The following is a 278684-nucleotide window of genomic DNA, read 5'->3' as shown; positions in this document are numbered from 1 at the left end:
GTTCCCAGATCAATGCCTGCTATTCCAATTTTAATAACTTTTTAAAACAGAGGAATTCTAAATGTATGATGTCTTAGTTACTTTTCTATGGCTGTGAAGAGACACCATGATCAAGATAATTTATAGAAGAGTTTATTGAGGCGCACAGTTCCAGAGAGCTAGAGGCCCATGTCCATCTTGGTGGGGAGTGTGGCAGCAGCCAGGCAAGCCTGACGCTGGAGCAAAAGTTCATAACAATATCCTACAGGCTTATTCTCTGGGCTCCTTTTGTTCTTTGAATCACTGGAGAAGTAGTCATAGTCATGCAAATGCAGGAGACCCCCCAGGAGCTCTGGCAGAAAGTGTATAGCAGGATCTCCGCACCCCCCCCCCCCACCTTGCTTTGCACAGCTGGACTTTGGAAAGGGCAGGGAGCAGGAAAGGAGTAAGTTTGCATAAACACCTGAAAACCAAACCAAACCAACAAACAACCACAACCACCACAAAACCCTTTTCCTGTGATTCAATATTATCAAAGTATTTCTAAAGGACCTAGGTCATCTTGACCAAGGAGCAAAGGGCTAGAAAGAGCATCAAAGGTCCCATGTAAAGTCAACTCCTTGCCCCCTAGGTGAGAGAATGTGACCTGAGGGCATAATTGAGACTAGGTAGTCGGCACCTGGGGATAAAGAATGGCCTTGAATAGACAGTGGTAAAAGAATTCATCAGTGCCCCAGCCTGCAGGAGTTCTGGATGCAAAATTCAAAGGTGTGGCTCATCCCTTCCTAGTTTAACAACTTTAAGAAGAAATAAACTGGGGAAGGAGAGTTGGTTTAGTTGTTAAGAGCACTGGCTTCTCTTTAGAGGACCTGGATTCAATTCCCAGCACCTAAAATGGCAGGTTCACAACTGTCTTTAACTCCTTCCCTAACTATCTCCTGGTCACTATGGGCACCAGGCACTAGTGTGGTACACATACATATATGCAAAGCATTCATACACATCTTTTTTTTTAAAGCTAGGCAGGGTGGTACACATTTTTAATCCCAGTATTTGGGGGCAGAAACAGGAGGGTCTTTAAGTGTTTGAGGTTAGCCCAGTCTACACAGCAAGTTCTAGCTCCTAAGGCTACACACAGCAAGACCTTTTCTCAGACACAAGCTTTTTAAATTTTAAGGAGGGAGCAATATTTTAATACACATTCCAATAGTTCCCAAATATGCTAATCACCCTAAATTGCCAGGCTTGACTTTCTGCTGACATATGTTTTGAGTTAAATTTTTACTTTCAGTAAAAAAAAGCTTAATTTGAGGATATCTTAACCAAACTAAGATTTATTTTTGAACTCAATTGGCTTTGCCAAAGATCATTCCGATTTTGGAATCACTCGTTCCCACCATTATGTCAAAAAACCGTTTGTGTTTGCTCTCTTTGGAACCCAAGGAAGCACCTTTTCCAGTCCTTGTGCCCAGAGAAGTTGCTTTTGTTAGAAGTGTCTAGGCTGGAAGAGTAACCCCAGGCAGAGCATGCTCAAGTCCTGGCTTCAGTACACAGTACAGCAGAAAGAACCACCAAGACTGTGCTATGAAACAGGGCTGAGGCAGGGGGATGGAGAGCTGGAGGCCAGCCCTGGGCTATGTAGTAAGACCCTACATTAAACAAAATAATAGGAAAGACTATGTCAAGTAGTTCTAGAAACTTGGGTAGAATGTGTTTGACTCTTCTTTTTCTCCGTGTTCCTGCGTTTGCGTGTATTTGAGTTTGGATGTATGTGATTACACAGGTGGGAATGTACGTGCATTTGGGTATGTGAACTTGTGGAGGTCTGAGGTTGATTCAACTCTGTTGCTCTTCCATCTTAGACAGTTTCTACATCAAACTCAGAGCTCACAGATAGAGCTAATTAGTCTAGCCAGCTTGTTCCGGGTCCCCCACCCACCCACCCCACCCCCCCACCCCCACCCCCACCCCCCCCACCCCCCCCACCCCCCCCCCCCCCCCCCCCCCGTCCATCTTGCAAGGGTGGAATCACATGGCATTTCTGTGGGCTCTGGGGATCTAAACTGCAGCCTTGCAAAGCAAGCACTCTAAACACTAGGCTGTCTCCTTACCCTTTCTGGACTTTTAGGCCAGTTCTCTTCACCCTCTGATGATCCCCAGGGAAGGTTTTCCAGACTGAAGAGTGCTCTGGCAGACGGGTGGAGAGAGATGGGTTCAACTCTTGCAGCTTCTGCCCATCTTTGCAATGAGTCAGGAACCAAAGTTCTGAGTCCTAGTCTGAGTGTTCAACTATGCAATGGGAGGAGACAGCAGCGACATGGCAGAGTTTTTAGGACATAGTGAGCTACAATGTAAAAATCTCTGCTACTTAAGCATTAGCATGAGACATACCCTGCTTTTTCTGATCAGTCCTAACGCTTGCAAGTTAGAATATAATTTATCTCTAGCGTCCTTAAGATCACATCAAGGGTTTTATCATAGAGTTTAAGAGTCTGCGGGGAAAGAAAACAAATCGGGTAGCAGCTTTCCGCACCGCATGGAATGATACAACAAACAAAACACCTTCAGACAGCACGGGCTGTCTGATGGGCTCTGATTCCTCGCTGCTACGACTATGAAAAAGAAAAACTTGCCTTTCATTCTTCTTCTTTTTGTTTCTTTGTTTCCTGCTTTTTCGAGACGGGGTTTCTCTGTGTAGCCCTGGCTATTCCACTCTGTAGACCAGGCTGGCCGCCAACTCAGAGATCTGCCTGCCTCTGCCTCCCGAGCGGAGCTCCAGGGAGAGCGGTGTGTGCCTCCACTCCTGCCGTGCCTCCCATTCCTTCAAGGATCAAATACTTACGGAACATCTGCTATCGACCAGGAATCATCCTAACCCTGGAGGAAAGACTTATAAAACAAAGGAGGAAGTCCTTGTCCCCACAGATAGCTACACTACGCAGCATGAACGACAGAATAGGCTCTTGTTCTGACAGATGGCAATGCAACGGGGAAAGACGTAGAACACTCAAGCAACTGGCTGTGTTGGCATGGGCCCGTTACTCCAACACGCAGGAAGCTGTGGCAAGAGCAGCAGAAGTCCAAGGGGGAGACTGAGACACACACACACACACACACACACACACACACACAGAGAGAGAGAGAGAGAGAGAGAGAGAGAGAGAGAGAGAGGACATGTTCTGTAATTCCATTCATATAAGGTACCTAGAATAGTCAAGACACTGCTGAGGCAAATAGTCAAAAAGGTGCTGGAGCAGGAAGTGTAAGCTTAAAATTTTCAAAAATTAATGTAGTGAGGGTTCTCAAATGCTTCAACACTCCTTCTAGCCCACAGTCCAAAGGTAGGGGAGAGAAGATGGTAAATAGGACCAGGGGATGTGGAGATGTTCGGAACTTTTTCTTTGTGGATGTTTCCAATTTCCTTCTGTCAGGATACCAGCAGTTCGGTTCAAAAGAGTCACCAAACACAAACCAGCACTGGCAGAATGATTCAGCAGAAACCACCTGGCCTCCACTGAATGGGCAAGAGTCAGTGGGAGCCACCAGGGCCAGCTGGAATGCCAGGTCTCTGCCAGGCCTTTCTCAATGAAGTGAAGGTCGGTAAAGATGAGAAAGCAGTGAAGAGCTTCACAGATAGCTATGCAAGCTCCCCGTCACTGTCTGTAGAGTCCTACTGGTACTCTCTCCAAACACCACAGGCCTTGCCTCAACAAGACATCACATGACTTGTCTGTATCACATGACACAACCAGAAACATATAATATATATGCAAAGGATATCAAGATTGCTACAGATCTGGAGACTGCTTACAGGACACTGTGAATGTACTCAATACTATTAAATACCATATATATGTTATATATACACATACAAACATATATACTAAACACCATATATGTGCTCTGGCTCTGAGTTATATTCCAGCCCCTAAACTGTGCATTGGTTTGGTTTGGTTTTTGAGACAGAAGATTTGCTTGTCTGTTTGTTTTTAAATGATTTATTTATTTTTATGTGCATTGGTGTTTTTGCCTGTAAGTTTATCTGTCTGAGGGTGCTAACTCCCCTAGAATCAGAGTTACAGACAGTTGTGAGCTGCCAAAGAATTGAACCTGGGTGCCAGGAATTAAACCTGGGTCCTCTGTAAAAAAGCCAGTGTTCTTAAGCCGTCTCTCTAGCCCCAAAATTTTTAGATTGATTTCTTTTTATTAATATGTTGTCTTTTGCTTGGTGTGTGTGTGTGTGTGTGTGTGCCGTGTGTGAGCCTGATTCCAATGGAGGTCAGAAAAGAGCGTCAGATACTCTGAAAGTGGAATTGCAGATTGTTATGTACCACCATGTGGTGCTGGGAATTGAACCTGGGTCCTCTCCAAGATCAGCAAATGCTTTAACCTCGGAACCATCTCTCTAGACCAGACACAGGGTCTTAACACGGCAGCCTACACTGGCTTTGATCTCACTGTGCAGCCTAGATCAGTCTCAAACTTGTAGTAAATCCTCTTGCCCCTGGCTCTTGAATGCCTGGGCTACTGCTATGAACCATGCCTGATTTATTTTTAGAATTATTTAATTTTATGTATATGAGTGTTTTGCTTGCTCTTATTTATATGTGTCATGTACATGCCTGGTGCCAAGTGAGGTCAGATGAAGGTATCAGATCCCCTGTAACTGGAGTTCTGGATAGTAGTGTGCCATCATGTGGGTGCTGGGAACTGAACCCAGGTCTTCTGCAAGGACAGCACATGTTTTTCTTTTCCTTTTTTTTTTTTTTTTTTTTTTTTTGAGACAGGGTTTCTCTGTATAGTTCTGGCTATCCTGGAGCTCACGCTGTAGACCAGGCAGGCCTCGGACTCAGAAATCCATCTGCCTCTGCCTCCCAGAGTGTTGGGATTACAGGCATGCACCACCACCGTCCGGCGACAGCAAATGTTTTTAACTGTGACACCATCTCTCCATCTGTGAACTGCATATTCTGAAAAGGTTACAATAATTGAAAACAAAGAGGACTAGATGGCCTTCCTCTTCAAATATATATATATATAATTACATATATGTAAAGAAAACAATCTATTTACTTTTTATGTCTGTACGTGTGTGGGTGGGTGCATTGCCACAGTATGAAAAAGGAGCATCTCCCCACCCTGGAGGCTCTGAGGATTGAAGGCAAATTGCCAAGCTTGGTGGCAAGTGCTTTAACCTACTGAGCCATTTTGCCAGCCCCGGCTTTCTATAGTTGTACAACGTACTTTTATACTGTGGCAGAAGCTGATTTGTTGTACTTAGGAATATGTATCAGGTCTGTTCCACTGTGTGTTGGTGCCTAGTCTCACGCTTTCACAGAAAGTAATGAATTAGATCATAAGAAAGGCGCGCACATTATCTAATCTTCTTTTTCTTCAAAGCTTGAATTGTGATTATCAAGGTGTCTGGTGGGATATACAAAATGTGACTAAGATACACAGTGGAATTAGCTAACCAAACAACAAAAGGCAAACCCAGGCTGCACTTGTCAGCCTTCAGGATAGGCCAAAGCAAACAAAGGTATTTTGCACTGTGAGTTAAAGGTTAATAAGCAGACTTTGCCAGCTCAAGAGAGGCAGAGAAAGGTGGAAACAATCCATTTCAAAATCAAGCCCCTGGCTAGGCCTCGGATAAGATCAGTATGTCTATGCCCAGAAGGGGACCAGCTAGCTGGCTCCGGGTGTTAGAAAACAGTATTTTATCATCAGGCCAGTTTAGGGTAAACAAACTCGATTCCAGGATCTAATCAGCAGGTAACTATGATTGTTTTGCTTGGTAACTAGATGGTCTGTGGGGATGTACTCTGGAGTACCATTCAGGGCCAGAAGGAAAGACCGTGTAGCTGAGGTTTTCATTTCCTAACACCCTCCACCATTATCATAGTTAAAATGCTTTCACTGGAAACTCTGGTAGACTCTCTCTCTCTCTCTCTCTCTCTCTCTCTCTCTCTCTCTCTCTCTCTCTCTCTCTCTCTTTCTCTGTGTGTGTGTGTGTGTGTGTGTTGCTGCTCTGTATATTGTATGCACACTCGTGTGTGCAGGCATTTGCCGGAGAAGAACACTTGGGAAGTCACTCTCCTCCTTACTTCCTTGAGACAGGGTCTCTCCCTGAGCCTGGGCTTGCTGGCATGTCACCCCCGCTCCACAGCACTAGGCTTACAGGCACTCAAGGTGTGACCACATGACTACTTTTTTTTAAAAAAAATATTCTTATTATAAACTAGGCGAGGTGGTACACACCGTTAGTCCTGTACTCTGGAGGCAGAGGCGGTTGGATCTCTGTGAGTTTGGGGCCAGCCTAGTCTACAGACAGAGAGTTCCAGGACAGTCAGGGCTACACAGACACATCCTGTCTTGAAAAACACTCAAATGGGTGTGTTTGTAATTTATCTGTTTATGTGTTTGTACCCAAGGAGCTCAAATAGGTATCAGATGCCCTGGAGTTGGTAGCTGTGGCCAGACTGATGTGGATGCTAAGACTTTAATTCAGGTTCTGTCTCTAAGAACAATTTACACCCTTAACTGCTGAGCCATCTCTCCACATGTGACTCAGTAGATGGGCCCTCATGCTTGGTCAGCAAGTACTCTTACCTGCTGGGCATCTTGCTAGCCTAGCATTTACTATTTGATGGGTAGGCAGCCATCTCCTAAGTAACTTACATACTCATGCCTCTACCCTACCTGTCCACTGGGTGCTGCCATCTTCTCTTAAAAAGCTGCATCCTGTTCACGGCTTCGCCCAACTTGGCCGATCACATTATCCCTACCCTGTCCACCATGACTGGGTCTTGACTGGAAAGTGATCTCAAATGGACCTTTTCTTTCATTGAGTAATGTGTTACTTTGATTATTGAGTTTAGGGCTTCTGGCCAGGCGGCGGTAGCACATGCCCATAATCCCAGAACTCTGGGAGGCAGAGGCAGGTGGATTTCTAAGTTCGAGGCCAGCCTGGTTTACAGAGTGAGTTCCAGGAGAGCCAGGGCTATACAGAGAAATCCTGTCTCGAAAAAACCAAATCCAAAAAACCAATAAATTAAAAAAAAAAGAGTTTAGGGCTTCCTATGTACAAGTATTCTACCACTGATCTATAGCCCCAATCCAATTTCTTGTTTGTCTATGGAAAACTAGAATATGTGACCCTTGCAGCTGCTGGGAGGGAACAGGGACATCAGCCTTCTGAAGCAAGCAGCTCTCTCACAGCTGACACTGACCCCAACTCAGGGAGGAGCCAAAGGAAGGACAGGAGATCCTGGTTCCAGGGAGTTCTTACAACTGGCCCATGAGTGTCTACACCCATCTTAATTTAAATCAATCAATCAATCAATAAATAAATAAATGGACCTGAGGATGTAAAATGTTCATCTTGAAAACACAAAGCCTTGGGTTCTGTCCCTACCACTTAATAAAACTGGCTGTTGTACACCTAGAAGAGCACTCAGAAAAGGGAGGCATCCTTAGCTAGCTTGGGCTACATAAAACCCAGCCTGAAAAATAATTTTAAAACTTGGTGGGAGGGGAGTGCTGGGGAGATGGCTCAGTAGTAAAGCCCTTGGCATACAAAAGTGAGGCCCAGAGTTCAGATCCCCAGTATTCACAGTGGCCCAGTAATCCCAGCCATCTGAAGGCAGAGACAGGAGATCCCCAGAGCAAGTTGGTAGCCAGAATAGCTGAATCAGTGATCTCTGGCTAATCAATCTCTAATCAAACGATAAGCCCAACCTCAATATATAAGATGAGAGCTGTTGTAGCCTCCACATCCATATGCATACACGTATACATGAGATCATGCACACACCAGACATGAGAACATGCATACACATACATACACAACATATGGACATACACATTCAAAACCTTTTTTTTGGCTGAGCATGCTACACATGCCTATAATCCCACTGTTTGGGAGGAAGAGGCAGGAGGCATGAACTGGAGGCTAGTCTAGACTATTATATTGAGACCCAGTCACAGAAAATGGAAGGAAGGCTGGGGCTGTAACTCAGTGGCAGAGAGCTTCTTTTTTTTTTTTTCTTTTTTTTTTTTTTTCTTGCAACCCTGGGGTGAGACCATGTAGCTATGCATTGTGTTCTTTTCTCAGTGACAAACTTCTGTTTTAGAAATTAGACAAACCAGTCTCTTTCCACTCAGCACCAAAGTTAATACAAATAATACTAGTACTGATTATAATGACAGAGAGCTTCTATAAATAGGTCCTGGTCTTAATCCTTAGCAACGAAAGACAGACAGACAGACAAGAATAAAGCCAGGCATGCTTGCAATCTTTTTTTTTTTTTAAAAGTCAGATGTGGTATGAATAGTTTTCAATAGTTTTCATCCCAGTTCTCAGAAGGCAGAGGCTGGACTGTACTACAGAGAGAATTGGAGACCACATAGTGAGACCCTGTCCAAAAAGGGGGGGGGGGGAATTATATGTGTGTTGGCCCAAAATATTCTCCAATTTTAACCAAATTTTTTTTTTAGTACTACTGGAATTGAACCTAATTAAGCCTTCAAACAAGCCAGGAAAGTATGTTGTTGAGGCCCAGCAAGATGGCTCTGCTGGTAAAGGTGCCTGCCATGCTGGCCTGATGGCTTGAGATGGAGTTCTTGAACCACAGGGCGGTAGAAGAGGAGGGACTCCTGCAAGTTGCATACACACACACACACACACACACCGTATGTGTGCCTGTGTCACGCATGCACAGATAAAATATAAAAATGTTTTCAAACTTTATTTTTGTAACTATGTAACTTGGATTCCCTGTTCCTACCTTTGGCACTGGGGATTGATTCTAGGGCTACATGCATGGTGGCAAACACATTACAAGTCCTAGAACTCTGTGGTTCCAAAAACAGAAGAAGAGGCAGTGAGTTGATAGCTCTGGGTACAGGCTCTTGCCATGCCAGCCTGAACACCACAGTGAAAGGAGAAAAGCAACCTCTGAAGGTTGTCCTCTGACCTTTGTACATACAGACCTACTCTCAAACACCACACACACACACACACACACACACACACACACCACTCAACTATTTTGAGAAAGAGAGAGCGAGGGAGCGGGAGGAAGGAATCAAAGAACCCTTGTTTCCCTACAGCTAGTTTTAGGCTTTAATTATTGTTAGTGACTTATCTTTTCAACACAGGAATCTTAGGGGACTTTGCTAGGCTCTGGGGTGGGAGAAACTCTGTGTTGTTTTCAGAGATCCACAAGGTCAGATTTTGTGGCTTGGCCCCTGATCCCCAGTAGGAGGTGGAGCACAGAGAAAAGGAAGGAAACAAAGGGTGACATTCTCCATGCTCCTCCACTTACCCATCCTTTTATTCCCACCCTGAGTCCACTGCAGTACTAACAAAGGGGAGGAGTTATTAATTCACCACTGATCATAGTGCAGAGCTCCTGAGGTGGAGTGCTAACTCCTCATACCTTAAACTTCTGAGTGTCAACACCAGAGGGTCACTGGTATGGGGCAGCGACTGAGGGAAGATACCCCTCCCCCCATAATTAGGGGGGGAGAATCCCAAGGGAAGGAGGAAGATGAGTTAAAAACCAGACCTGCTTTACCAGCTATACCTTGGATACCTCATCCCAAGGAGTCAGGGGTTGTGGACCTCATAGCAATCATTTAATCTAAGTATTTTATTTTTTAAAAAATACTTTGGTTTTTTTTCCGAGTATGTCTCTGCATATTCTTGAGTACACATATGTGTGTCACATATATGCAGGAGCCCAAGGAGGTCAGAAGAGAACATCAGATCCTCTGGAACTAAACTGCCACAAGGGTGCTGGGAACTGAACCCAGGTCCTCTGGAGAACAGCCATAGTCGCAACCACTGAGCCATCTCTCCGGTCCCCAGTTGCTTTACTTTAGATCTGTTGTTCTTGGCCGTTGTACACTTTCATCTTGGAATCGGTTTGACTGTCTTAATTCTGTGATGTGTGTTTCATTAAGCCATTACATACATAAGCTTTATATAGCTATATCTAGGTCTACATCTAGATCTAGATCTCTTCAAACTGCATAGATCTCAAGCAGTCTCAAAATAGTGATCTCTACTTAGCACAAAACAACGGAGCGGAGGTGTGAACTGATATTGAGAAGTCCCGGGATAATTGTAATTCACAGCTCCTGATGCAAGCTTCCTCATTTCCTCCACCGTCTCTCACCGAGCCTGTCGATGTTGCTCAGTTCAACTACAAGTAGTCTGGGTATATCTACAGAAAACTGTTTTGGAAACTGTACCTATACCCTAAGGATAAACAGTTCTTCTGAGTATCAGGGCTGTTTTGAGAAGTTGCCCCAGGATGACCCCGCAAGGTTGTTTGTTTATTTTGTTTTTGTTTTTGGTCTTGTTTGGAAGTAAGTGGGGGAAAAAAATCTCTGGATGAGTAAGGAAAATAATTACCATAAAAACCATCTACTAATGCTGGAAGAATCCAAGAACCGTTCGTTCCCAGTCTCTCTCCTTGCATGTATTGATTGGCTTTTGAGCTTTAAATGCTGGTAAGGGCTGGGGATGTGCCTCAGTGGTATTGACACTTGCCTAGCATATGAAAACTACAGTCCCCAGCACTAGAAAAAAATGGGCATAATATTTTAACTACACAGTTCTCTAATCCGTGGCAGTAAAATGCCTTTAAAGGTGAGGGGAATGCAGGCATAGCTTAGTTTTAGAATGTTTTCCTGGTATGTATCATGTATGAGACCTTTGGTTCAGTCTCTAAAAATAGAAAGAAAAAGAAAAGAAAAGAAGGCACAGGCTGAAGAGACGGCTCAGTGGTTAAGAGCACTAAATGCTCTTCCAGAGGTTCTGAGTTCAATTCCCAGCAACCACATGGTGGCTCACAACCATCTGTAATGGGATCCAATGCCTTCTTCGGGTGTATCTGAAGACAGCTGTAGTGTACTCATATCCATTAAATAAATAATAAATAATTTAAAAAAAAGAAGTCATAAATCTCTGTCCAATTTCAGAAAAGACCTCCTTGTCATTCTTTGTAGGAGAGAGGGGTGAGGCAGGGCTTCTGGGGAGATGAGACGTCCAGTGATTCTTGAGATGATTCCGATATGTAAAGAATCTGGCATTTCTAGGAAACACTCATGTAGAACTGGGACATTGTATACTCAAGTAGAAACTTAAGAGTTTTTTGCAAAGTCAGTTGTGTTGGATGGTGTTTTGCTGGGGCAAACACATGAAGGAGTGCTTTCCTGAGGCAGACATGGGTGGAAGGCTAGGCAGACTCGTAAAGGGTTAAGGAACTAAAGCAGACACAGGTGAAAGAATGTTTTCTTAAAACAGGCACAAGGAAAGACATGTGATGAGGTATTTTTCTCTAACCACACATATATATTGGTCTGTCTTATATTGTGTAGTTGAGCTGCATTTGTCAGGACTCCATAGAGAGAAATGCACCCAAAAACTTCTGGTGGTGTGTTAGTTTCTTGACATTTTCGCACACTCCAGCTGATTGACAGAGTGATGACAGCTAAGACAGATGCATGTGTAGAGGCAAGACACAGGCTAAGACAAGACATGTGGTGAGGCAAATTCTGAATGTTCCATCTCTATGATGTTGTAAAATATGGGCAATGTAAGGAACAGATATTCAGTAGGGAAATGATAACTCTGAAAGCAACTTGGGGTAGGGGTAGCAAGGGAGAAGAAATTAACCCCAGGGCCTGGAAAAAGGAAGACTTGGGGCCTGGGAGCCCCAACAGAGCCCTTGTCTAGCGTGTGCAAGAAGCTTGGGTCAGTTCCCAGCACTGAACTGTAGCAACAAGGCTTAGGGAGATTATGGTTTAATTTTCACAGGTGGAGTTAAGGGATGAGGACATTCTGGAGATGTTCAATTAGAAATCAGAAACATCAGCCTGGATTTCAGGGGTGGTGTGGCTTTGGCTTGCTGCAGTGGAGTGCTTAGAGGACATACTATTCTGGAAATCTTTGTGGCAAATGGCCCTCCCTGCTGTTCCAGGGCTTCTGATCCTGATCTATTTTCTGTCTGACAACTCAGCACAACATGGCAGTAGTTTCCCAGCTCCTGCTTTTTGTCCTCTTTAAGTTCATTTTCCCGAGTAGTCACAATGACATTTAAAAATGTCATTATCTTTATCACTATCTTTGCACTTTAAATTTATATTTGCCTAAAACCCACCAATGTCTTATCAAACTCAAATCCAAAGTATTTGGTCCTGACCCTACAGATCTACATTTGATGTAGTCCCTGCTTAACTCTCCATGGGGCCCCATCTATGCCTGAAGTTAACCTTGAAATTAGGACCTGCTTCTCTTTCAGGGGCTTTAAATTTGCTGTCTGTCCCTTGTGTTGGCACACTCTTCTTTCAGTTCTGAATCATATCATTTAAACATCGGTGCTGAGAAAGGACTTGTTCAGACCTTTCTGCTCCAGTCTGTCTTGTGCCCAACAACTCCCCACTTGCAATTGTTACTCTTTGCTACTTTTATGGTACTGACTTCCGCGTGAGTGTGTCTTATTTACTTGCTACCAAGGTGTCTTATGGGAGATTGGAAAAGCAGGATGGAATCAGGGAGCCAAAGGCTTTGAATTCCTGTTGAATCTTCCCAGATTTGCTACCTTTGGGGGAGCCACAAACAGGGTTTAAACAAGGCCTTTCAAATGTTTTACAATACATCTTTGGTTAAAAAGTTACAAAATGAGCGGAGTCGTAGTGGCGTGGTGCACACCTGTAATCCCAGTACTCTGTGAGGTAGAGGCAGGCAGATTTCTGAGTTTGAGGCCAGTCTGGTGTACAGAGTGAGTTCCAGGACAGTCAGGGCTCTACAGAGAAATCCTGTCTCAGAAAAAAAAAATCAAAAAAAAAAAAGTTACGAAATGTAATTACTTCATTTTGTGAATTACTTCATTTTGTGCTTAACTGGTTTGACTTCTACAGAGAACACTGCCGAAAGAGCTGAATGGCAAGAATGTGTCTAGACATTCCACTTGACACTAACTTGATGGCTTTAAATTCATAGAATTGTACCATTGGTTCCCAATCTGGTTGTTAAACAACTCCTGTGATGGAGTAGAAGAATAGAATTCAGACTTTATGTAATTATAAAATTAGGACCAAACTAGATTAGCACTCAATCGTCTCCACTCAACAGAAATGTGGCTCTGGCCAAATTTGCTTATTCCCCTGGGGAACAATCACAATTTGGTTAACAGCAGTGTCCTAGAGATGAGCAGCAGAACTCACATTTTAATAAGTCAGTATTAGAAAGGTCTTTGGCACTTTCCTCATAATCCTGTAGTGTGCCTACTATGTGCTATATTCCATGTCTCCAACTCTTGGGAGAGAAAAACAAGAAAGGCGTATTAGCGGTCTCTAAGGCTAGACACTGTGATTTAGCTCTGAGTATGTAGTACAACTAAGTGAGTTACATAATTCTGTACAAAGAACAACACAGATTACTTTTCTAAAATCACTCCAAGTGACATTCTGAGTATTTTCCATTTGAAATATTTATATTTTCTCACTCTTTTCTCTTCCAGGCAAACATGAAATCATTTCCTGTTTCTTGTCTAATAAAATGAGTTATTCTCACTTTAAAGAATAGCATTCCCCCCAAATAATCTTTCTTCAACACAAAGTATGTATAAATATAAAGTTTATTTAGCATAGTGTTTAGAAAAATAAGTTCACATCATTTCAGAAAACAAATAAAACACTTAAATTGTCCAGGCATAACCCCCCATTACAGTACAACATACATACTTTAGATCTCTTTGGTTGGGTAATTAAGCACAGAAATGTTCTGGGACATGCTGTGTGCTATCACCTAACAGTGCAGTAGAGGCTCTGTTCCCCACCCCATGTCATACATTCTGTATAGTTTCTCTTCATGTAAGGCACAGTAAAACCATATTGAGTATGCAACTGATTGCCTAGGAACATACAGTACATGCAACAAAATGATACATTTTTTTTTGAGAAACCCTGAAAGTCGGAAGAGTCACATGCAATATAATTTGGATTAATAAAACATATGGTGGTAATATCTAATTAAATTGAAATGTCTCAATTAGACACAAAATAACCATTAGGTCCTATCATCCAAGTTTTAGGAAGACTTTGAAATGGCTCTTGTAAAACATAATTATTTTCCCACAGATTTCCTGAATTATTTTTATGAGATGATCTGTCAAAAACATGTGAGAAAGAAGGACTCGAGTTTATGCACTAATGTTCACATATTGAGGATGTAGCAGGGTAGTCTGCCATACATGCCCAATAATTCCAGCTTTAACATGCAGAATAACAAGGGTACATACAGAGTTAAGGTCAGTGTGCAATTCAACTATGGATTTAAAAAAAAAAACCTATGGCTACAACATCTACTTGCCTTTCACAACACAAGAAAGGCACCAGAGCACGTATTAAGTCTTCACTATTAATCTACATGAGATATTTACGTAGTACAACACAGGTGCTTTTGTTTGTCTGAGAGGGGAAATGAACCTCCTTTGAATGCAAGACCATCTTCTCTATTAGATGTAGCTAAGAGCTGAATGCCAATTCTGGCTACAGAGTGCATAGATAAGCTGGCACCAGGAAATCTCACAGCCAGCAGCAGGGGTTGGGTTTTTTGGGGGTTATTTACCTCTATTCTGATTCCTCGTCAGGAATCACTAGAGGATCCTTTGCAGCATCTTCAAGCATTGATTTATGTAAGAAGGATATTCTGTCACATGAATTCCAAGGGCTCTGAGGCTGGCTCTTGGTGTTGGGGAAAAAGTCATTTGCAATTCTGTGCAAGGAGATCTCGGGGTTTAGCATATTCCATCCACACATACCCGGGCTGCGTATCAACTGGCCTTATTTTACTGAACAAATTGAATAGAACAGTAAGTTCTTACAATGTACACTGATTCTTACCTGGTGGATTGTATAGCTATCTGGGGTATTTGTAGGACCAGATGCTCATCATGTTGGAATATGAATATGTTTCCTAGGTAAGTACTTAGTTTTGTGCTATCTTTTCTTTCTCATAAGGAGAAAAAGAGGAAGAACTTGGAATAAAAAAAGATATTTTTGTCAGATATATAGAAGTTTCCCATCATACACACACACACACACACACACACACACACACACACAAGCACCCAAACACACCTGTCTTATATAATGTTTTGACTTTCCCGCTTCCCTTACTAGATAGGTATTTTAAAATAATGACCTCTTGATATCTGCAACAATCTAGTGAAAAATATCATTTTTATGTAAACTATACTACAAGACCATGATGCTAATCACATTAATATGATCAGTACATTAACCGGGAAGGAGGTGGGGGCAGCCAAGCTGCAGGAGTAGCGTCAGAGTGGAAACCACACTGAAGCAGCCAGCTTCGGGAAAACCAAACAAAAACTCCCAAAACAAACAAACAAACAAACAAACAACCTCTGGCCCAAATTCCGTATTTCAGCAATCGAGGGACATTCACCAACTTCACAAAAATGGGATTTAGGTTCTTTATCAAAATGATGGGCAAAGAATTCTTTATAGGGCTCTTTAGCTTGACTGAAAGTTCCCTTTGTAGTGACAACAAATGCTAAAACACCAGTGATCCTTATTCAGCAGGCTCAGATGATGAGGTTGGTTAGAAACCAAGCAGTCCCTTCCACCTTCTTAAGGAAAACAAGGAGCGGTACTATCTTTATGCTTAACAAGCGAACAGTCACTTTGGAAAAGACTGCCTTCTTTCTTTCTGAAATCAGAGATGCCCTGGACTAATAGCATGAAGGCATTGCATTGTTATATCATAGATGCAGAGTCCTGTTAAAACTTATAAACAGAATTTCCTACAGAAACCCGAAGGATTGATTAAATAGGACAGGCAACAGTCCTACGTTACAGTATACCAACCAATTCAAAAGACTGGAATGAAGCTTCAATTAGACAGATTTTCATTAGGACAATTTACATGTATTTTGTTTACTTTAAAATGGTTGTTTTCAAGCTGGGTAGTGGTGGCCCACACCTAGAATCCCAGCACATGGGAGGCAGAGGCAGGTGGATCTTTATGAGTTTGAGGCCAGCCTGGTCTACAAAGTGAGTTCCAGGACAGCCAGTAACAGTATCTCTGTTAAATGGAAAAAACCTGTCTCAAAAAATCTAAAACCAAAACAGAAGAAAAATGGTTGTTTTCATTGCCTGCAGAATTGCTGTTTCACGGTCTTCTATAATTTTTTACTTTCATTGTAATGAAAAGCGTCAACAATATTTGTCTATCCATTTGCATGACAAACCTTACGCACGATACTTAGTGAAACGGAAGTCCTGCATAAAGGGTTCTGTGGTAAACTTAACCCTGTCTGTCGGTACAAAAGAACCGTCAACACTGCTGTTGACACTTCTGTACCCGACTAGTAATAAAAAGGCCACAAGGTAAAAAGGCACATAGGAGGCTCTAGAAAACATATTTAAATGAATCAAAGTTGCTAAAGTAAGAAGGAAGTGACAAGGCTCCAGTCCTGGGGGTTAGCAGTTCCTGTTTCAGTGTTAACATTGACCTCAATAAACTCTTGATAAAAGTTACAAAAAAACAAAACAAAACAAAAAAATCCAAAAACTTGGTTGGAAACAAAGATGTTCTATTCCTGCTCAAACAATAAATATAAATTAAACAGTAAAAAGACATTTTCTTTTCAGTTCACAGAGCCTGAAGAGAGACATACGCGGTATAAATAAAAACTAACTGTACTTACTCAGATCTTGCTTAGAGACCTGTATTTACATTCGTACCCAAGTCGTATCAGAGTTCAGTGGCGTTTCAAACTTTCTCTGCCACATTTGACTCTTAGCAATCACATTTGGAAACACGTAGAGACTTAAAACCAAGCCTTTCCCCAAAATGCTGAGAATGATGAATGTGTGTACATACACACAAACACACACACACATACACACACACAAGCTACATAATTTGAAAAATATACCCTTATGATATAGTCTAGAGTACCATTGTTTCTTAACCATCTCAATGCCCACGGAGTAAAAGTATACAAACACAAACAAACAAAAAAAAAACCAACTGCATTGCTTCTAACAGCCTGGAGCTATTATTTAATTTCCTAAATTAGGTGTATACATTTTAAATCTGAAATACTGCCACGTCCCACATCGCCTGTAGAGTTATGCTGCTGACTAAATGAGAGATGATGGTTTGATGCATTCACGTGTTGCCTTGCCCCCAGCTGCTTCTAAGCAAGCATGATGTGACCAGAAAGGCTTCAGCAATGCAGTTCCCCTCCCATATATGTAACAAGGCTCCTCATGTAGCTCAACCCGAATGCTCTTGCTTGCAGAAGTACAGCGTTTTCCTCTAAATGAGGAGAAGCTCTCCATCTTCGGGGCTTTACAAAGAAAAGGATTTGCTCCTGTTAAAGCAGAGATGGTGGGGATGCGTGGAGTGAGTCAGGCTTACAAGTCCTGCATATCTTCATCCAACTGGACAGTTTGGAGCTTGGCCAGCTCTTTTTTGTCTGTTCCCAGGTCTTCACAGCCAGGTTCAACCATGCCGTCCAGCACGTACTTGGATTTCGAGTCCAGCATCATTAAGTTGTTTGTTGCTTTGTTCTCAGAATTCTGTAAGAAATTCTCTTTTATGTTAGCTACTGACTGCAGAACCAAGCGCTGTTCTCTGACAAAATCCTGGTGGACTGCTGGTGGGTCGTGACTCACCTGCTCTTCAGCTGTGGGAACTATCTCCCCCAGGGCAGCCTGGGTCATCGGGCTGGACAATAGGTCTTGACCAGGAATAAGGGAACAGTTCTGAAGGGTTGCATAGTTAGTGTTGCTGACAGATGACACAGTACATTTGCTTGCCACAGGTGCAGACACTGGCTGGCTCTCGGCAAGGTCAGGGTTTAGCTCAGCGGGATTAAGTAGTGTAGGGGGGGTCAGGGAAAAACCGTGGGTGGTGGACACATTAACCAACGAAGAGGTCAGTGGATGGAGGCCGCTCCCAGAGAGATTTTCCGAAGACAGGCTTGCATTTACTTGTGCATTGTGATTGACAGGCATCAACTGAGAAAAAACCAGGCCTCTTTCTAAGCCTTCCTGTTTCACAGCTCCTACAGTCTGGCCTGAATTAGGAACAGTGTATACCACGGCACTGGGGGTGAGAGGGCTCAGGAAAAGTTTACCATGCTGGACTGTGCCTGTCTCACTTGTAAATGTGCTTCCATCCGAAGTGCTTGGAGTTACTGAAAGATTACCTAGGGGGAAAAGTACCAATTAGCATTGATGAAAATGATACAGAAAGACAAACTCACAGTCACTCCTTTAGCATACACATGATTTTCCCTCAGGTACAGGATTTATGGAGAGGTGACACTTAAATATGTGACACAGTCCAGCTTCAGCACAGTAAACTGCAGAGTTCCAGGACTCAGGCAGACTAACTTTCTCTAAATATATTTTGTATTTCTTTTGCAGTGCTGGGGACTGAACTCAGAGCTTTCTACATGCTGGGTAAAGATTCTGTCACTGAGCTATGTTTTATCTATATTTGTTAGCCTCCTGTCACTGTAAGGACCAATGAAAGAGCTGCTGGTGGCTTAGGAAGCCGGGGGGTGGGGGGGGGGGTGGGGGTGGGGGGGTGGGGGGGTGGGGGGCTAGGGAGAGGATTCGGTAGCTGATCACCTGCGTGGTGCAGGCCTTGGGTTCAAGCTTCAGCATCACCAAGAATTAAAGCAAACAAAGATATAAGCCAGCCAACCAAAACAAGCAAGTATGTGGGATAAAAGCTGAGGTGGGGAGATTGATTCTGAGGCCAGTCTGGGCTACATAATAAAACCTTATCTCAAGGAAAAAGAAAAAAAGAAGAGAGAAAATCTTGTCCAAGCTCTGCTCTCTGTTGAGTTTCTGGCTCTTTAACACAGACTTGCCATCTTAATCAGTTGCTAGTGATCACTAACTCTACCAGTTAGAATGAGAGAACACAGTGCAAAACAGAATATTTCCATTAGGACTGCTCAGGTACTGACAGAAAATGTAAATGAAAATACCACATAGAATGAGAGCTTCTCTGGAACTTACAACTTAACGACATCAACCTGTCCCGACAAGCCTCAGACTTCCACCAACTACCAGTAAAGCAGTCTCCAATCAACAAAGCCCTCCAGGTTTGCTTTTTTCCTCTCCCCCATTTGTTGCGCTAGCTCTAAATTTTCAGGGTTGTATTGATGGGAGAAATGAATGGTAACCCTGGAGTGCTCTTTTTAAAACTACCAAAGAACATAAAGGCTAGAATTAACGGGGTGCGTCTTTTGAGGCCCCCACTTTAATGGTCTGTGGAGACTAGAAGAAAAAGTATAAGCAGAAAATAGATGTTTAAATGAAAAACTTAGGGCAATGAAGACCCTTGAATTGCCATCAAATAAAACCCTCTCTGCGTCTTTATAAGAGAAAGGGAAATGATGCCAGACAGATGACTCGGGTCCCCAAATATTACTAGAGAGAGAAAGATGGTAGAAATAACATGTGTTACTATCGACGACCCCACTCTTCAATTAGAGGTCTAATCAACTCCTTTACAAGTGGAGAAAATTAAGTACTTCTCTCAACATTGGCCCTCTTGAATTCTGAGAGCAGCTGAGATGGCAGTGCTCCCTATGAGAAGATGGCAGTGCTCCCTATGAGAAGAGTCCCCAGGGCCACTGATGGCTTCCAACATCTTTAAGCACTTTATGTAAACAAAAGAATGTCTTTCCATGAGAAATCAAATGTGGAAACACTATATTTGGACTCCTTTAAAAATGTGAACTACTGCAGGGCAGTGGTGGCGCACGCCTTTAATCTTAGCACTTGGGAGGCAGAGGCAGGCGGATTTCTGAGTTTGAAGCCAGCCTGGTCTACAAAGTGAGTTCCAGGATAGCCAGGGCTACACAGAGAAACCCTGTCTCAAAAAATCAAAACAAAAAAAAATTTTTTTAAAGTAAAGTAACTACTAGTACGTAAGTATGAGTAGTTCTCACGACATAGTGTCACGAAAAGACACTTCTGTATATGTTTGCATTGCCCTTTAACTTAATTTTTTTTCAGGCCGTACACATGAACAAACTGCCCCTATTTTAAACGTTTGGTTTTAAGCATCTTTTTAAAGTCTTGTAGGCTTCAAAATTGTAAGGAGGAAAGATCCACATTGATCTTTACCTTGCTTTGTGTGTGTTTGTGAAATGTTTACTAGCAGACATGTCCACAAAATGATTATTTTTTGATAGAGTCATGAGTAACGGCGTATGCAACATTTCCCCAACAGCTACTATTAAACACAAGTAAAACAACATACTCGGAACATGTAAAAGCACTAACTCATATAAGTAAAGGGGAAAACAGATATATTCCAAAGATGATTTTTGATTTTCGCTTTGTTTTCTCTTTCAATATTGGGAATCGAACTCAAGGCCTCAGACATAAAACATGATTTTGTTGCCGTTGTTTTAAGCCAGAGTCTGTCTATATAGCCCTGCTTGTCTGTGGAACTCACTCTGATGACCAGGCTGATCTCAAACACACAGAGATCTGCCTGCCTCTACCTCCCCAGGGCAGGGATGAAAGCTATGTACCATCCACTGTGCCTGGCTAGAACCTGATTTTTAAGTATAGCTGCAATTGAATTATAAATTAATCTGTACAAAAACTGAACAGAAAAAAACACAGGTGCAGGTGCACAGTATAATCATACAATGATGCTAAAGAAGAAAAACCAAACCAACAAAACCCCAAATCCTGACTATAAAATGAATGAAGACATCAGCAGGCTGTTTTTCCTCATAACTTCCTATATAACTTATTCCTATATTAGGAAGAAAGTACTATTTTTTCTAGACATTTTAAAGAATGTTTAGTGTACGTTTGATTTGACTTGGTACATGCTTTTTGAAGATGGACTTTTACTATGTAACCTGTTTAAGCTTGAATGTAGCTCAATGTAACTAGGTAGCTCAGGCAGGCCTCGAACCCCAATTTCCAGCTTCAGGCTCCCAAGTGTTAGGATTATAGACAGGCATTTGCCACCATACCTATCTTAGTATTCTTTAAAATAAAGTCCAAATTTCCAAAATGCTTTACAGCAAACTGTAATATACAACTACTACAAAGAACTTGCCTACTGGAACCATCTGGTTAAACTTATGCCAGAGAGTCAAGGGTAGGGAGTCCTATCATTTGATCTCAGCTATTTTAACTGACAATGCTATTCTTATTCTTGGTAAATATCCCATTGAAAAACTAACTATTGTTGGGCAGTGGTGGCTCTTTTAATCCTAGCACTTGGAGGCAGAGGCAGGCAGATCTGGGTTTGAGGCCTGCCTGGTCTACAGAATCAGGTCTAGGACAGCCAGGGATACCCTGTCTTGAAAAACTGAAAGGAAAAAAAAAGTGGAAAGCAACAACCCCTCCCCCCCCAAGACAATCATAGCTATTAAAGTGATAGCACTTTTCTTGATTACAGATGCGAAACATTTTGCATTTCTCCTCTGCTAATATACATTCTCATACTATCTGTGCAACTTTGTTGTCTCTAAAAGGCTACAGACTGCTTGGAAACATTCATAAAGAGGGAAAACAGGTGAAAGTCATAAATAATTTGGCTTTCTCTGGGGTGTTTGTCTTTTGTCCTAAACTGGAGTGTGACTTAGGTTAAATCTTACATAATCTGGAGGAATAAACAGCTGAAGAGTATGCTACAGGACCATGGGGATATACTGTCTTTTTCTCTAAAGAGAGACACATACATAGAATAAAATGTACAACTATTTTTCATTAATGTCTCTAATAACTGGAGTAGACTGTAGCTACAAAATGGAGACTTGTATAAAAACTGACCGGACTGCAGGTTGGCCTTTGGTAAAAACCTGGGCTTTCAGACCTGCTTGCAGGAGAGACGACATCATCACTGTCTCCCAGCCCTAGGAGCCAGAGGCTGCTCAGCACCCCGTGCCCAGGTCTAACTGTTCCTATGTCAACACAGAGAAAAGCGACAAGCGATACAGATTTGATTCACATTCCTGAGGAACTGCTGTGCCTGCCTCAGGCTGATTTCCTTTCTCTGACAGACTGCTGTTAGGAAAGCCACAGAGACACAATGACACAATTGTTTTCATAAATATAAACCCACACAGCTGAGAAATGAACACACATCTAGAGCAACAGAAAAACATGTGTTCTTCTACATTTCTTTTAGGTCTTTTTAGGTTTTAGTGTTACTTATAGGAAGAATGCAATGCAAGCAAGAATACATTCTGTCTGTTAGCTTATTGTTTTAAAAACATTTTCTGGTCAAATAACTGCTTGACTAATTTTATGTTCCTAGCAATTTTATTAATTTTTAATTTTAAAACGTCAAGTACTGGGTTATTTTATAAGCACTGATTGACTTACCATATTCCTATAATTGTAGAGTTGGCAAGGTCTGCTAGAAACTGTACTTTTCCATTCTGTTTGGGGAAAGATAAAACTCTATTCCCCAGGATGCAAGAAAATCAGGCAAGCTGGACAGGACTTAGGTCCTGGGAAGCACATCAGGGCTATTCTGTAACTGTGTAAACCAATGATGCATTTGGACAATAACATGAACCTATAGCTTTCACTAAACCTGTCACTTACAGCAACTAACCAATACATGCCCTGGTGCATTATTGGTACCAAATGAGGCTTTTACCTTGTGAAGCTGCTACTGAGACAGGAGGCAGCTGCAGTGGAGAGAATCCAATGCTGCCGTTAAGGAACTGGCCGTTCGCTCCAGAATTAGGGATCTGGACAATGCCATACTGGTTAATTTGCACCGGTGTAGTAAACGTCACTACAGAGCCGCCATCCTGGGAGGCCACTGTCTGAACGCCTTCCCTTTTCACTTCAGTGCAGGGTATCAGCCCTGGGAATGACACAGCGGCACTAGGGCTGTAGGAGGTGGTGGCTGCTGAGTTCACAGCAGAACTCTGGAGGACTTTGAATTCTTTCACATCCTGGGAGGTAGATCCCAGGATATCTGTCATGGCTATGCCATTGCCCACAATATTTGAAGACATTTTGGGTGGGTTCAGTGACACTGTCTGTGTATTTCCCACATTCAGTCCATTAAGGATAACTCCATTGTGTCCCTGAATAAAGGAATTGCCATTAAGGAAGACAGGTGAAGTACTTGCAGGTACTAAGCTTCCGTTCAACAAAACTCCAGACGAGCTTAATGATATCTTAGCATTTCCAATTTGTTGCATATATACTGGCTCCATGTGGTTCGAAAGGCTGAGGCTGGTGACGCCATCAGATGCACCTGAAAGTGGGTGAGGAGACAGATCCTCGTGTCCTTTGCTGGATTCATCTTCAGTGCTGGGGTTGCCATCTGATTCGCTGTTCAGGGGGAGGAGAAGACATTTTGAAGGTCAAGGGATTGACAGTGGACACAGTTTGTAAAACATCTTTCAAGCCCATTAAAGGCAATATTTAAGCAAAGCACAACAGAATTATCTGCTGGCCCTGCTAAAACTAGGAGGTTTTAAACAAATTCTATTCAGCCAGGCAATGAGAAGATGCATTTGGATCCCTTGGAAAAAAAAAATCCAGAGAAAGACCAGAAGGTTGGACAATGTAAAATTCAACTAAAAGCACTTTAATACTGTGTTTTCTTTCTTACAGCACTCATGTGCTGTTCCAGCTGTTAAAAGGACTGCTACCTCTGCCACAGAAACAATTCATGAAATGTTAATGTGTCTTTTTGCCGTTTAGGGGAGCCGCTTCAGATTCATGTTATATTGAAGGTAGATGGAATTGTCAAAGGAGCAGAAGGTGTAGGGGTTCAGTTTTCTTTGCCAGTTAGGTAACAAGAGACCATTTTCTCACCTGTTCCCAAACTTCTATTCCACCAGAGAGACAACTCTCACTCAATAAAGTGGTTTGCCCTTGTAGGAAAGACACTTGCAACTCTGGATAGCCACCATTGCCTTTGAATCCAAAGGAAGCCATAGGGGCCTGTTTAACACACACCATCCAGTACCCTATTTAACACACACCATCCAGTACCCTATTTAACACACACCATCCAGTACCCTGGTGAGGCGGGAGGGGGAGAGTGAGTGTCACTCAGCGGCCTTGTAACTATCACATTCCTTCCTTGAGTCTTCAGACCTTCTATTCCAGGATCCTGAACATAAGGGAAATAGCAAGTTTAGGTCAGGGAGGAATGGTGGCAGTTTTCCTTGTTTGGTTTGAGTTTGGGCGGGGCAGAACATTTGGAAGCCTGGTGAGACCTGGTCCAGCTGAGGATCCAACATCCTAGTGTGGTCGGTTTCCTTTCAAGCTGAGGGGAGGGGATTACCCAGGCTTTGGGCTCTGGGGCCAGGAGCGCAGAAAGCGCTTTGATTTATGAGCTGACGCCCGAGCAGCCGGTCGCCATTGGTGAAGGTGACTCACCAGGGGTGCGGGTGGGAGGTAGATCCGGAGAGGGGCCTATGCTAGGCAACTGGGCTGGGGGGTTGAGGGTGTGGAGTTAATGGAGAGGAGGATGAAGTCAGCAGAGCGTGGTTCAGGATGTGTGTGTGTGTGTGTGTGTGTGTAGATCATCCTGGGATCTGGGCAGGTTTCATAGCAAAGGTTATAGGACAGCTGGCCTGCATGTGCCACCATACCAAGTGCCTAGGAAATTCCTTCAGTACATCAGCAGAGCACTCAGGGGTAGGTGGGGTCGTCCCCTCTCTCAAGACTGAGGGAGGGCGCTCGCAGGTCGCCGGGCTGTTTTGTTTATGGTTACCGCCAACCAGGGTCAGGGCTGCACAGTGCGCCTCTCTCCCTGCCCGGGGTGAGCCTTGGGCCTCCGGGCTCCACCCCAGCGCCGGGCAAGGTAGTGAGGGCGGGCTCTGGAATGCGCAGGGTGATCACCTTCACCTGGCCCAGGCCGGCTGCTCCATGGCTCCCGGGTTCCTTCCCAGGGCAGAACATTTGAACAGCATTTTAAGATTCTCTTCTCTCCAATCCCCGCGGGGAGGGGGCCATCAACCTTCTGCATACTTTACCCGTACAACAACAACAACAGCAGCAGCAACAACCACACACTTAAACACCACCACCACCACCACCACACACACACACACACACACACACACCCCTCTAAACACACAGTCAAGGGTCTGACTCTAGTGGACACAAAAGAGATGAGAAAAAAACCAAACCCTTCATTTTATACGAAAGAAGGGGAAAATCTCAATAAAGTTCAAACCAGAAAGAGTGTGCGTGGGGGGAGGGGGCTGACTGAAGGAGGACTGAGTGGATAGCTCCCCTACTTCTTTCCTGCTGCCCACCTTATGCCAGCGTGTCCCCCTATTCCCAACTGCCCAGTCGGTAGGGGATCATGCTGTGTTAGGGGCTCAAATATACTGTCCTTCAGTCTTGCCACCTCGGAGGCACTGTAACCCGATCCGAAGTTGTTCAGAATCAGGTTTCAAAACACCGCAGAGAGGAGCAGCACCCACACCCCACGCTGCCCTAGCAGCGATGGGAACCGCGGCGGGCAGGGTGAATGATTAACTCTGTCATATTAAAGCCCCGACGTCCCCAGACCCCATCTGAGTCACTAGTCTCCATTAACGCTCCGTTTCCTTCCAGAGTGCCCCTGATGACCTCCAGGGCAGGCCCGGGGCTCAGTCGAAGCCTGGGTACCCTCGAGCGTGTGCGCACTCCAGGCTCCGGGTGACCCGGCAGAGGCAGGACCCCGGCCGGCGCCAGCAGCCCCTGCGGGCCCGGAGCCGCGGTGAGAGCAGCCTTGCCGGCGTGCACACACACTCCTTAAAAGAACCAAGGCGAGAGTGGCAACTTCAAAGGCAGCAGGATGGGGGTGGGAAGCCGGGCAGCAGTGACCAGCCGAGGTGGGGGCGGGGACTGGACCTAGGAGGGCGACCAGAAACTTCTGGGGGCAGGAGGGGGAGGGCTAGGAGGGAAGATCCCCCGCCCGCCCGTTGCCACCGTCCCCCCCCCCCCCGCCTCTCCGTAGGAAAGCGAGGTGGGGGGCGGGGAGAGGTGGGCAGCCGGACCGGGCTGGTGGGGAAGGTAAGCGCCATGTTTTCGAGCGCTTGGAGGAAAAGAAAGCTGGGAAGGGGTGGGGGGGGGGGGGAGGAAGGGGGAGGAGGAAAGTTGGCGCTCACCTTTTGGACTGGGTCTCGGAGGGGTTTCGGTCACGCTGCCGCCGGTTCTTGAACCAGTTGCTGACCTGAGTGAGGGAGAGGCCGGTGATCTTGGCCAGGTGCCGCTTCTCGGCCGGCGAGGGGTAGCGATTCTGCTTGTAGAGCTCCTTGAGCGCGTTGCGCGACTTCTCCTTGAAACAATACACCGTCTCCTCGCCGTCCCAGATGGTGCGGGGCAAGGGGAATTTCCTGCGCAGCCGGTACTTGTCCACGGCGCCCAGCGGCCGGCCGCGCGCTCGCTCGGCCTCGGTGTAGCGCGCCTTGTACCAGAGCTGCTGCAGCAGCGGATGGTTGGCCGACTCGAAGCTGTGACTCTCGAGGATGCTGTACAACTCAGGGTAGATGCCCTGGTGGAAGGCCACGAGCGCTCGCGCCTTCAGCAGGCTCTCGTTGCCACGTAGCAGGTCGCTCTGGGGCAGGGACCAAAGGAACCGGGCCAGGCGGTCCAGGTTGCCCCCCTGCTGCAACGCCTCGCACACGCAGGCGACATGGTCCGGCGAGAAGGCCAGCGGGGGCTGCGCGGCGGCTGCGTGCTGGTGCCTGCCCAGAAGTTCCGAGTGGAGTTGTACCTGATCTGCCGCTCCGGTCGCCGCTACCCCTTCCTCCCGGCTTACCCTGGAGGCAGCCGCGGCGTCCCCCGGCTCCAGGGGGAAAGGAGCTGGAGCCGGGGGGCTCAGCCCAGCCGCCGCGCCCCCCGCCACTTCTCGGTGCGCCTCCTGTCCTTCCGAGGCGCTTTCCATCCCATTCTCCTGCTTGATGTCCGCCGCACTTGCAATCTGCCCGGTGGGGGAGGAAGAGGACATTTTTTGTTGTTTATTTTCCTCCCTCCCTCACTCCCTCGCACTCTTTTCCTCTTTCTTTCCCCCTCTCTTACTCCTCCTTCTTCGTCTCCCTCCCCCTCCCCCCTCCGGAAAGCCCACTCCCTCCCTCCCGGTTTCGGCTGGATCTGGCCGATCAGGTTTCCCCCAGGCCACGCAGTCACCATTAAGATAGCTGCTAGAGCAAAGTAGTGTAAACGGATAGCTGCTTTCTGCCGTTCCCCCAACGTGACTCCTCCGGTTGCTGCATACTATATGGCACTGGCCGCCCGGCCGGCCCGGCCGCGCCACCCCATTGGCTATTTCGCATTCAGTGGGAGGAGGAGACACCGTTTCTATCCCTGTCGATCACCCGCCTCCCACTCCACCCCTTGCCTTTCCCTCTCTCCCTGACCCCCAGGCACCTTTACCTGCCGGAAAACACCGACATTCTTTTCTGGCCAAGCTTCTGAATGGGCAGTTATCTAGTGTGGCCTGAAAATTGGACAGCTCTTTCAAAGAAAGGCCCAGTGATTCCCAAGGGAATACTAATCGCGTGACCTTAAGGTCTGGACAGCTAAATTTTTAACAAAGAGACCACCCTCAGTATATAGATGACAAAACTTCAGAGACTACTTCCGAAGCTTCCCAGCACCTCCCTCTTCTCCTCCCCCCACCAAGGGATGTCTTTATTAAGGATGTGTATTCAAGAGTCAAGAATAGCACTAAGGAATGTTCATATAGAGAAGCATTGGTGGTAATGAAAATTTCGGAGGGGAGGGGACTCGAAAACCTTGAAATAAGCAGTGTGTGGAGCCCACTGAGATGACAAAGGCAAGAAGCGTTGGGGAAAAAATGTCAGCAGAAACCCTGAGATGAACCTAATACAAATTAGCATATAGAAAATAAGATTGGATGTTTATACTGGGTAAGTAGTATAGAAGAGAACTAAGTTATAATGGTCTAGGAACATGTCTACTTACCATAGTAAAAACACTCAAAATATGGACACCAACAGCACCCCCCCCCCCCACACACACACACAATGTGGTGCTAGGATGGATAAATAGTTTCTCTTTGACAGTGATAGATAGGTCTGGAAAGAACACCATCTCTGTATGCAGGTGTATTGGAAGAGATCCGGACAGGATCGGCAGCCCTCGACATCCGCAGACAGATGAAAGATTGGTCTCCAGGCTTGAGGCTGAAGTATGGAGGTGCAGTGTGACTATATTCAGTTGGGATTCTTTCTTTCGTGGTTTGCACAAGGTCTTAGCTCAGGAAGGGATGATGAGCCTGTCTCTGTGGCTACTGTGGGTCAGTTGGATTTGTCTGGGGTTGCTCCTTCTCAAAAATCTAACAGCCAAATGCCCTCCCCCTAACCTTTACTGCAGCGTGGCCTTGTATCATTTCTGCTTCCCAGTCAGTCATAACTGCCTATTTCAGCATGTTGCCAAGCAGCTGTTCGGGTCACCTGCTGTCACATCAGTTTGGTGAGGTTTGCTTGCTTGCTTTCTTTCTTTCTTCCTTCTTTTCTTTCTTTCTTTCTCTCTCTCTCTCTTTCTTTTTTTTTTTTTTTGCTACCACTTTATTTTGGTTAGTTGAGATATATGATACAGAACCTAACTGTTCTTCATTAAAATATTTATTATGTGTGTGTGTGAGTGCACACACATACACACATGCAAGAGCACACATGCCAGCCATGACACATGTGTGGACGTCAGAGGACAACTCTTGAGAGTCGGTTCTCCGATTTTGATTTTCTTCTTCCACTGTATTGGTGCTGGGGATTGAACTCAGGTGGTGAGGCTTAAGGGCAAAACCTTTACTGGCTCAGCTACCTCAGTGCCCCCACTTCTCTCCCTCTTTTTCTCTTCCTTTCTTTTTCTTTCAAAAACACTATCCTAATGTGATAAAATTGTGACATCTTTGGAAAATTTTTTGTTTTGTTTTTTTCGAGACAGGGTTTCTCTGTGTAGCCCTGGCTGTCCTGGAACTCACTCTGTAGACCAGGCTGGCCTCGAACTCAGAAATCTGCCTACCTCTGCCTCCCAAGTGCTGGGATTAAAGGTGTGCGCCACCACTGCCTGGCCATCATTGGCAAATTTAAAATTGATAACCATAGGCAATACTTTTCTTTCTCCTCCTTTAAAAACCTCCAGGTAGCTATCAAGTTCAGGTTAGTATTTGAGTTCAAAACTTCCTTGCTTTTTAAAAATTTTCCTGCACTTAAAAAATATACTTTTATTTTAGGATAATTTTGATTTACTGATGATTCACAAAAATAGTAAAGAAAGTTCCTACCTCACAGACTTGTCCCTAACCCTGACACCTTATAGCGGTACATTTATATGAACTGATAACACTGGCATATTATACACCATAATTAATTCATTATAGATTTTATTATTTGGAGTTCATCCGTTTTTCTGCTACTTTCTGTTTTTCAGTCTGATCTGGGTGGGCATTCTGCATTTGGTTCATTGAATTTTATTTATCAGAGCAAACTAGACAAGAAGTAGTGTGGTTTCATGGAAAAGACACACATCCAGTGTTCAACTCACTAAGCTTGGGTTCAGTCCTAGCTCTGCCACATATTTGGTATAAAAAAGTGGAAGCCGGGTGGTGGTGGCGCACGCCTGTAATCCCAGAACTCTGGGAGGCAGAGGCAGGCGGATTTCTGAGTTTGAGGCCAGCCTGGTCTACAGAGTGAGTTCCAGGACAGCCAGGGCTATACAGAGAAACCCTGTCTCCAAAAACACAAATCAAAAAAACAAAAACAAAAACAAAAACAAAAAAAAAAGTGGAAAAGATTACTGTAAAGATTAAATAAGTCATTCCAAAAAAACCCCTTATGCATAATTAATCTTCTGTAAAAAATTGTTATCTTCCTATTGATAATGCAAAGAAGGAGGCTTTTCAATTTTATATTAAAATTCCTTTGGCCAAGTCATGGGAGTTAGCTTTAAATTATTATCAATCAAGTACAGTGCCTGATTTAGAAAAGAACATAATTGGCTTTTGATTATTGGTTCTCTCTATTGCCTCTAGTGTATGAAGTCTATCAGGTTCTATGTGAGCCCTGGTGGCTCTGTCAGGTCTGCAATAGTGCATCTGTGGAAACAATGGACCTTAGGAGCTGGAGGACTCAATTCCTAGAAGATTTACAAAGTCCTGCTACAGATTCGGATTTTGTGAATTTATATACCAGTTGCAGAAGGTGTTTCTTTTTTTTTTTTTTTTTTTTTTTTTTTTTTTTTTTTTTTTGGTTTTTCGAGACAGGGTGTCTCTGTGTAGCCCTGGCTGTCCTGGAACTCACTCTGTAGACCAGGCTGGCCTTGAACTCAGAAATCAGCCTGCCTCTGCCTCCCAGAGTGCTGGGATTACAGGTGTGAGCCACCACCGACTGGTGCAGAAGGTGTTTCTAGGACCAGCAATCTAAGTCTTCCCGTGCGTGGGCAGGGTACACGGCCATAATTCCTCCTAGATTCAAACATGGTCAGTGACATTGGAATGGAACCATATTTGTGGAGTTTATCTTGGAGCACCGGTTACACCCAATGGTGTTTGAAATTGCTTCTGTTTCATTCCTTCACCATGTTGGGAGTATTGAGCTGGCACGCAGTGTCATACTGTGTGGCGATCTGGAAGAGTGGCACTGAGACGGGGTGATGAAGAGCAGGAGGAAAACCAAACACTTGTTTCTGAAAGCAAGCAGGTGCGCTTGCCGCTCTAGAGTCTTGAAGAAAATCTGGTTCAGTATAACATGTTATGATGGAGTTTGTTTGACTTTTTCTTTTTTTTTCTTTTTCTTACCAAAAGGCAGATTTCCTTCCTTCTTTCTTTCCTTCCTTCCTTCCTTCCTTCCTTCCTTCCTTCCTTCCTTCCTTCCTTCCTATTTCTTTCTCTTTCTTTTCCTTTTTCCTTTTCTTTTCTTTCTTTCTTTTTTTCTTTCTTTTTTTTAATTTTTGAGACAGTGTTTATCCATGTTCTGGAACAAACTCTGTAGACCTGGCTATCCTTGAACTCACACAAATCTGCCTTTCACTTTCTTCCAAGTGCTGGAACTAAAGGTGTAGCACCATTGCCTGGTTTCAGATTTCTTTAAAATTAAAAATATGTTGTTGTTGTTGTTGTCAACTACTATTATTGTGTGTCAGTGTATATATGTACTACAGATCATGTATGGGAGTCAAAGGACATTTCTGTGGAAATGTGAGCAGCTCTTTCTTTCTACTTATACATGGGTTCCAGCGTCAGGCTTTACCCGCAGGGCTATTTCTCTTGCCCCAGAATGGGAATTTCCATTTCCAAGTTGACTTTGGCTGCCTGAAGATGACGTCTTCTTGGTAGGCTCTTCTTTCTCAGAGAGTTAATGTAGGCTGGCCCTAAAGTTGCTCCCCTTCATTGCTACTTAAGGAAAGGTGGTTGGTGTGCAGTGAGCATTTTGGAAGGATCATTCACTTCTCAGTCACTTTCTGAGTCCTGTGTAAACATAAGGCCTTGCCTTAGGAACGGAAGGGCAGAAGGGTGAGTCTACCGAGTTTCGGTCTCTAGGAGGTTGAATTCTTGTGGAGGAGAGAAGATATATTTTTACATGGACACGGTCTTGAGTAAGAGCATGGTAAGAGGGAGGAGACTCTAAAGAGTGGTGGGGAGTAGGGTTTGAGCTTCGAGCTGAGTCTTTGAAGGTTGAGCATTTTGAGAAGATAGTGGCTCATCAGAGGCAAATGGAACAGAATGGGAAGTGCACGGAACGATGATTATTTGATGTGTTTCTGAAAGTAAGCAGGGAATTCAGTATGGAACAGGGGTTTTATATAAATGGGTAGTTGGAGAGTGGTTAGGAGACCATTCTCATTGATGCAGGAGGACTGATTCAAAACCACAGACCAGTTCGGGCCACTTAGCAAGAACTGGCAGAAAAACAAAACAAAACAACAAAAACCCCTTTTAAATGTTCAGCTTGCTGTCATGTGTGTAGTTGTTTGTGTATACCATCATGGCCAATGACAATTAGTCTAGAATAAGTACGTTCCCAAATCAAAACAATCAGAATCCTTTTTTTTTTTTTTTAAAGATTTATTTATTTCATTTATATGAGTACACTGTAGCTGTCTCCAGACACACCAGAAGAGGGCATTGGATCCCATTACAGATGGTTGTGAGCCACCATGTGGTTGCTGGGAATTGAACTCAGGACCTCTGGAAGAGCAGTGAGTGCTTTTAACCGCTGAGCCATCTCTCCAGCCCCAGAATCCTTTTTTTTTTTTTTAAAGGTTTTCTGTTTGTGCTGGAAAAATCAAGGCATGTATATATGCTCATAAGTTCTTGGTGACCAAGTCATCTACCTTTGTAGTACAGTGACCAACAGGAAGAAGGTAGAGAGTGACCCTTGAGTCACATAGGCAGCAGTATAGAGTAGAAATACAGACAGAAAAATACCGGACTGCAAGGTTTTAGTGCTCTCCTATCTTTTTTGTGATGGTATAGATTTCCCTGGAAGCCCTAAACACATTTAAATTGGCTTAAGCAAAAGGATTACTTGCTGAATTACTTACTGAATTATGGTACTGAGTTGTTGCTATTCTCATTACTCTGACAAGACATCAGAGTAATCACAAATCACTTAGGGCAGGAAAGTTTTGTTGTAGGCTTCTATTTATTTATTTATTTGTTTGTTTGTTTGTTTATTTATTTATTTTTTGGCTCATGTTTGTAGGGGGCTCAGTCCATGGTCAATTGGCTATGTTTCTGGGCCTGGAATGAGACAGTTCACTATACTGCCCCTCTCACGCCCCCATCCCCCACCCCCAGTGATCCACTTCTCTCAACCTGTCCTCACCACCTAATGTTTCCAGACCCTAGCAAAATAGAGCTATCAGCTGAGGACTAAGCAGCATTCATTATGTGAGCTTTCCATGCATGTGTGGACACACACACACACACACACACACACACACACACACACACACGCAGGGGGGCATTTTATACTCAAACACTAATGCTAATAGATATCAAACAATGTGGAGGTCAGGAATGGAACTGGTAGGCTAAGACCTGCCATTCTATTTTCCTTACCTCTGCCTTTCCGATTTAGTTTTCAAAGGAGCTTTCTGCAGAAGGCCAATTCCTTGGCTCTCAGTAGTTCCCAGTTCATTTTGTCATCCTCATCAAAACCAAAGAAGATCTGCTACAGCCAATTTGAAACCCTCTAGGGCGGTTCGCTGATTAGTTCAGCAGTTTCCTTTTGAGTGCCTGCATTCTACTAGACAGGCTCACTACACTTTGCTGCAGGGACTGTTTTTTTCATAAGAATTGGGGAGAGATGTTATCTCTAGCAAAGGGACAAAGTAGCTGGATCTGCCCAGTCTGAAAAGAAAAGCTTGGTAAGTCTGTAGCCTGGGGCAAGGAAGGAGTTTACATTTTAAAAACCCTGCCTAGGGAGGTATTCTTAGCTCTTTGGAGTAGCAGATTTTCTAAGAGCAAGAATGTACTTAATTGGTTCAAGTAGCTAACTTCCTGGAGGCAGGAAGCTTGATAATTTTGTTGTTGTTGTTGTTTTTCTCTTTTTCTTTTTCAACACACGTGGAGTTTCCCCTTGAATCAGAAGTCTGGTACTCTGAATACTTTTTTCTCAAAGCTCCATCAGGGATGATGGCGCACCGTTCAGACCTTCTGTTTTGTACAGGCAGTGCGGTGAATCCACTAGGTAAGTCCAAATTATAAAGTTTCATCGTCATCATCATTATCATCATCATCATCATCATTATCACCACCATCACCACCACCATCATTTTTGTTTTGCTGAGACAGGGTTTCTTTGTGTAACCCTGGCTGTCCTGGAACCCATTCTGTAGACCAGACTGGCCTTGAACTCAGAGATCTGCCTGCCTCTGCTTCCAGAGTGAGTGCTGGGATTAAAGGTATGAGCCACCATAGGGGGGTTTCAATTTCATCACTATAACACACCTGTTATAATGTATAAAGGAAACAGAGGTTAGGACCAAAAAAATTTAGGCTCAAGTAGAGTTATCAGCTTTGAAAGAAAGTCTTGCTTTTCCTATTAATACACTGTTTCTTTTTGATGTTATTGGCAATATTATTACTATGAACGAAAGTCAAAAGGTATAGTGTTAAACATTTTCATTCAGACTGTACAAGTATTATTTTAATTTATTATTGGGAAAACCAATGCTTAAATCATTGTGCAAGTAGTAAATAGCGATACCATTATTTCTATCCAGTTTCCCTAGTGCTGTAGCTCAGATGTATAAACAACATTGTCTACAGCAGGTAACTCTCGGGGCACAGTGTATCGCACAGTTTCAAGCCGGTTGCTGTCACTGGGCTTCTCCTGTCAATAGCAGTTGCCTGCATGGTACACGGGAGCGTTTCTAGCAGTTTCACAATTCACTTTAAAGTGTGGCTAGGAGTGCTCTTTCTCAAAGACAGTCCTGGTGTTAACTGGCAATGCTGTCAGCTGAGTGGATGGCATCTTGGCTAAATTGTCTGTCTTTCTTTCTTGGCTCAGGGAACACACTTATTCACCAGAAGCTTTCTGCTCTTTTTTTACACACACACACACACACACACACACACACACACACGCCACTGCTCTTTTAAAATGTAAAGATCCTAAAGTTACCTTTACTTTTGTAGACTTTCACATTTAGTGACAGGCCTCTGCGGTACTTTTCACCTTCCTTCCTTCCTTTCTTCATTCTTTCCTTTCTTTTAATATTATTTGTTTATTTTTATTTATATAAGTACACAGTAGCTGTCTTTAGACACACACCAGAAGAATACATCAGATACTCTGGTTTCTCTTCAGATCATATAAATCTTTCACCTTTTACTAAAGGATGCATCAGATCCCATTACAGATGGCTGTGAGCCACCATGTGGGTGCTGGGACTTGAACTCAGGACCTCTGGAAGAGCAGTCAGTGTTCTTAACTGCTGAGCCATCTCTCCAGCCCTGCTTTTTACGTTTCTTACTTTAGTGAACTTGGATTTGATTAACTTTTTTTTTTTTTTTTTTTTTTTTTTTTTTTTTTTTTTTTTTTTTTGGTTTTTTGGAGACAGGGTTTCTCTGTATAGCCCTGGCTGTCCTGGAACTCACTCTGTAGACCAGGCTGGCCTCGAACTCAGAAATCCGCCTGCCTCTGCCTCCCAGAGTGCTGGGATTACAGGCGTGCGCCACCACCGCCCGGCTTGATTAACTTTTATAGGTGGACAGTATTATGATCACATGAGTCACTGATGCTTATATACTGATGTCAAATCTTGAGCCATCATGTCCTGATTCCTCTGGAATGTGATATGTAGTTGTGTGTCATATTTTCCCTCCATAACATATGGAGACCCTAACTAGGGATGTCTACCAAAGCCAGTTTGTAAGAGGAGGTGGGGCTGTTTCCTTTATGTATTTATTGAAGGGAGAAAATTCTGTAGACAGGTAAAATGAGTGAGAATGGATTCAGCTGGTATGCAAGTCATGGGATAATTTGGAAAAACTTGATTGGGACAAGGATAGTGCCTCACACTTGGGATCCCAGCACAGTAGGTACTGAGACAGGAGGACTGCCATGAGTTAGAGGTCGGTCTGGACTACACAGTGAGTTCCAGGCCAGTGTGAGAGCCGGGAACAAAAACAAAAACCAAGCCATAAAACAGGAGTGATCATATAGTCCATTACATATTAATGTCACCTCTATCATTAGCTGAGGAACTATTGGCATCTGATAACTTCCGGGAAAGGAAGGCTCACTTTCCTGACATGGAGTAGTCACTATTTATTCCAGGGCAGGCCCCAAAGCTAAGAAAGAGCAGTTGACCAACCCAAATGGACCTCAATGGGAAGAGGCATAAAGAAAGAGAGAGACAACAGAGAGGGAAAGAGAGGAGAGAGACACACACACAGAGAGAAAGAGAGGAGATAGTCAAGAGGAGAGACAGACAGACAGACAAAGAAAGAGGAGTGCTTGGCATTAAAAATGTCCACATTTTGTTGTTGTTTGGTGGTCACTTTATGAATTCACTTGGTCTCTAAGTATCAATAAATCCTTATCTCAGAGGTGAAGAAGACGTGTCCCTCGCAGTAAGAATAGTTCATTATCTAATAGAGTTTTTAAGGCTTCTATCTGACTGGGCACACCTTTAATTCCAGCACTTGGGAGGCAGAGGCAGGCAGATCTCTGTAAGTTTGAGGCCAGCCTGGTCTACAAAGCAAGTCCAGGACAGCCAGAGCTACACAGAGAAATGCTGTTACCCTGTCTTGAAAAATAAAACAAAGAAACAAATAGACGTCTATTTGTCTTCTTGTTAATACAGTAAATGTGGCTTACAATTCTCAGAGAGAATCAGGTTCTCAGATTTTTGGGATTGTTGAAATAAAGTTGTGTGTCTTTTTCTTTCTTTCTCTCTTTTCATTTATTTATTTATTCTTCTTTATGATTTTTTATTTGTTTTTGGAGGCAGGTTTCTCTGTGTGTAACCTTAGTTGTCCTGGAACTTGCTCTTTAGACCAGGCTGATTCAAACTCAGAGATCCACCTGTCTCTGCCTCCTGAATGCTGGGATTAAAGGTGTGGACCACCACCGTGCTACTTTAGGTTTGCTTTATAAAATAGCCATTTATTTAATATTTTGGAAAATAAATGAGGTCTTTTATTGGGGGTAAGACATATGAGAGTTAGGTTGTGCAATACAGCTTGCCTGGCAGTCTTGAGTGGAAGGCCCTTTGTGAGAGAACATGTGCTGAATATTATTTATAGAAGTATTTTGACATTTAGTAAGAATTTGTACTATCAGTACAAATAATAGCATTTAGATAACTTTTATAAACTTAAACAATTACTTTGTCTTGTGTTTATTTATTTATTTATTTATTTTGGAGACAGGGTCTCCTTAGGTAGCACAAGCTGTTCAGAATTCAGTATGCAGCCTAGATCCAACTCATGGCTGTTTCCTACTTGAGCCTCCCAAGTGCTGGTATTATAGGTGTGAGCCACTACCCTTAGCATTATTTTAATCTTTATACGTGTGCATCAAATTATGTTCTGACTACACAAGTATGAAGACGTATACAGAACAGACTGTCCAATTTTCTAAAAGAGTACTAGTCTGTGTTATTGGCTGTATACCAGCATAAATTTTTGAAATCATGTGGATGTTTCCAAACAAAAGAACTTATCTTCCTAATATGATATGGTTCCTTGTATAATGTAATTAGGCAAGACGTATATAATTTAAAAGCATCTCTTTTCCAATCCCAAGATACCGAGCTGCTTCACCTAAGGTTATGATGGAACTGTAGCGGCTGGAACGGAGAACTCGCTCCCGGAACGTTTGTGTTGCAGCGCCTGGCTTCCAGCCGGTGCTCTTTCGCGAAGGACCATTCCGGCCAAGTGCCTGTTGGTAGGAGCCTTGTTGACGTCTGGTCTGGGGGGTTCTAGGTGGCAGTGGCTGAAGCCGGCGTTGGGGGAAAAACCCAAAGCTGAGGAGACGCCATGGACGACCAGGGCTGCCCCAGGTGTAAGACCACCAAATACCGGAATCCTTCTTTGAAGCTGATGGTGAACGTGTGCGGACATACTCTGTGAGTCTGGCGACCGTGGATTCCTAGGGTGGGAGGACAGCCCTGGGAGATGCTAGGAGGCCGCTCGCAGGGCGGAACGGGGGGAGGGGGCGGATGAAGGGTGTGGCTAGTTTAAACAGTGGGGGAGGGGGGATTCAAAATGAGAGCTTCTATCTTTTAAAGTCGCTTGTCCCTAGCTTCTCTGGCCTGCTTTGAAACTGGAGTTTTGATTGTGGCAAGCAGAAGTTTGGCAGATTGACCCTCACCTACTTTTCCAGCCAGTGAAAATCTCGAATGTTTCCAGGCCATGTGTTGTTAGCTAGACTCCAGACAGATGTCTGGCTGAAAGCGTGGGGGATTGGAATCTTCGAAATGTTTTTTATTGAAAAGAAGTGAAAACCTACTCTGGGTGTATACTGTTGCTATTGATCTAGTGAAGTAGTTGGAAAGTCTTCTGTGTTTATATACGTGTCCTGATGAATTATGTTAGACTTAAATGATGTAAAGGAAGAAAATACAGACTCCAGGCAGTTATTTTGTAGATAGGTAATGGCTTTTATTGAGTGCACATTCTGTTCCAGGCACTGTAGTGTCTTACCGTGAGCCATCTAAGGATAAGTTTATGCAGGTGTCATACCCTCATCACCGGGAAATGGTCTGAGACTTCTTGGGATTATGGGCCTTAAGAGTGTGGATCTCAGGAAGTGACTCTAGGAAGTAAGTACATTTTGGTTGCTCAGTGGTGGAAGGAGGGAGAGTGATCTTGTGTATTTTGAAGAATGAATGCAGAATTTTTGGTCAAAGTATTTGTCAGCTTTTATGGAGAAGTGGTTTAAGTAAAAGGTAGTTTGAGACGAAAGGTACTATAAAGTTGTGAGCTCAATATTCCTCTAGTTCCTATCTTCCTCCAGAAGGTAAAGCGTGGTAGACAAGGTCTTCAGGCATAAATTGCACAATGAACTTTATATATAATTGCCATAATGGTATTATTAATTTTCTTAATTGGTCCCTTTTCCTAATTAACTTTTATTTTGCTTTAGACAGTGTAACTGTGACGGAATGGTTTAAGATTAAAAGTCTAGTAAAGGTAGTCAACCGGAGTGCTTGAACAATGGCAATGAGGGTATACTGTTGGTGTATAATTAGGTACTTGTTAAGACTGGGCCTCAAGTGTTAGTCCAGGCTGGCCTTGAACTTTAGGTTCTTCTCTACCTAAAAGTGTTGGAATTTCAGATATATACTACCTTGACGAACAGACTGTTAGGTTTTTAGAGAAGTTTTGTGCAATATCCGTGCCACTTTTTTTAGCTCTGAAAAAAAATATACAATGTATTGAGATCATAATCATCCGTCATCCCCACTCTATCCTTCCATTCCCTTTGAACTTCATCCTAGTGGCTGCACTATTGAAAAGTGCTCTCCCCACTGGGGACCCTCTGTGTCTGTGATGGAATGAACGCTGAAGGGCAGATGTCTACTGCTGTGGTGTGCATTCGATGGCCGTATCATGGCACTCCTCTCATCTCTGGCTTTTAATATTCTTTTTGCCAGCCCCAAAGGCCACCCCCTGTGTGTGTGTGTGTGTGTGTCTATGATGTAGCTGCCCCATTTCTTTTCTTTTATACTCCATTATTGTAGTGATAGAGTTGTCCTGCCTAAGAGTCTGAATTTTCTGCTTACTGAATAGTTTCTTTGGCTTTGTCTACTGTGTTTCTCTGTCCTCTGTGTTAAATCAAAATGATTAGGTGTATTGAATTTTATCATATTTACATTTCATTAATATATCTGTTGGTGAGAATAATTAGTAATTGGTGTTTATATATTTTAAGTAAAATATAGTAATGTGCAAATTAGGAAACAGCACTCTGGGCAGAAAAATTTGGAGAAGGCACTAATCCTTGGGGGTTGTTCACAAACATGTGGGTATCCTCTATGAGTTTCTCTCTGGTCAAGGAGTAGGCTGCATTGTAAATTTCAGCCCCACGAACTTCCCCACACCTGCTGTCTTCCTATTTAGTAAAGCAAAGCCAATGTGCCTTTTAAGACTTGTTTGTTTATTTTATGTGTATGGGTGTTCTCTTGTGTGCCACCAAAGGCTAGAAGAGGATACTCAATGCCCTGGGACTGCGGTTACAGATGGTTGTGAGTTGCCTTTGAGTGGTAGGAATTGAACTGGAGTCCTGTACAACAGCAGCAAGTGTTCTTTTTTTTTTTTTTTAAGATTTATTTACTATATGTGAGTACACTGTATCTGTTTTCAGACACACTAGAAGAGGGCATCAGATCCCATTACAGATGGTTGTTAGCTACCATGTGGTTGCTGGGATTTGAACTCAGGTCCTTTGGAAGAGCAGTTGGTGCTCTTACCTGCTGAGCTATCTCTCAAGTGTTCTTAATTTCTGAGCTGTCACTCCAGGCCTTATTATCACTGTGCGTGTGCGTGTGCGTGCGCGCGCGCATGTGTGTGTGTGTGTGTGTGTGTGTGTGTGTGTGTGTTCATGCGCGTGCGCACAAGCGCGTATGCATGGAGGCCAAAGGAGGATGTGTGTCCTATTACTGCATTGCTTTCTGTATTCTTTCTCTGAGACAGTGTCTGGTTAAACCGGGTGCTAGCATCTGTCTCGTGTAGTGCTGGGGTTACTGGTGCTTGAGGCTATGCCCAGCTTTTGTGTGGGTACAAGTGTCTGAGCTCAGGTCCTTCTGCTTGCACAGCAAGTGTTCTCACCCACCAGGCTGGCTCTCCAGCACCCCTCTCCACACTTTCTTTCCTTCTTCCTTCTTCTTTCTTTCTTTCTTTCTTTCTTTCTTTCTTTCTTTCTTTCTTTCTTTCTTTCTCTTTTTTGAGACAGAATTTGGCTTTGTAACTCAAGTTGGCCTTGAACTAGCTAGGTAACTAACTAGTTAGCTAAGCTGTCTGGGAGGGAACTTTGGTATTAGAGGATTTCATAGAGTTTTGTCATATTGACACCTAGTACTTCTTCTTCTTTTTTTTTTTTTTTTTTTTTCATTTTTTTCTGAGACAGGGTTTCTCTGTGTAGCCCTGGCTGTCCTGGAACTCACTCTGTAGACCAGGCTGGAACTCAGAAATCCATCTGCCTCTGCCTCCCAGAGTGCTGGGATTACTGGTGTGTGCCACCATTGCCTGGCTTTTTTTTTTTTTTTTTTTTTTTTTTTTGTACTTCTTTTCTAGGAAGTTTTATTATCAAATTTGTGCCTTAACATTCAAACAGATAACAGGAAATTGTATGATAAACCTTAAGGATTATTCGTTAAGATGCCAATTTTATTCTGTAAGAGCCAGAAACAATAGCATAATATAGTATTATTGCCTAGCGCTTCATAAGTATAACCAGAAATAGAACTAGTTTTCTTAAAACTTTCTAAAAAGAGGGCATGAAGTATATCTCACAAATACTATGATAGCCCTCTTGACTCTCAGTCCTAGATTGGCTGTTTAATGTGTGAATTTAGTGAAGACTTATCATTCACTGTGAGGAATACTTGAGGGATAGTTCAAGTAAATTTAAGAATTAATTTACTCTCACCTATTCTAAATGAAACACCAATGTTTTAGGCCAGCACTATGGTCAACTTGAGTTTAATTCCTGGGACCTACTTAGTGGGAGGAGAAAACCTAGCTCCTGCAAGTTGTCTTCTGATCTCAGAGGCACTCTCTTTCTCTAAGTAAGTAAACTTATACTTACTTTATATGTAATAAAAAATAGTTTTAGGAGTCTGTCAAATTTTTTCCTGATTTACTTAGCAAATAGAACCTAAGATGGTATATGGAATGAGAATAATTTAATGAGAATTAAGCCTGGATATAGTAACCTTTTGGTCCAAGTTTTAAATGTGTTAAGTCTACTTCTAAAGATAAAGAAGCAAGGCTCAACAGTAATTTATTAGTTATTGCTCTTTAGTAATTGATATTTTTGCAATTTTTCTTGTACACTTGATAAAATTTCCAAGCCCTTTATTCCCAGACTTGCCTCATACTAAAGAATCATCTGGGATGCCTATTTAAAATACAAATTTCAGGGCCCTATTAATAATTTTATTTGTGTTGGGGTAAGACTTTATCTTATCTCCATATCTTATCCTTATAAGTACTATATATTACTTATCTAGGTGAACCTTGTGCTCATGTTTGAAACATTCCTGGGGTAGTCATAAAGCAAAGAATGTGGCAGACATGATATCTGTCCTCTTCCACAGGTTTCTTTGTGTAGCCCTGGCTGTCCTGAAACTCATTCTGTAGACCAGGCTGGCCTTGAACTCAGAAATCCGCCTGCCTCTGCCTTCCAAGTGTTGGGACTAAAGGCGTGCGCCACCACTACCCCGCCCTCCTCCACCTGTATTTAACTCTTTTGTGTGACTCAAAGGAAATTAGTTTGTATTTTTCAAGGAAGAAAAGGAAAATCTAGTTATAAAATTTGTAATTGAGGTATGAAAGTAGTTTTATGTTTTTTTTTTTATAAATGCTACTTGTTAAAAAGAACTATTTGTTAAAAAAAAAAAAGGAACAGAAACTTGTCATGTGTGGCACACACCTTTAGCCCTAGTACTTGGGAGACAGAGGCAGGTAGATTTTTTTTTTTTCATACTGGATCTGTCTGTGTAGTTTTGGCTATAATTACCTTGAACTCACAGAGATTCACCTGCCTCTGCGTCTCAAGTGCTGGGATTAAAAACATGTGCCACCATACATGGTCTCATCTGATCTCTGTAAGGTTGAGGCTTGGCCTATCTGGAGAGTTCTGGACTAGTCAGGACTACATAGTGAGACCCAAGGAGCAGGAGAAGAAAGAGAAGGGGAGGGGGGAGAGGAGTAGGAAGAGAAGAGGGAGAAGAGGGAGGAACAAGGAAGAGGAGGAAGAGCAGGAGGAGGAAAGAAAAGCGTGAAATCTGCAACAAGGCCTTTGGTTAGTGGATACATCTTAAACTGATGAAAGACAGCGCCAAGGGAACAAAATGTTTGGTTGGCTTCAAATGCATAAATGATGTATAGCTTAGCACTGAGGAGGGAAGAGCCTCTTAGAAAAGTATGATCTGGTTCTCGGACTTAGGAAATACATGCAAACGTACAGGCTACAAAGTACTGTTTATTAACAGGATTGATAGGAAGTTAGAAGACATGTTAACTAGAAATTAGAAGGCTGTTAATCAATCTTGCTTGTATTCCAGACCCACCCATCTTGTCTGACCTACAGGGAAAAGAAAGCCCTTTCCAGTCTTTTTGTGTATGCATTTGTTAGGAATTATTCAATTAAATTTTAATCATGTTTGCTAAATAAAATTCTATAAAGGTTGCATTTTTTAGTTCTCTATGTATTAAATGAAAATACTATATTATCAAAATAAGTTTCATCTACTTAGAACAATGCTCTCTTTACGCTTTTTTTTTTTTTTCAACATGCTAGTTTAAACAAACGAAAGACTGCTAAAACTTTAAGTATTCAGTCATGATTTTGTGGCCCATTGCTGCATTTTGCTACATCTTTATCTTGGCCTATGATATATAAACAGTGTCTATACTTATTTTATAATCATAATTAGATGACAGGAAGGCTAAGTGAATTTTGTTACTTATGGGAGGAAATAATTGCAGTACCTTCTTATATTTCATTTTCATGTTGTCTATCAGGAGATGTAATTTGTATACATGTATTATATATGCACAAATGTGTATACAATTTCTTTACAAATAGAAAAGAAAATATGAAGTTTAATGAACCTCAGTAGAAATACTTTGAAGTGCTAATTGTTTTTATTTAACTAAGTTGAAGCATGTGAAAAACAAGAATTTTGAGATGAAGGCAAATGATTATACACCCCCTTTTTTGAACACAAATATGATAGTGGCTATATCATTGAAAATTAATGAGGGCTCCATCAATATGGTGCAGTTTCTCTGCGCCATGGATTCATATATATTTAATGAGCCTGCTATTCTAACTCTAGGTAACTGAAGCAAACTGCATCTGACATTAACTCTGATTTACTTGTAAACAACTCATTCTATTACATTATAAAGGCCTTGAAATTTACTGGTATAAAACATAGCTTCTTCCTAAACAAAATCGTGTAGTGTTTACTTTGTTGTTATTACTCAGTTGTTTTTAAACACACAAGGTTCAAGTTTTAGTGTTGTTTTAGATGTTGCCCAAAATGTCATTTTTAATGGATATTTTAAAAATGATTAGTGAGGCTGGGGAGATGGCTGAGTGGTTAAGAGCACTCTGCTTTTCCAGAGGACCTGGATCCAATTCCCAGCACCCACAGGACAGCTGACAACTGTCTGTAACTTCAGTTCCAGGGCACATGACACCCTCACAGAGACATGCATATAGGCAAAACACTGATTCACATAAAGTAAAAATTTAAAAAAAATTAAAACCCAATGATTATTGTGTTTGTTAATTCAGATTCCTTGTCTGTATTTACTTTTTGCCCAGTTACTAGCAAAGGGAGATAGGTGGCGGTCATTAGCTACCAAGTGCTGAGATTGCAGGGACGTACCACCACATTCAGCTCACCTTGTGCTAACACTATCATCTGACCTGCATCCCAGTGCCTGCAACGTTTTAATTTTTTTTTTTTTTTTTTTTTTTTTGTATTTGGATTTTTTGAAACAGGGTTTCTCTGTGTAGTCCTGGCTGTCCTGGAACTCACTCTGTAGACCAGGCTGGCCTCGAACTCAGAAATCCACCTGTCTCTGCCTCCCAGAGTGCTGGCATTACAGGCGCACGCCACCACCGCCGGGCTTTGCCTGCAACGTTTTAAAGACAAAAAAAGTTTATGCCCTTAGCTGAGCAGGGTAGCAGGTGCTGTAATCTCAGCACTGGAGGAAAAGAGGTTGTAGAGCATCCTGGATTACACAGCAAGACTTTGTCTTAAAACGAAAAAGAGAATTTTTGTTTAGTGTAATTTAAAATATATGCTGAAATAGATGTTTCTGTATTATTCAGATTATGTCATGTTCATATTTCATGCACTCATTAATGTTTCCTTTTGGAAGTTAATTGCAAAAGGAGATCTATGTAATGTGCTGCTATTAAATGCAAACCCATACACTTTATAGTAGGAATCCTGTGGATGATAACAACCATGAGTGGGGTAAATTGAGTGCTTCTAACTTTTCCTTGGAAAATACATTGTTTCTTGTTTGTTTCATGTGTTTTGTATTTAGGTTATTTGAAAAGAGAATGGAAGCGTGTCTTATGTGAGGAAGCTCGTATGTCATAAGCTAGAGATCATTGAAAACATGTGGCCCGAGAGACCGATCACTGTACCGTTTCATAAAAGAGTCCCAAGAATAGATAAGCTCCAGACGTTTTGTTTTCCTTCTGGGCACTGAGTCTGGGTCTAGGTCCGCTGAGCACCTGTTGTACCACTGTAAATGTGTTCCCTCTCAAGCTTTTTTCTCTTACAAGGTATTTGGCATGCTGAGCCTGACACATGGTCTTTGGGCACATAATATACTGTGTATTGTGATTATTATTTAGAGTGATGCTGTCAGTCTTAAGTGTTATAAAATGTTTGAAGTTTGCAGTAATAGAAATTTCAAATACACTGAGGATTATTAGTTATCTAATGTAACTACAGGTAGCAATTTCTGTGCCTAAATATCTTTGTGTATATGTGAGTATAAAAGATACATTTCCTCCTTCCTTCTTCCCTTCCCCTTTTTCCTTCTCTTTTTCCCTCTCCTTCCCTCCCTCCCTTCTTAAATTCCTTGCTTGCCTCTCCTCCCCCCCCCCCTTACTGGCCTGAAATTCACTATGTTTTGGGTATGAAGTTGTTCTTCTGTCTCAGCCACTTGAGTGCAGTACCACACTTGGATTTTCTTTTCCTCCTTCGGGGATGGGGAACAAACTTTGAGCCTCCAACACGCAAGGCAAAGGAGCTCTCATTAAGCCACACCATCAACCCCATATTCCTTCTTCTAGTCTCTTCCTCTTCCCTTCCTCCTTTCCTCCCTCTTTTCTTTCCCTTCTTCCCTTCTCTTCCCTCCCTCCCTCCTTCCCCCCCCTACTCTCCCTCCCTCCCTCCCTCCCTCCCTCCCTCCAGTAGGTTCTTGCTGTGTAGTCTCAGTCTGGAACTTGTTATCATTTCACTTGGTGCATGTTTATAGTTTTGGTAAATGCTACCATTTTTCCCTTTTCTCAGTTTTATTAAGATATAATCAAAAGCACATATTTGAAGTACATAATGTTAGTTTTAAAATATGCATACACTTTAGAAGCCATTATCGTATTATTTTATCATCTGATAAAATTTTCTGTGTCTAGCTGGGTATGGTGGTGCATGCCTTTAGTCCTAGCAATTTGTCAGTAGAGGTAAGTGGTAAGTAAGTTCAAGACTAGACTGGTTTGCATAACTCTGGGCCAGCCAGAGCTATGTAGTGAGAACCTATCTTAAAAAAAAAAAGAAAAAGAAAAAGAAATCCTATGTCCATCTCGTCTGCATTCTCTGTATTTTCTCTTGAATGCCTGCCTCATGGAAGGACTGCTTCCCACAGGCTAAGTCCCCAACATGCAAACAACTGTCTTTAAAATTTCCATACATTTATTTATTTTATGTGTATAAATGTTTTGGCTGCATATGTGTGCACCATGTGCATGCCTGTGGATGGTTTCCAGCTAACGAGTGGGTGTTAGGAGCTGAGTGTGGGCCCTATGAAAGAGAGAGGCTTTAATTCCTCGGACGGGCTTTCCAGCCCTGAAACTCTACTCTTGAACTGAACAGTTGTGGTGAATGCTTTTAATCCCAGCACTTAGAAGCTGTGGCAGAGGCAGTCGGATTTCTGTGAGTTCAGTGTCAGCCTGGTTGGTCTACAGAGCGAGTTCCAGTATAGTCAGGGCTACACAGAGAAACTCTGGAAAAACCAAAAGAAAAAAATAATGTGGGAAGTAATTTAGGAAAACACCTGAAGTAACTTCTGGCCTTCACACATATATGAACACTTATATACATTCAGGGAAATAGGACAGCTCTGTTCAGTCTTCCTCTAAACAGAGAGAGAGAGAGAGAGAGAGAGAGAGAGAGAGAGACAGAGACAGACACACACACACACAGAGACAGAGAAGGAGTCAAGAGAGACAGAGACAGAGAGGGAGACAGAGAGAATGTTTTGTTTTGTTATTTTGGTTTTAAGGCACTTATTGTCATGGCAGGAAGGGGAGCTAAGAGGGTAGTAGAGGCAGAGAGAAAGGAGAGAGGAGAGAGGAGAGAAGCAGAGGCCGGCCATGGCCACGTGGAGAGAGGGGGGAGGGAATGCAGAGAGAGGCGGGGCTCGGGAGTGAGAGGCAAGAGGAAGGGGTAAGGAAGGGCTAGAGTGCTGGCAGGCCGCTTGCCCTTCCATCCAGAAAGCTTAAAATGATTTCTTCAGTTTGGAATATACTGTAGTTGCCTCAGAAAGTTTCTGCTTGGTAATTTCTCATGCTTTTGCAACATACTATGTTATATATGAAGTTGTGAACTTTTACAGCATAAACTCAAAAAGAGAATTTTCCCTGTTCTAAAGAGATTGGCTCTTCAGAAGTTATATATACCCAGAGGTTTCTTTAAATTATATTCTTAGATTTCAGAACATTTTAAAGATTGTTTACCAATAGGGTCCATGGCCTTGTAGACTCCAGGACTTACTCAGGGAATCTTCGCTGACCATTCCTTGCCTTCTTCTGATTGGCTACGCATGACACAATGTACATCAACTTGGAGGATGACTATGCATTAATCAAGACTGGGTTTACTGTGTTACCTTAGGACCAGGCACAATGTGTTCTCCATTGCTATCACCCTGAGAGAGGCACGTTGCAGGCAGAGAACCTTACTGGTTTTTAGTTTTTCTAATTCTTGAGAAAGAGGACAGAATAACCCAGGCCAGAGGCTGCCTTGTTTTATTTCGTTCTCTTCTTAGGCTGCAAAGACTTCACAGAACTGTGGCAGGACTAGAAGTCAGGCTGATTGGGAACATCTAAAAAATAAAAAAGGGGATGTGTGCTGAGTGAGTGTATTCATTTATGAATGAGCATTATGAATGAGTATTCATGATAAGGGCATAGCCATTTCTTTTTTCAGGTTGGGGCCTGATCCTGCTCCTTACAGAGACCCCATGCTGAGAGTAGCAAACCCTCTGGGCTCAGACTGATGGTCCCTTTCTATCTGAGCTCACCACCCACCCTACCCCAGCTTTTCTCTTGATGTGTCTGTCCTCTAATTTTCTGTTGCCCAAGTCAGATTAGCCCCAAAGCCCTGCAGGTGATTTCAGTGCATGCCTGTAATCCAGCACTTGACAGGCCGAGGCAGGAAGATTTTGAAGAGCAGGTCATGGTCTGGATGCTGCTGCCAAGCCTGATGACTGATTTCTGGAACCCACTTGTTGGAAGAAAGTGAGCCTCAAGTTGTCCTAGTGTATTCACAGGTGCTGAGGGCATGTGTGTGTGTATGTGTGTGTGTACAGGTTTTTACAGAGTACATACGCACATACATTCACAGAGTACACACATCATATACAGACACACAGAGTACACACATACACACAAATGCATTCATATTTACACCAAATGAACATGAACACATATACATATACACAGACACACACAGACACACATACACACACACACACACACACACACACTCATGAACACATTTTTATACTAAATGAGTATAGGGCTATATAAATAGCTCAATGGGTAAGAGTGCCTGCTGCTCTCACAGCCACCTGAGTTTAGTTCCTAGCACCCGTTAGGGAGCCTCACAGCTACCTGTGACTACCTCAGGCATTCTGAACTCCTCTTACACAAGGCCTCTCCACTCAGGTGCATATACACTACAGAGATACACGCACATAATTAAAAATAAAAATACATTTTTAAAAATGTGAAAAAATATTAACAGGCTGGCCAGAGCTATACAGAAAGATCATGCCTGAAAAAAAAATGTATATAAAATCTCTATATCTGCTTGACAGCAGATTCTGAAAAAGCCCAGTTGTGCTTTGTATTTGGTGATGACAATGATGTGTATCTACAGTTTAAGTAGTTGGCTTTTCAGTTTAAAGCTGACTTCTTTTTTTTCTTTTTTTTAAAATTTTTTTCTTTCTTTTTTCTTTCTTTTCTTTCTTTTTTTTAAATAAACTTCACCTTTTCTTTTTTTTTTCTTCTCTCCCTCATTTAATTTTTTTGTGTCTGTGTGGCATATATGTGTACATGCTTATGTGCTGTGTGTTCATGTGTGTGCAAGTGCCTGTAGAGACCAGAGGTCAATGGTGGAGGTCTTTATTGCGCTCCACCTTATTTTTTGAAGCAGGGTTCTAATTTGTTTTTTATTATGTTTTCGTGACAGTCAGAGGACAACTAATGGGGATTACTTTTCTCTTTCCACCTTGTGGGTAGATTGAGAAAAGAGATTGAACTCAGGCTGTCAGGCTTGCCAGCAGGAGCCTTTACCATTTGAACCATCTCACTGAACCGAGAGCTTTGACTTCTTTAAAACCAAATGTAGCTATTTAGACTGGATCAGAACTTGGTTTTAAAATGTCATCAGCTCTGAGTTCCTGAGTAACAATCTTTCAGATTTCGCTAAGAGATATTAGTCTATTTGCCTTGCCAGTTTTAAGAAATCGGTGTAGTTTTTCGCTAGTGCAGAAATTGTTGGGAAACAACACAGGGTTCCAAGAAGCTAGAAATTTCCTGTTTGAATAGAGGAGTAAGAAGTAATTGCTACATGTAGAAGCATTGGCGACTGAGACATGGGCTTGCATACCGTTTGTCAATGTCATCTAACTCAAGTTATCTCCCCTTCCCCTCTCTCTGCCTGCTCTCTTCTCCTCCCCCTTTTTCCTTTTCTTCTCCTCTCCATTATTCATTCCTTCTCTCTCTCTTCCCCACCTCCCTTGCTTGCTGGCTTAGGTTGGGATCCAGTGCCTCATGCATATTAGAATAGCTCTGTTACTGAGTTATGTTTTTAACTCCGTCTCTTATTTTGTTATTTTTCAGTGTTTTTGAGATTATTTCAAGCTGTAACAATTTATAAACTTATTTAAGTCAGCACAAACCTTTTTTTGTCTATTACATTTAATTTTATTTTGATTGACATGCACACAATTAATAATAATGGGATTCAGGGTGATGTTTCTGCCCAACCATACAGCATGCACAACCTTACTCTCTCTACCCTCTAACCATTAATAATCAACGCTCTGCATCCAGATATACTTTGTTGAAGTTAAGAATCAAATATTCTTAAATACAGAATCATCAGTGTTTGTCATGAAGAATTCATTACTCTGATATTCAAATTCAGTAATTTGGAATTTCTGGTTATAGTGCTTTTTAAAAATTTATTTATTTATTTTTATTATTTTATTTATTTATATTCCAGTCATTGTCCCCACCTTCTCCCTTAGTTCCTCATCCCATTCTTCCTCCCCTTTGCCTTCAAGAGGGTGCTCCCTCCACCAGACCTCCCCCTTCCCTGGGGCATTAAGTCTCTCAGAAACTTGAGGCCAGCATGAAACTTCTAAGATTTTTCTTTTCTTTTCAGTGAAATGAATTGAACCCAGGGGGCTTTATGCACTCTCAAAAGTGCGCTAGCCTCACGACAGCAGGATGAAATTTTTTCTTTCAACGCCTACTTTTTTTTTCTCCTGAGACAGGGTTTCTCTGTGTAGCCCCTGGCTGTCTTGGAACTCACTCGGTAGACCAGGCTGGCCTCTAACTCAGAAATCCGCCTGCTGCTTCTGCCTCCCAAGTGCTGGGATTAAAGGCATGCGTCACCACTGCCCGGCCTCAAAGCCTACTTTTAATGATGGTTCTTAAATGTTTTAACTTCCCTTGTAGCCCACCACCCACAAGAGGTAGTGGAAAAGAAAGGATTCTGGGGAAGTAGACCTGTTTAGAAATTGTTCTTCAGATCAAATCTCATCTGCACTGTCAGGAAATCAGCAGTTTAGTTCACAGGTCAGCAGCAGTTGGATCCACTCAAAAATGCATCATAGATATGCCAGTGATCCAGTTTGGTAGAGTCAGGATAGCAGCAGTGGTGGCACGACCTAGCAGGAGCAGCCAAACCTCAGCTGATCTGCAGAGTCAGCAGGAGGTACTAGGGTCACCATGGACACTAGAAGTTCTTTGCTGTGCCTCTCTCAAGGAAGCAAAGATCAGTGACGACTTGAGACCAAGACAAGTTTAGGTATGCAAGCAAGCTAGCCTCCCCTCACTGCCAGTTGAATCCTATTTATACTCCCTCCAAACATCACGTGTCCTTTCACGTGCTTGTTTTAGCAGAACATCCTTTCACCTGTGTCTGCTTCAGTGAAACGTTCCTTCATGGGTTTGCTTTAGCAAAATGTCCTTTCACTTGTGTCCGATTCAGGAAAACACTCCTTCCTGTGTTTGCCCTAGCAAAACACCATCCAACACAACTGACTTTCCAAAGAACCCTTGAGTTTCCATTTCATCTCACAATTGCTTTGTCAGATGTAGGTCTGGGAAACCCTGGGACATTGTGTTGACTCTTAAGTTCAGCAGGTATTTTGGTTATCCATCTGGGCCATGGTCAGGGTGGTGAAAAGTCCTGACTGGGATGTGAATGTCTTGCCAATTCACATTACCACAAGGTGAATGTGACTGTTCAGGGGGTTAGGAGCTGAAAATTGCCTGGGCACACACAATATGCAGCCAGGGTGAGATCAGATGTCTTAGTCGCTGTTCTAGTGCTGTGAAGAGACACCATGACCAAGGCAGCTCTTATAAAGGAAAGCATTTAATTGGGGCTGGCTTATGGTTTGAGAGAGTTAGGTCGTCACCATGATGATGGGGACATGGCAAGAACATGATGACACTCATAGTGTTGGCAGGATGTAGCTGTGAGTTACATCCTGATCCACAGGGAGGGGGAGGGGAGAGGAGGAAGGAGAGGGGAAGGAAGAGCCAGATGAAATTTTTAAAAGTTTATTTCAAATGTATTTTTTGAGGCAGGATTTATTAAGTATCCTGCTGGCTTGAAAATCACTGTGTAGACCATGCAGGCCTAGTACTCACGAAGATCTACCTGCTTTTGTTTCTAATGCTGGGGTTAAAATGTGAACCACCACGTCCACATTCAATATGTTTTAAAACTAAATATAATTCCAGATTTTGTAATATGTTAGTATATTTTTCCTTTATCATATAAGCATGCACACACATATACAAACAGAACAGTAGACATTTGTTGATGGTCAGTTGAGATATAATCTTGAAATGTGTTATCTGGTAAACTTATGATGCATTCTGAGTTTTTATTTTGAAGACAGGCTTTTGTTTTATTGCTCAGGTGGGCTTAAACTCACACCAGTCCTCCATCCCAGTGTCCTGAGTGCTAGGATTACAGATGTGCATCACCATATCTAGCCTACATTACATTTTGAAACTATTAATATAGTGTTCTTAAGTTTTCAAACTTAACAGCAGCTGTAAAGTGTGTGTTTTATGACAAGATTTTAATTTCTAGAATATCATTCAACTTATACCTAGATTTTTATCATGAAAATTTAGGAGACAAAATACAGTTTGATTTTAGTTAATATGATTATCTTTTGGTACCTATAGGGAGTTAGTTTTCAGACCCCCGACATGCCAAATCTGAATAAAGTAACATAATAGTTGTTTATGATTTATGTATCTTTTTCTCTGGGTGAATTATGCTACCTAATACAGTGTAAGCAATATGTTAGTTGTTATATTATCTAGGGGATAATGACAAGAGAAGAAGTAGTCTATATATATTCAGGACAGGTGTAATTTTTTTGCCTCAAATTTATATTCCCCCCCCTAAATTTATATCCAAAGTTGTCTGAGTGTGTGAATGAAGAAACCGTGGATAACGAGGGCCAACAGCACTTTGAAATGTCTATCCTTGAGGTAACAATCTTAGACATACTGGTGATGAGTCCTCGAGCTTCTTTTTCTATGCTCCATCATAGAATATTAAGATTGAAGAAACAGAGGATCAGGACATAGAGAGTGGAAAAAGCTGTTAATAAGTTTTATAGTGAATATTTCTGGTTTCTCCGGAGCCTAGTTGTGTCATGTGATGTTTTTCTAGAAACTGTTTTGAGAGAATATTTTGCTGAGAACAGACAAGTGGTATTTTTCTAGAAGCTACTTAGAAAAGGGGCATGTGATGTTTTGCTAGAGTGGATGCTTGAGAGAACTCGTGATGTTTAGAAAGGGTATAAATATAACTCAAGACACTGGACGCTGCCGTGGCATTGGTTTGCCTTGTCTTCTTTGCTGATATCATTTGTCGTGACTTCTTAGCGAGAAATGCACCAAAGAACTTGTGATATTCCAGAGGTTTCTTGCTGCTGCTGCTGACTCTGGACCCATTGGCAGATCCTCTCAGTTTCTTCTTGATCAAACTACCCTTGCTGATTCGTGAATGCTGTTTGCGAGTGGATTGAGCTATCAATAATGATTTGTGTGAACTGAACTGCTGATATGAGGACAATGCAGATTGGAATCACCCCAAAGAGCTATTTCTAACCAGGTCCACATCCTCCTTTGCTCTAGTAGCCTTTCCCTTCCACTACCTCTGCTGGGTGGTGGGCTAGAAGGGAGGTTAGCGGTCTTAAGAACCCTACTAAAGAAGGTTTTGAAAAATCTAAGCCCGCAAAGTTTCCTGGCTTTTTGATTTTCTTCTGCTTCTTGTCACTTGATACTGGTGCCTAACTTCAAATGTCCTTTTATTTAGCACTTTCTGTGTGCTGGAACTTGATGCTGCAGAAGTGAACAAAAAGCTAGTCTTTCCCTGGGGCATTACTGACAGGGAAGGTAGAGATGCCATGGCTGTGGAAAGTGCTGCTGGAGTCGCCTATGGCTTGTAGCTTAGCTAACAGGAGAGCAAGGCAAAGCATTAAGTCGGCTGAGCACCTTGTATACTTTCTCCTAAAACATACAAATGTTATCATACTCCCTCTGCGTCACAATGTATACTCTCTTCTCCTCTCTCCTTGGACTGTTTTAGATGTCTCCTGTCCGAGCTACTCTGTTTCAGTTATAACTTGGCTTAATGGCCCTACTAGTCCCTTAGCCCCAAACTGAGAAAAGGAAAAGTTGTCTTCCTACTTAGAAAAGCCATGTGAATAACCATGATACTTCCTGCTTAATCTTTATCAGTGCTTTCTTATGTCCTCCATCAACTCTCTCCAAACATTTAAAGGAGGGGGCTGGCGAGATGGCTCAGCAGGTAAGGGAGCCTGCCAAGGACCTGAGCTCAAGCCCGCTGGGAAGAGAGAACTCCCTCAAGCTATTTTCTGATCTCTATACATGTGAATGCTCTCTGTCTGTCTGTCTCACACACACACATACACACACACACACCACCACAACACACACACACACACACACACACACACAGTTACCTTTACAAGAGGCCAGTTTTTATATCTAGTTTGTATAGAGATGTGATTAGAAGTGTTATTTTAAAATTTTCATTGTGGTTGCCTTGGGCTCACTCTTTACCCAGTTCTGCAGTAGTGGCCCCAGGCCGGGGTCACCTGTCTCAGGCTCCCTCCTGTCCAGGCCTTTAGTTCCAAGTGGTGTTCTTCTAGTCCCTGGCTTCTTCTGCTCTGGGAACTTGTCCCAGCCTGTGCAGCACCCTGGACTGGTGGTTGTCTCTAGTTAGCTTTCTGTCCGGCCTCCTGGTACCCAACTGAGAGTCTTCTCTGGCTTGCTTTTTTCAGACACTGTTAGGATACTAATCATTCAGATTTTCACAGATCAGAACACCGAGCACAGACATATCCTCTCTCCTCTCTGCCTTTTAAGAATGCACATGCGACATAGCAGCCACACCTGCAAAACCTCTAGGGGCAGTTGGTTTTTACAATCTTTCTGCCCCATCTTCTGCAATGTTCTCTGGCCCTTAGGTTTTGGGAGTCACTTTATAGATGTATCCACTGGGACTGGGCTCCACAACTCTGCATTTTGGGAATTTGAAAATTATTAATGCTTTGATGAGAAAGTATAAGATCAGTTGCCTCAAAAGGGAGACTTTTCCATTCCATTCTCTACCACATGAAATGATTTATTGCAGGTATCCTTAACCTTGGCTGTATAATCAGGCCCAAGTTAAATGAATTAGAATTTTAAGTAACACTCCTTTATGCATAACATTTTTCTAATCAGTGACTGAATGATAAAATCATCTTTCCTTAGCTTAAATTTTATATTCATTCTAAAAAAAGAAAATGTTTTTATTACCCAAAAGATCATCCTGTACTTATTTAAATTTTACTTCATAGATTATAATGTTACTTTGAAGGAAATAAGTCTTCTAGTTAGATAGTTAAGTAATAAAAATTGGACAGCCATGCACAGTGGTGCATGTTTATGTTTCTAACACTTGAGAGGCTGAATCAAAAATTACAAGTTTGAGGCCAGCCTTAGTTTTTTTTTTTTTTTTTTAAAAAAAAAAACAAAGAAAAAATTGAGATGAGTTTGGGCAGATATAGTGAGAGGAACTGAAATGTGAAAGATTCAAATTGTGTACAGTTTTTATGTGATTAATTAATATGTGTATTCAATGGAATACTACTCAGCTTTTAAAAACAATGATTTCATGAAATTCTTAGGCAAATGGATGGAACTGGAAAATATCCTGAGTAAGGTAACCCGATCACAAAAGAACACTCATGGTATGCACTCACTGATAAGTGGATATTAGCCCAAAGCTTGGAATACACAAGATGCAATTCACAGACCAAACAAAGCTCAAGAAGAAGGAAGACCAAAGTATGGATACTCTCTGGTCCTTCTTAGAAGGGGGAACAAAATGCCCACAGGAGGAGCTACAGAGACAAAGTGTGCATCAGGGACTGAAGGAAAGATCATCCAGAGACTGCCCCACCTGGGGATTCATTCCAACAAGTGCTTGCTGACAGGAGCCTGATACAGTTGTCTCTTGAGAGGCTTTGCCAGTGCCTGACAAATCCAGAGGGGGACACTCTCAGCTAACCATTCAACTAAGCACAGGGTCCCCAATGGAGGAGCTAGAGAAAGGACCCACGGAGCAGAAGGGGTTTGCAGCTCAGCCATAGGAGGAACAATAATGTGAACCAACCAGTAACCCCAGAGCTCCCAGGGACTAAACCACCAACAAAAGAGTACACATGGAGGGACCCGTGTGTCCAGCTGCATATGTAACAGAGGATGGCCTTGTTGGACATCAAAGGGATGAGAGGCCCTTGGCCCTGAGAAGGCTTGATGCCTCAGTATAGGGGAATGCCAGGACAGGGAAGCAGGAGTGGGTGGATAGGTGAGCAGGGGGAGGGGGGAATGGGTTAGGGGGTTTTCGGAGGGGAACCAGTAAAGGGGATAACATTTGAAATGTAAATAAAGAAAAATCTAATTAAAAAAAGAAAAAAATTTGTATATTGTGAATAAATATAATAAACTTAGGCACTAATGAAGTGATATGACCACACTAACTTGAAGTCTGCACAAATGGAATCAAAGTGCGTATTTGCCTTTGCTTTTCTTCAGTTTTGAGTCCTGAGTATTCCAGTTAGCTATTGTATGTCTTCTAGAAAAGACTGACGCTTTGCCTGTCTGTAGGAGTGTAGGAAGCCTGACTTTGGGTGGCTATTCTAGCATCGCTCTGTGAAAGAGTATTCCATTGAACTCCCTGCAGGAACTCATGAATGTTCTGTTTTCTTCGAGGCACCTTTGCAACACAGGATTTCTTGAAGTTCTGTTACTTTTAACTTACTAGAATCTCTAATATTTTTAGCCTTTGTATTTAGTAGCATGTTTCCAATGTGAAGCAAATACACAGGCGAAATTTTTTTTTATTTTATTTATTTATTTATTTATTTTTATTATTTTTATTTTTTTTTCGAGACAGTGTTTCTCTGTGTAGCCCTGGCTGTCCTGGAACTCATTCTGTAGACCAGGCTGGCCTCGAACTCAGAAATCTGCCTGCCTCTGCCTCCCAGAGTGCTGGGATTACAGGCGTGCGCCACCACCGCCCGGCTGAAATTTTTGACCTATAATTGTGTAATTTTCTGAGTAGTAAAACCGAAGGAACATTAGAGATGTAATTATATGGAGTGGCTTTGTTGGTAAGTACCTGATCCATCTCTTATTTCTGTAAAAGTGTCATGTTTCAGTGACCGTGGGATCTACGTTTTGGGCAGCTGGACAGCAGGGGAAGGAAAAATGATTCTTGTGTCTGGAGACAGTACATTGCTTACTCCTATACCAGACTAGGTTCTTTCTCAGAGGACAATGGGTTCCACACTGGTGCCTTAGCCTCCTGTGCTGTACCAGGACCAGGCGCTCAATTGGTTTTCATCATGGCAGCCTTGGCATTCTTATACCAAAAAGCTGCAACAGTGGGGAAAATAACCAGACATTTCCACATGGCAGTTGTAAGAGAAGACTCTCCCTCCATTCTTTTGCTCTATTATACAGTTTTCTTGCTAAAGTATAACTCTTTTGGAAATGGTTATAATGTGTTGTTACTTTGCAGGGCAAAGATTGTGCCTCATGATCTACTTACTTAATTTAGACAATGAGGCTAAGTGTATTTTAAGAATGGGAAAGATTCCCTGTTACAAAAGTTTTCCACACACCAGATTCTAGGAATAGTCTTCTTCAGATTTACTCTGGGCTCCCAGTAAGTTGATTGACCTTTGGATCAGAATACCAAATGCAAGTTTTGGGTCCATGAAAGCCAAACATTTCAGAATAAACTTAAAGTAAGAACTTATGGGTGCTGGAGATATAGCTCAGTGTAACAGTACTTGCCTAATATATGCAAGGCCTTGGGTTTGATTTCTAACACTCACACAGACACATGTAGACACACAAACACAGATAGACTGACAGATACACACACACACACGAGAGGAACAGATTTCTTAATAAAAACCACTCATTTTTCTTAGTACCTGAGGAAGAGCAAGTATCTCTTGATTTTAGAGTGTCTCCTTTTCAGGTTTGTAAATTGTGAATTGAGTGAGTGAATGAATTTAGTGTGTATATATGTGTGTGAGCACACATGTACCCCCACTGATGTGTAAAGATCAGAGTACAACCTGTAATTCTTGAGCTTAGGTCATCGAGCTTAAGTGCTTTTAATTGCTGAACCATCTCTCTAACTCCAATTCTTTATTTTAAAAAAATTAGAGTGTTAATTATCATAGTAAGTGTGGTTTATTTTATTTCTATGATTTCTAAGGATTCTATAAATACTTAGGTATTGTCAAATAGTTGAAACAAAACTTTATTTTGTGGGTTTTTTCTTCTTTATCATTGGGAATTGAACCTTGTGCATACTCTGCCGGTGCTTTCTCTAACACTGAGCCCAGCCTGGGGTAAATTTCTAAAGTTGTATTTTCCTTTTATATACTATAATGAACACCACTCACGTGGAATGTGTTTGTCATCACAGAGTGATCTTTGCCCTGGCAATCAGGACTCTTGCGTTATTAAACGCCACTTTTAGTAAAATGTTAATCCTCATTTTATAAATAATTTTATGTGTATTATTTAACCTACTTTTGTTCAACAGTTCTTTATATCAGATAACATCTTGACTAAGATAAAATGACTTAGTCTTTGAACTCATATTAGGGTCTCAACATATAGGCCAGGCTGGTCTAGAATTCTGTGTAGACCAGGCTAGCCTCAGACTCACAGAATCCTTGCTTCTTCCTGAGTGCTGGGATTAAAGAAACCACCATGCCTGACCCCATAAATTGTGTTTTAAAAAATCATGTATTTATATTTTCCCCTTTCCTGTATTTTCTTGATTTTATTTGTCTTTAAGTATTTTTTCTTTTCCTGTTATAGTAATCATCTACTTTTGTGCTACAAAACAGATTATTGCTATAATTTGAGCCAGTAACTTGAAGTTTAGAAGACCAAAGTTTATTTAGACATTTTGTATTTAGCTGGGCCTGGTGGTGTAGGCCTGTCATCTTAGCTACTTGGAAAGCCGAGGCAGGAGAATGACAAGTTCAGTGCTTGCCCTGGGATACAGAGGAAGTTCAGTACTAATCTGGGCAACTTGGTTAAATCTTGACTCAAATCAAAAAGTAAAATCAGAGGGCTGGTGGGATTGCTCAGTGGGTAAGGGTTCTTGCCTCCAAACCTGATAATCTGAGTTTGATCCTCAGAAGCCTCATGGTGGAAGCAGAGAACCAACGTGAGGAAATCGTTCTTAGGCTTCCACACTTGTGCCATATGCACATATATGCCTGAGTTCAAACATGTACACACATACAAATAATTAATAAAGATTTAAAATAATTATTTTTAAAGGTTGATAAACAAGGATTGAGGCTATATATAGCTCAGTGTGGAATGCTTTCCTGGTGTACATGAGGTTTAATCACCAGTAAAACACACACACACACACACACACACACACACATACTATTTACACACACATACACACACATACATGGATATGTACACATACACACATACACACATTCATGTTATACCTCTTAGCAAGTCTCATCTTCCTAACTTTTAAAAAGTGTTTTTTAATAAAGATTTATTTATTTATTATATGTAAGTACACTGTAGCTTTCTTCAGATACTCCAGAAGAGGGTATCAGATCTTATTATGGATGGTTGTGGTTATTGGGATTTGAACTCAGGACCTTCAGAAGAGTAGTCAGTGCTCTTGACCACTGAGCCAAAAGTCAAGAGCCAAAATCTCTCCAGCTCCAAAAGTGCTTTTTTCAGTAGTGTCTAACAGGTTTTAGATAGCGTCAAGTGAATTAGCAAGACAATGATTGAAAGTGTTTTCAGGGACTGTATGGTAAGAGTGTTCTATATATTATGGTATGCTTTTGAAATGTATTTTAAATAACTCTCCTTTGTGCCTCACCAAAATTAAATTGTGACCATCACTTGGATGGAAAGTTTTTCTGAGCTGCACAACATTGTATACATACAAAGTTAAAGAAGAAAACACAGAGGGCTGGGTAGCCTGGTGGTAGAGTACATACCAACATGAGCTAGGCCTTGAGTTCAGTCCCCAGTGTAAGCAGGGGATGAGAGTTGATAACCAAAAGATCCAAGAAAAGAAAGCTCAATGCTTTTTCTTGCAGTGTGTTTTAAAATTGAATTTATTAACTGCTGTATAGAGGTGGCTTATTACTGTGTATAGATGTCATACAGCCCAAAGGCACCTCATAAATCATATAGTTGGCAACTTATTTTAATGGATCAGATTACAGATTTTTTTTCTTTTAGGAGTTTTGGTATTGGAATTTTAGAAATTCAGAGTGGTTCCTCCCTTCTCCCATTTAAATGAAATTAGTAAAGTTAAAAAAATTTATATCTGAGGAGTTAGGCTGTGCAGGTCTTGTTGGTGTTTCCCCCCACATTCAAAGAAACACACTTGCTTGATTATCACTTGTTTTTAATTTAATTTATGGGTGGAGTGGTCATTACACATGCCTATAGCTATAACCTATGTCACTTAAAATGATGAATGAGTTTATTTTCCAGTGTGAGTAGACATTTTAATTTCTTAGGAACTTAAGGTTTTTGGGTTGGAGGAAATCTCAGAAAGCATCTATTCCAAGCTCTTACTTTATAAATGAATAAAGTAGGTACCAAGGCATTAAGTGATTGGTCTAAATTTCTGTGTCTCTAAGCTGTTTTGTATGTTGGAATGCTGTGACTTAGTAATGATAGAGACCTTAATGCATCTAACTTCAATGTTACTTGGCAAACTTCCAGCTTATTAATGTGTTGGCTGTACCTTGTGTTTCATTAATGTCAAGTAGTGAAAACTCAAAATTTATGGTGAGTTGTAATTCAGCAGTCATTTTTCTAAAAGCTGTCATTATCTGTAATTTAGAAACACAATGACCAGGAAGCAGTATTAGTATAAGCATTGCTTTATAAGTCCATATTAATCCATCCGGTAGAGCATACCATTTTAGCATACCTTCCAGAGACACAGTGATAGGAAACAATGATCGAATTGCTTATTGTCAAAACAGAGAAGCGCTTTAGAAATGGCTACTTAAGCTGTTTGCTGCATGAAAATGTAAGCTCTGAGAGATGCAGTCACATGGCTTCCAGTGACAACTGTTGACTGTCTGGGTTTACATCTAATGCAGGTGTTGGTGAATTATGATCCTCAACTTGTTGCATGGCATGGAAAATGGTTATTTTGCTGTTATACACAGTACTATCTTTTAAGACTTACCTGTCTTATGAGTAAGACCCAATTTATTCTCTCTTTTAGTGTAACATGATAGTTGTTTGTGTCATGGTGGGCATGTGGAAGTAGTGTGTAAATAGATTAAAAATAGCTTATGTATAAATATTATTTACAGCAATAATCTTCAAGTTCAAAATAGAGAACAAAGTCAAACATTTAAGTTGTACAGTGTTGTTGTAAGTGTCCTTGTCTAGAGCATCCATTGGTCTTGAGAGTGTTCCCTTGTTTACAACTTTATAGTTATGTCTGCAGTAACATAAGCTTTACTAAGGAAGCCTCTGCTATTAGTGGGTCAGGCAGTAGAGCTAGTTGTCTTTTGACTCTACTGTATCTACTAGCTGTCCGGCAGGTTAATAAATAGATAATGTTTATCAGAAGAGTTTAGAAGTTAATGGGATGTTTGGTTTGGAAACCAGACTCCTGGTCACTTGTTTTATGTTTTATTACTGACTATGAGGGGGACATTAACCAAAGTCATAGAGCCTTGATGAAAGTAAGGAAGATTGGAGATAGACTCAGGAGGTTAAGTGTGACATGGTTCGTCACATTTGGCTTTTGGTGTTTGTTTGTTTATTTCTTTTTGTGTTTTTTAAAGACAAGGTCTTATGTAGCCCAGGCTTACCTCAGCCTCTTGGCAGTTCTCCTGCCTCAGCTTCCCAAATGTTGCATTTACAGGTATGACCACCATTTTCTGATAACATTTGGAATTTTGATGGTTATATGAAGAATGAAAATGTGAAGATTTAGTAAAAATCTTTCTGGAATAGGGCAGATGATATATAGGTAGATAAATAAGCAAATAATTAGCGGCAGTGGCCAGTAAATGATTTCCAAGCTGGTTATAAAAGGAAGTATAATGGGGAATGAAGTATGGTTAGAGAAAGAAAGTATAAATGATAGAGATCTGGTCACATAGATCAGAGGGAATTAAAGGGTAGCTAAAGGATTGGCAGTGCTGGCTCAGAAAGACTTGGCCAGTGTTTGGGAGTGTATACAAACTGGCTGATCACCTCCAGTGCTGGGGAAGGGGATGATGAAAATGCTAAACACAAGATTACATAATTATCTAAAAATGATCATTGGAAAGCAGATACAATCAGAATTTTATTGCTCATGATGGCTATTTATGATTCCTCTGAACATAAAAATGCTAGACTTCTTGCTGATCTGAGATGCTGCATGCTGTTTATTTCTAAACTCTTAATTTTTAATATGATATGAGCAGAGACTGGAGATAACCTTTACCAAGTCCCTATAATCTGTCTCTACAATTGGAATATATATATATTCCAATATCCAAATATATATATATAATTGGAATATATTTGGAATATATGTTATGGAATATATTCCAAATATGTATATTCCTGACATATAAAAGTAAAGCTACAACTTAAAAATAATTTAAAAAATGGATTTACTGTTCTAATTTTCATTTTTATTATTTAATTTTTTTAATCTTTGTTGTGTTTGTGTATGTATGAATGCACATATTTCATGGCATATTTGTGGAAGTCAGGACAGTTTGTAAGAATTGGTTCTTACAATGGTCCTATCATGTGGGTTTCAGGATTGAACTTAGATCATCAAGTTTTGCAGCGATCACTCATTAACTGCTGAGCCATTTTGTTTAGCCTTTATTTGAAATGACTACTTTTATTACTTTTTGTCTTAACTCTGTATATGTAGTGTATGTATGTGTGTGAATGAGTGCACATACTGTGGAGACCAGAGGTTGATATGAGAATCTTCCTCAATCACTTTTTTGAGACACAGTGTCACTGAACCCAGTGCGCCCTGATTGGCTAGTAAACCTCACTGAAGTCAATTTAATTACTGTAATAGGAGTTAGTTCATTGCCTAAATAATCCATACTATTCCCTCATTTTCAGTATCTTGTTTCCCAAAATCTTTTTGAGAAATGCTCATATATAGGACAACCAGTAGGCTAATGAATATTTAATGCCATTCATTATATGATTTTAGATTTATTACATTGGAGTTATATTAATGTAGTTTAATAATCTTATTATTAAGAACAGTGAGTTGGATAGGTATTAGTTAGAAGTTTATCTATAATTGAAAACTTGAAACAAAATGAGAGAATAAATATTCTCTGAGAAATAGGGCTTGGATGTAACTCAGTTGGTAGTGTCCGAGCACGTGCAAGGGCCTATTCAAGCCCAGCACCATCAAGGTGAGCAACCCAAACCAAATGAGGCGCAGTGTGGCGGGCGCCTGGAGTCTGGCACTCCTGAGCCTGAGACAGGAAGACTGCTGTGTAAAATGTTTAAGACCAGCCTGGGTCACAGAGTGAGCTTCGGGTCAGTCTGTGGGATGGTATGAGGAACCCTATTTGAACTTCCCTCGCCTTGAAAAAGTTAAAAAGCAATAAGAAAGAAATGTTTTCAGATAATATGAAGGAAATATATTCAGTAGTAAAAACTATTTCTAAGTAAATTAAGTTCCAGAGTTTCCGTTTTAATGTGTAAGCTGTGTTTGTAGCATTGTTTCTTTTACATGAACATTTAAGCTGTAGTAACAGGTTAGGACAATGGTTTCCATATGCTTCTGGAGGTGTTAACAGTGCACTTTTAGATTGAAAATGCAATATAACCTGCACTCCATTCTGGACGGTGAGTAAAAGAGCACGCCACGGTAATATTTACACGTAACCCCGTGCATTGTGGATTTGTAACTCAGTTTTATGAGTTTCTGGAAGCTGCAAATCATTCCTCCACCAAGTGTAGTCTGACATGTGTTCTCAGTCTGGCCCAGTGTTTCCCTCCACTACACACAGTTTATTCCTATAGACTCTTTGTAGGGAGAATTCAGCCCATTGTGGGGCTCAGTTTTAAGAGATTTAGAATATTTAAAGCAATGAGGATGATTGGGGAAGTAATAAAGCCCAAGTAGTAATTTCATCTGTGTAACCCTTTAGGTTTTCCAAGTTATCTTGAAGGTAGGAACAATTGAGTGTTTAATACTCTGTGTGTGTGTGTGTGTGTGTGTGTGTTTGCACGAGTAGGGACTGGATGTTAGAGGTTGATGTTGAACATCTTTCTCAGTTGCTCTGTACCTTATATATTGAGGTAAGGTCTCACTCAGTTGAACACAGAGCTTGCTGACTCAACTACTGTAGCTAGCTAGCTTACTCTAGGGGTCCTGTCTCTGCCTCTCAGACACTGGGGCTGCCTGAGTGCCACTTCCATGCCCAAGTGATATTTATGGGGGGATGACCTGAATTTAGGTCATCACACCTGGCTGCTCTACCCGTAAGCATCAGCTCAGCCTCCTCTTTGGTTGACTGAAAAGCTTTGCTTGACTTGTTAACATTTTGTCTTGGTCTTTATAAATAGTGTGAGCTATTGAAAGACAAAGGAAAATTGCAGTAGTTTTCAAGATATACCTGCACAGGGTTTTGATAACTTTTTGAAGTAACAAATCTTTTAAATGGAGTTGTGGTAAGAGGGGAATTAGAACATTCTAGGAAGTTTTTTAAAACTACTACTATTTCTGTAGAAATGATTAGTACAGGAATAGTGCTGAAGGCTCTGTGTTCATTGTCTCTTTTAGTATCTTTAAAAATATATTTTTATTATTAGTATTAATTATTATTCTGCCACTTTCCCCCTTTTATTGAAGTAGATTCTTTTCTCACATAATATATCTTGATTACAGTTTCCTCTCCCTCTATTCTTCACAGCACCTCCCCACCTTCCCTCCCATCTGCGTTCACCCCCTTTCTGTCTCTCATTAGAAAACTAACAGGTTTGTAAGGGATAAGAATGAAATAAAATATAATGAAATACAGTAAGATGAAACAAGAACTAACACAGCAGAGTTGGACAAAACAAATGAGGAAAAGAGCCCAAGAAGAGGCACAAGAATCAGGGGCCCACTTGTTTTCACTCTCAGGGATCCTATAAAACATTGGACTAGCCGGGCAGTGGTGGCGCATGCCTGTAATCCCAGCCCTTGGGAGGCAAAGGCAGTCGGATTTCTGAGTTTGAGGCCAGCCTGGTCTACAGAGTGAGTTCCAGGACAGCCAGGGCCACACAGAGAAACCCTGTCTCGAAAAAACCAAACCAACCAAACAAACAAAAAATCGGACTAGAAGCTGTAATGTAAGTGAGAGGATCTGAGGAAAAAAAAAAAAAAGCAAAACAGAGCTGTACCCTCAGCTCTTCATGTTGCTAAGTCATAACTATAATTTTGTTACTGTTATGAATCATAATTTAATCTTTTTGGATATAGGGGTTTGTTAAAATGGTATGTGCTCTTAACTACTGAACCACCTCTTTTGACCCTCATTTATTTTTTCTAATAGCTCTGATTCGATGGAACAGAACTACCACATCATACCTAGTACAACTAACTGATCTGAGAAAGAGGAAGAAGTTTTCAGAGAGTGGAATCTTAGAATCAGATATCAGGGCAGACAGCTACTGATGTCAAGAGTGAGGCTTGAAGGTGTTCACACAGGTGGTGAAGCTATAGGTGAGGGGAATGGGCAAGGATGCTTGACATTAAGGAAGGCAAGGCAAGGACTGTTAGGATCATGGCCGGGTTGTTTATGAGGATGTTTGAGTTACCAAAAGTGATGATGGTAACAGTGGGGAGTGGGGACATCATAAGGTAGATACACAGCTGTTGAGGGTGGAGAGTGGGAGAGTTCCATAACCAAGGTAAATGTGGTGAGAGAGGGAGGGAGGGAGGGAGGAAGGAAGGGAAGGATCTTTTATCATTGTCACATATGTATAAACATATTCTGTAGATATTAGAGTGATTGTGACAGAAGGAAAGCATACCACATTCAGAACAGTTTAGAAGCTGTGTAGTGATAAGAAACTGAGGCTGTGGGTGTGGCTCAGGGCTGGAATACTCGCCTAGCATGTGTGAGGCCCTGAATTTGATTGCTAACATACTGCTCCCCATCCCCCAAAGTTAGTAGTTGAGGATATAGCTTTAGGAAATTAGCTCTCTAGGTTATGTGTGCATTTCTCTCTCTTTATAATCCCGTTTACTGACAACATTTTCTCTAAGAATGTAGGCATGTCACTTGGAGATGGTTTTCCCACTGCTTTTATTTTGAAGGATGAACATGAACCCCATAGAGGCAGTCGATTTGATGTTTGTGCTTTTGCACACTTCAAGACTGTTTACATTTTAAATACTCTTTTTTATTCATTTATTTATTCAAGACAGACTCTCAAGTAGCCCAGGTTGGCCTTGAATTTTCCATATAGCTGAGACTGGTACTGAATTCTTGTCTCCTGTTTCCTCCTGAGTACTGGAATTACAAGTGTGTCCCATCAACTCCAGCTCTTTACATTTTATATAGAATTTTTATTTTATTTGATTTTTTGAGACAGGGTTTCTCTATGTAACTCTAGCTTTCCTGGAACTCACTCTGTAGACCAGGCTGGCCTTGAACTTAGAGATCTGCCTGCTTATACTTCCTGGGTGTCACCACTGCCTGGTTTTGAGACAGGTTCTCACTATGTGTCGTTGGCTACCCTGAACTTGCTCTATAGACCACGATGGCTTAGAACTCAGAGAAATCCTCCTGCCTGTACTTCCTGAGTGCTGAGATTAAAGGTGTGCCACCATGCTGTACATCATGGTTGGAGTATGCAGTGGAGGAGACTTTTTTGTTCATGGTAACCAAGAAGCGTAGAGAGTTAATTGGGAGATGGCTCAGTGGGTAAAGTCCTTGCCAGGGCAGGCATGAGGACGGGAGTCCTCTCTAAATTCCTTTCATTAGGCTCCATCTCCATGCCTGCTCAGTAGCACTATGTTCTGAGGACAATCATAGACCTTTGGAGGATATTCAAAATTTAAACCACAGCATAGGCCTAACCTGCCAGTAGTGTGCTGGTTTTGATAGTTACTATTCAATCTTACTATGCCCACATAGGCTTAGTGAATTTGGGGTACAAACCTATGAGTAATTGTGAATAGGTTTTAATTGACATTAACATTTCTGGATTCAAGCTTCTACTCTTTCCTCCTTGTTGGACAAGGAGCTTTAAAAGAGTCAGCTATGTATAGTAAGAGTCCTGGCTCAAGTCTAGCTCATAGTAGGTCTCCGTTCTCACCTGGTGGTCACTTAATTGCTTCCTACATGTGCAGTTAAGGTAGACATGCCTGGTCATCTGCAGAAGCCACCTGTTGGCCTCAGTAGGTAAGCCAAATGAAAACATAAAACTATGCCTTCCTTTGCTCTGCAAAGTGCAGCACATTTATTTACTGAGTTTACACATTTGTTACAGAGTCTCCACATTTGTTGGGTATATATTTAATTGTCTGTCTGCTGCCAATACTACTTTCTGAGGATTTAGAGTGTTTGGTCCACCAATGAGGGATCTTGAGAAATATTATTATACTGATTCTTGCCAAGAGTCCTACTTACAGGAGAGGATAAAGATACTGAGCCTCAGTTAATAAATCTGTTGGTCCAATGCAGTTCTGCTTTATCTGCAGTCCTCTGATATCGAAGTTACATTTTTGGTCTCATAAAGATGCAGCTGAAAACTAGGCATGGTGACACATACCTGTAATCCAACACTCAAGGGGCAGAAGCAGATGGTGAGTTTGAAGACATCCTGAGTAGTGCACCAAGTTTGTCTCAAAACAGGGACAATTTGAGGTGTCTGATTGGAGGCAGTTGTCTGCAGGAACTGACTGCATCTTCCAGGATCCTCATTATATAGCGTGAACACATGGCCATTTTATGGAAGGGTATTTGATGCCCTCAGCTAATAGGATGTGTGGGTCTTTGAACATAGGGATAAGAGTAGGAGTGTCTCACTTGGTACCGTCATAGTTCTCATGCATGTAACTTTAGGCTATGTGAATTTAGAGGTCTTGTTTCCATAAGGGGAAATGTCCCTTTAGAGAATAGACACAATGAGGGCTTCTTTAAGATGTCCCTGTTGTTTGGTCACTTGGAGCAACTTGTGCCAGAAGATTACAGGGGAAACAAAAGAGTTACCATCCAAGCAAGGGCAATCGACTCTCTTCATTATCACGAGGGGTTCAGGGAAGAGTTTGTCTGGTACTCAGGAGAGCCACTGGAATGTCTCTTGGTGTTTCCAAACCCATTACTGCACTAAATTACAAGTATAACAGCTGCAGCCTGCAAAAGGTATAGAACCAGGCATTTAGGGCTTTTAGAGATAAGGGTTTGGGTAAACATAATAGCAAGTTGCCATGCCAGCAGCTGTTGGCAGAGAGAGGATGAGGGGACTTTAGAGTAGGACGATGCCAGTAATGGGCAGGAAATAACCGCAGCATCGAGGCTGTAAGTTGTTCTCTTTTGGAAAGGTTTCCAGTGGAAAAGAGAAGGACTCCTTAATAAGCTCTTCTGGTTAAAGGGATCCTTCTCTAAGAGACAAGTATTTTTGGATTGTTTGTCTAAGCATTTTCTATAGCACTTTATGATTGATTTGTAGACCCCATATATAGTCTGAATAATTTGCGTACTGGGGAAAATTGCCTTCCTTTTGTGGTAGGGCTTTCAGTAGTACTGCATAGTTTCATATAAAAGTTAAATTTGAATAAAATGAAATTCATTAGTCTTGTATTTATTTATTTATTTTACATGATTTAAAGTTTTGAAGTTACCTTTAGGAATTTCTTGCCCCAATGTCATAATTATGTCTTCTAATAATTTCATTAAAATTTAAACTTTTCTTTTTTGTTTTTGGTTCACATGAAATTTATTTTTTATATTGAGAAAGATAGCAGTTTTCCCTCATCTAGAAACGCAATGGTGTCTCAAGCATTTAACAAGTAGTATTCCTTTACACATTGATTATTATGCTCTCTCTTTCCTGTGTCAAATTCTCAGATATGTGTGGGTCCTTTAAAAAAAAAGTTAATATAGTCTCACCATATAGCCCAAGTAATCATTGAGCTTACTATTTGTAGCCCAGGTTGGTGTTGAACTCACAATCTTCTTGTCTCAGCCTTCTAAGTGATAGGATTATAGGTATGAGCCACCCTGCCAGGCTTTCTTTATGCTTTTAAAACTGAAGTATATTTGTTTCTTGGCATGTGCTGATATTTTGGTATTAAATGAATCTATATACATCTTCCTGAACTGTCAATTTTACCTAAAAATAAATAATTGATACTTATTTGTAGGTGTTTTCTAATTAAAAAAAAAAGGACCATTATAAAGACAAGTACATTTTTCATCAGTTTTTAAAAAGATAAAATACTATATTTTGTAGAAATGTTGACTGGAGGGCTGGGGGGAACATTTGAGGGTGTGTCTGCAATCTTTGAAAGCAGTCTCCTTTGTCTTTTTAGAGTACTACTGGAAAAAGTGTAGGACTATGTTACAGCAACCTTTTTTATTTTCTAAATATTCTTTTTATTATATTTCTAAATTTTGAGTATAATGTTTTTATTTTTGTTCTTTATACTTTATATTTTGAAATGTCAGTCTTTAATTTCTCAAGACCCAGCTCAGTTCAGTCTGTTTCTTCTAGGTAGTTTTATATTTGTGATTCTTGCTACTAAAGTGCCTTTGAATTCTGGTTCTGATTGACTCGTGCATTAGTGGTTGCAATGGTAAATGTGAGCATGTTATGTACCTGCTGCATTTCTGACTGTGTGACCTGTGGAACATTTAGAGTTCAGTGATCACGCTGGAGGGAAAGGCTGCCTGAGTGCTGGGAAACAACTAGAAGATACCCCTGCTAAAAGCTAATATAGAGCCAGAGCCTGCCTCCAAACCCTATGCTTCTGCTGCCCACAGCTCTGCCCAGTCACTCCCAGAGCATTCCTTCTTCCTGAAAACATTACCTTTACTTTACTCCTCCCTGAGCTTGGCCTCTCCCTCCGTCCTTCCCCCCCTCCTTCCCTCCCTCCTTCCCTCCCTCCTTCCTTTCCTCCTCCCTCTCTCCTTTGTTCTTCCTTTTTCCTATCCTTTTGGAAGGAACTCACTATGTCTAGTCTCAAACTCCTGAGCTCAATGGGCTTCCTACTCCAGCCTCGGAAAGGCTGTGAGGCTGTAAGCAAATGCCTCTGCCTCTGTTTATATATTTTTGAAAATGAAACTAAAACTCTGAGCTGAGAAAGGTAACTCATGTCTAATAATCCCAGGAATTGGGTGGGAGGCTGAGGTATGAGGATTGCCTTGAGGTCAGCCTGGGCTACATAATGCGTTCAAGACAGCCTAGATTAGAGAGTGAGAGACTGCCTTTAAAAACAACCACACAAAAATGAATAAATATAAGTTAATTGTATAGAACTAACCATTTTAAAATGTAGAGTTCAGTGCAATTTGTACATTTATAGTGTTGTGCAAGTAACACCTGTGATTCCAGAAAGGAAACCCAATGTCTGTTAAGCAGTTGTTTCGTATCCTCATGTCTAGTAACTATCAGTCTGTTTTCTTGCTTGTTCTTTATCTTGCACAAAACAGGATTATGTAATCTGTGGCCTTTTGTGTCTTACTCCTCTCACTTGGCATGTGTTTTCCAAGGTTCTTTTTCTGGTCGAATGATTCAATTGTGTTTACATACCACAGTTTGTTCTATTCATCTGTTAGTAGACATGTGAGTTCTGTCTTCCTTTTGGTTGTTGTGAGCGTGCCTGCACATGCATTTGTTTGAGCACCTGTTTGGGGTTTATGCTTAGGAGTAGAAATGCTTGGTCATGAAATAAATCCTGTTCCACTTCTCCATGAACCACTAAGTTGTTTTACATAACAGGTGAACTCTTTTACATTCCCACTAGTAATGTTTGAGGGATTGGGTTTCTCTATATTCTTGCTCATTTAAAAACCTATAGTCACCCTTGTACATATAAAAGTCACAGTTAAATTTGCTTTTTCTCTAGTGACGGATCATGGCATTCTTCACGTACCTTTGGTGATTTGTCCATCCTTTTTGGAGATCTGCCTTTTCGGTCTTTGCTGGTTTTATTGTCTTTTTGTTCCTGAGCTATAAGATTTCTTCATCTGCTCTGGATAGCAGGTCTTCATCTTTGTCCTTCCCATTTTATAGATTTTCACTTTACTTCTGAGTAATATCCTCTGTTGAATAAATTTTTCTTTTTTTAAATTTGCGTTTCAAGATAGAATTTTTCTGTTCTGGCTGTCCTGGAACTCCCTCTCTAAGTCAGGCTGGCCTCAAACTCAGAGATCCATCTGCCTCTGCCTGCTGGCCCTAAAGGCGCACATTATGCCTATCCTTGGTGCAAATACTTAAAACAAACAAACAAAAAAGAATAATTCAATGTGTGCAGGTGGCTGCAGATTCCCTGGAGCTGTAGATAGAGGTGTTTGGTGATATCTGATGTGTGTGTGTTGGGAACTGAACTCCAGGCTGCTGTAAGAACAGGGCCAGTGTGCTTTTACTGCTGAATTATTTCTCTAGTCCCTGCTGTACAAACTCCTAAATGTTTGATAGTGTTCAGACAGTCTTTCATTTGTTGCCCTGTTTTGAGTTTGCTTTCAGCATAACTGACATAAACAGGTATTTTTTTTCTTTGGTTCTTGTTGGACAAAGGCCTGACTTGGTTGGAGCTGGGAGCAAGAGAGGTTAGAGGCTGCACTAATGAAGCCAAAAGTGAATGGGGGCTGGGCCACCAGAAAGGGGTTAGGCAGGGCTGTGGATCTGCTGAACAGGTAGAAGGTTTTGAGGTAGGGTTTTGCTCTATAAACCAGCTCAATATAGAATTTACTGTGTAGCCTCACTCAGGCTTTCCTAGAGATCTTTATGTAGTTCAGGTTAGTTCAAATTTATGGTAATTCTACTGCCTCAGCCTCCCAAGTTCTGAGATTTAAAGATGTGGGCACCATTGCTGGCCTTAGTTATTCTTCATGAAAGAAAATAAAATCTGGCAGTAGTAAGTCATTGAAAGGGAGTATGGGAGGGTGTCATCTTGGTCTTTAATAAAGAAAGGGAAACCTTAAATATGTCTTTGAAAGTGTACATAATAATTGACATTTAGACCTTTTCAGCAATTTTTCAAGTGTTCTGTAAAATACAAGATTTTGTTTGAAAGAGTTTCCAGGAATGTTGCAGGCAAGCAGTTGCCCACATCCTGCTGACCTGGTGCTTCTGCTGCCAGAGAAATACAACTAACAGTTATCAACTTTCTTATGTTCTTTTTGTATGTCTAGTTTCCATGTCTGTAGACTATAAATACATAGGAAAAGATGTGCCCATATAAACAAAATCAGCAGTGCGTTAGAAGCGAGGTATAGAGAAGAATGCATTGAAGCATTCCTTTGTATGCTTTATGTTGTTTAAACATTAAGGGCTTTCCTTTTGCAGGTAAAATCAGAAAGAGAAAGACTGGGAATGTAGTTCAGAGCATGCATTTAACATGCTCAGAGCCCTTATTTCAGTCTCTTGTCCCCACATAAGTAAACAAGCAAATACATAAAAACAAAATAAAACAAAACAGTATATGGCAATTCTAAAGTGTAGCTTGTTGGGGCTAGAAAGATAACCCAGTGGTTAGAGCATACAGTGGACCTGGGCTCAGTTTCCCGTACCAACATGGTGGTCCATGACTCCATTACCAGGAGATGTAACCCATTCATCTGACCGCCATGAGAACCAGGCATGCATGTGGTGCGCATACATACATGCAGGCAAAACATGAAGAAATACATTTAGAAAAAGAAGTGTTTTCTACCCCTTTCTGAAGTGTGTGTGTGTGTATGTGTGTGTGTGTATGTACAGGAAATTGAACCTAGGGCCCTGTTTATCCTAGCACACATTTGAACATTCAGCTGCCCCATAGCAATACTGTTTCAGTTATTTTGACTGTAAAGCAGAGTTTTAAAAACTAAAACAGCTCACAATTTTATTTTCACATTTTATAATGCAAGTGACAGCTTCATCTTTTTATCCCACTTCTCTCTTTCAAAACTATTCTCTTGCTAGGAAGGGGGACGTCCTTTTTTTAATCATAAAGCTAAAACACACTCAGGCTCAGCTCCTGATGAAGCAGAATAAGTAATACAAAACTAATAAGGAACCCATTTGCTCTATATCTGTCTAGCTGGGCCATGCCAGTCCCAGTAGGCACTGCCATAGTGCTAATGGGAGGTCTCATAATTGGAGATCTGGGTATCATGGGCATGTGGTTGGCTCTATTCCAGGAGCCAGTCCCTTGGGCATCATCCCAGGAGGAGGAGGAGAAGGAGGAGGAGGAGGAGGGTCTATTGTTGGCATCATGGGAGGGTCTGCCATGTGGAGTGTGGTACCATACTAGGGTAAGAGGGACCAGAGACTGGGAGAAAACAGAATCATGGTCCCTGCAGAAAGAGGAACAGAGCTGGAGCTGGAGTATCTTTAGTTGAAATGCAGCTGCTATTTTGTCAGTCAGACTCTTGGCCTGCTCTTCCATCTGTTCCTGGTAGTAGTCTTTCACATTCTTTTAGTGTTTCCTACTACTGCAGTAATGTGTCTTTCTCATAGACAGACAATCATGGGCAAGATACTTGTTTGTGGTGGCTTGAGAGAATGTCTCCCATAGGCTCATATATACAAATGGCACTATTTAAAAGGATTGGGAGGTGTGGCCTTGTTGGAGGAAGTGTAGAATGGGATTCTTTAAGGTTTCAAAAGCCCAAGCCAAGCCTAGCACCTCTCTTTGCCAGCAGATCAGTATATAGCTCTCAGCTATTTCCTCAGCACCATTTCTGCTTGTATGCCACCATGATGATAATGGACTAAATTCTGAAATTGTAATCAAGCCCCCAATGAAATGCTTTCTTTTATAAGACCTGCCTTGGTCAAGGTGTCTCTTCAAAGCAATAGAATATTAAGATGGCATTGTAGTAGTCACATCAAAACTTGGGCATGTTGCTCTGCATGGGAAATGTAGATTTTTAAAAAGTGGAAATGTATAACTGAATAGAAACAAATAATATATGTTTAATGTATAAAAACACTATAAGAAATATTTTTGTTTGTGTGAGTATATATGTGTGTATATATATATATATATATATATATATATATATATATATATATATATATATTTATATGTGTGTTTAGTATGGTATATGTATGTGTATTGTATGCACATGGGTGTGTGGGTCCATGTATTGCTGTGTTTGCTTGGAGATCAGAGGATGATAGTGGGTGTCCTGTTCTGTCACTCTCTGCTCAATTCCTTTGAGATGGTAGCTAGGTGGTAGCCAGCATGCCTCGTCAGTGCTCACCTCTGCTCCCCACAGCACGAGAGGTAGGGATTTCTGTGTGCCTAGGCCCGACTTTTTACTTGGATCTGCACTGAGGTCCTCATGTTAGTATAAAGCAAGTGTTCCTACCCATTATGCCATCTTTTCAGCCCTAAATATGAATATTTTAGAAATATTAAGATATTTAACATCTATTCTGAATAACTGAACTATTAATTGAATCTACTGTTTAATGCCTTGAATGTGGAATTTTTGAGGCTTTGTACTTTGTAATATTTTATATGATTCCTTCCTTATAAACATCTGTAGTTGGTTAAAATATGTCCATTTTCAATTTCTGTAGTTGAGGTTTCTTCTAACCTCAAGATGTGGTAGAAATGGAATATTCTTTTACCTCTAAGTTCAGAGTGTTTTTCCTAAGGTTTTGTTGATCTTGGTAATGACTGCTATGCTCTGTGAAACTTTTTGTCATTAAGATTTTAAAATTTACGTTACACACACACACACACACACACACACACACACACACACAGAGACAGACAGACAGACACACAGAGAGACAGACAGACACACACACACACACACACACACACACACACACACACACACACACAGAGGGAAGAAAAGGGGGAGAGGCCAGTGTTGGATGTTTTCCTCTGTTGCCCTCCACCTTATATTTTGAGATGAGGTCTCTCACTGAATCTAGGGCTCACACGTTAGCTAGGCAGTTTTACTAGATAGTGTTAAAGCCTCCTTCTGTCTGTCTCCTCAATACTGGGGTTACAGTAGAGCACCACCACAGCAAGCCTTTATGTGGCTACTGAAAGCCCAAACTCACGTCTCCATGCAGACCCTTTACTGCCATTTTGAATTGGGAGTGCTCATTGTGGAAGGGCCATGACAGTGCATCCATAGGGGAGGAAGCCTCGCCACTCCTCATTCCTTCTGGGTCGTCTTTCCTTTGAGTACCTCATCCAATGTGTTTACTCTTTACAGTTCTATAACTGCTATCCTCTCACTTACCTATGTCTGAAAAGTAATTGCCAAATAAAAATGGTATTCCAAAGTTTGATTTTCTATAAAATTGTAAGTATCAATGAAAATTTTATCCCCAATCCTCAATCCCACCTTGAAGAGCAGGCTTGTAGATTTGAACACTACCTTAAATATTATGTTTTCTTTCTTTCCTTCCTTCCTTCCTTCTGAGAATTTCATGCATGAATCCCATGTTTCCATAATTTCCCTTCCTTTGTCTCCCTCCTCTGGGTCTTCCTGTCCTCACATTCAGGACCCTTCTCGCTTAACTGTTATTATTACTACTCTTACTATGATTGCCACATGTGTTCTTTCTTTATAGGTGTGAGAGTTGTGTGGACTTACTATTTGTAAGAGGAGCTGGAAACTGTCCCGAGTGTGGTACTCCACTGAGAAAGAGCAACTTCAGGGTACAGCTCTTTGAAGATCCCACTGTTGACAAGGAGGTTGAAATTCGGAAAAAAGTACTAAAGATGTAAGTGTTATTGTCAAGGGATTTGACCAGCAAAGAAAAGTTATTTCAGTAGTCATTATTATTGTTTGCTTACGTAATTTTGAACAAATTGGCAAGTAAGAAAGTAGTTATAAAATCATCTATATACTTGTTTTAAAAGATTTGTTGAGTTTATAGAGACTGTTTAATATCCAACTTTTTAAAGAAAAGCCTCCCCCTGCTTCCCGCCCCTGCTCCTGAGTCAGGGTTTCTCTGTGTAGCCCTGGCTGACCTGGAACTTACTCGGTAGACAAGGCTACTCATCAACTCAGAACTCTGCTTGCCTCTGCCTCCAAGTGCTGGGATTAAAGGCATGAGCCACCACTGCCTGGCAAGAAAAGCCTCTTGGGCTGGCGAGATGGCTCAGCAGGTAAGAGCACTGACTGCTCTCCAGAAGGTTGGGTGTTCAAATCCCAGCAACCACATGGTGGCTCACAACCAGCTGTAATGAGATCTGATGCCCTCTTCTGGTGTATGGTGTGTTTAAAGACATGTACTTACATAATAAATAAATCTTTAAAAAAAAAATAAAGAAAAGCCTCCTGATGTCTTCAGTTTATTCATTTGCTATTTATTACTTGATTGTCAAATAAATGTTTTATATATTAGCAGTAATTAAGATATGATGTATATAATAGCTATAAACCTTGTTCTCATGACTTACTAATAAAGTAGCATAGGCTATTCAAGAGACAGAAATTAAAGCAGCAAACAAAAATTTACTATAAAAACTAAAGAGGTAACATTTAAGTGTCAGTTTGAAGCTTATTTCAACATTTAAATATTAGGTATATATTTTTGGCATGCATGTGGGTATATTTTTATGATGTTAGTAGTTTTGAGTTTCATTTTATTTGCCCTTTTGTTATAAGGTACTTTATTATTTTAAAATTAATACATTTTCTTAAGGTTTTGTTTTGTACTTTTGGTTTTGGAGTATTGAACACAATGCTTTGAGTACTCTATCAAATGCTCTGCCTCTGAGTCGCATGTCTAGCCCATACCTCACTTCTTAATTTTTAAAACTGGTTTGTTTTATTTTTAAATTATCTGTGTTGTGAGTGTATAGCAATGTGTGGATTTACACATATGAATGCTGATGTTTTAGGAGCCAGAGCTGTTGGATCTACCCGGAGCTGGAGAGTAGTAATCTACCAGATGGGGTGCTGGGAACTGAACTCTGGTCTTCTGTAAGAGTAGTACAGGGTTTTCTTTCCTTCTTTTTTTTTTTTTTTTTTCATGTCATTAGTTTATTTACAATCTTACCTAGTGTGAGAGTTTAAGAGTTCAAGAGTTTAAGCCACTTTTTAAGAGTTCATACCTCTTAAAAATTCTTCATCATCCATTAAAAGGATGAATTTGGCATCCTTGCTTCTTCAGTTTCTTGGTGCCATACTATAAAGAAAGGGGCAGCAAAGCCAGATCTAAGCACACAGTTCTCATAGCCAGCAGCTGCCACTTTTTTTTTTTCTACTGAAAGTGGCCAATTCTTCCTGGATCCCTCCTCACAGTGCCTGGGATGGATCATGGAGGTAGTGGGCCTCTGAGGTCCTGCCCGACACAGTGTTGCTGGAAGTTCAATGAGGGACGAAGAGAAAGAAGGTGGAAGAAATGGCCACAGCATCAAGTTTCCTTTTTTCATGACCTTGCTATCCCAACCTCTTAGCCACTGAACACCTCTCTGGCCCCTCTTAGTCCTTATTTTTGGGGGTATACATTTTACTAATGGTTTTCATCTTGCTAGATGGTAACTTTGTAATACTTTTATGAGTGGCCCAGCTAATCTTCTTTTTACTGGTATTACTTTAAGGAGCCATCTTTTACTTTCTGATCTTTTATCTTTAATTTTTTTCAGTTTTGTTATTGTTTACAACACCCTTTACCTCCACTCCGGAAGGTTTCTCTGTGTAACCCTTGCTGACTTGGAATTCACTCTGTAGACCAGGCTGGCCTTGAACTCACAGAGCTCCACCTACCTCTGCTTCTCGGGTCTGGGATTAAAGATGTGTGCTTCCACTAGCTGGCAGACTTAATATTTTTAAGGTCATATTGTCATGAAAAAAAAATGAGAGTCCTATTTTCAGTTGAGCTTCAGTTTTCTGGAATTAATAGCTCCATAATAAATAATATAATTTACAGTGATATGTCTTGCTTAAATTCATTTCCAAATCCCTGAAGTATGTCATTAAATCTTTTTCCTTAGGTCTTTTAAGAATTATGCACGTGATACCATTCTCTCCTGATTCTGCATTTTCCCTGTAATCATAAGATTTTAAGAGTAGTGTTTTTGGGTTGCATGCATAGCTCAGTGGTAGAGCACATGCCTTTTGTGAACAGAAATCAACCTTCCACATCCTACAAAAGAACCAGAAAAACAAAACAAAACAAAGCCAACACCTCCCTACCCCCTGCAAACACAGCTTTCATTCTTGCCTTAATTTTAAACCTGGCATCAAGAATACAGCGTTTGATACAGTAAGCAGTCTTTTTCTATACATCGTTCTTGAATTGGGTAGAGATGAGCAAGCTGGTTATATATATTTACAATGATTTATAATTCTTTGATATTTTTCTTCTCTGTAGATACAATAAAAGGGAAGAAGATTTTCCTAGTTTAAGAGAGTATAATGATTTTCTGGAAGAAGTGGAGGAAATCGGTATGTTTTAATTTGATGTGCTAGCCTTGAGATCTTGTGGTGTTCTCTTTTAGATGCTTAGACAATGTTTCACACACAAGGCTTCTGATGGACTTTGATGTAGTAGTGGTTGCCAATGTACACAGGTTACTTTTTTTGTAGTTGTATTACATTTGTCAAATTTAAATCATACTAAAGGGCGTTCTTGAGTAATTTTATCGTAGAGAACTTATTAGTAGAGGTAGCGTTCTTTAGCTGGGATGGAGGGTGTGTGCGCACGCACCAGCTTTACCCAAGCAGTATAAGCAGCAGGAAGTGCTTTGATTGACTTTGTAGGTGTTCTTTCAGCTCCGTCTGTGATAACAAGATAAAAAATGTTCACTGTCATTTATGCTGCTGTAGTGCAACAGTAGGCTGGGAAGACTTTGAAGCAGTTGACTGTTAAGCATTTGACTAGTCAGGGTTTTCAAGGCAGAAGTTAGAATAGTCTTAGTGCTTCTGTTTAGTGTAAATAGTCATAAGATGTTTTCCTCACAAAAGTATATTGTTTCTGCTTGATTCCTCCTCTTTCAGTGTTGGGCTAGGGATTGGTATTTGTTTCATTTTTGCTAAAGAGAGTTCTAGAACTGCTAAAAGGTATGGAAGTTATGAAATATTGATTAAAAATTGCACTTTTTAAAATATGATAATTAGAGTTGGCGAGATGACTCAACAGGTAAGGGTGTTTGCCATTAAGCATGAAGACTTGAATGCTATCTCTGGGCCCCCCAAAGTGGAAGGAGAGTTCCAACTCCCCAAGTTGTCACCAAGTATGTGCACTAAATAAGTAAATAGATAAATAAGTAAATAAATGTAAAGCACACATTAAAGTAAGTAAAAATAAAACAAAAAGTTGCTGTATTTGTTACAGAGTACAGGTTTGGAAAAGAATAGCCTATTAAAATTAGACAGAAACTGTGAGTGTCAAACAGCCATCTTTTTATTCTCTCAATTCATAACTTTATTGTTAAAACATGATAAAAGAGCTGGGCAGTGGTGGCGCACACCTGTAATCCCAGCACTTGGGAGGCAGAGGCAAGCGGATTTCTGAGTTCGAGGCCAGCCTGGTCTACAGAGTGAGTTCCAGGACATCCAGGGCTATACAGAGAGACCCTGTCTCAAAAAACAAAACAAAAACAAAAACAAAAAAAACAACAAAAAAAAACATGATAAAAGAATCATTAGGAAGTATTTATATATAAAAGATTAGAAGTTCAAATTCTTTAGAATTAGTATTAATTTTAAAAAAGTTCCTTTTAAAGTTCCAGTTATTATGTCTCGGTAGGAGCATGTACAAAACACAATGGGAGTATGTGCAGAAAATAATTTAAATTTTTTTTTGGTCTATTTTAGTACCTTAGAACTGGTGCTTTTTCTTTCTAATGTACTTGTTTGTGCTTTGTGTATATTAGCAGCCATGAGTCCCTGAGGTTTTAACTAAGAAGATGGGAGAATTGTGAATGCCAGTGAAAGGGGCAACATTAGGACACAGACTGAGAAGATGCTGTGGTGTAGGACAAACAGAACAGCCATCACAAAGAAAGTGTCCATATATATTAAAGGTGGTATGATTAGTATGGTTAGAAACCCTGGGATACACAAAAGGCAAAAGAGGAAATGGTACTTGCAGACTTGATTTTTCATGAGGTTCTGGGTGAGCCTATTTATGTTTTATTTGTTTGTTTGTGTCGATGAGTTGAACTAATTTCAAAGAATTGACAATTTGGGGCCCATTTGTAAAACCAGGTTTGTGTTTAGAAGTAGGCACTCGTATTAACAGGACAGAGTAAGCTTAGGTAGTATGACTATACATGTAATATTTTTTTTCTTTGAGATGGAGTCTCTCTATCTGATAACTGTATGCCAAGTTGGCTTTGAGCTTGCAAAGAATCTTCTTGCCTCTGCTTCCCAGTGTCTAAGATTATAGGCATGTACCATTATAACAGGCCTATAGTATTTTTCTCTTTCTGTGTATGTGTATGTTGGTATGTATACCCATGCATATGCACATGGAGGCTAGAGGTAAGTGATGGGTATCTTTCTCTGTTAGTCTCTACTTTTTTCTTTTCTTTTCTTTTCTTTTCTTTTCTTTTTCTTTCTTTTTTTTCTTTTCTTTTCTTTTTCTTTTTTTCTTTTTCTTTTTCTTTTTTTGAGGCAGGGTTTCTCTGAGTAGCCCTGGCTATCCTGGAACTCACTCTGTAGACTAGGATGGCCTCGAACTTAGATATCTGCCTGCCTCTGCTTCCCAAGAGCTGGGATTAAAGGTGTGGGCCACTGCTGCCCTGTTCGACAGTATTTCTTAAGACAGGGTTTCTTGCTGAATGTGGAGCTTATTTGTTGACTAGACTGATTGGTGAACAAATCCCTGGGCTTTCCTGTCTCTGCATCTCAATGCTGGGGTTACAGGGATATGCTACTGTGTCTTGGTTTTTATGTGCATGCTGGGGATCCAAACTTAGGTTCTCCTGCCACTATCCTGTAGCACCAGATACAGAAACTGTCAGTGCATTTGAACTGAAGATGAGCACTACTGTATACATTTTATGAGGGTGTGTCTTTAAAGTATGTAGAAATTCTGAACCAGGGTCTAGTTGCTTGTCTCATTGTCTTACATTTCCCTGTCCGTCCATAGACTGCTGACTCATGCTGAAGCACAATGATGTCTGTTAATGCTTCCCATTAAAAGCTGTCCTCAAGTACGTCTCTGTTCCGCTCTTCAGCTCACTTATACACCATAAATTATTTGCACCACTCATCAAGCTTTCTCAAGCCAATTATTATATTATGCAGTTTATTCCAGAATTATGTGACTATGCTTTTGTTTCCTCTTAAAAAATAGAAACAGCACTGTAGATAGTAGTTATGACTTATATAAGAAGAAGCAGAACTCCACCTAAAGACTATACTTTATTCAATTAGAAAGTGGCTGCTTGTATTTTTTTCTGTTGTTGAGAGGACACTTGATGACCAAGGTAACTTATGAAAGACAGAGTTTAATTGGGCTTATAGTTCCTGAGGGTTAGAGTCCTTGAAGATGGAGTGAAGGCACTGAGGGGGGAGTAGCAGCCAGGAGCTTAAATCTTGATTTACACACAGGAGACAGAGCACACTGGAAATGATTTGAGTCTTTTGAAATCAAAGCCCGCTCCCAGTGACACAGCTTCTCTAACAAGGCCATAATCTTTCCTCATCCTTTCCAAACGGTTCCACCACCTGGGGACCAAGTATTCAAACATATGAGCCTATAAAGGCCATTCTTACTCCAACCACCACACTGGGGGTGGAGAGGAGGAAAGGAAAGAAAGAAGAAGAGGAGAGGACTCATCATTAAAAGGCTTTCCCAGAGCAAAGGAGATGGCAAATAAAGACAGTCCACAGGAGAGGAGGAGCCACTTGCAGACCACAGCACTACCATTAACTGCTTTAGTAGTTCCTTTTCTACTGCTATATAAAATACCATGGCCTAGATAACTTTTATAGAAAGAATTTACTTTGGCTTTACTGACCCAGAGGATAAAAGTCCGCCATCATCATAGTGGGGAGGCATGGCCGTGAGCAGCAGACGTGGTAGTTTGAGCAGAAAGAAGCTGAGGACTCAAGCAGAGAGAACACACGTGGGACATGGCAAGTCTTTAAGCTCTCAAAGCCTGCCTCCAATGTTGCACTTGTTCCAACAAGGCTACACCTCTAAACCCGCCCAAACAGCTCCACCATCTGGGACCATGCATTCAAATGTCTGAGGCTATGGGGGGACATATCACTCAAGCCATCACATCTGTGAAATTTATATGAACTTCTAATAACTCTGTGACAAGAATGTAAATATCTTTATTAACAAGTAGACATCAGGGGCTGGAGAGATGGCTCAGTGGGTAAGAGCACCAACTGCTCTTCCAAGGGTCATGAGTTCAAATCCCAGCACCCACATGGTGGCTCACAAACATCCGTAAAAAGATCTGATGCCCTCTTCTGGTGCGTCTGAAGACAGCTACAGTGTACTTACATATAATAAATAAATATTTAAAAACAAACAAACAAACAAACAAAAAAAAAAAAACAAGTAGACATCACTAAAAACAAAAACCCAGACAGCTAGCTAGTAGGCATATGCAACGATCTTCAACATCACTAATTATCAGGAAAATGCAAATTAAAATCACAATTAGATACCACCTGTTAAATGGTTCCACTACAAAAAAAAGAGAGCATGTGATATGATAGGTTTGCTAATTAGATTGCTGCAGTAATTCCATGTTTATTATCGTAACATATACCTAATTATCTTATACAATGTGATATTCCAAATATCACATTGTATCCTATTCATATATCCAGGTATTGTTTGTTAAAAAGGCTGGAGAGATGGTTCGGTGGTTAAGAGTATGGCTGCTCTTCAAAAGACCCAGGTTAGATTCCTAGCACTTAGGTGGTATCACATAACTGTCTGTAACTCTGATCCCAGGATATCTTGAGCCTTCTTCTTGCCTCCAAGGCCGCCAGGCATGCATGTGTTGCACAGACATGCATGTAGGCAAAACACCCATAGTTTTTGGTTTTTTGAGACATAGTTTTTCAGTGTATCCTTGGCTGTTCTGGAACTAGCTCTGTAGACCAAGTTGGCCTCGAACTCACAGAGATCTGCCTGTCTATGCTTCCCGAGTCCTGGAATTAAAGGTGCGTGCCACCACTGCCTGGCTCAAATGCTCATACTTATTAAGTAAATACATACATTTTCAACAGGTATATATGAAATGAGAAACTGTGTAAACTTGGCTGTTAGTAAGATTTGGTGGCTTATAGAGAGTCAATAAGATTTTTAAAATATGGTTTCAGTAGTATGGATAAGAAAGGACTCATAAAATAGATGGTAGTAGTGGCCATAGTAAAGAGGACATTTTGGAGAGAATTTTCACTCAATGATTTGGCATCAGAATCGAGTTAGAAAGAATAGACAGATGACTTGGAATATGACTTGAACACATCTGTTCAGTGGTGCTAATAAAGATAATGCAAGTTGGAGAGCTGGGGGAGTTGGCAAAGTGCCTGCTCTGTAAGCATGAGAACCTGAGTTTGACCCCTAGGACCCAGGTGAGAAGATTAACTGTGATGGCTTATGCTTATAACCCCAGCACGAAGGAGTCAGAGACATGCCAGCCTAACCCACTTGGCACATTTGAGGTCAGTGATACACCTTTTCTCAAGAAACAAGGTGGATGCCATGTGGTGATGGTGGACGCCATGTGGTGATGGTGGACTCCTTTGAGCTCAGCACTCAGGAGGCAGAGGCAGGTGAATCTCTGCCAGTTTGAGGCCAGCCTGGTCTACAGAACAAGTTCCAGGACAGCCAGGGCTACACAGAGAAACCCTGTCTCTGAGGAGAAGAAAAAGATACAAGGTTGATGTCCCCATTAGAAAAAAGATACCCAAGCTTGTCCCTTGTCCTCCATATCCATGTGCACATGTGTGTACTTGCACTCTCTACACAACCCTTCCCCCCCAAAAGGCAATGCAAGTTGTAAAATCACATTTTTTTTATTGGTTTGTCTTGTTACACAGGGAGCCTACAGGAATAAGGGTTAGAATAAAGATATTAGTTTGGCTCTATCACTTTGTTGTGTAGCATTGTTCTGGTTGTTATTGTAGCAATAAAACTCTTTCAGAATCTTGTATCTGTTGCGGTCTACTTTTGCTTTATTCATCCTTTCAAAGATCCTTTCATGTCTGTATTGACTTTAGCTGCTACGCAAAAGAACAAAATGTTAGTTTAATAGACACTTCCTGATGACTAGAGTGATCTTCATACACACTATAATTTTCAAAATTCTAGAAGAGACCGGCACTTTTAGCCTCTTGTATATGGAGAACAAGCACAAAGAGCTCAAGGGCTGTGCACAAGTTCATATGCTAGAAATGGTTTACCTAGGCGAGTTCTCTCACTCACAGTGCTCTGAAAATACATGGTACATCTAATGAGTGCTTAGAAGTCTATGCCTGGAATAGGGAGTACTGAGAAATAGAGATAAGAAAGTAGCATGTAGGTTTTGGCCTGGTCTGGTAGTGTATACATGCAGTTCTAGTATCCAAAAGACAGGCAAGATGGTCATGAGTCAACCTGGTCAGCCTGGGTTGCAAAGGAAATGAATCAAAAAGACCTCATACCAGCTATTAGCTCATCGCCAATAAAGAAGTTGTCAAGAGCTGTTTTTGACAGGTGTGAAAGAGCTTTGACTTTGGTTGTGTAGTAGAAGTATAGATGCTTACACTTACACTAGAGGTTTAGAGACAGGAGGTTAGCTCAGGTCAGTGTTGGAGGACGTAGAAAGTGGGGGTAGAAATGGAGGACATTCTGTTATATAAATGTCATTATGAATTCCTTGAATAGCACACATATAAAAATTAAAATTTGCAATTTTGAATGATGGTATCGAAGCCTTACAAGAGAAGGTGCACGTGAGGCTGAGCTTTCTTGTGGCATTAACAACAGGCTCTTCTCTGAACATGACAATATGCACATAGAACTGTTTGTTCCTCCTCGCCCCAGGGATCATCTCAAACATTTGTTCTTAGCTTCATAATAAGCAGATTATTCTTTGAGTGCAGAGAATACTTATTTTAAAAGGATGAGAAAGCCCAAAGGGCTTTAATTGTAAATTCTGAATGTCAAAAGACTTTAAAATTGTACTTAAATAACATTAAATCTTCCAGAAAATATAATAGCTTTTTTGTTTGCATTTAATTCTTGAGTCAGGTCAACATCTAAACTACAGCAGCAAACACATAGAGGGTCAAATGATTGTTACAGAGAGAGTTAGCTGCTGTTTCTTCTCTGAGGCTCTCATGACATTTGGTTCACTGTGGCATGAATAAACTTGCTTCGTCTAAGAAGTTTTTGTATTAGTAATTCAATTTTATGATCCTTATTTTTGAGAGAAAAAGGTTGTATTATCTGTGATCATAATTTACATCTATTATATTGCTAATACCTTTATTTTCTAAATGAACATGAAATAAACATAGTCTGTTTCCTTTTATTGGGATTTATTGTGGTATTTATAATTATAAAAGAAATGAATTTCATCTAACCATATACATTTCACTTAGAATTGAAGCTTACTTTTTAAAAAAATTATATTTAACAGCAAGTTTAAATCAGTAGTAAATGAATGTTCTAGTAGGTCTAACAAGACATGTACATTGAAAAAATTTATAGGGTAAAAAGTGGACAAGTTGAAGAGACTGATAAGAAGTGATTTTTTTTTTTTGGCATTCACAGAAGGAGAATTGTCAATGCAAAGGGAGGTGAAGGAGGAGCTGGTGATTAAGATGGAGATGGTGGGGGTCAGATCTTGAAATTGATGTTCTCTGTCTTAGATATTTGGAGCTTCTATAGGGGAAAATGCTCAACTGGGCAAGCATTTGTGGAAATAACACATTTTTTGATAAAAATTCAGATTTGATGATTTGTCTACATTATTGTCCTGGTTCTAGTGATTATTAGCCATATACCTTGGCTGAACCATTTGTTAGTTTTAGACCACATCTGGGCCTGGTGAGATGGATCAGTGGGTAAAGGTACCTGCTGCAAGGCTGATGACCAGAGTTCCACTCCTGGAAGCCACATGATGGAAGGAGAGAACTGATTCCAGCAAGTTGTCTCTGACTCTCACACACTCAGTAGAGTGCCTGTGCATGTGCGTGCACACACACACACATTTAATAGATGAAAAAACACAATCCTATACCTGCCATTTATGAACTAGGCTAAGTGATATACTTAGATCAAGTTCCTGCCTGTATTTCATATTCCATAGATGTTTGCAATAGAGGTAAGTTAGTATTTGATTTATTTTTATTAAATTTAGGTTTATGTGGGTGTTCATGTATGTATTCCTAGATGTACCACATAAGTACCAGTGTCTGTAGAGGGCAGAGATTAACAGATACTCCTGGAGGTAGAGTCAGAGGTTGTCGTGAGTGACTCAATAAGAAAGATAGATAGTTAAAAGACACAAATAGGACCCTAAAGACTATTAATCCCATGAGTAAGAAGTCAAAATGCTGAATCTTTGGTTTTTATAATCACCTTAAGATTTCTATTAAAACTAAAATTCATGACATTGTTTCCTTTTTGTTACAGTTTTCAATTTGACCAACAATGTGGATTTGGAGAATACAAAAAAGAAAATGGAAATATATCAAAAAGAAAACAAAGATGTCATTCAGAAAAATAAATTAAAGCTGGTTGGTTGCTAAATATTTTCTTCTTTTGTATGTGTAACATTTCTCACATAATATTTAAAAAGATTTCATTAGTTCTTTGAGCATTTCATATAATGTGTTCCATTCATATTCACCCCCACTCTTTCTATCTCCTCAATTTACCCCTCCCTGCTCTACACACCCATCTTTGTGTCCTTTACAAAAGTATTTCAAAAGAAATTTGTGCTGCTCAAATATTCTTGTATGTGTGGTCTTCTACCAGAGGGTGGTTGACTTACCAGGAGCAGTACTCAAAGAGAAAGTTCTTTGTTCCTCTCACAGCAGCTATGGCCAATAGCTTCATGGCCAGAGGTAGGATTGTGTGTCCACCTTCTTCTCTGTGCTGGGATTTGGTGTATGTAGCTCGGGCTGCTCTGATGTGTTCAGAAGACATTGTTTTTATAGTCATGTACTGCTTCCGGCTCATAGACTGTCCCTGCTGCCTCTTCTCCATTGATCCCTCAGTCTTAAGAGGAGGGTGTGCAGTATACATGTTCCCTTTAGGACTGAGCATCTTCAGTCTCTTAGTTTCTGCACCCTGGCCACTTGTGGATCACAGTTAATCACTATCTAGTTTTAAAAAAGGTTCTCAAATAGGGTTAATAGATGCAGTGATCTATGGGTTATTAAGATGCTTTGACATTATATCCATTTAGTGGCATAATAGTAGTAGATTCTGTCTTAGGGCCTATTACCTGTCTAGCCACAAGTTCAGCAATGGTGCCAAGTTCGGGTTTCATCTTATGGAGCAGGACTTAAATCAGTGAGAAAGTGGTTGGTCACTCTTATGATGTTTGTGTCACTATTGCACCAGTGGGTGTGTCTCTCTAGAACCATTGTACTATTAGGGCCATTGCTCTGTTATAGCATAACTTAATTTTAAGTCTTTATGTATATTTTATATTTTAGAAAGCTTTTGTAGTAGTAGTAATAGTAGTAGTAGTATGTTTCTATATATCTTTTTTGAAAGGTCTTTAGTGTTTTTAATTCTTCTCCATTATACCTCCTTTATCCTCCCCTTTATTCCCAGTTTAACCATTCCCAGTCCATTATTTCATTTTAACTCTGTGCCAGAGCAGTCTCACTCCACTCTCTGTAAAGCCCCTCCCCATAGCCCCTTAGTAATGTCCTGACCCTTATGGGCATTGGAAATGAGACATGCATCGGAAGATTCAAAGATAACACCCACAGACGAGAGAGAACATGAAATCTCTTTAGGATTGGAGTACCTCACCAAAAATATTTTATTAGTACCAGGATGTGGATCTTTAATTTGTTTATAATTTTGCATGTAGTCTCAAGGAAAACTTATCATCACCATATCAATAGCATCATTACTACATACCCTGTGTATCCTGTATGCACATTTGATAAGCTTAATTGGAGACACTCTGTCAGCTTGTAGTTGTATTTTCTGATGTTTGCTCTTATTAATCCTAATGGATAAAGTTGGATTCCCTTCTTAACATAGAAGCTTGTGTTAAGTACATTGACTTCTGTAATAGGGGTTTAGGAATTGGTAAAAATGTTTAGGAGAAATACTCACAATATTTAGCAGCTGACTTAAGGAGAACAGAGAGGAGAGTAAACTGAAATGGCTTTGAAAGTGAGTTCACTTGAGGTGTGGGTTTGCTGTCCTCAGAATACAGTGGACTTTAATTTTGCACAAAATGGGGCTTTAGTATTGGAGTACAGCTCCTTCTTAAAAACTTGGTGTTTTGCTGAAGGAGGAATTTGCCTAATATATGAATTAAGAAAATCCATGTTAAGTTCTATAAATTGTATGACTTTAAATTGTCTATAATAATTACAAATTAACCCCACCCCACCCCTGCTGCCCAGTATTAACTAGTTATTCCATTTCTGCTCTGGGCTTAGTGTAGTAGGTATGGTGTTTGTCCTTCTCTGGAACAGTGCATGCTCACAGCAGATAACAAGTGTCCTAGTTTGTTCTGTACAGAGTTGTTACATTATTACAGCACAAGTGATACTATGGTATAGGATTGCTATTGACTGGTAAATTTATTCCATTTCTTATGGAAATGTCTGTTTAGACTCGGGAGCAGGAGGAATTGGAAGAAGCATTGGAGGTAGAACGCCAAGAAAGTGAACAGCGACGACTGTTCATACAGAAGGAAGAAGAGCTGCAGCAGATTCTGAAAAGGAAGAACAAGCAGGCCTTCTTAGATGAGCTGGTCAGTAGAATGCAGTTACTGCTTAAAAATTAATCTTGCCGGGATTTTGCACAATAATGGCATTTAATAGCAGTTCAGAGTCTGCTTGCTCTAGTTTACTTTCTGTTTTTTTTTCCAATACACTTAAAACTTTTTAAATTTTATTTATTATTATTGTGCATAAGGAAGGTACTAGGTGAGAGCATGTGCTGCCATGGTGTGTGTGCGGAGGCCAGAGGACAGTGTTGTTGAGTTGGCCCTTCCCTTCAGCCTTTTCCTGGGTTCTGAACTCATGTAGTTGGACTCACAAGGGAGTCAGGCCTTTGCCTGCTGAGCAAGCTTTACTTTTGCTCTGATAGCTATTGATGAATGGTAAGACACGTCATCAACCTCTCATCTCATGGAATAGTATTTATGCTTACAATTCTGTGAGTCACTTGGGTATGGTGGCACTTACCTTTAATCCCAGCACTCAGGAGACAGAGGCAGGTGGATCTCTGTGAGTTCGAAGCCAGCCTAATCTACAGAGTGAGTTCCAGGATACCCAGGGATACATAGTAAGGGATCTAAGACATGTAAGACATGAAAGATATCTAACCAAAACAATAAAGTAATCCTTTTTTGTTGTTGTTTTTGTTTTTTGTTTTTTGTTTTTCAAGACAGGGTTTCTCTGTGTAGCCCTCTATGTCCTGGAACTTACTCTATAGACCAGGCTGGCCTCGCACTCAGAAATCCGCCTGCCTCTGCCTCCCAAGTGCTGGGATTAAAGGTGTGTGCCACCACTGCCCGGCTACAATAAAGTAAAAATCTTGTCCTCTGCAGGTCTTGTCTCTTTGCTGCCCGTGTAGCTTCTGTAGTTGTGTAGTTGGACATGTTTACAGTATCTCAGAGCTGAAGGGACAGTAGTCTAGGAATGAAGAATTAGACATCCCATGGTTTGAAGGCCTGGGCTGGGAAAGTGGCATGGCACACCTATTGATCAGTGACAGAACCTGTGCCATCTCAGGGGATGGGGTGTAGATTCTGCCACTCTGTGGGCTGATGATAACCACTTCATTTACAGTGTCTGCTCTAGAAAATGCCCGTGTTTCTAGAATTTGGTGAGATGCCCTAGCAGGTAAATTTGATACCCAATTTCTACTCCAAAGAGAGTTAAGTGATAGAATCATGGTAATGACTTTATACTTTTTATTATAGTTACATGCTCCATTTTAAATTTTTCCAACTTCTATCAAGGATTTAAAGTGATTTATCCTAAGGATTGAAGGTGCTTGTGGATGTGACATGTTTGTGGACCTTAAAGAAGGCTGTCACACTGAAGCTCTGCTGTATTACATGCCTACCCTTTCCATCCTCCTCCTCTTCCTCCTCTTCCTCCTCCTCTCCCCTCTCCCCTCTCCCCACTCTCCTTTTCCTCTTCTTTACCTAACCCTCTGTCTTCCTTCTTCCCTCTTTTAGCTTTTGTCTATATTCATTTCACTTTCAGATGAGAGATTAACATAACTGACATAAATATAAATAATACTCACTAGATATGTCTCTAAGCTTACTAAAACATTGTTTTTAGAGCATTTTCTCTTAATAGTTTCCTAACAAGCTGGTTAGGAATATGGTTTTGAATATGTTGATTATGTGTTGAAATGTAGTGACTGCACATAATATTTTTGCATGAAAAATAACATAATTGGATGAAATATTATTAGAATATTATTATTTTCTAGCAGTTAGCTCTGTATTCAACTTCATTAACAAATAGTCATAGTGACTATGGGCTGAGGTGTGGGTCATAGAATTCATACTTTATTATTGATACTTACTGTAACCCTTTGTGATACTGGTGACATCACAAGCTGAAAAACATTCCTTTCTGGGAAAGTCTTTCTGCATTGTTCCCTTTTATGCTGTTTCCATATATTCATTTTTCATGAGGCATTTCTTGAATATTGACATGCTTCCAGTCTTAATTGCTGTGTTGTTAATTCTATGGTAGAATAAATGTAAATTTTCTATTGCTCCTTTGTTCAAAAGCATTTTAAGCTCGTTAACCAGAAGTAAAACAAAAAGCAAGATTACATCTTAAATCAGATGTAGGTGAGAAAATAGAGGAATATTTAGGCAGAAAGTGCTCATCATAAATGCCCATCTAGGGCTGGTGAGATGTCCTAGCAGGTAAAGGTGCTTGCTGCCAAGCCTGACAGCGGGAGTTCAAGCCTCACCACCCACCTGCTGGAAGGAGAGAACTGTCTCTCTCAGGTTGTACTGACCTCCACATGCACTCCATAGCATGCAGATACGCACTCAGATAAAAGAAATCAAAATGTGCTGGAAAACCCTCCCTACTTTCAATGCGTAAAACTCATTTGCTTCTAAACTCAAGTCTGCAGCATCTGCAGAAGAGTGCGTGCTTCAGCCACTTTAACCAGTCCAGTCTTCCATCACCCCTCGGTAGCAGTGGACGTCCATCCAGAGCCTGTGAGTTCGCAGAGCAGAGGCTCGCTGCCTCATTGAGCTGTCCTGGCATCAGGCTCCCTCAGATGTAGTGAGGCATGAAGTCCAGTGCCGCGTATTGTGTGAGAGCTGGAGCTCAGACTTGTTCTTGTGAGTTCCCTCCTCGCTTCCTGTTTTCTTCACCTGCAAGTCATTACTGCACATATTTTCCTCACCATTTAGACCATGTAACAGGGTGGTTAAATAATTTTTAGTAATTCACTGTATTCATTATTATAATTAATCAGTATATAATAGTTTATAGAATAACACTACAGTTTTTTGATTTCAACTTTTAAATTTTTTTTATAGATTATTTCAATCTTTATTAAAATTTTCAATCCTTGACAAACTGAATTCATTAAATTTATTTTATCTTGATTGGTCTGTATTAAAGTGAAAATGTACTTTTCTATGTGTTTTCATGTTAAATTTTTATAAAAAAGGAAAGCTAGCTTTGGTATCTGTAAGTATGTCGAAAGGTTTAGCGTTTGAAATGTTCCCTGAACGACATTTAATGCAAGGACGACTTATTGGAATTCTTTTCTTTGTTTTTCTGAGTTTGGTCTTTATGCCCAAAGTCACTCTTTAACCTTCTAAAAAGCACTGGTAGCACATTAGACTGTATGTGACAGGGTTTAATGTTTCGGTCTGAATGTTTATGGCTTTGCATTTGATGTAATGTTGGCTAAAAGTCTATTTATTTCAATCCTAACTGTAAATTCAATTTTTTAATAGTTTGGAAAAAGATTTTTAATCAGGTTCTGTGTTATTAAACCTTTTTATATTCCTGTTTGAAAATTCTGTTCCATTTAAGTCTTAAATTTTATGAGTTAATGCTGTTGTCAAATGTAGTAGCTGATTCTTATTAGGAATATTGTTTGCCAGATGGCTTGCTTAAAGTCAGTTAAAATAATCTTTAAAAATGGTCATTATAAAGCTTTTAATGAGTATTAAAGGCAGTCTTATTAAAATTTCTTTAAATATTAAACAGTGTGCCTTTAGGCAATTATATGGTTTCTGCAAGGTGAAGTGTGATTCTCAGAACACAGAAGTAAACGCAAAGCTGGACGTGTGCTCTGTGCTCCCCGGGCTAGCTCTGCTCTAGAGACATGCCTGTCACCACAGCCCATGCTTAGTTCTTTTCTCAGGCTCCAAAATTTTGAGGGCTAAAATGGAAATGATAGGTTTAAAGTAAATTCTGTGCTTTGATATTAAAGTTTGATACTTAGAATGCTTAATTTTTACAAAATTTCAGCTATTAATACATTTAAGCATTCTGCTCTTTTAATGTGAATGAGATACTAAGATTATAATAAACTGGTTTTGGTTAGCAACATGTTTAAAATGAAAACATTGTGTTGCTTTAATATATTTTTTATAAACTGTGTGTGTGTGTGTGTGTGTGTGTTTCTTTGTATGAATGCATTAACTGCCTAATGTAAGTGCTGGTTCCTTGAAAGAGCAGCAAGCACCTTAACTGCTGAGTCATATCTCCAGCCCCATTGTCTTGCTTTTATATATGTACTTTTGCTTTTTAGAATAAATACCAGCTATGTATAAGTATATGCATTCATTTCAAATATTATAAATTAGAAGCTAATTATTTAACTTTTAAAAGTGATTTATTATTTATGTGTACATGTGTGTTTCTGTTTATGGGTATGTGCATGGGAGTTCAGGTTCTCTCAAAAGCCAGAGGAGGGCTTTGGGTTCCTTGGAACTGGAGTTATAGGCTGTTGTGAGCGGCCTGGGATGGGTGCTTGGAACCAAACATAGATCCTTAGGCTAGGCAGATATTTCAGTCATTATGTGTTCAGACTTTTAAATGAAAAATGTTTAGTTCTAAAAGTTAGATCCTCTGAACTTTTACAACTAAAAGTGCTTTTAACACTGAGTTATTATCTCTCCAACCCTGATATGACTTTACTACATTAATTAATTATGCATATATGTGAGTGTGATATGTTTGTGGAGTTGGTTTATTACCATCTTTATATGTGTTCTGGGGGCATCAAACAGGTCTCCAGGCTTTTGGGCAAGCACTTTGACCTGTCCATCTATCTTCTTAACCCAATGGTCTAGCCTTTTAGCCAATAATATTTCTATTTTATTTTTTTACTTTGTGCACATGAAAAGATATATTTAAAAGATACTTTTGGCTATAGCCCATTTAAAGTTTTCATTAATGTTACAGTTGATTACAAAATGCCTAATGGAGATCTAAACTTGTTGCAGGAATTCACAGCAATGCAATACAAGTGCTTTGTTGTGAAATATGAAATGAAGGTACTGAAGACTATTCTTTTGTTGTTTTTTATTCACCTTTATTCTTGCTAAGCCCAGGTGTAAGATTAGGATTTATTTTATGAAGAAAAATGAGTCCTAATATTTTTGTGATACTGCTCTTGCAAGAATAATTTTGTTATAAAGTAATTTTGGTTATTTTTTTAATTGAAAAATGAAATAGAAACATTTTATGATTGAATTGAGGATTTATATGCAAAATATTTCTGATAAAATTAGAGAAAAATGTAGAAAAACATGTTAAAATTAAAGATTATCATGGAAAATTTTATATAGATATAATAAAGGTAGGCATAAAAGTATTCATAAGTTGATTGAAAGTGGAATTATAAACATTTTCTGATAAAGTTGAAGATTTACATAGAAAATATTTCTGATAAAATTGGACATATATAAAAACATGTTAAAATTGAAGATTATCATGGAAATTATACAGATAAAATGGTAGGTATAAAAATAATTATAAGTTGATTTAAAGTGGAATTATGAACATTTTCAGGTAAAATTGAAGATTTACATGAAAATATTTCTGATAAAATTCAAGAAATACATAGACAAACACATTAACATTGACTACTTAATGGAAAATTATACAGATAAAATGGTAGATATAAAAAAAAAACCTTTCTAAGACAATATCTCATGAAGTTCAGGCTGGGCTTGACCTCACTGTGTAGCCCAGGCTGGCCTTGACCTCCGTTCTTTTCCTTTCACTTATTTCAGCCTGTGTCACCATGCCCTTCTAGGTTATAAAATTCCTAATGTTCTTGTGGAAGGAGAGACTCAGCTTCTGCATGCTTGCTTTGACCTCTGCACATGCTCTATAATGTGTGTCACACACACACACATATACACACACACACACATACACAAAGAGAAATAAAGAAATGCAATTTAAAAAAATTGCCTTGATGTGCATTTTTATCCTCACACAATTCTGTTAAATTGACTTATTCGTTACTACTTCTATGCTAGAACTTTAAAACTGTTACTTTAATTTTACTTTAATTGTATTAATTAGCCACATTTGTGCCTAAAATTATTAATGGGTTAGAGTTGGAAGAAAACTGAGAACCTGTGGTAATGCTTGCTTTATATTTGATAAGTTAATGAAGGAGTTTCTTGAGGATTAAATTCTGGATGACTACTATTTTTAATGCTCAATACCCCACTTTTTGGTGGCCGCATGGAGTGAACCTAGAGTTTCAGATATGCTAGGCACAGCACTGCGTCACTGAGCCGCGTCCCTTTCTCTTTTTATTTTTAGATGACCTCAATAAATTGCCCACACTGGCCTTATACTTGCTGTGTATGTAGCCTTTCACATATAACTTTAGAGTATGAAGTAGAAGAGCAGTCGGTTTTGTTCTGTTTTGGTTATTTTTTTAAATCTTTGTTTCTACATATAGAATATATATTCTTGTCCTTTTTCTCTGCATGTGTTTCTGGGTTCTTACTTAATGGACAGCTCTGAGAGGTAGAAGTCTAGGTATCATTTAGTTTAGACCTTAACTTCACAGCATCTCAAGCTCAACAGGATAAATAGCATTTTCCATGTTAGGATCATATTAGTTAGGATAAACAATTTGCTGCTCAAAATGTGGGCATGTACAGGGTTGTATAAACAGTGGTCCTGGGTAGTATTGATGTCCAATATTAAATGTTTATCATTTTGTTACTTGATTAAAATTTGATTTAAAATTTAAGAAGGAAGGATAAAATAAACAAATACACATGTGGTGGAACTTAAAATAGATCCATTGTGCAAAACAGAACAAGGATTATTTGCAGATAGCCTCAGGTGAAATCTAATGGGAACCATTTCAAATGGTCTGAACTCTAGGTGAAAAGAATGTGCCTCAGATAACCCTCTGGTCTAAGTTATAGCCCTTTCTACTGTTCTCTTTGTGATAGGTTAGTAGCTAGATGAAATAGGACCCTATTATATTCTCTTTAAAGTAGATTTTATAAAATACTTGTTTGCAGGTTATTTTGACTTACAAGTCTACAGCAACCTTTTCTTATTATGAAATGTTAATATTCTTTTGTAAAGTGTTGTATATAAAGTGAATATTTAGTTTGACATCGAATTTTTATAGAAGAGGCATACTTTGAAAGTGTTGTTGCTTTTTGTTCTTTCTGTCTTAGCCTCATGTTGACCTCTGTTGCAGGAGAGCTCCGACCTGCCTGTCTCCCTGCTCTTGGCTCAGCACAAAGACAGATCTACCCAGCTGGGGATGCAGCTCGAGAAGCCCAGAGCCACGAAGCCAGTGACGTTTTCCACAGGAATTAAAATGGGAAGTCTTGCTTTAATTGCCTATTTGAAAGATGGTTTTCAGGACTATGCTTTTAAATTCTTTAGTATTTTTTACAATAAAGTGAATGGTTTAGATATTAAAAAACAGGTATGTTCTGGGTTAGTTGACTGGGAATATGGGCACAAAGTGAAAAGTAGTACTTTCCAAACGATGCAAACTGTTTCTCAGAATGTAAGGATTGCTGTGGTGGGGGTGTGTTACTGGAGAGGAGACCTAGGGTCGTGTACATGCTAGGCAAGTGCTGTTTCACTTAGCTCCATCCAAGGTCTGTTTTTCCTATTTTATAAACTTGTATTGAGTGCTTCTTTCTTTCTTTCTTTCTTTCCTTCCTTCCTTCTTTCTTTCTTTCTTTCTTTCTTTCTTTCTTTCTTTCTTTCTTTCTTTCTTTCTTTCTTTCTTTCTTTCTTCTCTCTCTCTCTCTCTCTCTCTCTCTCTTTCTTTCTTTCTTTTTTTTTTTTTTTTGAGACAGGGTTTCTCTGTATAGCCCTGGCTGTCCTGGAACTCACTCTGTAGACCAGGCTGGCCTCGAACTCAGAAATCCGTCTGCCTCTGCCTCCCAGAGTGCTGGGATTACAGGCGTGCGCCACCACGGCCCGGCGTATTGAGTACTTCTTCCAAGAAAAGCACATATATATGGTTAGGGAACAGTTTATCTCTGGTGTATGGTGGAGCAGTGGATTCATTTATACTTTTCTCCACACTGTTTTTTTCTACACAAATATGTCTCAAAAATATTTTAAAGCCATTTTTAAGTTCTGTACTCTTTAAGGATAGAGTGATTTGAATTAAAACATTATTTAAAGAAGCCATTCAAAAGGAAGGATATGTTTATGAAGTTCTTTTTTTTGCTGTAGTTGTGTATGAATTATTAGCTTTATTTTTTTATAACTTTTTGAATACATGTATTCGGTGTGTGTGTGTGTGTGTCTGTGTGTGTGTCTGTGTATGCGTTTGTTAGGGTGCATGTGTAAAGGTCAAAGGACAACTTGTAAGAGTTGGTTCCTTCAGTCATGTACGTTCTGGGGATCAAGTGTCAGTCATCAACCTTAGCAGTAAGCCACTGAATCCTGTCACTGCCTTGTGACTTGTTCACATTGTTATAATAACTTTTATGTGTTTCACATCTAGCATCTTGAGATATAGCTATAATAAAATAATGTGGTTTTCAAATGATTAAGAGTATTTTAAAAGTTTCATTTCAGTAACATAAAAGTATTGCACACGTTGAAATTGTAGTTAACAATTTGGACTGTAAAGCCCCATTTGTCTCCTTCTCTGTGACATGGCAGTGACAGTGAGTGTCTCAGAGTACCAAGGAGGTAATAGGAGGAACTGGTCAACAGTACACCTGGCTCAGGGGAAGCTCTCAGTAAATGAAGTAATTACGATCAGTGATCATATGAGTTGATCACACAGATGACTGTTCTTTTTTATGCCATAACTGTCTGCATCCTGTTGTTATATATTGATTTAGAATTAGACATGCATTTAAATGTTACTTCTAACTTTATTCATGTGTGATCTTGCCCAGTTTGTCTATTTTCATTTTTTTCATCTATAAAGTCATTTGCTTCTTTTTAAGATTGTTCTGAGAATTATATTTTTACCTTTTTAAATTAAAATGTTTCACTTTAAAATAGAAAGCTCCACCAGTTAAGACTTACAGATTCATGGCTTGTTGTGAATTGGTTTTAGTGTCTAATTATAGAATTTTAGCAAATAGCGTTTCTTATCTTGTGTTAGTTCCCTGTAATTATTTTCTTGCGCCACCACTGTTCCAGTATTGGTTACCCATGATCATGTCTTTATATTGAGGCCTTCAGTCATCATGTTTAAATTGTCAACTTACCTTCCTTCCTTATTTCATCTATAAATGTCACCTAATAAGCATTCTATAACTCTTGTGTTGAAACTAGGGTAGCAGAGGAACTAGGAGAACAGAGGAATAGATAGTTGATCAGAATTGTACCAGAGTTTATCTTAAAGAAAATCTTTAAAACTCTTAGTGACTTATATAGACTGTAAATGTTTGTCACTTTGACAAATAAATGTTTTTTCACCCTTAAGCTAGTTCATAATGCTTTTTAAAAATATCTAAAGTAGCAAATTGGAGTGATGGTTCAGTTGACAATGTACATGTCATATAAGCCACAATTACAATGATATCAAAACCACATAAAGATCCAACAAAGAAAGAACTTCAGGCCAATTTCCCTTATGAATATCAATGTAAAAATACTCAATAAAATTCTTGCCAACCAAATCCAAGAACACATCAAAACGATCATCCACCACGATCAAGTGGGCTTTATCCCAGGGATGCAGGGATGGTTCAATATAAGGAAATCCATCAATGCAATCCACTACATAAACAAACTCAAAGAACAAAACCATATGATCATTTCATTAGATGCTGAAAAAGCATTTGACAAAATTCAGCATCCTTTCATGCTAAAAGTCTTGGAAAGAACAGAAGTTCAAGGCCCATACCTAAACATAGTTAAAGCAATATACAGCAAACCGGTAGCCAACATCAATCTAAAATGGAGAGAAACTTGAAGCAATCCCACTAAAATCAGGGACTAGACAAGGCTGCCCTCTCTCTCCATATCTTTTCAATATAGTACTTGAAGTTCTAGCTAGAGCAATTAGACAGTATAAGGAGGTCAAAGGGATACAAATTGGAAAGGAAGAAGTCAAATTATCACTATTTGCAGATGACATGATAGTCTACTTAAGTGACCCAAAAAACTCTACCAGAGAACTCCTACAGCTGATAAACAACTTCAGCAAATTGGCAGGTTATAAAATCAACTCAAGCAAATCAGTTGCCTTCCTATACTCAAAGGATAAGCAGGCTGAGAAAGAAGTTAGGGAAATGACACCCTTCACAATAGCCACAAACAATATAAAGTATCTTGGTGTGACTCTAACCAAACAAGTAAAAGATCTATACGACAAGAACTTCAGGTCACTGAAGAAGGAAATTGAAGAAGACCTCAGAAAATGGAAAAATCTTCCATGCTCGTAGATTGGCAGGATTAATATAGTTAAAATGGCCATCTTGCCAAAAGCAATATACAGATTCAATGCAATCCCAATCAAAATCCCAACTCAGTTCTTCACAGAGTTAGAAAAAGTAATTCTCAAATTTATCTCGAATAACAAAAAACCCAGGATAGCTAAAACTATTCTCCACAGTAAAAGAACTTCTGGGGGAATTAGTATCCCAGACCTCAAACAATACTACAGAGCAATAGTGATAAAAACTGCATGGTATTGGCACAGGGACAGGCAAGTGGACCAGTGGAATAGAATTGAAGATCCAGAAATGAACCCACACACCTGTGGTCACTTGATCTTGGACAAAGGAGCTGAAAACATCCAGTGGAAAAAAGATAGCCTTTTCAACAAATGGTGCTGGTTCAACTGGAGTCAATAAGTTTCTTGCTTAATATTTTATTGTTTCTCCAGTTTACCTAGAAAAAAATGCCGAATGTTAGTCATTCATTCTTTTCATGTCTGAGAAAGTGACATTTATACTAATAAGTTCATGATGAAAGTGAGTTAGCCATGGAAAGAATCCCAGCAGAGGAAACAGAGAAGGAGAGCCTCTGTAAGAAGTAGCCTGTTTACAAACAGAAGCTGTCAGCAGATGCCTCCCCTGCCCTGGAGCTTATTAGCATCAGCTCAGGGATCTTTCTTCACTTTTTGAGACATCATCTTAAGTAGCCCACACTGGCCTTGAGCTCTCCATGTAATGGAGGTGATCTTAAACTGACTTGGCTCCACCTTCCAAGTGCTCTGACCGTGGGAGTGAGCCACTGTGCCCAGCCACATTGCATTTTTGATGGTCCTATCCAAAGTATCATTTTCTTACCCACATGTCATTGTTTTATACTGCTAAAATTTTTAAAGGTTTTTTTTCTGTGTTTGGCATATAAACTTTGCAATCCTAACACTAAGAATATGACAGGGTGTAAAGAAATGTTCTACATGAGCAAATGAATGTTATACATTATGTTAATATCAATGGAGCCCATTAATTAACTTTGAAGCTTCTTTGTCTTTATTCTCGGCATATTCTTAAATGCTTGTGAAAACACTGCAGTTTAGGAAGAATTAGTCATATTCGGTTTTCATTGAGACCTCTTAGCAGAAGATAACATTTCACAGCCGTTCTTCCTGTTTTTCAACTTCCATTCTTCTTGCCTCCTCTTCTGCTGTGTTTACGGAGTCTTAGAGGGCATTCTGTAAGTGCCTTCCTTGTGGCTCAGCACTTGTCTGTCAGTGTCATGCAGTAGCCATGAGCCTACATTCAGCACCATTCACTGGAACACACGCCATTTTATCTTAAGGGCCTTGAATGTCCTTGGATTTTAGTAAAATCAATGCCCTACAGATAACAAGGTACAACTATATTTCTTAAGGTCAGCTGTAAAAATTTTTGAAGAACAATCACTGATTAACAAATATATTGCAATAAGCACATCATGAGAAGGCCTTTGTATGTGTGTTTCCTTGGTGAAATTAGGAAACAGCCACAGTTGGCTCACAGCACACCTTCTCAGGAGAGGTGAAGAAGCGACAATTTCAGGGCATCATGGAGTGCTTTAACCAGCTTTCCTGGAGCATGTGGCCATAAGGCAAGACTTGAATGTTTAACAGATAGGTATCAGTAGTATTGAAGACTGTCATTGATAACAAGTTCTAAAGGGTAGTTTCCCCAAGAACACTATTCCTGAATTCCCACGATTGTTTGCTAGTTGAGATGCCCACTCTTTATGTGACCATTTTGGGGTTGAGAATATTCTGTATAGATCTCTGTTTGTTCCTCCCTTCTTCCCTCCCTCTCTCCGTCTCTCCCTCCCTCTCTATTCCCCTCTGGTGGAAGGTGTATCTTACTTTAAATTAGTTTTTAATCATTTTTAGCATAGTTGTAGAGAAAAAGCTTATTTCTGTTTTTATAGTGCCTTCATGTTCTATGTGTGCCACAGAGAGCTCTCATATATAGGACAGAAGACAATTTACAGAAGTTGCTTCTTATTCTCTCCACCATGTGAGTTTTGAGGATTAACCTCAGGTTTACAGGGTTGGTGGCAAAGCACCTTTACTTGACAGAAGCCTTTGCCTACTGACCCCCAAACATCAAGTTTCATCTGCAAATATATGCATATTTTTTCTTTCATAAATCTCTTCATTTCTCATCTTCCACCCAGCTACTTTTTCGGACTCTTAAACTTGCATATTACTTTGTGTGTTGAAATGTATGTTAGTTACTAGATTATAAGTGACTTGGGGTAGAAGCTTCATATTTTCACTTAGTTTTATGTAATTATAAGAATGTAGTACTTAACTAGTGTTACATATTCATGATCAGTTTTGCATATTCAAATGCAGGTGATATTAATACATCCTATGTAGTGTAAAGAGAGCAGTCCTTACTAAAAAGTGCTGTTTAGACTTGAGTTATGAGATATGATGGTGAAGGGACAGAAGATGGGCATGTGAGGAATGAAATGGGACAGAATCCTGAGCCCCCTGGGGAGAAGTCCATCCAAGCTAAGGCATTAGTTACTATTCTCAGTTTGTTTCCATCTCGTGAGTACTGTTAGCCTTGCAGCCTTGCTAGGCTTTAAGTTTAAAATGTATTTTAGCTGGGTTGAATAGGTATTAGTGGCATGTCAATATGGTTTTGGAATTTCCCCCCAGTTTAATGATATTTATAATCTCTTTGCACACTACTTTGGCAATAGTATTCATTTTGTTTTAAACATGCATATATATATATACATATATATATATATATTCCTCACAAGATCATATATAAATAACATGGTATATATGTATATATGTATATATCATGTTATTTATATATATAAAGTGAAATATTACTTGTTATGAGTTATAATATGATTCTTTTAGTAGAATGATTAAGTCAGAATAAGTGACTTTCCATTTCTTAAATATTTATCATTTTCTTGTTTTGGGAACTTCTCAGAGCCCATCCTATTTGTGCTTGTGTTGTTGGCTAGAGTTACACGCATGTAGTGGGACATTAGCCAGAGTTGAACGTATGCAGTGGGACATTAGGCACATTCTTCCTTTACAGGTGTGCTTTGTACTGCTAACCCCCTTCTCTCCACCTCTCCTCCCTTTAGCTAACCACCCTCTGCATCTGTTGGATCAGCTACATAATGTCCTCTAGTTCTTTTCATGCTGCTGAGAGACAGAATCCCATATATTTGCACAGCTGATATTCCATTGTGAATATTTACCACATTTTCTTTTATCCATTTTCCTGTGGGTAGGTATTCAGACTGGTTGGCTATCATGGCCATAGGGAAATGTCCTGTAGTAAACAGGTATGCAGACACCTTTTTGACACACTCATTTTCTCACCCTAGGATATTTATCCTGTAGTAGAATTAACATCTGTGTCCATTAGTTCTCTTTGTCGTGTTTTGAGTAACTTTCCTGCTGCTGTTGGTAGTGGCCATGCTGGTTTGCACCCTCACCAGTTGTCTGAGAGCTGCCTTCTTTTCCCATGCCCAGCACTTATCATTTGGTGATAGCTGCTCTGTGTGGAGGTCTGGCATCTCTTTGTGGTTTCGACCTGTAAGCCTGATGGCTAGTGCTGCCAAGCATTTGTTATTTATATGTTGGTTATTTTTATATTCAAAAGAAATACTGCCTCATCTCAATTTTAATCAGGTCATTTACTACTGTTTTTTTCTGTTGGGTTGACTTTCTTATATTACAGATAGATTGAAGATATCTTTTCTCACTCCGTTTATACCATCAGTTTTGTGTTTGGTTTTGCCTTTTTAGTTCCTTACTTGTATTATTAGTTTTGTTGTTGTGTGTTTGTTTTCTGTTTTGTAGAGACAGGGTTTCTCTGTGTGTTCCTGGATGTTCTGGAAATTACTCTGTAGACCAGGCTGGCCTTGAACTCAGAAATTCCCTTCTTCTGCCTCCAGAGAACGGGGATTAAAGGCGTGTGCTACCATGACCAGCTATATTATTCATTTTTTAAAATAAAAGTCTTTTTGAATCTTGTTTTTCTAGATTTTTTAATAGGCATTTCTAACCTTAAACCTACCTGTTAGTGTGGCCTTTTGCTGTGTCCCATAGGTATCTGTATGTTACATGTCTATTTTCATTTATTTCAAGTTTCCTTTATTCCCTTTACTTATCCATTGTGCTCAGGAGCATGCTCCTTAGCCTTGGTGTCTTTGCAGTTTTGAAGTTCCTTTGGCAATTTATTTGGAAGATGTGTGATGTGGTTTTCATTGTTTAGATTATGTTGAGACTTGTTTTGTGGCCTAATATAAGAATGTTCCATCTACTAAAGAGAAGACTGTTCTCTCTAGCTATTGGGGACATTGTTTTGTAAAAGTCTTCTTGCCACTTGCTTTATAGTTCCCTTCTGATGACAGCTTACTGAGTTTTCTGTCTAGAGGATTTGTCTATTGAAAAGCTGTCACATTGGGTTTGATCTGTTTCCTTTGCGGTAAGCTGTCATCTTGCTTTGGAATATCTGAATAGCTTAAATATTTTTTTATTTGGGTTTGATTAACTGCATATAAATGATCAGTGATTTCATTGGAAAAACCTGCAAAGCATGTAACAAAGATATAATAGTAGTTTATTCAAACTCCTTTAAATCTTAGAGATTACTTTCAGGAAAAGCAAAATACTTGACGAACATGACAGGCACTGATAAAAGCACATGTCAGTGAGGCGCGTCTGCAGCCCACCAGCTTGGACTTGGATTTTGTCATGTATTGGAGGCTTCAGTGCGAGCAGGCAATTTAAATATTTCATTCCATTTAGACTTGGAGACTACTTCATCTCACCTGATGCCTTTTCCCTCAAGTCTCATGGCCCTGGACTCAGTGACAGCTCTCTGAGGAGGGACAACTTCAACACCGTTACTAGTGAGAAATGGAAATACTAGTGAAGGTTTTGTTTGAGCACATGCTGTTTCAGTTCGTATTGTGAGGCATTTTGTACTATTGTTTAATTCTCTTTTCTCCTGCCTTACGGTATTTTGAACTCATGGAGTAATTTTCTATATATAGGTCAGATAAAAATAAAGCCTGTCATCACCAGGTGTATACCATAAAAATAAAGTTGATAGTGATCAGAAGTTCTAGCTTTTCTTAATGTCTGTATGATCTTGATTAAACATTTTATTTTAATAAATACTGAATGATAATATTTAATACTAGTATGAGATCAATGTATTTAATACTGCAGTAAGAAATGCACATTCTCATTAGATGTTTATGTCAATAAACATTGGGCAATATCATTGCTATGTAATGTCTAGAACTCCAGTTCCCAGCTGGAAAAGTGTTACTATAAGCAGGCAAAGGCAAGAAGGGGGCTGGCAGATGGCAGGGAAATACAACAGTAAAGTTCTACAGCCTTGTTTGCTTTGGCTAGTTCTTGTCCTAAGCACATGGAAATACTTTGCACATTTGAGAATTGTGAGCTTCTACTATAAATCATTCATATAACAGAAATACAACTAGATTATTTTGTTGGGACCTTGTGTTTCTGGTGTTTCCATAAGTCATAAGTAAATACATTTCTTTCAGATTATATTTTTGATAATATATTTGGAGCATCAAAAGCACAAATTTAAATTGGGTGGTACAGTTAATATAAATAATGACATTTATTTCACATTTCCTTGTTATTCATAGTTTTCTGCTATAAAAATAAATGTTATTACTGGGAAGAGACTTTACATATTTACTAAAAGTCAATGTAGTGGAGTATTTACAATTGCCTGTGTTCCTAGATTTCTTGTATATTAATTGGTATAATAAGTTTTAGGACTAAGAACCATGTTCTAGTGTTGAGTGCACTTTCATGTATATATGCAATATGGGTATTATTAATCACCCCACTTGTTATTGATGTGTTCTCTAATACAAGATACAGGGAAAGGCAGAGTGAGAGTAGAAGCCTGAAGGTTATTTGTTTAGTTATGTTTTATTTTAGCAGTGTGTCTCTGTGTCGAACATGTTAAGCTTGAGGGAAACCAGCAAAGACTTAATCCAGGAAAACCCCTTTCTGAGCAACTATATTATATATGGTAGTGAGTCCTTCAATGCTGTGCTGCACATAGCTCTTTTGAATGAAGATTTTTGGCATTGATAAGACCTTCTAAAATAATTTTCTAAATTCCAAATTACTAATTTTAGTTTAGAGATTATAGCCACAGATGTAATTACAATTTCTGATACAAGCTCAGTGTTCCTGGAAATGGTAAGTGATATTGTACACATTTTCTTAGCTATTCCAAGTTCCCTTTATCAAAGGTTGTCAAGTTAGTTCCTTGTGTCCTACATGGTAATAAATTGTACCTTTCTCATAGGAGCATTTGTGTTGGGAACGTGAATACTAAACAATTAGTCTCATTTTTTTCTAGTTTCATAGTACAAGCAGTAAAACCTGAACCCCCATTTCTAGAAGACAGTTGTGATGGCCATACGGCTTTAATGTCACATTGGATGGGTTCAGATTATGGTGCTATGAGTTAATGCCTTTGGGACCTGAACAGATAACCTTGGTCATCTTTACACCATACCTTGAAGTGTGCTATTCATGGGACTAAAGTAACATACTGAAGTTCTTGGAGAGTGTCCTGTAAATCATCTTAGGTGTTGTCAGTTACAAGGTCAACTGCTTGCCATATTTAATAGTTTATCATAAAGATTAACTTTTTAAAAACTAAAGAAATTATCAACAAAGGTGTTAAAGCAAGAGAGTGATTAGGTGAATTACTCCATGTGTAAGATCATCTTACCCTTTAATATAGGGCTTTTGGAGGTCCAGTATGGGCATACTGTGTAAGATATCACTATCAAGTCAGAGGCTCTGCTACTGGAGAAAAATGTCATTATATTCCATCTTGTGGCTCAAAGAAAGATGGTTGTGAATATTGTATGAATATTTTTGAGAATGAATGACACCTACTGGGCCTGACAGTGATGGGTCTCATGGGCAGCTTCATCTCTTGAACAGAGAAGAAGTCCTGGCATTTATCAAGTCATGTGAATGTGGGTGTGGGAGAATAAGTATTGGGTATGATCCACATCTGTGCACTCTTAGTGCTTCCAGATTCTTACTCTATGATAATATTAATGTTACTGATATAAATAGAGTATATTCAAAGTCTTCAGAAGATACTTGGGGATTGATTAAGATTTTTACTTTCTGTGGCCACAGCTTTGGCTCTTTTGGGCAACCTTGGTCCTATGAATGTGGGAAAAGTGACTGAATCTGTTTTGTCCTGTATGAACTTTAGTGTTAGACTTGGGTGTGGATTGGACTCTGATTCTTATGCTATTGTTGCACAGGATTCCTGGTGATAACTAGTCAGTTGTACCAAGTAAATTCTGACTGATTTTGTTGATGGTTTTGAGAATGACAGTTGGCCTCAGGTGGACTCACTGGAAGACCGGAGAAGTTGCCAGCTGTGATACTGTGTAAGGTGGGTTTTGGCCTCCCTAAGAAAGATATGTGGGTGGCTTCATTGGATTGATAGAGAGAAACTGTGCAGTTTCCTATTCTCATGTCACTATAAAGAGACTGAAGGTTTTGCAGACAGGCCAGGGGGTGTGGAGGATCCTTTTCATATCTTATTTGTCAGTGCTGTGTTGGAGTATTAAACCTGTTAGTCCTGTCTTTGAAATGCTTGAAGAAGTGTTTCAGAGGGTGGATAGCCTAAATTGGCTGGACTCAGAGATGAGAAGGATGTATGCTGCAATAATCTTAACATTTCTGTATTTGAGGCACTTTTTGAACCTAATGGTGACTACTGCTAATATTTGTATATCATGCTAACTTAGTGATGAATTATGTAAATTATACTTATTTTATAATACCTATCTAGGTCTTCTGCAGTGTTCTTGTCTTTACCTGAAATTTATGTTTTTGAAGTCTTCATAACAGCAGACTTAAAAAAAAAAACTAGTGTTTCATTGATGCCTCCACCGTGACCTGTTGACCTGTAACAATAGTAATGGAAAATGATTTTGTTAACAATGCTAACTGATACTGAGTTAGTTACATTCATGATTTAGGTAAAAGATGCGGGGCTTGAGAGATGGCTCAGTAGTTAAGAGCACTGATTGCTCTTCCAGAGGTCCTGAGTTCAATTCCCAGCAACCACATGGTGGCTCACAACCATCTGTAATGAAATCTGATACCTTCTTCCTGGGCATCTGAAGTGTGTCTGAAGTGTACTCATATACCTAAAACTAATGAATATATCTTTAGGAAAAAAAAAAAAAAAGATGTGCCAGGAGGTGGTGGCACACGCCTGTAATCTCAGTACTCTGGGAGGCAGAGGCAGGTGGATTTCTGAGTTCGAGGCCAGCCTGGTCTTCAGAGTGAGTTCCAGGACAGCCAGGGCTATACAGAGTAACCCTGTCTCGAAAAAACCAAATCCAAAAAAAAAAAAAGCACAAAATTAAAAAAAAGAACTTGATTATATTAGAATCGTAAGCTCTTTAGAGTGGAGGGAAGGGAGAACCTTTTGTTCTAAGTTGTAAATAGACTAACAGTAAATGTCACAATCTTATATAAACTATTAACAAACTTATAAGTCATTGAAAGGGTGATATAAAAATGACATTTTATAGATAATCAGAATTCTAAAAGTAATTCTGTTTCTTAATATTTTGTGGGATTTTCTGCTAAGAAGATATGGTTTGGTTAAATGCAGTTAGTCATGAGACTAACTGCAGTCTGGCAATCCATTAGAATTGCTGAAAACAAAACAAAAAAAACAAGAATGCAAAGCATGTCAGTGCCTCAGATGACCTCAGAGTTTAGAAATAGCCTTGTTTTCTTGAGTGAAATACTAGAGTTAAGGAAGCTACGCAAGCCTTCATTCTCTTGCCTTCTGTGGCACAGGTGACTGATGCCAAAGCAAGGACACATGTCTCTGCTGTCAAAACCATGTCTTATGAAACAGGAAGTCTAGGTCTGCTTTTCTGAGACGCTGTGGTTTTATGTCTTAATTAGAAGAATTTTGTCTGTGTCACATAGATTTTTGTCTCTGTTGAAGGGGATTTTTGTTTTGTTTTGTAGACTGGTGCTTTCAGTTGCTAGGCCTGAAAATGTACTTAGTAGATTTGTCTGGAGACAAAGAAGAGCATATCTGTAGACTTGAGTGCTTCGCTGATAGGTCGTGAGTCTTTGGCCATGCACAAGGACAGATGAGAGAATCTAATAAATAATAAATCAAATAAGTAGAAGAGAGATCATTAGAGAGAGAATCAAAAATGGAAAGGTTAGTAAGATTGTAGATGAGCTTTTCTAGCCTGTCTAGTTCTGAGAGCCCTTGGATTTTGTTATTTCTAGACCCTGAGGTAACCTGGTTTTCTGCCCTCTCCCAAATTCTCATCACAGGGAACCTGGTCCTGCTCTCATTAAGCCACATTGAAGAAATGGTAGTGTTCTGAGTTTGTCTTTTTCTTTTTTAAAAGAAAATTATAAGGATAAAAGTATAAAGATAATTTCTGTTGGTAATTAAAATACACAAATTTTAAGCAAGACACAAAATAAGCAAATAATCCTTAGTTTGTTTTAAAAAGAACTACTTTATATATTGCTTAAGAAAAATTATTTTACAAATGCTTTTTAAAAAATCAATAATGAAGTAACTAGATGTTTATCAAATAAAACCATACGATTCCAGTTCTCCCTCTTCCACCTTACTGAAGTCAGGAAGCTTTTCTTGTGGTAGATTCAAGTTGTGGCTTAAGATCAGGGAGCATACTAGGCTTCACAGTGGCAGGAGGGGCAAGCTTCTTGGGAATCTTGTTGTGGGGACATAGAGTGCCTGAGAAAGCCACTAGGTGCAAGATGGGAATGTGAAGGACAAAATGAAAAAGAAAATCAAAAGTTTAAGCATTTTAAAGGGTTGCCTAAGTACCAGCTATGCTCTCAAGAAAGAGAAAGCAAAGTTTTCTTTAATTTCCCTCCTTATTGTTCCCAGAGCCCAAAAGATAATGTACTTCATATGTTGTCAGTCTGAGACCACACTATCATTAATAGTGTTCTTTCTTCAGGGAGATAGTTTGAACTTTATTCAAACAGATCCCACCCCCTTTTGCTTTTTTGGGAGGAAGGGATGATAGGTTTTTGCTATGCTGCCCAGGCTGTCTAGGCAGTTTGTAACTCAGACTTTGTTTGAAATATCTGTGCTCTCACCTCACCTCTGCACTGAAAATATTATGAGCCTGCAACACCATCTCAGGCTATTCTACAAAGCATTCTATAAAGGTTACATTAGATATTATTGATGATTGTCTGCAGTGATTCTGTGTGGTGGAATATTGAATGACAGTGAGGGTGGTAGGAAACACCCTCCTCCACCTGATGATGATGATAAGGATGATGATGCAGCACTGATGATAAAGGGCATTTTGTAGGCACTTAACACTGCTGAATCCTTTATATTTTATTTGATTTCTTAAATATACTTACAAGCAAAACTGAGACTTAGTAAAAGTCCCTGTTCATCTTTGTTCAGTACATACATTTCAAGATATAGGATGACCTTTTGGATTGCATAGGCTCCCCCATTCTTTGTCTCTATCGGTTCGTCTGTGCATCCGTCTGTCTGTCTGTCTGTCTGTCTGTCTGTGTCTGTCTGTCTGTCTGTGTGTGTGTGTATTGACCTCTGTGCGTACATGTGGAGTCAGTAGAGACAGATGTCTTCCTCTAGTTGCTCTCCACCTCAGTTTTTGAGACAGTTTATCACTGAACCTGGAGCTGTTTTCAGCTAGATTGGCTCAGAGAACCCCTGGGATTCTTCTCTCCGTCCCCTCCCTTCTCGGTGCTGGGGTTAGTTTCCTGGGGTTATGAATTTTACTCATGGAACCATTTCCCTAGTCAAAAGCCTATATCTTTAATATTGTATTATTTTAAAGGCATATGTCTGTGGGATGCTATAGGCAAGTAGACAGCATACTTGTTTTCTTACTGGTAAGAAGATATATTGATGATAAAGCTATTGTGTGAAGAATCAAAGCAAGTGGAGAAAAAAAAATCTTCCTGTAACTTTATTGGTTGCAGTCCAGGCCAGTTAGAGACCCTTGTTTCAAAAAACAAGTTGGATGGAGTCTGAAGAATGAAACCTAAGGTTGATCTTTGGCTCCCACACATATGCCATACATGTAGATACGCCCATGTATGTACACACACATACCCCTCCAGTTTTTAAGATCAGTTTTGAGCTATTTTATAGGTGTTTGGTTTGTTTTATGAATATCAATTTTTATGTTCTATAGAATAGATTCATATTCATATTGTTCTATAGAATAGATTCATGTTGTGAATATTTCAGGTGAGTAATTTTCTTATATACTTAATTTTTTCAAGATGTAATGTCTGTAAAACACTTAAAATTTTTATTATTATTTTTTATTTCTTGAGGTTATAATATAATGGAATCAGTTCTTCCCTTTCCTGCCTCTCTCCTGTCCCTCTGTGCACTCTACTTGTTCTCTCCCAAACTTATGGCCTCGTCTGCAGTTGTTGTCACACATACACAGATGGGAAATCATTTAAAGTTTAAGGCTTTTATTCTTGGAGAGACTACATTTTCTAGAAAAGGTGTTGTTCTGGCTTAGTGAATAGCAAATGGTCCAAAGCCCTAAATTTTTAATTCCCTAGAGGGAAACATAGTAGAGATAGAAACTGCTTGAGAAAGCCTTTCTAGAAACTGAAATATGTCGACTAACGAAAGGGGTTTCTTCTTTAGCCGAAGACAAAGTATATTTGGTGCTGTTTATGAATATGCCTATTTTACTTGCTAGTGAACCCCTAATTCCTACAAATGTCCTTAGCTTTTTTAAACCACAAAATAATTTAACAATAAATTATTTTAAAATGTATCCAGAAAAGCATTACAGGCATTTTCCAATTTGTATACTTGGTGTTAGTGAGAATATCAGAAATATTACAGTGAGGAAATTCCCACTTGACTCAGTGTCCCTCAGAGCCTAAAATGTCCAGCAGCTGAGAGGCCGGTTTGAACTTGATTTTTAGGATAGAAACTTCTGCCAGTACAGGAGGTTTGTTCATTTGTCCATCTTTTCTTTTCTTTTCTTTTCTTTTCTTTTCTTTTCTTTTCTTTTCTTTTCTTTTCTTTTCTTTTCTTTTCTTTTCTTTTCTTTTCTTTTCTCTTTTCTTTTCTCTTTTCTTTTCTCTTCTTTCTTTTTTTTCTTTCTTTTTTCTTTCTTTCTTTCTTTCTTTCACAAGGCAATACTTTTTTCTAGAGTAATTATCAGGTGCTGAAAAATTAATTTAAACAGTATGGTAATTCCTGTTATTAGAGAAACTTCTTAGAGAGTCTCCTGTCCCTAGAGAAGAGTGAGCTCCAAGGACTGAGGAGGAGCCTGCTAAGCAGGCTCCAGGCTGAGGTAGAAGCAGTTTGTGAGGGGCCCACAGGAGAAGAACCAAGTGTGAAGGAAAGTCGGAAACAATGGGAAGTTTCTGGTTTTTAAAAGACCAGTGAGTGATGTGAGAGTAAAAGCAGTAACAAGTCTATCTTCATATACTATGGTCTGTAAGCACAGGTTAGAGTAATGGTTTTATAACCTTTACCATGTAAAGACAGCAAGGCAGGTATTGTTCAAGGATCTGAGGATTAAGAGTGCTATTGCTTCAAATATGTTAACTGACCAATTTTCACAACCTTTAGTACATAGCTTTGTGTGCTAGTTTTTTTCCCAGTGTAAAATGAATCTTAATATGTCTTGCAATTAGTGACAAATAAGAAATATTGTAATTAAGAGATGGTCTGTTTATTTAAGAGACTTCAAAGGTTGTAAAAGATTATGCTTGGCTATATGTGAAGGATAAATGTTGTGAAATAATGCCCCTCAGTTCCCCTTTTATAATAAATCTCAGCTGTGTGTTCAGTAAAAGGGCTCTGTGCCAAAGAGAACAGGTTCAACTTGTCTGTGAGGATTTGCACCACAGCAAAGCATACAACTGCTTTGTAGAGGTCACAGTGGAGGTCACAGGCCTGTGCAACAGAGTCAGAGTGGCTTTAAAAACACCGTAGAACCTAGTGCTGCTTGCTATTTGAGAATCGGTGTTAACTTCAAGCATTAAAAGTATAGTTAGATCATAAAAGTAAACAATGAGTGCAGTTCCCAGTCTGTTTCTAAATGGACTTAAAGTCACTTCATCAGCACCTTGTAGCAGATCTTAAAGTTCTTCCGACTATGTTTATCATAATGTCCCTGATGTAGAAAAGTGCTTTATTTGGTAATTCTAATTGTGTTTAGTGGGATGAGATATTGTATAAGAACAGTTTCTTATGATGAGGACAGAGGATTGTAGATTAGTTCTAGTGCAAGATCAGATGTCATGAGATATGAGAAGGTACATATCTTCACCAAGTCCGATTTCTCTTGATTTTGATAGGATCAGTTTAACAACAGCAGCAAAGAAAATACGGTATTACAATACTAACATAACTCTTTCCTCGAGAATCTTAGGTCATCCGTATGTTTATCTATCATCTGCCTGCCCCTGTTTGTCTGTCTGTCCGTCGGTCCATCCATCCATCCATCCATCCTCTATCTATCTATCTATCTATCTATCTATCTATCTATCTATCTATCTATCTATCTTTCAGAAATAGCTTGTGGAGAAGTGGTGAGAGCCAGGTAAGGAAGCCTTAGCTTTAATAGAAGGAATTCCAGAAAGCCACAGAAGGAAATAAGTAGATGCAGAAGTAGGCTGAGCTGTGTTTTGCCCAAAGTTATATCTGAATACTTTTTCTTGTTTTGGTGACCATGTTTATTTTCAGTTGTGATTATAGCAAAGGAACAGGCAGCCGTTGCTGTCGGTGGGAGATTAAGTGGTAATCTGTAGAATGTGTTCCAGCAAGGGCAGCTGATTGGCGGCAGCACCTGTCCTAGCAACTGGTCATATGTTCATGCTTACCAGCGTTAAAATACCAAGCTGTAAAAGTTAGAAGCACTTGAAAGTTAGGTTTTTCATTGCCCTTAGGTTACTGTTTTACTAAGTATACATCTCTTCAATTTATGTTTGTTTTTCTGATAAAAGGAAGTCTATAGAATAAAATTAGATTTATCCCCCAGAATTAAAATAAAAAACAAAATCTAAAGCAAACCATGTGACCGTCTAGATGCCTTTGCATTTGTGTGAGCCACACTTCTGCTGAGTGACACATAGGCTCTCGGATGGCAGCTGAAAGGACTATGCCTCCTGTGCCGCCTGAGTAATCATGGAGTAAACATGAAGCGCTGTCACAGGGTCGGTGAGATGCAGCCTAAGGAGCCCATTAGCCAAGAGGCTCCCTAAAGGCACTTTATTGCAACATTGCTAGGAGTTCTTCTTCTTAGTTTAAATAGTCTTGTTGATCAAAAATGTATAGAATTTATAATGAGTGACAAGTCATCAATTTATGTTGATGACTTCTGTTAGAGGAAGAGATTGTTTTTTATTATACAAAGAAAACTAAACATCTAAGAAAAAATATTAAGTATAAAAGTTAGTTTATTTCTCAGTATTGATGTAGTTTGCCTAAGTCTAAATGTATTTTAGAAATGATTGTAAATATTTTCTGCCAATGACATCTTATTTTCATCTTAAAAGAACCTATATATTGATATATAAATAAGAACCTTATACTTTATAATTAATGGCTACAATTCATATTGTGGCACATTAATTTGTACATGTTGATAAATATTTGAAAGCAGGTTTAGTTATGTTATAGATTCACAGTGTCTACCATGTGCTAAATATTTGATTAGTGAATTATGTTTCTGTGATAGATGCATGCTTAGTATCTCTGGCAGTGAGGGTTTAAAATCTGGGTAAAGGTCTAGAGAGGTGACTCCACAGTAAGGAGCACTAACCGCTCTTGCAGAGGACCTGGGGTTAGTTCCTAGCACCTGCTTAGTGGCTTGTTACAAACACCTTTAGTCCCAGCACTTAGAAGGCAGATCTAAGTTTGAGGTTAGCCTGGTCTACAGAATGAGTTCTAGGACAGCCATTCTAGAGAAACCATGTCAAAAAACAGAAAGAGATTTTATTTATGTACTCCAGTTCTAGAAGAGCCAGTGTTATTTCCTGGCCTCCATGATCCCCAGACATATACATAATGCATATTTTAAAAAAAAATCTTGCTGGGCAGTGGTGGTGCATACCTTTAATGTTACCACTTGGGCAGAGGTAAGAGACAAATAAAGCTCTGTGAGTTTGAGGCCAGCCTGATTTACAGAACAAATTCCAGGATATCCAGGGCTACACAGAGAAACCCAGTCTCAAAAAAAAAAAAAAATCAAAACCAAAACCACCTAATCAACCAAAGAAACAAACAAAACAAAACAAAAACAAAAACCAAACAAAAACTTAAAAACTTAAAAAAAAAAAACAACCCCAAACCTAGGTAGGGGTATTAGTTATTTGTATTGCTTTTGTGATATAACACCTAACAAAAGAATAACACCTGTACAGTAGTTATTCATTCTGTAGTTCAAAAGCCCTTAAATAGAAGCAAGAGATCTGTCATACATTATTTGGGTGGGTGAGGTAGAGGATTGAAAGCGCTGTTACAAAAACACCTGTTCATTCTTGAAATAAACATTCCTAATGTATCAAGCATTGCATCAGTCATGGAGTATGTATAACTCAGTGTTTATAGCTTCTTACTATGTTTTTACTGAAATATATTTTGTTTGTTTTGTTTTGCTTACAGAGTAAAGGTGCATTTAGGTAACTTTGCATGAACCAATTATATATATATATATATATATATATATTTTTTTTTTTGACACAGGGTTTCTCTGTGTAGCCCTGGCTGTCCTGGAACTCACTCTGTAGACCAGGCTGGCCTTGAACTCAGAAATCTGCCTGCCTCTGCCTCCCAAGTGCTGGGATTACAGGCGTGCACCACCACCACCCGGCCCCAATTTTATATTTTATTGCAATCAGAATTGTAAATATATGTGCAAGTTGTCATTATCACTGGCTAACTATTAGTTCACTTTTGGTGTCAAAATAACAACGTCTTCTTGAAAATTATTCTTAAAGGAAATAACAGCAAATCAGTTAAGATGTTGTATGCCTAAAAAGCTCATTTTGAAATTTCTGGCAAATACTGTATTTTTTTTTTTAAATATATACAATTAGCACATTCTTTTAAGGAAAGAGGTTTCTGTCTCACCAGATAGTCTCCCTTGATGTTTTTCTTTTCTGGTCTTTTTATAGAAACAGACATGATTTGCTGGACACTGTGTCCTCTTGGCACCAAATTCTAGTCTAGCAGCAGTAAGACAAGCATCAGAGAAGGGATTAAAAACAGTTCTCTCAACACTGTGTTGTTTGTCAGTGCCCAAGGAAAATAAACTTAAAACAACAAAAATAAAGCAAATAAATTCCATGGGTTCTCTCTTCCCTCCCTCCCCGCTTCCCTCCCTTGAGATGAGGTCTTGCTATGTAGCCCTGGCCTCCATAGTGACCAGGCTTCCTGTGATCCTCCTACTCCTCCCTGAATACTCAGCCCACAGGTAGGCACCACCGAACCTCTCACTCCTAAATAAGTTACTTTTTATTTTGAAACTCTTCTTTGCCATAGTTTATATTGGTATACCAATACATACCTAAAAGTAGAATTGAGATATTATTAAAGAACAGTATTCTGTATAGTGTTTGAACACTAAATGATGAGTTTTGAAAGTGAACGTTACAATTGGATTTGTATGACAAAATTGTTCCCTATAGTAGACAGATATTTCAGAGCCAATTTTCTAGAAACATTAAAATCTTGTCTTTGCCAAAAAGATATAGCTCCTTAGGACCATTTGATTGCTAATGATGAAGAAGTATAAGCTCAGCTAGATGTTAGGAATTCTTTGATAGTTTGAAGCATATTTTCAAAATATGAGCATTGCTTATAGTGTATACAGGCTGAGACCTCCTTTTGTACTTTGCAAATGTATTTTGAGAAGGAAACTTTTTAGGTTGTTGGCTAATATGTTTTAAAACATGAAGTGTCATAAAGACTGATTCTAGGAATAAGTCATTATTAGAATGCTTAAAAAGTAGTATTTGTTTAAAGTTATATTCTACCCATTCTAAAACATTTACCTTGTTTGTTGATTGTAGTAGAGATTTGGGAAATGCAGATATAAGTTCTTGTTTTTTCTGTTTGTTTGTTTTTTAATATGTAAACCAGACATATATTCAGTTGGAGGGAAAACTGTGTTTGTTTTTATGATATTTGGACAGGCAGTGGGTTTTTTCTGCTTAGTAGTCACGGATTCCTAGCAGGCTACCCTGGTGTTCTGACCTCCCCTCCCCAACCTCATTATAGATAACAAAAATGAAATTAAGAGAACTCCAACAGTTTGCCTCAGTTTATTCAATTTGAGAGACAACACCAGCATAAGTATATAGTTCCCCTTTCAGCCTTCAGACCCCTGCCCTCCATTTGTCCTTTGACAGTTACTGTAAATTTTGAAAAATAACGAGAAAAAGTCATTTCTGTGTGCCTGTCAGGGATGGAGATGAATTGTTCCTACCGTGAAATGATGGTTTAGCAGGAAGTTATTACCGTGCAGCTGTTACAGTGATGACAGGCTGGCAACATCCCAGAGTGACCGGAACAGCAAAGCATAGAAATTACTCTGCTTGTTCTTAAAATAAGTTGAAAATACCCGAACTACTGCAGAAACGTGACTCTGATAAGTAGCCTGTACACAGTGAGAGGCATATTCTTTCAGTTTGCTTACTTCTTAAAACATTAAAGATCTATACCAACACATATATTCATATCTACACATATACATCTTTAATTTAGTAGGTCATTTACCAGAATAGAAACAGTACAGAAATACCTTATTTGTTTTTTCTCAAAAGTTTTTTGTAGATTCGTCTTTGGTAGTAGCCTTAGAATTAAGGTGACACAATGCCCAGGGAGTGAAAAGTTCTTGATCCCACTTTCATAGCCATACAACATACTGTGCTGAATTTAATATATTAACTATCGTAAGAGGAGCGAGTTACAGAGACCTTCATTGCCATTGTTCTTCCCGTGTCATTTAAATAGCCCTAACAATACAAGTAGGCACATTTCCTTTGCTGAAACACACTCTACAGATTACCACCCAGGCCTCTGGAGGAGTAGCAGGTGCTCCTGTCCTCCCGACGATCTCTCCAAGCTCAGTATTGATATTTTTAAGACTCCGTGTATCAACCCCACTCTTCATATATTTTCTCCTCTTCCAATCTTATTTATTCTTAATTTCATTTGTTACTTGATGCTGAAGATAACATAGCTTCTCTTGGCTTTATTTTATATTCCTAGCTAACTTCACTGAACACTCCTACCTGGATTTTAAAATAGAAATACTGATTGATTTGACTGCTTTAAACTCTTAAAAAAATACAGTTCTATTATCCTATATTTATTTAGATTTTATTATTCAATGAATTTTAATTAGTTTACAGAATACTGCAGCAATTTCTGTAAGTCAAACTGAAGATATTTTTATTATCTTAAGAAGGTAACTTACACTCATTAGGAATTACAGTACAGCCAGTGCTCCTAGCCTGTAACAATCATAGTGTGCACATTGTCTCTGCAGTTTTGTCCTTTCTGGACATTTCATATACATAAAAGCCATTAGAGTACGCTGTCCTGCAGTTCATCTATGTTGTAGCACATATCCAGTCTTCATTCTAACATTCCTCTCCATGCTGTGTGACGACTGTACTACATTCTGTTTATTCGTTCATGAGTTGATGGTCATTCAGATTATTTTTATTGCTGGGTGTCAAGAAACTAGAGACGCTTCAGTGGTAAAGAGAACTTAATGTTCTTGCAGGGGACCAGAGTTGGGGTCCCAGCATCCATCAGGCTGCCGTTCACAATCACCCGGAAGTCCAGCTCCAGAGGGGATCTGATACCCCTCTGGACTTCTCAGGCATCTGTATTTATGTGTACTACACACACACACATAACACGTAATTAAAAGAAAAAATAAATCTTAAACAATATTAAAAAAATAAATCTTAAACAATATTAAACTTAAAAAGAATGACATTGACACTTTGATAGGGCTGGGAATGGTGGCTGGCTCTCATCTTTAATCCCCTCACTTGGAAGGCAAAGGCAGGCGATTCTCTAAGTTCAAGGTCATCCTGGTCTATAGAGAGTAAGTTCCAGGACAGCCAAGGGTACACAGAGAACCCTGTCTCAAAAAACCAAGCAGGATTGGGGGTGAGAGAACGAGAGAGAGAGAGAAAGAGAGAGAGAGAGAGAGAGAGAGAGAGAGAGAGAGAGAGAGAGAGAGAGAGAGAGAGAGAGAGAGGTGGGGGGGGGAGGGGGAGGGGGAGAGGGAGGCAGCGTGGGAGTGAGGGAGTTGTTTCTGGTCAAGACCAAGAGAGAGAAAGCAGAGGAATGGATTCAAGTAACCCTCAACAGTCTCATCTCTTAGGAGACAGAGATATGGTGAGCTTGCAGTCAAGGCCAGCTTAAATTCTTTAGTAAATCCTATCAAAAGGAAAGAAAGGGAAGGAAAGGAAGAGTGGGAAGAGTGGGAGGGAGGAAGGAGGAACTGTGGGTGAGAACAGCACAGGATGGAGCTGACCTGCTGACCTAACACTGGGCGTAAATAAATAAAGGGATTATTATGGAGAGAGGGGACCAGACTCCAATGGAGTCCTTAATGTAGTTTCTTATCACTTCAGCTCTTGTTTCTGATTCGCAGATGCTTGTTCCACCCTGGGTGATCCTACAGATCATATTTGTTGTGTTAGTGAAGCACTACTCAGGGTTGGGTCTTAGACACTGGTTACTGCTCTGATTTGTCCTTCAGGTGTTTGGGTGTGAATATTGACTCCACATCTATGCAGTCCTTCATAGTACTGACACACTGCTTGGAACCCGAGTCTGGTCCTTTGCAGACTGTCTCTGACCAGGTTTCTATCCAACTGAACAGTGTGTGGTTTGTCCCCAAGGTAAGCAGGTAATTCTGCTGGCCAGGTTTCAGTATTTGATCTCAATACTTCTTGGGATTTCTAGAGAGTATGATTCACTGAGAGTCTAGCGTTACCAAGATGCCAACTCAGGAGGGACCTTTCCATCATGGGCTCTTGTGTACCGCCTGGTTGAGAGCTGAGAGGAAAGGGCTCCCCCGCTTCTCCCTTTGATATTATTTTATCCCTCCCTTTCTCTTTAAAACATCTGTAAGTATATTAGTGAGTGTTCTTTAGATGGACAGAGCCAATAGTAGTATACATAAAAAGGTAACTTATCAGACTGTTTACATATTGAAGTCTGAGTAGGCCTGCAATGGCTGTTATCATATGGGAGAGGCTGGAAAGCCATAGGTGGTCCGTCTACCAGGGAGTGTGCCCCAGCAGTCTCAATCAGGTGCTGGAGTGTTCCTCAACAGCTGCTGGTCTTCAGTCCATACTGAAAGGCAGAAGCTGGGTTCTGATGTTCTTGGAGGATTAGTAACAGCAGTTAGAGCACTGGCAGCAGGGGCTGGACTTGAGAACTGGGTAGATGGACTGGGGAACTAGGTGGATGGATTTTAGAGTGGTGGATAACCTCAAGAGCTGGTTGAATGGACTCTAGGATGGGGTGGGTAGACTTGAGAATGTGTGAATGGACTTGGAAATGGGGTAGATGGACTCACCAGGGAGATGCAAAGGCAGTCAGGCAAAAAGCAAATGCTTTTCTTTCAGATCTGCTTACATACATGCTAGTGTTCCTTGCATTGTGAGTATGTCTTCCCACTTTAACCTAGTAGAGAAAAATCCCTCACAAGTGTGATTAGAGCCTTTCTGCTTAGTTGAATTTTAGATCCAGTCAAATTGACAGCCAAGCTCCATCAACTACATGTCTGAGGCACCCAGGTCTTCAGTGGCATGTCGTCCTGTTTCAGCAGTTGTCTTTCCTTGCTTGGCTGGTGCTGAAAGGCACTTAAGTTCTCCTGCTGGTGGCTGGTGCATGTATGTATGTATGTATGTATGTATGTATGTATGTATGTATGTACACAAGAGTGCCATAGTGCATATAAACAGGTCAGAGGACAGCTTTTCATTAGCTGGTTCCTTCTTTTCACATGTGTATTCTGGAGAGCCTTTACCTGCTGAGCTATTTACCAGTCTTTTGCCATAAAACACCCGTTGGCCATTACTCACTTAAAACCTTATGTGTTTCTTCATATAACTTATTATGTCATGGTCTGAATTTAAGTAGATAACAGTTTTTATTTTTATTGTATTTTTCTTGAAAAGATGGATCAAATGTTAGAAAGCCAATTTGGAAATCATATGTAGATGGCTGAGTGATGTTTGATTTTATACACTTGTATTAGGTGTGATCCTTGGGTACTGACCTAGTAGTTCTTTCTTCTCAGAAAAATACCTAATTGTTCAATTGAGTTTAGTTTTTATCATAAATTTTAAGATTTTATTTATATAGGTGAGTACACTGTCACTCTCTTCAGGCACACTAGAAAAGAGAAATACATTTTTTATATTGTATGTGTATGTATGTGCATATAGTACTCATTTAGTAAGCTTGACTTTATTGTAAAGAACTAAGACATGTGACAGCAGTTTGCAGAAGTAATTTTATTAGCCCCATTCCCTAGTTAGAACTTAAAAATAAAACAAAACACTGATTATCAAATCTGTCATAGTATTTTATAGAAAGTAGAAAATGTAAGGTTGGACCATACTTCTATTTTGCTTAGTTCTATTGATAATAAACAATAATACTGATTTAAACAAAATTTATATTTAATGATAGGTTTCATTTTCTTTCATTAAATTAAATTATATTGATTATAGAATGTTTGTGATGGTAAACCATTATACTCATAGAATAATAACCCTAATAGCTTATTTTTTTAATTTTTAAAAGACTTTATTTTACATTTTTGATTATTTGTATGTATCAGTATGTGGGAATACACGAGTACAGTGTCTCCAGAGACCAGGAGAGGGTGCTGGATCCTCGGGAACTGGGGTTACAGGTAGTTGTGAGCTGCCCAGTGTGGGTGCTGGGAACTGAACTATCTTCCACAAGAACAGTGAGTAATCATCACTGCTGAGTCATCTCTCTAATCATCTTTAAAGTTACTACAAATGGCAATATGGCATATTATTAAAATGTATTTTTTTTTTTTTATTTCTCTTACAGGGTCAACAGATTTCATTAGCACCAATCCAAAAGCTTGAAGAAGCTCTCTATGAATACCAGCCCCTGCAGATAGAGACCTGTGGACCACAAGTTCCTGAGCAAGAGCTGTTAGGAAGGCTTGGGTAAGCATCAGAAGCACTTTCTGTGATTCTTGGGACTTTACTTATAGAACTTAATCCTGTTTCTTAAAATTAAGTAATACTTAATTCTAAGTTAAGTTTTATTCAATATATATCGACTTTTCAGTGCCTTCACTAGGTTCTTGAGTTCAGGAATGGAATGTAGGCTTCTGAGGCTGTCTTTGGCACACATATTTGAAGTGGCCATTCGCTTATCACTTGCTTCTTTGAATTGAAGACTAATTACCTTAGTAAATAATAAGCCAGTGAAAATATAAATTTAGTACCTTCCTTTAAAAATTAATAGATTTAGTCACTGCCTTCTATTTATGCTATGCTGAAAGTAGATTTTTGTGACCTGAGGTATTTTCCATAGGTATAGTGTAGGACTGGACAGTGGCTAGCGGTTGTGTGTTTCCTTTTGTGAAATGAACTTGAGATCATGACATTTGTGAGCAATAGCGATAGTCTGTCAGGAGAGCAAATGCAGTATCCATGTATGTACACTGGAAGTCTAGACGCAGATGAGGCTGGATGCACAGAATCTCTTTTTGGTCTGTTTTTTTTTTTTTTTTTCCAGTGTAAACTATTGAATAGAAGACTGGTTCAAAAATTGTGTTTTTTAACAAAAGAATATAATATAAAAAATAAAAGCAATGCATAAAATGAGGCCAAGTAATTAAAGACTATAGCAGAGATAAGAAATAGCAAACATAATAAAACCTACATGTGTCCTCAGGTTAAAACCAACACCTTGAAATGATGTATAATATCTGCATATCATTATTGAGGCTCCAAGATAGACCTAAAGTAAAAATGACATTTTATTTGATTATCCACTGTCTTAGTTAGGGTTTTACTGTTGTGAAGAGACACCATGACCAAGGCAAGTATTTTTTTTTTTTTTTTTTTGATTTTTTTTTTTTTTTTGATTTTTTGAGAAAGGGTTTCTCTGTATAGCCCTGGCTGTCCTGGAACTTACTTTGTAGACCAGGCTGGCTTTGAACTCAGAAATTCACTTGCTTCTGCCTCCCAAGTGCTGGGATTAAAGGTGTGCACCATTACCGCCCGGCAATCAAGGCAAGTCTTATAAGGACAACATTTAATTGGGCTGGTTTACAGGTTCAGAGGTTCAGTCCATTGTCATCAAGGCAGGAACATGGTAGCATATAGGCAAGCATAGTAAGTCTTTATCTGAAGGCTGCTAGCAGAGTACTGACTTCCAGGCAGCGAGCGAGGTCTAGGGTATTAAAGCCCACACCACAGTGACACACCTATTCCAACAAAGCCACATCTACTCCAACAAGGCTACACCTCCAAATAGTGCCACTCCCTGGACCAAGCAAATACAAACCATCACATCCACTATTGGGAGGCTCTTAAGGATTGATAAAATTTAGCTCTGTGTTCTCTTAAATTCTTATGACCTCTAAATATGAAGCCAACAAAATAGAGAATCTAAAACTCCCTCGAGGCAGCAAATTTATTTATAATTTATAATATTATATTTATAATATGCTACATGTTTTACTGCATGAGGACATAAGACACACATGCACTAGAGGTCAACCCTGGGTGCTATTCTTCAGAAGCCATCGACTTTGTCTTTTGAGACAGGATAGCTCACTGGGACATGGACATGGGCCTCACTGATCAGGCTAACCTGCATCACCTCTCCAGTGGGATTACTAGCAGGTAGCACATCTGAACTTTCGCATTAGTTCTAGTGATTGCACTCAGATACCCATGCGTGTATGGCAAGTACTTCACTCACTGAGATATTATCCTTCTAGCCCCAAGAATATTATATTTTATAATACAGAAAAGTTCATGTAGCACAGATGTTGGTTTAGAAAACTTTGGCTGAATCACCAACAGCCAGAACTATCGTTTTAATCTTTCCGTAGAATCTTTAATGTCAGTAAAGATTAAGTATTTAAAACAGTCTCTCCTCTGTTAAAGAGTTTTACATTTTCTTATAAATTTGTTATAAAAACTACATTTATGAGATCATAGAAATGATCATAAATAATAGAAGTGCATCGTTGGGTTTATTACATGGAAAATTAAAGTGGTTTGGGTTAAAAATATTTATGTATTGAAAGAGAGAGGAGAGAGATTAAGAGAGAGAATACCGTGTGCTGTGGTACCATAGTGCTCAGTGGAGGTGAGGAGGGTCAGTTCTCCTCTTCCACCACATGGGTTTGCATTCAGGTTGTTAGCCTCTGAGCCATCTGAGTGACCTCAGTAGTGGTAAAAGGACAGGAAGGAGAAGAAAGTTTACTATTGTAACATCTTATAGCAAAACAGGAATAAGTAACTATTTAACCTAACCAGAGTAAACAATAAGTTCATATGAACTGTAATTAGGACAAAGAAGATGGCTCAACAGTTAAAAAGCTTGCTTCATGTGCATGAAGTCAAGAGTTACGATTCCTAGACATCTCATAAATGCAGGTGAGTGCGGTAACCCACTTGAAATTCTAGTTTCAACTAGTAGAGATAAAGGATCTCAGAGCAAGCTGACTAATAGGACCAGCTTTATTGGCAAGCTCTGGAGTTGATCTCCTGATGAGAAACCCTGTCTCACTGAATACAGTAGAGGAATGATAGTGCTTGATTTTTAATAGCAACATTGACCTCCACATATATGATCACCCACATGTAAACATTGACACACACACACACACACACACACACCATGTGCCCCCATACAAGAAAATGGAAAATAATAAAAGATAGGAAAAGAAAAATAATAAGAAATAGAAAATAGCTTGATAGTAGATAGAATCTTAATGATATCTATCGTGTGTTAAATGTGTGGCCTAAAGAGATGGCTCAGCAGTTAGAGCACTTGTTGATCTTATAGAGGATCTTTATTTGGTTCCCAGTACCCACATTGGATTGTGAGCTACCCACCTATAGATCTGGTGTCTACAGGTACTGAACACAAGTACTATATGTATATACATTCATGTACACACACATGCACATGAGGTTAATAAAACAAATCTTATTTTAAAATGTAATATAAATATAAAAGTTTAAATATTGTTAACTAGGCAATAGAAATTTCTATAATGCTATAAATGCTGTAGATCTATACTGTCTCCTGTGGTTACCACTGGTCACTTTATACTGAGCACTTACAATGTGCCTAGTGTGAAGAACTCAATTGAAAATACTGAATTTCATTAAATGTTAAGAGTTTGAGTTTGTTTGATCTGCATTTTATTGTTCTAATTTGGCAATGATCTTAACTGTTATCTCTTCACATATTTCTTCTGCCTTATGTCCTGTTTTGATCCTACATGTCTGGTTTCATATGTTTAAATGACCTGTTTTCTTTTAATGAGGTAACAGACATATACAGTAGGCTATCTTAAGAAAATGACTGGACAATTCAACGTTATTAAGTCTGAGAGGGCTTAAAAAGAGGAGGATGGGGGGTTAGGGGAGGGTGGCACAGCGGCATGGGGAAGGGGATGCCCAGGCAGGCCCTTACCTGGGCACCTCCGCCCCCTGAGGGACCACACACACACAGGCATGGTATAGAATAGAGTTTATTCAGAATAGGGGATGGGAGTTAGTGGTAGAGAAAGGGAGAGAGAGAGAGAGAGACAGAGAGACAGAGAGACAGAGAGAAGAGAAGAGAAGAGAAGTGGAGGCCGGCCATGACCACGTGAGGCGGGGGAGAGCCCAAGGGGCAAAGAGGTGAGAGTATGTGGGAGAGTGGAGAGCAAAGATAGAGAGGAGGGGCAAGTAGCCCCTTTTATAGTGGGCCAGATCTCTGGGGTGGGGCATACCTGGCTATTGCCAGGTAGGTGTGGGGTAGAGGTTAGACAAAACATCAACAAAGTCATTTCATATTGTTGTGTTAATGATTGGTTAATCATCTGTACTATCTCTAGAACTTTTTGTTTTGTAATAATAAAACTGTACTAGACATGACACCTCAATCCCCCCTCCTTCCCACTGCTTTTTTGTGTCCTAGATCTGACAACTCTAAATATCTTATAAAATGGAATTACATAGGATCTCTCTTTAGTGAATGTTGTAAACTAGGCGATAGAACTAAGCTTATATCACATAGGCTCATATCCTCAAATATGCGTCCTGTCGAAAAATATAACAGGCTGTTTCAGGATACGGCATGCAGAATGTTCACACCAGTCTTATTCCTCTATCTCTGTGGACATGTGAATGGTGTCTGTCTCTTGGATCTGATGAATAGTGTGGCTGTGAGGCTGGGTGTTCCAATGGGATGTTCACAACAGGAGCCTGCTTTTCCTGCATTCAGATAGAGATCCAAAGGTTGTAGGGTCACTCGATAGTTCATTTTCAGTTTTTGTATGAGGAACCTCCACACTGTTCTCCAACAAAGCTGAGTTGTTCTTCCCTAAGTAAGAATAGAGTACCAGTGTTCCATTTTTTATTTCTACACTTTGTTTAAATGGTAACTGTATAATACATGTAGATGGGCACTCATTGTAGTTGAGCAGTGGGCATTTCCTAGGTGACTAGTGATGTTGAATATCTTTTCAAGTATTTAGCAGCCATGTATATGTCTTCTTAAAAAAATTTTATTATCATGATGTGTTCACACGTGTGCATGCGTGCCTGCTTTGTTATATTTTTCTAGATAGTTGTTTAAAGTAGTGTTTATGAAAGGCTGAATTTCAGTTCTTAAATTTGTTTTAAATGGACTAGTTCAGGTTTCTGTCAATAAAATAATTGATAGCAATCTAAAATGCCTTAAAGCACTATCACTTAAGAGAAGGTGTAACTTAGCAGCTTTGCTGAAGAATGATTTACACATTCCTGCTTTACACACACATTTCCATGAGTTCTGACATATACATGGCGTGCACAGCCACTGCCACTGTCACAGCACTATCTGTGTCATCCGCCACCACTGTGATTGTGTTTTTCCCTAGAAAAAAAGAATTTTAACTGTTGATTGTGTTTGAAATTCTGCAAGGGAGAGTATGACATGCTATGTATACTCTGATCAAGGGCTTTGCCTGTTGAAAGTAATGTAACTTGCTTGCTCAACAACAGACAAACAATGTTTTAGGTTTACTTCTTATGCTACTCATTAAGTTAATATAGTAGTTTTACAGAGTTCTGTATCTTAAAGCAAAGAAAAAAACTCGGACAAACACAAATATCACAAAGTACAGTTTTTATATGTATTAACATAATCTATATTATACTCGGCTATAATTGTTGAAGTATTTCTAAGCTAGCTTGCCCCCCCTTTTTACTCACTCATATCTGTTTTTGTTGGTATTTGAATTAAAAGTCAACTTACAAATCAACGTGAACCTTGTGCTTTAGCTGCTGCTCTGGCTCTAGTCTGGTATGCTTTAAGTCTCTTTATGCAATCATGGAAAAATATGTTTCCGCTTGAAGCAGTTGTCAAACAAGCGTCTTTCATCAGCAGTCAGACACAGGGCAGCTGAAGGAAGCTGTTTAGTCTAGAGTAAATGCTCACGAGACTGCAAGGTCACTGAGGAAATGTAATTATGCAGTCTGTCTCAGAATCCTAGTTTTGTAGTTAAGACTTTAACAATATTAAATCATAATGCTAATTAAAAATGTAATGAGATATATTCTAAAATTAATCTCAGAAAAGCAGCTCTAAATATAATATGTTATCACAGTAACATACAGTTGGCTTTATTTTTTTTTTAATAGGACTCCAAAGGAGCAAATTCAGTTTACTGTTGGAATTTAGTTATTTATTCTTCCCAAATCACTATAAAATTTATTAGACCCTATAAGGTTGTCTCCATTGAAAAATGAAACTTTTCAGTCTTTTCAGGGTTTTGAGAAACTAAATTTTTAGTAATGACGTTGTTTTGTTTCTCATGTGCCTGTCACTCAGCAGGTCTTTATGGTGTATTTACTGTAGGACAGTTACACTTTTGGGTGCCAAGAAAATATTAAGGAACAAAACAGAAGAAAATGCCCCTTAATATTCTGGCCTAAAATAACAATAAAAATACATGCTCAAATCTGTTAGTGCACAGTTTAGCCAGAGTTCTCTAAGTGCCAAAAAACCAGCTAGAATCCAGTGGAATTTAAGATGGAGTCTGTTGGGGAATCGGCTCCTGTGATGGTGGATGCCATGAGCTGTCTGCAGGAGGAACCAGAGTGTTGGTGATAGAACTCACTGAGCTTTCAGAACTGGGAACAGTGGCCGTTGGTGACGTGGGTCTGGGTGTGAGGCTGAAGCCTGAGGATGAGAGGTGGGCTGGTAGTGGAGGTGGTCTAGGGAGTCCCACAGTCTGTGTCTCAAGACTTGAGAGCCCAGAGGACTGATAACTAAAGATAGGAGGTGACTCTTCTCTATTTAGACTGGTAATTCATAAGCTCATTTCTTCTGGAAACACTCCTAAAGATTTTTCCTTTAGGGAAAGGAAAATCATTGATAAAATGGTGAAATTTATATCATGACTACAAGGGCTTGCTTTGTATTCTAAAATATTTAAGTGTGGGAGATTCTTTTTCTGTATGTATTACTTTGTCTTTGCTTCACGCTGTTTTAGATAACATTTCAAAACCTATTACCAGTCCTAGTTTCTGATCCTTGAATGTAATTTTTCTCTCCTTGTCTCTGTCTCTTGTCTCCTTACACTGCATTTTTGGACAGGTCCTCAGTATGTATTCCAAGCTGACCTCAAACTGGGAATCCTCCTGCCTCTGCCTCTTATATGCTCATATTACAGGCTTGCAGCAACAAGCCTGTTCTTCAGGAGCTCTATAGCTTTGCCGTGGAGCTGCCATTCTTTCTTAGGAAGGAAGGCTTAGTTGTTGAAGGCTTTGTCATTCATTTGGTTAATGGTGTTCAGGCTTGGTGGTGATGCTATCCTTTCTTGACTCTGAAAGTGTTTTTTATTTGTTACACATATTTTACCCAGTCTCATTTTAAGATTCAACTCGTATAGTACTGAGAATTTTAAAATGATGTATTGAGGTCTGCTATCTTTTTTTTTAATTATAACAGCCTCATTTTTAGGTTTATGAGCATCAGTTAAAAGGAGCAGTCCAATTAATTGTTCATTCTTATATGGTTTTCTTTATTCCAGAATTCTGTATGTATATATACTTGCTTATAGCATCTAAAAATGGTATCAAGTTCTTACAGTAAATGTTTATATATATATATATACTTATATATATATATATATATATATATATATATATATATATATATATATTCCTTTAACAGGGTATATAGCTGCTCTTCTTGTCCCCAATTAATTGTGGGATAATATCCACCCTGGATTGTGGTGATCACTGGGCAGGCAGTCTAGCTAAGCCATGAGTTTCAGGTTCATTGAGAGACCTTTTTTCAAAAAGTAACATGGAGACCGTTTTTTTCTGTGTTCTTTTATTTGGTACAGTGTGTGGATATGTGGTTGTTTGTTGTTTTGGTTTGAGGGAATGTTTTATTTTGTTTTCTTCGTCTTGGGGGGGTTGTAGTATTGCATTCTTGTTTTGATTTTTGAGAAAGAACTTAAGTTGGGTAGCTAAGGAGGGGGAGAGGACCTGGAAGAACTTGAGCAAGGGGAAGAATATGACCAAAATATATTTAAATTAAAAATTGTTTTAAATAGCAAATAAAATAAAAAGAAGGGATATTTGAGAAATGTTATGGATAGCCCTGGGCTTGTATTTTGATGTTAATTTATACTCCTCAGAGGGGCTGCAGATGAGGAGTTGCTTTGTGAACCTTCTTGCTACCTTGACATCCCCCTCCCCCACAGGGTTTCTCTGTGTAGCCCTGGCTGTCCTGGAACTCACTCTGTAGACCAGGCTGGCCTTGAACTCAGAAATCCTCCTGCCTCTGCCTCTGCCTCCCAAGTACCACCACCACCTGCCCAGCTCACCTTGACTTTTAAAATAAAAGCTTGAGCCAGTGATTGGGCAAGAGGAATGGGGGAGAAGCTGAGAGTTTGGGGGAGGAGAAAGGGATTGCTGGGGAAAGGGGGAGGAGCTATGAGGGATCAACAGAGAGACTGCAGAGAGAGAAGGCCTGGAGAAACTGCAAGTTATATGGGATAATATAGATGGGAATAGAGTAGTGTAGTGTAGATTTGATAAATCTAGGCTTCTAGCTTGTATTGTTACTGACTGAGTTGAGACTTCCTTTACCAGGTCATTGGGTTGGAAGCCCAAGTAGCAACAGAGAAAGACTTCAGCAGTACAGAATCGAAGTTAACAAGCTCCTTTTGTGTGTCAAGATATGCTGTAATGACTTAATAGATCTGAAGGCATTAAACATCAAAACTACCCTAAAGAAGGGAGGCTCACTTCATAGTTACAGTAGCTAAACATATATTCCAGCATTCTTTTATGAAGAAAAATGGGTTTTGTTTTTTATATAGCTTTGTGGGTATAAGTGTTAAGCAGAGCAGTACTTAGAATCATATAAATATCTTGGTATAGCAATTGGATGAGTAAAATGTATGGGTGTATATCAATCAGTCTCTGTCTGTCTGTCTGTCTGTCTGTCTATCTATCTGCAGTATAAACTTGTATCTAAATACAGTCTGAATTGAAGCTTAAAGCTCTTATGATTTTATTACCATAGTGACCTAAAACAGTGTTGTGACAGCAAAATACTGCGTGTTGCCGTTTAGTCAGAGTGTACCCACTGATATGTTGAAATAGAGACTTGCCTTTCCTGGAAAAAAAAAATAAGGTGGTAAATGGTAGAGCAAGTGCCCTAGTGTTGACCTCTGACCTCTACAGGCTTACATACAGTTGAATGCATCAATAAACATGTGCATAGAAATGCATATAATACATTATTAGTAATTCACTGCATTTATAGCTTGGGAAGATTCACCTGGGTCTCTCTGAGGTGTTTATTTACATGATTATTATTCTCATAGCTACAGCTGCCCAGGTTGCCCTCATCCCATTGTGTGTGGCTTACTTATTTTTTTTAATTTATTTTTTATTGAGTATCTTCTTCATTTACATTGCCAATGGTAAAACCTTTCCCAATTTCCCCCCTCCAAAAGCCCACCTCCCCAAAGATTTCATACCCCTTCTCCCACCCCCTGCCTCCATGTATATGCCCCTCTACCCGACATACTCCCACCTCCCCCCAACTCCCCCATCCGTTTCCCTTTGTTGGGGCCTTTATTGAGCCTTTACCTGACCAAAGACCACTGCTCCCACTGATGCCCAACAAGGCATTCCTCTGCCACATTTTTGGCTGGAACCATGTGTACTCCTTGTTGATGGTTCAGTCCCTGGGAGTCTTGAGGTATCTGGGTGTCCAAAGTCATTGTTCTTCCCATGGGGCTGTTAACACCTTCAGCTCTCCTTGGACCACCCTCCAGATCCTCCGTTGGGAACCCCAAGCCCAGTCCACTAGTTGGTTGCTAGTTTCTGCCTCTGTATTTGTAGGGCTCTGGCAGGGCCCCTCTGGATGTCAAAATAATTTCTCACATTTTTTTTTTTAAGAGATTTTATTGTTGTCTTGGCTGTAGCATCATTTGGGTCTGTGATTCCTTTGCTGTTCATTTTTTATGTGGTGAGAGTTATGCTCTGGTTTCTACCAGGAACATAAGGATATTGAGTAGATTTGTATGGTTTGTTGAAGATAGTCTTTTCTCCACTGAAGCAATCTGTGCCTTAATGAGAAGTGAGCTGGCTACACGTGTGTGTGTGTGTCTTTGATGAAGTGCTTTGTTTGCTGATGATACTGGAATTATGGTGTACTGAATAGTTGTTTTATTGTTTATAACAATTTATAGTCTGAATATAGACATCAGTCCTATTTGGGGGGGTAGGTTTTGTTTGTTGAGTTAGTGCATATAGTTATGCAAATTACTACAAAATGTCTGCGAGAATTAAACAACAAACACTCGCCTTTTACAGGAGTGGTGGTTCATGCCTGACACCCCAGGAGTCAGAGACAGAAGGAATTAGTGTATTAGTCAGATGCTAGCTTGGGCCAGAAAATGAGACTGTTTCTTCCCACCTCCCCAGAGTGATTACATTAGAGCACTGTTGGATTTATAAAGTTAATATAGAGAGCATACACATAGTCTACATCATTTCCCACTACCAGCTAACATTGGTATAGTCCATTTGTTAGAATTAACCACTATTGATTTATTTTTGTTAACTAAACTTTCTACTTCCTTTAGATGTCCTTAGTTTTACCTAATATCTTTTCTGATCCACGTTCTTTTTAAGGATCTTACAATACATTTAATAGCCTTTCTCACAGGATCTTCTTGGCTTTGACAATGTTTTACATATGCCTGATGACCTTGACTATCTGGAGTATATCATGCCTGTATTTTGCAGACTGTCCATTTAGAGGCATTTATCTGCTTTACCCTTCATAATGAGATCAGTTATACATGTTCATGAGGCATATCATAGAAATCAGTTACCATTTTTCTCACATCAATAATATATATGCATATTCTCTCTCTCTGTCTCTCTCTGTCTCTCTCTCTGTGTCTCTCTGTCTCTCTTTCTCCCTCTCTCTCTCTCTCTCTCTCTCTCTCTCACACACACACACACACACACACACACACACACATTTAGCTGGGTATTGAGGCACACATCTTTAATCTTAACACTTGGGAGGCAGAAGCAGACAGATCTCTGTGAGTTCCAGGACAGCCAGAGCTACATATTCAGACCCTGTCTCAAGGAAAACAAAAGAAGGAGTGGGTGGGTATATATTGCCAATAGAACATTATTACATTTGGTTCAACCTTGACCAGCAGGCTGAGGATTTTCTCTACTGTGAAGTTTTTCTCACTTCCTCCTCCCAAGCTTCAGGAGTGGGCAGTCATTCTCCGATTTCTTGGTGGTGCGTGTCTATATTAATTTCTTAGAATTGTGTGTGCATGTGCAGTGTTGTTGTGTGCTCATCTTTCTGTGTGGAGACCAGAGGTTAGTCTGTCTTCCTCAGTGATTCTTCACCTTATCTTTTGAGGCAGAGTCTCTCACCAAACCTGGAGCTCACTGATTGCGCTCAGCTGGCTTCTCCCGCGTGTCTTCTTGACAGCCTCCTGAGCGGTGGGCGTGCGGCAGCTGTGTGTGATCCTGCGGGCCCAGCTCAGCCCTCCTGCTTTCCAGCACCTTACCCACCATTCCGTTTCCTGTCCTAGGCCTTGCTTTTATTACTTAGTTGATTCACTTACAGAAGTATTTTTGGCCACCAAATGCCTGTGTATGTTTTTTTACATTTTGGTTGCTGTCAGTTCAGATTGTGGGCACTAGTGACCATTGGCATCCCTTCATCATGCTGTTGTTTAATACGTTGTATGTTTATAAAGAGAGAAAACAGAAGTTGCAGTCATAGGCTGAGTCTTTCTTTGAATTCTGTCTGTACTAGGTTAAATTGACAACAGAGTGTACGATCATTCATTAAATCTTCATTTCCTAATTGAAAGATTAGGATCACAAACTGAGATTTAGTTGTCCATTTTTTTCTATATCTTGAAATATTCATTGTGTTTTAAGAAACACTCTCAAGGATAAAGAATCCTTTTAAAATTAGGCATGTAGAAATGCATTTCCATTTAAAGAGACTAAAGAAAACTGAAAAGGAACCTGGAGATTGAGTTGGTAGGAGGTGATTAGATATCATTTGGTGTCATTTGGTGACGCTTTTAACCTTTCAAATATAAAACACACAGGCTCTGACTAAAGTACTCAGGGTTTATGTACATCATGGACTGTGATTTTCAACTTGTCTGTTTCTTTTTTGTCTTTTTATTAACTAAGATATAATTCATTTTTTAATTTTTGTAAATCCTTCTACCATGACTTTTCTAAGTAAAGGAAATGCAAAAATATTAATAAAAACATAAATTGAAATACTAGAAATTCTGAATTTTATATGTGCTATGGGGAATTGTCACTCATATTTTTGTAAATAGATGTTATGAAAATATGGATTTGAAAGAAGCAGTGAGCACAATGGGACAACGGACAAGAAAGATTTTTGTAGTTTTCTTGTAATCATAAGACGTTGAAATAAGTTCAGTGTGTTTTTTTTTCTTCCCATTGTAGGAAATGTGTAGTCATTATTGAAAAACTTTGAAATATAAGTAAGCAGGAGGAAAATAACCTATGATTTCAATATTGAGCCCCTTGCCCCCGATATGTGAAATCATTTGCTATAACTGGTTTCTGTCCTGGTTAACAGTTACCCACAAGCCCTTTGGTTTTGCTCTGCACTTTATTAATTAAGCATTTTATGCTTTCCTCCTGGTTTGGGGTCAGCTCTGCCTTAAGCTGGGAAGCCAGTGTCACTACTTCCCAAACAAGCAACCAGAGAAATGCAAACTAGGCATTTCTGCAAAGTTCTAAATCCTCAAAGTAGTCACTATTCTGACTCAAGGGTACTGCTTTTGGGGCAGGGGCAGGGGACTCTATATAACTAGTTTTAAATGTAAAAACATAAATCCTAAAGAGTGGGAGTGGAAAACAGGGATGGTTTTCATTTGGCACAATTTCCTGTGAAATGTGGCTCTAAACAAGACCCATATTTACACAAGTGACATAGTTTTACTTCGATTGCTATATTCAGCACAGTTTAAAGTGATTTAATTCACATTTTAGTCACTGGTATTTAATGTTTTCATGGCAAATGTGTGTAATAATAGGTAAAGTTTAAATATTTTTGAATAATTTTACATTAGAAATACTAGCTAAGTCAACTCTGTAGTAATAAATGTCGGAAAAAATTAATTATTTTTGCTGCCACTGCAAAATCAATTTTGCGACTGTTCTTTTTAAACTGACTTTTACATTACTGAGTTCTAAACATGACACTTCTGTAACTTGTCAAAAGCAGGTTTTGGTTAATAGATATTTTCAGTGATGTAATGGGAACTTTTGGCAGTGAGTCAGAATATAATGGACTGTGATTAATGTTTTAATAAGTACTTTTCTATTGCTCATGATGTAGAGGAGAAATGGTTTCCTGCTTAAATTGATAGGAGACTAGCAGGTGTGCACACTGTTTTTTTTAATGGAATGTTTTTCTTAGGTTAACATTAATATTTTAATGTAGTTTGATTCATTATCGTAGGGTGTGTGTGTGTGTATTCACACACATATATTCACATGGAAATGTAAAATTGTGGAAAAAATTAAAGTTTGACAATTGTAAATGCTCTAATCAACATTTGATTTTGGACTATTCTTTTGTTATGATGCTGTAATTTTAGATCCATATGATTTGCCCTTTGTTCTTTGTATAAAATGTAAGGAAATAAAGGATCTGCTTATAAGTGTATGGTTTAGGATATGAGACATGTGTCACATTGAGAAAAACAGTGAGTTAAAAAAAAAAAAAAAACCAAAAGTCTATACGACGGCTACTCTTGAGGCCAGAAAGATTGATTTCCGAATGCAGTAATGATCACATTAGACCCTCAGTGGGAAAGGCCACTAGTCCAACCTGTAAAGTGTAAAGTTCACAAATTTGGGAAGTTAAGCCCCATAGATGTTGTCAGTCTTGGAATCTAAGCAAGTGAAGACAAACTGGGAGAGTCAGTGGTGTGTCATACTTGTGGGCTTGCTTCAAAGCTTGCTCTTACCTTTTTTCCTTTTGTACCTTAAGTTTGGCAACTTCTGTGCCTTAGATAGTTATCATAGTGAGGCGTCCACGAGCTCAGTAGAGTCCCCTTGGCCATAGCTGCAGCACACAGACACCTTCTGCTTGGTGTCCATGTGGAAAGCTGTGCCTATGCTTTTCTAGAAGAAGGTTCATGGATTTCGTCAGAATCCCAGAGGATCCTGATTTTAATTTTTAAGAAGTCTAGATTAAACTTTTGCATATCTTACAACCATGAAAGCCAGATTGGTGAGCTTTACTCTCAGGGTTTCTGATGTAGGTAGACTTATGGGAGGACCCAGAATGTATGCTCCTGACAGTAAATGGTGTTGGTGTTGCAGATGAGGGACTGCTGTAATCCTCACTGGTGCAGTTTTGGTAAATTGCCATCTAGAATTCTTGGTCTCTGTTCCCCTTTCTTGAGGAAATATATGGTACTGACCTGGTTTCAGGTTTTCCTATTTGCATATGCTTTGTCTGTTTAATGAAAAATGCTTATATCAGTTCGCCATCTTTTTCGCTCTATCATTAAATGTGTTAATCCAGTGCACCATTTAAAGCATTCCATGTTTTAATCTAGTTTTCTAATAGACATTTATCCATTTTCTATTCATCATTTTTAATATTTTATTTTTAAAATTTAAATATTTTGCTCACATGTATGTATATGTGTGTGTGTATGTGTGCATGTTCACATATTTGGGCACTTAGGCGTGGGGTAGGGATGTCCAAGATTAACATTGGAAGTCTTGCCAGAATGTTCTTTACCTCATTCATTGAGGGTAGATGTCTGATTTGACTCCATGGATATGGCTAGCCTAGCAGGCTTAAAACTCTTGGGATCATCTATCTCTACTTCTGAGCACTGTGATACAGGCAGGCACCATACCCAGCAAGCAGCTGTCCTGGTGCTAGGATCTGAACTCTGCTCCTGATGGCAGTGCTGGTGCTAAGGATCCAAAAACTCTGCTTCTGATGATTGCTCCTTGCTTGCTACCTTTATAAATAGACTCTTGATAAATTTGTGTATAGATTGTTCTTCTGGTAGAACTTCCTGCATTGAAGGATTTATTTATAAAGCCTAGATGAAGCTTGATTCTTTATATCTGGCATTTACACACTAATGAATATAATTACTTACTGTAAAAGTAAGAAATTTGAAAAATAAAGTAAATTGTTTGAGAAACAAAGTGTTTTTCTTAACTTGTTCAAGCAGCTTTTATGGTTTGTTTTTGAGACAGGGCTTGTTGACATAGTGAGTGGAGCTCACTCTGTACACCAGGCTGGCCTCAAATTCACAGAGCTCTAACTGCCTCTGCCTCCTGTGTGCTAGGGTTAAAAGTTTTTTGGTTTGGGTTTTGTTGCTGTGAAGAGACACCAGGGCCAAGGTAACTCTTAAAAAGGCAAACATTTAATTAGGGCTGGCTTACAGTGAGGTTCAGCCCATTATCATTGGGGAAAACATGGCAATGTGCATATAGACATGGTGCTATAGGAACCAAGCATTCTACATATTAATCTGAAGGCATCCAGGAGACTGATCACACTGGCCAAACTTGAGCATACATATGAGAGACCTCAGAGCCCCGCTACAACAGTGACACACTTCCTCTAATAAGGCCACACCCCCTAATAGTGCCATTCCTTATGGGTGAAGCATTCAAACATATGAGTCTATGGGGTCAAACCTATTCAAACCACCACAGATGTCCAGCTGTCCTGTACCATTTCTTTAAAGGATTCCTTTCCTCACTGAACTCCTGTGGAGTCATGTGTTTAACCTTCTGTTCTTAGTAATTCTCAGTGTATATCAGCAAAGCCATATGACAGAATTCTGAACTTTTCTTTGATCTGGGAAATTGTGCCTTTTCTTGTTTAGCTTTAAGCTGATCTTAAATGGTAACAATGAATATTCAAATGTATATTAAACCTGAGAAATTTCTCATATTAGGTGCTTTTGTTTGTTTGTCTGTTTTTTATTTGCCCTTTTGATTATCTGATTATATTGTTGCCCGGGTTGGTCTCGTATCTCATGGTTTTAACAATTTTGCCTCAGCCTCCCAAGTAACTGGGTCTAACATATGAATCATTGAACCAGACATTTTTAAGTTAAAATGTGAAAATAATACGGAGACATTTTACATTTTTCTGTCAATTTATAATTAAATCTTGAAATAAGTTTGAAATTAAAAAAAAAGAACACTGGAACCTGAAAAAAAAAAAAAAAACTCAAACAACTAAGTATTTTGAAGGGAAACACCCACATTTAACCCCCAAACAAGCAAATACTTGACCTTCTAATGCTAAAGGGTCTACATTTTGTTTCTTCAAACTTCAAAGTTTTGCATGTAGAGGTTAGAAAAATACAGTGTGTTTTGCTAAATCAAAACTGATTTCTATAGTTATGTTTCCAGGTTGAAAAGTAGAGATCATTAAAGCACTGTTAGTTTTGGCTGTGAAATGAACACTAAGGCCAGTCAGTTCTTTGAAAGTTGCTTAGGAGGTCATACTCCTTGAAGATGGTTTTTAACAATTTGTTTGCTTATTTATTTGTTTATTTATTTATTTTATCTTTTCTAGTCTGTTTTTAACAGATTGTCAGCCTTCCTCAGTATGAGTCTGTCACCAGCTTTGTTTCTTCATTCCATTGCACTCCAAAGTACAGCAATACTCCACCATCTCTCTTCTAGATATTTAGGGTGTTCTATAAAGCATACCAACTGCAGTTGATTCAATAAGCCTATCAGATGGTTCTCAACCTTCCTAATGCTGCGAACCCTTAGTATAGCTCCTCATGCATTGTGACCCCCAGCCATAAAATTATTCTCATTGCTACTTCATATAATTTTGCTACTGTTATGAATTGTAATGTAAATATCTGTATTTTCCAGTGGTTTTAGGCGATTGATGCTTATGAAAAGGAGTCATTTGACCTCCTAAGGGTAGTGATCCAGACCTTGAGAATCTCTGGTCTATCATGTGGGTTCTATGGATATAACTCAGGTTGTCAGGCTTTCTGGCAAATATCTTTACTTTCTGAGCCACTTTGTTGGCCCACTCTAGTCTCCTAAGGCATAGATGATTGGGAATTAAACTGAAGGGAAATTAATAAGTATAATGGAGAGTGTCCAGTACCAAGATCTTCTTCCTCATGAAATACATGTTGTAGGCAAGGATTATGACTTATCAGCCATAGCTCCCCCATCTCAGCAGTTGATGGACTAGAGAGAGTCTGTCATGTATTTGGAGTAGCGTTACACAGGTGTGGCTCAAGCAAGACACCATAGGAATATGGACATTGCAGCTCCGAGTTCAAGGTTGAACGAGTGCTAATAGCATTTGGGGCTATCCATCAAAGAAAGACTGTGCAAAACCTCAGAGGTTAGGGAAAAACAGATTTGAAAGAATGTGATGCCTTTGAGGGAAGTGTAAGTAGTTCACTTTAACAAGAGCACTAGCATAGCCGAGACTAGCACAGGCTAGTTAGGATCAGATCAAAGAATCTTGTTTTCTATCACAGTCTCTTAGATGAAGTAATACTGTCGGCTCCCTTTTTTTTCTCTGTGTGCTAGATCAAAATAGAAATTACAGTGCTACTTATATAAGTAGACTCTGAAAAATATACTTTATGAGTGTATTTATAAAGTGTATTCTGAAAAATACACTTTACAACTTTAACTTAAAGTTGACATATTGGATAGTCAGATTTATGTTTTACAATGGTATGTGTGGAAGACATGCTCCACAGGCCGAGGGGGAGGGAGAGAGAAAGCTCAAGAAAGAGAAGTCTAGGCAGAGGCCTAGGAGACTGACTTCAGAGATTTCCAGTCCTCCTCTAGGACTCGGCAGCTGGCTTCAGGAAGAGGCATGGCAGGGAGGATGCTAAGCTTTGTCTTGCTGTCTGCGTGGCTCTCAGGTGCCCTTCACAGACACAAGGCTTCCTTCCCTTAGGTGTGCAGTCTCCAGAATGTACCACTAGACACGTCTCTTTGAGCTAGTACAACACACATGTGAGTGACTGCTGCAGCTGCTTGGGCCCAGTCGGGACAAGCCAAGTGCTGCATTTAGTCTGCTGCCAGAGAACACATGCAGCTGCTGCATCCTGCTGATGCACCACCACCATTTGCCACAGCTGCTAGGCTGGACCAAAATAGGCAGATTGGGAGGCACAACCCCTCCCTATTCACAACTCCTGAAGCTGACCCTCAGCACTGGGTGTGACTCAGAATTTGATGCATCATATTTTATTTATGTGTGTGTGCTTATTGAAAAGTTGATCTTAGATGTGTATAAAGTATTATAATTGTGGAGTTGTGACAAACCCCAAATCAGTCTTCCCATGTAACCACGAACCCATTACTTACTCCTCAGAACCCAGCAGACTCTTTACATTTTATATTCAGTTGTTACAGAAACTGAGTATTACTAGTACACTGGATATTTGTGCTTAACTCTTTTCTCTTTCTGGAATATTTGTAGTTCTTACCAATTTTATTGTTCCCAATTTCACACAGTACAGTTATCTTTTCCATCTATTTCATGTTTAATTATAAATCCCCTCATCCCCAGTATACATGTTTATTTTTGCTTTGTACAAATGCCTTGGGTTTTCCTGTCTACAAGACTGTTTTCTTCTTTGTTTTTCTTCATTGTTTTATGACACTGCTGGAAGTTTTAGGAGATCAAAAGCTAGTCTCTGGCTCAAGTGGTTAAGTTATTGATGAGAAGAGTAGATGCATCGATTCTCTTCATTGTCACATTGTGATGGGGGAACTGTCTTGAGGGAGTTATCACTGTTTATACTTGTTGATCTAAAATAAATGCGCCATTTTAATAAAATAGGCAATGGCACAAAATATTTTATTGTAGGAGAAGACCTTCTGCTTCTGTTTTCATTAATTTATGGAGATTGCTGTGATCTGGATTAGTTGATTAGAGCTAGTCCTGGCTTACTTTGGGTCTGAAATAACCCATAGACAGCATATTTATGTCTGAAATAATCCATTCCAGTCATTTGCTGTATTTCCACCTTTGTAAGCTTATCTTAGTGTTTAAATCATAGCTTCATTTTGGAAAAGGGCACTTAGATCCCCAGTAGTTGCCTTTAGGTGGTTGTTTCTTTTTGATGATCAGGAGATTCACTACTGTTTCTTTTGTTATTGTTGAGACAGGGCCTCACTATCTAGCCTTAGCTGACCTGGACCTTACTCTGTGGACCACTCTGGCCTGAAACTCTGGAGAGATAGCTAAGAAGGTTAAGAACACCTGCTCTTCTTCCAGAGGACATGGATTCAATTCCCAGCCCTCACATGGTAGCTTATAACCATCTATACTGCAGTTCCAGGTGACCTGACACCCTCCCTCTGACCTCCACAGGCACCAGGCCTGCACATGTTGCGCAGGTTAATACAGGCAGGCCAGACACCCACATAAAACCCACATAAAGTTTTAAAGGGCTTTATTTATCAGAAAGGTATGTTTTCTTGTTTGTTTGTAAAATTGATAGGATTTTTCAAAGTAGAGCATAGTGCTAAATGATAAATATTTATATAAGAAGTAGGCAGGTTTATTTTCTGTTGCTTAGTATGAAATCCCTTTTTGTGTTTCCTTCCTAGGAAACAATGTCACTGTTCAGTCTTAAAATTTTAGTTGATTTTGTGCTCCTTTAAGTGATTTCTCTGCCTTTTTCTTCCTTTGCTCCTGTTTCTTAGTTGAAGCAAGCCTTAGATATGTTGAGGAAGGCTAGAAATCAGTGATGCAAGCAGACAAGGGTTTTTAAACCAAAAGCTTTATAGACTTTAATATATAACAAATACAGACACCATGCTCTGTAGAAAGTGGGCTTTAGTACAGAAACAACATGTTATATTTGTCTTGGAGAGTGGAGCCCAGATCTGGGAACTTTTACAAGAGGTGGTGCCCAAAAGTGGTCTAAATGGTGTAGACATTGCCAGGTGCTAGGGAAGGACGTCGTCCTAGCATGACGATTGCAAGTGGCTCAGAAGCCAGGCCTAATAGCAGGCCATATTCCAGGAAACACAACAGTATTGCTGGAACATGACATAGTCAAGGGAGAAGAGAAGAGGAACATTTTGAGAAAGGCTGGAAAACTAGGTTTGGATTTAAGGGATTTCTGTGTCCTGCAGGAGGGTTTGTTTACTTACATCTTACTACACAGGTGACAGGGAGCTAACTACTAGTGGTGACCCAGGAGAAGAGTGTGAAGTTACTCTTGTTGAGAGTAACCAGTGGCAGGTCTGGCATTCGGGTGTGCATGAGACAAAACTGAAGCCAACAGATAGATTTCCTGACCGTGGATGTTTGTGAGAAATTTAACTTTAAACATGTTCCTCAGGTAGTAACTTGAGCTACAAGAGGAAAAGGATCTTTCCTTCTCTCATAGACAGGGCCAGCCTGGGCTAAAAGTGTCTTTAAAGCTGCCCCTTATTTCTTTGTACTTTAATAGTACATTTGAAGATGAGAAGTTTTATTCTTTAGAGCTATCGTAAAAAGTCACAACTGATTTGTTATTCAAAATGAATTCACTTCCTACAGAAGAGCAGACAAGCAGATACCACAGGCATTTTTCCTTTCTAGGCCAAATTTTAAGTGATAAAAGCATATTAAATCTTAGAGGGCTGTAAGGATGTTATGTTCCCACTCTGTTCCTATTACTGGCTGATAGTTTATATTTGAGTTGATTACTAGTAATATGGAAAAGTAGTTTTCTATTAGTGTTTGTATGTATGTAGGATTTTTTAAAATCCCATTTCCCTCCTCCTCTCTTTAGTTTTACCTTAGATCACTAGTCAGGACATTGTTACTGAAAAATATTCATAGGACTTTATACAGCCACTTTCTGTAAATTACTATGCAATGCATTAAAATTGTATATCTAATTTTTTAGGTTTTAATCTTCTTTTTTTTTTTTTTTTTGATTTGGTTTTTTCGAGACAGGGTTTCTCTGTGTAGCCCTGGCTATCCTGGAACTCACTCTGTAGACCAGGTTGGCCTCAAACTCAGAAATTTGCCTGCCTCTGCCTCCCAGAGTGCTGGGATTACAGGCGTGTGCCACCACCGCCCAGCTTAGGTTTTAATCTTAATTCATGGGTTTTGTTTTATGAATCAGTTGATTTTTATATAAAAAAGGAATAAAATTTTATTACATTTCAACTCACAAGTAAAATTCAAAGTCTAGTTTCATGCATAAAGTGACATTCCTTAAAGCACACAAGACTGATGATGTCTTTCAGGGTAACATGGTACTTCAAATGAATGCCTCCCCTTTCCCAGTGTTCTTTTTAGGACAACCCTCTTTCAAACCTCTCTCCCTTTTGGGGTTCTCAGAATTGCTATTGTTTTCTTTGTCCTACATGGCATCTCTGCCACCCTGGGTCACATTAAGCTGTTACGGTGTCAGTAGGAATTGTCTCTCATAATCTCCCTTTGTGTTGAATCTTTGGGCCCCAGCAGTGGCACTGTTTTGGGAGGAAGTGGAAACTTTAGGACCTGGTGCCTAGCTGAAGGAACTAGGTTCCTGGCAATATGCCCTTTGAAAGTTATGTAAGTTGTCCCTTGTCCCTTGCTTCCTTGTTCTCTGGTTCTTGTACATCTTATGGTGAGTGTTCTGCAGCCCCAGGAGCTGGGATGTTCTGTGTAGATCAGGTCCAGGAGCAAGAAGCCCAGTGGCCATTAGCTGTATTTAGAGATTTTGTCAGTGCTGAGAAAACTACACTGCCCTTCGAATTTCTGTGTCTTTACTTCTCTCTCTCTCTCTCTCTCTCTCTCTCTCTCTCTCTCTCTCTCTCTCTCTCTCTCTCTCTTCCTTTTTTTTAGATTAACCTCCCTCTGATTATTCGTTGGTTTGGGAACTTAGCTGGTACATGACCCAGGACTTAAGTTAGTGATGTCTTTACTCTTATATTATTTTGCTTTTCATCTTGAGCTTAACCCAGTTATAACAGTTAAGTTCTTTCTCACCCTGGCCTCATTTTTGTCCTGCTATCCAGTGCTTTTTCCTGAGATAATGTGCTTCTTAAGCACGTACCTCAAGTTTTATTTCATCATAATAATATTTTTTAAATGTATCATTCATCAGCCTTAAAATCTGAAATGTGCTGAAAGGAATTTGAATCTCTCACATATTTACACTGTGTTTTTTAAGTAATATATTGAGGGTGATATTCATGCATCACAATTCCACACTTAAAAACAAAATTTGAGGTTGAAGATGGCTTGGCAGTTGAGAGCACTCATTACTCTTCCACATGATTTGAGTTCAGTTCCTAACATATGAGGCAGCTACCAACCATCTGTGACTCTGGTTCTAGAGGGTTCCTGGTCTCCATAGGCACATGAGCACACATGGTCCAGGTAAGCACACATACACAACCTCTTACAAAGTTTTAAAAGTGTAAATTCATTGGGTTTTAGTACAGTCAGAGGCCTGGACAGTCACCATGATAAGGCTTTCTTCAGTCTTTTGCCTTCTGGTCCCTAGGGGCAGCCAGCTTGCCTCTGTCACTGTGGATCACCCTTTCATTCTGAGTCTTTATGTAGATAGAACTATAGAGTCGATGCCCCTTTGTGTCTCGCATTTCATGTAGCATCATTTTTGAGGCCCAGAACTCCATTATTTCTTTAAGATCAAATATTTCTTTGTATGAACATGACATAATTTATTGATCTATCACTATATCGATTGGCATTTGACTGTGTAGGCCTGTAGGCAACTTTGACAAACACTGCTGTAAATGTGTTCATGCATACAGTTATTTCAGATGGTTTATTTCTATTGTTATATGCTGAGAAGACAAATTTTAAGATCATTATAATTCAGTTAAAGTTTGTCAATTTTGTTGATCCCTTTTCTTTTTCTTTTTCTTTCTTTTCTTTTTTGGCTTTTTTTTTTTCTTCCAAGACAGGGTTTCTCTGTGTAGCTGTGGCTGTTCAGGAACTCACTCTGTAGACCATGTTGTCCTCAAACTCGTAGAAATCCACCTGCCTCTGCCCACCAAGTGCTGGGATTAAAGGCGCACACCACTACCGCCTGGCAAGAGTATGTTTTTAGGCATCCACATATTCATGGTTTTCCTTTATTAATTTCTAGCTTCATTCATTGTGATAAAAAAAAAGATGTCTTCTCTGAAGTCAGTCTCGTTTTGTGACTTCACATATGCTGTTTCTTAGAGAGTGGGCCATGCGTTCATGAGAAGTATGCCGTCTCCCTGGCTCGCCTTCCATACTTTATTGAAGATAATCTGCTTTGCAGATGGTCACACACTGGTTTCTCAATGACAGAGCCAGGAGATATGAGGCAGTGGTAAACAGAGCACCAGGCAGCTTCTCTGCCAGGCTAAAGTGCCCTGTCCTTCATCCAGCTTCTGTCGGTCACTGTAAACAGTATTCATTTCCAGAATGCCGAGCCTTTCTGCTTGCCTGATTTTCATGTTACATTGAGAGGATGGGAACTTGGAGCCACCTTCATCATTTTTCTGAGATGGCTAGCCTCCCTTCAAGTTATTTTTGGTAAGACCACTTGGCATGTGTTTTCCTTGTTTGATGAGTTTTTAAAGAAGACACTGAGATTTTGTTGTCTACAGGTTTGTTCTCTTAAACGTGGTCTGTATAATTAAAACTTTATGCCCATTTTCTAGCTATTCTCCATCTCCTTTCTTTTTTATTCACTAACAAATTTTAGAAGTTTATCTACTATGTCTGTATGCATGTGTATACATGCATGTGTGCACAGCACACATACACAACACATTTGTGGAGGTCAGAGGACAACTTGTGGGAGTCAGCTCTCTCCCATCATCTGTGGTCCAGAAAATGAAGTCGGGTCCTTAGGCTTGGTCGCAAGTGCCTTTACTCTCTGATTCATCCTTCTGGTCCCTTAATTCATCACCTTTATAGTCTTACGTTTATATTCTGTAGCCACCGTTCTGTAATTGCATTATGTATAGCTATCTTCTCCCTGTCCTCACAGGTTACGGTATCTTGAGCAAATCATCTTTGAACTTTGACTTTCGGCTTATAATTGAAAATATTTTTCATCACTTCTTTCATTGATTTCTGGATTCTTATCAAGATTAAAGAAGAACATACATAGGAAAATATTTTGTAAAGCTAGCCCAATGATCTAATCTTTCCATAGACCTTAACAGTGTCTTGTATTTGCTAGTTAAAAACGAGTGAGTTACTGAGAGCTTTCTGAACCAGTTTTCTCTCTTCCATATATTTTTCCTGCATATTTTGGGGGAATGACTACAGTCTCCCCCCCAAAAAATGACTGCCTGGAGCAATGAGTTTCAAAAAGAAAACAAACCAGGGGTAAGACATTAAACATTTTCAAGTCTTTTTGCAATTACCATTACCAATTGTAGTCTTGAACTTTTTATTCCTATAATATTAAAGTGTACATTTAGTTCACTTTCTGTCTTTAAAAATGTTTGTTATCTTTATACATATGTAAATTTCCCTTTTCTTGGAATAAGACCCAAGGATGTTATATCAGTTATTTGAACATATAGTTCTTTTATTGGAAAACATGGTGGTAATGGAGAGATGAGGTTTAGTCATATTTGTATATAATTATTTTCTATTACAGTATATTATTGCTTTTGTAATTACTTTGCAAATTAAAGATATAAAATACTATACAGGAAATAATTCCCTGTGTATATTAAACCCTACGGGTAGCTTAAGCCCTGCTAAGCCCTACATAGTGTGTTGTCTCCATGTCTGTTTTAGGCAGTGCTGAAACAGTATAGAATTATCACTGTATGGAAACCACCAACACTTCATTATCTGATTGGTTTAAACACACGATTTACAGAAATACAAAATTATTCCAGACATGCTTTGCCAACTATCTTCTTACATGGCCATTCCAACCCAGTTTTAATTCCATTCCAACCCAGATTTTGAAGATAAGGATATTAAAAACCATGTTCATAACACACATTTTGTTTGTTTGTTTGTTTATTGTGAGAGTGTATCATGCCATGGGACACTTGCTTATGTCTTAGGACAAGTTTCTGCCTAGTTGAGACAGAGTCCTTGTTGCTATACTGCTTACCTGTACATCAGGGTGATTCTTCCCAGGGGGGTGGTGTCCAATGCTCATCCTGCTGTCAGAATGCTGGGATCACACACATAGAAAGGATCTCACTATGTAGCCCTGGATGGCTTAAAACTTGCTACATAGACCAAGATGTCCTTGAGCAGAGATCTGCCTCCCTCTGCTGAATGATGGAATCAAAGGCATGCATCACTCCATCAGGCCCTGCATGAGGTTTTTATGTGTGTTCTGGGGGTCTGACTCATATCATCAGGCTTATAGTTAGTGCATTTACACCCTGAGCCATCTTCCAGGCCAAAACCCATGTTCTTATTTCATGAATTATAGTTAATGTTTTACATCTGTCTACTGAGAGCTTGTGCGAGTTATATGTGTAAGTGTGTGTGATTACTGGCAATTGGTCTTCTCTGTGCCTTGTGGCTTCCATGGCTGGCAGCCAGGCATCAGGTGTGGTGGCAGGCCTCTTTACAGAGAGCCCCCTTTCTGACCCTGTTTGTTATAGTCTTTACTTGTCCAGTGTAGTTTTAGAAATAATAATAAGCATTGTGGTTTATTACAATGTTTACAACAGATTTGTGTTTTCAGATTTAAACTGAAAATTGTCTTGTGATTTTTGTCACTCAGTCCCAGAAAGTGAAATACATAAAGAAAAATGAAGCAGGTAGCAGGAAGTTTCAGTGAACAGGAAGGTTGATTGGGCACGTGAATGTTTTAAAATTACTAAAGGTGACAGATATAATATCTTGTTGAGATATGTCTAGGATGCTTAGTTAAACTAGTGAAAATGTATGCCTGGTTTTTAGTTTGCAGGATACATTGATTTGTTCTACTAAAATGAGTCAAAAAAGTAAGCTGTCTCTTTAATTTACATTTTCACAAGTCACAGTTTTCTGTGTGAAGTTATTTCTGACTTTCTGACTGTTCTAAGAATGACCATATGTCATCTTGTAGAGAAAATGAGTAATGATTCCAAGGACAGTTCTTGCAAGTATAACATTTAAAGAGATGGAACTTTGTTCACCCTGAGGAAATACATGCTTAGAAAATTCTTACTGTAAGTATAATTGTAGCAGTTTCCCAAAGCCAATAAAATAAATAAATGGTCAGCTAATGAAAAATTCAGTTGATGCAATTAAATGAAGACGTGACTCAGCTGCATTGCTGCTAAGAAAGCCCTCAGGACCGGCCCCAGGCCCCAGCCCAAGTGCTCTCACTCAACTCATGGTGCTTTAGTTTCTTGAACAAGGTGAACTTTAAAAACAACAGTATTTCCCAATCCACAGCTCCTTACTCTGTTTAGAATGTTTTTTTTTGGAATTTTTTGTTTGGTTAATTCTATTTATTTATTTATTTATTTATTTATTTATTTATTTATTTTTGAGAAATGAGTAGCAATCCCTGGAAGTCTTGATTTTATTAAAGACATGATGTCATTTAGCCCAGGCTGGCCTCCAACTCACTCTAATCCACTTATCCACTTACTCTTAAACTTCTGATCCTGATGTCTCAGTCTCCTGTCTCAGTCTCCCAGGAACTGGGATTGTAGGCATGAAGCTGACGTCATTCATCTGCTCATAAGACACTTTCCTATGGTGGAGAGGCAGGGATAATTTTTATCTCAGTCCAGAGCTCTTTGTTAGGGAAAATAGAGGCTTTATATGAAAAATTCTAGTAAAATGTATTTTCCTTGTTTTATTTGGATGATGATGTCTGTGGGTTTCTTATTTATATCTTTTATTAAGATATTTTCCATCTATTACTACTCTGTCTTGGACTTTTATCATAAAGATTTTGTCAAAGGCTGACAAAGTCTGGTAGAATTCTCTTGTGAATCCATCTGGTCCTGGATTTTTAGTTGGAGGCTTTTATCCCCTCATTTCAGTCTCCCCATTTGTTATGTGTCAGCTTCTATTGAGATGACAATGTGATTTCTTTTGTCTGTAAGTCCGTTTATGTGGCTTATTACATTTATTGACTTGAGTATGTTGAGCCATCCTTGCATCTCCTGGATAAAGCCAGTTGATAATGGTAGATAATCTTTTGATACATATATATATCTGTATTCTGTTTGCAAATGTTTTATTGAGCATTTTGAATTTGTATTCATTGGACATAGTGGCTGTGGCTTTCTTGTTGTCTTTACTTAGCTTGAGGATTAGGAGGAGGACTAGGAGGTTGTGGCTGCTCCTTCTGTTTCTCTTTTTTGAATAGTTTAAGAGGGACTGACTGTAGATCTTCAAAAGTCTGGTAGAATTCTCTTGTGAATCCATCTGGTCCTGGATTTCTAGTTGGAGGCTTTTATCCCCCCATTTCAGTCTCCCCATTTATTATGTGTCTCTTTGGCTTGTTGATAGCTTCTTGATCTAATTTTTGTGGTTTGGCAGAATCTAGAAATTTGTCTATTCCTTTTCCAACTTAAAAGAGTACAGGTTTTTTAAAATATTCCTTTATAATATCTGAATTTCATTGCTGTCTGTTAAATGTTTCCCTGTTCATTTCTGCTTCCGTCTATTTGAGTCTCCTCTTCCTTTCTTTTGGCCAGTGGGGCCAAGAGTCTGTCATTGCTCTTTATGTCCTTGAAGACCCAGCTTGCAGAGTTGTTGGTTCCGTGTTTTGTTTTCTTCCTAGTTCATGTATTTCAGTTCTGGTTTTTATTATTTCTTGGTGTCCATTAGGTTGTGGTTTTGTTTGTCCTTGTTTTTCCAAATTTTTTAATTATGCCATTAAGTCATTCATTTGTGCCCTGGCTTTTTTTTTTTTTTTTTTTTTTAAATATAGGCACTCTACAGCTGTAAATTTACCTACTAGGGCTACTTTCATTTTGTACCAGAGGTTTTGTTATCTTGTGTTTCCATTTTCAATGTTTGTGTTCCAGGAAATTTTTAATTTTTCTTGATTTTTTTTTTTGACCTAGTCATCATTCAGTAATGAATTGTTTAATCTCCATGAGTGTGTGTTCTTTACTGGAGTTTTTGTTTTTGATTTTTGTTGTCAATTTTTGTTTTAATATGTTATAGTCAGAATACCAGAGGTTATTTCAGTTTTTCTGAATTTATGAAGATTTGTTTTGTGTCCCAAGATGTTGTCTATTTTAGAGGAGCTTCTGTGTGCTATGGAATATAATGTGCACTCGTTGGAGTTTAGCTTGAACATGGTGTAACCTGCTATGTCCATTGTGATGTCACTTAATTCTGATGATTCTCTGTTTATTTTTTGTCGGTTGGAGAAAGTAGGGTATTGAAATCATCTACTTTTAATGAATTTATTAAAAGATATACAGACAGCTGAATGAATTAAGAAACAAATTCCATCTATTTGTGGTCTACAAGAAACTCAGCTTTGGAACTGTTTATATTTAAAGTTATTATAATCTGTGTTTTTAATTCCACTAGTATACTTTTTATGAAGTTAGGTACACCAGAGTTTGGTAAATATATGTTTAGGATAGTAATGCTTTTTTGGTTAATTGTTCTCTTTATTAGACTAAAGTATCCTTTTATATCTTTACTGTTAAATTTTCAGTTTGAAAGTCATTTTGTTAGATATTGGGATTGTATGCCTACTTACTTCCCGGTCCCGGTTGTTTGACTGAAGTACTTTTGTCTATTCTTACGCCCGAGGCCAGTGCCTATCTTATAAAGCTGAGTTTCTTGTAGACCACAAATAGATGGATTTTGTTTCTTAATTTATTCAGCTGCCTGTGCATCTTTTGATTGGAGAATTGAAATAGTTTATATTTAAAGTTTTTATTAAACGTGTTTGTTAGTTGCAGTAATCGTGTTGTTGAATGTTGATGAGATTTGCATTCTCAGTGGCATTTAGTGTTTGAGTAATTTTAGTTTTTTTTTCTCTACATCTTTTTGGCAATATTTATTCCTCTTTTCAGCCCAAAATATTGCTTCCTATATTTTCTTTAGGTTTGATCTGTTGGATGTAAATTTTTTAGGATGATTATATCATAGGAAGTTTTTTCTTTCTTCTTCAAATGTAGCATATAGCATTTCTGGGAACATTACTCTTTGTTGGCTGTCACGGCCTTTTAGGACTTGGAATGCATTGCTCCGGGCTCTTCTGGCTTTCCAAGTTTCCACTGAGAAATCAGCTGTTATTCTGAAGGGTTTTCCTTTATATGTGACTCGTGTGTTTTCTCTTCCAGCTTTCAATACTCTTCTTTGTTCTGTATGTTTTAACTATGGATGATACTGCAGAGAGTTTCTTTCCTTTTCTGGTCTTGTCTGTTGGTGTGCTTTTGTGTTTGTGTGAGTATGTCTTTTCTTAGTTTGAGGAAGTTTTCTTCTGTGTTGAAGCTCTGCTCTGTGACTACTCTTACCTGTGCCTATAGTTAGAAGGCTTGGTCTTTCTATGGTGTCCCACGTCTTTTGTATGTTCCTTTCTGTGTTTTTGAAATTTGCTTCATGTTCTTTATTTGTTTTGTTTAGATCCTCTGCTTTATCTTTTGAGTCCTTGAATTCTGTCCTACCTATAACTGCTTCCCTTCAGTTTTCTAGTTGTGTAATTAGATTTTAAATTCCATCTTTATTTCAGCTTAGTACACTTGAGGGATTTTGATTTCTTTGTTGAATTTCATTTTCAGGCCCTGTGTTGTCTTCATTATTCCCGTCAGGCTTTGTCTGAGCTTTCTTGGGTGTCTCTCAGGTGTTTAGTCTCTTTGAGTTCATTGAGCTGTTTCTTGGTGTCTTCTTTAAACTCCCTGAATATTTTGATAAGGTTTATGATTATTCTCTTAAATTCTGTGTTCTGTGTTCATCTAGGTAATTCTCATTGGCGAGCATTTCTATAGGACTGATGGATTGGGTGGCGTGGGGTGGGGTTGATATTTCATATTGTTTGTACTTCTGCTAGGAGATATGGGCATGTGGACCTTTTCTGTTAGTTCTGTGTCTGTTGTAGAAAGAGCAAGTTGAGGCAGAGCACAGGATGGGCAGGCCAGTTTGGGCTCAGACATTAGATATAGCCTAGGAAAAATAAAATCAGAGGTCCGAGAAGGTAGGCTGGCACGAAAGATATGTGTCCAGGTCTAAGCCTGGAGTTTGGCAGTAGATTTGTGAGATAGGGGGTTGCATAGAGGGCAGAATCAGGTAGCCTCACCTGGCCAGACCGTGGCAAAGTGTATGCAGCATTTGGCTGTGCAGGGAGGTTAGTTGTCAGGTTGAAGGACCTGTAGATTGCTGGCAGACAGGGACGGTCCGGGTGGAAGCCTGGCTTTTGGGGGCAGTGCAACAGAAGTTGTTGGATGGGACCTGAGCAGGACCTGGGGGACACTAAAAAGAGCACAAAGAGGGAGGGATCAGGCAAACTCACCCAGCTAGCCCATGGTAAAGTATGTAGCGTCTAGCTGGGCAGAAGGCTCCATTAACATGTCTTTCAAAAACAGAATTCAAGGAAATAATAGGGTACTTAGTTTTTCTTTTACCCTTTAGAGTAACAAAACAAAAAATGTATCATAATATATTGAAGCACATTTTGTAAAATCAAAACCAAAATCTCTGTGAGCTTATGATTTGGATGGTGTCCTGGTTTGCTTTCTGTTTATGTGACGATGATAATGACAATCAGTTTGTAGAGGAAATGTAACATTAATTTTTTCAAAACCTAATTTTAATGAAGGTTCTTAAATGCTTTAACTTCCCTTATAGCTCACCAGCCACCAGAAGTAGTGGAAAAGAAAGAATACAGGGAAGTGGACATGTTGAGAAAATTTCTTTGGAGCAACTCCTGTCTGTGTTGTCTGGAAATTGGCAGTTCAGTTCATAGGTCAGCAGCAGTAGTTGATCCACTTGCAAACACTTCACAGATACACCAGCAGTCCAGTTCGATAGAGCTGGGATAGCAAACACAAATTAGAAGAGATGGCACTACCTAGCAGAGACAGCAGGCTTCAACCTCCACACGAGTCAGCAGGAGGGTCCAGGGCCAGCAGAACACTAGGAGAAATTCTCTGCTCTATCTCTCTCTGCAAAGCAAGATCAGCGAAGATGTGAGATCAACAAGATTTGTACAACTGGCTCTATAAGTAAGCCTAGCTCAGCCTCTGTCACTGTCCTTAGATTCCTTTTTACACACCCTGCAAACATCACATGTTCTCCACAGGTTTTGCTTCAGCATGTGTCTTGTATCAGCATACGTGTCTGTCTCAGCTGACATCACTCTGCCAATTAGCCCTAGTCCAAGGAAGCCACAGGAAACTGCTTCACACCGCCAGAAGGTTTTTGGGTTTTTTTTTGGGGGGGGGCACATTTCATCTCTGTGGAGTCCTGACAAATGCAGCCTAACTACACAATGTAAGGTGGACCAGTATATGCGTGTCCATAGCAAAGAATCCTTCATCATGTCTTTTCATGTGCTTGCTTTAGCAGAACATCCTTTCTCCTGTGTCTGTGTAAATGCTACTTCACATGTTTGCCCCAGGAAAATACCATCCAACTGACTTTCCAAAGAACCTTTATGTTTCCACTTCAAGGCGAGGGTTTATTTCACCTTCCAGTTTATGAAGGGAAATAGAGCAGACATTCAATGCAGGAACCAGAAGGCAGGGTTTGAAACATGCTGTGGAGAAGAGCAGCTGCTTACTAATGTGCTCCCTCGGGTTCACTCAGCCTGCTTTCTTAGACAACCCAGGCCACCTGCCCAGGGATGGCACCACTCATAATGGACTGGGCCCTCCCACATCAAGAACCTGCCCCACAAACTTGTCTACGCTAATCTGGAGGAGGCATTTTTCTTAGTTGAGTTTTCTCTTCCAAGATGACTCTCGCTTGTGTCAAGTTGACAAAATGAACCAGCACAGATGGAAAAGTCACATGGAATTTATTAAAGTGTGCTTTAATATGATATTGTAGTAACATATGCATGGTTTCAAGGCATTGACAAAAAATGTAATCTGGAAACAAAATAGAATACTAAAAATAATTTCATAATTTTTTAAATATGAGGAAATATTTACATATGAATTTTTTTTTTCAAATGATATTTAGCCAATTAAGTGACTGGTCTGTTTACACACTGTGCTCCAGCAAAGCCTCACCTGGGGCCGCTGCTTGCATTAGCACATGATGTCCGACAATGGGCATGGGCTTCTTTCCCACAAGTGAGGTTGTGGTTTTACGTTTGTAAAGTGCAGGTTTTCTGAAGGTGTAAGTATGAAAGCTGTGTCTTCATAAAGCAGCAGCATTTAAACTCATAGTGGACTAAGCCAGCCATCTCTGCAGCTTTTCAGACTTACTCTGTCATTGTTGTTTTGGGGTTGGCGGGTTCAGGAACTTACTTTACACACTGAAAATAGAATGTTCCAGAGATAAGAGTAAGCACCATTTATTTATTTAATTTTTTGCTTGACATTGGCTTTCCTTGTTTTCACTCGACTTATCTAAGTTGTTGGCATTGTAAGATTCTAGTGTATGAAACAGAACTTTGAGATGAGGGCACTCACGTGTGTGCCTCTGGCTGTGCCCAGCCCTGATTAGCTTTCATTCATCTGTGTGTCACATCCTACTGTGCACTTTTTTTAGCTTACAATTTTTTTTAACACAGTTTAGCTTACATGACCGAACACATTTAAACCTAAAGGGTATTTCAAATACACACATTTAAGAAAATGTTTTGAAGGAAGTACTTTTACCCTATTGACTATCTTTTTCTGGGCATTCCCTGATTTCCAGAACCCTACCTGTCTTCTTTAGTGTTGGTGGACAGCCTGCCTGCTGGTCAGTCCTCTCCTCTTTGGCTTTGCAGTTTGTGGTGATAATTGTGTTTTTGCCATATTGTTTTAATCTGTCAGCTGTTATCATGGCCATACTTCAGGTCTTCATCTTTGCTAACCAAAGCCCTGATGTGTTGTTAAATTCCAGATAAAAAAGGATGAACTTTTAGAAATATTTCTCTTAATTCCTTGTAAACGTCATATAGCATCAATGTGTTTTGCTCATTTCACCCCTGCTCTCCTGACTGCTTCCATATTCACTCCCCTAGTTCCCATTGTCTCAGTACCATGCCCCCCCTTTAATTAGCCCACTGAGCCCAGTTTCTGTTACCTGTGGGTGCAGGGCCATCAGGTGAGCATGCTCTATCTACCTGGGCCACACTCTTAAAATAACCAATCAGATCACCCTCAGACACGGTCATGAGCTCCTCAGGTAGGTGTGGGGGTTTATGACCCTTCTCCCTCCATGCAGGAAAGCTGACTGGCTCTATCCTGTGCAGGCTACCACAGCTGCTGAGTTCCTGAGGACATCAGCCCTCTGATGTCCACAGACACTATTTTTCCCTGTTCCTCCATGGCTTCTGGTTCTTAAAATCTTTCTGCCCCTTGTTTGGTGATATTTTCTGAGCTTCTGTGAGAGGGATTATGATACATATATACACTTAAGGCTGAACAGTCCACACACACTTATTTTCTACACTTACCATTGTGGGTTTCAATGTTAGCCACCATGCACTGCACAAAGAACCTTCTCAGATGAGGTCCAAGAAGTTTACTACTAATCTATAAATGTAGACATACAGATTTAAATGGTAGTTTTATACAACGTGCATTTGACAAAATAATAATAGTAGGTTCACCCTTGAGGTCTGTGGCTCCTAAATCATGGGTTCATGGTGTAATATTACTGTGTATGTTTCTTTCTGTGGAGTAGGCCTTAAACCAAATCAGAAAATCATTGTGTATTCTCCTAACATTCATGCTATTCCTGTGCCATGAGCAGGACCATCTGTCCAGTCATTATTCTAGTTCTCAGGGTGCACAATTGGGTAAGAGGGTTTAATACCTAACCCCACACACTACATCCCTGAATGTCCATAGTACCTTTGGCATTATGAAAGCCAGCCAGCAGTAAGGAATCTTTCCAGTCATTTCCAGCTTTTTTTTTTTTTTTTAATAACCAAATTATCTGACATCTTCAGCAATAAGGACTTGCTATAAAGTTCTGGTACGCAACCAAGAGCAATGATTCCCGAATTATTTGGAGGGTGTTTTAGGGCACCCTTAATCAATAATTTGAGGGGAAGTATTCCAAATCTGGCACTGGGCTTTTATTTTAGTAACCCATGGCTTTGGAGAAGAACATTTCCCCGTGTAGGGTAATTCCATGTGTGTGTGTGTGTGTGTGTGTGTGTGTGTGAGTGTGTGTGACAGACAGTAGGATGAATTCATGGGATGCATAACATGTACAAATAATCATAAGCACAAGATAGGTAGAGATAAAGTGGTTTATGAATTCAGAAAAGGAAAAGTAGTATTTCTATCTAGACAAACCAGAAAAGGTGTGACTTGGAAAGAGTTCCAAGGTATTTTGAACATTAAGAATACAGAGAATAGCCGGGCATGGTGGCATACACCTGTAATCCCAGCACTTGGGAGGCAGAGGCAGGTGGATTTCTGAGTTTGAGGCCAGCCTGGTCTACAGAGTGAGTTCCAGGACAGCTAGGGCTACACAGAGAAACCCTGTCTAAAACAACAAAACCAAAAAAAAAAAAAAAAACCTAAAACAAACAAACAAACAAAAAAGAATTTAAAAAAAGAATACAGAGAATAAATGAAAATACTATACTATGTCTGCCATCCAGAATTAATGAATGCTATTTCTACAAGGCTAAAGTTAGTATCACTCCTCCTACTGAAGACGACTTTAGATAGCTGAGCCTTGGACTTCTGTTTCTATTGGTGTTTTTGTTACCAGGTCAGTTTCTCTGGCGTCATTCTTGCCTCTTCGTCCACTCTTCCTTGTGGAAACAGCTCTTTAATGGTGCTCTCACATCTACTTTATTGTTTTATCTTTGTTTTTTAGCCCCATTGTGTTCTCTGTTCTCTGTATTCATTTCATCGTTCTGATTTTCACCTGTGCATACCCTCATTAACCTGCCATTTGAGCTGCTGTTGTTTTTTTTTTTTTTTTAAGATTTCCTGTTGATTTTTTAAATGACTATTTCCTCATATTGTACTTTTCTTGCCTTATGATATCTATCTCTTCATCTTTTTTCACATTAAATACTATTTTCTTTCAGATTCTTCTCTGACCTGTTGTTTAATTTTCCATTCATATTCATTGTAGTGGGGATAGTTGTCCATGGCCTTTTGTGGTGATTCAGAGATCCATGTTGCTTCTGTGAGCATCACAGAATCTGGACCAGTCATTCTTAACTTCTTGGAGGTGGAGCAGCCATTGATCTGTGTTTGTTCCTGTCCTAGGTGAGTTGTAGGCTTTATTTCAAGCCTCCTGTGGCTGCCCCTGGGTTGATGAGTATTTTCTAGAGCAGGTTTCACAGAGGAGACAAGAGTTTAGAGAGATAGGTTATATGCAGGGCCAAGGCCAGTTCCAGTTTCATCTGGTTTCAGCCTGAGGCCTGGCTCTTGTCTTCATGAGGATAGTGAGTCACTGGTGCGTGAAGTCAGCTGGGAAGGAAGTTCACTGCCTTATTTTGACTTCTAGTGTAATTTCTGGTACCTAAAAGATTTCTTTTAAGATTTTTTTTTTTGAGACAGCGTTTCTCTATGTAGCCCTGGCTGTCCTGGAACTCACTATGTAGAATAGGCTGGCTTCAAACTCAGAAATTCACCTGGCTCTGCCTCCCAAATGCAGGGACTAAAGGCATGCGCCACCATTTTCCTTGGGAACTGGAGAGATAGTTAAAGCTTGTATTGCTTTTGCAGAGGACCATTTATGGTGGCTCAACAACCACCTCTAACTCCAGCTCCAAGATTATCACCTTCTTCTGGCACTTGTGGACATGTCGCTTATATGCACCCCCCTCGTATCCATAATTTAAAACATTTCGCGAAGATTACTTGATTTCTTGTTATAGTCATTTTCTGTATGGGACAAGAGAGCATCTTTTACTTGTTCACAATTGAGTGACTGACACATACTGATTTTGTTAAAGTCACTCTCTGCATTCCAAGACAGAGACAACAGGAGTGAGGGTGTAGAGGGGGAGTTATGTGGCTTTCACAGCGGAAAAACAAAAACTTCCTGATTGACTTTGGCTTTCCTTCAGGGTAATAGAGATGATTAATGGGAAAATATGTTTGGAAATGTAAACTGGAATCAAGTATAATAGACTATGAATAGTAGGCTGAGGAGTTTGGAGCTGATTCTTTAGAGCCTGGAGCCAATTAATGTCTATTTATATAAGAGTTGGGAGATCTTTGTCCTGAGAATAATTGAGTAACCATGGAAAGACTGAAATGGAATGTGCACACCGTGAGTCAGTGCTGACACTGTCAGCAGTAAGGAGTCCTTGAATGATGACAAAGGCCCAGTGTGCTGCTACATACCTGTCACCCAGCGTATTGGAAGCTGAGACAGGAGAATCACAAGTTTCAGACCAGCTTGGGCTCCATGTGAATCCAACTATTCTGGGATACATGTCAAAGACAGTATAGAACAAAACAAAAAACTCAGTATAAGCAATAAAACAAAGATCTCAGCATAAACAGTGAAGCAAAGATGGAATCTGGATCTGAAATGAGATACATTAGTGGCAGTGGCATGGTGTGTGGAATATGGGGAAGGAGAAGCAGCCGTGATGCAAAAACTGTGATGCAAGCAAGGTAGTGGCTTAGCCTTGGAAATAAAGTGTGCAAAGGAAGTGTCGGGTCGTAGAACGTGGGACCCGTGAGGTCTGGTACAATGTAGCAGTTTTGATGGCTTATGATAGAGCCATCGATAATCTTTATGCTTTCCAAAAACAAAAATTATATTTTGAGAGGCTGTTCTTTGATTATAGAATATTATAATTGGTGTACTTTATTGTTAGTCATTGTGTAATCTTTTACTCTACCAAGTTTATAAATAAAGCTTCATTTATTTATATACACATCTTATGTATTGGATTTTGTTTTGTCTACAGTTTCAAGTTGGAGAGCTTAAGCTAAAATTAGCCAAACATATAATAATTTGTTTTTTAAATAAATACCTTCTGATTTTAGTAAATCTTTTCAATATTTATCAGAAATCATTTTGTCTATTGGCTGTTGTGGATAGTGCTGAATTTATCCAACTTTATGTTATAGTGCCTATATTAAATGATTTTCTGTTGCTGTGATGAAGCACCATGATCAAGGCAGCTTATAGAAGGAAGAATTTCTTTGGCTCATGGCTCCAGAGGGATAAGAATTTATCATGGTGGGAGTGCAGGGCAGCAAGAAGCAGGTGACTGAGATCAGATTCTCTCACCTAACAACCTCAAGGAGGGAGCAGCTGGGCAGTGTGTCAAATAGATGAAGTCTGAAAGCTTCTTCCCAATGGTATATTTTCTCCTGAAGAGTTGAATCTCCCTACAACTTCCCCCAAAACAGTACCATTAACCAGGGATCAAGTATTCAAATACAGTGGGGGACAGTATACATTCAGAACACCATAGTGCCCAATACTTAAAATACTACTACGTTTGTGTCCATTATTTGTGCAGAATCTATCCTTAGAGGTCTGTCAGTGGGGATATCCAACATTGCCAATATGGTATCACTCATAGAATGCATACATACTTAAATAGCTAGGGCTTCTCTATTCTTTAGCTCACACTCAAATCAAGGACACATTGGTTGCATTACATGAATATGAATTTACAGTGATAGCTACTTTAGTTTAAAATGTATAGTATAGCCTTGAGTAGCAATAAATTGTAGTTTACTTCAGCTGATGCTAGAATCTCTGTAATGGTCTGGAATGAGTAGTAAATCCTGGTGTGCCCATGGACACCATACAGTCTTTAATTCCAGATCTAATCCTGCTTCTGAGATGGTTTAAGTATCTGGCGTAACTGCGCTCGCTTTCTTCCTGAGTGTCGGTATCAATGTGAGGCAGCTTTATTACTGAGCTTACTCGCCTTGAGTCCTCATCCGCTGGCAGGACCAGTAAAGAGTGATGTGATGACCATCGTGGAAGTTATGCTACGTGCTTGGACTTCATGAATTCATGTGTTTTTATAATCCAACTGCCTGCAGAATTCTGGACAGCATTGGAATCATAGTACCTTTCTCATTTATCTTTGCATATGCAGTTATCCTTTCATTCTTATTCTGTTGTTGTGATTCGTTAGGCTAGCACATCTTAAGTGATATATTTAATTTTTAAGAATGTTATATGTTAGCAATAGTCTGAGTATCCTATTGTGGGTTTTTTTTTTTTTTTTAGTTGTTTTTGTGACGTCTTGCATGTGTGTCTGTGGGTGTAGGTACACCTCATGTATATATGTAGTGGCCAGTGTGTCATCCTGAGGAACATCATCCACCTCCTTTAAAACAGGTCTCACATTGGTCTGGTTTACCAATGAAGCAAGGCTGGCTGGCCAGTGAGCTCCACCGATCTTCCTGCCTCTACCTCCTTAGCACTGGCATGAGAAGTATGTACCACAACACCTATCTATTTTTTGTGTGTGCCAGAAATTGAACTTGGGTCTTCAGCTTGCATAACAAACTCTTTACTAAGTTATCTCACTGGCCCAATGAAAATATTGTGTAGTAATGGGTAAACGTTGTGGGCCATAGGGTAGTGCCCATTGGGCAGTGCAATGGGCAGGATTGAAACCAGGGTCTACAATACCTTTGTCATGTTCTACCAGCAAGACCATCCAAGCCCATGGCTGAAGTCCTTACTTCTAAGAGCTTGTACTTTGTCTTGACACCTGGAGCACAGAACTGTATGGGGCGGGTCTGTTCACTCATGATGGTGTTAAACGTGAACTTTAAATAGGCTCCCTGCAGCTCTGCACAGTGCCGTGAGCCTGTGGACAGGAAGATCACTTGAACTCAGTCGTTCCAGGCCATCCCTGGAAATGGAGGAAGACCTAGTCTCAAAATAGAGCATGAGAAAAAGAAAGCTCACTTTCTTTTCCGAGGAGCAGGTCTTATTCTTCAGGCTTGCCTGCCTTACTTACTTTGAACCAGTTCAGAGTGCAGCTCTAAACAGGGCCTAGTAATTTAAAGAGAAGCGGCTAATACGAAACCATTTTTATTTCCATTTCAATTCTAACACTTGTTCCAGGGGCATGTTCCAGGGTTTATCAAAGAGGCTGTGGCTGCTGCTGTAGTGGCACTCCTAGCTCACTCTGCATTCTGCCCCTTCCTGGCAGCTCTGTTTGACCAGCAGTAGAAAGAGCCGAGCTGGAGATATGGCTCAGCAGTGAAGAGCACCTACTGCTCTTCTGAAGGTCCTGAGTTCAAATCCCAGCAACCACATGGTGGCTCACAACCATCTGTAATGAGATCTGACACCCTCTTCTGGAGTGTTTGAAGACAGCTACAGTGTACTTACATATAATAAATAAATAAATCAAAAGGAAGGAAGGAAGGAAGGAAGGAAAGAAGGAAGGAAGGAAGGAAGGAAGGAAGGAAGGAAGGAAGGAAGGAAGGAAGGAAGGAAGGAAGGAAGGCCAAGTACAAGATGTCTGCCAGGTAGTCAGTGGTCAGTGCAGGGCTCTTCAGGGAAAGGAAATGGTAAGGGGAGTCCAGCCCTGAGGAAACAAAGTCTTTCGGAAGCAAAGTGTGATTATACTACCTACTAGGGAATAAAAACTGCTAAAAGGGAGAAGAAAAAATGATGATTTAAATTGAAGTCTAGGAAAATCATCAAGTCTAATGTTTCAACTCCTTTCTCCTCTAAGGTCCACTGTTCATTTTCCCTTCTCCATCTCCAGAGTCCACTATTGATTATGATGCATAGTGGCAAAGGAAGGCAACTTTAGACAGACTCTAACATATGCATAAGGTAGAGTTCAAGATGTCCTTTATATAAGAATTATGAACAGGCTGGAGAGATGGCTCAGTGGTTAAGAGCACTGACTGCTCTTCCAGAGGTCCTGAGTTCAAATCCCAGCAACTACATGGTGGCTCACAACCATCCTTAATGAGATCTGATGCCCTCTTCTGGTGTCTCTCAAGACAGCTACAGTGTACTTATATATAATAAATAAATATATCTGAAAAATAGATTATAAATGTTTTTGAAAACATACTTTGTTTTATTAACATACTTATACTTTATTAAGAAAATAATGATGTTTTAAAATATCTGAATAGTCTGTTTTTAGTAAAAATAAGGCTATAGCTACCAAAATAAGCAACCCCACACTGGTTTCTATGTATAAGACTTAATACATATTTAAAATAAAGCCACAAAAAGCAGAACTAGTGTCTTGGTATTGGTTAAGTAGAGCTGTTGTGTCCAGGACCCAGAAAACTTGATTTCTGGAAATGAATTTGCATAAGGTATATTTCTTGTTTTGTTATATAAAATTATACATTAAATGTTGCTGACCTCTGACATACTCCCAAGAGATGTCATTTATAATGATCATAGAAGAATAAACAGAGGTGTGGAGACAGGTGGGGAAAGTAGGCAAAACCGTAAATTCTTGACATCTGGTTCCAGTGTGGCAGATCCTTAAAGAACTTAGGCATACCAGGATGATTAAAGGATTTGAACAGTGAATTAAAACACCAAGAAACAAAATCCTACAACCAAAGAGTAAGAATCAACTATATATTTAAATGGAATTAATACAGATTGCCTTGGTTCAAATATTTTGAAACAGTTAACAGTAAAAATTTTGTATAGTCCTGGAGATCAAAAAGAGCAATCTAAGTAGGGAGGACTCTTAAAGACTGTGGTCCCAGACCTGATTGGTGTAAGTGACTGCACAGGGAAATGCATGTGCTTCAGTGATATGCAGGGAAATTTCAATTGACTTATTTTGGCAATGAGAATCGCACAGCTTACCATTAATAACTCAACTTTAACAGTATTTGCTCATTGCACTGGATCATGACTGTTCAAGAAGTACTATTTTCAAACACTAATTAATCATTTTAGATAAACTTTTAAAAAATGCATTTATAGCCTCAATGAGTATGACTGTTTATTACATTTTCCTTATAAAAGCTGAACTGTTTTATATACTCTTTATGGAAACAGTGCACCATCATAAATTAGAAGATGCAACTGTTTTAGGTATTTTACGGGGCCTGGGCTTGCCTGCCAGCTGTGCAGCTGTTTCAGGCTTCTCAGCATAACATATAAAACGTTGGATGCACACTGCAAGAGTGTGTACTGGACTTGCCAAGCCAGGATGGTGTGACTCAACTTTCCCAGAAGCAAGCCAGACCAAATGCAATGAATCAATAGTTAGCTGCACACGGATTTTTATTACCGCTGGGAAAGCCAATTCCATTTGTGACTGTTGTTTTCTGACTGCTGACACACACTGCGGTGCTTGGGTTCTACTGGGTGTAAACCAAATGGGACCTTTCCTTTGAGATCTGAGGAGAGAGGAATGTGCCATTATTTGGTTTGTGGATAAAACCAGTTAAAATACAGGTCAACAATGGGAGGATTGACATTCCATTACTTAGTTGTGTGGTTAGCGTTGTGTCCCAGTGTTAGGAGTTGAGTTAGGAATGTCTGAGGCAGCTCCCCATGTGCCTTGTTTGGTGATAGGAATCCTTTTGGGGTGGTTTGCCCTTGTTTTGTTTTGTTTTGCTTTGTTTTGTTTTGTTTTTGTGACAGGGCTGTAGCTCTGGCTATCCTGGACACACACTGTTAACCAGGTTGGCCTCAAACTCAGAGGTCTGCTCACTTCTGCCTCTTGAGTGCTAGGATTACAGACTGCATTACCACACCCTGCCCTGACCTGCAGAATCCTAACTGCTGCCATTTTATTGTGCTCTGGGAAAGTGATAAAATGACATCATGCAGTGTGGTGGTGGCACATGCCTGTAATCCCAGCACTTGGGAGGCAGAGGCAGGCGGATTTCTGAGTTAGGGGCCAGCCTGGTCTACAAAGTGAGTTCCAGGACAGCCAGGGCTACACAGAGAAACCCTGTCTTGCAAAAAAAAACCAACAACAACAACAACAACAAAAAAGAAAATGCCATTATAACTGTGTGGTAAATAGAATTCACTGTTCTCTGCCTCCTGTGAGACGTAAGGCTCTGTCTTCCAGGAGCTCATCAGTGACAGGCAGCAGCAGAGTTTCTGAAGTAGGACGCATCCTCAGAGGCGTATAGCATGGCATAATTCATGCTTTATTCTATCTCTTAAATTTTTCATTTATATACATTTCATATGACCCTATAGTTGTATATAATTATATAATTACATTACATAGTTCTTTATAATTTGTAAATAAGTTTTGAGGGTAGATGTGCACATAACTTGTATGCTATAAATATACTACTCAAATAGTTTTAGATTGTTCCTCAATAAACATTCATTTCTTTCTCCTTTGTCTTTTACCCTTGGCAGAAAAGCAAAGATTTGAGTTAAGACCATGATTTGTGGCAGTGTGAATAAATTATAGCCAATTCTAGGAGCTTGGCCTGTCTTATTTTGACAGCTTCTTCTATTTGGTTCCTTAAGTTGCCATATATGTTTTAATCATACAAGCTTATTACAACACAGACACAAACAAAAACTGACTTGCTATTTTGTTGGAAATAAGAAGTTGCTCATGCATTAAGATCTTGACACACAGGAAGTTTGCATGAATAAGTAGAAAAGGTTCCAAGCTATTAAAATGTCCTGCTTGCTGATTTATTCCTTTATCGTACCTGTAGTTCTGAAAGTGGGCAAAGCAGCTTGGTTTCCAGGGCCATGTGTCTTCCTACAGAGGCTTTAAAGCAAGGCTGGAATTATTCCTTCCTGCAGCACAGCCGCCAGCCAGGCTGACAAGTCCTCCCTCTGCTGGGATCCTCTAAGTTTTTACACCTATTTTGTCTATTTCTGTGAAGGCAGAAATTTTTCATTGGTAAATGAGATTGAGAAAACATTGTTGTTCTGTCTTTTGAGATGGTTTCAGTTCTTCTGCACTTAAGACTCTGTAGGTCATTGTCTCAGGCTTCTTGGACATGTAATTTCTAAGGTTTCTTTCCTTGCACGGAAGGAGACAATATGCTTTTGGGATACTGAGGTGATTTTGAACTATTGTGTCCTCTCTTCCTAAGTGCGTTTGTTTTCCATATGTAAGGTTTTACTTTAAAATGCTTTTGTAAAAATGTTAGTAGCATAATAGTGTCATGCTGTGTATTTATCGGGAGCGTGCTAGAAAGGACAGCATTCACTGGATGCCTGAACAGCCTCCAACAAAACAGATCAGTACTGGAAACTGTGAAACAGTGAGCATTTTAACATTTTATCCAAATTTATAGGTTATAAGGGATATTCTTCATTGTCTTTTGTAACTTAGTAGTTAGGCAATACACACACACACACACACACACACACACACACACACACACACACACACACACACAGTTGGCATATTTCCATTTAAAAAGTAATGTTCATTTATGAAAACCTGAATATTTCAATCTCAGAATTCATTTCCAAATGTGGAATCAGTTTTAAACTTGCTTTGTAAAATGTCTCTGGCTTACATTTTTCACATCGATGCTGTACTTTTCTGTTTTCTTTCAGGTATTTAAACCACGTCCGGGCTGCATCTCCACAGGATCTTGCTGGCGGCTATACTTCTTCTCTTGCTTGTCACAGAGCGCTGCAGGATGCATTCAGTGGGCTGTTCTGGCAGCCCAGATAACCTGTATTTTCTCATTTGTAAGATCTGGATCTTGGCATCAAACCGAGGGGTTTGAAAGTAAAAAGATTTGTAAAATCCCAGGCCAGCAGCTGCATAGCTCACCACCGCTGCTGCTGGGCTCGGGTGTTTATTGCAGTCTGGACCAAGCTGAGAAATGTGTTGCACATAGATTCATGGAAGAGATTTATTTTTTACTTCTATTCTTCAGACAGGGATCGAAGCATTGAACCTCATCTGACAGGAAAGAAATAAATGATTTGTCTATGTATGGAGTTAACTTACACATTTCTTTTTTTTTAATAAAGCTTGATTTTATGGTACATTTTGTGGTTTTTTTTTTCCTTGTAATGTTTTTCTGGAACATATTTCCAAATGCCTTTTTGATAATAACATATAACATTCAGTGTTATTATCCAAGTCTATATTTTCCCCATAAAACTTATTTTTTTTCTAATGTCTTATTAATAGTGGTCCAGACAAGTGAATATGTTTCATCCTAACAGCAGGCTATGTCAAGAAAAGCCCGACCTGTGATGTGGCCCTTCCCTAGCAGTAAGAGTCTCGGGATTGATTTGAGCCGTGCAAAGTGAGGCAAACCTAATATGGTTCCCAGCTGTGAGCCACACTCATGATAAACCAGAGCACGGCATTAACCTGCTTTAATAGCAGATTCAAAGAAGTGAGCTAATAAAACTTAATACTTCAATGGCACCTTTCACTACTGATGTGAGCTCATTTTATGATGAGATGTTGAAACTGGAAATAAGTGAAATTTCTCTGAATAAATTATAGACTGATGTAGTTTTCCACCAAAACTCCAAGGGGTTTTCTGTGCTTGTGGTTTTGCTTGGTTGGGTGTGGGTTGGACAGATACATGAGCATCCCAGCCTGTGCGAGTCTGTCGCATGGGCCCTGGGTGTGGAACACAGGCTTTTCCAGGACACTCAAGGATTATCTATCAAATTGCTATCACAACAGATGCTAATTTTATGGGTGTAGAGTTAAATGAAGCAAGTCTTTGTTTACATTAGTGTTAATAGCCATAAGAAACAGCACCATCTTTACTGAGTGGGGATCCATTCCAGTGCATCTTGTGGGACCAAACTTCTTTACTAGAAGTCACAACACTTCTTACCTTTGATAAATGAGAAAACCAAGATGTTGAATAAGCCAAGATTATATATGTAAATTAGTAAAAAACTAGAATTAATCAAGTTACTTCTTTTTTTTTTTAAACTATCAACATTTTTTTATTATTCGATATAATTTATTTACATTTCAAATGATTTCCCCTTTTCTAGCCCCCCTCAAGTTACTTCTTATGCATGATGTATTCCTTATATTAGATTTTTGCTAATTACATAATAGTTTACATTTCTACATCCAATCTTTTTTATTATTAGATATTTTCTTTATTTACATTTCAAATGTTATCCCCTTTCCCAGTTTCCCTCTTTCTCCCCCAAACCTCTTATCCTATCATCCCTCCCACTGCTTCTATGAGGGTGTCTCCCCCCACCCCCCAACTTCTGCTTTCCAGCCCTGGATTCTCCTACACTGAGGCATCTATCAAGCCTTCATAGGACCAAGGACTTCTTTTCCCATTGATGTCTGACAAGACCATCCTCTGCTACATATGCAGCTAGAGCCATGTGTACTCCTTGGTTGGTGGCTTAGTCCCTAGGAGCTCTGGGGGGGGGGGGTCTGGTGGGTTGATATTGTTGTTCTTCCTATGGGGTTGCAAACCCCTTCAGCTCCTTCAGTCTTTTCTCTAACTGACCCTGTGCTCAGTCCAATGGTTGGCTATAAGTATCTGTCTCTGTATTTGTCAGACTCTGGCAGAGCCTCTCAGGAGACAGCCATATCAGGCTTCTGTCAGCATGCACTTCTTGGAATCCACAGTAGTGTCAGGGTTTGGTGACTGTGTATGGGATGAATCCCCAGGTGGGACAGTCTCTGGATGGCCTTTCCTTCAGTCTGTACTCTACACTTTGTCTCCATATTTGCTCCTATGAGTATTTTGTTCCCCTTTCTAAGAAGGACCAAAGCACCCACACTTTGGTCTTCCTTCTTCTTGAGCTTCATGTGGTCTGTGAATTTTATCCTGGGTATTTAGAGCTTTTAGGCTATTATCCACTTACCAGTCAATGTGTGTTCTTTTGTGTTTTGGTTACCTCACTTAGGATGATATTTTTTAGTTCCATCCTTTTGCCTAAGAATTTCATGAATTGTTTTTAATAGCTGAGTAGTACTCCATTATGTAAATGTACCACATTTTCTGTATCCATTCCTCTGTTGAAGGACATCTGGGTTCTTTTCAGCTTCTGGCTATTATAAATAAGGCTGCTATGAACATAGTGGAGCATGTGTTCTTGTTATATGTTAGAGAATCTTTTGGGCATATGCCCAGGAGTGGTATAGCTGGCTCCTCAGGTCCTATGTCCAATTTTCTGAGGAATCGCCAAACTGATTTCCAAAGTGGTTGTACCAGCTTGCAATCCCACCAGAAATGGTGGAGTATTCCTCTTTCTCCACATCTTCTTCAGCATCTGTTGTCACCTGAGTTTTTGATTGTAGCCATTCTGACTGGTGTGAGATAGAATCTCAGGGTTGTTTTGATTTGCATTTCCCTGATGACACTTTAGGTGTTTCTTGGCCATTCGATATACCTCAGTTAAAAATTCTTTGTTTAGCTTTGTACCCCATCTTTTAATAGGGTTATTTGATTCTCTGGAGTCTAACTTCTTTAGTTCTTTATATATATTGGATATTAGCCCTCTGTCGGAACTACATCCAGTCTTTAAATCTGATGAAGGAGTGGTGACAATGAGCCTACAGCTAGGGCTTTGCTGCACTCGTGTGCAGAAATCAATATACCTACAGTTCATGAACTAATTAATCAAACTCAAGCTTTGTTTTGCATCTGACTTAGAAATCTTTACCTGACTTGGTTAGATTAAATGAAATGGAGAAAGAACATGTCCGTGAAAAATGGGACTATTTTAACCCGAATCCTGTACTTCTTTTTCACGGTCTCAGTGATGTCCTCCTAGAGACTGAGAGTGTAAGGCCTTCATCTATGTAAGCATCTCCTCTGTACACTAGTGCAGAAATAGCTATTGTATGACTTTTGTGCCAGGCACTGTGCTTCATGCTTCCCTGTGTCTAATCCCTACAAACAATCCTGTTGTCTCCCCTGTACTAGCAGATAGAGAGAGGTGTACAGTAACTTCAAAGCATCAGAGCCAGGATTCAAACCCCAGTGGCAAGGCTTTAGAGGCCATGCTCCAGAGGTGACTTGGTAATCCCATTTCAAAAAGACCTCCAGGAAGTTTTACAGAGCAAGGGTCAAACCCTGTGGGATATAAATGATGTTCAATGGATGATCTCATTGATATCCTAAGAGTTCTCAAGTTCATTACATAGAAAATGACTTGCTTTAATCAAGTAATAATCATCTGGAGTACACACACACATCACAAAATGCACTGATGCTGGCCTTGAATCATGTGCCTCAGTAAGGGCCTCATCAGAGTTTTTTACTGGATTCATCAAAAATCCATGTCCTAGGAATCATCAGTTGAGGTTAGGGCAGTCCTCCATCAAAGAGGAGGGAGCAGCTCGGCATTTAGAAAAGCATGTAAGAATTCTGCTGTTATAATATGGTTTATATATTACACGACTATATGGAGACAGTTCCTATCACTTTATTTGAAGTAAATAACTATATCATTTGTGCCTCATAAACCTGTATCAGTGTATATTACTTGGGTTATTTCAGAACACATTGTGTATAAATGCTTTTAGATAGAAAGACAGGGCTTTAGCGCATCACTTCTTGTGCCTGTTGCTGTCTCACCACCATTTTCACTCACTGCCTCCCTGTGCTTGTCACCACTATCACTGATTGCCTTCACCAGTTTACATTTGCCTGCCAAGCTCCTGAAACTTGTAATCGGTGTTCTAGATCAGAGGTCACTTAGTAGATATTTTAGGCCTTTCAGGTCAAGTGACAAACTTAAGAGCGCTATGTGATACTTATAGCATGAGATTAAGCAACTTGCCATAATTGTATTGATAAAAGTCAAGATGTAATAAGCACAATTTTTATGGTAATATCTTTAATTGGAGTTCTGATTATTTAAGTCAAATTCCACCAAATATTGGTCTCAATCCATAAACATATCAAATATGATGGTTAGTTTTCATTGTTGTCAACTTGAACACCTAGAATCAATTCATGTAGGAAGAGTGTCAGTCTGGCTATTGAGTTGGCCTGTGGGCATGTCTGGAGGAAAGGAAGTCCCAGCCTGCTGTGGGCAGCACCATTGCTGACTAGGGGTCCTGAGCGAAGTGAAGCAATCAGGGTGAGTGTGAGCAAGTGTACCTATGCATTCATTTCTTTCTGCTCTGAAGAAGGATGTGCCAGCTAGTTCCTGCCCTTCTCTTCACAGAGATGGCATGTTCTCAAGGTGTTAGCTGAAATAAACCCTTCTCCCAGAAGTTGCTCTCTGCCATAGCAATGGAGTGAAACTAGAACATTAACCAAGGATAGTCATAACTTGGAGGACATTTAAAAATGTATTTTAATTCTTTGAGAAATTCATATAATACATCTTGATCATATTTACCTCATTACTCTTCCCAGACCCATCCACCCCAGCCTCCTCAGCCCTCCCAAGCCCACCCCATCCAGTTTGTGTTAGCCCTATATTCCTGTGTGGAATCATCCCCTGGAGTGTGGCTGACATACCGGGGCTTATCCTTTAAAGGCCACCTTCTCCCAGAAGCCACCGATGTCAATAGCTCCTTTGCTAGGGGTGGGAGCTCATGCTACCCTGTGTCTTAGAGTGTTTACTAGCTTTATCTTGTATAAGCAACCACACATGCCATGAGTTTAGAAGTGCAGTGGCCCTGTCATTTTCAGAGCATTTTCTGAAACTCTAGTCCCTTCTGATCTCTGGCTCTTAAAATCCTGCTCCCTCTTCTTTGATGGTTCCTGAGCTTTGTAGGGGTGGCAATGGTGGCGATGGTACTGATGTCCTCTTTATGGTTGAGCACTGGGTATGAGGTTCTGCCTTAGTCACCATCCATTACACAAGAAACTTTTGTGCTATCTGAGAGCTGTGAGTATAGAGATGGTAATTTAGAGGACTTGCTGTCTGTTTAACAGAACAAGAATAGGTTTACCCTTGATACCTGTGAGTTCCCTAACTGGTTCTTAGCCAGATACATAGTGCTAGACAAGCTTTTTCCTCCTGTGAGTGTATCTTATCAACCTGCTCATTATTGTTCACTTCTGATTAAAATTTTGACATTCCTCCTGCACCTACAACAGCCTATGCCGCATCTTCTGGTGCTACATTAAGCTAGTCAGCAGGGAGGAAGCTTCTTGCTATCAGCTAGATTTCTCCATGTCTTAAGACAAAATTAGGTAGTATCTCTAGCAATAGGGTCTTATCATTAAGTTCTGGTCAGCAAAGGCAAAAGCCTCTTTTTTAGGAGTCTCTAGTATCCCTGTGATCAACAACTTGAGGAGTTGATCACAGTCCCACACCTGGTACTGTGGGTTTTTTTTTGTTTGTTTGTTTGTGTTTTGTTTTGTTTTGCTTTCCTGGCTTCTGGGAGGTGTAGGAAGGCATTTTTAAGAGGATTAGATTATTTTCCTCATATCTGTCATTAGAGAGTACATGAATAGGTTTTATTGGTGGAAATTCCAACAGCTGGGAGGCTGAAGCAGGAGGAGAGAGTTCCAAGCCCTGAGTTACACAGATCCTGCCACAAAAAATGATAAAGAAAAACCAGTCTATATACTGTACAAGTTCATCTTATTTCAGTTTACTTTGGTAATGTTCCAATTATAAGAGCAAATCATAAGGGCTTAATAACAAATATATGAGTATCAAAGTTTATAATATGCTACATATTATACCTCTTTACATAAAGTCTACTGGGAGATGGAGAAAATTTTCAAACTAAGAATCTGATGTGATCTGTGGTTCTCCTGAGGAGGGATCACCTGTCTTCTGCCGTTTGAGAGGTGGCTCTTGGTCATTCTCTGCAACAAATTCAGAAAACCTATTTTAGAGCATTTTTAACAGTTGCATACATGTTTTTAGAAAAGATTTTAAGATTTGTTTTTATTCATTCAACTTAATAATATTGCTATGGATTTATTGTTTTAACAAAACAAGTGTTCTATTCAACTAAACCACATACTTTGCTAAAAGTTCAAATATTCTAAACTAAATGGCAAGGGGGGTCACAAACAAAATGCCTGTAACTAGTTTAATCTCTCTATTTACAAATGTACACACCTGAGAACACACACACACATAACACACACACACACACACACACACACAAACACCCCACAACTCACAAGCTATATTAAGGGTAGTAGACTCTACATTTCATTGTGAAGAACTCACGTAGCCTGTAGAGTGTAGCAGCAGGGATCTGGAAGGTGATACACAGCATTTCCTTGTTAGGGGCTACATTCCTCACAAGGTGAACTGAGCTACTGGCCTCCACAGAAACGCCCAGCACAGCTTCCGCCCGCTGAAGAACATCCTTAGCAGGATCACTCTCTTTGGAGAAGCAGTAACAGTGCACTGTGGGGAGGAGCTCCGGGCTGCATGGCTGCCCATCCAAAAGTGACCTGAAAACACTGAGAAACTCTATGGCCTTAGCTGGCAAGTTCATGACAATGTGGACAGAGGGTTTTGCTTCAGTTGACAGTCCTAGCCGAAGCATTAACTCTTCCCTGACTGGCCCTTGGAGGAAGTCTTTTCCATCCATGTTGAAGGCTTTCACTTTCTGGTCAACTTTATTCAGTTTACAATTGTGCAACAGCCATTTATGGGACTCAGGATTGAGATCATTGGCAAACACTGTACAGTTTTTCCTTGCTGCTGGAATGGCAAAGGGCCCAACCCCAGCAAAAACATCAAATAAGACATCTCCAGGGTTGAGAAGTTCAGTGATCCGGCCATGTTCAGTAGAGAGACGAGGATTCCAGTAGACTTTAGAGAAATCAAACTCGTACGTGTGGTTGTTTTCCCGAACCTAAAATTGGGTTTCATGTTTTTAGTTAATTTTATTGGATTTAAAGTCTATCCACTGAAACTGGATAAGTTATGTACACATGAGAGCATATGTGTATCATAGGTGCAAATAACTTAAAACACATTTTGATTAGAATCCTGGTGTTTATACCATTTCTGGGTCCAGTAAGTATCTCGTATTCACCTTTTTCCATGAGAAAAGTCAGCTCTCCAAATTCAAATTGTTGTTCATATTCTAAAGGGTCTTAAAGCTGATTCCTATTCACATAAGGAATTTTGCAGAAAGGCTTTATGCCACCATGTAGAGAAAGTAAATAACAGGACAGTCTGAACCCTTCCTACACAAGCAAATGGCCCTCCAGAGCATGCGGGTTGCAAAAGGGAGACAAATCGAAGCATCGTTAGAATTTGAAATACTCTGTTTTGAGACAATTACTAAAATTTTGCACATTTCATGTCTATAAATTAGACATATCCCTCATTTTATGAACAAAGAATCAAAGACCAGACAGTTCCTAACTTATACAAATCTGATGCATCTTTCTTTTGTTTCCTGGGGCCTTAATTTCACTTAGGTATGTCTCTCTCCTCTGACCAAGCAGGATGCTCAGGCCAGTGCTGGAAACGTTCTTAAGTGTCTGTCCCTGAGAGTGCCCCAGGAACAACCTGGCAGGTGAAGTGTCTCAAGAACATTCTGCACTCTGCTCCATGGCTTGTTCTGTCACTTAACTGTCCATGGGCAATTTATTTCAATACATAGAGAGCTAAAAACTGTTGAATAAAGGATTGTTCCAGTGTATCATTTTAGCAGAATTCAACCAAATCCCCTTACTCTCTCTGTGAGCATCGAAGTTGCTCAGTCACACACTACATGTTGTACTATGGATATGTACTGCCCTGGATCTAAGCATCCGTCCTGCTGTTCACCTGGCGTTGGGAAACAGAGCAGTACCTTGGTCAGCATAGTCTCCTCGCCACACAGCACTTCCATTTGGAAATTCCGGTAAGTATTGTCAATGTTGCTGGTTTTATTTACTGCTGAGGTGATTCCTGGGTTTTTGTCAACCATAACTTGGCCTAAAAGGTGAAAATTCATGATTGTTTGTAAAATTAAAACTAAAAATATTTAATTAACATAAATGAATTACATTTTCTTTTGGTTTACAAATAAAAACTGTACTTGTTATGTGTAATTCTACCCACAATTCTAAAATTAAAGTACATACAGAAAATTTATGGATACCTTTAAAAAAAATATTTTGAGGACCTGTGGTCTAATTTTTTCCTCATTTTCCTTAAACATAACTCAAATAAAAGCAAAAGGGTCGACCATAAGAAACTGACAATGAAATGAGAAGCTGTGAAGACCCTGACATCAAATGGCCCCAGAAACACTAAAAAGCAAAGAAAGCCATAATCTTGTCCTGCTGGCTTCACACCGAGGTTTCTTTTGCTGTGGGTCTGAAGCAAATGCCTATAATTTAGAAATGTGTATCAGTAAACAATGCTTATAGCCAAGGAGATGCAGGTTCTTCAGAGGCTGACCTAAAGTAAAAATGTTCTTCTACTTAAATTAACCTTTTAGTCAAACACTTATCATAGAAGAAAGGCTACAAAGACAATAATATACATCAGAAATGACTTCCTGTTACAACCTTTAATAAGTGTATCTTTTGTCAACACTTGGAAATTTTATAGAGGTCTATGTTCTTATTTCATAAAGAATTCGTTAAGTTAGTAAAATGAACTGAATATAAATTTGCCGAAATACACTTAGATTATCAGAATTCAGAATATGTAAAATAATCAATGGTTACCTTATTGTGTTCTGCTTATCATATCTGAACTCAATTAAAACTTTCTGAAGCTATGAACCCCTTCCCCCAACTCCTCCCAGATGCACCTGCCTTCCTTACCCACCCAATTTTGTGTCCCACCCGTCAAATCCCGTTTGTGCAGCCCATATACTCATGGATAGGTTGCCTTTCACTAACTTCTAAATAAACATATAAACAAAACAGAAATATAAAAGTTAGTCTTAAATCAAACTTTAAAACATTGGAAACAATTCTATAATTCCACAGGAAAGCCTTAGGACTTTGGACTTACTTGATAAGCCCGTTGAGCTATTTCTCCAGGCAGAAATGTTTCACTTTTAACTGTTACACACCACCACCATTTTATGAGAAACAAAGTTTTGAATTAGGGTAGGCAGGTATTATATGAAGCCCACATGTGACCCTGAGCAGAGTCCCTACTGTACAGCATTATGTCTTTTGTCATAAGCAGAATGGCATTATCAAGTCTAAACAATACAAGATACTGAATGCAATATTTTAAAGCTGGGAATAATTCCCACACATTTTAAAAATTACTGTATTAAAAAGAGTAACCTACAGAATGCATGTACAACAAGTATTTATATAAAATGTGATTTTGATTATCCTTCTATCCAAAGAATAAAGGTTGTGGGTTTCCCTGGAGCTACAATCGTAGGGTGTACATAGCAGTTCCTAAAAGGCTAGGAGCACTTTAAAAAACTTCAAATTAAAGTGCTTAACATAAAGAAGAAGCTTAATTAGCTAAATTACTAGCTAAGTCACTAGCATTGTATGTTTGACTTGAAAACACCAAATTTCAAAACCTTGTACTGACCATTGTCCCAAAGGCCTAATGGCCTTTTGGACCAAAATTATTTTGTTCAATATAACAAAGAGGTGTGTGTATGTATGTGTGTAGAAGCCCAAAAGTCTCTGCTAACACTGTGACTACAAAGAAGATATTCCAAAATGCTTTTCAAAAAGGGGGAAGGTGCTTTTGATTTGGTTTCAAATAAAAACTAAACTACCCTGCTTCTTTAAGTTAGCATTTTAAAATAAAAAAATTAACACTAAAATTAGAATGTCATTTTTTTTCTAGACTCTGAATCTGACTATAATCCACCTACCAATTAAACGCTTGAAGGGCAGCTGATGGTCTCGGAGGTTCAAGTGTGCGATGTGTCCAACCCTGCTGAACCCAGAGGTCACATCTTGGCCCTCAGGAAGCACAGCTCTCAAAACTTCTTCTGATTTAAAGTTTTCATATGTTAGCTCCAAGTTGTACTGGGATAACTGTGGGCTGACATCAAGTTCTTTTAAAACAGCAAGTTCTGCTTTGTCAAAGGAATCAGCGGTGAGCATCCTGTAGGGATCCAACATGATAAGCCTACTGTCTTCATCCTTGGGGTCCTCAATCACTCGCTTTATGCCTGGGCGCTGCAGGGCCACTCTCCTGAGGGCTCGCATTAACCTGTTGACTATTTCTTTCCTTGCTTTAAGCACGGGGATGGACACTGTCTTTTTAAAAGCTGTTCTATCAAGTTCTGTCATTCCTCGAACAACAGGGGGTGGTGAAAATAATTCACTATCTCTCAGGCTTGCTTCTATTTCTGGCATGGTTGAGAATCCTTGTCTTTGACCCAAGAAAAAAACAGTAGGTGCTTTCCTGAGTCTCAGTACCAGTGTAAATAACAATCTTGACTCACTGCATTCCGCTTGCAGAAGTCTTCTTGACAATCCAAATGGCTTCCATAAGATTCTAGAGAAAATAACCAAAAACCACCATCAAGTTTCATGTAAGCACATTCACAATGGCTTTTGAGAATGAAAATATAAATTCTCTTTCAAGTCATCTGCCAAGTGCTGCCAAAAGGTTTGGATGGTAAGGGAGGGCAGTCTCTCTTGCAGGTCAATATGATCATTGTCCCTTGTAAACAATACATTTGCATCTTCAGTCTACAGAAAAATTAGTGGTCTAGCAGCCTCCTATACCCAAAGAACTCCACTCACAATTCTCTACAGAACAAACCTAGAATAGGAAGTATGAAAATTGAGGAAAGGGGAATCTCTAAATGAAATGATCAAATATATGATGCCACCAATGGCAAGATTTACTAGGATATTCTTAGAAGATTTTTGTTACTGTTTTTCAAGTCAGGGTTTCTCTGAATAGCCCTGGCTGTCCTGGAACGCACTCTGTAGACCAGGCTGGCAGTGAGCTCAGAAATCCACCTGCCCCTGCCTCTCAAGTGCTGGGAGTAAAGGTGTGCATCACCACCGCCCAGCACTCTTAGGAGATCTTATTCTTACGAGCTGTTGTATCAGAAGCTGTGTTATGAAATGTGTAAGCTAAAGGGTAGGTTAAACACTCTAAGTGGCTCAGCAAGGCTGAAAAGTCCACTAAGATCTTAAAATGTAGCTCACTGGTAGGAAGCTTGCCTAGCACGTATGAGGTCCTGGGGTCATTTCCAGCATCACATAATATCAGGCATAGTGGTGCCTACCTGTAATCTCAGCATAAGAAAACAGGAGGATTAGTTCAAGGCCAGCCTGGGCTGCATTTGAGACCAGATCTCAGAAAACAAAAACCTTGGTTAAGAATGACCTTAAAGCTGGGGATACAGCTTAGCTGAAAGCACCTCCAAGCAAATCCGTGGGCTTTCAGCACTACAGAACCTGGACAAGGTGGTGCAGGCACTCAGAAACAGATCAGAAGTTAAGGTCATTCTCCAGGCTAGTTTTGATATATGACATGTGTCCCTTCTCACATCACATGACCTTAATATACTGTTAGGACGCCTTTCATACTGTACTACCATATGCCAGGCCTATAACTAAAATTTTCAGTATTTTGATAACAGGGCTTTACTGCATTGTTTGAAGCACAATACTAGTGATTCACTTCATCTTTTAAAATACCAAGTAAATGGTAAAGGATCCTGTTACCGAACCCTATAATATAAAACAATAAAGGTTAGATTAACAGTAGTACTTAATGAACTAGCACTGAGTGCTAGTTTACTGACACTGTAAATGAGGAGTCCGTTTTCCATTTGTAAAATGTGGATAAAAACCAGGAAAAGATTCTTGTGGTACTGGGAACCTAATCCTGGGCATTACTCATGCCAGGCAATCCTTCTGCCACTGAGCTACACGAGCCCTCACCACGCGTTTGACCAGCCCCCTTACCAAGGGCTCCAGCCTTGGCTTAGCGGCCGGTGGACAAAGAGATAAATGGCCGAGTGGCCTTTTTGCACTCCTTGGACAAGAAAGGAAAGCACGGGTCCCGCTGCAGTACCGTCGTGCCTTTTGCATCTCCCGGGACACTACGGGCCCCTCTCACCAGCTGCACGTTTCCAGGTCCAGCGTCAGCCGAGACCGGTTTAAGACCCGAACCCTCACCTCATGCTCTGGTGCAGCTCGGAAATGGGTCGTCGGAGGATGGTGACGTCATCACCGTTGGCCGCGAAGGCAGCGTACAGTCGGACCCTGTGGAGTCGCACCTTTCTTCCGGGCCGCGATTTGCTACGGGAGCCGGGAAGGGCCAGTCCTGTAGCTCCGCCTCTGAAGCCGCTCAGCCCGGGCGCTTGGGGATAGGGGAAGCGGCTTGCTGATTTTCTTGGCAGTCGATCGCGGAGCACCATGCAGGCGTTCCGGGGCAGTATCCAAGCCGAGCCAGGCTGGTATGTCTCTGCCCAGCAGCCGGAGGAGGCGGTGGCGGCAGAAGAGTGGAGTCCGTTGCTAAGCAACGTAAGTGGGCTTAGCTGGCTGAGCAGGGCTACTGCGCTTCGGCATCCTCCAGAGCTTGCAAGAAGAGCCTTGGACTGGAGGGGGACTGACCCTGAGGTTGGCCCCGAACCATTGACCCAATGTGGCAGTAGCATGGAGCACCCAATCAGTAGTGAGAGGCTTGGAGATGAGCTACGGTTTTGTGACTCACCGCTGTTTTGTCTTTGTCGCCTGTTTCCTCTAGCCTTGTGAGGTCTTTTCTGGCTTTAATAATGGGGCCAAGGGAAAGGTGAACTATAGGCACTTTAATACAAAAGTCCCTGTAAGTGAAGACGGGGAGAGATCTCTCTGGTAATGTGCACATAGCTCGTCCTTAACCTAAAGCCAGTGTAGTAGGCTGTGTGTGCCCCGAGGGTCCGCACCCTCTTCGATCGTGAATGTCCAGCCCAGGGCCTTGGGCATGCTAGAAAAGCGCCCTAATTTAGAGCTGCTTTCCAGTCCTGGCAAAACTGCGCTTTTTATGAGTCCCTGGACTGTAACAGCTGATGATTTCACTTGTGTTGTCCCTGTATGCTATCCCTGATCATCCACCTTGCTGGAGGACTTAATTCAGTAGGTATATAAATAAAGGTTAGTTTTGCGGTCCTAGTACTTGGGGAGGAAGAGTTCTAGACAGAAGTTCCATGCTGACTCAAGGATTCTTGAGGAAGCACGTGAGCTGAGGCCTGTTTCTTCACTTGGTCTCCACCCTGAGTTTACCCTATCTTGATCTGTTAAGGCCATGGTTCCTATTGAATCCCGCTGGGCCCTGTACAGAAGGATGCAGTTTTCCTGGAAGACAACTTCCTCCCGTTGCACCAATAAGTCAAAAAGAAGGGAAAGGAACAAATGATGTATAAAAATTGCTTTCTCTTAGTGTGATAACAACTATGTCAGCAACTTGGGAAGGGAAGGGTTTATTTCATCTTACAGCTACCGTCCATCTTGAAGGGAAGTCAGGGCAGGAATCTGGAGCCCGAAAGTGAAATGGAGGTCATGGAGGAAATAATGACTTGCCCCTCGTAGCTTGCTCAGTTTGCGTTCCTTCATCCCCAGGAAGGCCTGTTCAGTGATGCCACCAACTAAGAACCGGCTGTGTCTTTTCACATCAATCAGCAAGACCTTCCCCACCCCCAGGCTTGCCCACAGGCCAGTCTCTTTAGGGCATTCTCCCAATTGAGATACTCTCTTCTCAAACGACTCTAGCCTGTGTTACGTGGACAAAAGAACTAGACACTTCCTGGTTAATTAGTGTTCGCACAAATCCTCAAGTTCTACAAACGTCGAACTGGCACCATAATGTGTCTGTGATGTCTCAACACACTTTAACTTCCTTCTTCAGACATTTAAAGTACTTAAATGGTGTGTTTACAGGAACCTCGAAGACAAGCATCCCCGGGTGCTTCGTTTGGTCTCTCAGTCTTTAATGTGATGAACGCCATCATGGGAAGCGGCATTCTTGGCTTGGCTTATGTGATGGCTAATACGGGTATCCTTGGATTTAGGTGAGGCACGTTTCCATCTTAATAAGGAATTTTGATTCCAGAAGTTACTGGTCTACAATTTCTAGTTGGATTATTTCTGAGGTTTCAGGGCTGTTTTGTTCTCCCTGTGCCTAACTAGTCTGTGGTTTGGAGGGATGCTACATACAGTCCTGCATTGCTTGAGGGGACGGGCATTCTTGAGGAAACACCATGAAGGGAACCCATGGCTCTAAGAAAGCATGGACTTTATTTGAAACAGCACCTGCAAAGTTGACTCTGGTGTAAGAATCAGGACCTGTTGGCTTTTAGGGTACAAAAAAGAAAGGGAAGGCCACTGACAATTTTCCCTTTTGGCCAGATGGTTGCTAGGGGAAGCTTTGGAGATAAGGTAAGTGGTTAGGAGGTCATGTGACAGATAAGCACCTTTCCTGGTCAGCCATTACTGGGGTCCATAGGGCACAGAGGGTAAGGATCTAGAAAAACAAGTTACTTTATTTTAAGGAATTGTTATTATTTAACCAAAAAGGGTGTGTTTGTGGGGTGGGGGGGTGGGGGGGGTAGGGGGGTGCCAAATGGAGTAGACTTGGCTAATCATTCAGAAGTGTGGTACAATGCTGTTTTGTTTTTGGGTGGTCCTTGTAGAGTATACTTAAACAAACCTGGATGGTGAAGCCTTCCGCACATTTATACAGGATAGCCTGTTGATCCTAGGCTAAAAATCACCTAATATTGTGTATTCTATTTGCTAGTTTAGAAAATGCTATAGCAGTTGTAATGAAATGGTATTTGTTTATCAACACATACAAAAGATTCGATGAAAGAAGAAACCTGTTCCTGGATTGAATGTGGTGCTGAGAGGGACTGGAGTAGTTTTAAGGGCCTTCTGTTTCAATTTTTTTTTTTAACTCTTTGATTCTTGTTATAATAGCCTAAGGAACAGACACATCATATACCATATAAAACTTTTCTTTCTTTATGTCCTTATTCTATAAGCTTTTAAAATTTAATCTGCTCTTATTTTCGTATTTTCCTTTTCTAACTTTTTCTTTAAACTAAGACATGGCCCAGGAGCCAGGGTCACTGACATCAGTTTACACATCTTGCTCCTGGGGGGAGGTGTTTAGGGAGCAGGACACAGCTGAAGCCACATTGCCTGTGACAACAAAGCCTTTTCTGAGGTCCCTGAGGGGACTGGTCCTGGTAGTTGGGAGGTAGGAACAGGAAGGTCAGGAATGCAGTCTTCCTCAGCCATCCAAGTTCAAATGAGACCCTGCTTCGAAAGACAAACAATCCAATAGCAACAACGATAAAAAAGTGTGCCCTAAAATCATGATTTTAAAAAATACAGTATGATAGTATAATAAATACAGGAACCAAGGATTGCATTATAGATTCTTAGTGGATATTCAGTATTACAGGTAAAAGCATGTGTTGCACTTCGTATGACTGTCGGTGCAGTAGTCTGCCTTCCCAGCTTCACCGTGAACATGAGTAATGTGTTCCCTATGACATGAGGATGGCATGTTGTCTCTAAGACTTCATTGTTAACCCAGATATCATTTACAGTACAGGGCTGATGTTGACTTTTATAAAACTGTGGCTAATTAAAAAAATGATCTATTTATAATTTTAAAAAGTCTCTTCATATTCAAGCTTATTTGTGTCAGATTGGCCAGTGTGAATCACGGCTTATCAGTCATTCAAGTTAAAAGCAGTTTTTTAAGTGCAAATAAAATATCCTTCTCCTATCTTCGGCTGTTAAATAAGACCTCTTTAACGTCTGGGGCCCGGCATTCAGTTTTGTGCCTGTTTTCAAGAGCTGGTTATGGGCCAGTGTCTTAGTACTGCTTTATTGTTGTGATTACACACTGTGACCGAGGCGGCTTAGAGAAGAAAGCATTTAACCGGGGGCTTGCTTACAGAGTCCGAGGGTGAGCACTGTCATGCTGGGGAGTGTGGCAGGCTGCAGGCAGGCAGGCATGGCACTGGAGCAGTAGCCGAGAGCTCACATTCCTGACCCATGTGCAGGAGGCACTGAACAAGACATACCTCCTAACCCTTCCTGACTTGGTCCCCAGCTGCTAGTCAGGAATTCAGTGAGCCTGGTTTTGTATTTTGCAAGTCCAGCTCTGCTCTCAGGCATGAAATCCTTTAGAACCAGATCTCTGAGCATCTAGCACCAGGTCCTGGTGCTTGTTTAGTCAGTAGAAGCCATCTTAAAATGCAACGTCTCACTTCAGTTTCTTCCTTTTTTCCCCAAATGTCTTAATAAGCAAAACCAATTTTAAGTAACCCACTTTGTTTCATTGTGGGATGTGCTTACAGGCTCAGCAATTTTAAAACGATGCAACATGTTAGATGCAACCCATCATAATCAGAGAGCTCCCCCCCCCCCCACACACACACACACACAAAGCTCTCTGAGAAAGTCACATTTTATATGCTGGAGTTTCCTGTGCAGGTGTGTATGACTGACAGTGGGCCTGCTGTAGCAATCAAATGTCCCTTTTGGTGTTGTCAGACTGTAATTTTGTGAGGTCTCTGATGTCGGTTTCCTGACTGCTCGTTACTTACCAGTCAGTATGAAGTGATTCACAGAGGATTTCGATGCCTTTGCTGTGGTGCGCTGGGGACATGGGCTTTGTTAGGAGCCTGCCATGTTGGCATCTTCCTGAGAATAAGCAGATATTATTCATGCTGTTTATTTTCACAGTGTTTACACGGGCTTTTAGATTGTGTTGTTTAGGGGGTTGAGCTAGAGAGAAGTGTATGCTCCCAGAGCCCAGGAATCGTCAGCTTGATATTACAGGTAAAGCCATGGTTAAAGGGTCTGCATCACTGGACGGGGAAGGAGTAGGGGAAATGGGGCAAGAGGAAGTCAGTGAGACTTAGAACAGGGAAAATTAGTCAGTAAAGGGGAATACTTAAATCACTGAGTGCTGAACTGCAGTCAGCAGACAGTGCAAAGTGAGGAATTTGTGTTTTAAGTGAAGTATATTTCTTTCTGGGTTCTCTTTTTGTTTTAAAAGCACTTCATTTTGACTTAAGCACAACTTGGTGAATACCAAACAGTGATTTCTTTAATGTCTGTAGTTCTACTACTCAGAAGAAAGATCTTGAAAAAGCAAGGTTGGGGGAACGTAACTGTGTTCTTTCACATTTCAGTTTCCTGCTGCTCTCAGTCGCTCTCCTGGCTTCTTACTCAGTCCATCTCCTGCTGGCTCTGTGCGTCCACACAGGTGAGTGACACACCACGGGGTCTCACTGGACCCTGTCTCCTGTTTGTGCTTGCACAAGAAGTGACTGTCTCCAATCTGATGTGTGAGAGTCAGGGGATAGCCCTGTGAAGGCACGTGTATTTAGCAAGCATAAACAAGCCCCGGCTTGGAACTTCCGCACTGCACGTGCCCCTAAGAGTCTCATTTCCATATCTCATACACGGTGTGGTGATTGGTTTTGTCTTCTTGTGCTAAGGACAAAAGCTGCCATTTTTCATTCGTTTGCTTGTTTATTTTTCGAGACAGAGTTTCTCTGTGTAGCCCTAGCTGTAGGAACTTGCTGTGTAGATCAGGCTGGTCTCTGACCCATCTGCCTGCCTCTGCCTCCTGAGTGGTGGAATCCAAGGTGTGAGCCACCACCACCCACCTCCCAGAGAAAGCTGGCGTCTTTATCACCTGCCCTCTCTTACCTTTTCTTACCTTTGAATTACATCTGTGTTGCAGTCCAACACAAGCTTCATCTCTGCACGCAGCGCTCCTCTGTCCTCACTGATCTTATGGCTTTCAGACTCTCAGAAGCAGCACACATGCACCAAATAGATTTTTTAATAGATTTTTAATAGATTTTTTGGATTATTCTAGGCCCAAACAAATGAGAACCGTGGAGGTATTGTTTTGAGATTTTGAGACTCTTGAGATCAGAGTTCTAAAACAACCATTCTGCTTTATTTTCCTTGTCTGTGCTTCAGAAATGCCAACTTTGTTATTGTTGTTGTTTAATGAACAGATTTAGTAACAAATCAACTATGCAAAACCACCTTAGGATCCTGAGGTCAGAGCTGCAGCTCCCACCTGTGGGTGGGTTTGACTGGCAAGCTTACCAATGCATGCCTCTGCCTTCAGGGCAAATGTGCAAAAAAACCAACCAACCAACCAACTAAGCAAACAAACAAAAAGCAGAAGACAGTATAAGGTGGCCGTTATAAGAGCTGTGGTGAATTCTTGAATAATAATAATAATACCGGTAGATAGCATTTGAAATCCAGGAATTTCAGTTGCACAATTTCCCTTCTTCACATGGAAAGGTTCTTTAAATAAGGATACTTCTTCTAGCATTGCAATAGATTCTTTTGATGCATGCTGTTAAAAGATTAAGACTTTAGTCAACTGTGCAGCAGTCAGTTTAGTTACTTGGGAATAGTATTTAAATTTATAGAATTTTAAATGCATTATTAATTGTATCCTTCAGATCATTCAACCTTAATATTCTGACACTGTTGTTAACTATGGGGCACACTAAGTGAAAACATCTCTTTCTCTTTCCTTTTCCTCTTCTCTTCTCTGTAGCTTGCTTGGGTCCTGAACTAATCTCTCCAAGGTTCTCCATTCCCACTGCTGCCCTGTCTACACTGATTGCTCGGTCCCTGTAAGGCACCCAGCGGAGGTAGGCTCTCTCGTGGGCTCCTGTGACACTGCAGAATGGTGCGTGCTTATTTCCTGCTCTGTTGGTTGACTACTGTAAAGGGGTACTATGTTCAAGTTAGAATCACTGGTCAGAAAAAAAGAGTTAAAGTCTTTATAAAAGATAATGTCATTTTTGTTTTGTTTGTTTGGTTTTTGTCTAGAGATACAAGGTGACGAGAGAACTTCATGTTTGTAAAAGGAAAGGATCTTCTCACATGAAATTGTCTGACTTGAAATCTTAAGCAGCATTGTGGTTGGTCTGTAGGGCTGTGTCTAGAGAACTGGGGAGGCGTGTCAAGGGGCCATATGCCCTGGCCTTGCTTTGTTGACTGTGCAATGGTCTTAACAACACTTTCCTCCTAGGATTGTTCAGAGACTAAAGCAAAATCATGAATATAAGATGTCAGATCTGTGATGAGTTGTGAGCTCTCTTTGGGAAAGAATCTCAAAGAACGGCACGGTCTTAACACGTGATGTAATCTCAGAAGCGCTGGCTGCTGGTCATTCTGTGGAAACATGCTCTGGGATTGCAACAGTTGCCCTACCTCCTCTGGCTTCCACATCACCATCAGCACATGGGACCGAGTGTTTGGGGGCATTATACTGCTTCTTGCTCCTCCTCCCCACTGCGCAGTGTCACTGCACACTGCATCATCCACATTGTGAGCGTTCAGAGCCACTGGTTTAAAGATAGTGCAGTATATATCTCACGTCAGTAACTTTAGGAATCTCGTTTATCTTCCATTCCCCAGAGTCCGACCCATGGGTTCACTCTCTATTCTATGGCCTCATCTTTTACTGTTTTCCAACTCCCCAAACCTCAGATCATGGTGCATAGCACTGGAGCAGCACATGAGAACTTAAATCCTCATCTGTAGGCAGCAGGAAGGAAGAAGGCTAGAAGGGGCTTGGTGTGAGCTTTTGTCACCTAGTGACTTGCCTTCTCCAACAAGGCCACACCCCTTAATATTTTCCAAAGAATTTCACCAACTGGAGACTAAACATTCAAATAATGAGCCTATGGGGGCATTCTCATTCCAACTCGAGTGGTACCCCTGGTTGGTCTAAAAAGAAACATATTTACTTATTTATTTACTTATGGATGCTTTGTTGCGTGTATGTCTGCATACCAGAAGACACTGGATCATAAACTGTGGTATGGTTGCTGGGAATTGAACTCAGAACCTCTGGAAGAATAGCCAGTGCTCTTAAATGCTGAGCCATCTCTTCAGACAAGCCTGAACTTCCTATGTAGCCCTGGCTGGCCTCTTATTGACAAAGTTCCACCTGCTTCTAAGTGTTGAGATTAAAGGCATGCCCAAAGTTCCACCTGCTTCCTAAGTGTTGAGATTAAAGGCATGCCCAACCCCGCCCGGCTCCCAGGCACTTTCTTATGTGCTGTGAAAACCCAAGCCTCTTTAAGAACAACATTTATTAAGTTGATTGTGAGCTCAGCAGTGTCATAAGAGATCCACATGTATAACCTTCTAACAACTGCATCAGCTAGATTTTTGTCTTCTGTGTTAGAGGCTGACAAAAGGAAACAGTAAAAGATGGAAGTGGTTTCCTCCAGGCTGCATAGACATTTGGTTGGTTAGTACTAATCTTGCATGTCATAGCCCCAAGTCATTCATAGTCAGTGCAATTTCCCACCATGCAAACCTTGAAGCTGACTTTCTGGAGGAAGTGAAAGGAAACTGCACTTGACTCTGAGTCACCATTCTGGAGGTCTCACTCAAGTATGACTGCGCAGGCTGAGGAAGAGGCCCATTGACAGGACGCTGGCGTGGCCGGCTCCTCTCACAGAGTCTGGAGGATGCTTTGTATAGAATTTGTTCTGCTCAAAATAAGATACCTCCAGCTCCAAATAACTGGGGGGGGGGGGGGAAGGGGGAGCGAGGGGAACTTTCAAAAAAGTCATGGCTTCTTCCTGTGACTAAGCCTGTCAGTCGTAAGTCAGAGCTTCCATTTACTCTCTGAGTGCCTCACAGTTTGTCAACAGATAGCTAAGTGGTGCGAGACAGTTCAGAGAAGGATTTGTGCTAAAACAACCACAAAAGAAATACAGAAACAACAGTGAAATGCCTTTGTAAATATATGTAAATGACAGCTCCAGAACAGATGCTGGGAAGGCTGGGGACAAGAGGAACTGGCTTCTCAGCTGTCCTGGAAGGAGACCGGCAGGCCTTTGTTATTGTTTATTCTAACAAAACTGTACTAGTACCACAGAGTCTGGTAGGACTATTTCTCTTGGCATTTATCCAAAAACTTAGGACTATACAAAACTTGTATACATGATGTTTATAGCAGTTTTATTTATAACTTGCCAAATTTAGGGAGTGCCCAAATACCCTTCAGTAGATGAATGGCCAAGCAAACGGTGACATTGAGACATCAGAAAATTACTTTTTACTAATAAGAAATGAGCCACCAGGCCCTGAAGCAACATGGAGGACTCATAAAAGCAAATTATCAGGTGAAAGAAACCATATGTCCCAACAGCTTTGCTTGCAGGTGTGTGTACACAGAAAATGAAACTGGGGCCTTGTGGGGATAAACTGTGCCCTTTGTTGCGGCATTATTCACAATGGTGAAATATAGAAACACTCTGTGTGTCTTTTAGTTGAAGAATATAGGTAAATATATGTATATTGGAATATTATCCAGCCTTTAAAAATGGGCTAAAAAGGGGAAATCTTCCCAGTGTTGGGAGCATGGAGGAGCCTGGCAGACATCATGATAATGATAAAGGGAGACAAGGCAGACAGGAAGAAAACCCGCATGTTCTCACTTGCATGTGGACACTAAAAGAAGTAGTTAAGAAACAGGATGAAGCTGATTACCAGGGATACCGGGGGAGGGAGGGAGGATGGGGAGCTCTTGATTGAGGGGCGCAGGATCTGGAGTCTGGAAATGCCATGCACAGCATGTTGGTCATAGTGAATATCAAGTTTATTGGAAATACGCCAAGAGAATAATCTCAGAAAGAGGGGCAGAAGGGAAGGAAGGGAAGGTTGAATGGATATGATTATTTCCTTGAATATCATAGTTTCGATGTATATCAAAACATGTCAAACACTTTAAATATACATAATTAAGAGAAAGAAGAGTCCAACCAGAAAAGATTGCGTATGATTTGGTTTCAGTTATATGACATTGTAGAAAGTCAAAACCATGAGGAGTAAAGGAGTCAGCGGTTACCAGGGGGCAGGAAGGAAGAATGATTGAACAGGAGAATAGTTAGGGCAGAGGAAAGGTGTCATGTGACAACACAGTGGAGGATATATATCCACTCATCAAGACTCATAGACTGTCTAGTACCAAAAGGGAACTTACATGCCAACTGTGGATGGTGAGGATGATGTTGACCGAGCAGAACTCCTTGATGATAACAGTTGGACTGCGTAGAGCGGGAAGGTAGTGTATGTGGGGAAGAAGCTGTATCACAGCCTTATGCTTTCTTAATTTTGCTGAGACCCTACAAACAATCTAAAAATATAATCTGTTAAAGAAAAGCAAATGGTGAGAGAGAATAATACAGGAACGACATGAAGAGAAAAAATTAATAATAAAAGCCCACAAGGCCTCAGTGCTACATAAAGAACTACAGGCAATGAAGGAATTTGGAGAGAGGGAGAAATAGTCTTCCCCAAGGAAGAACACACCAACTGATTATCCAGTACCAAATGGTCAGCCTAAAAGCATTCATTAAAGCATCATTGTCCAGACTGAGAAGATTGTATTTGTGTATTTAAAAATATATATGTATATGCATATACCATATAAATATGTAACAACAATAAATGGGGAAAGAGGCCATGAGTTTGAATGAGCGGGAGGGAAGGAAGGGATGGGGAAGTGATGTCGCTATACTACAATGGCAAGGAAAAAATTGTCCTTAAAAAGGAACAGCAAACAAGGGTCTCTTCTAATCTAGAATAAAAACATGTACTCTCACATTTGAAGCGATAAATAATGCTCTGAAATAACAAGAATATACTATCAAAAGGTGTCTAGAAACCACAAGTGCCATAGAAGTTAGAGAAAACAAGAAAGAAAGGGAAGAGGAGAAAGGGAAGGAAAGAGAAAAGGAAATTACTTTTGTAGTTGGATTGGAACACTTAAAGAAATTTCCAGGGATTGTCACAAAAGAATAAACAGCTTGAAAATGAGAGAAAAGATTAGTACCATACCACCTTGAATGTGGTTAGACTTCACCTGAAAATGAAAGAAAAAATATTAAAAAATTAGAGCAGTCCAGGAAACCAACATGCAAATGACAGAAGAATATAAAAGGATTTGCCCAGGGAATGAGAAACCCGCTGGGATGGTTGGAAAGGGCCAGGTAGATAACAGAGTCCGCCACTTGTTCTGTCCAAAGAGAATTTTGGTTCTTCTAGAGCACATGATATAGCCTGTACCTCCAATAAAGAATTTTGAGTCCATTTCTCTTCCTCTTCCTAAAGAAGGTTACTGGAAGTGCAAGTGCACAAATATGGTCAACAGTGGGTGTGTTCTTCACTCTCCTTCCGAGTTTTTAAGATGGAGTTTCGCCGGGCGGTAGTGGCGCACGCCTGTAATCCCAGCACTCTGGGAGGCAGAGGCAGGCGGATTTCTGAGTTTGAGGCCAGCCTGGTCTACAGAGTGAGTTCCAGGACAGCCAGAGCTATACAGAGAAACCCTGTCTCGAAAAAACCAAATCCAAAAAAAAAAAAAAAGATGGAGTCTCATGGAACCTGGAGCTTTACTGCTGCTAAGCCAGGTGAAGGAACTCTGAGAATCCACCTGTCCCGCCAAGCACTGGAATCTCAGGCACTTCACTCCATGGCAAGCTTTCGTGGGTGCTGGGAATCCAAACTCAGGTCTCCCTGCTTGAGGGACAGGTACTTTTTAGCTGAGCCATGTCCGTAGCCCCAAGTTACCATTCTCTATGATGACTGGAAACACTAGTCATGATGAATAAAAGATGTTTCTATAAGCTCTGGTTTCTTATTTTTTTTTAAAGTAATTTAATTAATTAATTAATTAATTAATTAAATGTACATTGGAGTTCTGACTCCTTGTATGTCTGTGTGAAGGTGTCAGATCTCCTGGAATTGGAATTACAGACAGTTGTGAACTGCTGTGTAGGTGCTGGGAATTGAACCTAGGTCCTTTTTGAAGAGCAGCCAGTGCTTTTAGTTTCTGAGCCATCTTTCTAACTCCTTTTGTTTGTTTTAAAGCAAAAGACTTTTAATTAAAGCTCTCCTGGAAATGATTGGCAGCCCTCCCATGGAGCCCTGGCCTGGAGCTTACTATATAGGCCAGGCTAACTTGGTACTTAAAGTGATCCTCCTGCCTCTGCCTCCTGATTGCTGGGGTTTAAGAGTATACTACCACACCCGAGTAACATCTTTTTAACCAGATATTTCCCAGATGCTGTTTCATGTCTGCTATGAAATTCCCATAGGTGCAGTAGCCTACTTGACTGCCCTTCAAAAGACAGCCACATCTCTGGAACCTGTGAGTGCTATGTCGAAAGACGAGGCTTTACAGAAGTGAATAAGGATATTGAAATGGAGAATTGTCTTGGCAGCTCTAAATTTGGTTACCTGTGTCATGAAAGAAAGATCACAGACAAGAGGAAAGTACAGGGTGTTCACACACAAGTCACAGATACTTGGCCACAAATCCCGGAGCCACCAGAGGCTGAAAAAGGCTAGGAATGGCTTCTCTCCAGCAGGAGGGGCTCAGGCCGGCCCCTGATCACGACCCAGCAAATCTAATTTTGAACTTCTCTGTCCTTCTAAACTCTGAAGCAATAATTTTCTGTTTGTTTTTTTTTTTTGAACCCACCAAGTTTGTAATAATTGGTTACATCAGTTGTAGTGAACTAAATCTTGCTTACAGTAAGAAAATGCCACAGCATAGGAATAACAAAGAATATGTCACCAATGTGATTTGTTTTCTTTAGAAACAAGTTTTTGGTAAAGTTCCAAATGTAGTGTTAAGAGTGTTTCCTCCGTTTGTATGGTAATTGACTTCCTGGGAACTGCATTTACATCCAAACACTAGCCATTGGTTTGATAGCATCTACGGGGTCCTTGCCACAAGAGGACATCCAATGAAAGGTGGATAGGTGGGAACTGAGTGGAAGCATTAGGACTGTGGAGAGATCACATTTTCTGTTAAAATTTAACATGCATGGCAAAAGTCATGCAGTCAGCCGGGCGCAGAGGCATGTGCCTGCAATCCCACGCTCAGAAGGCTGAGTCAGGAGGATCAAGAGTTTAAAGTCAGCCTACGGACTGAGATCCCAAATCAAAACTAAGTGACAAGTAGTCAGGATGACCTTTAAGATTTCCTTATGTAGTTTATAATAGAAAATGAATTTCATCAACATAACATTTCTAAGAAAACTGACTGAAAGGACTTTCAGCACCAAGATGAAAGGGCTTAAAAGGGGGGAGTATAGGGGTTAGGTGAGTGTGGCTAGGCGGCGTGGGGGAAGGTGTCCAGGCGGGTTCTTGCCTGGCACCTCCGCCCCTGAGGGACCACACACACACACAGACATGGTATAGAATAGAGTTTATTCAGAGTAGGGGATGGGAGTTAGTGGTAGAGAGAGGTAGAGAGAGAGGGAGAAAGAGAGAGAGAGAGAGAGAGAGAGAATAGAGAGAGTGGAGGCCGGCAATGACCATGTAGAGGGGGGAAGAGCCCCAGGGGCAGAGAGGTGAGAGAGTGTGGGAGAGCAGAGAGCAAAGAGAGAGAGGAAGGGCAAGTAGCCCCTCTTATAGTGGGCCAGATCTCTGGGGCGGGTCATACCTGGCTATTGCCAGGTAGGTGTGGGGTGGAGCTTAGACAAAACCCCAACACTGACACCTGGGGCTTCTTGGATTTTCTTCTGCCCAGCATTGGACTGGGTGTCCTGGGAGGGTTTTGAATAACTTTTAGGTCATTAATGAATTCCATTTGGGATGTGAGAGACTCAGAACTAAAACTGAAGGAGATGACACCAGGGTATGTTTCCTGCAAACATAACTCTCTACAAACATCTGCTTATTAGGAAAAGGTAGTCAGGCACCATGCTATAATTTCCTCTATTTCTTTTTAGAATCATGAGCATAACTTGATGCACTCAGAATTAACTGACTGAATCAGTTAATTGAGGCAGCTTCAGTGGATTAGTGTTTTGTGTCTTGCTTTATATTATTACTGCCTCTGGACTGGGTGTGGTTTCTCCCCCAGAGCATCTGGCAGTGGCTATAGACATTTCTGTTTCTCATGCTCAGAGATGGGGTGGATGGACATGGTGCTATTGGCCTCCAGTGTGTTAAGGCCAGGGAGCCTGTTGAACACCCCACAGTACACAGACAACTATATCTGACACAGCTACATGGGCTGGTCAAGAGTAGCCCGGGGCTAGATTGTGTGTACGATCTGGTCATTTTACCTGATGTTAGGGTAAGAATTGTCTTTCTAGAAGCTAAACTTACTGCTGTTGGGTAAGGAAGAATGGGTATGAGCTCCTGAAACGTTCATTTTATTGATAATGCGTGTGCATGTGTGTGTGTTGAGTATGGCTGTGCATACATGCCATGGTACATGTACCGAGGTCAGAGAACAATTTCATGGTTTTCTCAGCTTTACGCAGGTGCCAGGGAGGGAAACCCCTCTGAACAGAGGGTTTCTCTGTATAGCCCTGGCTGTCCTGGTCCCCTTCCCACTCTTGATTTCCATTTCTACTTAATAGCTCATCACTGATCATTTCATTTGTAACTACAGACTATATATAGCACCTTGGTTTTGTTTCCACTGACTTTGGAAAACTCTTTTCAGCTCCCGCCTCTCCTCGCCACAGAGCAAGTTCTTCTCTCACATCAGCGCTCCTCGGTCTTCCTAATGCTGAGACCCGTGGGTACAGTTCCTCATGTCGCAGTGACCCCAACCATACAATTCTGTTCATTGCTACTTCATGACTGTAATTTTGATATCATTATGAACTGTGATGTATTTTTGGAGATAAAAGTTTGTCAAAGGGGTCACAGCCCTTTGTTTGAGAACTGCTACCTTTCACTGTCAAAGACAGCGTTTGTTTTGTATTTTGTAATGATTCTTAAGCTGTTCATATTATCTGTAAATTGAGTTTAATGGTTGAAAACCAGTGCATCTGTTAATAGGCTGTGACTGTAAATATTACTCACTGCACAGCTAACTAGTAAATTGGAAATCCAGAACCTTCCTATGCATGCAGTATTACAGACTCTGTTGCCAGTGGCCCCTTTTATAGTGGGCCAGGCCTACCTGGCTGTTGCCAGGTAACTGTGGGGAAGAGCATACCTGGTTGTTGCCAGGTAATTGTGGGGGGTGGAGCTTAGACAGAATGCTAACACTAGTATCTTGTCATTTTGATTTCTTTTAATAACATGAAAGATTGTTAGTCATGATCAGTTGGCACAGTGACACTGAAGTATATATTAAGAAAGATCAGAAGTAGTCTTAAAACTAGTGAATATTCAAGAACTTTATTGCCCTCCATACACTGTTGGGGGGAAAAGAAAACAAGAAGAAAATGATGGAAAACAGAAGAAAGAAAAGAGTTTCAGAATAATAAGAGTACTTTCCAAATGGCCAACGTTCTGAGAGTTGAGCTGTGTTTGGATAACTTGTGTCCCTCAATCCAGATCCAAAGATAATATTGCTTCTGCTGAAACTTGGGCTCATACTGCAACCAGAGTTTATTAATTGTTCTATTTCATTGAGGAAAAAATGCAAAGCAGACAGGGCCCTGGAGTGACTCTCTGGAAGTGCTCCACTGTCCATGGGAAGCAGTTTCCCAGTGATTACTGTGGGGCCAGGAGCCCTGCGCCTGATGCGAGTTAAGGGAAAATTCCCCTTTTACTGGTCAAGACTTACAGCCTCTCCGTTCCTTCACAACACAGCTTTGATTGCTTTTAATATAAAAAAAAATGATTTCTAAAACCACATTGCTAGTGATTGCTTCAGCTCGTGGGAAGGCTTGCTCCAAGTGCTACTTGTAGAAGACTGCATTAATTACCAAGTTCTGATGTCATCCCTATGCTGTGGGGATATGCCACTCACTCATTAGTTATCAACATTTAGTTTTGTGTCTCTGAAACATCTTCTTGATGTTTGTAATGCTGTAAAATGTATGAAGGAGCTAAAAACAAACAAACAAACAAACAAACAAACAAAACATAAAACAAAAAAATCCTTTGCTTGTAAATCAAACAACAAATTACTTAGCACTAGAAAAATAAATAGAATTTATGTTTAACTCGGGTTTCTAGAGGAGGTGGAGCTACTTAAGAGTTGTTTGGGGTTTTGTTTCGAAGCAGCATAGGGGGGTCTTGTTGTGTTGCTCACCTGCTTTCAGATTCTTATTCTCAAGTGATCCTCCTGCCTCAGCTTCACAAGTAGCTGGCATTACAAGCCTATGCCAATATGCTTGGCATTGCAGTTCTTAAAAATAAAGTTCCACCTTTGCTATTCAAGTCATTATAACATATCTGAGCTTCTTTCCTCAAAAATGTGGAAAGCCAAAGAACTCAGCATTTATGTGTCTACTTCATGGGTTGTATTTGAATCCTGGCTCTCTTTTTCCCACTTAAAATAATATGGGCATTTTCTTGTTATTATAAATGGGCTTTCATGGTTGTATTATTCTATTGGGTATTAGTACCATGATTTACTTAAGGGCCTTGTTGCACATTTCAGTTAGCCCTGTTTTTCCAGTGTAAATCATGGCGTGATTAAATATCTAGTGAGGTCCCTTGTTTTATTCTTATCTCCTAGGACCAGAGCTCCCAGGGTCAAGTGTTTTAAAGGGTCATCGTTCAGCCTGCATCCCAACCATCAGTCCAGCATTGTAGAACGGCCCAAGCCACAGAAGAGAGCTTGGGAATTCTTTCCCAGTGCTGCTTTGGTTCACAGGCTGGGATACGGAGAAAGCACTTAACTGGCTGTGTCCGCATTTCATTTTCACAAAGCCTCAAAGCAAAGCCAGAAGCCATTATTCATATCCATGATGTCTCAGGCAGGGAAAAGTGCTTCTAATTTTTGCAACATAAAAGAGGCCCTGATGACAGTGACAGAGCTGAGTGGGACCCAGGCCTGCAGACAGGAAGGCTGGATTTAGGGCTGGAGCACTGGATCTGCCCCCAGCTAAAAGCCCCATGCCTTTCCTCTTTCAGTTTGAGACTTTGTGGTGCTTAGAGATATTTTATGAGGTTGAAGAAATAGTAGAACCAGAGGGCAAGTTTGAGATTGCACAACTTCACAAGCTGCAGCTAAAACTGTCTTCATTAAGCCGTTATATTCGCCATGTTTTCTGGCACAAGCAAGGGTTGAATTTTAACTTTTAAAATCAATGTTTAGTATTTAAATTTGATATCGATAATACCTGTTCCCTTTAGAATTTTTCAGTGTGATTTTTTTCTAATTGGTATTTGCTTTTCTTGTTTACCAGATACACAAACAGATGATACTTTCCACTGCTTAAATATAAAACAAGGCTGGAATGTAGAGCATGTATGTAGCGTTTAAAGGGCTTGAATCCAGTACCCTACACAAAAATGAAGCAAACAAACATTTGTTTACATACTGAAAAATAGATACAAAATAGGTCATTTGAAAAGCAATGTGTAACACTGGAAAACCTCATTGCTTTAAGTTCTTAAAAGAAATGTCTTTCTTGGATTTGTTTTTTTTTCGAGACAGGGTTTCTCTGTATAGCCCAGGCTGACCTGGAACTCACTCTGTAGACCAGGCTGGCCTCGAACTCAGAAATCCGCCTGCCTCTGCCTCCCAGAGTGCTGGGATTACAGGTGTGCGCCACCAAGAAATGTCTTTCTTATTTATTTTCATTTTAAAACATGGTCTGGCTGGGCGGTGGTGGCGCATGCCTGTAATCCCAGCATTCTGGGAGGCAGAGGCAGGTGGATTTCTGAGTTTGAGGCCAGCCTGGACTACAGAGTGAGTTCCAGGACAGCCAGGGATGTACAGAGAAAAACCCTGTCTCCAAAAAAATCAAATCCAAAAAAACCAAAAAAAAAAAAAAAATGGCCTAGTGTGGTTTTTCAGTTGCCATATTAGATCTGTTCAAATTAAAAAGTGTATATGCTCCTCGATATAATCTATGATATTATAAGGGAATTAATGATATTTTATTATTATTTATTATTTTATTTATGAGAAGAGAAGAATTTTGGTTCCAAAAGAATTTGAACCAATGGGAATGATTAATTATATCCTAGAGAATATGAAAATGAATTTTAGTAGAAGTCATCTTGAGGGAGTGAAAAAAGTTTGAAACATGTACTTCAAATGCTCCGATCATCACAAGAATGCCACAGTCATAAACTCTTTACTGCCCGTATCTCCTCAGCCCTCTGCTGTCAGCTTATGTTGTCTTTATAAGTCTGTCTCATTATGCATCGCTACCATTATTCTGTTTAATTCTATTTAATTCAGCTTAAGTTTACATAAATGATAGTATTGCATATTTGTAGAATATCAATGAATTCATTGAATATGCAGTTTAAGCTCACACGGTATATCTAATAAGACGTAAGTGTGGACATCACTGAGAAAGGCAGTATCCATGACTGGCATTGCTGGTTAGTTACCATTACCTCTGAATAGACAGCAACTAAAGGGGGAAAGGCTGAGAGAGTGGGGGTGGTTATCATTGGAAAATCAGGGATTTGTTTTTCAAGTAGTGAGGCATGTAGGTAAGGTAATTTTTATAAAGTGAAATGTTTTCTTAAGCAATAATGGAAGTCTGGAGTCATAGTGCCTGGGTTCCTGTCAACCTGCCAGAGGCGGGGGCTGTCAACCCAGTTTTCTTAATGTTTAAGGGACCACACCTCGGGTTTGGTCTTTGGCCTCTCTGCAGAAAAGAATTTCTGTTCAGGTCAGTATGAGCCAGAGTTGGGGTTTATTAAATGACATTTTAATATAGACTCTGAGCACAAAGTTGAGAGAAAGAGGCTGCTGTGAAACAAGACACACCCGAGTGTGAGTGTGTGCTTCCCTTGGCCTGTGACCTTCGAGAGTGGCCTCCCCAGATAAAGTGTGTCTTCTCACTTCAATACTAAGTTGTATGTGTGTGCTGTTTAACAGTCCAAATGTAAATGCAGTTTTAAAACTAGATCTATCACTCAAAAAAGTTTCAAAGTCCCTTGAATCTTGATAATAGATCTTAAGGAAGCTTTTGTTCATTGTTAGTGCCTTTCTATTACTCAGTCTCCCACTGTTCTCATCCTGGTTCATAGTTCTGTATGGAGTCCACCTAGGATTTTTAAAACCCTCATTTTTATATTAGTGCCTGAATATTCTTCATGCTGAACATACAAAAGGATTTTTTTGTTGTTGTTCCCGAGTGGCAGTTGGAAATGGCCCACATGTGTCCCAAGAGATGCACTAAAACTGGCTTTAACTAGTCCATGACAACAGAAAGTATATATGGCTCTCCAAAGCCTTAGTGTCTCCCAGCCTGCTTCTCGTCACTGTGCTAAGTGAGGCTAAGTGAGGCTGTGGGCTTATGCACGTCCTGGACTAGAGAGCCTCGTGGACTGACTAGAACACAGGCTGGGGGGGGGGGGTGTAACGTGACTCTTACAAGCCTTTTCATTTTCTTCTGTATTTAATAACCACACTTGAACACAATGAAATGGGAATGTAATTTAACACTCTTATGATGAGAAAAGAAAATATGTGCCCCTCTCCCTAACTGTAGGATGAAGGTGCTATTTCTATTGTGAACACATTACCATCACTCTTAGAAAGGCAGATGTCCCTGAAAGTGTGACATAACTGTCATACCTCATCTAACTATATGTCTGATATTTAGAAATTCTTGCCAGTGACAATTTCTGTTTGGATAGTGTATATCCAAGTACATGAGTCCTGTATATGCAAACAAGGTGGTCTCAAGAAATCAAGCCACTGAATTCATATAGGCTGAGAAGTCTGGACTTGCTAATGTCTGCCTATTGTAGTAGACTCTGGCTTTACAGAGCATGTATCTTTTTTCCCCACAAAGTTAGTACCTCTGCTCTAAGTTTAGACATTGATCCATGATTGTAAGGTATAGACCCCAGCCACTGGATCTCAGAATTAACACTGAATGGCTTTTCCTGCTTTTGATATTTCAGAACATTTAGGAGAAACACAGGTCTCCCCTTGATGGCCTAAAAAATGAGAGCTACAAGATGGCTCTCGTAGTTGGTTACGGTATTAGCGTGCTGACATTAGAAACTTAGTAAGACTCTAAAATAACCATTAATATGGGCATTTAGGAAACAGAATCAGAATGTGAGATACACTAGAGAAGTCTAATAAAATGAATCCTTAGGGAATTTAAAAAACAAACAAACAAACAAACAAACAAAAAAAGCTGTACGTGTCTGAGTGTTTCCCCTGATGTATCTCTGTGTATACACTGTGTACATCTCTGTGCCCTCAGGCCGGAAGAGGTCACCAGATCCCCTGAGCTGTGAGCTGGGAACCAGACTGGTGCTTTGAACTACCAACCCATCTCTACAGCCCCGCTGGTGACTGGCTTTTAAAGATTTATTTATGTTTGTATGTGAGTGCACTGTCACTGTCTTCAGACACACCAGAAGAGGGCATCAGATCTCATTACAGATGGTTGTAAGCCACCATGTGGTTGCTGGAAATTGAACTCAGGACCTTCAGAAGAGCAGATAGTGCTCTTAACCACTGAGCCCCATTCCTCTGGGTGATTTTTTTTTTTAAAGCAAGGAAAAAGCCATCACTATTTGTCAAAGAGACACATTCTGCAAAAACACCTAAATCTTAGGCACTTGGGTTGCATTTAGAGTGGAAATTAACATTTCAAAAAGAAAACTCTCAGAGGCCTTGTAGGAAGCTGCCAAGAGAGCTTAGGCTTCTTTCTTCATCCTGGATGTCAGGAGGTCCAAGCGACTGCTAGTCCCCTCTATCTGAAGCTGGGAGTGGCACTGTGCCTAGCCTAAGAGAGGTAAGCTTCCCAAATAGTTTGTAAAAATAACAATTGTACTTTGTTGTGACAGCTGTGACGTCTTACGAAGATCTTGGACTCTTCGCTTTTGGATTACCTGGAAAGGTAATTTCACTCTCCCCTCAGTGTGTCTAGAACCAAGGGGCATTTCTATTCTGCTTCAAGTTCAGAAAGGTGTACATATGAGAAGGAGCTTAAGAGATTGAGAGGAAATGAAAATAAGAAGAGATGGAATGGTGGGGCCGGAAAATACAGAGAAAGCTGCGCCCCTTCCGACACACGGCCGTAAACCAGTTCTGTTCTAAATCTTGCGGCTCACTTGATGAACTGCAGAGTAGTAACGGGAGCCATAGTTTCCTCATTCATTTTGGTCATATCCTCTGAGTAAATCCATAAAAGGAAAGGAGACAATATAGAATTAAAATTATAGCATACCTAGTTTCAAAAGCAGTAATTAGTAGTTTTGAAGTGCTGACCAGTGCTGAAAGATTCCCTAGCTGTCCCATTGTTTACATGGGACTTACTTGAGAAAAGTAAGGCTTTTGAGGCATTGAGAAAAGTAGAGCTGTTAAGATCTGTTATCGATTGTTACCCAATACTGGTTCCATATCTGAGGACTAGAGATGCCATGTATGCTAGTTCTCCTTGGAATAATAAAAATAAAAGCAAAATTATATTTGGCACTGGTTTCCAATAGGTTTTCTAACTTTAAAGTTGTCAGGAAACACTGTTCCCAGAGACCACCATAGGTGAGCATTGCTGATGGTGTTACTGTGCTTGTGTTCTTTTTCCGTGTCTCAAGAGCCACTTTTAAACTCATAGTTATTCTGGGTTTTTTTTTTTTAATTTTTTTTATTCGATATAATTTATTTACATTTCAAATGATTTCCCCTTTTCTAGCCCCCCACTCCCCGAAAGTCCCGTAAGCCCCCTTCTCTTCCCCTGTCCTCCCACCCACCCCTTCCCACTTCCCCGTTCTGGTTTTGCCGGTTATTCTGGTTTTAAACAAGAATTTTCCTGATTGCAAATCTCTTAGTGCTTTCTATTTGCATTGATTTTTTAAGTTAACAAAAAAGTAAGTCACATATGTCATGGACTTGATACTTTGAAACCCATATGCATTGCAAAGTGGCTACATTCGAGCTAATTAACTTAGGAGTTGCCTTCCACATTTGTTCTCCTGTTTGTAGTCCAAATGGATTCCATCTTGTAAATGGCTGAACTGATTTGTGAGGAGTGAGTATAAGAGGGAGTCACTGCTCTGCAGTGGGAAGAAAATCTGTATTTGCTTCCAGTTATCTTTACTCCTGGGGTGCAGAGGGAGCACTTGAGCCTTAGGTAACACCAGGGCTTACACCTTTCTAATCTAAACAGACAGGTTAGGGTAAAGGGTTTAGTCAGTTGTCCCCCCAGGAACATTTTCTTCCTGGAGAGTAGAGTGTTTAACCTGTCTCTGGTTCACCGGAGAAGAAAATGTGCATACGACAATGCCCCAGGTCAGGACCTGAGTCAGATCCCCAGCACTCATGGAAAACCTGGACTCGCCCGATATTCCTATAACCTCAGTGCTGAGGGAGAGTGCAGAGACGGGGTGATGCCAGGGTTCTCACCAAAACAGACAGCTGCAAGTCCAGTCAGAGCCGATGTCTCATGAAACAAGGTAATCACCTGCAGTCACCCTCGGCCTTCGCGCATGTGCTACATAACCCGCACAGCGTATGTACTTCATAACGTAGCACATGGGTGCATGCATGTGCGTACGACAGGGCACACAACAGCTGCAGCCAAAACAGCAACAACAAAGACAAGAAGGGAACTGGCTAATTTAATGTGACCATAATGTGATCATAGGTGCGAGTCCTTGTGTCTTCGGTGGCACCCTGCCATTAGCTCTCAGTAGTCGTCCCCTCACCCCTGCGTGTCAGTGCGGCCTGAGAGTGTGGGGCGTGGAGTCTGTCTCCTGAACATGTGCTCCCATGTCACTGTTTACACGGGTGCTCATTCCACACAGGCAGCTGCACTGGGCAGAGCATATCCAGAGTGAGGACTTGTTAGATTTTGTTTGAACTACATCCCTGTTCTATTATTGATCTTAAATTCCTATTTTCTTCCCTCTGGTTATAATGTGTGGCTGTCAATATCATTGGGAGAATCAAAGAAATATTTTTTTGAAAACTTTAAATTGTCTTTAAATTTGTGTGTTTACTCATCAGTTGAGTTTGTACTGAGCAGTGCTGTGCTGTGTACTGCAGTAGGCACACAAAAGATAGATAGACAGATATTCATTCTGGCTTTCTAAACATTAAATACCTCCTTTTAGCCAAGGAACGAAGAAGGGGTTGGTACTAAGATGCTGTGTTTGTAGTATCTTCATAGAAAATAGAGGTATTTCCTGTGTGGCCAGTGGGTTTTATTTGCACTGCAAGTGGTAGGCACGGAGTGAAGATTGTCTTCCCACAAACAACTGCATTTCCAGGAACTCATTTAAGCTGAGGTGCAAGCTGCCTTGTAAAACACCTCAGAGTGACCATGACCACTGTCTTAGGGTTACTGTCACCGTGATAGAACTTCAGAAACAAAAGCAAACTGGGAGAAAGGGCTTATTTGGCTTATACTTCCAGGAAACAGTTATCACTGAAGGAAGCCAGGGTAGGAGCTCAAGCAGGACAGGAATCTAGAGACAGGAGCTGATGCAGAGGCCATGGAGGGGTGTTGCTCACCATGACTTGCTCAGAATGCTTTCTTATAGAACCCAGGGCCACCAGCCCAGAGATGGCACCACTGTAGGTGGACTGGGCCCTCCCACATCAATCCCTAATTAAGAAAATCCCCTGCAGGCCTGCTGTAGCCCCATATTAATCCTTGAGACTAGGATTTTCTCAGTTTCCCCAGTGACTCTGGCTTGTATCAAGTTGACATAAAATCAGCCAGCACAATAGCCTCTCTAGATAGCTTACCAGATTTTTAGATCATTAGCCTTCCTCTGCAGATTTCAAGGACTCTTCCCACTTGTTTCCAGGATAGGCAGAGCTTGTTCCAGGAAGAATTCCCTGGAGAGGTGAACCTTAAGTGTGACCTGTCCTCAGTCTGTGAAGGCCTGAATGATTCAAGGTTGCCAGTCAGCTCCAAATGTTTGTTGGTGGTCATAGCCCAGGTGTTGAGTGGTTCGGAGGCCCAAGAAAGTATAACATTTAAACACTTCCTCTCAGTTCTCCAGGGGGCTCATCCAAGACCAGACACAAGAGCCAAGGGCAGCTTACTTGTGGGCACACTTGAACTCAGATCTCTTTTAGCCCATTGTAGTCTTTTATATTCTTTTTGTTTGTTTTGTTTTGTTTTTCAAGACAGTTTTTTTTTTTTTTTCCGTGTATAGCCCTAGTTGTCCTGGAATTAGCTCAGTAATTCAGGAGATCCACCTGCCTCTGCCTCCCAAGCACTAGGATTAAAGGCGAGCACTATCACTGCCCAGCTCAACATTCATATTCTTGAAATTGTAAAAATCACTTTCTGGTGTACTAAATACTAGATGATATGGCCACATTGGATCCACTCCACTTTCCCAAATGCTTGATTGAATAAGAAGACTGAGTCCAGGCACTGCCCTCTTTGGGAGGAGCCTCCAGGCACTGCCCTCTTTGGGAGGAGCCTCCAGGCACTGCCCTCTTTGGGAGGAGCCTCCAGGCACTGCCCTCTTTGGGAGGAGCTCCAGGCACTGCCCTCTTTGGGAGGAGCCTCCAGTCGCTGTTTTCCTCACCATACCTGATGCTTTGGACTTAGTTTATTTAACAGTCTTCAAGTTTGAAATAGTTTGCTTCAATTTTCCTGCTCAGATCATTATATCCTAGAGTTTTCTGCTATAGATTGTTTAATCCTTGAGACTAGGATGTTCAAAGACCAAGCTGATGTCAGAAGACTATCAGTTCCGTTATGTACTATAGCATTGGCACCACCCACTCCAATCTGTTTATGGAGATATTTAAGGGAGACTTTACATGATATAATTTCATGTAGTACAGTGGGTCTCAATCTGTGGATCACAGCCTTTTGGGGGCTGAACAACCCTTTCACACGGGCCACCTAAGACCACTGGAAAACATAGCAGTAGCAGAATTATGGTATGAAATAACAATGAAAACACTGTTGTGCTTGGGGGTCACCACAACATGAGGAACTGTGTTAATAAAGGGTCACAGCATTAGGAAGGGAGAGACCCACTAAGGTAAAACAAACAGCTAACAAAATTAATTCTTTGCAGCCATGAGTTCTGCATCTATCTTTGTTGGATTCAATATTGAAGTTTAATAAAAATCTGTCCTTTTCTACTGTTTTTTCTTTTATCTTCTGAATATATTTGTTCTCTTATAGGTGGTGGTGGCAGGCACCATAATAATTCAGAATATTGGAGGTAAGTGTTGGAAGGGTATCATGTATACATACAGGTAATATACACATACAGGTATCATGTATACATACAGGTATCATGTATACATACGGGTAATGGAAATAATTGTTTTCCTGGTTTCTGGCCTTCCTAAAGTTCTAGCTTGGACACTAAATCTCTGTAGACATAGCCATCTTCAGAAGTCTATTTATTTACCTCTTACTCTTTCTTGGATCCTTTATAGTAGCAGTGGTAAACATGCTAACGTCCACTCTAGCAAGGCCTTGATTATAGTCGCTCTAGGTTTGCACTGCACTCATTAGCTTTCTGTGGCTGTGGTGGTGAGAGGGTGCAGTTTGGAAATGCTCCTAGAGTGAGAATCGACTATTTCCTTGTGCGTTCACCCTGCTAATCCACTCACAGGTGCCCGGTACAGGGACTAGAGCCCTGTGGGCTGTATGAACAGTCAGGTATGCTCAATGTCCCCTTGAAGCTAAGACGTTAGAATGACCAAGAGACTTATAATAAACCTAAGGACAAGAGACATTCTCAAGTTTATCTTTCCTCTGGTCTATACTAAAAACTGATCCTACAAATGATTCTAATTATGAGAACTGTGTTAGAAATGAAAATTACTGTTAATTATAGACAGTTGACCGAATGTATTAAGCCTTTAAGTCCAAAGTACAGAAATTGTGTGCGTGTTGTAAAGAGATCGCATATTGCTGAGCAGTGTCTTGGCTTCTTTTTATCACTGGCATGCTGGAATGCTAAAGAAATACTGCCAGAGTGTGGAAATCCACAAGGAAAGTGATGTGGACTTTGGATCTTACACAAGATGGTGTGCTCACAAGAAGTTTTAATAGTCTTATATAATTGAACAATGATAACTTAATATCTGAGCTATTTCATTGTAAATATTGTTCAACTAAACTATATCCTTAGTGTTTTAGTATGTGGGAGGTAGCTCAGTGCTTAAGAGCACTGACTGTTTTAGAGAACCTAGGTTCAGTTCCCAACCCCCACATGATAACTCAGAACTGTTTGCAACTCAAGTTCCAGAGAGATTTTATGCCCCTTTCTGGCCTTCACAGGTACTACATGTATGTGTTACACAGACATACATGCCAGCAGAATACCAAACAAATCCAAAAAAATAAAAATTGAAAATAAGAGGGGAATGGAGGGAAGATAGCTCTGTTGGTAAGGTGCTTGCTGGGTAAACAAGGATCTGAGTGCAGGTTCCCAGCACTTGGCACTCAGCGCAGGAGAGGCAGAGAGAGGAGAGTCTGGGGGGGGGGGGGTCACTGGTCAGCTAATGTAGCTGAATCAGTGAGCACCACTTCAATGGGGAACCTGTCTCAGAACTATAATTTAATTCTAAATTATAGAATTACTCGTTTTGTGTTCTGTAACAAAATTGACTGAGTAATTCTTTCTTTCTTTATTTTTTTTAAAGACCAAGCTGGGCAGTAGCAGTGCACAGCTTTATTATTATTGTTTTTTATTATTATTAATATTATTATTATTATTATTATTATATGTGAGTACACTGTAGCTGTCACTCCAGAAGAGGGAGTTAGATCTTGTTACGGATGGTTGTGAGCCACCATGTGGTTGCTGGGATTTGAACTCAGATCCCTCAGAAGAGCAGTCGGTGCTCTTTACCGCTGAGCCATCTCTCCAGCCCATGGGTAATTCTTTTAATAAACAGTTACTAACTTTTGGAGGCTAGAAGTCCGAAATGAAGGAAACCACGTTCGGTGAGAGCTTTCTTACCAGATCATATGTGGCAGAAGCCATCAGCTGCTTGCGCACATAGAGCACTGCTGTCAGACTTTATCCTAGTTTACAGTGGGGCTAAATCCACGTGTGAGCATGGAGTCTCGTGACCTAATCCTTTCCCTTCAGATGTCACCTCAAACACTTCTACCTTTTGGGACTGTTTCCTGCTGGGGACACTGCCAGATAGGCACATAGCCCCGCCATTAAGCTGTGTGATTGAAGTGGAGATGAGCCACCACTTTTTAAAAAGTGTTCTTTGTCCCTGAAAACTGATGAAACTGTAAGGCCAGCCGTTTGTATGGGGTGGGGTGGGGTGGGGTTCTTGGATTTGGGGCTGTGTAAACCATCAGGTCTCTGCATTCTTAAGGCTGTCATTTGCTTGCTTGTTTTAGAACTAGAAAAGGGCAACTCAGATGCTGTCATAACATTTTAAATGTCCCTTAAGTTCAGGAAAGCTAGGAATGCTTATTTTAGAGTGGCGTATGCATTATTTTAGTCATATTACTTGAAAGCTTATTTATTGAGAGTCTGTGAGGAATAAGCAACTGCATATTTCCAGAGGTTTCCTTCCTCAGCCAGTGCGCATAAATTATCCCTTCATTACAATAGAATTTGAAGCTTCCTTTTGTCAGCAGAGCACTGGGTCACATGTCAGATGTCTTGTGTTCTGTCACCTCCAGCCTTTGGTCAAGTAGGCACATGCTTCAAGGAGCCCTCTCTCCCTTGTTCTCTTGGCTTTACAAAGGGAAAACTTTGTTAAAAAATTTTGTTGGGAAGTTCAGAGCTTGGAGTCTGCTCTGTCTGGAAGTGTAGATTCTGATGTGGTTCTTGGGGAAGGCGTCATGGCGTGTTAATTCTTTCAGGCATTAATGGGGCAGAGTCTATCTTTTTAGTTAGGTTGTCATGTCTTAAAGCTTCTTAACTCTTTCAGTCTCTCCCACCCCCTCCCCCTCCCCTCTTTATGTGTTACAGGATGTTACTGTGCAGTCTAGGTTAGCCTCTGAGTCTTAGTCTTTCTGCCTTGGTGCCTGGGCACTGGGATTCCAGGTGTGCACCATATATAATATTTTAGTTACTTGTCCTAATGCTGCAACCAAGCACCTGGGCAGGGGCTTTATCTCAGCTTACAGCTCCAGAAGACATGATCATGGAGGGGAAGGGAGCGCTCGGTCTAGTCCTGGAAGGCTGCTGTCAGATTGCCCTGCAGTCTGGAAGTGGAGAGCTGGGATCAGGGGATCCCCGCGTCCGGGACTCCCTCCCACCGAGTGGCACTGTCCAGATGGGGTGGCTCTTTCAGCCACAGTTAAACTTGTCTCCCAGGAGTTCTAGATTCTGTCAAATTGACAAATGTTGATAGCCGTTACACCCAGCTTCTCTCTCTTTTTCTTTAGAAAAAAAAATAGTTAAAGAATTTTCACACAATATATTTCATCCATATCTCCTATGGCCCCAGCTTCTGTTCTGCACTGTGTGATGTTTAAACATCTCTGTCTTCTTGTTTTAATCCCCAACACTAAAAGGAAAAACAAGAGTAAAATGATCATAAATTCATAAATTGCACTTGACTACTTATTCTGTCGGTTTTTTGGTGAAGGCCTGGTTTATTTCCTTACCATAGACATAAACAAACAGGCAATAACACTGACCACAGGCACCAGTGTGACCTACCAAAGTGACTGTGGTGGGGGCTTCCTTCCAATAACCTGTAAAAAATGTGGCTTACGACATTTAGGACTCTTAAGGTTTTAGAGTTATTGGTCTTTCAAGCATGGAGAGCCATATAGAAAAATATTACTTACTTGTGACTCTGATCTCTCAGCAGTGATGATTTGAAGCCTGAATGAGGCCCGTCCAGCTGTAGCCTTCCATGTGCCCTGCCCCCGCAGAGCTAGCGTTGACTGAGAGCAAGTTTCTGCTTGGACAGATGGAGAAAGGGGACATCCTAGAGCATTCATGTTGAATGTCGCTGACAGAATACTAGTGCTGGGTTTGAACTTCCTGAAGTGCTTTCCAAGAGGACCAAGGAGTGAGGTGAGGTGAGGTGAGGTGAGGTGAGACTGGCTGGCCCTCCCACTGCACATGGAGGGCTACAGCTGGATGTGGCCCTCTTCACCTCACCTCACGGCTCCGCTGTGGTGCTACTCACTCTTCCCACAGTCTGAAAAACAGTCAGTTTCATATGAAATTGAACTTCTGTGGTAGACCATTCCGTAGGCGGCACTGCCACTAGAAATCAAACAGCAAACCTCCCCTCAGCTTAGTTAAACCAAGGAAAGTTCTACTCACTCTTGGACATCCACGATTCAAGCAATGTGCCTACTTCACACATCTTGCTCAACTCAAAACATTTCCATGAGTGGCTCTGAGCAGAGGGCCATCTTCTATAAGATGCGAGTCTTCATGGCTTAGCCCTCCAGATCCTCACAGAAGATAAACTATTGAATTGCTCTACATTGTCAGGAGAAACCTAGCTTCACAGAAACCTCCTGAAATGGCTACAATGGCCCAGGCTTTCCAGTCTGGCACCGAATCCACAGACATTAGCAGCCTTGATTAATGCCTCAGTTTGGGCTGTGAGGAGTGGGGACCACAGCTGCCTGTGCACTAAGATAGCTCAGAGTCTGCAGCTTACAGACATGAAGATTCAGGGACCGACTACAATCCCGATCCATGATGTAAAGTTAGACAACTTAAATTGTGTTCTTCCTCTTATGATTGCAAAGGAGGAGCCCAGGGTAGTGATGCAGGGACAGGTCTGGCTTGTCCCCCAGGAGCTGGGCTTGGGAGTGCTGCTACAACACCATCTGCTGGTCAGGCACACTGCAGCTTTTTGGTTGGTTGTTTTGTTTTGTTTTAAAGTCTGAACAGTATTAGCTCCAAAATCTAGAAAATATTGCATAAGTCTAGAAGTACAGGAAATTTGAGAGGAGTCCTTTTTCACAAACATTTGCCTTGACAAAATTTAGTAGTAACATCTCATTTCAAAAACAGTGCATTAGCCATTATTTCAGTTGAAGTTTGATAACACGATTTTAAAAATAGATGATCATGTGTGGTGCATGCTTGTGTGCATGCCTTTGTGCATGTGTGTGCTTCTGTGTGTGTGTGCTTGTGTGTGTGTGTGTGTGTGGCTGAGGAGTGCATGCATGCTAAGCAGGCTCTGTGCTTGTGTGTGTGTGTGCGTGTGTGTGTGTGTGTGTGTGTGTGTGGCTGAGGAGTGCATGCTAAGCAGGCTCTATGCTTGTGTGTGTGCATGTGTGTGTGTGTGTGTGTGTGTGGCTGAGGAGTGCATGCTAAGCAGGCTCTGTGCTTGTGTGTGTGCGTGTGCATGTACACGTGTGTGTGTGTGTGTGTGTGGCTGAGGAGTGCATGCGTGCTAAGCAGGCTCTCCACCACAGTGTTTTCCTAGCCCTCTTTTCCCCTTTGTTGGAGACAAGCAGGCCTTGAACTTCCTGATCCTCTGATATCAGCCCTGAGTCGTTGGAATTTCAGGGCCTTGCCACTAGGCCTGCTTCTCTGGTCCTGCTTGGGTTTAGGATCTTAAACTATAAAAGAAGGGCTTTTTTAGGACAGTGATGGAACATTTTCCACCATGTGAATTTTTCCGGTTTTGTACAACTTAGGGAAATTACATTGTTTTATAGAGATTTTGAAAGGAAAAAAAGATTCTTTTTTAAAAAGAGATTTATACAGTTTGAGTAGGGCTAGAATTTCCATGGCATTTAGAAATCTAGTGGAAATACCAGGTTAATGAGCCATCTTGAATAAAGTAGTTATTATCCATGACTAAACACAAGTTTGCAATAACACTGAGTCTGTCCCATGGAAAGGCAAACCATAGTGCCTCTGTTTGTGTAGGCCGCTGACTAGCCCCTGAGAGGTGGCCAGGCTCCCCCTCCGCGCCCTCCCCGCTCCAGTGCTGAGAACCCAGGCTCCCCCTCCGTGCCCTCCCCCCTCCAGTGCTGAGAACCCAGGCTCCCCACTCCGCACCCTCCCTGCTCCAGTGCTGAGAACCCAGTGCTATTTTTAAAATAGCTGAATGTCACCCCAGCTTCATGCTTGTTCTCCTGAGTGTCTAACAACATGACCAATTGTCGTTTAGACGAATGACTGTTTAGGTCCAAACTCAGTCCAGTCTTTTCTTTCTTAAAGGTATATGGTTAACTAATGACAAACTGAGAAATATCTCAGGTTACTGGGACAGCGCTAATTCCTAAAGCTTAGTGATACAGAGGAAGAGGGTTATATTTTGTTATTTCTTTCAGGTTTTAGTGATGTGTTAAATCTTGGATACATGCAAATAGGAGACATTCTCTCTGCAGCTCTGCCTCAGCTGACCTGCAACTAAATAATTACAGCAGATGCTATAAAGTCCTGGCATGAAGCTCATGAATTTTGAGCCAATTACTCCAACAAAAGGGCTACAGCCCCCAAGTGGACTCCATTATCAAAGCAGGGTGTCTCTAGTGTGGCGCACAGCTTTGGTCTTCATTCGAGAGATTGTAATTTTCTTTGAGCCCAGCTGATGAACTGAGCAGCTGGAAGCAGCTTGTTTGCTTAAATGCTGATAAAAACAAATAAAGGCTTCATTCTAGAGAGGGCCCTTTGACGGAGTGTCCTTATTTTTCTTGGCTTTGGCTGATTGCTTCCCCACCTGCCCAGGGCAAACTAGCATTTAATAGAGTGAGCTTCTCAAGTCAGACCTGCTCTCTTTGCATCCACACAGCAAATGAGTGTACAGGACTCCCTTCTCTGTGGGTGAAATCATGGCCTCCTGACAGGTCAGTGTGGAAAAGATGTGCAAAGAACTTCCTATCACTTCCAATACAGCCAAGCATGTAATAGGCTTGCTGTGCCCAGCGTGAGCAGATGTTCTCAGCCCCTAGCCTTTCTCCTCTATGTCCCAGCTCACATCTCCCATGACCGTCAGGCAGTAGTGATACTTTACTGCCTGCTGTTGCCTGACCAGACGTCTCTGTTTCAGTGCTTTCCTGATGTAACCATTGCTCTTCCATTCCTGTGTCTTTTGAGTGCATTGACAGGATTCTTCATTTTCTTTCCAGGATAGTTTCATTTAAAACAAAGGGGGAAAGAATACGTATTCGGCTAATGTGGTGAAACTAACTGATTTGAATGGCGATACCTGTTGTCCAGGTGTATCTTGTACACAGATCTTGGCTTTGGTATTAAGGAGGCCAGAATTGTTTGATTATGACTGCGGCCCTTTGGATGATGCTGGTACAGCCATTAATTTGGACTAAGCATGTTGTATTAGTAGTTTATGCCATGGGTAGATGCCAGCAAAATCGTTTACAAATTTTTGCTTATGGCCTGTCTCTCCAAGATGTCTTAAGCGTTTCCTTGTGCCATTAATAGAAGATAAGGGACAAAAGGCGTGGCAACCAGCTTTTCAACCTAGTGACCTTTTGGTTAAAAACAGTGGCTATATGAGCTTCTCCACTGATAATATTTTTTCACCTTTTTCAGCTTGCTTTATTGACTGGATCTTTTGATGTGGCTGTCTGTAGTTATCTTTTGTGCTCAGTGTTGTATATTATATGTTAAGGTGTTAGTACTTACATGAAAATTTATTTGTGGTTAAGAAAAAGTAGTTTTAACGGTGAGATTTCTTTGTTTTACTTGCTCAACCAGTGGGATTTTCCCCATGGTAGACTCTGTGGTTTTGTAGCTCTTAAAACACACCAGCATTCTCCAAGGAAGAAGCAGGGTTTTACGTCGTGTATTATGCTCCCGTATACTGAGAGGCATATATATATATATATAAAACAGAGAAACATATGTTTAGTGAGTTCCTATTTCTTAAGATACACATGGCTCTCCAGACTGGAATCTGCTGAAACAGGACTCCCATTTGAAAAGCAGAGTGAAGGCTTCGGCTCAGAAGTGATGGAGTGATTAGCCAGAGGCTAATAGAATCCTGGGAAGAATGACAGATTGTATATGGGAAGAAATACAATCTCACGCTCACTGTAGCTTTTTTACAATTAAAGATCAAAAAAATAGAAAATTACTGGAAGCAATGGATGTCTGAAACTTTGGAGATGCAGATGGTGTTGGATGGATCCCAGCCAAAGGCCCGGTGAGCAGATGATAAAAGTGTTGGGTCGGAAGTCGTTCTGTCCCTTGCTCTGTCGAGTCTTTTTTCTGAATTTACTTTTGTCTCTTTACCCCTCCCCGTCTCTCAAGATCCATTTAAAGAGTTTCTAAGGCAGTCTCAGAAACCTTGCGTCTGTTCTTCTGCAGCACATTGTGTACATACAGTTAGTTCTCTGGAAATCCAAATGCTGTGCTGACTCCCAACCCTGGAGTGAGGGGGTGAACATCAGCCTCCCTCTGCCCTGTGCCCAGCGCATGGTGTCTCTCCTGAGAAAGTGTATCAAGCTAGAAGACGTGCTCACATCCAGATGCTTACAGCAGCCATCAGCTCAGGGCTTGTGTGCACGTCTCTGTGGTCCTTGGTGAGCAGTGAGCAGCCACGTTTCTTCTGGAGAAAAAGAAATAGTCATAAATTAAAGGAACCCGTGCGTGTTTTTATTACAAGTGATTACTTACCTGTTCTAAAATTAACTTTACCATAAGTACCTGATATTTTACCAAAAAAAAAAAAAAAAAAAGACTGTTGTCATGTGATTATTTCTTCTCCTGCAAACTAACATGTCTCATTATTCTTCAGAGTTAAATCATAGAAGCATTGTAACTGCAGGGCTCAGCTACTCTCCAACTCCTCGTCTAAGACACGCACTGTTCTTAAGCCGTGTGCCTTTTCATCCAGCTTCCTCCAGACTTCCATTGTTCAGACTTGGCATTCGTTGGTGTTCTTAGTTTTTATAAGTCCAAAGAGAAAGTGGAATGTTTCCTGAAATATAAATAAGTAATAAAAGCAGTGTGCATATAGAATATACTCTTCAATCTTCATTTTTTTTCCATTGGCTCTTTTAAGTGTGTGTGTGTGTGTGTGTGTGTGTGTGTGTGTGTGTGATCAGTCTCTGGGGAAAAGATTATTAAACTAAAGGGATAACTCCAGATCATCTGGGTTTCCATAGAGCTGAGTAAGCCTCCCCTTCTGTATTTGCCTAAATGACTTCTATATTCCATAGCCATATTCATGATGGGAGGTTTGCAGAAGTGTGTGTGTGTGTGTGTGTGTGTGTGTGTGTGTGTGTGTAGGACAGAAGAGGTATCAGATTCTTGGAGCTGGAGTTACAGCTAGTTATGAGCTACCCAACAGTTCTGGGAGCCAACCACTGAGCATCTCTCCAGCACTAGAATATGTGATTTAATAACCACATAAGGAATAGTACCATTATTAAGTGATATACAAGCTAGTTATTTCTCATATGCTATTGGATACAGTCCAGATACAATACGTCCTCTGGTTTCTGACACACACAGAGAGCACACAGGTGCGAAGCTCTGGATCCCTCACAGGCTGCAGGGTGCTGTGGATCAGAGGACAGCCATAAATAAAGTTCCTGTTTATTCTGCTTATGTCTAATAATATGCACCAGAGAGTGGAAGGGAGCAAAGGACTTGGGCTTCTGAGAGAGACCTTTCTTCCTAGTTAAATTTTAAAAAAGCAAGTGATGAGTTAGTAATTGTATTTGCTTCGTGTTTGTTATTAAGTTAACCTTTTGTACATTGGACAGAGGAGATAATGCGCAAGGGAGTTTTTGCAAAGCTTGAAACAATTTCATTATAAATGGTCTATTTATAAAGTGCCCGGTTCTCTCATCTTTGGATTTGCAATATTAACAAAGGTTATATGATAAACTTGCCAGTTCTTCTCTACAGAGTCGTTTACCTTGCTTTCTGCTGTGTATGTGTTTGGGATAGTTCATTGTAAGTTACCTTCTGCGTGCTGCCCAAGAGCTAACAGATATATGTATTCCTGAATAGATTACTCTTTGAATCCATCTGGATAGCTTGATTCTAACAGGAATTCTCTTTGTTCTTTTTGCAGCAATGTCTTCATATCTTTTAATTATTAAAACAGAGCTTCCTGCTGCTATTTCAGAATTTTTGCCTAGTGACCACAGTGGGTAAGAAAAATGTTCCATTGTATCCATTCATCTACTCTGTTCATTCATTCATCCATTATGCTTTTACTAAAACCTAGTGGCAAGGGAAGGAAATGCAGCGCTTGTCCTCAGGATGCTTACAGGCTTTGTGGGGTGGAGCAGCAATAGAGGAGACATTGCGCACAAGTCTGCACAAGTCTGCTGATGGTCCCCTGTGTGGGAGCACTGTGCTGCCAACCAGAAGCCCCAGGCCCTGTGCTCCCTGAAGGGAAAGGCCAACTCAAGTCGGAATTTGCTTTTAGAGAAAAGTAAAGATGCATCTTTGGGTATGAAGATGGAGGAGATTAGGGGAGCCTCAGGATCTCTATGTGGTAGGGACATGGAGTGATCTCTGCTGTCACCATCTGAGCAAGGTGTTGTGTTGTGACAAAGAATATGATGGTTGCATCCACTGTGCGAGGTTCATATTAGACAGCAGGAAGAACTGTGGGTGAACCCTGGTGCTACTCTGCCTTTCTTAACCTCGTGAATAAAGCTGAGTGGCACACTTCCTTCCTCCTTTACAAACGCGTGTTCCTGCAGACTATGCTGACTGAACTCTTTTTATGGGAAAGAAACCCACATTCATTATGCTTTTCTTTTTGATACCTAGAACAAGACTTCCTTTTTTTTTTTCCTGGAAAAACAAGCTAGGGTTAAGCCTATTAATTGTCCAGCTTTCAAACCATAACAAAGGACTGCCCTATTTCTAAACTGGAGTATTTGGTTGGTTTTCCCCAGTAATCAAACTTATCTGGAATGCAGGAATGCAGGGGGAAACTTCAGACTTGAGTTTTTAGCTTAGAGAAGTTGGATTCCCTTGAAGAAGCAGACAAGTGCAGGTGTGTGTGTGTGTGTGTGTGTGTGTGTGTGTGTGTAAGGAAAATAGTTATTTTCCATCTAAATAGGAACCGTCAAGATGGCATTAAAGTGGGGATAATAGCATCCTTCATCCTCAGAAGGTGTCCTTCACATGACACGGGGCTCATTAGGGTCCCACAACATGCTCCCTGATTCCTGGATTTACGGTCAGCCCTACCTGGTTGTGTTTTGATTATATGTTCTGTTAGGCATCTGACTGCTCTAAGGAGTAGTTGTGTGAAAAACACTTCTTTGTATTTGTTGTAAAAATCTTAATAACCACTTTTGTTATTTGAATTCCAAGTTGAGAAATGTGTGTATGGAGCTAAGAACTCAAGGCGATGTGAAAAAGAATAAGAAAGTAAGGAAACATAAATCCCATTCATGTCCTGGTAGTCAGCCTCAAACATTCAGCTCCTGACCTGCTATTGTGTCATGAGCTGTAGGTTTCTTTACTTGGTGCTTTGAAGGCACCAGTGAGGGCTGGGAGTGCGACTCTCAGATGAGTGTTTACCAGCATGCCCAAGGCCCTGGGTTCAATTCTCAGTACCAGCAAAAAAGCAAGAACAGACAAACCTTTTGAAAGGCTGGAGAAGCTCAGCGGTTAAGAGCACCAGCTGCTCTTTTAAAGGATCTGGGTTCAATTCCCAGCACCCACATGGCAGCTCATAACTGAGTCTAGCCCTAGTTCCTGAGGGGATCGGATGCCCTCACACAGACAGACAGACAGACAGACAGACATGCAGGCAGAAATAACAGTGCACACAAAATTAATTAATAAATTCAAAGAAAAAGAGCCACCAATGACTTTATCTTTGTTTAGTTGCTTCCTTAACAGAGTTATTATAGTGATCAGATAAGATAGTACAATGGTACGTGTGTACATGCTTATAAGTGTGTAGCACAGTGTACATGAGAAGATCAGGGAAATTCCAGTGACAGTGGTGGTATTAGAGGTAGACTTTCCTTTTTTATTCAGATTGCCAGGAAGCTCAGAGTCAAACATGAATAAACTGTTAGTTCTATGGTTGTCATATGTCACCGAGCTAGTTGTTTACCTTTCGTTTTACTTTTATTTAAGTCCTGAATTTGGTGACTTCTATTAACATGTTTTAGGTAAATTTAGAAACACTTATGTTATGTAGTAGAACTGCTATTAAAACCAAGGGATTTTATCTGCTAAAACATTTTCGCTTTAAATCAGTTGCCGTGTCTATTGTTGTTTTCTCGTCTGTTTCCAACAGTTGAAAACTCGTGTTTCACTCGTATTAGTAAAACCTTTATATAAATGTTCTCTTTCTGGCCCGAATGGGCTTTTAAGACCTGCATGCTTCAATTATTGTTACCAGTTTTCACCCGTTGTGTGTGAGAATTGCACAGTTTGATGACTCGTATTGTTTTACATGCCCTGTATTCATTTATTTAGAGACTGTATTAATTGGATACAGGGCATTAGTCTTTGAAGCCTAATTTTGTAAAGTCAGAGACAAATGTTGCAGTAATGTACATGGCTTGGGGGGCAGTCTATTCCTCGATGAGTTGTGTGGAAGTAATTCTTCACTGAGATCACGTGATATTGATATTTTATTTTGATGTCTGATTTACCATAAGTTTAGTTAAGATCTTTCAAGATTTATTTTCTGGGTTGTCTATGAGTATGGATAACTTCATGATCTATGACCCTTTATAAAGATGCTGTCAAATCACTTTGTGTTCATATATCCTAATTTCAAAAAGTTACTATTGGAAATCCAAATCAGTAATCCTTATACAAAACTCTTATGATACATCTATATTTTTCCTAGAATAACTTGTATTTTTTAAATCTATAGCTGTTAAAAGTCGGGAGCTCTCTGTTAACATTTAATGGTCTTGTCAGGGGACTATGATTGACACAATTAAGTTGTCTTGCATTTGAGTTACATAATTGATATGGGATGTGAGCACAGTCCTAATTGAGAACATACGACACTCTTGCTCCATTCTACTCAAGAATGAAATTAAAGCAACTTATAAATAAATCTGGTTTTCATTTCAAAATGGAAAAAACATCTGCGTGCCAAGCATTTGCAATACAGCTAAGGATTTATACTCTGTGTTTCATAGTTGGAGCATTTTTATCATATAGGATTAAATCCGCAGATCAAACAAGTTTTCTAGGAAGTATAAAACCTTTGACTCTAATTCTTTTGGCTCAAAGAGAATGTATACTAGGTCACAGTAGGAAAACAGGAGTTTGGTTAGATAATTCTTTTTTCTCCTCCTAGAAAAAAATTTATGTGCAATAAATTATCCTAAAACCTTGGTTTGTTAAATAAATGTATTTAATATGTACTTTTAAAAACTGCTTATTGCTGGTTTGTATTCTCTGGGTTTAGGCTTAATCTCATTTGTTCTTTGGACAATCTCCTTTGCCAAACACAGTGCAATTGTCTGGGGCCTGCAAGTGAAATGTGAACTCACTACCCGTTCTTACTATGTGGTCTTTATTGATAATGAATGAATGATAAAGAAATCATTGTCTTAACGATTGATTTTATTAGCATTACTCAACAAGTATAAGAAATGGCTCACAATAACCAGTATCTAGGACTAGACAAACTGTTTTAAAACAAAATCCTTTTCATATTAAGATTTTAAGTTCAGTCCTGAAGAGAAAGTAAAGCAGGACCTTGGAATGACGAACAATCTTCTGGGAAAAGAAGAAAAGCCCACCATAAACTCAGTCTTGCTGCTGGGACCGCAAGTTTTTGCATTGTGGCTGTAGACAGCCCACAGTCCTTACACGAGAAGGCAAGATGCTGGACAGAGTGACCTGAGCCCCCTCCAGCCCAAGCATTCCCTAGCTCTGCAAGACTGATGCCCTCACACCCTCCAGTCAGGGCTGGGTCAGTGTCCACTCTCACAGATATACACAGATTCCATTTTCTGCACCCACCGTCAGCCATACCTCAGGATTTCGAAGTGTTCCTTAATCCTAGGCAAGGGGAAAGCTGTGGCCCTATGGTTTAACATACACCCTTTAATACAACTCTACCTTAAAGACTCAGATTGGTTTGTAACCATTTGTGTCTTTTTTTCCCCTTTTTGTTGATTAGAACGTTGATCATGAGCTGTACCCCCTTAGCAGATCCCCAGTACACAATGCCGTGTTGTTATCCAGCAGGAACAGCAGTGCTAACAGATGGAATCTGCTCGGCTACTCCCTGGGGGCCATTTTCTACTGGCACTGCAACTGTCTGGGTCTGATACTGCGTCCCAAAAGGAAAGACGTTTCAGACAGAGCCCTGGGCTCGCTGCCAGTTTCAGAGTTTAGTGGCCAGGTGTTTCTTAGGAAGGGCTATTTTGAAGTTCCTATTTGTTTTTTGTTTTTTTGTGTTTTATTCAAGATTGAGTAGAAGATGAACACGCTTAGTACCAGCTTGTGTTTATTCTGTGGTTGCTTTCACTGAGGCGCACGTGCAGGTGTGGCTGAGAGCACAGCTTCAGCCCTGCCGATAGAGATACTTGTGCATCTGGCTTGTGCATCTGGCGGCATATCTGCAAAGGACAGGACTTGGAGCAGGACTGGGGAAGTGTCCATGGCGCTGTCTCTGCTGCTGCTGCTGCTGCTCCTGCTGCTCTCTTAAAGAGGATGTTGTCACTAGGCAGCAGTACTGAGTAAAAGTCTGTCAAAAGGGTGTCCTCACAAGCCAGGGTGTAACCCTATGCACTGAGCAATAAAAGCCACGCATGCTAGAAGCCAACTCTTAAACCCAGGGAAGGAAAACTCTGAATTTGTTAGGGCACTGGGATGCTGGCTACCTGTTGAGGGTGTAAGAGGATAGTTTATCACAGGGTGGGGTTCCGTTGAAAGCATCTTCCAAACACCATAGGAATTCCCACTGATCTTTGATGTTTCCCAGACCTGTTCTATCCTGGGTTTTCTTTCTTTCATCTTTTCATTTTCACAGACAGGGTTTCTCTGTGTAGCTCTGGCCATCCTGGAACTCACCCTGTAGACCAGGCTGTCCTCAAACTCAGGTATCTGCCTGCCTCTGCCTCCCAAGTGCTTGGATTAAAGGCGTGCACCACCACCACCCAGCTGGGTTTTCTTACATTGTTACAATTGTGTTTATATTTAATATGTTTTGCTGATCTTCTTGGTTAATTACTATACTTTCCTTGTGTTGGTTACTATTGCCATTCTTTTTCCAGAGAGTGCTAATTGGACAATAACATAGTAATTCATAGTCATATATAGTTCACAATTATATCACATCCTTGACTATTTTATTAACTTAATTTCAATAATCCCAGGATAGATATATTTAACTAGCAGCTGTTGTTAGATTTTTCTTCCTATGTATTTGCTAGTTCATGTACGTCTATCATGAATCGTCTTTCATATGTGCATGTAGTAAGGTCTTGGAGAATTAACTTAAACTTTAAAAATTTTCTATAGCTGTATTAAATTAAAATTATATGTGTACCCATGTGTTACATCCATATAGTAATAGCCATTTTTTTATATTCTAGATATATCCTGATGACTTTAAATATGTATTTATATTATTAAAAATTGGGATTTTCATATTTCATATTATTTTATATATCTATTATATAATATGCTTTGTGTTTCTTATCAATAAATATGTATTTATTATTTATAACACATTAAATAATATTTTATATGTTTTATACATATACATAGATATAGATATATTTATACATATATTTTATATACATTGCATAAATATATAAAATATGTAATATAAGTAAATTAAATTTAAATATGTTATTATTAAATATATGTTCAGAGTGTTACTTTTTTCTCTTTGTACTGAAATTCGTCTTTCATTCTTTTTGTGTATGAATGTGTGTATTCACATGACTGTGTGTGCACATGTGTGTGCACGTGTGTGTGGAGATCAGAAGACAATCTTGTGTTGTTTCTTAGGAGCTCTTCAGCTCTTTTTTGTTTGTTTGTTTTTTAAGATGGGGTTGGGAGGGGTCTTTCACTGTGTTTAAACTTGCTAATGAGGGTGATCGGCCTGCAGGCCTGCCTCCAGGTCCCCAGAGCACACTGGTTTTGTGCCAAGTGCCCAGCTTTTTTTTTTAGGTGGGTTCTGTGGCTCTGATGCAATTCCTCAATGCAATTCCTTGTGCTTGCAGGGCAGGCACTTTACCGACAGGCCCCAGCCCCAGGCTCCTTCTTGATTAGCAAACACCACACTCCTAACTAACCAGTCTTACTCAGTGTTCTCATAGCTTTTAGAGAAAAGGTTAGCGTTTTGGAGAAATGTAGAGAGGTGCGACGGGGGAGGGGGGAAGGGGCTCCTTCCTTGCTTTTTCACCCAGAAGCATCGACGGTCCTGCTGATCTTAGTAACATCTGTATTTCCCCAACAGTGTCAGATACACACACTCATCACAGCCATTCTTCCGAGGTTGTACTATTGAATATTTGCTTGCTTCCAGTTTTCATGATTTTTTTCAATTTTCATTATAAGTCTTATAGAGCAGAATTATTTGAAGGCTCTTAGCATCTAGTGCCAAGTGCTTTCTGTGTGGGAATTAATACGCTTTTAGCTTTCGGCTGTGTTTGGCGTACCTTAGTACCCCTCACCAATAGGAGTTATTATCTCATTTTTAAGTATTTGTTATTTTGTTATTGAAAAAAATGGCATCTCATTGGGCATTTTTGTGTGTTTGTTTTGGTTTAGGTGTTGTTTGTAGTCCAGACTAGCCTCACACTGTTGGTCTTGCCTTTGTACTGAGTTACATACAGGCTTATTTTCAATACTATTTTAATACATTCCCTAAGTTCATATTTATTATTAATAGTGCAAGTGTTTCCTAAAAACATTTAACAAAAAAGTGGGTGTTCTTTTTTAATGGATGACCCTTCTCTCTCTTTGTCTCCCTCCCCCCCATCCCCGCTGTGTGTGTGTGTGTGTGTGTGCCTAACAGTGTTTTTCCTGACAGGTCTTGGTACCTGGATGGACAGGTGCTGCTAATTGTCATCTGTGTGGGCATTGTGTTCCCTCTCTCACTGCTTCCCAAAATAGGTGAGTCTGAAAGAGCCGGGGAGGGGGGGTGTCTGTGGAGAGTGAGAGGCTTTTAACCTCACACCACCATGCTTTTAGAAGAATAGTGCTCGTGAGTGCTTCTAGACTTGGCTGGTTTTCGGTTGCTCCATCCTCGGCCCTGCCTAGCTAACTAACGCATGGCATGGCGTGGCTTACCGTAGTAGCATTCTGTCTGCCCTGCTGAAAGGAAGTCCTTACAGCAGAGCATCGAGGAGCAAGCCTTCCCTTGCAACGCACTGCTCGTGGCTTCCTGCTCTGCTGTGCAGAGCAACATGATGGCCCAGACACCAAGCTGCTGCGTCAGAAAGCCTGCCCGAGATGCATGGCTCCGTTTGTATGTTGGGATCACTTGCCTTATAAATTGCTTTTTATTTTATTGGTATTTTACAGGCTTTCTTGGCTACACAAGCAGTCTATCATTTTTCTTTATGGTGTTCTTTGCTCTTGTGGTAAGTTTAAAATATAATGCATTGCTCATTTCACCTCAAAACAACTGTGTTAGTGACGTCTCTAGCTGCTTTGCACTGGGAACCATGTGTAGCCCGTGGGATATTATTAATGGCACTATTTTTTAATGCAAAATTAATTTCAGTCACAGAATTATTCGTTTTGGCTATTTTAAAGAAGCTTAAAACAAATTTAGTATCTTGTAGTTTGCCAGAGAAGGACACGTAGCACTTTGCTAGGACTCTAGGTAGAATAGCTCCCAGGACGGCAGTAGCACTCTGTGGAGCAGTGGACTCTGAGCTCTCCATCAGCTAACAGTGCATCCTGATGCCTTATTCCACTGATGAAATTATAACTTGAGACTTGGTTGGAAAGCTCTAAAGAGAACTGGGATATGAACGAAATCCTATCCACCCTGCTTATTCAGCCTAAAATGTTCCCATAAAGAGAATATTAGGAATAAATATTTTTCTTCATATGCAGAAAATATATTTTAATTACCAGATTCTTATATATCAGATGGCAGTTTAGCGTATTTTACATTTATAAAATAATTTAACATAGGATTTTTAATTCTCCTAAGACAGAACCTTGTATATAAGATTTTAATAAACTTTTTCCTTTGCACTGTGTTTTATCCCATATTAAGTATATAAATGTCAAACCTTACATAGGATAAAATATTTTTAATTTGCCAGGAATATGTATATCCCAAGTAACCTTTTTCTGAGTATTTAAACTTTCTCCTAATTACTGAATCAAAGCAAGATGTCACACATAAGCAAGCAGGCTATAGAGCCAGATTCCAAAGCTGTCAAACCGTCTCCGGACTGGACTGGGAAGATAGCTCAGCCGATAGTGTTTGCCTTGCAAGCACCACAGCTTGGGTTCATGGCTTGCGTTCAGTCCCCGGGACCCATGTGAGAAGCTGGTCATGCTGTAATGCTTACATTTCAGTGCTGGAGAGGCAGAGGCCCGTGGATTCCTGGGTCTCATTGGCCAGCCGACCCAGCTGACGCCTACTCAGTGGACTCTAGGCCAATGAGAGACTCAGAAGGCAAGATGAATAACCCCTGAATAGTGAGACCGAAGGTTGACTTCTGACACACCCATGTGCACACACACATGTGCTCATACAACTTGCAGCCATGCACTACTACATTTATGTGCACACAAAGTCACATACACACAACACAAACATGCAACCACATACCCACCATGTATATGCTCATCAGTCATATTTTCATCATATCTGTCTTTGGTTAAATCGTCTTCCAAGACACAGGATAAAGCAACATAATATAAGTGCAAGTAACCCTGATTTTGCTCTTCATAATTAGTTATATTGTAAGGAATTTGTTAAGGCTGAAATATTTAACAGCACTTGGTCATTTTTTAATTTATCTACATTAAAATTATCCCTCCACCAACCCCAATTGTCATTCAAGCAATGACAAGTTAGCATATAATTTTTAGGTTCTATACTATAGAGAGAAACAGTAGGTATTTTCACCACAAGGTAGTTGTTGAGAAACATCTACATGGTTAGACGGTATCCCACATATACATCGGAATGTATGGATCTTAATCACGTGTAGATAACATACTGAATTTTGCCCTGGCGCTTAATCGACAAGGCAAGCATTTCATAGGTAGAAGTAATTCAGTTTTCACAGTCAATAGCTTAACACAGGTGGAGGGTATTGATGCAATATGTCTCTCACGGTGTTTTGTTTCTGCTGTAGCAGATACTCTTTAATTCAGTGCAGATTTCTGCTGCGGGGGTCACCTGGAAATAATTCTCCCATATTAATCCTGACGCTCCACAAATCTTCTCCATGGATTTCTACCTGTGAGAAGAGCTGGAATTTAGATTCCAGCAAGACCATGAAGCTTATACTTTTTTAATGCTGTTTTTTTATTGCTGTGTTTATTAGAGATTCTATTTCTATTTTTGGTTTTGTCTTTTTGTTTTCTGAGACAGGGTTTCACCATGTAACCCTGGCTGCCCATGAACTTGCTCCGTAGACCAGACAGACATGGAATTCACAGAAATTTATCTGTCCATGCCTCTGCCTCCTTAGGGCTAGGATTCAAGCTGTACTCTACTATGCCCAGCTAACTGACATTTTTTAAAAAAGTGCCAGTTTTTAAAATGTGAGACTGCCAGCGATTCTCTCCTGTCTTATGGTTGGGTCCCAGCCCTCCTCACCTGTCTCGGCATCTCTGTCCGTTGTTTATTTTAAGAATGTGTATGCATAAGTCTATTACATTTATATTATATTTTATGGAATCAATCCAGAAAACATTTTCTTAATTGTACTCATCAAACATTGCAGATCGAAGTGTCTCTACTAGCTGTTCTTCCTGATCCTGATTTTCATTAAAAATTTAGCATAAATTTTCCTTTGAGAGTATCTACATTTAAACGTAAGTTTCAGTTTGGCAGTGGCTCAAAGTGACAGGAACAGATGCCTTTATCCTTTCTTTTTCTAACCTACCTTCTTGTCACCAGCGTTGAGAGGGTTGGGGAGAGTTGCTGAGATCTCTGTAGAGGAGATGGGAGGAAGTAAGCAGGCCACTGCCCTGCAGAAATGGAAGGCTGGGCCAGGAGGGCGGAGGAGGGCTGGGAAGGGCGGGCCTTTTGTGCAAGGGCATTAAGTATTTGTAGTGCCTAAGGTGATTTCTCTTAGTCTCTTTCCATCCCCTAGACTCTCCTTCTTACCCAGTCTTTCTTCAGCGCCAAGCAAGGACTCCCTGTGACTCTCTCCTCTCCTGTGCTTGGGTCTCTTCCCACTCCTCACCCATCCGCATCTCTCTCCACGCCTTTCCACCACGCAGGTGTGGAGCTGGAATGATCCACAGGAATTAGCTGTAATGATGGGATTTATGTTAGTGTAAAACTAAGTTGCCAATAATTCTTTCTAATCAATGAAATGGACTATGTTGAATCTTGAAGGATTTTGACTTGGCATTAAGTTTGTCAAGGCCTGGTACTCAGCAGGCCCAGGAAGCCAGGAGGCACAGTTGCTATCAGAAACTGCCCCGCACCCCCCATCCCCACCACCCACACACAACCAGTAAGAGGGAAACTGGAGACATTGAATTTGGAATGGCATCAGTAGGGCTGAAGAGCCCTGGGGTGGTGGCCTTGCGTTTAAAGTCACCCTCATCCTCACCCACACTCCATCTATCTTTTAAAACCAAAACAAACAAAAACAAACCCAACCTTTCAGGAAAAGAAAAGATAATGAGATTCTTGGTTCTAGTTTTGTTCATGTCTTTTGATAAATTGATGGTTGGAGTTGGTTTTATGTTGAAAACTTACCTGGAAATGCCCAGTTTATCCTTAGACACCCCACCCCCTTTGGGGTTAGATTTTAAATTAAAAGTGACTCTTGGGTTCTCTCATTAACTTAATCCTAAAAGCGTGTGTTTTCTTTAGATTTATCACTGTATAAAATTTTGATTGAATTTGTTAAAATCCCAAACTAGATAAGTTCCAAATAGGAATAGTATTTACTTACTGGTCTCCTGCAAAGACAAATACTTCCTTTCTTCTCTCTGCCCCTTTGTATGCTGGGATTTAGCCTGGAGCAAACATTTACGGAGTAATTATGTGCCTGCAACGGGGCTACAATGGCAGTGTTGACACAGGCACTACTGGGGCTGTAGGAACAGGACGGCCACAATTAAGAGTCAAATCCTGAAGCATGGCCATTGATGGTTCTGGGAAACTGCATCCCTCTGGATTTCTTTATTCTGGCCAGCTGGAGTTCCCTAGCTCTGCAGCCAGCCGTGTGCGGTCCAGTTCCCTCCACACTCACCAACAGCACACACATGAAAACTGAAGAGGTGGAAGTATGTGTTCATCAGGAAAGCCAGCGAGGACACAGTGAATTCAAGTCTCCCCTCATTTCTGCCTCTCTTCTGCTCTGTCTGCTACTGACATGAATAAACATCCCTTGCAATTATCATTGGAAACATGCTTCCTCTCTTTTGAGTTGCACTTTAAAAACAAAACCAGGGTACTTACTGTTGGAGTTTTGAAAATTGACTCGATGGGCAAGATTCCCCACTGATGTATGTAAAGCCTTCCTGTCATCCTGTGCCCTTCCCTCCTCCCAGAGACCGCGTTAAAGGGTGACCCCGCTCTGTCTGGGGAAAATCGGAGTATCGAAGAAAATTCTGTTAGCTTCTTGTTTGGCTTTATTGAAACATGAACTTGTGATGAGTTTTACTCCAGATCATCTAAGTGCTGGCTGCATTTACTTTTACAGGTGGTAATTAAAAAATGGGCTATTCCTTGTCCTGTGACCTTAAATTGCATCAATGCAGTCTTTCAGGTAATAATTTTTAGCTTTTTTTAACTTTTCAACTAAAAAAAGAAATGGAAGATAAATGATTATTTTTCTAATTGGTGAAAGGTAATAGTTACATAGCATTTTAGAACTTTTCTTTGAAGTAATTTGATTTGAAATTCTAGTAGTAATAAATTCATCATATTTGTTGATGTATTCTGACTTTTAATACCTATTGGTTTTTCTTTCCCCCTCAATACTCTTAAACAGATTTCAAACGCTACAGATGACTGTAAACCAAAGCTCTTTCATTTCTCCAAAGAGGTGTGTAAGTTATTAACAGATACTTTTGGTTGATTTTTCACATTTCAAGTTTTAAGAGATTTGTGTTACAGGGTCTCTTAGGTCTTTGTACCTGTAACTAATTAATTTTCATGAAAGTGCTAAGTGTAGGCTTGCCTACCAGAAGAATAATATTATTTAACACAGGGTGGCCCATTATGAAACAGCCACCTTTTTCTTTTCTTTCTTTTGGCATGCTTTTAAATGGAGCCTGTTTTAAATGGGCCTTTGCCTAAAAGAACAGATTTACCAAATGTCTGGTCTGGCCAGTAAGGTCCTCTGTGGATACGGTTTTCCTGTTGCGCTCTGGACTTGTAAAGCTAAATCGCCAATTACATCAAAAACTCCTCCCTGGTGAGTAGGACTTTGGTCTGTAGCTAAACAGCCTCATCAGTGGGCCAGCACTTGAGCACTGCCAGTATACCTTCTGAGCAACATTCCAGGGGAATTTATGATGTTCAGTGCAGAGACCAGAAACCCAAGTCCCGTGCCCACTCTGAGAGAGCTGTAGGATCCGGAAAATGCCTGCAGGAGTCCCCGAGCACACAGACAAACGGGCTGCCGTCTGTGCAGTCCCTGATCCTGGCAGTCTCTTCCTCTCTACTTTGTTTTTCTGCTGAAATGTTGTTTTGTAGGTCCCAGACGTCAGATGCTCCTCTCCTCTCCTCCTTGCACATCTTCGTTAGTATAGAATGTTAACGTGGTTAGTCCTCCGTGCAAAACTTTCCCTTTTATCTCCAGTTTATAACTAAGAAATGTCTCCCAAGTCTTGCAAGGGAGGTCGCCACATCTTTCACACAGCGAAGACCTCCATGGGCCTTAAAGATCGGGACAGGGTAATTGACAGGCCGGGAAACAGAGAACGTGTCTTAAGCTCTCATTCCCCTAATATAGCCTCAAGAAACCCAACTTCCTAGGTACTGTACTCCAGAGCAGGTCTTCATCTGGAACTTCTTTTGGTGAAGAGCCCAATACTAGCTAAGGAGAAATATTTTTAGACCAGAAAAGAGAAAGTAAATCATTGCCATCCATTTGTTAAGACAGTTCTTTAATCTAGAGGGTAATAGCATTTGGCTGGCTAGTTTTCTCTGGCTCTTGTTACGTATTCTAATAATAATTTAAAGAACTTTAGGCTTATGTATTACATGGGATCCTAAGGAGCTTTCCGGGTCTAGAATTACTGATCTTTGTGCTCATTAAGGAAGATCTTGGTGTGGATTCTGGCAGGACAAAGGTGTGGCTTCTCCTTGGAGCACTTGCTTGGCTTGAGTAAGGAAAAGCAGATTTGACAGCATTGGCACTACTGCTGCGTGGGTAATGAGATGTATTTAAATTGTGCATACCTTAGGAATGACTAGAATTATAATAAAAATTATCTTAAATGTAGCTATTTATATATTACCTAAATTAGTTTTATCTTACCCAAATAATGTAAAAAGTGGTAATTATAATAAACCAACATGAGAGGCCAGCCAGAAAATGAAAATGTTGTGGTTAGAATAAGCAAGCCAGCCGGGCGGTGGTGGCGCACCCCTGTAATCCCAGCCCTGGGAGGCAGAGGCAGGCGGATTTCTGAGTTCAAGGCCAACCTGGTCTAAAAGTGAGTTCAGGACAGCCAGGGCTACACAGAGAAACCCTGTCTCGGAAAAAAAAAAAAAAAAAAGAATAAGGAAGCCACTTGTAAGCTATAGTAGTTGCTGGTAACTACAGATCATTTATCTGTCTGTCTGTCTGTCTGTCTATCTTATGAAAGAGTTCATTTCCAAAAGATGGCAGAAATGTTGTTTTTTAAAAAAAGAACTTTATTGTTGGGCTGACAAGACAGCTCGGTTGTACTACTAAGTGCCTGCAGCAAAGCCTGACCCCCCCAGGTCCTGATGACTCCTACTAGTTATCCTCTGACTCTGCAAGTGCTAGGTGTCGTGGGTGTGTAGGCACACACATATACAAAATAAATGAGTAAAGATGTAATTAAAACAAAAAGAACTGAGCTTATTATCAAATAAAAATGATGTAGCATTTAATAGTATTTTGTTCTACATTTTTTTCAGAGTGTTTACGCCATACCAACCATGGCTTTTTCATTTCTCTGCCACACCTCAATATTGCCCATATACTGTGAGCTTCAAAGGTACTGTGTAACAAGCGCTGAGGCCTTCAGATCCAGTCACATTCTCATTTATTGAACCCTTCCCTACTGTCTTGAATTCTAAGTATTAGCTTAAAAAAACAAACAAACAAGGTAACTGTCTTCATCAGGGTTTTATTACTGTGAAGAGACTTTGTGACCACAGCAACTCTTATAAAGGAAGACATTTAATTGGGGCTGGCTTATGGTTTGTAGACTTAGTCCATTGTCATCATGGTAGGAGCATGGAAGTGTGCAGGCAAACATAGTGCTGGAGGAGCCAATAGTTCCACATCTGTATCCATAGGCTTCAGGAGGAGACTGTGTGCCACACTAGGTGTAGCTTGAATATAGGAGACCTCCAAGCCACCCTCCAACCCCCACAGTGACACACTTCCTCCAATAAGGCCGCATCTGCTTCAACAAGGCCACACCTCCTAACAGTGCCACTCCCTATAAGTCAAGCATTCAGACACTTGAGTTTGTGGGTGTCAATTCCTATTCAAACCGCTGCAGCAACCAAGAGCTAATTCTGTCCTTGTCGGGAATGTTGCCTGTGACACCATCTCTGTGAGTGTCAACTTGTGAATACTCGTGTGTAGTCATTGATAAACTCATGATTGTCTCTGACTGGCCTGTGATGCTCGTCTCTTCAGATATGATTCATATCACTGGCTTTGTCAACCTTCACTGGGTTTGTTTGTTTATTTGTTTGTGTCAGCCCTTCCAAGAAAAGGATGCAGAATGTGACCAACACAGCGATTGCATTGAGCTTCCTGGTTTACTTTGTGTCTGCACTCTTTGGCTACCTCACTTTTTATGGTGAGTATATTTTTAATTCTTAATTATGCAGTGAAAGAAGGACAGGCGCCCTCACCCCTCCTGTGGCCTTGCTCTCTGCCATTTGCTAGTAAGGTCGTCTGTCCAGACCATCCCAGCACTGTGGCAGATCTGACAAACCAGGCTGAAGATTAATCACTTTGTAGGTTCATAGGAAAACTTTTCCTCTTTTGAGACTTTTGTCTTTATTTTTAATTGTGTGTATGTTTGTGTCCGAGTGTGAATTTGTATGTGTAAATGCAGTGCCCATGGAAGTCAGAGGAGGGCCCCTGGAAGCTGGAGTCACAAATGGCTTTGAGCCCAACTTGAGTGTCAAACTCCTGTTCTCTGTGAGAGCAGGACACATTCTTAGCAGCTAAGCCATCTCTCAAGCCCAAAAATTTTTTCATAGACTTTTATATAAAATTTCAAGCATACTGTTGTCTCTGAAAAATAATGCTTTGGGTCTTTTAAATTGTATATTCAGGGCTAGGTGGGTATGGTGGTACACACTTTTAATCCTAGCACTCAAGAGACAGAGGAGGGTGACTCTCTGAGTTTGAGGCCAGCCTGGTCTACATAATGAGTACCAAGACAGCCAGAGCTACACAGAGAGACCTTGTCTCAAAAAAAGAAAAAATTACACATCCAATATGTTAGACTGTAGATGATAAATTTAGAGGTCAGGAGGGTAACCAATAATTACAAAAGAGCAACCCCAGAAAAGACAGAGTGCACTCGGCTGTGGCCATCTCTGCCTTCATTTTCATAGCCTGTGCTCAGGCAGGGCCTTTCTCTTCAAATGCCTTAAAGACGCTCGTAAAAGTACAAAGTACAAGCCAAATCCTCTCTTGTTTATTTTGGAGTTGTTTCCTGCGTAGTTTATGGAGGTTTTTCCTTTTTCATCAAGAATGCCGAGAACAGCACCAAAGTCTAGAACAAGAAAGAAAAGATAAGCAAAATTTGCAAACAGTCACATCACAGCATCCAACACTCAGCACACCCAATTTTGCAAGTATTCTTCAGTTCATAAATGTTTTCATAGTAACTGCAAATGATTGACTGTTTCTACTTGGGGATGTGTATCTCTTGACCTGCTTGATGGCTCTGTGCACCTTTCCGGTTTTAGACTTCTGTGGTCACCAGCTGTTGACCTTTATTAATACTTTTCTTCCCGTTTTCCCAAGCTGCGAGTCTTTAGACAATGTTTTCTTATACCACTGAATTTCCTAGGTCCGGTGAAAAGAGTGTTGGTTTTGAAATGTCACAAACCTGGGTCACATAACTAATTGCCATACCCTAACTAGCTCTATGGCCTTGAGGGGAGCCTACGCCTTGAATGATCCTCACTCTTAATCCATTAAATGAGCATAGCTCTGGAGGGTTTAGGGAGACAGAAGTGAGCCCTGCTGTGGCATTTGGTACATAATAATCCTTCCCAACTGAGAGCCATTCATAGCTGTATCTCACCATCACCCTAACTATTTTAACGGTCTCAGTTTTAGGTATTCTATGTCAGTATTGTACTCCTAGTCATTCTTGGCTGCATGTTGGATGTACATGCAGGTGCATGCTGCTTAGCTGCATGTTGGGTGTACACACAGGTGCATGGTGGTGCATGTGTAGGTGGAGGTTAGAGGACAACCTCAGGGGTCATTCTTCAAGAGCCTTCTGCCTTGTTTTTTGAGGCAGAGTTTCACCCTTGCCTTGGAATTTACAAGTAGGCTGAGTGGCTGTCAGCAAGCTGTGAGGACTCTACCTGTCTCTGCCTCCCAGCCCTGGGGTTGTGAGAGCATTTGTCACACCCAGATTTCTATAAAACCCGATTCTAAGGATTGAACAAAGATCCTCGAAGCTGCAAGGCACCCATTCTACCAACCCAGGCCTCTCTCCAGCCTGTCTAATTACACCAGCTTCGCAGTGGTGCTCTGTCGCACAGCGGGCTTCCGTGTATGCGCTATCGCTGTGCTGTTTTCCATGGGGGACACATCTGCAGTTATTCTGTATGTTTCCTCCTCCTTCTCTGTTAGCTCAATAGCGACAAAGGGTGTCCCCTATCATCGAGGTGTTAGCTTGCACTTAATCCTGCTGCAGGGTGAGAGCAGTGGAGTTCTCTGTGTATCATCCAGAAAAGTGTGCTTCCGAAGCTGAGCCCGGGCCTGCTGCCCAGGGCAGTGAAAGTGAGGCAGATTGTCAGCCTTTCCTCCTCATCAGAGCAAACAAACAAAATATCTAAACATCCATGTTGCATTTTGTTATATTTTGGTTGTTAGGTTTACTAGTTTAGAGATAGGAGCTCCGTCAAACCTTTCTTTAGTAAGATCCTAAAACTGGGCTTCTTGGCTTTTAAAAGGATATATTGTGCCACATGACTGCATATATTTCTAATTGCAGCTGTCACCCATTATAAACACTGCTGATTACCACTGAGATTCTTAGGATTGGAAGAGTTTCAAATGTATGAATCTTGATGAGTTTAGAATATTGGGTGTCCTGCTCGGTGAGTTGTGCATTTCAGAGTGTTTCACATTTTCAATTTTAAGATCAGTGCTACTCATCCTGTGTTCATTTTGGAAATCTTTAATGTTGATCGAAGCCTAATAAATACAGACCCCTTCCCCTCCTTGTAGGTCAATAGAACAATCTGGAAGAAGTCTCCACTTCCCGCTAGTATCCAGGATGATTAAGAATTAGTCATGTGAATTCCATGAATTACTGGGTACTTCTAAGCTCTAGAAAGCCTAACGAGGTTTTCCTAGGTTACAGAAGAGGCAGAATCGGGGCTCGGCCAGTGAGCCGGCTGCTAAGCAAGACCGGTGCTTTGATAGGATTGCTTCGTCCTCACCACTCAGATGGGTCTGTTTAGATTGACTGATGAGGTCACTACCTTCAGATTTGAGGCGGAGCTAAAGCTTAGATTATATCTTTCTTTGTCCAAATCTACAAATCTCCAAAGACGTCAACACTTTGCTAGCTTTGAAAAACATAAAACCCAGGCTGTGTTCCTTTGTTTTGGTTTCTAATTAACGCAAACTTTAGGAAACCATGGCTTACCTAAGCCGCTGTCATATGTTTATCCGCTCTCCATACAGAGGAAACGTTTCCTAGACAGGGATTTGACATGCTATCGAGTAAAGATGTCAGGGTGCGTCTAACTTAACCCCTTCTCCATAGCTGTGAACTTCTAGATGCCATGCACTGAAGAAATGCCCAGCTGATAAGATCACACAGTGGGGAGGTGGCTGACAGATAACGCCCTGCTAAAGGCAGAAGGCGCTGGGTGGGTGATAGTTGTTCCTTGAGTACTTCTTTGCCCCCATTGTTAATCACAATGAAGAAATGCCTTCTACTGTGGCTTATAGTTGAAGCTGTTCATGTCAGCAGGAGATGGTCAGTTTGGTAGGCCTTGTCTGAAGTTCAAGCCTACACTTCATCTTTTTAGGTTAACAGTTTTTCCTAGATCAGTAAAGTGGCCTGTCCTGGAATTGAAGGCAGCTTTCTAAACACACGCCTGTATTCTTTTTTCTGCTACCTTATGGAAATCTTCCTTGGTGTGTTAAACAGATGCCACTGGTCCAAATGACTTGCAAAAATCACCATTTGGTCCTTTTGGAAATTTGCGTTGCTTTCTCTGAGTCCAGATAAGTGTGTTATAATTTGTTCCTTAGATAAGAATGCAGAGTGGCTAACTCAGAAGGCTTTTACTCTGGGAAAGAAGGAATTTTAGTAAACATAGTTATTAATACTTTGGGAACTGATTAGAATATTTATCTAGACTCTTAAAGTTTAGTAAGTATTGTTATTATGACTTCTGTCATAATTATGACATCATATTAGTTATGGCTTCTGTCAGACTAAAGGGATCTCTTAAGTATCAACCCACATTAATAATATTGGTTCTAATTACGGATGTTAAAGAGGAAAAGCGTTCCCCTGGTGAGCCAGGCCAGTGCCCAGACATAGGGTAACTGGGCCATTTTAATGTCTGCAAGGTTGTTAAACAACAAGTGTTAATAGCTCATTTTATGACTCAGAAAATGGAAATAAAGTAGTTTGCCATATTTCTCCAAAGACTCACAAGTATCTCACAGATTTGGAAATAGAATCCAGATTTCTTGGCTCTTCCCAATTCTCCTACCTAGCCCTGTTCCTGATTCTCTGATTTCTGTCTAACACTGTAGACAGTTCCATCCTCTCCTGTGTGTGGTTGCTAGCCTGGCTCAGAGCCTTTGTTACTTTAGTGATTATGGCACTGATTTTCTGGGGTTTGTGTTTCTGACAATTTTCACCCACTCTGTGCTTGCAGAGCACAGATTATAATACACTCCTCTTTCTATCTTAGTTACATTCCTCTTTGCTGCAACAAAACACATGAAGTGCCAGGCAGCCTGAGGGAGAAAAGGTTTGCCCTGGCTCACAGCTGCAGGTTACAGTCTCTAGCCTGGAAGGCTCAGTGGCCAGAGCTGGTGAGAAGAAGGAGGAGTGATGAGGCCCTGTCCGGCACACTCTCTTCTCTGCTATACAGTCTGGCACCCCAGTCCATGGGATTTAAAAACTCTGTCCTATTTTAAGTCTAGACTGATCTTTGTCTATAGGTCCTGAGGTGTGGCTGAGCACCCTCATTCTTCCTAAGTAATCTGGGTGAGGGAAACAGTGGGAGTGGAAGGAAGCTACCAGGTAGAAAGCCCGGCTGGCATCTCTCCGGCCTGTCTCTGAATGGACCTGACTTACTAAACAAGCCATTTTCTTAACCCTCATTCTTTCTTTCATGCAAGATGGAAATGGACAAAGCTGATACTCTGCACAAAACACTCTGCAGAAATGTAAGCACCCCTGGAGTATAGTCCTACACAGAACAGGTGGAATCCAAGAAACACTGGTGTCCCGGAGTCACTTTAACACAAAATCGTGGGTGTTCTACCTTGCCCCCCTGCTGTGTGCTCTCCACCAGACTGCCTGGCACTCTTGAGCCTTCGTATCTCATATTGCTATGGTGCCCAAATTCACCAGTATAAATATAAGCACTTTATAGACGCAAGTGTGTAAACCCTTTCCTTAATAGTATGGACAAGTTCTAAGAGTTTGCTTTGGTTTGTCTTTTGTGTTTTGTTTTATTTTGTTTTTGTGATTAGGCCTCACTGGCCTGGAACATACTAGCCTCAAACTCACAAAGATCTACCTGCTTCTGCCTCCCCATTGCTGTGATTACAGCCATGTACCACCATACCTGGTTAAGGAGATAGTTTTAAGTATATTTTAGTTGTAATTTTGGAGATTCTGTGTGTCCTGATTTAAAATTTCTTAAAAGACTACAAAAGCATTTACATGGGCTGGCATAATGTTCCAGAAGGTAAGAGCATTTACCACCAAGCCCAATGACCAAAGTTTAATCCCAGGACCCACGTGGTAGAAGGAAAGAACTCAGTCCCGCACGTTGTCCTCTGAGATCCACGTGTGTGCAGTGGCACAGGCACAGGCACTCCCAAATAAGGAAATAAATTCTGTAATACATTTCAGAAAGTAGTATACAGCTCAAGGAAATGCTTAGTAGCTTTGTATTTCCTAGTACAGAGGGGAAAAAAGGCCAGAAATTAATTTCAGAGTGGTGTCCAAGCCTAGGACAAACCAGTAATGCAACAGAAAATAATTTTGGTATTATTGGCAGAGTGGTACAAAGTTTATTATTCGACCCTGATTGCTGCTGCTGCTGTTGTTGTTTTAATTTATTTACAGACAAAGTGGAGTCAGAATTGCTACAAGGTTATAGTAAATACTTGCCACATGATGTTATTGTCATGGCTGTGAAGTTGTGCATACTATTCGCTGTGCTTCTGACAGTCCCTCTAATCCACTTCCCTGTAAGTATGCCTAAAGGTTTTGTTGCTTAGTGTCGTGGCTCCCTAATATGGCAACACTAATGCTTTGCAGACCAGAACCTCTGAATCACATCTAGCCTTGTGTATCTTATTCATTTGTCAAGTAATTGATCCAAGACCTCATATTAGCATATGGTCCCATGAAAGCACAAAAATAACAGCGAACCTCGAAGCTAATTTGTGCTTTCTGAGATTTAGTTTAGATTTACCTCTCCCTCAGTTTTGTTTCTAATTTAGAAACTATAGTTCTAAAGTTTTAGGGTTGCAGGGGGCGGTGTCTTCCTATATTCTGTTTTCAAAAGAATGTTCACAAAGAAGAGAAAGTTGATTCAGCAAAAATAAGCTCCTTTTGGTCTATTGCTTCTTCCCACAGGGGAAGCCGGTTCTCTCTTAGGCTTTATACTTGCTTTAAAATTTAAGAGGCAGAACAGATTCCCATTCTGCATCCAGTCGCTGCACATAAGAATCTTAAGAATTTCCGTGAAAATGAAAACAACAGCTTTGGGTAGAAAAGCTTCTGCATGGGTGTCTTGAACTCATATGAGTTCTTGAAGACTGGGACCCCCAGGAATCCTTGCCCCTCCCTGTGAGACCACAGGATCAGGGGTCCGGCCAGGGCTAGATAAACTTGTGGGCTCTGATTGCCAGTGGCGTGCCCTAGCAGTGGAAGATGTGGGAAATATTTTTGTATTCCATGCCATGGAACAGATAACAAAAATAAAACAGAAAAATGCTGTTCTCTTCCATGCCATGTTTTGGTTTTTTTCTTCTTGAAAGTTTGTCTGTTAAATTTAATGAAAATTGTTCTTTGTGATTTCATAACAAAGTGTAATTCTTGCTTATAATTCTTTAAATTATAAAACCTGGAAAAATTGCCTGTGAAACTTTTGTGTGGAACTTAAGAAAAATAATTTTTATGAAGTCACTCAGAAAGGTTTATGAGTATAAAAACACTGCATAATGATAGTTTATCTGTGTCTGGAGAATACAAATGGTTTGGGGTAAAAATATTATGGTTACTCTACATGTGTTTCTCTAAGCAAACTCCATGCCCTTCACCCTTTACCGTTTGCCTGAACGTCTTCTTTTCCCGCTCCATAGGCCAGAAAAGCTTTAATGATGATACTTTTCTCCAATTATCCGTTTTCCTGGATTCGGCACTCCCTGACCACAGTGGCGCTCAACATCATCATCATTGTACTTGCGATATATGTTCCTGACATTAGGAATGTATTTGGTGTAGTTGGTAAGTTTTCCACTTTAAGAAAACCCTTGTAATAAAAGGGACAGGGAAGTCTCATCAGTGGTAGAGCACCTCCCACCTTGGGTGGACTCCTCAGATTTGATTTCTAGCCCCACAAAAGTAAGAGGCTAATAAAGTCATCACTCTCATAGCGGAGCTGACGCGGCTGTTTCTCCCTCTCTCACCTTGTAGGTGCCAGCACATCCACGTGCTTGATTTTTGTGTTCCCAGGGTTATTTTATCTTAAACTCAGCCGAGAGGATTTTCTGTCCTGGAAAAAGCTTGGGGTAGGTTGTTTTCAACTGTTTGAGACTTCCATTTTAAGGAATAGTGTGTTTATTACTATGTCTAGGAAGACAGAATATCTTAATGTACAAAGTTCATTTTAGAGTCTGGCATGATGGTTCATGCTTGTAATTCCAGATCTTAGGAGGCTGAGGCAGGATTGCTGTGTGTTCAAGGCTGGCCAGAGCTAGAGTGAGACCCCATGTACTGACATGGAATGAAAATTTGCTGTGGAGGGGGCAGAGGCTCACGCTCAGTGTCTCTTTTGTCTCCACAGGCTTTGTCCCTGCTGGTCACAGGCACTGTGCTTGGAAGCTTCAGTTTAGTACTCATCATCTTTGACTGGGTCAACAAATGAAAAAAGATGTTTTTATTATGATGAATAATATACTTCTCTAAACAAGAAGGGATCATTACGGAAGGCGCCATATGTGAAAATGACACTCTCAGGAAAGTTGTGAACAGAAAACCAGACAGAACAGCAGCAGGAACTTAGCCATTTTAATTTTAACCAAAATCAGAAATACTCAAAATACTTGAAATGTTCTTAAATGCGCAGAGTCACTCTTTTGTTTGGGAGTTTTGTTTTCTGTTTTGTTTTGTGTTTGAGGCAGGACCTAGCTGTGTAGACCAGGCTAGCCTTGAACTCACAGCAATCTGCTGTTGGGAATTGGTTCTAATTCTTTGTCTTCTCTCCCACCTCCCAGACAGGGTTTCTCTGTATAGCCCTGGCTGTCCTGGAACTCACTCTGTAGACCAGGCTGGCCTCGAACTCAGAAATCCACCTGCCTCTGCCTCCCAAGTGCTGGGATTAAAGGCCTGCGCCACTACTGCCCTAGGCTTTGTCTTAATTTGGTTCCCAGAGCCTAGCTTCCAGGCCCGAGGGTCCCTGTCCTCAGCTGGCTTCTATTGATAATAAAGGACTGCCATACAGCCAATGGCTGGACAGAAAGGTGTGGGCGGGACTTTTAGATTGTTCTGACAAGGGACAGAGGGGGGAGAAGAGAGGGATCAGATTTCAGAGCTACAGGGAAAAAAAAAAAATCAACCTGCCTAGTAGGTGGAAAGAGAAAGCAGCCCTGGGGGTGGGGGCGGAGTGGGGCTGCCCAATAAGTAACAAGGCAGCAAAGATAAAACATAGATTTAGAAGGTGTTAAGCCAGGAATGCCGGAGGGAAATGTATGCTAGCCTCAGATAGGACTAGAAATGCCCAGCCATTGAGCTAGTTAAGGCATATGGAAATTAGCTGGAACTTAGACTCCAGAGAGCTCCTGGGCAGGCACAGCTCTAGTGAGGCCTGCCAGGAGCCAAAGCTGGTTAACCAAATCACTGCTATAGTATGCCTGCTGCTCTCCTGGCAAGCGCTGGGGTTCAGAGCTGTGCCACCATGCCTGTGCCCGGCATTTGTGACTTTAAAAAAATAAGTAGCCTCTATTTTTTTAGAGTAGTTTTACATTTCCATATATTGAGCAAATTAAATGGGGGATTACATGTAACTCCTTACTCCAACTCTGTAGCTCTCCCTGCTGTGAATGCTTTGTGTCGGTGTGACACGTGTTACAACCAGGGATGCGAAAGTCCGTGGCTGATATTAGGGTTTATTCTTGGCCACTACTGATCCTCCTACCTACCAGAATGCCATGATTGGGATCATGTAGGACCGAGTGTCATTTTCAGAGTGACTTCATTGATTTAATAGCTTGTTTCATTTCAGTACTGAGTAATGTCCCGTTATATGGAAGTACCATGTTTGTTGATCCACTCACCTCACGGAAGACCTTTCTACTACTTCCAAGTTTTGCCAGCCATCAATAAAGGTGCTAAAAATGTTTGTGTGTAGGTTTTTACATGGTCATTTTTCAATTTTGGGCGGTAAATACCAAGGAGCATATGCTACATTGTGAAGGTATAGTTAGTTTTTATAAGAAGCTGCAACTGTCTTCCAAAGCAGTTGTCATCTTGCATCGACCAGCAATGAGCGAGCATCCTGTAATCATATATCCTCACCAGCATTCGGTGTTAGTAGTATAGTGTGCTGCGTTCTCGACAATTTAATGGACTGTAGTGGCTTCTCTGTTCTGAGATTCCCTAGAGGCATGATAAGGGTATTGCACATGCTTCTGTGACCTCTGCATATTTTCTTAGGTAAGTGTCTAACTCTTGCCCATTTTTAAGTAGGGTTATTTGCTCATTGTTCAGTTTTTTTGTTTTTTGTTTTTTGTTTGTTTGTTTGTTTGGTTGGTTGGTTGATTGGTTGGTTGTTTGGTTGGTTGGTTGGTTGGTTTTTGTTTTTTCTAGACAGGGTTTCTCTATATAGCCCTGCCTGTCCTGGAACTCACTCTGTAGACCAGGCTGGAACTCACTCTGTAGACCAGGCTGGCCTCGAACTCAGAAATCCACCTGCCTCTGCCTCCCAAGTGCTAGGATTAAAGGTGTGAGCCACCACTGCCCGGCTTCATTGTTCAGTTTTATGTCTTTGTGTGAGTTAGATGCTTATCATTTATGAGGTAAGTATTTGTAAAGATTTCCTCTCAGTCTGGGCGTGCCTTTCCATTTTTCTAACAAGCTTTCCTTTTTTTTTTAAGACATTTTTTTTATTCGATATATTCTTTATTTACATTTCAAATGACTTCCCCTTTCCTGGACCCCCTCTCCCCGAAAGTCCCATAAGCCCTCTTCCCTCCCCCTGTTCCCCAATCCACCCCTCCCACTTCCCTGTCCTGGTATTCCCCTACACTGCTGCATTGAGCCTTTCCAGTACTAGGGGTCACTCCTTCCTTCTTCTTGGGCATCATTTGATATGTGCATTGTGTCTTGGGTATTCCAAGCTTCTAGGCTAATATCCACTTATCAGTGAGTGCATACCGTGAGTGTTCTTTTGAGATTGGATTACCTCACTTAGGATGATGTTCTCTAGCTCCATCCATTTGTCTAAGAATTTCATGAATTCATTGTTTCTAATGGCTGAATAGTACTACGTTGTGTATATATACCACATTTTTTGTATCAGTTCCTCCATTGAGGGACGTCTGGGTTCTTTCCAGCTTCTGGCTATTATAAATAGGGCTGCTATGAACATAGTGGAGCATGTATCCTTATTACATGCTGGGGAATCCTCTGGGTATATGTCTAGGAGTGGTATAGCAGGGTCCTCTGGAAGTATCATTCCCAGTTTTCTGAGGAACCGCCAGACTGATTTCTAGAGTGGTTGTACCATCTTGCAATCCCACCAGCAGTAGAGGAGTGTTCCTCTTTCTCCACATCCTTGCCCCCACCTGTTTTCTCCTGAGTTTTTGATCTTAGCCATTCTGACTGGTGTGAGGTGAAATCTCAGGGTTGTTTTGATTTGCATTTCCCTGATGACTAAGGATGTTGAACATTTCTTTAGGTGCTTCTCAGCCGTTCGATATTCCTCAGGTGAAATTCTTTGTTTAGCTCTGTACCCCATTTTTAAGGGGGTTATTTGGCCCTCTAGAGTCTACCTTCTTTAGTTCTTTATAAGTATTTGTAAAGATTTTCTCTCAGCCTAGGCCACGCCTTTCCATTTTTCTAACAAGCTTTCACAGAGCAAATTTTTTATGTTAAATATAATGAATCAGGGACTAGAGAGATGGCTCAGAGGGTAAGGGCACTTACTGCTCTTCCAGAGGACCCAGGTTCAATTCCCAGTTCCCACATGGCAGTTGACAATCAACTGTAACTCCAGTCCCAAGGATCCAACACCATCTTCTGACCTCTGCAGGCCCAAAGCACACACATGGTACATAGACATACATTCAGGCAAAATACTCACACACATTAGAAAAAATTAGAATATATGTATTGACCTGAACCAGCAGGAGTAAGGGTCCCAAACAGGGATTGAGACTGAGGACCAGGGCTGAGAAACAAAGGAGACAAGAGGTAAAGCAGCAGGCAGTAACTGAGACCAGAAGGTCTTACGTAGGCGGATGGCTTGGCCAAGCTAGTTTATCAAGAAGCTCATGGTCACATGTTCTATTTGCTGGAGGGATCGGGAAGCAGGGTTAGCAGAAAGCTAAGTCTGACATGTTGGCAAAGAGAACATGGCATACCTCAGACACGGCCGCCTAAGGACTGATAGCCACCCATAGCTCAGGGAAGAGCAGGGTCCCAGAAACTGTAACCTTGACCCTTAAGGCATTGCCTGCAGCCCTAGACAGGCCTTGCCAAGTCCCACGCATACACGAGGACACAGAGCTAAAGTTCCCTTTGTCCTTTCAGGGCCGTTAAGGAAGGCTTGGGTGGGTCTGGCTTCCCACAACATAAAGAATCTATTTTTGCTTTTTAAGGAATCGGTGTATTACATTTATATTCAAAAGTGATTCTGTGTGGGTTAATGTTAGTATCATGGGGAAACTGAGACTTCCCCACTGGGTATGGCCTACCCCCAGTCTTACCCGAGATTTTCCTGTTGCTCTTCTGAGATTAAAAGTTCTCCAAACCTTAGTTTGTCATTATAATATGTGACATCATTCTTGGAAAAGAGACAGATATTGATGGTCTGTCTTATTCGTTGTTTAGAAATTAGTAGAAATTGTAAAACATTGCATTTGGCCCACTGACATGATGCCCAGTTGGAAACTTGAATCTAGGGCTTTCTGCCATGAGGATTCTGTGTCAGGGGCCCCACGGTTGTCGGCTGCCCAAGCCAGGCTGCATCAGTAAAAGCTCCCGCTGCTGCTGTTGACCTAGAAAGTAGGGAGTTTTATGCAAAGTGAGAATTCGCATATATGGAAATACACACGTTTGCAGGTGTCCTCTTGCCTTCCACTTAGGAAAGCAGCTAAAAGCTGGGTAACAGAGCTTCTCTTTTGAAAAGATCAAAGAGAACATTGGCAACTTGGGTGTAATGGGAGAGGCCAGGATTTGGGTTGGGGTGGGGGCTGGGTTTGGATCTTAACGAAAAGTCATACAACTTCTTAACCTCCAAGCATCTATTTTCAATTCCAGGAAAATGAGTTAATTCCCTTTTTTTAAGAACTGTGTCGGGAGGGTTAAATAGCCCTTTGATAAGTTAGACGCAGACAAACTAGGCTTTCTTACTAATGTTTGTCCCTTTTCTCTGTCTGGTTCCTTATGTAGAGCAGTAAAATGAAGTGACTTTTTACCCAAGGGCATGGAAAGAGGTCTTGGACTTTTCACCGTCTGTTTTGCATAGCTTTTACCTTCTGAGTCCCTTTAGCCTTCCCCCTGAGGAGCTGGCCCTGGAAGCAGAGGTTAGTGCTTTCCCACAGTTCCACACCAGCTGTGTGCTTCTCCTGTTTACGTCATTCTGAAGCTGGACACATTGCATGCCCCCAGCCCAGGCAAGCCTGGCCTCTCTCATCAGCTTCAGGTGAGAGTTCATCGATTAATGAGCTACTTGTCCCCTCTTTTTTCTGTTTATGAAATAATGCTCATAGGTGTTCAGCTGCTTAAATAAATCTTAACTCTAGTAATACCAAAATAGCCCTAAATCTACAACAGATGCAAGGATGCCCCAGGGGGCAAATGTTAAGTGTGTCGACAGCTGGGCATCAATTAATACTGTGTCACCTGTTCCTGAGACAGTGCCTTGGGAGGTTTGGCAAGAGACAAATATCCTTTGTAACACTGCACAGAATTGAGTTACTATCACATTGGTGGAGGTGGTCCGCTTTAACATGCTGTCTTGCCTGGTTGCTGGTTTGAGTCACATTTTCTGTGAGCTTGGAGGAAGCTGATGAGAAGGCTGGCAAGAACCCTGACCCCTTCGTAACCTTGTCCAAGTACCCCCAACATTATTCTCTGGGAAATATGGGCCTTCTCCTTATGGGCTTAATGGTCATAATTTATTAGGTAATAACTATTTAAAATAAAACTAAGAAACGCACAAAACACACTTTTCTAACATTTGGAGAGTTATTTGCTAAATTAAAAGACAAAATGCCAAGACCGTAAATTACTTTCATATGTTCAGGGTGAATGTTTTAAGTTGTACTTTTTTTTCCTTAACAGAATGTTTACTCATGAGCTTAGCATTTAAATGGTTAAAACAAGCCTTTGAAGTTAACACTCCATTAAGATGAATGGGGGTAATTCACACCTCTGCCAGGGCTATATTATTTCAGTCTGGCTGTGGAGAAAACAGGACAGCAGTGGGCTGATTTACTGTCCTTTAAACACCCAACTGCTGGAAAACTTTGTTCTGGTGGTGGTGGTGGTGGTGGTAGTGATGGTGGTGGTGGTGGTGGTGGTGGTGGTGGTGGTGGTGGTGGTGATGGTAGTGGTGATGGTGGTGGTGGAGGTGGTGGTGGTGGTGGTGGTGATAGTGGTGGTGAAGTGGTAGTGGTGATGGTGGATGTGGGGGTGGTGGTGGAGGTGGTGGTGGTGGAGGTGGTGGTGGTGGTGGTGATGGTGGTGGTGGTGGTAGTGGTGGTGATGGTGATGGTGATAGTGGTGGTGAAGTGGTAGTGGTGATGGTGGATGTGGGGGTGGTGGTGGAGGTGGTGATGGAGGTGGTGGTGGGGGTGGGGGTGAAGGTGGTGGTGATGGTGGTGGTGATAGTGGTGGTGAAGTGGTAGTGGTGATGGTGGATGTGGGGGTGGGGGTGGAGGTGGTGGTGATGGAGGTGGTGGTGGGGGTGGTGGTGAAGGTGGTGGTGAAGGTGGTGGTGATGGTGGTGGTGATAGTGGTGGTGAAGTGGTAGTGGTGATGGTGGATATGGGGGTGGTGGTGGAGGTGGTAGTGGTGGAGGTGGTGGTGGTGGTGATGGAGGTGGGGGTGGTGGTGGTGGTGGTGATGGTGATGGTGATGGTAGTGAAGGAGTGGTGAAGGTGGTAGAGGAGGTGGTGAAGGAGGTGGTGGTGGTGGAGGAAGAGGTAGGGGGAAGTGGTGGTGGTGGTAGTCGTTTCTTGTGTTTCTCTGTTTTCCTTTTTCACCTGGAAACAGAATCTTAAAGTCATCACTATACTTAGGTGCAAAACTGGAGTCTTGAACGATGGTACATTGTCTACTCTGGTGATTCTGCCTGTGACTTTGACGGCTGTGGCCACATCAACTCCAAGCTTTGTTCAGTTCCACACTGTAATGTCTGCTTTAAACTGGAGCTTTCCCAGTGGGAAAGGCAGGGAGGGCCCATTTTCAGGTCAGTTGACATGTGCCTTTAGTAAGTTAAGAATTAACTGGCTTTCTTCTACTCTTAAAAACTTTACAGTTTGCAAAGTTTTATGTTCCTGTATATAAAGATCTACCTTAAAAGCCAGCTTTAATCCCAACAGGTTAAGGCAGGTGGATCTCTCTGAGTTCAAGGCCAGTCTAATCTACATAGAGTTCTAGTATGGCCAGAGCTACTTAGAGAGACCCTGGGGGAGGGGGGGGCGGGGATCAACTAATAAAATTTTTATGGCCTTCAAGGCCCTTGCTAGGCAATCATGTCACTCTAGCTCCATGAAGTTGTCCTCTGCCCTCTACATAACCATGATACACAACCAACTCCCACCACAGTGTTTAAAAGGCTTATTTCATTGTATGTGAGTACACTGTAGCTGTCTTCAGACACACCAGAAGAGGGCATCAGATCCCATTACAGATGGTTGTGAGCCACCATGTGGTTGCTGGGATTTGAACTCAGGACCTCTGGAAGGGCAGCCAGTGCTCTTAACCGATGAGCCATCCCTCAGGCCCCTAAAGTTTTGGTTTTTTTTTTTTTTAAGGCACTTTTCCATATTCCTCTGGTGGTGAGGTGCGCAGAATGAGCAAGGAAGGGTTCCTTTCTCAAGCTATCATTTGTAGCTGCTCATCTGTGTTAGAAGTGTGTATCCCGCACATTGGAAGTGCTAAGGCCATTTAACCTTTGAAAAGATTCATTTCAGAGCCTAGGAATAAAATGTTCTTAACACACATAAAATGGCCAACATTGTGTGAAAGTTAATGAATTCGAAAGACCTCTTTTTAAAGTGGCCAGGTTTCCCTCCCTTTCTCTGCTCTGCATGTTTGTGGGATCAGGTTACTGGGTACCCTGTGGGGAGCTGGGTGTGGAGGTTCCTCCTCTGCTGTCTTGCAGTTCTGGTGTTGCCAGTGGGGTGTGGGGAGATAGAAGGGAGACTGGAGGAACAAAGGGACCCACCCAAGCTGCAGTGCAGCTGCACTGGAATGACCCGTGCTAAACATGCAGATTCTGACGTCATAATATTTGACCTTAGAACATCTCTGAACCTTTTATGGTACTGAGGAGTTTGTTTTTCTAATTTCAATGGACAATTTTGTCCCTCTTCTGCCCGCACTCTGGCAGTCTTTCCACTGTGGGATGGAGAAATTGGAAAAGGGACTGGGTAAAGGGTGACTAGATCTGCAGGCATGGTTTCCTCATGGAGAGACTGTTCTTTTTCTCACCTCTTGATGAGCTGTTGTCCCGATTGACCATACCGCCAGTCAAGAGGAGCAAGAGGAAGAGCAGGAAGACTTGGCTTGGCCATCTGCCAAGCAGACAGGTGGCCATGAGCGCTCCCTTTACCTGTGGGAGAAAGAAAATGGGGAGAAAGGTGGGAGGGGGCAGGTGCGAGAAGACATACAACATGGGGTAGTGTTCAAAAGGAAATCTAGTGGCCGTAGAAAAAGACCTCTCACTTGCTTAAATGTATATTTATTTATCTAATGTCATTAATGGACTTAAGTGCAGAAGCAAAGGGCTAGGTATGTAGTTACCTAGTAAGATAATGCAATACAAGTCCCAGGGATTGTGCTCGTCCCCAAATCAGCTAGGAGCTAGCTGTCCCTCTAGCCTGAGAAGAGTTCAGATACAAATTGGACTTCTCTAACAACCTTTCAGATAGACTGAATGGTTGAAACTACTTAAAGGGAGGTGTGTGTGTGTGTGTGTGTGTATGTGTGTTCCTGTGTATAAGCAGAGTCCAGAAAAGGGTCACATCTCTCTCTGCGTTTGTGGCAGAGTCCCTCTACCACACCCAGCTTGTTACATGCGTGCTGGGTTTCGAACTCAGATCCTCCTAATTACCCAGCATTCTCATGGTTCCTAAACATCTTTTCAGCCCAGTGAGGTGTTCTGGGTTGGGCTTGCCTGGAACTCACTATGTAGCCCAGGATAACCTCAAATTCCAGGCTCTCTTCCTGCATCAAACTCCTGAGCTACTACACCGCTCATGCCTGGCTCTCACTGAAGATTTGTGTTACCTGAAAACCAGTTTTCTCCCAACCAGGAGAAATACACTTCATTTCTTCAATTTGAGTGTGAAGTTGTGTGATAGTTGGGAGAGCGTGAGTAAGCTGTTAAACCTCTGAATATGGACACTTTTATTACAACTGTCCATATGGCTTCCAGCCAAGTGTCTGTGGTGCTGTGTCAGCCACTTAGGCAGCGAAAGACACTGTGACTGGTAGTCAGCTCTTCTCCCCCAGAGAAGCCATTTTAATCCAGTAACATTCTGAGTCTCGATAGCTTTACACCTTTGAAACATTACAGCGTGTGACTAACAAAAGCTACAGGCTTTTTACAGGTGAATTGCTATATCCTTGAGACCCTGTGTTTAAACTGCGGATTTAAAATATTTAAATATGAAAGAGTGTGCTTGCTGCTAGAGACAATGCTAAGTGTCCCCCAAAGGCTGATTTACTAAGTGTTTGTCCCCAGTGTGGCACTGTTGGGAGGCAGCAGGAGCTTTCAGAGGGCGGGCACATGAGAGGACCTCAGTCATCAGACGCATGCCACTGAAGCTTGGGACCCTATCCGTCTATGCCTTCATTTCCTGAATGCTGTAAAGAGATCCGTTCCCTTCACTATGTCCCCTCCCCGTGTTCATCATGTACTCCGCCATAGGCATCTTACAGCAAGGAGACCAAATGGCCATGGGCAGAAAGCTTCAGAACTGGGCCAGAATAAACTTCTACTGTTTCTAAGTTGACTGTCTTGAGTAATTCCTCTGTGTGTACACATGTGTGCATGCATGTGTGTGTGTGTGTGAGAGAGAGAGAGAGATTGAGATCAAGTATGACCCTGTTACACTACATACTTTCAGCTAACCCTCTCAGTAACTGACACATTTAAAATCATGGCTCTAGGGCATCAGCCATTGTTCCTGGGGTTGGGGTTTGGTTTTTTTGTTTTTTTTTTTAACATCCTTCATCCTTTCAATTTTTCTTTCTTTTTTTTTTTTTTTAAGATTTATTATTTTATGTAAGTACACTGTAGCTGTCTTCAGACACCCCAGAAGAGGGCATCAGATCTCATTATGGATGGTTGTGAGCCACAATGTGGTTGTTGGGATTTGAACTCAGGACCTTCAGGAGAGCAGTCAGTGCTCTTACCTGCTGAGCCATCTCACCAGCTCCCATCCTTCCATTTTTTCATCTCATTCACAGAAGAAGAAAAAAGGTCGAGCGAGACATCGAGTACAGAAACGTCTCTTCCACGTTGTTATCTCCTTCTCCCCCATCTGTGTTAATATCCTTAGAGAGTGCCCACCCTTCAGTTTCTCAGCCCCAAGTCTCGTTAGGAACAAGCTTTATACATTTGTGTTTTCTTATCTCTAGTTGTTCCACGACCACCTTGCTTTGTGTTTCACGATTACCGTGAACTCACCACATTGGAATCTATTTCCCTGCACAGTGTATCTCTCTGTTCACAGCCCGCTGTTCCCATCCAAATTCCTTCACTCTCGCCGCTGTTGCCTGCAACCAGGTTTCCCATCTTACTTAGAACAAAATCTGCACTGTGGTCAACAAGGCTCAATTTTTGTCTGTGCTGTTAAGAGACTTGCATGTTCAATGCCGTATCACAGGCACTCGGTGCAGCAGATACCTAGAGCTTTCTCATCCGACATGACTAAAACTGTATACCACTGAGCAGTTCATATTTCCTCAGCCCTACAGCCCCAGGCCACTCCCCTGTCCTGGAGTGGATCATGTAGGGACAGTGTATAAACCATTATGTCTAGAGGAGGCTGTAATGTCTGTCCTTTGGGGCCTGATTTGGTTGACTTAGCGTATTGTCCAGTTTCGCCCAGGCACACACCAGAGTGTTAATTTCTCTAAAGTCTGAATGTAATTCCTATATGTACACATCAGGATTTCTTTGTTCATTGACCAGTGAACATTTAGGCTATTTCCACCTCTTTGCTACTACAGACAGTGCTGTGACAGACCTAAGAATACAAATAGCCCTTTGTGGTGCTTTGCAATTCTTTGGGTAAGTATTAGAAATGGGCATACGGGGCCACAGGGTGGTTCTACTTTCAGCCTCAGAGTTGATCTCCAGCTGCAGTGCCATCTTACACTCCCCCAACACTGGCTCTGCTTTCCCCATACCCTTGGCAGTGTTTGCTGCCTGTCTTCTTGGCAATGGCCATCTTTATGGGCTAGGATGCTATGTCTCAGTGAGGTTTTGTTTTACCTTTGTGTGATGACTTATGATGTCCAGAATCCTCCCACAGAACTTAGCAATGTGTATGTCTTCTTTGGAGAGACTTACAGTTTCTCCAAAGCCTGGTCTTTTTGTTTTGATTTGATTTGATTTTTAAATCCAGTTATTTAGGGTTACAGTTCCTTATATATTTAGGATATTAACCTCGTATCAGGTTTATAGCTTATAAATATTGTCTCTCAGTCTGTGGCTGCCTTCACGCTCTGTTAATTGTTTCCATCTATTGTTTTGGGAACCAGAGCCAGGCTCTCCTGTGTGTTAGGTCAGTCCTCTGGAGCGTTACCCGGGGGTCTTATAATTGGTCTTCAGTAAATACATACGAGTGCTTCCCTCACGGCACATTTAGAAGGTTCTCTTGTGGCTTTTATGAATGGTGTGAGAATTGCCCCTTTTGCCTCTCTGCTGTTCCCGTGAGATAAGACATGATTTTAGGTAAGATGCTGTGTTGGCCTTCTTTGCCAAAGGCTTGCTCATTTACAATGAACAGAATTAAGCCTGGTCACAGCCTTAGAGACTAAAATGGGCACTATCCAGGTATCAGCAGAGCAGGTGTCTCAGAGGGACCGTCTGCTCTCCTGGCTCGAGACAGGACGCTGCACCCTGCAGAGGGGAGAAGCTGTTCTGATTACAGAAAAGTGCAAGGGCCACAGAGAACACAGTCACCTCACCATCGCCATCGACAAGGGCGGAGCCTTCAAGGTCCCATCACCTCCTAAAGGCCCTGCTTTCAAAAACCATTCCCCAGGGGCTGGCATTTCAGAAAGAGCAGTGGGAGAACAAACAGGAAACTCTAGAGGAAGACATTATTTATTACTGTTCTTCCCTGATTCTTGACTAACAGTGATGTGGAAGCAAACAAATCCTTGGTTCTATTATCATGTTTGTTTAGTTTGAATCTCAGTCATAAAGGTTTACAGCTGGCTTTAAACCTGGCTCAGTTCCAGGATGTACCCTCTGCATCCTGGAACTGAGGAGATCATGGTGTTTTTGTTTTTGTTTTTGTTTTTTTGTTTTGGCTGTTTACTGTAAATTTCACAGAAAGGTTACCCCATGAGTATACCCTACCTTTTTTTTCATTGTGAAAATTTTCAGACATGAAAATGAATTGAACTAATCTGTCCACATACACATTATTGAAATTCAGCATTTGTTCAAATTTGAGTTGTTACCCACATCTAAATAAAATTTATTTTTAAATGATTTTTGTTTTTTTATTTATTTGTATGCTTCAGTGAATATCTCTGTATAGGTGTCCTTGGAAGCCAGAATAACCTTTCTGGTCCCCCAGAGCTGGTGTTACAGGCAGTTGTAAGCTGCGGGTGTGGGTGTGGGAACCTCAGAAAGAGCAGTAAGCACTCTTAACAGCTAAACCATCTCTCCAACCCCATAAATTAAATTTCTATGTAAATATATGTGCAGGATGATTTTCAAGAACGTGTCTGACAGCCTACCGAGCAGTAAATTTAAAACTAGTTCATTAACTTCACCATCTATGGTAGTTCAGGCTGCTATTATACCTTAATGTAGATGAAATGTCATACTGAGACAGTTTAAACAGCAGGAAACATGTTCACACAGTGAAAGGTTGAGAAGGCCGAGATCGGGGAGTGACCCATCTGGTGTCTGTTGAAGGCTGAACAAGGCTCTGGATGGCCTCTTCCATGCTGTGTCTTCCCAGGGTAAAATGAACAACTGCTTTATTCTCAAGAAGCCCTTGATCCTGTCCTGGGGGGGGGGGCGTCCTCATCTTAATCCTAATTACTCCCCATATACTGCATCTCCAAATACCATCCAAGCAGAGATGGGGATTTAGGTACACATTTGGCGGTGTGTGGAGGCCAGGCCAGTCTAACTCTCCATCCACTGGCAGTGTTCCACAGCGCTGCTCTCCCTTTCTCCCTAAGAGAGCAGCTCTTTGGTCGCATCATTTTCAACATATCCCAAAGACCATCCCCATGAGGAGTAGTGAGAGCAGGCAGTGGGCCCAGAGCGTCTCTCAGCCAGGAAAGCAGTTAAGATGACTTGGGGAAAATATCCTGATCAGCCATTGGAAGACCAATGTGAGATCATTTGTGGTCTTACAACAAGTGGACTAAGTCCCGGTGTAAAAGGTTGATTTTGTATTTTGCCTCAAAAAAGAAAAAGTGAGTTTCTGTGAGGATGGGTTGGGAAGAGAAGGAGGGAGATTCGCTGCTGACTGCATCACAGAATGAAGAAAAGTAAAGGCAGGACACAAAAGGGCCAACAGCAGAGACAGGGGTATGGGAGAGAGACTCCCCAGTAGTAGAAGGATCTGCAACTCCATTTAATTGCCGGCCTCCACTCTCCAAAGCCGGAAAAGTTGGTAATGTGTAAAGAGAGAACTGTGTATGCAAACCCACATGGACACGAAGCGATACTGCGATCCAACGCTAGAGATAACCAGTAAACAATCGAGGGGCCTACCTGCTTCCTCCCAAAGTCCCGGGGCACATTAAGGAGGTTGTGCGACTGTTCTCACAAGTGTGTGATTGAACCAACCTGCCTGCCTGACTCAAAGTGTAGGGATGTGACACATGACAAAATGGTGATACTTCATTGATATGAGAGGTCCTTATTGATGTGTTTATAAAAAGATAAAGAGGTATAAGAACATATTCTATGGGTGTGTGGTTAGGTGTAAGGGAAGGAGGTGCCTCACCGGGCCCATGCCAAGGCATCCCTTCCCCCTGAGGACGGTCCACAGGATGGTCTAGTATAGAATAGAGTTTATTCAGGGCATGGGGAGGGGAGTTAAGACTGTAGTAGAGACAAAGAAAGGCAGAGGGGAGAAAGTAGAGAAGTAGAGGCCGGCCATGACCACATGGGGGGGGGGGGAAGGGAATGGGGAGAGGGGGAGCAAGAGAGGCAAGAGAGAGAAATGGGGGCAAGCAGCACCTTTTATAATGGGTCAGGCCTACCTGGATGTCCAGGTAAATGTGGGGAGGGGCATACCTGACTGTTACCAGGTAACTATGAGGTCAAGTTTACACATAATGCTAACATTAGTTCTCAGATGTACTTGTAGAGAAATAACCTCCTGTTAGAAAAACCCCAGAGGGGACATGGGGTCAGGACAGTGCTCTGCCTCCTAACCTCAGCCTTCAGTAGCAGCCCAGCTGGTAGTTCCGGGCCTTGGCTTCCACGATTTGATTTATAGCAACTTGAAATTTGTGTGTGTGTGTGGAATCAGAATGTACAGCGTGGCATCTAGAGATAAATGGTGACAATGGACATGAAAGCAAATGGACCCTGTGAGTGACTGTCCCACCGGGAAAGGACAGGGTTTGTCTTAGTCAGGGTTTCTATTCCTGCACAAACATCATGACCAAGAAGCAAGTTGGGGAGGAAAGGGTTTATTGAGCTTATACTTCCACGTTGCAGTTCATCACTAAAGGAAGTCAGGACTGGAACTCAAGCAGGTCAGGAAGCAGCAACTGATGCAGAGGTCATGGAGGGATGTTTCTTACTGGCTTGCTTCCCCTGGCTTGCTCAGCCTGCTTTCTTATAGAACCCAAGAGCACCAGCCCAAAGGTGCTCTTGGACCACACACAAGGGGTCCTCCCCCACTTGATCACTAATTGAGAAAATGCCCCACAGCTGGATCTCATGGAGGCACTTCCCCAACTGAAGCTCCTTTCTCTGTGATAACTCCAGCCTGTGTCAAGTTGACACACAAAACTAGCCAGTACAGGGTTCTAGTTTTCTTGTTCTTTTTTTTTTAATTTTTTTTTTTACTTATTGAAAAGGGAAGTAAAGGGAAATAAAAACACTTCATGATAAAATTAAAGATTTACATGGAAAATATTTCAGATAAACACATTAAAATTGACAATTTTTATGGAAAATTAAAGAGTAAAGTGGTAGAGGTGTAAAATATTGCTAAATTAATTGAAATATGGAATAGAAACATTTTATGATAGAACTGAAGATTGACGTGGAAAATATTTCTAATAAAATTGTAGAAGACACAGCACAGCTCGCTCCTGTGGCAAGGAGCTTAGGTTCCAGTCCTGAGGCCTCTGGCGGGAGCACTCCGCTTCCGGATCCAGATCAGCCTGGGCGGCAACACCACATCTCCAGGTCCTGCAAGAGGCAAGAGGGGCTTCCGGGCTGCCAGCAGGGAGAAGTCGGTGTGCTCCACGTCACTAACAGAAATCAAGGCAATATGGCAACATCTGAACCCAATTCTCCTTTACCAGCATGTCCTGGATACCCCATCACACCAGTAAAACAAGATTTGGATTTAAAATCACTGGTCATGATGCTGGTACAGGAACACATGAAGGACATACTTAAAGAAATTCAGGAGAAAATGGATCAAAAGTTAGAAGCCCTTGCAAGGGAAACACAAAAATCATTGAAAGGAATCCAGGAGAATACAAAAGCCAATAATGAGGAAACGCAAAAAATACTTAAAGAAATACAGGAGAACTTTGGTCAACAGGCTGAGGTCATGAAAGAGGAAACACAAAAATCTCTTAAAGAATTACAGGAAAGCACAAACAAGCAAGTGAAGGAGCTAAGCAAAACCATCCAGGATCTAAAATCAGAAGTAGAAACAACTAAGAAAACTCAAAGGGAGACAACTTTGGAGATAGAAAGCCTTGGGAAGAAATCAGGGGACAGAAATGCAAATATCAACAACAGAATACAAGAGATAGAAGAAAGAATCTCAGATGCTGAAGATACCATAGAAACCACGGACTCAACAGTTAAATAAAATGCAAAATGCAAAAAGCTTGTAACCCAAAATATCCAGGAAATGCAGGACACAATGAGAAGACCAAACCTAAGGATTATAGGCATAGATGAGAGTGAAGATTTACAACTTAAAGGGCCAGCAAATATCTTCAATAAAATTAAGGAAGAAAACTTCCCTAACCTAAAGAGAGAGATGCCCATGAATATACAAGAAGCCTACAGAACTCCAAACAGACTGGACCAGAACAGAAATACTTCCCGTCACATAATAATCAAGACACCAAATGTACTAAACAAAGAAAGAATATTAAAGGCAGTAAGAGAAAAGGCCAAGTAACATATAAAGGAAGACCTATCAGAATCACAGCAGACTTTTCACCTGAGACTATGAAGGCTAGAAGATCCTGGGCAGATCTCATGCAGACTCTAAGAGAACATAAATGCCAGCCAAAACTACTATATCCAGCAAAACTCTCAATCACTGTAGATGGAGAAACTAAGATATTCCATGACAAAACCAAGTTTACCCAATATCTATCCACAAACCCAGCCCTACAAAGGATAATGGGAAGAAAACACCAATACAAGGAGGGAAACTTCACCCAGGAAAAAGCAAGATAGTAACCTTTCATCAAACCCAAAAGAAGTTAACCAATCAAATTTAAAAAATAACGTCAAAAATGACAGGAAGTAACAATCACTATTCCTTAATATCTCTTAACATCAATGGACTCAACTCCCCAATAAAAAGACATAGACTAACTGACTGGATACGTAAACAGGACCCTACATTTTGCTACTTACAGGAAACACACCTCAGGGTCAAAGACAAACACTACCTTAGAGTAAAAGGCTGGAAGATAATTTTACAAGAAAATGGTCTCAGGAAACAAGCTGGAGTAACCATTTTAATATCAGATAAAATTGACTTTCAAGCCAAAGTCATCAAAAGAGACTCTGAGGGACACTTCTTGCTAGTCAAAGGAAAAATACAACAAGAAGACCTCTCAATCCTGAACATCTATGCCCCAAATGCAAGGGCACCCTCTTTCGTAAAAGAAACTTTATTAAAGCTCAAAGCACACATTGCACCTAACACAATAATTGTGGGTGACTTCAACACTGCACTTTCCTCAATGGACCGATCAGGAAAACAGAAACTAAACAGGGACACAATGAAACTAATTGAAGCTTTGGACCAATTAAATTTAACAGATATATATAGAACATTCTATCCTAAAGCAAAAGAATATACCTTTTTCTCAGCACCTCATGGTACCTTCTCCAAAATCGACCATATAATTGGTCACAAGACAGACCTCAACAAATATAAGAAGATCGAACTAATCCCATGCCTCCTATCAGATCACTATGGAGTAAAAGTGGTCTTCAATAGCAACAAAAACAACAGAAAACCCACATACACGTGGAAACTGAACAATATTCTACTCAATGATACCTTGGTCAAGGAAGAAATAAAGAAAGAAATTAAAGACTTTTTAGAACACAATGAAAATGAAGACACAACATACCCAAATCTATGGGACACAATGAAAGCAGTGCTAAGAGGAAAACTCATAGCTCTGAGTGCCTCCAAAAAGAAAATGGAGAGAGCATACATTACCAGCTTAATGACACACCTGAAAGCCCTGGAACAAAAAGAAGCTATTTCACCCAGGAGGAGTAGAAGGCAGGAAATCATCAAACACAGGGCTGAAATCAATCAAGTAGAAACAAAGAGAACCATACAAAGAATCAACAAAACCAGGAGCTGGTTCTTTGAGAAAATCAACAAGATAGATAAACCCTTAGCCAGACTGACCAAAGGGCACAGAGAAAGTATACAAATTAACAAACTTAGAAATGAAAAGGGAGATATAACAACGGAAACTGAGGAAATCCAAAAAATCATCAGATCCTACTACAAGAGCCTGTACTCAACACAACTGGAGAATCTGGAGGAAATGGACAATTTCCTTGACAGATACCAAATACCAAAATTAAATCAGGACCAAATTGATCATCTAAACAGTCCCATAACGCCTAAAGAAATAGAAGGAGTCATAGAAAGTCTTCCAACCAAAAAAAGCACAGGACCAGATGGTTTCAGTGCAGAATTCTATCAGACCTTCAAAGAAGAATTAACACCAATACTCTTCAAACTATTCCACAAAATAGAAACAGAAGGAACACTACCCAATTCCTTCTACGAAGCCACAATTACGCTGATACCAAAGCCACATAAAGATCCAACAAAGAAAGAGAACTTCAGACCAATTTCCCTTATGAACATCGATGCAAAAATACTCAATAAAATTCTTGCCAACTAAATCCAACAACACATCAAAACGATCATCCACTATGATCAAGTAGGCTTTATCCCAGGAATGCAGGGTTGGTTCAATATACAGAAATCCATCAATGCAATCCACTACATAAACAAACTCAAAGAAAAAAACCACATGGTCATTTCATTGGATGCTGAAAAAGCATTTGACAAAATTCAACATCCTTTCATGCTTAAAGTCTTGGAAAGAACAGGAATTCAAGGCCCATACCTAAACATAGTAAAAGCAATATACAGCAAACCGGTAGCCAGCATCAAACTAAATGGAGAGAAACTTGAAGCAATCCCACTAAAATCAGGGACTACACAGGGCTGCCCCCTTTCTCCTTATCTTTTCTTTTTTTTTAATTTATTGATATATTTATTTACATTTCAAATGATTACCCCTTTTCTGGACCCCCATTCCTCGAAAGTCCCATCAGTCCCCTTCCCTCCCCCTGTTTTCCCACCCAACCCTTCCCACTTCCCTGTTCTGATTTTGCTCTATACTGCTTCACTGAGTCTTTTCAGAACAAGGGGCTACTCCTCCGTTCTTCTTGTACCTCATTTGATGTGTGGATTATGTTTTGGGTATTCCAGTTTTCTAGGTTAATATCCACTTATTAGTGAGTGCATACCATGATTCATCTTTTGAGTCTGGGTTACCTCACTTAGTATGATATCCAGCTCCATCCATTTGCCCAAGAATTTCATGAATTCATTGTTTCTAATGGATGAATAGTACTCCATTGTGTAGATATACCACATTTTTTGCATCCACTCTTCTGTTGAGGGATACTTGGGTTCTTTCCAACTTCTGGCAATTATAAAGAGGGCTGCTATGAACATAGTGGAACATGTATCCTTATTACATGGTGGGGAATCTTTTGGGTATATGCCCAGGAGTGGTATAGCAGGATCTTCTGGAAGTGAGGTGCCCAGTTTTCGGAGGAACCGCCAGACTGATTTCCAGAGTGGTTGTACCAATTTGCAACCCCGCCAGCAGTGGAGGAGTGTTCCTCTTTCTCCACATCCTCGCCAACACCTGCTGTCTCCTGAATTTTTAATCTTAGCAATTCTGACTGGTGTAAGCTGAAATCTCAGGGTTGTTTTGATTTGCATTTCCCTAATGACTAATGAAGTTGAGCATTTTTTAAGGTGTTTCTCTGCCATCCGAAGTTCTTCAGGTGAGAATTCTTTGTTTAACTCTGTACCCCATTTTTAATAGGGTTGTTTGGTTTTCTGGAGTCTAACTTCTTGAGTTCTTTATATATATTGGATATTAGCCTTCTATCTGATGTAGGACTGGTGAAGATCTTTTCCCAATTTGTTGGTTGCCGATTTGTCCTTTTGATGGTGTCCTTTGCTGTACAGAAACTTTGTAATTTTATGAGGTCCCATTTGTCAATTCTTGATCTTAGAGCATATGCTATTGGTGTTCTGTTCAGAAACTTTCTCCCTATACCGATGTCCTCATCTCCTTATCTTTTCAATATTGTACTTGAGGTACTAGCTCGGGCAATTCGACAACATAAGGAGATCAAAGGGATACAAATTGGAAAGGAAAAAGTCAAACTATCATTATTTGCAGATGACACGATAGTCTACCTAAGTGACCCAAAAAACTCTACTAGAGTACTCCTACAGCTGATAAACAACTTCAGCAAAGTGGCAGGTTATAAAATCAACTCAAGCAAATCAGTTGCCTTCCTATACTCAAAGGATAAGCAGGCTGAGAAAGAAATTAGGGAAATGACCCCCTTCACAATAGCCACAAACAGTATAAAGTATCTTGGGGTGACTCTTACCAAACATGTGAAAGATCTATATGACAAGAACTTTAAGACTCCGAAGAAGGAAATGGAAGAAGACCTCAAAAAATAGGAAAACCTCCCATGCTCATTGATTGTTAGAATCAATATAGTTAAAATGGCCATTTTGCCAAAAGCAATATACAGATTCAATGCAATACCCATCAAAATCCCAACTCAATTCTTCACAGAGTTAGAAAGAGCAATTATCAAATTCATCTGGAATAACAAAAAACCCAAGATAGCTAAAACTATTCTCAGCAACAAAAGAAATTCTGGGGGAATCAGTATCCCTGACCTCAAGCAATACTACAGAGCAATAGTGTTAAAAACTTCATGGTATTGGTACAGTGACAGGCAGGAGGATCAATGGAACAGGATTGAAGATCCAGAAATGAACCCACACACCTATGGCCACTTGATCCTCGACAAAGAGGCTGAAAACATCCAATGGAAAAAAGATAGCCTTTTCAACAAATGGTGCTGGTTCAACTGGAGGTCAGCGTGCAGAAGAATGCGAATTGATCCATCCTTGCCTCCTTGTACTAAGCTCAAATCCAAATGGATCAAGGACCTCCACATAAAGCCAGACACTCTGAAGCTAATAGAAAAGAAACTGGGGAAGACCCTTGAGGACATCGGTACAGGGAGAAAGTTTCTGAACAGAACACCAATAGCATATGCTCTAAGATCAAGAATTGACAACTGGGACCTCATAAAATTACAAAGTTTCTGTAAGGCAAAGGACACCATCAAGAGGACAAATCGGCAACCAACAAATTGGGAAAAGATCTTCACCAATTCTACATCAGATAGAGGGCTAATATCCAATATATATAAAGAACTCAAGAAGTTAGACTCCAGAAAACCAAACGACCCTATTAAAAAATGGGGTACAGAGTTAAACAAAGAATTCTCACCTGAAGAACTTCGGATGGCGGAGAAGCATCTTAAAAAATGCTCAACTTCATTAGTCATTAGGGAAATGCAAATCAAAACAACCCTGAGATTTCAGCTTACACCAGTCAGAATTGCTAAGATTAAAAATTCAGGAGACAGCAGGTGTTGGAGAGGGTGTGGAGAAAGAGGAACACTCCTCCACTGCTGGCGGGGTTGCAAATTGGTACAACCACTCTGGAAATCAGTCTGGCGGTTCCTCCGAAAACTGGGCACCTCACTTCCAGAAGATCCTCCTATACCACTCCTGGGCATATACCCAGAGGATTCCCCACCATGTAATGAGGATACATGCTCTACTATGTTCATAGCATCCCTATTTATAATTGCCAGATGCTGGAAAGAACCCAGGTATCCCTCAACAGAAGAGTGGATGCAAAAAATGTGGTATATCTACACAATGGAGTACTATTCATCCATTAGAAACAATGAATTCATGAAATTCTTAGGCAAATGGATGGAGCTAGAGAACATCATACTAAGTGAGGTTACCCAGACTCAAAAGATGAATCATGGTATGCACTCACTAATAAGTGGATATTAACCTAGAAAACTGGAATACCCAAAACATAATCCACACATCAAATGAGGTACAAGAAGAAAGGAGGAGTAGCCCCTTGTTCTGGAAAGACTCAGTGAAGCAGTATTCGGCAAAACCAGAACGGTGAAGTGGGAAGGGGTGGGTGGGAGGACAGGGGGAGAGAAGGGGGCTTACGGGACTTTCGGGGAGTGGGGGGCTAGAAAAGGGGAAATCATTTGAAATGTAAATAAAAATATATCAAATAAAAAAATTGTAGAAAAATGTAGAAAAACATGTTAAAATTGAAGATTATCATGGAAAATTTTATATAGATATAATCAAGGTAGGTATAAAAGCATTCTTAAGTTGATTGAAAGTGGAATTATAGACATTTTCTGATAAACTTGAAAATTTACATGGAAAATATTTCTGATAAAATTGAAGAAATATATAGAAAAAACATGTTGAAATTAAAGATTATCATGGAAATTATATAGATAAAATGATAGGCATAAAGATAATTCTAAGTTGATTGAAGGTGGAATTATAAACATTTTCAGATAACATTGAAGATTTACATGGAAAATATTTCTGGAAAAATTCAAGAAATAAATAGACAAACACGTTAAAATTGACTATTTCATGGAAAATTTTACATATAAAATGGTAGATATAAAAACTCTTTCTAAATTAATTGAAGGTGGAATTAGAAACATTTGTGATAAAAATCAAAGATTTATACTGAAAACATTTCTGATAAAAAGAGGAAGTATATAGAAAGACATTAAAATTGAAGATTGTCATGAAAATAATGCAGATAAAATGGTAGATGTAAAACACACTACTAAATTAATTAAAAGGGGAAGTATAAACATTTTCTGATAAAATTGAAGATTTACATGAGAAATATTTCATTACTCTATGTCTTTTTATTGGGGAGTTGAGTCCATTGTTGTTAAGAGATATTAGGGAATAGTGATTGTTGCTTCCTGTTATTTTCGATGTTATTTTTATGATTGTGTGGGTATCTCCTTTTGGGTTTGTTGGAAGATTACTTTCTTGCGTTTTCTGGGGTGTAGTTTCCTTCCTTGTGTTGGCATTTTCCATCTATTATCCTTTGTAGGACTGGGTTTGTGGACAGATATTGTGTAAATTTGGTTTTATCATGGAATACCTTGGTTTCTGCATCTATGATGATTGAGAGTTTTGCTGAGTATAGTAGCCTGGGCTGGCATTTGTGTTCTCTTAGGGTCTGTATAAGGTCTTCCCAGGATCTTCTAGCTTTCATCTTCTCTGGTGAGAAGTCTGGTGTGATTCTGATAGGTCTGCCTTTATAAGTTACTTGCCCCCTTTTCCTTACTGCTTTTAATATTCTTTCTTTGTTTAGTGAATTTGGTGTTTTGATTACTATGGGCTGGGAGGACTTTCTGTTCTGGTCCAGTCTGTTTGGAGTTCTGAAGGCTTCTTGTATGTTCATGGGCATCTCTTTCTCTACGTTAGGAAAGTTTTCTTCTACAGTTTTGTTGAAGATATTTACTGGGCTTTTAAGGTGTAAATCCGCTCTCTTGTCTATACCTATAATCCTTAGGTTTGGTCTTCTTATTGTGTCCTGGAGTTCCTGGATGTTTTAGGTTACCAGCTTTATGCATTTTGTATTTTCTTTGAGTATTGAGTCAATGCTTTCTATGGTATCTTCAGCACCTGAGGTTCTTTCTTCTATCTCTTGTATTCTGTTGTTGGTGCCTGCATCTATGACTCCTGAATTCTTTCCAAGGTTTTCTATCTCCAGAGATGTCTCATATTGTTTCTACTTCCACTTTTAGATCCTGGATGGTTTTGTTCAGTTCCTTCACTTGATTGTGTTTTCCTGTAATTCTTTAAGGGATTTTTGTGTTTCTTCTTTAAGGGCTTCTGCCTGTTGACCCATGATCTCCTGTATTTCTTTAAGGGATTTTTGTGTTTTCTCTTTAAGGACTTTTACCTGTTGACTGATGTTCTTCTGTATTTCTTTAAGGGAGTTATTTAAGTCTTTCTTGAAGCCCTCTATCAGCATCATGAGATATGATTTTAAATCCAACTCTTGCTTTTCCGGTGTGTTGGGGTATCCAGGACTTGCTGTGGTGGGAAAACTGGGTTCTGATGTTGCCATGTGACCTTGGTTTCTGTTGGTAGGGTTCTTGTGCTTCCCCTTCACCATCTGGTTATCTCTGGTGCTAGTTGGTATTGTTGTCTCTGGCTGGAGTTTGTTCCTCCTGTGGGCCTGTAAGCCTGTGTCCTTACTCCTCTGAGTTCGAAAGTGAAAGCACTGTTGGGAGATCTCTCTCTCTCTCTCTCTCTCTCTCTCTCTCTCTCTCTCTCTCTCTCTCTCTCTCTCTCTCCTGGAGGGATATGCACAGAAGAGTTTCCCAGCTCCCTGGTGCAAATGAAGGCAGGAAGACTTCTGTCCCTGCTGCTCCATTGATCTTAGGCCCTGTGTGCTCCTAGCTGGTCCCCTCCAGAGAGAAGGTTGAGATCTCACCTCTGCCTCAGAAGTGAAAGTGCTGCTGGGAGATCACTCTGTCTTGGCAGGCTATACACAGAAGGCTGTGGAGTCTCCGGGCTCGCTGGTACCAATGGCAGCAGGAAGACTTCCGTCCCAGCTGCTCCACTGATAGTTTTTCTGTTAGCCAGTTCTCCATTCCATTCAAATCTGAGAAACTTTGACATTCTCAATAGAATTATTAAAGTACAAAAATAGATACTCACAATCTAATTCAGTGTTTTCTACACTTGGTATTTCTTTTGTCTCTTTAGAACCTTCAAAACATATTTGGGACATTTGTAATGTTGCCTGCCTTTTATTTTGCAACTTGACTGAGGACATTAAAAAAGCTGCTACCTGTTCTTTCCATTCAATTAAAAACAAACAATCAAACAAACAACTACAAAGAAGGTCACTGTGAAGGAAGGGAATCCAACAGGCCTGGTCTGGATCTCTGGAAACTCGCACATGCTACACAGTCTGGTTTTCATCTCAAGGGCCAATGAAAACCTTATAAAGCAACATTTGAAAACTACCAGTTTAAATAACTAGAGTCTGTAGTAAAAAAAAAAAGTTGGGTATGAATTCCTTGTGTCTCATACTCATTGACCTTAATTATATTTAGAAGAAAATATGTTTAAAACAAATCTTTGACTATAGAAATTATTTAGTTGGCTTTTCTCCAATAATTCCTAAACTTTGTAAAGGAAACTATTCCTTGGTTTATACAATTTCAGAATTTCGCTAACATTTCAAATAAATTTGGGGGACACTGACAGAGCATTCTTACTTTAAAACATCATCAGCTTATCAAATATATCTCCAATCAGGAATGATTAAACTTGGGCAATGTTTACATTTCATAGAGAAGCAAAATTCTTGAAACTTCTCCACATCTGCCTAAAAGATTTGTCATTCATTTGCGTTTAGAGAAATTCTTTGTTTTCAATCATCCAGAATAATCCTCGGCTTATTAAGCAGACTAAATGGCTAGGCACATTCATGCACCATAATATCAGTGTAAAAGAGGGCCTTTCTAATTTTGTTTTCAATCAAATTCCCCAAATGATGTCTAATGACTCCCAGACTCAGTTACTAAACATTCTGCAGTGTCACTTACAGAAGGAGAAATAAAGCTCACAACATTTTAGCGATTTTCTTGAAACCTAGACCTGTGCTCTGACTGACCTTTGAGAAGGTTTATGATTGGATGAACTCTCCTGCCACTGGGCACATGGCTAAGTGCATGTTGCTAAGTGTAGGATTTGTTTTTTAGTTGGTTATAATCCAATGGCGGCTACCTATATGAAACACTAGGACGGTAGGTACTCCTAAAGGGCAGAGTTTGTCCATTGTGTGACCCATGTGAACACTAGGCCCCTCATGAGTGCTTGCTGAAAAAAAAAAAAAAACTTTAGTAAGAAGAACATTACAAACTCCATTGGGATGGTCTGCAGCGGAGGGAGTCCCTGCTTCCCAGGGGAGGAATGAGGATGTGGCAGAAGAAACAGCTGGTGTAAAACTGAAAGATAACCGGAAGGGAACCAAGAGGAAGAAGAAGGCCTTTTGCTTACAGAGTGAATACTACCAAAAGCAAAGGAAAATACAAGGTATAGTTTAAGGTGAGAGAAATGTTGCTAACAGCAAAGATGTTTGCATGCAGGAGGGAGGGAGCCAGGTGTTGGAGTCTGCTGGAAGCCAGACTTAGCTTAGACTTTACATCCAGCAGGAGACAGGTCTCCTTGAAGGCTGTGGACCAATATGTGATTCAAAATAAAAACAAACAAACAAACAAACAAAACAGTGACAGAGAAGGGGAAATCACCCTGCTGAACACCACTGTCATTTTCCAAAAGAAGCACTGTTAACCTTCTAGGGCTGGCCATGTCAAAACCTATACATAATGTTGTCCTCAGGTCTGAAGGCTGGTGGATATGAGGACCCTGTCTGGAGTTTTAGGTCTAGCTCGGTCTGAGGTCCTATCATGAAGGGGGTTCCCGTGACCTTTGCCCCCACACTTTTACACAAGCCACCCGTATCGCTTTTGTGTTTCTCTTTATAACTCTTACTATCCTTCAAACTCAGCACTCGCCTCTGGAAGAATTTCCAAGCCTTATGTAGCTGCTTGCGCCTTCACTTTGAAAACCTAACCTGATGTGCTGAAGCTAGAGTTTATTTCTTTATAGAAAATAACACAACTTTCAGGAAGGATATTACCTCTGTCCCTTTCTGTCTCCATTAAAGACCTGCTACCCATCTTTACTTCACCCCCTCCCACATCAGAGACTTCACAGGACAGCACAGTGTAGTCATCCCTCTAAGCAAGATTCCTTGAGACTGGAATTCTACCGGACACCTAGGAGGCAGACTCTCATCTTTCTTTGGCCCTACTTTTCCTCAGGGTATGAGAGCTTCTCCCAGATACTCACCAAGAAAGAATTACTTTGTATCCTGGTTTCTCTCCTTCCTGTCTCTGGCTTCTGTGGGTTTATTAGTGATATCAGAACTCAAGCTGCTACTAGTCTGAGGTTGGGCACTAAGAACAGGAAACATTAAAAAAAAAAAAAAGCCTGCCAAAACCATTTTACTTTTTTTTTTTTTTTGACTTACTTTTTAAGAACTATTTCTCCCCAATACGTTTTTTTTGCTCCTCTCTCCTACCTATGACTAACAGTGGTTGGGACGTTGCAACCATTTTGCACACCTAATTCAATTCCTCCAGATGTTCTTTAGTGCTCCAGAGCCTTTGAGGCACATGATGTGTCGTGGGGAGAGGCCTCGTCAAGGGAATCTGTGTTTCCAGGTGAACAAAGGCACCTTTATCTCCAAGTCCCAACCTGGTAAAAATCATGGCGTCGGGAGACTCAAAGCCGATTCTTGTTTGAAAGTAAATTGGGTCTTCCAAAACTACATCCGGGGCTGTGCATACCTGTGAGTGACAGACAGCCTTCTAGGCCCCTGACTAACTGCTGTGTCCGGCTGTGCACTGGGAAGCCAAGTCCTGCCCTCGGGGATGCAAATGGAACCAGAGCTCTGAAGCAAGCCTGGGGAGCAAGTCCAGTGGTTTGATTTGCATGGGAAGCTTTGGCCTCTTAAGTGAAGGCAGCCAGATTCCCTGGGCTCCCTAGCCCTCCGGAAATACGCCTTACAGGGGCTGGGGGCCCTAGGCCGGACCGCGTGGGTGTGATTTGAATGTTCATCGCCACAGCTGCTGCACGCAGTCCTGGTCGCTGCCAGTGGTCCCGCTCCATTTTACTGCCTCAGAATCCTCTTGTGCATGTTAGTGGTTAATACAGCAGCCAAGAGACGCCAGACAGCTCTCAGCACCTGGTTCAAATTTAAGGCTCATTTACACATGATGTCACACACGCATTGTCAGCGCGAGGGAGGTCAGGATGGTTCATTTTGGGAAGGTTTGCATTGTTGAGTCTCTGCAACACTCACTGCTATTAATGCCTAAACCATCTGACTTGGATTTCGGTTTTCTGGCATGAGGTAATCCCAGGCACTAGATTTATATGCTGAATGGGAAGCCAGCGAGGGTGGCTAATCATGCTGGTTTGCAGATCTGCACCTCAGGAGCCTTGGGATGGAATTAGAAGGCCACATGGCATGTAGCAAGTCACAGGGGTTCAGAGAGCAGGGGAAATAGCCAGACCTGGAGGCAGGCCTCGGAGGGGCTGCTACCTGAGCCAGGGTGCTTGATGAAAGGATAGAAACCAAAGTCCAAGGACGGGTCTAGACTTGGCAGTCTTGTGTTCATTATGAAACCTATCTCTCTGCTCCTTCCCCATAGAAATCCCAAACCATCTTCCCAAGACCATTCAAGTCTCATGTTCCACAGAGCCCTCCCTGACCACCTAGTTTATGGTAATTTCTCTTCTGAATGGCCGAATACTTCTGTCAATAAAATGAGCAGAGCAGCCATCACTGAGTACTTACGGCCTGTTATCAGTTCCCTGCTCTCTCACACACTAACACAGAAAGCATTATTCTTTGCATTCTTTAAGGTGATAGAACAGATTCAGGGAGTTTGAATCCACTGTCCAGGGTCAGCGCTGACAGCACTCAGGAGGAGCACCGACTGACTCCCAGGGCTGGGTTCTGGACCACCCGGTAGGCTGTGTACTCCCCGCTGTGGTTCCCCATCTTCAGTGATACATGCTAGCAGGGCTGGCTGAGCCCCTGGGTGGTGGCACAAAAGAGTTTGCAATAATGTTGCTTGATACTTCCTGTCAGAGTCACCTATGAACTCATGGCCAGTCGACACTACTACACAGAAGTTACACAATTCCACCAAGCAGGAGACAGAGGAGGCAAGACAGAAATAAGAATCTACATAAAGATAGGAAGATAGGACATGTATCAGATATTCCTGAAGATTACTAGCTGTCAAGAGGAGGAGGAGAAATGTGGTATTATGTGCATAGGGCCTGTGGAGTGGAATGGATCATGTGATAGTACAAAGTTGTGAGAGAAGAAAGAAAGTCTCTATACGTGAGGATATATACAATATATAATGTAAAGTTTGGTTCTGACTAGTTAAAGGCATATATTCTAATATGCCAGGGAAACCACTCAAAAGAGCTTAGAGAACTACAAATCAAATAGTGGCAATGCAAGTTAATCATAAGAGATGTTTAATTAGCCCGAGAGAAAGCAGGAATGTAGTTGTATCAGCAGCAACCATCATCACGATGCTGTTTGAGGTGTGAGGTTTAAACCCAGGCCCTCATTCTAGACAAGCTCTGAACTACTGAGCCACATCCCAGCTCCACATAATAGACTTTAATTGAAACATATTAGTAAGCACATTAAATGTGAATCCTTTAAACACATTTGTTGGAATATACAAATAAAGCAATATTACTCTGTGAACTGTCTAGAAGAAACCTACTTTCAGTATAAAGGTAGAAATTGGCTTTTAAAAAATGAATGAACAGAAAATATTCCAGGAAAATAGTAGCCTAATGTAAGCTGGGGTGTCTACACTCATGTCAGACAGAGTGGATTTCATATTGAGAAATGTTATGGGGGAAAGACACAGAATTCAAAGATGGAAGTTATATAAGATGGAGTAGCTCCCTGGTGGTATGTACCTAGAAACGTTTTAAAATACAACAGTACAGTACTATTGTCATTGGGGAAATACCCCTCTCTATAAGAGAGATAGCATAGGTAGGTAGAAAATTAACAACACAAACCCCTCAACCCAGCCTACGTAATCTGTGCAGCAATAGCAGATTATGTATTCTTTGCAAATGTGCTTACAGCCTTCCTTAAGGCAGAACTTACCTATTAGACTACAGTGACATTTAAGTAGAAATTGTTAATGGAAAAGATTCCTAGAAACCCTCTAATTTTTCAGTATTAAACAACATGTTTCCAAATAACCCAGGAATTTAGAAAAAAATGTAAAAATACATCATCTAAGCTTCCTCTCATGGGGCAGGGGAATGTAAGAAAGAACAAACTAAACTCAATACAAGGGAAATAAGAGTGGAAACCAATAAAATTGAAAACAGGAAAAAGAAAAAAAAAACAAGAAAGAAAAGTCAGCGACAGTAAAACCTGGTTCTCTGAAAAGCCCAATAAAATGGATAAGTGTCGGAGACAGGAGAAAAATGTCCTGACTTTGCCTGCAGATCAAGAGTTGTATTTTTGACTGAGCCCCAGCTGCAGGGAGTCTGCACTTGACCTTGGTGTCACCCACTGCTGACTGCAGCGGCCTCCCCGGAGTTAAAGGCAGGAAAGTGGGAGCCGTTGTGCACCTTTTCTTCAGCAGTGGTGTTGTCCTTCTAGTCTGAACTGTGAACAGCAGTCTGTCTTGGCCTCTGCCCTGTTTTCCATCCTTAGTGGGTGGGTGGGTGGGGGGCAAAATAGAGAAGCGCTCTCAGGAAGGGGGTCACTCTTGTGTCTGACTTCCTGGGTGTGCTTTCCGTTCTCCCAGGTCAGCCACTCTGGGCCTTTAGTCTTTATTTGCTAATCTTTATTTATTCAGTTCCATGCATTTTTCGTATGTTCCCCAGACTCTCCTGTTCTCGCCCAGCTTACAGTGAGTGAGCCCTTCCTTGTATTCTCTCAACTTTGGCTTTCTTCCCTTAGATTTCAAGAGTTGGGATTCCCTGTGATACTAGCTCTCTGATAAATCCAAGAAACTACGTGATTATAGAGTTCGCTGTTGTCAGGATGGGAACGTCCCAGCTGACTGCATCCCAGGCAGGAGTGGGACTCACTCACCTTCAAATCCAATCGAGCCTGTGCTGGACTCTGAGCTTTTCTTTTCAAATGTTTCTTGGCTATCCTTACATATCTATTACCTTAAAAGCACTTTTCGTTAGGCCCCTGTGTCTCAAACTCTTAATAACAAAATAATAATAATAATAATAATAAATAATGACAACAACAATAATACCCTTATAGATTGAAATGGTGTTAAAGCATGAGTCTCAGATGTCAAAACCCCAACCCCAAGATCTGAATACAGCAGCTGGTGCAGGCGGATGTACTGAAAAGCACTTTAAAGGTCACCCTAGGACCTTGGAGGCTCGAAGGCCTCCAAGTCCTACCCACTTTGCTCTGGTGCTTTGAAATCCTACCATTTGTGTGAAGACAGCCCGTTTAGTAGGATATAAGTGGATGAAACTGTGTGAGGGGCAGGAGAGACGCTCACTGGATTCCAGAGGATTCAAGTTCATTTGCCAGCGCCCGTGCCAGCGCCCGTGCCAGGCAGCTCACAGCCACCTGTAACTCCAACTCCAGTGAATCTAATGCCCCCTTCTGGCCTCAAGCATCTGTAAACATGTAGCATGTGCTCACATAGACACACACATTCGTATAAGTAAAACTAAATCTTCTAAATGTATGCTGGCTGAGCTTAACTCAGCGGTATAATGTTTCCCTTGCCTGCACCGGTCTCTCTGTTCAGCCCTTGGCACTGTGAGATGAGTATACATCAATAGCTAAGACGTATGTCATTTGCATTGGAATTATGAGCATAAAGCCATCACTCCACTGACAGAAGAAAGTCATAGAACTCGATGGCTTTGTGTTAAAATAGAGAGGGCATTGAGTAAGCACGGAAGTGGCTCAGGCACCACTGGCCTGGAATTAAGAGCAGTGGAGAATGGAAAATAAAGACTCTGACTCTCCTGGTGGAGGCCAGGAGAGGACAGAAAGGCCCAGGCTTTCCTCTGGACTCACACACAGATCTTCCACCCAGAGGGAAGCCCGGGCAGGCACCAAATAGCTTCTTGGAGCTCAGAATCCTCCAGTGGAACCCTGAGTAGTCCTGTGCACTGCTCCTCAGGCTCTGCCTGGGCTGAAGGAGCCACCAGCAAACTCAGCAAGGAGCTCCCAAGAGCAGAAAGGAAACAACGGAGCGCGAACTAAAAGGGAAAGGACAAAACAGCAGCATGCAAGAACTTGATGTTTCCCATGGACAGATCTAGAAAGAGAGAGAGTTGCAGTTCAATAAAGACTGATAGTCCTTAGTTGACCCCGGACATTTTGCAGGCCAGAGACTGAGGCAGCACAGACACCCACTTGCAGACCTCAGCTTTTTTTTTTAATGCAGCATTTTTTTTTGGTGAATTAATATTTAATTTTCAACCAGCTCCAGCACCTCATTAAGGGGGGGCCTGTTCTTTGCCAAACTCTTCCCAGGAAACCTGCTGGCTTGAATGGAGGTGTCAGCAAACATTTCCCAGTGTGTTCTAGTGGAGAAATATTTATTTTGTAACACCCCTCCCTAGCCTAAAATACAATTATGTGACATGTTTTATATGGCCAAAGGGATCTGGGCTGAGAGTGTGCGTCCACACTGCACCCTAACACTGAGAAACATGTTCTACGCAGGTTTTTCCTTTGGCATGGTCTGGATGCTGCATCCAGAAGAGCAGTGCTTTATGGGAAATTCTCTTTTGCCCTGATAAAAAATAAAGTCATTTGGACACACATCAGAGTGTGTTTGGTTTGGGAACGTGAATGCTGGAGAATCTTTGAAGGAGGCAAACAGGCATGAGAAATAACGACTCGTTCCTACAAGCTCGCTTCACACTGGCCAACAAACACACCAAGGCTACACTCCAATGGTGGCATGGCTCTCTACAGCTAGTTTTCTAAAACAAGAAAGTTTTTCCACATGATCATTTTTTTTTTAAACTTTTGATGGGATAGAGTAAAATAGAAAGGACCCTTCAACAGAATAATTAGATTAAAGGCCAAATCTCAAGCACTTTACCTGTAACTGATGATCCCAGTACTGCCCAGGATCTGTGGACAGACCCCACACACATTCAGCAACCGTGGAGAAACTGGCTGTACCACCAGCCACGTCAGCAACATTAATACAAATCATGTGTCCTGCGCGGGGTAAAATGTGATTATCTGCTAAGGAAAGGCTCTGTCAGGAAAGGTGGGAGGAAATAAACAGACTCAGGAAGAGCCCCCAGCCTTCCTGGTTATCTCCCTCCATGTATTTAGAACACGTCCCTGGTAACACCTCCTGGCCTTGGTGCAAGGTCTCATTGTCCCCATCTCAAGGAGAGAGAGAGAGAGAGAGAGAGAGAGAGAGAGAGAGAGAGAGAGAGAGAGTTACAGGGGAGCATTCCTGTCGCTCTTCTGTCTGGAATGTGTGGTAATTTGGAAACACTGGAGAGAGGTGTGTGTATAGATTAAGGCAGAACTAGGATTAATGTTGCTAAAAGAGGTCGACCAGAAATCCTGTTAACTAGTGTCCTGCTGTTTAAGAAAGCCTTCTACTGGAAGACAGTCATATTTATATAATAATGATGCCATAAAACATCTTTCGAAGAAGATGGATAATTTATGCATATGAGCGAAAATCCAGTTCTGACACATGAACTCAACAGGAAATATAGACATGGACATTTAAGTAAGAGTTTCTATATCAATTTATGATCCATTCAGCATGACATGTCATCTGAGCCGTGACTAGTGGAGGCCACGATGTCGGCATTTTTCAGTTAGGACGCTACTTCCTGCCTCCCACATCCTGGTTTGCTTTAATAATTTATTATGATGCCTTCATCCACCCATCTATATCCCTAAGCCAGTCGTTAGCCTCCAGTCCCCCATGTGAAAGGAGTGCAGATTTTTGCCTTATAGCTTATATGGCAAAAGCATAGTCTTTCCTTTTTCTTACTAAGTTTGCCTAACGTTCCAAGGTAGAAACGAGAAGAAATTCTGTTACTCTGAAACCTGAAACAGACTTTCGGTTTATCTCCTTTACATCTTTCAAAAAGTTTATAATTGTAGTTTTATTTCAGTTTATCATTCATCTTTCCAGGAAAAAATAGCCATTCTTTTTCTTGACTACAGAAGCCATTCAATTTTCTCTGGATTATTATTATTATTATTATTATTTTATTATTATTATCATAATTATTTTCTCTGGCCCTTCTTCAGGTTCATTTTGCCTTCCCAGCAAAGACATGTTTTTTTTAAAGAAGTTGTTTTGGAGAATAGCCTCACATGAATTACTATTTTTCCTGCTTCATCGACCTCTAGTTTTCCATGCTAACAACTGCTGGTAAAGCCAACATTGAGTCGTGAGTAAATAAATCCATTTCAAACAGAAGTGTTGACACAGACTTGGTGTACTAATTTGCTAACCCTTCTGAGATATGTGCACACATATAAGTAATTTAGTGCACACCCACACAACCATGGAACATCCAAGGTGGTGATGATTACACGCCCACTCACGGCAGCCATGAAGTGATCAACAAGTTGTAAAGTCCGAGTGCACTAACCTAGATTTATACACGCTCCGGTACTGAGGATGGAGCATGTGGGTCAAGGTCAAAGAATCAGAAGAGTGGCCAGGCGTGTAAGCAAACTCCAAGTCCCTGAATTTGGTGACATCCGAGCTAGACAAGTCAGACTGTTGTCTTTCGTGCAACTCAGTACATCAGCTGTACTGAGTGTGACGTCAGCGAGACTGGGCTCTGGCCGTGGAAGTCGGGAGCCCCTGCAATTTCTGAGACTTTGGCTTCTGAAAGGACTAACAGGGCCACATCCCTGTGCTTGTAGTGAGCTCACACGTGTGTATTATAATGCAAATGCTCTGCATTTTAGCTTTCACAAGTTCCCGATCAGAAGAAAATGGTATTCACAGACACCCACAGAATAGTGCCACAGTGGAAATTCGGTTGGATGAGGCTCTGAAGGCGGAAGAAGTAGGCATGCCTGGGGCAAATGCAGACAGGCACTCACGCTGGCCTCAACAAGGGGGAGGCGGGGAAACAATCCTAAGTACACCCATTCTTGCCTTGTTTTGAGGCAATTTCCTCTAGTTTGGAGCTTTAGAGAGATAGAGGACTCTGATAAGAGATGACTGATAAATAATTTTTTTTCTTTTCGAAGGCTGCTAAATCACCCGTAATAAATGTTTCTTCCCAGCAGTAATCTTCCAAGTTCCTCTCCTCTTCCTTGGGGCACATGCGTCCTTCCATCTGGTTTTGCTCTTCAGTGAAGAGGCAGACAGGAGGAGCAGTGGCAAGATAGCCAAGCAAGTGCATTTTCCCTGGATCCTGTCCCAAGTCAGGGTCCTTCTGGGGCATTTCAGTACGGCTCGTCCTCCCTGTACACTGCCCTGGATTCGTGTGTGTGTGTGTGTGTGTGTGTGTGTGTGTGTGTACAGGTCTTACCAAGTATTATTGACTAGTCTTGTCTTCCTTGACATCCTCCTGCCTCTGCTCTCTTGGTTCAGAGTTTATAAGCAAAAAGCCTACAAACCCTGCTGAGAATGGCATTTTAATACAGAAGGTTTTCAGGCCAGTAAATTTTCCAAGAATTTTAGGAAAAAACATTAAGTCAAAATTCAAGTTTGACGACAGTCCAAGCCTCGTCAAAATGCTTTTATTTTGTTAAGTGAGAACATTGAAAAGAAAATTCCTGTCTAATGGCACCAGTTCTCTCTAAATGAAAGCACATTTTAGGGTTGGAGGTGTGGGCGGTCGGGAGAATGCTTGTCTAATATGCAGGAAGCTCTGGGTTCTGTCCTCAGTACCCCACAGTCAGGAGACAGTAGGGAAGTCAAGAGGTCACTCTCTGCGACAAAGGAAGTTTAAGGACCGCTTTGGCTCCACGAGACCCCATGTCAAAAGAGGTAGAGGCAGGGGAGAAAGCACATTTCAACTACAAAATAATAATGGAAGGGTAGAATTTCAGAATGAATGGTCATCCTTGAAATGGAACTTAGCTGGTTTATCAAAAGCTTCCTGTCTTTAGCTTGCTGTTAACGGGCATGCTCATTTGATAAGTACTGAACTAACTCAAGGGGCGTCAAGCTCATGGCTGCAAGTTGAGCAGAGGCCCAGAGCAACGGACTACAGAGGGACAAGTAAATGCCCTGCCTTGGTTTGCAGATACTTCTTTCTTGTTTAGACTCTAGTAGCTTGGCTTTCTGAGCCCCAAGTCCTTGACTGACAGAGTACTGGCCTCTGCATGGGCTGCTCACGCCATCAGAAATGTTGGTCAGTTGGTTGAGCAGTTGCCTATCATGCACAAGGCCCTGGGTTCCACCCCAGCACTGCATAACTAGGATATGCCGGTGAGTGCCTGTAATTTTAACACTTGGGAAGTAGAGGCAGGAGGATCAGAAGTTCAAGGTTATATTGTTTAAAAAAAAAATCAGGTGTTTTGCCAGCCTGACTTGAGCAACTCAGCGCCAGCAGCTTGTTTCGGCGCCTGCCACCGCCATGCACTGAGCCTTTCCACTGCTGCCTTTTTTGCAGTTTTTCCTATGCAACATTCGATCCCTTTAAAACCCCCCCTCATTCTCTCTGTCTCCTGGTCCTTCTGTCCATCTGTGTCTCTCTCTCATGTCTGCATTCCAAGATGGCTTTTTGCCCATCCCACCCCCCAGCAGAAACCTTTTGCACGTGAGACCTTTTGCATGGTATGATCTCTGCTGCATATCTTAGCCCAGTCCCACCATGGTGCCTTCTACTGACAATCCTAACACATATACAGCTACAGGGCAAGTTAGCAGCCATCCTGGGCTACACGCAAGCCTGTATCACATGCGGGAAAAGAGTTAAAACCCCACATCAGGTAAGGACAATATGTTTAAAACGTTAAACTCTCAGCAAATGCTTCTCTGAAGGAAGCCCCTCGTTGACATGGAAGGCATCAAGTGTCAGCACATTTTGATTAATCGCTGTAGCCATCTCAGCCCACTATGGGAAGGGTCAAAGTGCTAGCTCAGGGGATGAAATATGAAAAACCCGCATTTCTATTTTTGGTCACGCTCCACAGTGCGCTTCCTAGAATAAACGGCTGCAGCACAGCAGGGTGCTGATGGACTCAGTTTACTCTTCTTGTATTGTGATGAGTCCAGAAAGGCCACTCTGCTGATGGCTGGTGTCTTCAGTGGCGGTGAAGAATGGACTCTGGGCAGGCCTGAGACTCCTCACTGCTTTCCAGAGTCTGTCCGGATTCTTTGTCACACACACATTCTAAAGATCGTGAAACCAAGTGAGTTGGAAACACCAATTAGGGAAACGTTCAGCGGTTTCAAGACCTGCAGAGGAGAAAGCCTTTGTCTATAGACCTGTTTCCATTGCTTCCTGCCCAGCTGCCACAGGACTGTTTTGTAAAAGTGTGTATAACAGGAGGACATAGTATTTTCTTCTTATTAAAAAAAAGTGTTCTCTTTTGGCACCATGCTGGGGCAAGGAGAGGTGTCATCCAGTGGTAACAAAGAAACTAGGCCATTAATGGCTTCTCATTGGCTTTCAAAAGCCCAGCCCAGGGCCCTCCCATGGTCCTCATCTGTAAGGCTCACAGTGTCCACTGTAGTTGTTATTTTATTTAGCTGAAAAATGCCCTGTGCACACACACACACACACACACACACACACACACACACACACACACGCCAACCTGTGATGCTTTGTATGTTTATCTGGCAAAGCACACCACAACTGTCAGGTGGTTAGCCTTGGCAGCGGGTTTAGCACTGAGAAAGTGGGCCCTTCCTGAGAGAGCCTCACTTCTGGTTTACTGAATTCAAAGAAGGGCCAGTGACGGCCAGGTGTGTGTGTATGTGTGTGTGTGTGTGTGTGTGTGTGTGTGTGTCACAGTTGCCACTTTTCATCCAGCATAACTCAAAGCACAAAAATAAAAAAGCGATTTGGACAGTGTAACATTTTGTAAGCACTTGGTGCCCCATAAATGCTAGGGGACAGATGGGTGTGCTGATGCCAGTCAGCTGGCTTCTAAGCCCTGAGTGTCCAATCCCAGAACCCAGGCTAATGGTGAAGTGAAGCTCTGAGACTCTGCCGTGGTGTGTGGCACCAGCCCCTTGGCTACACCTCAAACCCCCCACTTAGCACCTGCCAATCTCCCATCCTTTCTAAAAGAGTCTGTTTTTCTCCCTGCTGGCTCTTCCAACTTTGGGGGTTTCCTCCACACTGTCAGTCTAATTCTTTCTGCTGCTAGAAGTGTTTTCTCAGGCCCAGAAACACTGGGAGTGGAAAAACCAGTCAGCCCCAGCTCCAGTCACAAACCTGCCCCCGCCCAGCAGCCTGGGGCCTTCCTTTTACCAGGATCACTAGTAGACACTGAAGCACTGTCAATTTGGGTCCTGTTCTTAATCCCCCTCCTTGGTGGTGTCCCTAGCCAGGGCAGACTCTCCTGTGATCCTAAGAGGTCTCCGGAGCCTAGCCCATGTGTCCCATGCCCAGCCTGAATAAGGACACTGAGTCTACAGGCCAGTGTTCCTTGCATATTCAACTGTGGCAGCTACAGTGCAAGCATCAGATGTGCAGGTTTCAATTCTGTGTAATGAAATCGAGCTTAACTGCTTTTCAGTATGTCTTTTTGGGACCTTCTCCACTTCCCTTCCCCATGAAACGTAGGGTGAGTCATGGCTGGAGAATCTTGCTTCTCCCCGACTGCCCCTGTGGCTCCAGGAGCAGAGAGGATGGCTTCCTAGGGTTTCTCTTCCTGGCAGTAAACCTCATCCTTCCCAGGACTCTAATAACTGGTCCAGGGAGAACATCAGGGGTTCTCCTTTAAGCCCTGCTCCCACCAGGAGGGAGGACCAGTGTCTGCTACAAACCTAGAGTCCTAGGGTAGGGGGCAAAGGCCAGAGAACAATGGGGCAAAGCAGATGAAGAGAGCTGTCCTCTGAGACCTCAGGCCCTGGACAGACAGACGCCTCTCTTCTAAACTCTCACCGATGTAGTCTGAGGTCCTGTAGTGAGCTAGAGATAAGGCAGAGACTCAGTTCCTAAGTTGCTCTGCCAGGGCTGCTGTCTGTAACACACTTGTGGCCAAGCAATGGAAATCCACTGTCTCATGGTTTTAGAGGCTGGAAGGCAAGATGCAGGTTCAGACTAGGGGGACCAAGGAGGGATAGATCTGCCTCTGGTTTCTCTCCTTGGCTAGCAGAGGGCCACCTTGTTCCCAGGTCTTCACATGGTTTCCCCTCCACACGTGGTGGAGTTTAATATTTCTCCTTTTATAAAAATATCAAAACATTGGATTACAGCCCATCCTAGTGACCTCATTTAAATTATTTCCCTGTGGACTCATCTCCAAACGGTCACATTCTGAGACACAGGAAGTTAGGACTTTATATGTATAGTTGGGGATGGGAGCAGAGTCACATAGCAGTCTCCTGTTGTGCAGCTCATTGGAAGATGCTGGAAGAGCCTGGAAGGGCGAAGTTAGTCAACGCTCTCTCCCTCACCCCATCCCTTCTTCTGTGCCTTCTTCTCCTTTTCTCTCTTGTCTCTTTTCTCTTTTTCTCTCCATGTTTTCTCCTTTCTGTCTCTTCCCTTTCCTCCTTTCCTTCTCATTTTCTTGGGATGAAGAGAGTTCTGTTGTAGATCCTCCTAACCTTGCTCTGTCTCCTTAGATAAGTCACTACCACTGTAACTAATCACACATCATGGCTTGTTTAAGCTAACTGATATCTAGCTCTGTTAGCCATCCTGGAAGCACAGGAGAAGGGGTGAGTTGTAAGATTCTGGTGAGCTCTAACTTATGGGACACACCCCCTCCATCCCCCAGCAAACAACATGGAGCCGGGGATCAACGCAAAAGCAAGAGGAATTTTATTGTTCCAGTATGCTGGGGTCATCCTGCAACACAAAGGAGAGAGAGAGAGAGAGAGAGAGAGAGAGAGAGAGAGAGAGAGAGAGAGAGAGAGAGAGAGAACAGTCAGGTGAGTTTTTATACAGTTTTCAGAGCAGCAGATATTAGGCACAATGTGATTGGCAGAATAGTGTGACTTTTAAACTGATTGGTCTTTAGGGAATGAGGTGGCAAGGTGGCCAATGATTGTGGAAAAGCTCTGGGCCTCCCCTACCTGCAGGTGGCCCATACCCCCCCCCCCCCAGCCCCAATCCCCTTAGTCTGAGGAATGTAATTAGCCTCTGCCTTCTGGAAGGGATGGATGTGCTCTTTGACCTTTCTCTTCCAGGAGGGGAGGGGTCTGGGGGAATTTTCCAAAGTTCCTGAGCTGACCTGACTGTCCTGTTCTTCCTACATCCCCAGCACCTGGCAGAAGCTTGAAAGGCTCTTGACTCACCCTGTTGGGTTGAAAGTCTCTCACACTTCACCTCTCTGCACTCTGTGACTCTCGGTCTTTACTAGAGGCATAAACCGATTACATGATTACATGACCTCTCCACGGTATGGTTAGGGGGAAGGTTTTTATTGCAGGTATGAGTGAAGAGGGCAGCCAGAGGCTTCTGGAAGAGTCCAGAGCTGAGAGAGAACGTAGTAGACTGAACACGGCCAGCAGAATGGATCTGGCCATAAGAAAAGCAGGATCAGAGAGGGGGTAGGGGAAGAGAGGGAGGTGAGAGATGGAGAGAGAGAGAGAGAGAGAGAGAGGAGAGGGAGAGGGGGAGAGGGAGAGAGGGAGAGAGAGAGAGAGCGAGAGAGCAGGGTTATAAGGAGAGATGGGGATCTTGGAGAGGGAAGCCCATGAGCTGGGGAAGTTTACAGTGTGGCCGGGGCTGAGAGGAGCTAGGGCCATAGCCTGGACTCTGAAGTAAGCAGCAGGTTCTTGAGGTGCTGAGGGAGCCTGGAGGCTGGCCTGAGCTTTGATAGGCTGCTAAGTGCCACGGGCAGCCATCGGAGCTACCCTCCTTTGGTGGAAGGGAACCGGGTTTACAGGTTTCTGACCAAGCAGAATAAGGGGAAATGGGGTTTCCTTTGACCCCAACGCTGGGTAGTGCCAAGGAACCTCTGACCCTTTTGCCCATTTTTGGGGAGTCACAGGCCATATACAGTCTTTCACGCCAGTCACTTGCACTAGAGAAGGGAAGCTCTTCATTTTCTCACTCTAGGCTGTGTTTATGGCAGAGATCCTCTCGAGAAGGACCAGTTAACTGAGAAATGTGTGTGCATCTATTTAGCGTAGATGTAATGTGTGTTTTGTGGCAATCAGAGAGGGCCAAGCAATCCCACAAAATCACACTGCGCAATAGACCTTGAGAGAGATTAACTGGGAACAGGGGTATACAAAAGACTGCCTCTGAGTGTGTGTGTGTGTGTGTGTGTGTGTGTGTTGGTGGGGGGCAGGGTCGGTAGGGGCCATGGAAGGACAAGGAGGTTGTGAAGGCCCAGGCTTTATAAATGGTATGCTGCATGCACATAGGGAAAATCTGTGGCCTGGGGTGACAGTGGAAGTGTGTTGCTTTGGTGGCTGGTGGTGATGTAGCCCTGGCATTGAGTCCCTGAAGGCTGGCTGGGAGATGGGGGCTGTGCCTTTGGTTCTGGAATGCGAGTGTTCTCACATTACCAACATTATGCATCATGGGTGCTTTCAGAAGTGAAGATCCAAGGAAACAGAGAACAGGTCAAGGATTTTTATTCAATATTCTCCATAAAAAACAAAAAACAAAAAACAAAAAAAAAAAACAAAAAACAAAACAAAACTTCTCTCCACGGCTTCTGTCAGAGAACCAGAGCACAGGTCTAGCACCCATATGGGGTAGCTTCTGACCACCTGTAACTCCAGCTCTAGGGGATCTGACACCCTTTTCTGGAGTATGAGAGCACTTATATGTGTGTGCACAGATAGACAGACAGACAGACAGACAGACACACACAAAGAAAAATAAATCTTAATGCACATTCACATTTTTACTTAAATGAGCATATGGTAGAGAGGAATGTGTTACAAGGTTGATGCTCCGTTTATTTTATACTTTAAAATTGACAGCTGCTTAGAAAGCCACAGGTGTTCAAACAGAACCATAACTGTTAAAATAAATGTTTTAATCAAAATACATTATATGAGATTCTCAAGGAAATAATAAAAATATTATATTAAAACATCAGTGTTGAATATAATAGTTGACGTTCTCAACCCAACCATTATGGGCTCCCCGTCCCAAGGAGATCCTGAAGGGACACGGTCTACCCGGCTTAGCCAACTGTCCTTGCTGTCACATCAAATGGTGTGACATTCTCGGCTGCAGGTAATTTCCTCCCTGTCACAGGCAGTAATAATATAGGTCATGAGGTCTGAGGATTGTCTGGGTGGCCGGTGAGCACCTTTCCATCCCTCTGGTTTATGTTTTCTAGCCTTTGAGGCATCTCCGTCATTAAGACAGCAGCCATAGCAGGTATCACATGGAGATGCTACATTTAAAGACAGACCAGGCTCTGTATCTGCCATTCTCCCTTCTCCTGAAAGTTCCATCAGATTTAATTCTGTTGGCCAGAATGGAACCAAATACTCTTTTTTTTTTTTTTTTTTTTTTTTTTTTTTTTTTTTTTTTTTTTTTTGGATTTTGGTTTCTCTGTATAGCCCTGGCTGTCCTGGAACTCACTCTGTAGACCAGGCTGGCCTCGAACTCAGAAATCCACCTGCCTTTCTGGAGAGCTGGGATTACAAGTGTGTGCCACCACCGCCCGGCTTTTTTTTTTTTTTTTAATTTTTTTCACTCTTAAATACAAAAAAGGGGATGACATGGCCATGAAAGTATAGCATAGAAAGTGCATGAGAATGACAGTCATTCTATCCGCCATATATTAAGGCTTAGCCTGTGGGCAAGTACTCTCCCCTGCTCCATTCAGCAGCTAGCTTAAGTCAATGGCAGATAGTGCTCGGCAAGGGTCATGTCAGACAGACATCTGTAATACCCCTTAGGTGACCATTACTGTGATCCTCCAGCAATGCCTGGCCTCAGACTGAACCACCGGCCTCTTGACCGTACTGTCTCCCCTCTGCATTCCAAATGCCGTGGCTCCTGGGGGGACCTGTGCAGCTGGGCCAGCACCCACCCACCTTGGCCGCTGAATCTGGGATGGGAAGCTCTGCCAGTGTCTGCTTTTGATGGTGCCGGGCCAGACCCGCAGGACTCATTTTCTCTGTCTCCTGCTAAATTCCCTGGCTGTTCCTCAGCTGTCAGGCTGCCAAGCTCCCAGTGTCTCCTGGCTCCGTCCGCAGCAGGAAATGGGCCTGACGATCGTTCTTCCAGAGTCCGGCGATTTTTCAGTATGCATTTGTACGGATCCCACCCACACTTCTCTGAAACCCCAGGCTGTGTTCAGCTCTCATTCACTAAGCACATACTACAAGCCCAGCTCTGTTCTCAGCACTGAGGGGAACGAGGCACGGGGAGAGGTCACACACGTGGCTATCTTTGCTGTTGTTATTCAACCATAGCTACAGTCACACACTGATAAGGAAACTCATCAGCCAAGGTGGTTCTCAGTGGCCAAGGGTCACCATGGTCCGGACCAAAGCACTATTTGGGTTCAGAACGTGGCGTATCTGGATTATTCTGTCTGCTCCGTACTCACCCCAGTTTCTACAGTCTGCAGGACTGGGGGCTATGAAGGAGGCGGCAGGACAGAAGGGCAAGGCTCCTGCAATGGTTGGCTTCCTATTGCTGTGACAAAACCCTACGGCCAAGGTAACTTACAGAAGGAAGGGTTTTATTGAGCTTACGGTTGCAGGTGATGAGAGTCCATCCCTATCGCAGTGAAGGGAGCAGCAGGTAGGTCTGGTGACTGAGCCTGGATCCGAGGCCTAAGGGCTGACATCTGGAACCACAAACAGGGAACAGAGAAAGTGAACCTAGGCTGCCCGGAGTGACCCTTCTTCCAACAAGGCCACACCTCATAGGTCTATCCCAAACAGCCAACAACTGACAACCAAGTATTCAAATACCTGGAATATGGGGTGGGGCACCTTGTTTAAACCACCACATTTCTTTCCCCCACTTCTCCATGATTTTGATGTTGGCCTGTTGCTCTAAAGCACACGACAGCTCCTGAAGGAAACAGGTGGTTGCAGCACCTTCTCGCCCTCCCCACTTCTCTGGCGACAATCCCTGTATTCATTAGTGGTCCCATGAGAGTATTGGGACACTGACTGTAAACTGTAACCAGGAAATAGTTCCCAAAGGGACAAAGGCAGAGATGGCATCCTGAGGTGTTGTAGTTGAAAAATCTGAGAAGAGGAAAGGCTTTCAAGAGGGAGCACCTCCCCCACTGAGGGGAGCACATCCCCAGCTGAGGAGCCAAGAAAAGATGGAGTGGAAATGGTAGCGTTGTCTGGAAGGGAGATAGAGGGCTGGGGCACAGGTGAAGGCTTAGTGGGGGAGAAGGAGTCTTTAACCTGCATCTTGATGGGTTTCACACTCATACCTCAGGCGACGCAGAGCTACCAGAAAATGCTGGCTAACTAGGGAAGGTTATTTTCTTTCCTGTTAATAACCTTGATTTTTGTTTCTACTTTCCCTTGTTGCCGATGTTATCATTAACCACAGCTCATATTTGTTAAATACTGTTACAGGCTGAATGATGGCCATCTCCCCGCTTATAGGTTGAAGTCTCCAATCCCTCAGGCTGTGATGTTATTTGGAGACAGGCTATTCCCAGAGGCAATTAGGTTAAATGATGTGTTTTGATTGGCTCTTCTCCATATGATTGGTGTCCTTATACTTGTGAGGGCCTGAGTTCTGATCTCCAGCCTCTGGGTAAAAAATTGGGTGTTTTAGTGTACATTTGTAATCCCAGTGCTGGGGTAGGGGAACACACTCAGTGAGAGACTCTCCAAAATAGGGTGGGTCAGTGGTGGAAGATACCCAGGACTGACCTCCAGCATTGGCACACACATGGGCAGGCTCACCAGGGTGCACACATGCCACATGTGCACACACATGCACACACACACACATGTACACACACACACACACACACACACACAGAGAGAGAGAGAGAGAGAGAGAGAGAGAGAGAGAGAGAAGACAATACAGGTTGCCTCTAGAGATTGACAGAGGCTCTTACAAACTCAGAAGGAACCTCTTGCAGACATGTCCTTCCAGCCTCCACACTATGTGACAATTCCTTTCTGTGGTTTTAGCCACTCCATCCGTATCACTTTGCTAGGCCAAGAGAACTAGCCCATTAACCAAGTAACAGACCGCTTGCTCCCCAGCTGATATGCTGTTTTGGGAAGAGGTGGGGTCTGAGTGGTACTGCTGGGTAACTGAGCCGGCCCTTTGAGGGTTACAATCTGGTCCTGTTTCCTGCCCCCTTTGCTTTGGTTTCCTGGCTTCCTGGTCCTTTGAACAGAGCTGCCCCAGTGGCTTGCAAGCCTTACAGGTC

General features: G+C 41.0%; 4 protein-coding genes, 1 non-coding gene and 1 pseudogene across 9 annotated transcripts; 3 read left to right on the top strand and 3 right to left on the bottom strand.

Moving 5' to 3' along the window:
• Nucleotides 1-13652: 13652 nt before the first annotated feature.
• Six4 (SIX homeobox 4) lies at nt 13653-27243 on the bottom strand. 2 transcript variants are annotated; one of them, XM_052185676.1, is made up of 4 exons: nt 27181-27243; nt 26160-26974; nt 22688-23376; nt 13653-18239 (listed from the first exon to the last, which is right to left on the bottom strand). In XM_052185676.1, exons 1-4 carry the CDS (start codon nt 27181-27183, stop codon nt 17443-17445), a joined length of 2304 nt encoding a protein of 767 aa, XP_052041636.1. In that variant the 5' UTR covers nt 27184-27243; the 3' UTR covers nt 13653-17442. The 2 variants fall into 2 exon arrangements, with proteins under 2 accessions (XP_052041636.1, XP_052041635.1); XM_052185675.1 differs by lacking the exon at nt 27181-27243 and having other exon boundaries at nt 26160-27015.
• A 10156-nt stretch (nt 27244-37399) lies between these two features.
• Nucleotides 37400-164678, top strand: Mnat1 (MNAT1 component of CDK activating kinase). Its single transcript, XM_052185674.1, has 8 exons — nt 37400-37599; nt 75360-75512; nt 78114-78187; nt 86343-86446; nt 88519-88659; nt 95604-95731; nt 120990-121109; nt 164236-164678. Exons 1-8 carry the CDS (start codon nt 37511-37513, stop codon nt 164354-164356), a joined length of 930 nt encoding a protein of 309 aa, XP_052041634.1. The 5' UTR covers nt 37400-37510; the 3' UTR covers nt 164357-164678.
• LOC127688225 (small nucleolar RNA SNORA17) lies at nt 54313-54444 on the bottom strand. The gene has a single exon (XR_007978633.1). It is a non-coding gene; the product is annotated as a small nucleolar RNA SNORA17 (small nucleolar RNA).
• On the top strand, nt 96219-106311 carry LOC127687731 (geranylgeranyl transferase type-2 subunit beta-like; annotated as a pseudogene).
• Nucleotides 164679-169950: 5272 nt separating the features above from the next.
• On the bottom strand, nt 169951-176761 carry Trmt5 (tRNA methyltransferase 5). Of its 3 annotated transcripts, none has more exons than XM_052185669.1 (5): nt 176646-176761; nt 174371-175002; nt 172376-172500; nt 170788-171424; nt 169951-170414 (listed from the first exon to the last, which is right to left on the bottom strand). In XM_052185669.1, the coding sequence occupies exons 1-5, from the start codon at nt 176648-176650 to the stop codon at nt 170332-170334; spliced, it is 1482 nt and encodes a 493-aa protein (XP_052041629.1). In that variant the 5' UTR covers nt 176651-176761; the 3' UTR covers nt 169951-170331. The 3 variants fall into 3 exon arrangements, with proteins under 3 accessions (XP_052041629.1, XP_052041630.1, XP_052041631.1); XM_052185670.1 differs by having other exon boundaries at nt 176587-176654; XM_052185671.1 differs by lacking the exon at nt 176646-176761 and adding an exon at nt 176433-176559.
• A 2-nt stretch (nt 176762-176763) lies between these two features.
• Slc38a6 (solute carrier family 38 member 6) lies at nt 176764-235627 on the top strand. 2 transcript variants are annotated; one of them, XM_052185672.1, is made up of 16 exons: nt 176764-176993; nt 178386-178516; nt 181661-181734; nt 197235-197287; nt 201548-201587; nt 211330-211408; nt 218254-218336; nt 218748-218806; nt 223085-223150; nt 223376-223429; nt 225499-225578; nt 226297-226397; nt 232128-232252; nt 233372-233516; nt 233706-233800; nt 234076-235627. In XM_052185672.1, exons 1-16 carry the CDS (start codon nt 176886-176888, stop codon nt 234154-234156), a joined length of 1374 nt encoding a protein of 457 aa, XP_052041632.1. In that variant the 5' UTR covers nt 176764-176885; the 3' UTR covers nt 234157-235627. The 2 variants fall into 2 exon arrangements, with proteins under 2 accessions (XP_052041632.1, XP_052041633.1); XM_052185673.1 differs by lacking the exons at nt 197235-197287; nt 201548-201587.
• Nucleotides 235628-278684: the final 43057 nt, after the last annotated feature.

This window comes from Apodemus sylvaticus, chromosome 6, assembly GCF_947179515.1.
Source record: "Apodemus sylvaticus chromosome 6, mApoSyl1.1, whole genome shotgun sequence".
Lineage (NCBI taxonomy): Eukaryota > Metazoa > Chordata > Mammalia > Rodentia > Muridae > Apodemus > Apodemus sylvaticus.
This window is presented reverse-complemented; position numbering and strand designations above follow the sequence as displayed.

What these genes read in the sequence shown, in the direction of transcription:
- Six4 (XM_052185675.1), bottom strand. Translation starts at nt 27,001, where the DNA reads ATGTCCTCTTCCTCCCCCACCGGGCAGATTGCAAGTGCGGCGGACATC. An exon ending in TCCGAGACCCAGTCCAAAAG is followed by an intron (nt 23,377 to 26,159) that starts GTGAGCGCCAAC and finishes CCCCCTGAACAG; the next exon opens with CGAATCAGATGGCAACCCCA. An exon ending in CTCAGTAGCAGCTTCACAAG is followed by an intron (nt 18,240 to 22,687) that starts GTAAAAGCCTCA and finishes TTTTCCCCCTAG; the next exon opens with GTAATCTTTCAGTAACTCCA.
- Trmt5 (XM_052185669.1), bottom strand. An exon ending in GCCCTTCAAGCGTTTAATTG is followed by an intron (nt 172,501 to 174,370) that starts GTAGGTGGATTA and finishes TTCACCTTTTAG; the next exon opens with GCCAAGTTATGGTTGACAAA. An exon ending in TGCTACACTCTACAGGCTAC is followed by an intron (nt 170,415 to 170,787) that starts GTGAGTTCTTCA and finishes AATTTGTTGCAG; the next exon opens with AGAATGACCAAGAGCCACCT.
- Mnat1 (XM_052185674.1), top strand. Translation starts at nt 37,511, where the DNA reads ATGGACGACCAGGGCTGCCCCAGGTGTAAGACCACCAAATACCGGAAT. An exon ending in TCCACAGGAATTAAAATGGG is followed by an intron (nt 95,732 to 120,989) that starts AAGTCTTGCTTT and finishes TCTCTTACAGGG; the next exon opens with TCAACAGATTTCATTAGCAC. An exon ending in GAGCTGTTAGGAAGGCTTGG is followed by an intron (nt 121,110 to 164,235) that starts GTAAGCATCAGA and finishes GTTTTCTTTCAG; the next exon opens with GTATTTAAACCACGTCCGGG.
- Slc38a6 (XM_052185672.1), top strand. Translation starts at nt 176,886, where the DNA reads ATGCAGGCGTTCCGGGGCAGTATCCAAGCCGAGCCAGGCTGGTATGTC. An exon ending in TCCCTCTAATCCACTTCCCT is followed by an intron (nt 232,253 to 233,371) that starts GTAAGTATGCCT and finishes CCCGCTCCATAG; the next exon opens with GCCAGAAAAGCTTTAATGAT. An exon ending in GAATGTATTTGGTGTAGTTG is followed by an intron (nt 233,517 to 233,705) that starts GTAAGTTTTCCA and finishes CTCACCTTGTAG; the next exon opens with GTGCCAGCACATCCACGTGC.